Raw genomic sequence first — 267,073 nt, 5'->3', positions numbered from 1 at the left:
CAAAATGTATTCTTTCACTCACCTGACTCTACTTGGGTTTTTGAAATCATATAAAAAAAAAGATACAATTTGGCTTCAAAGTAACAACACTTGGCCAACACCTCATTAGGAAAGGAACATTTATGCTATGTTTGGTTTCATTCAATTCAGTGGTTCTCTAGAGAAAGACTTTTGTATGCCTTTCCTATAGGGTCCTATATTAAACTAAGTCACCCCACTGGTGGCAATCTGGGATATTAAATCAGCTACAAAGTAGCAACACTTGGTCAGCACCTCATAAGGAACATTCATACTATGTTCGATTTCATTCCGTTAAGTGGTTCTCTTAAAGAAGACTTTTGTATGCATTTCCCTTAGGGTCCTATGTTAAACTAAGTCCCCCGCTGGCAGCCATCTTGAATGATGGATCAGCTACCAAGTAACAACACTTGGTCATCATCTCATAAGGAACATTCATACTATATTTGGTTTCATTCCATTCAGTGGTTCTCTAAAAGAAGACATTTGTATGTATTTCTCATTGGGTCCTATGTTAAACTAAGTCCCCCACTGGCAGCCATCTTGGATGATGAATCCTCTACAAATTAACAACACACTTGGTCAGCACCTCATAAGGAACATTCATGCCATGTTTGGTTTTATTCCATTCAGTGGTTCTCTAAAAAAAGTCATTTGTATGCATTTCCCATAGGGTCCTATGTTTAACTTGGGGACACTGGCCGCCATCTTAGAAGATGGATTGGCTACAAGGTAAAACTTGGCCAGCACATCATAAGGAACATTCATTCCATGTTTGGTTTCATTCCATTCAGTAGTTCTCTAAAAGAAGTTATTTGTATGCATTTCCCATAGGGTCCTATTTGTCCCTATTTTAAACAAGGTCCACCACTGGGGGCCATTTTGGATGATGGATCAGCTATAAAGTAACAACACTTGGTCAGCACCTCATAAGGAACATTAATGCCATGTTTGGTTTCATTCCATTCAGTTGTTCTCTAGAAGAAGTTCAAAATGTAAAAAGTTAATGATTACAACGACGACGGATGATAAGTGATGAGAAAAGCTCACTTGGGCCTTCAAATGACAAATATAAGTGTAAGTGGTCATATGCACACTGTCCCTTAATTTCAATTTCAGTATTGTATCAGAGGGAAAAAATTGGTAAAAGTTAAGATCAAATACAAATGCCAAGCGTTGACAACAACTCTCAATAGCCCTGTTTGATAATGAAGAAATACACCACTAGAATATTGCCATATATTTTTAAGCACAATAATTGCTAAATTTACCAGATGTCATTATTTGTGACACCAATATTTATGTTGTCACATTTACATTCATTATTCTGGTTCTAGATATTTTTTAATTTATAAACAGTTCCAATAGAGTTTGTATGCATATAAGTTTATGTTTGTAAATATCTATGACCATTCAAACATTACTTGGATTTCAGAAATATAAACTTATAAAATTCTGATTAAATAAATATGAAAGCAGTATAACTGATAAACTCATGAAGTCTACATATTTTAATGAAAGAGGTAAAAAAAAATTGTTCATCAGCAGTGATATCCTTTGCTAATATTTTAACAGCCATTTCTCCACAGTGTCTATACAATTTTTCATCCACTTGATATTAGCCTGTACTGTCTCAATAGCCTGTTTGTAAGATGTTTTTGCTCTGTGAAGATCAGCTATTGACTCACCAAAATCCAGTAGCTAAAAAATAAAATGATGCCATCATTCTTTTTAAAATGTACTGAAAATTCAATTCACTCATTTGAATGAATAAATTCCAAATTGTGATTATTTTCCCCCACTATATGGTTTAGTATTTGAAAAATAAACCCATATTTTATGAAAAATTAAAGTAGTTTTTATATACTATCTGTACATTATGTACAATTATGTACAATTATGTGCAATCCTGGCAGTTAAATTCTGCTTTTTATCTTATAATTATCACAGCCAACAATGCAGCAGAAAAAAATCACAAAATTTAAAATTGTTAGTAAATATTTTCTATTCAATCCAATTCAAAAGATTTACCATAACTAATTCATACATTCTATATTCTCAATTTACATAAATCATTTATCATTTTTGTCTTCAGCTTTATCATACTCACATATTTACACAACGACTCCACTAAATTTTCCATCTTAGGAGCAAGATTTTAATAGTACAAACCTGTTGCAATTCAAATTCTGTATTAAAAACTCTGGCCACTTGTTTAATGACTCCACCACCATCCCAATACCCTGCTAAGTAACTGTAAAAACAAAATAATTCCATACATAAGACATTTATTAACACTGATATTGTTACTAAAATTTTATGCATACATTTAATTCGAAATTGAATTCCAATCTAATGTGAATCAAATTAACTAATCACGTCCACAAACTCTTCTTGTATCATTTCAAATGGAATTTGAATTCTTATTAGTTAATGCGGATCAAATTCGAATTACGTCAGAATGCAGCATAAGTAAGCAACAATCTAACCAACACTGGAAATCAAATGATCATACCAGCCAATCTTTTCAAGATCTACATGAAGGGTTTTAAACATAAGAGGGTTTTATGCATCTTTTAAATGGTTAAATATAATTTTTGATGCCATTTTAATTCCTTTGAATGACTTTTGTTTGTATATTTAGTTCATATAATTGAGGATTTCTAGTGTGAGGTCAGTACCTCTCATGGGGGAAAATTTCCAATAAATGAGGGGAAGTTGTCAGGTGTAAATGACAATATTTTGTCTTTGATTCTTATATGATCTGCATAGCTACAAATATATGAATGTGATTGGTCTGTTGAAATATTTCCCTTGGTTTATACTTCGATAGGCCATGTTGCAAGAACTCCATTCATAACCTAAATATAGATACTTTTGATTTTTGTTTTCTAAAAATTGTTTAGTGTGTAAACGGGCTACTGACTCACCAACCAATCAATAAACCCTAGAATATGATCAGTTAAATCCTATATCAGTGTAACTTTCCTTCTATTAAAAGTGTGTTAAGTAAAAGAAATCAATTGATAAGAAATAATGATATTTCTGGCTAATTTTAGTTGTTTTCTATAGCATACAATTTGGGTTCATGTTTATTCTAGAGGCCACACAGCGTAGTGGGTTTTTGTGTCTAGAATTAATACATCATGTATCCCATCTATTCAAATGTAGTAAACACAACTATTTGTGACCTTTTGGGTCAGGTGAGTTAAAAAGTTACATTTTTTCGAGCATCAGTAACTTAAAATTATTTCACTAAAGAAGCAATTGTTTTCCCCTAAGCAAATCAATTTTAAGACTGATCAAATTTCCATAAAAATATAGAACCATATTCTCTACTCGCTACACTTACTCATCATGAATATAATCCCACTTTGACTGTACAAAGTTCCAGGCAATAGTACGACCAATTTTATTACTGGCTACATTAACCAGAATACTTCCTGTTTCTTGTTTTCTTATCTCTTCTGGGGTGATAGCATACTGCAGATATCTAAAACCCAAAGTAAGAACAAGGTATTAAACTTGTTATTAGAATAACTGTCTAGGTTTAATTTAAAAAAAAAAAACTTTTGTAAAAGTGCTGGATCTGGTTAGGTAGTTATACATGGTAAACATGGTCCTTGTGTTTATTATATTAAAGTATTCCATAAACAGGCAGCTTTTAGCCATGAATCTGAAACGACATCAAACTGTTTAGCATGTTTGATTATTAAAGTGTTTAATCTATTGCTTAAGCCACCCTTCCTTGTGAATTTTCTTCAGCTGATTTTTCGAAAAATGGCTATACTTATGAATACAACAAAGATCTAGATATTTTGCCAAATCAAATGAATAATTAAAAATGTCCTTGTCTAATTCTTCACTAAATCATTTTATGTTATTTTCCTTGCTTTGTGTAGATGTGCAATCAGTTGGGATTTTTAAATTGTCAAAACACTGAATGTTAAGCATTTAGCAACCAAATAATGAAATCATGATTGTACCAGAAGGATCAAGCTGCTAATTTCCTAAACTTCTTTCATCTGAAAATTTGTTTGCTTGCAGTACTAATTCTTCCTATGTAGACTCACTTTTAAATTTAAATTAGCAAAAACAGTTAAATTTTTTGACCAAAAGTAGTTGAACTGTTGATCTGAATAGTTAATCGAATTTTTCCTTTAGTATTTGTGTTATAAAGTGACAGATCATGCCAGGTAAAAATATTTAAATTAGAATTTCAAGTTTCATTAGAGATATACATTCCCTACCATGCCAAAACTTACCTTTGTAAAATCCAAGGTACCTCACTGCAGGCTAATGATCGTAATAAATTATCTGTTTCTGAGGCGGTTGAAGATTGTTGATATTGTTTATAGGCAAAGTTCCATTCTTCCTCTCCACCTGTCCTTATTGCTGTACAGTAGATAATATATCTCGTATCAGGATTAATCCTGCAAACAAAATCAATGTTGACTAAATTCTACCATAAATGACCTGCTAAGCCTTGAAAAAAAAACATATTTTATGGTTTTTTGATTGTTTGTGTTTTTAGTAGTTGATATGCTTCTTTTCTTGTTATATGACCTTCATGTAAAAGGTGGGTCAATTTTAGAACAATATGGCCTGAAGCATTTTTTCAGTATTTTCATGAAAGCAACTTCATCAAAAAATTATGTTTTGAAGCAAAGTTTGTAAATATGTGAGTAACAAAGGAATGCTCAATTTCTTTATAGACATAAATCTCCCTTTGGCAATAGGTCCATTAAGTTGAAGCTAGTCCAGGAAACAACTTTTTCCAACCACTAGAAATCTTCTCCAAAAGATTGAAAAACTTAGAAGAAATAGAAACCAATTGCAATCTTTTTTTTTTAAACAATGATTGAAAATTCCATGAGTAATTAGAAACAACTAAAAACAAAAAAAATTGTTTCATAACAGATGGAAAAAATTCTTTGAAATAAACTAAAATTTTTAAGCTGTACAGGTATTACAAAAGCTTTCAAAAAGGGGCATGGAAGTTGCAATGATAAATTTATAAAAGACCAGACAAATACAATTTTCAGTCTAAAACAAGAATGTGTCCAAAGTACACAGATGCCCCACCTGCACTATCATTTTCCATGTTCAATGGACCGTGAAAATGGGTAAAAAATATAATTAGGCATTAAAATTAGAAAGATCATATCATAGGGAACATGTGTACTAAGTTTCAAGTTGATTGGACTTCAGCTTCATCAAAAACTACCTTGACCAAAAACTTTAACCTGAAACTGGCACTTTCATTTTCTATGTTCAGTGGACCGTGAAATTGGGGTCAAAAGTTTAATTTGGCTTTAAAATTAGAAAGATCATATCATAAGGAACATGTGTACTAAGTTTCAAGTTGTTTGGACTTCAGCTTCATCAAAAACTACCTTGACCAAAAACTTTAACCTGAAGTGGGACGGACGGATGAACGCAGACGAAAAACAGCCGAACGGACGCAAAGTCCAGAAAACATAATGCCCCTCTACTATCGTAGGTGGGGCATAAACTAGAGGCTCCAAAGAGCCTGTGTCGCTCACCTTGGTCTATGTGAATATTAAACAAAGGAAGCAGATGGATTCATGACAAAATTGTGTTTTGGTGATGGTGATGTGTTTGTAAATCTTACTTTACTAAACAGTCTTGCTGATTACATTTATCTCTATCTATAATGAAATTGGCCCAGTAGTTTCAGTTGAAAATGTTAATAAAAATTTACAAATTTTATGAAAATTGTTAAAAATTGACTATAAAGGACAATAACTCCTTAGGGGGTCAATTGACCATTTCAGTCATGTTGACTTATTTGTAAATCTTACTTTGCTGAACATAATTGCTGTTTACAGTTTATCTCTATCTATAATAATATTCAAGATAATAACCAAAACAGCAAAATTTCCTTAAAATTACCAATTCAGGGGCAGCAACCCAACAATGGGTTGTCAGATTCATCTGAAAATTACAGGGCAGATAGATCTTGATCTGATAAACAATTTTACCACCTGTCAGATTTGCTCTAAATGCTTTGGTTTTTGAGGTATAAGCCAAAAACTGCCTTTTACCCCTATGTTTTATTTTAGCTGTGGCGGCCATCTTGATTTGATGGTCGGGTCACCAGACACATTTTTAAAACTAGATACCCCAAAGATGATTGTGGCCAAGTTTGGATTAATTTGGCCCAGTAATTTCAGAGAAGAAGATTTTTGTAAAAGATAACTAAGATTTACGAAAAATGGTTAAAAATTGACTATAAAGGGCAATAACTCCTAAAGGGGTCAATTGACCATTTCGGACATGTTGACTTATTTGTAAATCTTACTTTGCTAAACATTATTGCTGTTTACAGTTTATCTCTATCTATAATAATATTCAAGATAATAACCAAAAACAGCAAAATTTCCACAAAATTACCAATTCAGGGGCAGCAACCCAACAACGGGTTGACCGATTCATCTGAAAATTTCAGGGCAGATAGATCTTGACCTGATAAACATTTTTATTCCATGTCAGATTTCCTCTAAATGCTTTGGTTTTTGAGTTATAAGCCAAAATTGCATTTTACCCCTATGTTCTATTTTTAGCCATGGCGGCCATCTTGGTTGGTTGACCGGGTCACGCCACACATTTTTTAAACTAGATACCCCAATGATGATTGTGGCCAAGTTTGATTCAATTTGGGCCAGTAGTTTCAGAGGAGAAGATTTTTGTAAAAGTTAACAACGACGACGGACGACGGACGACAGACGACGGACGACAGACGACGGACGACGACGGACGCCGGACGCAAAGTGATGGGAAAAGCTCACTTGGCCCTTCGGGCCAGGTGAGCTAAAAAATGGAAACCAAAGGTAAAACCTGAACATAAGTTTAATATTTTTAAAAAAGCCTTGCCACATAAAGTCCAAGAAACCTGTTATCTAACAAGGTAACAAACAAGGAATGTTGGAAGTAAGTAAAATTATATGCCCTCAAATCCCACACCCTCTATCCATCTTTAAAGTGTTTTCATTGTCTCACTTATTTTCATCAGGTTTGTTCATCCAATCATCAAACTGTCTCTTTGCTTCAGTAATACATTTAGGTAGATCATAATCACATGCTATGCTGGACACCTCTGAACTCATGTATCTGAAATGTATCAAAGAACAAATGTATATGTTATGCAGGACACCTCTGTCTATATATTGTGGGTTCTATAACTATTATTTAAAGGGGATATGAAGTTTTTCACAAATAGCAATATTTGCTCAAAATACATATTTTTCAATTAAAATGTGTTTTTTCCAAAAGATTTTTTTAACAAATTTATTAAACTCACTTTTTTAAATTGATTGATTGATTTTTGGATTACCAGTGCTATCAACGCTATTGACTAAATCATGGTTGTAATTTTTAGGCAGGTGGAGTGGACTACCCACAGAGAACCACCAGCCTTTAGCAGGAAAAATGATAATCCTAGTCAGTTAATATTGGAGTCAAACTTATACCTGCCATAAGCCGGGTCAAAATTTGCAACTTAATTGCTAGTTACTATATCATATTTAAATATTAAGTAAAAATAAAAGCTGTGGGACGGGTATGAGTCAGTATTACAATGTAATGATAAAAAATATGAAAAAATACGTTTTACAATTACAATGTCATGTTTATGATTACTTACAACTGTAGATGATTAAGACCTGTGCTGTTCAAACCAAACTTATCATATGCTTTATCAACAAGTTTTCTCATCACACTCTATGAAAGATGAAAGCAAGGAGAATATAATCACATGTAATTATTCCCGTCAATAAGAGTTAAGAAAAAAATAAAATATAAGAAACATAATGCAGTAACTTATTAGATTTTCTAATAACCTTTAGACATGGTATTAGTACACTTAAAGGTGGATGAAAGATCTTCTAAATCCTAAAATCCATACTTCGTCATTTTGGCAATATAATTTTTGTCCCGCTAAATCTCTAAAAAGTTAGTTGTTCAATATCTTAAAAGAAAACCATACATTATACTGTTTTAAACGTAAAATATTCAGCTCAATAGTCTGATAAATATATTTGTTATTATTTTTCCTGAATAAATTGTATAACATCTCTATGAAATACCAGTTTACAGAAAAATCCTTTCCCCACTCTTTGGCATTGCTATTTCACTGTCTTTTTTTCAATAAGTTATGATAATTGAATAATTGTGTTTTCTAGATTAAAAGTACAATTCAATGGGTATTTATTCATTTCAATTCAATGTTTTGAATATATTGGTAAATGGGTCATACATTGTAATGTTACAAAATGTTGAGATTATTTCAAGGTCATTTATTGTATTTTAAATGTTAAAAAAGGCAAATTGAAATAAATTTTGTTTTGAAGAAAACTTTGTTACAGACTTTGTTTAAGTTGATTAGGTCAAATTATAATTGCGCTAAAAACTGGATTACAGTACATATCAAATATAATTTGCTAAACTTCAGAGATGAGACTTAATTTTCTTTCACTTGTATATTTTTTAGAATTCTAAATTACAAGGTTATCTTATATTTCGTATCTTAGGAAAGATAACTACAAGCTTTTTTCTATGTCAGATAAAATACCTTAAATTTTCCGTAATAATTTGACTTTGACAACATGCTGTCTAAGTAAGATAACTGTTTATTAGCAGCTGTACGTGGAACATAATCCATTTCTTTATCTAAATATTCAATAATTCCTAATCCAATATCAGCATTCAGTTGGTTGGCCCTAAGAATATAAAACAAAGCTGGACACATATATATTCATAAAGAACTACTATTTTAACTAAATACATTGAAAGAATAACATGAATTACAATAGACTGGTTATACACAGATTTGTCTCCCCTGTTTATAAATTTGATACTAAAATGTAAAGGTAAGAAATAAAATAGTTAATACTTTTAAAAAATTAAATATGCAAAATTTTGAAGTCAAAAGATCATGATTGAGCAGCAGCGCTAAATAATCTCAATGGACATTAGATGTGCCAATGCTTATACAACTGCACACCAAATATCTTTGTGGATTACTGTTAGTGGTATCCCTCATACTGACCTAATCATAAACTTGAACATTCAAATGAAGCAATTGTTGAGGGTGAAATAAAAAACCTCAAACCTACCTAAATATCTTTAAAAGACAGTCATAAAGTTCATTTTTCTTTACATATATATTTCGATAGTGCAAATTGGTAATAACTTATTGTGTCCAAATCAGAAGAAAACCAACAAGAGATGTCTTATGTATTGTATGCCCTTACAAATAACAGACTACAGTGGTTAATTTATGCTTTCCTGATACTTTTATGGCCATAATTATAGACTTACCAAGTATAAGTAAAGAATACTTAATTATTTCATTCAAACTTACCTACTAAAACTCCATGCATCATTTATTAACTGAGCTCTGTTGATTGCAGAAATTTCCTTTAAAGAATAGAGAAACAATTCATATGACACAAAAACTGTTTTGATTGCCGAGTCTATTAGGTTTCTTTAGTAAAACCGAAACAAAAGTTCAAATATATTCAGTATGAACAATATGGTATTTTGAGTCTGAAGTCACTCTAACAAGACCATATCACCAGCTGCATATCACACAAGGTATCTGATGACCAATATTGAAGACTATTCAATATTTTTTTTAATACATGTAAATGAAACTGTAAATGAAACATAATGTACATGCTAATTTTATAAAATTGAAAACATGCTAAAAACAATTCCACAATATTTAGTGGATTACTTCAATACATGTGATTTGTTTCTGTAAAATGTCAAAGATCAATCTTGAAAACTGATATCGATAATGAGATAAAGTAATTTTTGATTCAATTCCGAAAAAACAATCCCTATGCAAAATTCTGTCTGAAATACTACCGTATGATTTGTTTTTAACTGGTTGATGATAGCTCTCCAGTTCTGTTCTGTGTAATTCACTCTGTATACCCCATATTGTCCAATGTTTGCTATAACCCAGGATGTACCATCTTCTTTTGGTATCTGCAAGGGTGTTATATCTGAAAAGTTACAAGGTTTTAAAGTAGTCAAAATCCAATTCATGTGCTACAACTAAAAATAGGGACTTGTACAACATATTACACATTTTCTTAATTTACCAAATATTGTCCTACACTTAATTTATCAGTAATTGTACCATTGAACCAAAACACAATTTTGCTAAATTTACCTGTGGATATAACATTGAATCAAATCACATCTTTACTTAATTAACCTGTAATGTATCTTTGACCCATATCACATCTTTACTTAAGGTGGTACCCAACACTTAAACTAAATTAATTTGGCTCGTTTAATTTTCAAAAAATCTTGACAAAGTATTTACTCTGACCCTTTGACAAAAATATTAAAAAATTACAAAATATTTGAACCAACTGTTTTATCAGAAAAATTACACTGGTTTTATAGCAGTTTGACAAACAAAGCCTAATATTCCCTTAACACAATGTAATTTTACAGAGTTATCTCCCTGTAGTGTTAGGTACCACCTTAATTTATCTGCAAATGTATCATTGAACCACGTCACAACTCTATTAATTTACCTGTAAATGTATCATTGAACCACATCACATCTTTACTTAATTTACCTCTAAAAGTATCATTGAACCATATCACATCTTTACTTAATTTACCTATGGATGTATCATTAAACCAAATCACATCTTTACTTAATTTACCTGTAATTGTTCATTGAACCAAATCACATCTTTTCTTAATTTACCTGAAAACGTATCATTGAACCAAATCACATCTTTACTTAATTTACCTGTGGATGTATCATTGAACCAAATTACATCTTTACTTAATTTACCTGTAATTGATCATTGAACCAAATCACATCTTTTCTTAATTTACCTGTGGATGTATCATTGAACCAAATCACATCTTTACTTAATTTACCTGTGGATGTATCATTGAACCAAATCACATCTTTACTTAATTTACCTGTGGATATATCCTTGAACCAAATCACATCTTTATTTAATTTACCTGTAAACGTACCATTGAACCAAATCACATCTTTTCTTAATTTACCTGAAAACGTATCATTGAACCAAATCGCATCTTAACTTAATTTACCTATGGATGTATCATTGAACCATATCACATTTTTACTTAATTTACCTATGGATGTATCATTGAACCATATTACATCTTTACTTTTCTTTACAAATTGTTTCTCTCCACTGTTTGTTAGAGTTACTGGTATCCACCACTTGTAACTGAAACAGGAAAATCATAATAAAACAAGAATGTATCCCCTGTTCACAGATGCCCCAGTTGCAGTTTCATTTTCTATGTTCAATTGACCATGAAATTGGGGTAAAAACTCCAATTTGGCATTGAAATTAGAAAGATCATTCATAGGGAACATGTGTACTAAGTTTCAAGTTGATTGTTAAAAACTACCTCAACCAAAAACTTTAACATGAAACAAGACAGACAAATAGATGGACGCACAGACCAGAAAACATAATGCCCCTCTACTATCATAAATGGGGCATAAAAAATGTTATTTTACAAGTAGAAATAATGATAATTTCATATTTTACAATAAACCATTGAAGTCAATCCATAGAATAGAATAGAGCACACTCTATAAGACATCATTATACATTAATGAAGAAACTGATTTTAGAAGATGGTCCTCATGGTGCTATATAAGGGGTTCTCATAGAGATAAATATATGGTTGATGCATAGATTTCTTTCAAGTCCCACTTATAACATTGCCTTGTTGGTGTGCCTATCCTTTTTAAAATCCTGGGTCCACAACTGTAATGCATCAAAACTAGATCAATATCTGCAGACTCAGTGGTAGGAACGGGCATAAAAAATATTTTGGAAAATTTGTAAAGTTGACAGTGCATGTTTGTTATCACATATTCAAATTGGCAGATAGCTGTATTGTATTTTAAGCTCTGACAGCATCAAATGATGATTTGATGGTTGTTAATTAAGTTAACTGGCTACACGCTTAATGTCATTAAAATCTCAATTATAACATTAAGATGATTATCAAGCCTTTTTTATTGTGAGTTTCTTACTTGTAAGGAGATTTATATAACATTGGATCCTTAGCCTCTGGGTTACTTAGAAATCGTTTCTGTGACAGCTTAACTTGGCCTTGTGCTGTAACGGTTACCATGACAACAGGATAGTTCATCTGTAGTAACCAAGTGTCCATTATAGTTTTGACATCTGCTGGCAGAGTTACTTTATCAATCTTGGCTTGCTAAAAAAAAAAAAATTGAGAAAGTAAAAACTCGGTTACAAGTACTAAAATCATCTGAAAGTATATAAAGCCTTACCAAAATTCTATCTAAATAACAGATTGATATTAAAAATTAAAGTATATTTGGACCATGTAGCATTAAGGTAATTAACTAAAAATCTACATTAAATATTTGAAATATTGATAATCAATGCAATCAAAACTGATTAAACAAATATTACATCCAAAATCAACTACAATCTATTAATCCTAATATCCACATCCTCAGGTACTGGTGGTGTTCTAAAGGTGTGTAAAGTTTTATCAATAACATATTAGTCAATTAGAACGCTTATAAGAGACTGTTACAACATGTTGCAATATTGGAACAGCTAAAAGCAAGTTCAATTATAACATGTTATATTATATTCCTTTATTAACATCCTCCAGTAGTGTCCCAGAACTATGTACAGTTTCTGCAATAACTGTAAAGCTCTTTTACAATAGACCCTTAATCCCATATACAGTAAATTCAGAAATAATTGCATTAGTTTTTATTATTGGGAAAAATGCAAGAGTTATAATCGCAATAATTTAAACTCGTATTATGCATTTTTTGTTATAAATTAAACAGGACTTTTATCAATATCACAAAAATTAAAATTACATTTGATTCTAAAATGACAAAAGTGCAATAATAAATGCATGCAATAATTTCTGTAACAAAATTGTAGTTGGTGAGTTTGATTATCTTCCCTTAAATATTTAAGACTGGTATAAATTTTATTTTTATATTCTTTATCAGCTCACAGGAACATGGACAGGCAGGCAAAAGAACAGGACAATTCCTAAATATCTTTCAAGACTTTGGTTGCAGAGTTTCACCAGAAAGACTGATAAATTTCTTACTACATATGTACCACAAAGTATAGAAAAATAGTAAAACTATTCGCTGACAAATATGTTGTGAATATGTTATACTTACTGTATTCAGGGCTTCAGAGAGATCATTGTGATCGGCATTCTGAAACTTTCTGTTATTCAAATATCTCTATAAAACAGAAATATAATATAAAACTCTATGCAAAAAATTAGTCTATAAAGTTAAAGTTATAAGATTTACATTAATCAACAAAGAAATCTACAAAAACTTTGTATCACTATAGCTTAATTGATTCCAGTATCAATAGGCTTCTTCTCTATATCTTTAATCAGTATAAGTTTCATGCTATCAAGCATGGGGGGAACTACCAGAAACCATTCTAATTTTTTCCCATTTTGGTATAGTGATTTTGATCAAAGATTTACCTAGAATGACAGAAAGACTGTCAGATTGATGACCTGATTTTAACAATGGTAACAATTTATTTTTAGGAAGCATTAACTAGATTTAAAGAAAGAATAAGCTAAGACAGCTAAATGACAACACAAGTCTTCCAACAACAGACAGATGTTTACCCAATATGTCAAGCTCCAAAACATTATCAGTCTGTCATTAAAACAAACATTAACCAAAAAAAATATTAATATGACATAAATAAAAATTTACTGAGGAGGTTCCATATTTAGAACAGGCACATGTAAATGTGACTAGTGTTAATTTTTTTTTTCATGCAATTATGTTAAAATATTGTATGGTAAGAGTTTGGTTTCAGCTATGTCATCTACTAAATGTTGATGTGACTACTAATGTGGATAAAAAAACTTACTGTTAGTCCTTTGCTAAAGGTTTCTTCTCCTAAGAAAAATCTGGCCATTCTTATCACACTTCCTCCCTGTAATTATAATAAAATCTGTCTTTTAAATATAATTTATTAACTTGTAATTTTAATAAAAATGCATGTTCTTTCAAATATAATTCATTATCGGTAATTCGTATATTTTCCCTTTGATCTTACTGCCTAATATTTTTCGAGTATCAACGTACTGGCTGTACCACTGAAAATATTAGACAATACATTGTGTGACGTCATAATTACAGATAAACAGAATAATAGGTAGTTTCGTTTTTGATACTGACTATATCATGTGGAATATCTAAACTTGTCCTAACGGGCACGTCTAGATATTCCACATGATATAGTCAGTATCAAAAACAAAACTACCTATCATTCTATATTTAACTTGATATAATAATATAAATACTGCATTCTATAATTTAAATGAAATTTATCATCTTCCTATAAAACTGAACAATCATTCTAACCTTTGAAAGATATTCAAAATATTTTTATATGTATTTCTTTCTGCTAGCAGAGTATGTACTGCTTACATGGAGTGCTGAAGTTCACCATGGGTTTATTGTTTGGAATAGTTTTGATCACATTCTGTGCGTGAACTGTTTTTGTTTCTTCCTTTTTTTGCCAATGACATGGTAGTTTTTATTGCACTCATGGAAATGGATTGTTCCCTTTGTATTTTTTTAACTGCTGTTAGAAATTGATATTTACCTTGCTGTATGATATGGCATCAAAGATATTACTTAGTCCTTCTAAACTTGTTAACGGTACATATATGGGATGAGAAGTCACATGACTGTCAAAGTCTAAAACTGGGTGCAGATCCTCTATTATCATATGGTCAAACTGAAAGTGAAAGTACTATGAACATACAATACAATTAACAGAATTATATATACTAATAGATTTGGACTTTCCTTTATAATGGAAAAACAGCATGAAGCAATTAATGTATCAAAATACTTTGTCTCAGCTTCTCTTTGATTGATTGATTGATTGTTGTATTGACCCTATTTTTAAGCGCCACTTTTGGGCTGTTTCATGGCAGCCAGTTTTTATTGGTGGAGGAAGCAAGTGTCCAGTGAGAACCATTGCCTTAAATGGCAAACTGGCTATCATAGTCAATTAAGATTAGAGTCAAGTGTACCATCATGAGCAGGATTCGAACTCACAACCTTAGTGTTGCCTAGCTAGTAGTTACAGTAGTAGAACTACATAGACCACAAGGCCATTGAGTCCCTTTCTCTTTGATCTTAGTTATTAACATTATCACACTTTTGCCTTAGTTATTTCTGTATGATAATAGTCAAGATATTCCAGAGATATAGGTTTTTCTCAAAAATTAGAAGAAGTATGTATGACGTTTGAAGTCATAAGTCTAGGTCATTAACATTGCCTATAAAAATAACTATATTAATTCTTCAGCAGACATTACTTACCATTTTCCAATCTGGGAAGATATGGTCTGTTCCAATATACTCCATAAAAGTAGCAAATCCTTCATTTAACCAAAGATCATCCCACCATTTCATTGTTACTAAGTTTCCAAACCACTAAAATTATAATTTAGAACTGTTAAGTCGATAAACAAGCATATGCAATATATTAATAGTTGAGCATAAAAAACAAATTCTCTAATGAGCTGAAAAAAAGTTATCTTGTCATAATAAATTTGAAATTAAAGTATCATTTATATTTTGGGTTAACCTAGTGCTAGTTAATTTTTTCTATTATTTGATTTTGCTTCATAGCTTCAATAAATTATAATCTTTAAAGGAGAATGTCCAAAACATTATGGTGTTAAAAGATAAGGATAAACCAAGGCTGTTTTAACTGATTTATTTATAATAGAAAGACTTCCATGTTGTGAATCTCACAGAGTATTATCTTTTATCTACCTAGTAGCTGGTTCTTTGGTCTTGACATGGTTTTACATGATATAATATTGAGAATGAAAATGGTAAATGTGTCAAAGAGACAACAACCCAACCATAGAGAAAATCAAAGTTCTTGAAAGCACAGATTGTGTTAATTCATCAGTGGGAAGTAAAATTTGATAAGTTACACAGTTGAACTAAGGATCAAAATTTGTGTATCTCTGTCAGTATTGGTTGAAGGTGTATTTAATTAAGTTTATTTCAGGAATGTATTGCCCACACTGGTATTTGTATTGACACTGTTTATTTTGATGAATAAACCTTCCTAAGGCCAAATCAAATAATTTGTGTGTTTCTTATTACATCTTTGGAAAAAAATAGGGTAAATAGGTACTTTTTTTAACCATTTGTTTTACATTGAGTCTACAGGAGGGACATTCTGACTATAACAACTAGTGTTGGTTATTTAAAAATGGCAAAAAAAACTTTAGGGTAGGCTATTTTTTAAGCTTAAAAAAGGAGGACAGGGTAATAGGAAACAAACTTTTTTTTATTTGGCTTAAGAATTGTTATTTGTTTCTCAAACAATATGACTAACCTGGTGTCCTAATTCATGGGCTATTACAACAGCTGTTCTTTGTTTACTTTCTGCAGAGGATACACCCTCTTTATATAACAGGTATCTTTCTTTATATGTTATAAGTCCCCAGTTTTCCATAGCTCCTGGTCCAAAGTCTGGTATAGCTATCATATCTGATATGAATATAACAATACACACACTGAAAGGTTTTGTCTGCATGACAGATAATGACCAAACAATAGGATGAAATCATGATTTTTTTTACTGTGAACAATGAGGTTGTGAGCTTAATTCCTGCATGTGGCAGGTGTGTTTGACTTCTATCTTAAGGTGGTGCCTAACACCACAGGGAGATAACTCGGTAAAGTTAGCTAAACATTTTAATGACATTGTGTTGTAAAAGGAACATAAAGCTTCTTAATAATCAAAATTGGTGTTTGTCAAACTGCTACATAACCAGTGTAATTTTTCTGAGAAAACGGTTGGTTCAAAATTTTTGATATTTTTATAGTTTTGTTAAAGGATCAAAGTAAATACTTTGAATTTTTTTTATGAAAATTAAACAAGCCAAATTAATTTAAATGAAAGTGTTGGGTACCACCTTAAATGACTAGGATTGCGAGTTTTTATGCTAAGGGTTTATCAGTGATTATCTCTGGGCACTAAATCTGCATAAAAAGAAATGACTGCAAACAATATATCATCATTCCATGATAGGTTTTAAAGTCATGTGATACTTAACAGGACAAGTTACAATAAGTTATTGCAACTGGCCCACTATTTTCTTTGACTTGTTTTAAAAAAAATATAGTATTGCATCTTACAAAAAAATCAATGTAACTTTCAGTGTGTAAAAATTATTGAATACCTCTCTCTTTTTCTTGAAAAACTTGATTATTATGAAAACCAGAATGTCTGTGTCTGTTAGGGCAAGTTTTAACTATAAGCAGCCTTAAATACCACAAAGATAGTTCAAAGTGTTGTTTGTTGGAAGAAAATGTTATATACATTGTTAACCATACCTTGTTTTGGTAAAGGGAAGGATATGTTGAAAAATTGTTCATAAAATGTCAACACTTGAGTTCCAACATTCAATGCAAATTTAGTCTGGTCCACTGATTCTGGTCTTGACCATACACCATACTTAAAATAAATTTAAAATTCAAATATAAACAAATAATTTGAATTATGAAAACTGTTTTAATATCATAACAATGGTTAAAAATACAAGCATAATGTGAACAAGCAGGCAAAGAATGAGATATCTCAAACAAATTCCTTTAAATTCTACTAAGTGTTGCTACTGTCCAACCCAATAGTCTCCAGTGGATTATGAGTTGCCTCTTCATCAATCATACCACAACTCCACCTTTATATATTGATGTATGGTATAAACATGTTCCTCTTATTGTCGACGATGTGTTGGCCTTTTGATGCCTTTTCCATTTTTTTGTTGGATTGCTGCCTTCATGACACATCAAAATATACTGTAAACCAACTTATTATTTCATGAAATATTTATTTTCGAGAAATACTTATTTCACGTAAAGCCTATTTTAGTCCACTTTGGGAAGACTTAATTTTGCAATTTTCAAACTATTTGATGTAGTTAAATAAGTATATATCCCTTTTTGTTTTATATATTCATAACAATCAATTTTGCCGTTAATTATTCATTAGTGAAGTCGCGAAAATAAATCCCTCATAAAAATTAGTTGGTTTACAGTACTTCAATTCATATTAAATGTGTTACTCTTACCACTATTCTTAATATAGTTAAAACCCTAAAACAATGAAAAACTCTTGACAGATTCCCAGACATGATAAATATCAGTGACTCTTACTTTGATACCAGTTTTAGTCGTGTTACTTGTGTAATTAAAATCTCCCACAACAAAGGCTAACAGATAAGTTGACATCATAGGAGTCACTTTATACTCATCAGCTATGTAGTCATCAGACCTACAATAGAAAAATCTAAGATATGCACAATGTAACCAAATACATTTCTTCATTCTTCAAGCTTGAAATAAAATAAATCTCAATAGCTTGTTGTTTATTTTTGCTTTCCTAGCTTGATAACATCCTACACAGGTGACATTTATAACATACACATTTATAAGGAATAGATATGTTAAACATGTTGTGTAAAAAAAAGAATATTTCTAAGATATATGACTTTTCAACACCTTCTAAATTGAAGACTTTAAAGTTCAAAAATTGGCTTTTATAAAAAAGAAAGTCATGTTTACCCAAAATTTTGAAACAAGCCCAACTTCATAGTAAACTACTTTGAACCCAAACTTAAATTTGATATTGGACAGAAAAGTAATGTTTAGACACAAAGACTGGATAAATCTTATGCCCCCTACTATCTTTTGCAAGGCATACAATTTTTAATTACACGCATATTTTAAGTGCCATCTATATTTTTATCAAATAATTTTGTTGGTGAAATTTTACATTACAATGATATATCTATTCTTTGAGAGTAGAAAACATAGTACAGTACCTTTTATATGTTTTATCTATTGGCATATTGGATAGTGAAATCTTGTCTTTATGACGAATCAAAGTTACTTTGAACTGTGCCTTTAAATCTGGTTCATCAAAACATGGGAATGCTTTTCTGGCTTTGATTGATTCAAACTGAGTTGAGGCTAAGAACCTGTAGATGAAAACAAAAATAAATGAAATGCAACCTCCTTAATCCTCATTGATGTTCAATTTATAATCTAATTTTTATAACATTCAAATTTTATTTAGTTACATAAGTTACTATTTCTTATAACTTTACTTTTCTTTCCGTACGAACGGACGGACAGACGCACAGACCAGAAAACATAATGCCCCTCTACTATTGTAGCTGGGGCGTAATAAGCAGAAAAAGCAAGTCCATGTTGTTGTATAGGAGCTCCCAAAATCACTCATGTCAAAATCAAATAGAAGGTGCACAACTACATGCAATGTAGAACAATCTGTGCACGCTGAGTTTGATTTAGTTACCTGTATATATTGCTCAATAGATTATTGGAATTAGACCATGGCTTTGTTTCCAAAGTGAAAAAACAAGTCATATTCAAATTAATACAATTAACAAAAATATTACATTACTATCATACCTTGTGGTGTTTTCTTCTTTATATGAACTGTAGTAAAGTCCTTGTAGATCATCTAACAGGGGACCAGTAAAATTCATAGCTATGGAATAGTTATGTCCCTTTATAAACTGGTTACTAGATACAAATGTTACAAGTTGTGAGTCAGCATCATATGATAATGACAAGAAAACAGGACTAGCAATTAGATTGTCCAGTGAGTCTATTTTTACAGAATTTTCATCTATTACCAGCTGCCTGCTGTTGAGTGTAAAGTTACTGGTATTCTCTGTACAAGTAATTTGTATTGTTACAGACCCATTAAATGTAAACTTTGATGGATCACCAGAGTACAAGTCTGGAAACAGTTCAATAGAATAGAAAGAAGGAATAACAGATCTGGAAAGTCTATAGTCTGATCCTTGATTGTCTTGTAAATTCTCATCTAGCCAGTTTTCAATATGTGAATAGTATCTGCTCATCCACTTGATGTTGGCTTGTGTTTTCTCAATCGCCTGTTCAAGTGCTCTTTGACCTGATCCTATGCTGGGATGCCTTCTCTTGAATTCCCTCAACTGAAAATAAAATATAAAATAAATTAATTTCTCTAATTCTTAGATGTGATTTATCCTTTCCTGACATATTGATTATTTTTAATAAATCAATGTGTGGTTTGATCATTTCCTCATTGGTCAAAATTCAATTATGACATCAAATTAAATTTTCTTGCTTTGTTCTAAATTTCCTATTGTGACGGCATGAAAAAGGTGACTATGCCTAATGACTCAAGTCTTAAAAGCAAGTAATAAATAGAAAATCTTTTCTTTGTTCATGGAAAATATATTCAAATATTTTATTCAACACATTTGTATAACTTCTTGTTTATTTTAGGAAATGTTCACATAAATATATAATAGAATGTAAAGATTAAGGAAATATATAGCCATAAATCTAATTTTAATATTTAATAATTGGAAAATTCTTTCAAAGAAACAAATAATTGTTAACAAATAAAAGAAAAGAGTTGCAATATTTCCCCTGATTGCACATATGTCCAAGGGCAACAACTAAAATATATGTTGTTTGGTTTTTTTTTGTTTTTTTTTTAAAGATTTCAATAGTATCCTATTAAAATGAATGCAAGAAAGCACTTACAATGCAATTTTCTGAATTATCAATATTTCCAAGGGACAAATTTCTGTTAAAAGTAGTTTAACAGTACTAATAAAATTGAGAATGGAAATGGGGATGTTTGAACTTGTCCAAGATATTGCTAATATAAACCTTTCATATTAATTTGATAAAAATCTGATAAGATTTGTACATAGGAGAGTGCTTACGATGTAGTTATTTGAAGAATCAATATTTCCAAGGGTCATAACTTTTAAACAAGTTGATTGACACTGATTTCCCAACTAAGTCTTGTTCACAAGACTGGGTAGATGGACTGAAAGATGACAAGTATTATAATTCCTTCTGCGAAAAATCAAGCTGGGACAAAAAACACTTTCAATCAGACATATGTGCAACACTTATGCATATCTTATTGTATTTCCAATGAAGCAATGGAAACTAAAACAAATCTCATCTTGTTCTCTATGTCAGGTTTCCCTTTATAAAATATATGTTTGCTAGTCTAAAATTAGTATTCTTCTTTTTAATCAATAAATAAACTCACCTGTTGAAGATCGTACTGTGAATTCATGCCATATGCTGTTCCACTGATCAACCTCGAAATAGTGAATGCAGTTTTTCCATGCCTGTAAAGAGTTTTTATAGAAAAAAATTGCTTTTAAAAATAATAATTAAGAAAATAATTAACATACACTATGTCTTCTAAAGTGAGTTTTAGTACTTAGATTAAAACGATGAAGTTTTGGTCTTTACTAAATACAACTTGCACAACATCCACAGTTTTAACTTGATTACAAATACATTTATAAAACTCATTTTGTACCAGTAAAATCTTGTATAAAGGTAGAACATACCAGTAGAATTCAATTTGTATAAATTGGAAAAGCTATTGAAACTTGCAATACACTTTCAGAGTCATAGCATGAATACATTTAGGATGTGAAAAACAAATGTAAAATTCATAACATATTCTGTTTATATCAACACTGGCGTACTAAAATTGTTTAAAGAAAAATCCAAATATGTAGTTGGTGGTTTCAGAATCTATAGAGTAATTTTATTATTTGCTCCTCAAAATAAAAATAACATCCTGTCATTGGTTTAATTTTCTTTGTTAATGACAGTTTCAACCAATCAAGACATTTGGTGTACTCTTATGAAAATATTAGTTAAATGCATTAGATTCTGAAACGGTGAATTACCTGTAATTAAAAATGTCACATTATAAAAAAAAATGGTATAAAATGGCTAGCACCACAATTACCAGTATGTACAACAATTACTGTGATTTAAAAAAAATACCTCCTGCTTTTTCTTCACCATATTTTTTATGTAGTAATAAGTATACCTAGGAAAAATTATATCAAATCTAAATAAATTCTTCCTGTTCTAACTCAGGATTTGTTTTTATATAAATGGGTTTTGTATTTAGTTTATCTGCTTTAATTGAACAATTTATTTTCATTTTTCAAACAGACCGAATCACAACTTAACCTTTAACATGACCCACAATGTTTTTTACTAGTAATTTGTAATTTCATCCCTCTACTTGCTATTTCATACATAGAACATGAACTAATAAATTGGGAATGAGTATGAAAATACATAAAGAAAAAGTACACTATCAACACAAGAATCTATATTTGTAGACTAAAAAAATGAAATGATAATTATGAACCAACTGACTGTCTTCAAAGTTTAAATCGAATCCAGGTAATGAATGGTTGTGTCAACATTCTTGAAAAGCAGTTAAGCTAGTAAATTGTATAAACAAATTTAAGATTTGATATAATTGTTTCCACCTTTTTTTTGAGAAGCTTACGAAAGCAACCCTTCATTCTTATTCTCTCTCATAAAAAGAAATAAACATTTCATTTTGTTAATACATGTACTGTAACAACAAAAAAGAAAATATAACTTAAAGTAAAAAACAAAACAAAACATTAATTTTGAAAGCTATCTTACATGCTAAATATTTGATCCCAGTTTGAATTCAAGAAAGTCCATGCCAGGTCACGACCTATTGGGTTACCATGGATACCAGTAATAACTTTACTAGAATCTTGCTTCCTTACTTGGTTAAAGTCAAGTGACATTTTGATGAATCTAAAAAACAATAGTCAACAATTCTATAACAATAATAATATGATACAAATGAATTACAAAAACATCATATTAACATAGTTATCTAAGCTGGACTAGAAGTAAAATTAAGATTGTAGGAACTGCTTGCAAATAGAATGGATTAATGAAACTTTAAACTAAATGAATAAACAAAACATTAGGTGTCACAGTCTTTTGCAGAATACTATCATCAAGTATTCACTGATATTCCTGTTACAATGGCAGGTGCGTTTATAATAATATCTTCCAAGTCTTTTTTGCCATTTTTTTTTATCACCAGCAAACTCTTATTACATTGACTTGGACAGATTTTGTGATCCTTTCCAGAAAGACATCTGACATGGATGTAACTGTTTATAGCAATTTTACCTGACCATATCGGGAAATAGGTATTTAGTCGGATCGTAACACATACTTGTGATTTGGTTAAACCGGTTTTGTTATAAATATACGAAGAAATTTCAAAATGTTCAGGACTTAATCAAATCCGTACTTTGGTAGGAAGGTGCAAGCATACGATTTTTATTGAGTCTTACACTTTGAGAAGCGAATAATCTTTAACTACTTTATTCAAATATTGTGTAAAATCATTAATTTTGAGCTTTGAAAGTCAAGTGGCTTGAGCATTTTTCTGAGGAAGTTTTAAAAAATTGCAAAAAAATATTTTTACAGTGGGTTAGCTTTCATTAGTCTTCACTATCTATAGATTAACAACTTTTGGTTATATTTATAATTTAGAATCATCATTGAAGGTGGCGTACGATTGCGCAGTTAAAATAATCTATTGATGTGCCATTCGTATGCAAGAGTGACATTTCGTTGTATTATGTGTCAATTCGAAAAAGTTAAGCGAGTATTCTCTCCCCTTAACAGGTACATTATTTTATAATTAAGTTTACGTTTCTGATATAATTTTGAATAATTACAAAGTGTATCAATTCAATATATTTCATTTTTTGTTATTGGTGTATCAAAAACATTGATATGCTAATATAATTTCACAAATTTGAAACGTTTAAAATGATTACATACCAATATAAAGAACAGTTCATCATTTTTGAAAAAGACTATGAATGTAAATCGAAATAATTATGTTTTCTTGATGATAGATTGTTTTGGAAATGAACCAGCGTTATCTAATGGTAATCACAGAGAGGGACCGGCAAGCAATTTTTAACTGTAGCTGAATCAATGTTAAAACTAATTTTCACTATATAGGAATGTTACTTTATACAAATATAAGGACTTAGTTAGATAAATCTACAAATTTGATTAGATATTATGATTTTTAATTGCAATAGATTAATATGGCTACTGTTTAACCATTGGGTGGATGGGTAGATTTATACCGTATTTGGCCGTGTTTAGTACGCATTTATGCATAGTCCGCACCCCCTCTTCATCCCCTTAAAATCGAGAAAAAAAGTTTTGTAATAAAGTTTGTTTTTTTTTTGTTTTTTTTTTATAAAAGTGAAGTTCACTGTAAAAATCCAAATGTATTTAAAAGAAAAAAAATGTTTTATTTTTTTGTTGAAAAGTAATAAAATGGTAGAGCTTTTCATCAGGTAATTCATATTTGATAATTTTATAAAAGTAGTAACCATCAAAAGATCCCTTTTAAAATCAACATTTGTCTAAGTTTGTCCAAGCTGATATATAATATAACAGAAATAATTTGAATATTATGGAACAAAAGAAAAAAGAGATCAAACATTTATCTAAACTAATTAGCAGTTATCAAAATTTTAAAACTATTTAATCTTATATAATCTTTTCATTGATCATGTTGTTTTTTTGCCTGGGATTATAATATCTAACACCTGTCAAAACTTGACATCATAATTTAATTGCTACACACCCATACTTAATCCTTAATTACCCGTGTTGATTACCTATGCAGGATGTCACACTTTCACTTTGAATAATCAATTTTGAAGAGAAAAGTTAAAAAAGAATAAGATTTGAATGAAATAAATATCAAAAACGTCTCCAATATTCATAATTCAGGGGGAAATTTTTTTTTTTTATAAATTTCGAAAACCGTCTATAGTTGTGTATAGTCCGCATCCCTTGTACAAACTACATATTTAAGGAAAAAAGTGCGGACTATACATGCCCAAATATGGTACACATTCTTTTAGTGGGGAAAAATACTAGAGATGGTGTCCTTAATTCTTAAATTCCCTAAGATATTTTTTTAATAGTAATGTAGCTGTCCTTAGTTAGGAATCTGATGTTCAGTAGTTGTTTGTTGGTGTGGTTCATAAGTGTTTCTGGTTTCTCCTTTATTATATAGATTAGACTGTTGGTTTTCCCGTAATAATGGTTTTACACTAGTAATTTTCTGGGCCCCTTTAAAGCTTGCTGTTCGGTGTGGGCCAAGGATCTGTATTGAAGGCCTTACCTTGACCTATAATGGTTTACTTTTATAATTTGTGACTTGGATAGAGAGTTGTCTCATTGGCACTCATACCTCATTAAAAAAATATAAATCATTTACCTATTGAGAATCCATGTTTGTTTGGTACAGGACAAGGCAGATAATAGACGTGCCTTTTCAGCAGCGACCGTTGCTATTTTATATTTGTTATACACAAAATTCCATTCTTCTTCATCACCACTAGCCACTCCAGAGCAGTACACTGTACTCTTTAGACCAGGATCAATTCTAAGTAGCAAAGGAAAAAAACAAACATTCACAGTACTATAATGTTGAATAAGTATTTGTATGAAAACCATTTGTTTCAAAATCTGTCTACAGAAACTTTTTTTCCTGCATACAGAAGTACTGGAATTGTGCTTGAAAAGTGTTGTTTAAATCTGAAAAATGTTGATATAAGATAATTTGCTGTATAATCAGAACTAACAAGTGAAACTGCAAGCTACTGCTCACTGATGATACCCCCGCATGTGGATAATATTAATAGTGTAAAAATATGCAAGTGTTCGGTAAACAGGAAGTTGTCGAGTGATGAATCTGAAAACGCATCACACAGTAAAGCTGATTTATATAAATCCTGAAACCAAATTTCAGATATCCTTGTATTGTAGTTCCTGAGAAAAATGTGACGAAAATTTTCAACTTGGCTATCATGTGTAAAATCATACAAGTGTTCAGTAAACAGTAAGTTGTCAAGTGATCAATCTGAAAACGCATCACACGGTATAGCTGACTTAGATAAACCCTGAAACCAAATTTCAGAAATTCTTGTATTGTAGTTCCTGAGAAAAATGTGACAAAAATTTTCAACTTGGCTATCATGTGTAAAATCATACAAGTGTTCGGTAAACAGGAAGATGTCAAGTGATCAATCTGAAAACGCATCACACGGTATAGCTGACTTAGATAAACCCTGAAACCAAATTTCAGAAATCCTTGTATTGTAGTTCCTGAAAAAATGTGAAGAAAGTTTCATGGGACGGACTGACTGACGGATGGAAGGACCGACAGACAGAGGTAAAACAGTATACCCCCCCCCTTTTTTAAAGCGGGGGTATAAGGTATAATTATCTGGGATTAATGAATTGTTCCCAGACCTTGATGATACCCATGCAGTGAACATTTTACAACTAACTATAATTTGATAAATGATATGATAAAGCCTTTGCATTATTAAAATAACTGATTTAGAACAATAAATATTCTTTGTGATTCTATCAATAATTCACATAATTCCCCTCATCTCCTTGTATCCCTGTTTACATTAAACATTATTATCTTTTACTTTCTATGTCTTATGTTAGCTTCTCCTTGTCTCCATGTCCAGATCATCTTATAATAGAATTATACCTATTCCTTTCAGGGTCCATCATCCAGTTTTTAAACATCTTAGCAGCTTCCCTTGTACATTGTTCTATATTATAATCACAGGCAAGGCCAGATAGTTTTGATCTTAAATACCTGTTAAAAAAAAATTCTCTGTCATTAGACACTTCAATCATTAAACAAATATTTTTTGTAAATGATCATCCTAATGCTTTAAACAAAACATGTATTTGAAGTTTGATTTGTTAATGTACTAGTACTCCATTTCAATTTTCTCCTGGACTTCAAACACTAATTTATAAAGTATACCTGGAAAGCGGAGATACAAAACAAATACCAAACATGAAAGACTATCAAACATCATATTTGCATTTAGCATCAATTATAGCCTACTGGACAAAACTAATGACAATTTGAATGAGAACTACAACTGTTAAAAGGTTTTAAAGTGTTGTTTCAAAATGTTAACCCTTTACGTAGAGAAAATACTATAGTACATATACACATCTCTTTAGATCATCACTGAAGGCATACAAACAACAGTTAAATGATAAGCGCCAATAAAACTACTGTTCCTTCTTTAAATATTATTTATTTCCCTGTTTCTCATGTATATTTATTCCCATTTATTTATACAGCTACTGAAATTCACAAAGCCATTTTTTCTGTCTTATTTGCAACCCTAATCTACCTTTAAAAATCTATATTCAGTAGTTAATTATTGTGTGTGTCAGTGCTTTGGGAAATATTTGATGCCTATTCAGGAAAATTAATTAAATCTTAATTAATTTATTTTTTTAAAAAGCTTTCAAAACACAGAATTCTATAGCTCATACTTACGATTCAAGATGGCTTGCTTTACTGTTGTCCATCCCAAAATGCTTGAATGGTTTGGTCACAATTTTTTTCATGAATTTCTGAAACATCATTGAAATAATATTTGTTTTTATTAAATCAAAGGTCAAAAGTATGTTACATATCTATTCCTAAAAAACAGACATGGAAATATTCAAAACAAATGTTGTTTTACATGAAAAAAGTATATGTACCTATCATGTCTACAACAAAATGTTCTTACCTACATAAAGTCAAAAGCAAACTATTTATTGCCTTTGAAAATGGTCATTGCCAAAATATTGTACAATGTGTGTTAAAGAAATTAGTAAAATAGGGGTAAGATATTATAATGGGTTAAATATGAACATTAATTAAAAGATTAGCTAGAATTACAGATCATTTGACCAGAATGTAGATGAGTTATGTTAAGTAAGGTTTACATAAATGCAAGAATTAAACCTACAGGTAAAATTTAATCTGATTGAATGCAAATACAAAAAGCTTACCTTAAATTTGCCATAGATTTCTGTGTGTGACAACATATTACTAACATATGATAGCTGGCTGCTTGCTGCATCCCAAGGAACATATTCTAGTTCTTCACTAATGTATTCTACTGTTTTTAATGATATACCAATATCAAGATCTCCAGACCTATAAAATAAACATTAACTGAAGCATCAATACCTTCACAGCATTTTAATCCCTGTTTTTTTATAGAAGTATTGTTAAGGTTAATCGTGTGTCTTCTGCCATCTTGGAATTAAAGTAGCAGAAAACAATCAATCTGGATCTTTAATAAAATTTGCAAATTTCGAGAGAATAAGGCATTTCATTTTTGACACTTTTTTTCTAAAGGAAGGAAATTATCTTCTTTCAAATTTTTACAAATGTTGTTTACAGAAAATGTGTGTTTGATTCAATATTTTCAACTTGGTCATTTAAGGGGAGATAACTTAGATTATGTAAATTTCATGAAAATTAAAAACATGGTATAAACATGCAACTATCGTTCTAAAAAGACATTACTTGAGGAAATTAGGATCACTGTGGCAAAGTTAAGTGTAAATATACTTACTTTGCTAAATTCCAAGCATCATTTATAATCTGTGCTCTATTAATAGGATGAATAACCTACAAAATTTTTAAGCATGAAAAAATTTCAAGCAATTGGGAACATTAAAATTTCAAGGAAAATCCTTCACACATATAATTGGCGAATCCTCCATTTTATACTTCTTATTATCCATACTGTCAATATTTTCAATTTTAATAAATGTTGATCTTTTTTCTTCGTTTCTCCAAACTTGTACAATGCATTATATTCCAATATCCAAATCTTGTTTATGTTTTTAAAATACTCTATACAATTTTAATCATGTCATTGGCTTTGAAATTTTACCTGATCCTGTGGATTCATTATTATTCATTTGCTATCAATTTCACTGATTTCGAGGGTTCAGGTAACCCATTTCATTCATATGTAAAACAAATTACAAATTTTCTATTGGCTTTTTTGTATGCAAATATTGTAAAACCATGACATAATATTTCTAAGAAAATGCAAGTTTTCCTCAATCCAAGAAATTGATACCAACGTAAATAAATGAATCCACAGATATCAAAACCAAAATCTAATATCAGTTGTTTTGTTGTTGTTCTGTAAATGATCATTTAAAAAGTAATTCCTGTAATTCTGCCGTGTGTAATAATTTTGTCTGTTACATATATAATACCTTATGGTCAGTTTTTAATTGTTTCACCAAAGCCAACCAATTCTCATTATCATAATTAACACGATAGAATCCAAATTGTTGTGTATTGGCTATCATCCAATCCTTCCCAGGTAAAAAGTTGGATGGTCTTGGTAAATCTGTAAATATAATTATATTAGCATAAATTGAAAACCTAAATCTTACTGCTAACACCATTTCCAAATGTTATATTACTTTGACATGCTAAGGAATTGTACCAACTACCTTCTGCTTTGGACAAAAAAATGCTATCATGATAACACTGGAAAAAATTCTTTAGAAATAAGTAAATTCATCACACGATTGACTGATTGATGTCACTTTCAGAAATTTTGGCTGTATCATGATGAGACAGTTTTTAATATCAAGGATGCTGTAGATTGCACAGAGAGAACCCTTTACCAGAAATCATTCAGCAATCTGATATCAACACAATTTGATTGCAAACAAAACAAAACACCAACTAAGTAGTCCAAATAATGTTATCTGCAAATCTTACCCATTGTTTCTGTTTTGATCCAGGTGATATCAGACGCTGTCTTGTTAAAGTTCAGTTCCTTGCTGGTTGTGTAGAAAAATGGAATCTGCCACTGGTAACTGAAATGAAAACCAAAGGACTATGAATAATATCTTATCATAATCTCATAATAAGGTCCATGTCACTGATATATACAAAATATTATTTATACTGAAAATTACATTACTCATTGTTGAAGGCTGTACAGTGACCTATAATTGTTAATTTCTGCGTCATTTGGTCTTTTGTGGAGAGTTGTCTCATTGGCAATCAAACCAAATCTCCTCATTTTTATATCATAATACAATAAATTATATATCACAGAGGCATTTGTTTTCACAAAATAACCTGATCCATTCTTTGAAACAAGTCAACCATTAAGTGAAATCAATTCATTTTATATGAATAAAAGTAGATGTGATCTATATGTCAATAAGACAGAAAACACAAAATTTAAAAACAAGAAAAGGTTATAGGTCAACCAACTGTGACGTTTCTTTAAATTTAATTACTCTGCTGATGTAATATTCCTTGACATTTCTCATTATCTGTTTAGGAGTTTATTGTTATGTCCATTTAGTCTGAACTAGTACACATTTTTGTTTAGGGGCAACCCAAAGTCCATCTCCAGGTGCTAGTTTTCTTGCTGTGTTGAAGTCCCATTGGTGGCCTTCAGTTGTTTTCTCCTCATTGGTCGGGTTGCTGTCTCTTTGACACATTCCCTGTTTCATTTTCAATTCAATCTACTTAATCATAAGGTTTGAATATCATCTATATTAACTTGATACAGAATTCAATGACTAGAATTGGATGGTAAGAATAATCTGCATAACACTGCACGTGATCATAGAAAAAAAATGATATGTAGTTATATGTGAAATGCATCAAAATTATCAAGTCTATGCTCTTACTTGAAAGGAGAAGTGTATTTCCCAGGATCCTTAGCATCAGGATTAGACAGGTAGCGTTTCTGTGATATTCTTAGGCCATTAGAGGTGGCAGTTACCATGACAACTGGATAATTCATCTGTAATGTCCATGTATCCATGATACTTTTAACATCCATTGGATTGCGATCAGACCTTGATTGCTGTGAATAATAATCATATATAAAATTACTATATTATTGACCATTAAAACGGGTCAAAGAATCAAAGGGTCAAGTTTCTATACTTATTGCTTGGAATTTTAAATGACCATATAAATGGTAATGACACTTAATTTTTATAAGATTTAGGTTACATTCATATATATATGCAGATGAGAAAAAAGTAATATATATGCAGTTCTTTTAATTGGTCAAAATTAGTTTTCAACCAGACAAATCACACAAAATGTTGGGTACATGCACTGCAAAAACCATACAGTATCACCAAGTTTATGATAGTTTGTATACTTTATAATCTCTAACTACAGAGATTCTATTTTGACAACTCAATACATTTTTTTTCTAAATTTTAAACAGTGATTCTGAAATCCACATATAGCATGAACTGGCCTTTTTCCCCCTCTTTTCACCAAAATTATAACCATGCATTTCACACACAAATTTTTTTTTTGTTCTAATATAACTTACATTAGTCATGGCATTCCACAGATCATCATGGTAGGCATTACTGAATTTTCTGTCCATCAAATAATTCTGTAAACAAATAAATAAGGATAAGTGTCCTACTATGCCCCATTTAGTGGAATAGGAACAAACTTTTGATGTCCTTTTTGCATGTATTGTTTTTGCTATCTTCTTCTTATAATTTTCATCTGGTCATATCTAAATTGCTGGGAAGCAGTATGTTTTTGCTGATGCTATTTCCAGATTGCATGAATTATAGTTCTGTAAATTTTTTATGAATGAATGCTTATTCACCCTTTTGTATGTGCATCACCTTGGTCTTCACATGTCCTGTCATTCTCTCGGTTTTCTTATATTTAGGCTTTCAGGCACACAGACATGACATGTTGAGTTTTCTTCAGTTTTCTAAGGAAAATGAATGTTTTTCACACCAGCCCTCAGTCTTCAACCTCTTTCTAACTCAAGTCCTACTTTCTACCTTTACACAGGTTTTGGGTTTTACTTAAGAATTGAATGCTTCTTTTTTTAAATTTATTGGGGTGTAAAAGTACATTTTGTATGAAGCCAAACACGCTTCTTTCTAAAAAATGTGCGCATGGTCAACGCTTTTACAACTCTATAAAGTTACAAAAAGAAGCATTCAATACTTATAATTACATTTTTTTAGCTAGGATCATGTAAACACGATTTTTATCAAGTTTTTATTTAATTCACCAGTGCACTTTAATGTGGGACCACGTGTCATCATGAATGATAAGTTTTATTGTGTAATGCAATTGCTTACGGAATAACATGTGATGGGCAGTTAGCCAATCAGAATAACATATTATAATGAAACATACATCTAATGTAATTATTTTGGAGTACCACAGATTTTCAACTTGAATTTGCTTTGTTTGTAATTCTGTTTATTGCTTTATTATGTTATTGATATGCAAAGAAAATATTAAACTGTGGTTCTTTGTCCCAAACCTGTGTTTGTTCAGTTAATACTTCTAACCAACAACTGGTTAACATGTCTTGGGCCCATTACTGATCTCTGATTAGTGTAAAACAGATGGTTTTATTGCACTGTATCTTTTCAGCGTTAAGTTCGGCCCCAAAAGGAAAAGCATCTGAGTATTCGCAACATAGTCCCTAAATAGAATAGGGAGCAATAAACAGGGAGGATTGGGGAGACTAGTAATGTGGATTAATACAAGATAATTCCCTGGCTGAACAAAAACCTGTAAAGAAAGCATTTTTGGTGCCTTGTATTTGAACAGACTCATAAATGTATATTAGAAATTTAAAAAAAAAAATGGAATTCCATCAATACATCTTCTCAATGTCATCAATTGTTTACAAAATTTAATTGGAAAAAAATGTCCCTTTAAATATATTATTCTCACGTTTATAACATATTTGTGGTTAAAGAGATAATATAAAATTATTACCTGCAGACCGTTTTTGAACGTTGAATCTCCTAGGAAAAATTTCATCATCCTTATAATACTTGCTCCCTAAAACAAAGAAAAAATTAATTACAATTGTCACATTTGCTTTGAATATCTAAATATTCAGAGGTAGTTTTGAACATATGATGTATCCCTTACAACTCAAATTCTTCAATAACATGTTGACACGGATATGTATAAACTGTATGTTATCTTGATAGTATAATACAAATGTTGAAATTAAAGTGGAAATTCATTATAACACAAATGTAAACTATGAAAAACAATTAAAGTCAATGAACCTTGATTAATGGTGAAAGGCCAGTCTTCTCTGTGGAAATCAGAAATTTGAATCTATAATAACTGCATATATAACTAAGATTGAGAGGGCATGAATGTGCAATGCTTATACAACTGCATACAAAATAACTTTGAATTCACGGGTATTTATATATCTTGCCTATAGTCTTTGATAAAGAATTACATAGTTCATTGGTTTCACTAGGATTAGGATCAACAGACTTTACATCCCCTTTATTCACAATCAAGGGTTTAACTATGTTTTCTAGTCTTGGATAATTTCCATCTATCCACAGCTCCTTAAAATCCAATATTTTACCTATTATAAACAGGGGTATTGAATGACCTTGACTGCCAATGAGGGTCTCACAAGGTCATTTTTTTCTTACCTTGTCATAGGATATAGCATCAAATACTTCATTAATTTCACTTGGATTATAAACAGGTACATAGACAGGATGGGATGTTGCTAAACCATCAAATGAGAAGGCTGCATGTACAGTATTCACTACAAACTGTTCAAACTGAAAGGTAATAACAATTATGCTTTGTAAAACCATATGTTCATTGTGAGGTTGTGATTCCACTTTGTACAAATTTCTGTTAACAATCCATACAAAAACACTTTCACTTTAGGAAGTTTATGTTTCACATTATTTACCATTACCATAACATCCCAAACATAATTTTTACCAAACTTTGTGTAATTAGCGTGCATAACTTTGTATTAATGTGAATTCATGATCTGAACTTTATATCATTTGATGAATAGGACTGCAGAAACAAATATCTCAAGCTAAATATCTTCTTATTAGGATGTCAAGAATCATATATTGGTTGTTTGCTTGATGTCCATTTTAATATGATTCTTGCATAGTTTTGACAAGCAACATTTATGATTACCTATGCATTATAAATAGTTTGCCAAAAAAATGATATAGATTAAACCTAGAAACATAAATAAATCTAAATTAGAGGCTGTGTTGCTCACCTGTTACTGTATTTACTGATGTCGGCCATCTTGGTTGGTAGGCGGGGTCATTAGACACTTTTTTTTAACAGATACCCTAGAAATGATTGTGGCCAAGTTTGGTTAAATTTGACCCATAGTTTTAGAAAAGAAGATTTGTGTTCAAGTAACAAAAATGACGAAAAGTTGTTCAATATTGACTATAAAGGGCAATAACTCCTTAAGGGGTCCTCTAACAATTTTGATTGCTTGACTCATTTGTAGATCTTACTTTGCTGAACATTATTGCTGTTTACAGTTTATCTCTATCTATAATAGTATTCAAGATAATAACCAAAAACTGCAAAATATCCTTAAAATTACTAATGTTAGTGGATAGATCTTATTTTGATGGACATTTAAATCTTGAAAGATTTGCCATAAATGTCTTAGTTTCAAAGATATAAAGCAGAAACTGCTTTGTTACCACTATGTTCTAATTTTAGCCATGTCAGCCATTTTGTTTGGTAGGCAAGTCATTGGACATATTTACAACTATATACCACAATGATAATTGTGGCCAAGCTTGGCTAAATTTGGCCAAGTAGTTTCAGAGAAGAAGATTTTTGTACAAATTACAAGAAATGATGAAAAGTTGTTAAAAATTGACTATCAATGGCAATAACTCCTTAGGGGGTTGACTGACAATTTTGGTCATGTTGAGTTATTTGTAGGTCTTACTTTGCTGAACATTATTGCTGTTTATAGTTTATCTCTATCTATAAAAGTATTCAAGATATTCTAACATCACGTCCTTCAAACGCTTTGAGTACACACCCGTGGTAAAATATGAATAGCTAGAGCTGTATTGTACTCCCACGTCATATGTATTCTAATGAATGAGCTACCCAATGTCATAGAACGACGACGACAGAATATAAGCATTTTACGGGAAAATACACGCTTGTGAAACCGAAAATCATCACTACAAGAAAACGTAAACAAACGATGCTAAAATGTGATATAAGCCAAAAAGTTTTTAAACATATAAGACATTTGAGTAAATTATCATTTAATTCATCCAAAACCATCTAAATACATTATTGTAAACAGTTTAAGCATGTCACTTATTCAGTTTGTTCCATTCTTTTATGCGAATTGAATAGTGCGTTTATTTATGGGAACGGCAAATATCAGCCTCCACCTAGAGCCCTTTGATCCATAAGAATTGCCATATTTGTCCTATAAGAATCGAAATAATTCATGGGGGCTATCGCTCAGGGTAAAATATTTGTCATAAAGGGCCAACCCGTGGTAAAATCACGATATATTCAAGCCCCCATGAATTATTTCTTAAATAACCAACAAGAGGCTCACAAGAGCCTGAATCGCTCACCTTAATTTTTTTGGTTAAATCTTTCATCAATGATTATTTTGGCTTTTCAATTTATTTAAATGTTCTTTGAATCGTCCTATTTTCTTCAAAAATAAAAAAAAATCAATTATTTTCTCCTATGTTCTATTTTAGCCATAGGAGCTATGTTTCTTGACATACAAGGAAATAAAATATAAAATTTATACTAGATACTCTGAAACTCATTTAGCCAAATTTGGCTGAAATTGATACAGCAGTTTCAAAGGAGAAGATTTTTTAAAGTAAGTCAACATGATGAACAAATTGTGAAAAAAGTCTTTAAAGGGCAATAACTCCTTAAGGGGTCAATTGACAATTTGGTCTAATTGACTTATTTGTAGATCTTACTTTGCTTAACATTTTTGCTATTAACAGTTTTGCTATTAACAGTTTATCTGTATCTATAATAACATTCAAGATAATAACCAAAAACTGCAAAATTTCTTTAAAATCATCAATTCAGGGGCATTATACCTGAAAAACCAGTTACCGAATTCGGCTGAAAATTTCAGGACAGGTAGACCATGACCTAATAAATACTGTAACTTCTTGTCTTATTTGCTCTAAATGCTGGAGTTTTTGAGATATAAGCCAAAAACAGCATTTTATCCTGTGTTCTATTTTTAGCCATGACGGCCATGTTTTTTGACGAAATAAAAAATAAAACACAAACTTTATTTTATACACCCTACTGATCATTTAGTTGAAGTGGGTTGAATTTGGTTTAGTAGTTTTAGAGGAGAAGATTTTTTAAAGTAAGCAAATACTGTGGATTCATTTATTTTCGTGGGTACCAACTTTCGTGGATTGAGGAAAACTTATATGTTCGTGGATATTTGATTTCGTGGTTTTGCCGAAGTCTGCATACAAACCATGAGAAATTTGTCATTCGTTGAACATTTAATTTCGTGGTTCAACTGTTCCCACGAAATCCACGAAAATTGGTATCCAACGAATAATAATGAATCCACAGTATGATGAACAAATTGTGAAAAATTGTCATTAAAGGACAATAACCCCTTAAGGGGTCAATTGACAATTTTGGACATAACTTATTTGTAGATCTTATTTTGCTGATCATTTTTGCTGTTTACAGTTTATCTTTATCTATTCAAGATAATGACCAAAAACTGCAAAATTTCCTTAAAATTACCAATTAAGTGGCAGCAACCCAACAATGGGTTGTTTGATTCATCTGAAAATTTCAGGGCTGAAAGATCTTGACCTAATGAACATTTTTACCCCATGTCAGATATGCTCTCAATGCTTTCGTTTTTGATATATAAGCCAAAAACTGCATTTGACCCCTATGTTCTATTTTTAGCAATGGCGACCATGTTTGTTGATAGATCAAAACTTCGGATACATTTTATAAACTAGATACCCTAAGGAACATTCAGTTAAAGTTTGGAAGTATTTGGCTTAGTAGTTTCAGAGGAGAAGATTCTTGAAATAGTTTACGACAACAGACGACGGACGCCAAGTGATGGCATAAGCTCACTTGGCCCTTCGGGCCAGGTGAGCTAAAAACTGCAAAATTTCCTTAAAATAACCAATTCAGGGGCAGCAACCCAACAACAGGTTGTCCTATTTGTCTGAAAATTTAGAACATGCAAAACATTTAACTATTTACCATCTTCCAATCTGGGTATAAATAATCACTACCAAGATACTGTACAAATCTAGCAAATCCTTCATTAAGCCAGATGTCTCCCCACCAGTCCATGGTTACTAGGTCACCAAACCACTGAAATCAGATATTACACAAATATGTATCTTCTGCTTCATAGAGTATCACATGAGCTAATACTATGCCCTCAATCAAATTGCACCTTAAAAATAGTCTTTCAAAAATGATTAATTATTTCGAAAAATCACAAACGATTTATTTATAAGTAAAGATAGATTGTTTTTTACCTACTGATCAAGATGTAAAATTACAAGTCTTACTCTATTTTCATTAGTGCTCAGCTTCATGCAGAAACATGTTTTACATTGTCTTATCTGGGCCTTTTATAGCTGACTATGCAGTATGGGCTTTGCCGTACGACGACCTATAGTTGTTAATGTTTGTGTCATTTTGGTCTTTTGCAGATAGTAGTCTCATTGGCAATCATACATCATCTCCTTTTTATATAATCTATACTGTAAAATGGTAGTTTTGAAATATTATACTTTCTTTGAAATTATGACCAGTTGCTTCTCCTAAATATCGTATAAAACACTTGAAAATAAACTGAATATGAGTTCTTGTTCTTGTGACCCTTGAAAGATAAAATGATCTATTTGTACTTACACTGTGACTCACTGATGACACAGAAGGACAAACATATTTACCTGATGAGCTAACTCATGAGTAATTGTCCCTGTGACTCTTTGTTTGTTTCCCTCTGATGATACACCAGGTTCAAATAACATGGCTGTTTCCCTGTATGTAATCAGTCCCCAGTTCTCCATAGCTCCAGCAGAGAAGTCAGGAATGGCTATCATGTCTGCAATATATACTTTTGTATGATTTGATAATCTATTAAACAATTGTTAATATAAATTGACATCAGGGAATTTACACTCAGAACTTATCATTCAGGTGCTATCTTTGTGATATTATGAGTATCTGCTAATTACACATTGAATAATGATTTATCAAAAGGAAAAGAAAGTTATAATGCACTTTATAAAAAAGATTATATCAAATTTTAATTTGAAATACAACTGAAAGTCCTTCAAACCATTATCAGACATGCTATTCTTGTCTTTATGAAAGGAAACAAATTTTGTTGGTATATTTCACAATAATCAGCAGTACTGTGGAGTGCCTATAAAAGCAGTACTAATCTGTTGAGCTAGCTCATTTTACTTCACTCATATCTTACCTTGCTTAGGAAGAGGAAACCTGACCCCAAAGAAGTCTTCATAGAAAGTAATGGTATCTATACCAATCTGTAGGGCTAACTCAGCTTGATTTATTGTCTCAGGTGTACTCCATGCTCCATACTATTAATAGATTTAATGCATTTTCTTCATCTTATCTAACAAAGTTCAATGCAAAAGTTTCTAAATCATGTATAGGCAAAACTGTTGGGGTAATGGATGACACAAACTAGATATCCTTGATAACATACGTAGACAAACATAATTTTAAGTTTATCAATGGAAAACCTAAGATAAATAATTCTTATTTGTTTAAAATCAGAGGTGCACATTTTTACATTGGACTAAGTTCAACACTATGGGAATCTGTAGGAATAATTCCAATCTGTCCAAATAGGTGCTCATCTTTAGTCTGTGTAATTGCTGTGTAAAGTTAGAATAATTTTGTAAGAGATGCATGCGACTCACAGGCATAGAATGACCAAAAAAGAGACTTAATTCCACACACTTGTAACTTTAAAATGAACATATAATGCTATTGTAAATATGAGATGCACATTTTACTATGCTAGTAAACATTGTGCTAAGTTTGAATAAGTTGGGAAAAAATGTGCCAGGTATGCATGACATAAACTATGAATTGGCCAGTCAGATTTAATGTTGTATGGATAGACTAAAGCAGTTTCTGGACCAGATCTCACTTCTGGCAACTCAGAGTCAAACACAATTCAATTTCTGAGACAGTTTGATTGATAAATAGTAAATTATTTTTGGTCTGAATCAGTTGTTAAATATCATTGTTAAATTGATGTGGAACTACTTACAGTGATGTTGTTCTTGGTTTTCCCTGTAATCTGTTTAAAATCACATACAATAAATGCCAGTAAATAGGTTGACATTTTCTCTGACAATTCATACTCATCTGCAACAAATCCATTTTCCCTATAAAAACAGAAAAAGACAGATATATAGTTTCTAATGTTCAACAAATCCTGGACTTGAAGAAGGTAAAAAATTTATTTTTTTAATACCGGGGTACATTATATGAGTTTTTTAAAAAACAAATTATTACCTTTGTATACCAGTTTTTTCTTGTGGCATATTAGATATTGATGTCATTGATGGTTTTCTCAGTAATGTCACCTTAAATTTGGCTTTCATGTTAGGTTCATCAAAGCATGGGAAAGCTTTCCTTGCATCAGTTGCCTCAAACTGTGTTACAGCTAAATACCTACAAAACAGTCAAGAAACTATATTTTTGTTCTATAGAAATATGAATACTGTACATATTTAATCAATGTGAAATGAACACCTTTAAAGGGGACAATAAATTGCTGACCTGTGTTAAGAGAGAGTAAAAGACACCCTTCTAGATTTCGAAAAAGATCAGGCTAATACCGCTACAAGGCAGGACTTGTACTGGCACAGTGGAAAGGGATTAATATAAGTTGCAATTATTTGTTTCCCAATCCACTATAAATAAAAAATTTAAAACCTAAACACCTCCTTTAAAGACATTATACTTTACAACTATGACTATCAGACTAAGCAATGGTCTTTTTAAAACTTTACCAACCACTGCAAAATATCTTATCGGATTAATATATCACACTCTTTTGAGCCTCATCAGATGAATTTTCCAAAAGGCGAAAATCACGTGGATGCAGCTTATATTCTTCATAAATAAGGTTTCATAGATCCTATATCTTAATAATACTTACACATTCTTGCCATTTCTTTTGTATGAACTGTAGTACAGCCCTGCAAGATCATCTTTTAAAGGACCTTCAAATTCTAAAGACAATACATAAGTCTGACCCTGTCTTAGTTTCTCTGACAAAAACATGATGTAGAACTGCCTGTCATTATCTTCTGTTGTCCTGACAACCTTTGGTCCTGACTGGTTACCAGACTGGCTCTTTACTGTCTGGCTTCTGATGGTGAGCTTATTTATATGGATTGTAATATTATCTGTAGCTTCAAGGCAGTCAATCACTATATCAACTTTTCCAAATATTTTGAAATCTTTTGGGTCTTCAGCATAAATATCTGGTCGTAACTCTAAGGCATATAGTTGTGGTAAAACTGTACGGGGGAGCCTGACATCAGTGATGTGGTTACCTCCCTTGTTTTGTGAAGACATCTTCCTGTCTAGCCATGCTTCGAATGTTTCATAGTTATCTGTCATCCATTTAATGTTTAATTCTGTGTTTTCTACAGCCTGTTCATAAGCCCTACTACCTGATCCTAAGTCAGGATTATTCATCTTGAAAGCTTTCAACTGAAAGAAATGTAAACTATTCAAATGCAAAAATATAAAAATGCTAGAACAATTTTAGAATAAATGATATCAGGATATCAACATTTCATAATTCTGTAATATTACCATCTGACAATAAGACAGCAGTGTCAACATTAAATGTTTCAAATTTCCATCAATTATCAATATTCAAGTTCCTAACCATTGAAATTACAAGGTGGCAAAGAAACCAAAAAGCTGACCATTATTTGAAATCAAAATTGGATATCCTAGATATTCCCTCTTCGTGGTTACACTGTATTGAATCTTGTGTTTAAGGCAAGAATCAAGCAGTTAGTCTGTTTCTGTTGACAAGCCATATATATTGATGATTGCCTCATCAAAATATTTAGCATATAACAATCATCAAGTTTTTAACCATTGAAATTCCACAGGCCACAGTAATTAAGGTAACCAAAAAGCTGACCATTTGTCTGTGTTTGAAATTAAAATTGGATATCCCCTCTTCATGGTTATACTTTATTGTGTTTTATAGCAATAATCAAGCAGTTCAGTCTGTTTCTGTTGACAAGCCATATATGGACCCTTGCTCCAAGCTTGACCTTTCTCAGTAAGAGTTACCATGGGTTAAAGTTTATCCTAGATCATGATTACAATTGATTGAATTATTTATGTCCAGTGGCTAGTATTTCCTGCATGTTCAGGAAAAAAATGAACATAGCAATAAATAAGAAGGGAATGGATTTTAAATGACATGTTCTGAAGAAAGAAGTAACATGCTATTTTCTGTATGTACCTTTTGAAGATATATCTCTGTGTTAAAACTATCTGTTATTCCAGTTATCAGGTTCTTGATTGCAAATGATGATTTACCATATCTATAATACAATAAAACAGAAAAGAAATTATATTGGGAAACACTTTTTTCAATATATATTGCTATGTTCTAAGTCTGACACTACAATTTTCAGCAAGCAAAGTGGAATCTATATTCTTAAATTCTAACATGACGTCCTTCAAACGCTCTGAGTACACACCCGTGGTAAAATATGAATATATTGCATTGGCTGTTCCGATCGTACTCCCACGTCATATGTTTTTTTATGAATGAAGTACCCGACGTCATAGAATGATGACGTTATAATTTTAGCATTTTACGGGAAAATACACGCTTCTGATAACGAAAATCATCACAACAAGGAAACGTCAACAAACGATGCTAAAATGTGGTATACGCCCATTTTTTTATACACAGAAGACATATAAGTTAATTATCATTTAAATTCATCCAAATCTATCTAAATAAGTTTTGTGAATAGTTTGAGCATGTCACTTTTTCTGTTTGCTCCGTTCTTTTACGCCAATCTAAAAGTGAGTTAATTTGTGAGAACGGCAAATAATGGCCTCCACCTAGAGCGCTTCGATCCAAAACAATTGCCGTATTTGTCCTATTAGAATCGAAATAATTCATGGGGGCTTGAATATATCTAGATTTTACCACGGGTTGTCCCTTTATGCCGATATTTTACCCCTCGCTATCGCTCAGGGTAAAATATTTGTCATAAAGGGCCAACCCGTGGTAAAATAACGATATATTCAAGCCCCCATGAATTATTTCTTAAATATACAACATACCAAAGTATTAACCATGTTCCAAGACATGTATACATTATGACAGAGAACGAAAAAAAAAATCAGCATCAAGATCAAATATTCTTTAATTAAGGATATGTTTGACAACAATAGGTGTAACATAAGATACCATGCCCTACTCACCCTTATATTATGTGTTCAGTGAACCATAAAATTTGGGTCAAACTCCTAATTTGGTATGTACTAAATTGAAAGTTGCTCATAAGAAATCTGTGTACCAAGTTAAAAGTTCATGTTTTTACAAACAATTATTTTTACTTGATACAGAACATGTCCTTCGAAAGATGCCTTACACTAAGGCATAAAAATATATATAAAGTTCAAAGGTAACAAACTGACGTTAGATAGACATACTACTGAACTGCTGCAATATGTATTTTTTAGGGAAACAGTCTCAAACCTAGACAAATTAATTGTTAAATCCTGTCTTAAAATTACCAACTGATTTTGCAAATTTTTTAGTGAAGTGACGTGAGCCAAGCATACAGACAGGTTGATTCTCTATTAAGGGTATAGGTTACATGACTTACCTGCCACTAATTAGTTTCCAATTTCCTACGACAAAGTCCCATGCTAAATCTCTGCCATTGACATTCCTGGAGATAGCAATAATAACACCAGAGGCATCCTGACTTCTTATTTCTGACATGTCCAAGGAATACGTCAGATACCTGACAAAATGAAAATAAGATAATTTTGAAAAATAATTATTTGGACTTTTTCTCAAGCAAAAGCCATCATTACTTTTCAAATCTTCATTTAATACAATGGAAGTTCTAATTACGATTCTTAAGTATCATGTTAAATTCAAAGTCACTTTTTTCCATCATTCCTTAATGTTTTTAATAGGTCTATCTTAATGTAACATGACCAAGTAATATCTGATTGACTTTTTGATTTTATCTTAAAAATTAAAATCTGCAATATCCTCATGGAAGTTGTAATGGAGAATTTATTTTGAACACTTGAATTTAAAAAAAACTTTTGGGCAAGGCATTGGCTCACATTTAGCTTGAGTAATCTACTTGTTAAAATAAGGGCCACAATATTTTTTGTAGTCTGTTCAAAGCTCACTTTTAACTCACCTGCTAATCAAATAGGTTTCTTTAGTACATGCCAGGGCAGAAAGAACTCTACTTTTCTCAGCAGCCACATTAGTAGTTTTATATTGTTGATATAAGAAATCCCAGGCCTCCTCTCCACCCTCGGCTACACCAGTACAATACACTGTACTCTTCAAGTCAGGATCTATCCTGTAAATGTAGGATATAAATGTGTAAGACTTATAAAACCCGCCCCAGACTACACCAGTACAATACACTGTACTCTTCAAGTCAGGATCTGTCCTGTAAATGTAGGATATAAATGTGTCAGACTTATAAAACCCACCCTCGGCTACACCAGTACAATAGACTCTTCAAGTCAGGATCTATCCTGTAAATGGAGCAAACACATTGGTAAGACCAAAAAAACTTAAAAAGAAATTTTTGGTTGCATTTATTATTGCAAATTACTCATCTTTAACTAAAATGCAATTTAAATTTTTGCAATATTTGGAAAAATCCTGTTTAATTTATATAAAAAATTCAAAATGGACTTTTAATTATTGAGATTATAACCCCAATTGCTTTTTTCACAATAACTTCTGAATTTACAGTAATCAGAATAGTGATAATTAACTTGAATTATTAAGGCAAATAATTGAAGTGGGATGAGTAACAACAGGACAGCAACCAAACAAAAACAGTTTATTAAATAGAAAGATCTTGAATATCTTTAATAAGATCTTCTGATCTCGATGAGAATTGCTATTGTCTAAAAACTAGTCAAATAAGATATCAATGAGACAATTAAATTTGGACTAGAGATAATGATAGAACACAAGTATGCACTCAAACAACAAAAGAAATTTAGGATGGACTAAACAATGAAAGGGAACAAGCATGGACTGAAACAACAAAAAGGAACAAGTATAGACTAAAACATTTGAAAGAGAACAACTTCATGCCCAGCAATAACTGTGTAAACAGACCTCTGACAGATATGTGATTAAGATGTCAATACTTACCTGTAGGTTTCAGGATCAGCCATCCAATTGTTATACATGGTTAGGGCCTCAGTTGTACATCCAACAATGTCATAATTACAAGCTTGGTGGGCTAACAGGGATCTGGCATATCTACAGAAAAAAATCATGAATATTTACACAGATGTGAAGATAAAGCATCTTTCTATCCAATACGTACAATTGTTTATTTTGTACAGACATTTTCTGCATGGTAAGGTATTGCCAGACAAACTTAAAACAATTTTTATAAATTCTGTTTTTTCATAATTAACCATGTAATTGGAGATCTACTGTGTGAGTTGTTCCCCTTAGAAGAGACTTGAATTTTCATTAAATTAAAGTGCAATTGGAAAAATCAAATTGGTCTGTAGGTGATGCATGCAATCTTTCATTTTCAAATCTTTTAATAACATTTGATCTTTGTTCAGCTTTAAACTCATGAAATCCATAGGCTTTTTTAAAATTTAAAATTAGTATAAACACTTATAAATTAATGCTTTGTATTAGCAGCATCCAATTCTGTCCATTAGAGAAGAAGTCAACACTTGCAAAGGGAACCAACTTGTGTCAAACCAGTGTAATTATAGTGAGCAAGTGGACTATTGTGATAACAAAAAAAAGAAGGCTGGACATATGCTTAAATCAATAATTACTGAATAATGTGCTGATTCCTTTGAAATCTGAAAGTCTTACTGCCTGTATCATAAAACTTATGAATGGTAAATGTACTATAATAAAATGTTACACATAAGTCTTGTAATGATTTCAGACCAATGCTGATAATAATTTTTTGAGAAACTGATCAAATCACAAAGTTTAAGGTTGATCATTGAAAAATGTATTCAGTGTTTTACTCAAGGAAATTTAAAAACTGACCTGAATACAAAAACTTATCATATGTATGTAGATTTGAAGTATATCTGTATATCAAACTTACGCTTCAATGTGAGTTGCACCAGTATTATCTAAACCATAATGAGCAAATGCTTTCCCTAAAAGATTACTCATATATTTCTGAAAAAAAATGTTGTATTCTCAATGTTACATTATTGGTATATGAAGCATTTTTTCATGTCAATTTCTGCCATAAATGTATAAATAAATCAAAGAAGATAGTTTAAACTTGAAAATTTCAAGAACTGTATGCTTATTGATTCTTCAAGCACTGTTAGCCATCTGTTTATATCATACAAGTGTTGAATATTTATTCAATTTAAAAAGAAGTTAGTTTCATTATGTTTTTATAGAAATAGTTCAACTATAATACTTGGTTATCCTTTTTCAGAGAAGTTACCATTGTATTCAATCTCAAGCTTAAAATTTCACAATATTAACAAATACTCTAGATATAAAGCAAACCATACATCATCTGATGACATCATTACAAGCTACCCACCTGGAAATTTCCATATATAGCTGTCCTTGTCAGCATTTTCTTTACATAAGATAATTCAAATGTTGCAGCATACCAAGGGACATAATCCAACTCCTCACTTAAATAATCTACAACTTGTAGAGCTGTGAGAGTGCCAACATCACCTGATCTGTAAGTTATTGAACTCAAAATTAGTCATATATCTTCTTGTAATGAGATATTTTGCAATGAAATTAAGGTAAATTTACTAAATTTGCAAATTCAAATAAATCTTAAAGAGCACATACCTTGCCCAAAATAATACTCGCACAGAAAGTGTGTTGTGTTTCCATCTATTTGCCATCAATTTTTTTTTTTAAATGAGGCATGTGTTTGGATTATTCTAAATATTTGTACTGATGGTTATTGTTATACTCACTTTGAAAGGGACCACACATCATTTAATATTTGACCTCTGTTTATAACATGGATACTCTAAAAATAAAATTGTTATATGTTTGTCTTGTCTGTAGTAAACAAACTATAATTTTTCCATATGACCTGTGTCGGATAGAAATCCACCTTCTGCAAATCAACATCAATGCATCTGTTCACCTATTTTGGTTTTGAAAACAAATTTAATGGAAAGAATGTGACTGTTTGCAAGTTGAGTTGTTAATCGAATGCTACAAAACGAACAAAACTTCATCTTTTATTTCATTGTATTTCATAAATGAATGCACCAAAGTAAATCAAAGTATTGTTCATGCACATATTCCCGTTCACTTGCATAAGGTCGATTTCTATCCGATGCAGCTCAAATATAGAATACATTTTTGGTGGAAGAAGACGTCAAGTCTTCTGAAGACCTTGGGGGCTGACCATTGAGCCTCCGTATGCCGCATTCGTTTCTGTGTATTACAATTTCATAACAACTTAAGATTCCTGAAACCGATTTTTACACATGATTAAGCATCTGAATCATTTAATTTGTAAATTAGGATTGAAAAACAATCACTATCGTAAATATGACCCTTTTATTTATGTAAATTATTAGATTTCATCTCATCCACATGAACGTTATTTGTTTACTTGTAACCGGATGTTTTTACTGTAGATATTTGTATTACGCATGCGTGAATTTGGTATCCGGACAACTCGCCTTGTTAACAAGTTCGCCCTTGAAGTTACGAATTTGCAATCCTGTAGACAAGAAGATTTTGTTTTTTTATAAATAAAAAGGATCTATTTCTTATTAAATTGTTGTCTTTATTCATTTTTTTTTCTTTGTCATGTGAATTAGATGCCCTTCTACTTCAAATGGTTTGTCTCTATTTATAAAATTATCCAAGACTCAGTTGACAAGAGCAGTACGTTGCTGTTTGGAGAATTTGATTAAACTCTAAATGCTCATAGAAAAAGAAATATAATTGAAATTGAATAATTTATTGCAATATAAATATAAATCCCCTTTGACAAGACGGAAATCTGACTTTTATCAGAAATATTGTTTTAACATGTGCAAAGCACAGGGACTCGGTTAGCAGATTAAAATTTTGTAAATCAATGTTTTTAATTTATTTTTTATTATTTCCTGTCTATTTGCATTACTATATTAATGTATTTAAAGTTGCCATTAAAATAATAAAAATGATCTATTTATAGCCAAATTAGTTTACCTGTGTGAAAATGTAAATAATTTGTTTACTAAACAAGTAAAGACAAACTATGGATGGAAGATAATAATTAACATAAATACTTCAGCACATTTGATTGATTTTAATAAATATAGGTTTAAAAAACTGCAAGTGGAAACAAATTTAATCATTAGCTACATAATCAGCTGATAATTTTTATTTCGCAAACATCGTGATGATGTTATTGATAAAAATCACTCCATCAATCCTCCAGCCCTTTCACATATTAAGCAATAGATCTACTTTTGTATTCAGGTTGGGACCATTAATTATGAGTGGTGTCCTTTAAATGAGGGACTGTCCCTAAAACAAGGGGTCATTTTACTGTTGAAAAAAAATAAAGAACATTTTTAAGATTTTTATTAAACTCAAAAGTGGGAAAATTCATTATATTTGGAACAACCTTTCTAAATGAGGGGTCAAATTAATAAAGAAGATATAAGTTTAGAAACAACAGAAAATTCTTTTGACATGTGTTGACCATTCAGTACTTAATAGATGCTTAGTCTTACTCTTTTTATGCTCCATTTATGGGCATTATGTTTTCTAGTCTGTCCGTCCGTCCTGCTTCTGGTTATAAAGTTTATGGTCGAGGTAGTTTTTGATGAAGTTGAAATCCAATCAACTTGAAACTTAGTACACATGTGTTCCTTATGATATGATCTTCTTAATTTTACTGCCAAATTAAAGATTTTACCTAATTTTCATAGTCCACTGAACATAGAAAATGATTGTACGGATGGGAAATTCATGTACTTATGACCTTTTCTTGTTTGAAGAAAAAAAAAGTACATCATAACGATGATGGAAAATAGCAGCCTGGGTTAGTGGGGCTCTTTTATGGTAATTCAAGTTACCTTTTATTCACCTTCTTCCACCTCAGAGCTATCAGCTCTTTGATTTATAGTGAGTATTCATATAGGGGTCACACAATATACAATTTATTTAAGAATTGAATGCTTCTTTTTGTAACTTCATTGGGGTGTAAAAGCGTTGACCGAAGTACATTTTGTATGAAGCGATTTTACAACCCTATGAAGTTACAAAAAGAAGCATTCAATACTTATAATTACATTTTTTAGCTATGATCATAATAACACGAATTTTATAATTGTTTTATTTAATTCACCTGTGCACTGTATTGTGGGACCACATGTTATTATGAATGAAAAGTTTTATTGAGTAATGCAATTGCTTAAGGAATAACACGTGATGTGCAGTTAGCCAATCAGAATAAAGTATCATAATGAAACATATATTTAATGTAATTATTCTATTGTAACATACCAATTTCACATATTTTCAAATCTTATTTCTATCTGTGATATAAAATAATTTATTGTCAGTCACTCAGTTCAGTGGTTGTTTCTCATGGTGTAAATTTGTACCACATCTATTCATTTTTGCAGTTTTTCTCTTTTTAATCATGATTTGTACAGCTTAATCCTTAACACTATATTTGTGTCAGTAGCTCACAAGAAAGTTGTTTAAGATTATTTCCACAACCGATGGACATGTCACACTACAGTTGTTCCATAATTGCTTTCCAGTTCTTGTGACCCTTGACTTACCATATGATGTTTTATTGATTCTTCTATCAATACCTGTTAATTCTCGATCACATGATCTCCTTGTACCTACCAAATGATCTGTTTTAAGTTGTTCTATCAATGCCTGCCAGTTTTCATCATCATAATTTACTCTGTAGTAGCCATATTGCTGTACATTACCCACAATCCATCCACTACTGGTTGTAGGTATATCTGAAAAGTATGGTACACGTCTTCAAAAATAAGTTAGATTCCTCTATCTACATGCTCCTGTATCTTACATTTTCAATGAAGTTTTATTTTGTTTAGTAAATTCAAGAATAAACTGTCGATTTTCATAATCTGTGAATATATATGCAGATTTAATAAATGGCACATTCTCATAATTGATTGAAAAAGTATCTTGGGAAACATTTTTAGGTAACATTTTCAATGATAAGGGCAAAAAGGGAAGTCTGATTTATTAAGCTATACAAGATAATTTAGAACTGAAAGGATTATGACCAATCAGTTGCAAGTAATTAAAGATATGCAAATCATATAAGAATCATGACATTATATTAGATATTTTAAGAGTACACCTTCCAACATACCCATTTCTGATTGTAAATCAAACCACTTTACATCTTTGTAACTCTGGTTGAACTGTAAATTGTCACTTGTTGTGTAGGTAAATGGTATCTTCCATGTGTAACTGCAAACAAAAATATATAAGCTCGAAACAAGAGGAAATACCGAATTTTTAAGTTTATGGAACTCAAAAGAAAAACCATCAACTAAAGTCTAAAAAAGGGAAATGCTGATACTTATTTAACTTATATTTTTCCAATCAATATTTTCAAATTAAAATTAATAAATGACTGGTTGAACACAAAAAAGTTAAATCAATATCTAACAAAACAATTTCAAACATTTAAATGTGTTCTACAATTTTTTGAATTCTTTTTTTGGCATGGTTTAAGATACAACCTTCAACTGTGCAATATTAGCAGGGGTAATCTTGTTTGTTTCCCTACTAGAAAAGCAGACAATAAAAGACTTTTAATACACCAACTTAAAAAGAAGCCTCTGCTGTGATTTTTCCTGATAATTTTTAAATGAACTATATATATATATCAGATTGATTTTAAATTTATATCCCATTTCTAACATGCTTTCAAATATGTAGATTAAATTGTTTACTTGTATGGCGACGGGTATTTGCCTGGATCAGTAGAAGATGGATTAAACAAAAATCTCTTCTGCTCCAAATGCAACTTTCCATTTGACCTTGTAACTTTGACAACAGGATAGTTCATTTGTAGAATCCATGTGTCCATTATATCCTTGACATCTAGTGGATTACCATCCATTCTTGCTTGCTGCAATTTTAAGATACCAGCTATTTATATTTATCACAACAACAGGTGATTGGAGAACGCATATGTATTAGCAATGTAGGTAAGGACAATTGTGCCACTAGAAAGAAAGGAATTCATAGAACTGACAAATGTTCTAAGAAAATATCAAAGAACCGCTTGAGAGATATATTTCTGTTATTTAATTTCTTTTTTTCTTCTTTCAGGTAAGGAACCTGATTCAAATTATTTGAATGTACATTGTACATGGTTTTGTGCAAAAACGTTCCACAGTTTAGGATTATCTTTAATAAGCATGTTAGGAATTGTATGTTTTTTTCTATAAATGTGTTGATATATGATTTAACTTTCAACCATCTATTAAACATAGTTGTTTACCTTAGTCATGGCATTCCACAAATCGTCATGAAAAGCATTACTAAATTGTCTGTCCCTCAGATAAGCCTAAAATGATAAATAACAACAAATCAATCATATTTTATAATGTAACAGAAATTCCATAATGCTCCAGAAAACAATATCATGTCTCTCTTGAATAATTATTGACTTTGAAACAGAAGAGTTTAATCTTACTTTTCTTGCTGAGAAAACATTTCAACCTAATAAACATATACTATGCGGTAAACAATAGTGTTGTTGTCCTGTGTGGTGACACATTTCTTTATTAATTTCCAGTTAGACCATTTGTGTTTTTTTTTATGTTGTTAAAAATATACCATCTTTATGGGTTAAATAGTCAATAAATGACTGTAATTTCAGACAACTAGCAAATTTAAGCACTATCTTTAACTTTTTTATTTGTACATGTACATGCTTAGAAATAAGAAAACACAACCTCGCTTTATCAAGCTTATTCAGCTTGAAAGTGTCTAACATCAGCAAAACTGACATATTTCATGATGTCACAGTCAAATTATGTCTTCAATGCATTGTTATTATTCATATTTTGTAAGAGCCTTTGCTCTGATGCTTAAAACGTGTGATAAGTAATGATTTTATACAGTGTTAGGATTTACAGTAACTATACAGGTTGCATTTCTGTTAATATTGACAATGCAATTTCCCATAGGAACTCCTTTTACGGCTAGAAACTGTACCACTTTTACTATGAAGTTTTGAAAAAAATCTTATCCCTAAGAATCGAAAGTTCATATGCACCACAATTTTTTTCAAAGGTCAAAATATAGGGCTGTTCAGCATATTTTCAACGTTCATATGTCCTAAACTTCTCAGAGTTTAAACTTACACTAATTTTCTTAACTACCTCTACCTCGAATGAAAGGTTACCACAGATTTCAATGTAAACAATATGCACATGTTTATTTACTGGTAACATTACCATGTTCTGTCTCTGTGATATGGAACACAGAGAGCATAACTGGGAACCAGTATGTAAACAAAATTAATTTTCTATGAATATTCTATTTCTACCCAAAAGAGGCATGTTTTGAGAAACAACTGTATTTACAAAGTGCAACCTACAAGGCCAACAAAGACCAAAATTTACCTTCTCTTCAGTTCTAAATGTATTGAACTTACTGTTAATCCTTTAGCAAAAGTATTATCTCCAAGGAAGAACCTCATCATTCTTATTATAGCACCTCCCTGTAAGATAAAAAAAAGTCTAAGTTTACATTACTCAAACTACATGCTTTATTAGCAACAACTTTTGTAAATGCTTATTATAAATATCTGTGCTTATTGCAGTGCTGTGCAACAATTTAAACTTGAATAATAATAGTATTAAACCTTTGCAATGAAAAGCTATTTCATTAAATAAAAGTAAAGATTAAAATTATCTTATTTAACTAAATTACATTTTCAACGACACAGACTGTTACTAAGGTGGTATATAACACTACAGGGAGACAACTCAGCTAAAAATTCTAATCACATTCTATGTTAAGGAAATATTGAACTTCTCAATGATCAAAGTAAGTGTTTGTCAAATTGCTATATGTCCAAGAAATTTTCCATCTAAAAAGTGTGAGGTTCTAATTTTTGAAATTTTGAAAAAATTGGGGCAAAAAGTAAAAGAAAATATTTTGTCAAAATTTTGTGAAAATTTAAATTGAAAATTAAACAAGCCAAATGAATAATAGTCAAGTGGTTAGGTACCACCTTAAATGTATATTATACTATGCATTACCTTGGAATATGATATAGTATCAAATATTTCATTAATTTCTGCTGGGTTAGATACTGGGACATAGATAGGATGTGATGTCACAAGACCGTCAAAAGAAAAAGCATCCTGCACTACATCCACAGAGAACTGATCAAACTGAAAAACAAAAATAGACCATTAAAGTTAAATAGGAAAACAATCGCAAAGGAGCAAACTTACTTCAACATAAGTTTAGAGTACTTATATGGTCTATTTCAAATATTTTATAAACTATTTAGATATCTATATGTATAATATGTATGTTGTATTGTTTGGATACATGTTAGTATTAAACTATAATTGACATTATTATTGAGAAATTATAAATAAACTGTGGTCTAAAGAACAGTTTTAGTGCGATAAGTAGGATTTGATTTGATAAAAGAGTACCAACTGTTCAGCATTTCATTTATTAGTGCTATAGAATACTATAATTCGGAGTTTAGTATGATGTCCATTATCACTTAACTAGTATACATATTTATTATGGGGCCAGCTGAAGGACGCCTACAGGTGCAGGAGTTTCTCTCTGCATTGAAGGCCAATTGGTTGCCTGGGACTGTTGTCTGCTCTATGATCAGGTTGTTGTCTCTTTGACAAATTCCCCATTTCCATTCTCAATTTTATTAAATAAAAGTTTTTTTACTTTCTTTCTCTCTGACTAATTTCCTTACCATTCTCCAATCAGGATACAAACGATCTGTTCCAAAGTTCTCAACATATGTGGCGAATCCTTCATTTAACCAAAGGTCATCCCACCATTCCATAGTAACTAAGTCACCAAACCACTATAACAGAAACATATTACTGCAAGTTTAAACAAGTAAACTGCTCACTGATGATACCCCCGCCGCAAGTGGATAATATTAATAATGTAAAAATATGCAAGTGTCTAGCTGACTTAGATAAACTCTGAAACCAAATTTCAGAAATCCTTGTAAAGTAGTTCCTGAGAAAAATGTGACGAAAATTTTCAACTTGGCTATCATGTGTAAAATCATACAAGTGTTCGGTAAACAGGAAGTTGTCAAGTGATCAATCTGAAAACACATCACACGGTATAGCTGACTTAGATAAACCCTGAAACCAAATTTCATAAATCCTTGTATTGTAGTTCCTGAGAAAAATGTGACGAAAATTTTTAACTTTGCTATCATGTGTAAAATCATACAAGTGTTCGGTAAAAAGGAAGTTGTCAAGTGATCAATCTGAAATGCATCACACTGTATAGCTGAATTGGATAAACCCTGAAACAAAAAATGTTCTGTGAATTTGTCCTTCAGATCTAAGTTTCACAAAATTAGTCCCAGGATATGCAATATTCATATAATGATCTCAAGGTAGATGGCATATATTTTTTCATTTTAACATACTAGAAAAAAAAGATGTCTGTTAAATGGATGAAACAGAATGAAGACATTTTTTACGTTGTACATTACTGCATAGCAAGTTTTTTTCATAGAGTTTAAAGTTTGGATTGTTTAACTGGATTAAACCATATTCACTGCTAAAAATTCTGCCAATTTTCATGAACATGTACAGTTCTTTATCAACTAATCTACTTTCAGAACTCTTCTTTTAGGCGCGCCAAAACAAGGATTCGGAGGTTTTTAATGCACCTACCTAACACACGGCTATATGATATATCATTTGAAAGGTCTTTTATCGTACATTCAGAATTGCCTGGTCGTCAAACTGGGAAATGGTCACATTTTTCAAAAAACGGCAAAAAAGGAGGAAAAAATATAAGTCATAATTTGACGATATTGTTCGAAAAATGCAGTTTAAGAACAAATTCATCTGCAATATAATATGAAATATATCATTTGACAAACTAAAGTCTATCTAATTTTTGTTTCTGAAATAATTTTTTTTTAAAAAGTGTTTAAAATGAAAAAAATCTCGTATTTTTGTGAAAATCATAATTTTTACGGATATTGAAGCAAAACTCTCGGTTATATTTAATTTTGCATCTAAAAACACACAAATTTTATTGGTTTTATATTAGTAACATATATAACTAGTTTTTTAAGTTCTAATGTCTCACCTAGCTTGTTTTTATACCGACAAAATATTGATAAAACTATATTAAAACATATCTTAAAACTGCTCTAAAGCGCATATTTACCATGTTTACAACACAGTTAAAAAATAAATGTTATTTTGGTCTCCTGTTAGTTCGACAGTTATAAATACAATATAATTTAATTGTCTTAAGCTTGCCAACCACGTCAAGGCCGAAGATCACTAGCAAGGTGTTGTTTTTTGTTTTGTTTAGATCACTTGCAAGATGTTGTTTCTTTTTGGGTTTTTTCTTAACTACCACCATTATCGCATACAGAACTTAAGTACACAACCATTTGGTAGAGTTATTACAAAACACAAAATTAATAATAATATACATATTTACATTGAATAACAGTGAGGCAACTTAAACTTTATATTGCCCCATTGCTCAAATGCTCTTTCGCTATTAGTCAATGGTATCGTTTTCATCTTCATCATCGTCAATCATTTGATCTTTTTTAGAGGTTGATGTTCTCTTTAGAATAAATATTTTGGCAAGTATCACTGCCCTGACATGGACAAAGCTCCGTGCAAGACATTTGCTGCTCTCGGCAAATACATTTCTTGCTACGTATTTATTCCCTCTTGCAAGAACATCTGGAAAAAGCAATCTTGTCAAAGTTTTGGAGTTTTGTAAACTTACTCAGAGATTTTCTTATCAAATTGAAAACAGTCTTTTTGCCAATCCCAATTATAGCAGAAGTGGTATCACAACCAGTTCAAGCATGAACTACAGGGAGAATGTTAGCTAGTAAAGGTGAAAAAGATTTACTTAACTCATGGATTGGTATGTACCTTCTACAGTCCCTAAGACAATTAGTTGACCCCGTCAAAAACCACATTTGTTCAGTCGACAAAAGAATCTTGAAATAATGAACACAGAGCACAAGAACATCTGTATCGGAACACTTGACTATGATTGGTCGCCTTATATTCAACTGCTTAAAGATTTTATGAGAGTATCACATGAAGCAAGATTCTGGTCTCTGTGTCTTCATACGAACAGGACAGATCTGAAGATCGATTACATGCTCTCATTGAGTGTTGTCGCTCTATTCTGGATTGGAAAATGCGCCGTCAAGAACTAAACATTTGTTTTCATCCTGGAACATATCAGACAAATTGCTGCTCAGATAATCTCAAAGGAAAGTTATCAGAGCTTGCTTGTTTTTGTTGCTTGATAGACATTTTTTCAGTCTGGAACAGTTCGGCCTTCAGCGATATGAAACTCTTTCGTAGTTGTTGCCGATCGTCTATGTCGCTCTGCTGATTTTATGGAATGTTCAGTACTAGTGTCATAGCGATCGAAGACATCAACAACCTTGTCTGTGAATCGGAAGCATGATTGTAAAAGATGGACGAAAGATACCAAAAGGGACAGTCAAACTCATAAATCAAAAATAAACTGACAACGCCATGGTTAAAAATGAGTGCCTGCATAATGTAAGATTTGGCCAAGTCTCCAATTGTGGACATCCTTTTAACATCAAATGACTGAAATCATGCCATTTCTTATTGGTACGGTAGCACTGTGATTGATTGGAGGAATGTTAGGGACTGATCCTACCTTAATTTTCAAAATTCATGGGAAGATCAGACTTATTTGTCTTCCTCATAATTCCATCGTCATAATATATGCAGTGGGAATGGGACAAATTAGATAGGACGAAACAGTTTCCACAGAAACGGCATCTCTACATTTAGTTAGAGATAGTGCACGGGTAAACACAAGCTCGGGAATCAAATGATCTTTTACAACTTGCCCAGATTTGCATTTTAGTTGTACTTTGGGGTTCATATCCTCAAATGTCTTCAGTCCTGATCTTTGTCTGTTGATAGTGATAACTCAACAAATATCTTCCTTTTTGACGTTTTTGTTTTTCAAGTTTCAACTGATTTTAACAGTGAATCTTCAATGTCGTGACTTGCATGGAGACCAGTTGAAATGTTCATATGCTGACGGGAGAGATTATCAACGTCAAATGGATTTGTCATATTTTCTGTTATATAAACAGTTAGATCGTCTAGAAATGTTTTATCCCTTTTCATTGCAGCTGGTTTCGCTTCATCGTGACATTGGTCACCAACCTGGACAAGACACGCACGTGCTCTCATTGCCGATGTTATCTGACTAAGCACATGGCTTGTAAGATTCCATCTTATCAATGAAGCCTTCCTCTTTGTTAAACCAACAATGCCTCTAACAACCTTAACACATCATCATGTCTTTGTCTTAAGCTAACAGCATTCATTAAGGTTGTGAAACCTCTATTAGTTGTCATACTAAGAGTCTCTTGTGTGATATTTTGACATATTATACAGCATTGCTAATTATGGACATGCGGCAGCGCTTCATTGGAAGTGGCGCACATTTCACAGGACTTGGACACTCATCAATGATGAGTAATTATAATAATATTCAAGAATATACTATTATACAAAATGCAGTCTGCTGCTTACATAGCACATGCTAATATCATTAGTAATGGTTAAAGTGGTCTTTTGGTAACACATATACCAATATTTATCTAGTAATATGTTGAAACACGACTTGTGTTTTGGAAACTCAAGTGTTACCTATGAATATTAGATACTAGATTAGCGTCTGGGATAAACACGATACAGATCCGGAATACCGTTTAATAATGCAGATTTTAGAAAAGTCGTTATCCATCATTGAGCTTCGATGTGTGTCGCAATCTTTTCAGGGTATATGGAATTTATAAAAACAAAACATATAAGAGTTTTAATAAGTCATTGACACTGACAATCTAAAAAAATATGGTATTTTTTTTACATTTTAGGGTTGGTCTTACATATGCCTCAGAATCAACTAATTTTTCATAAAATCTTTTTTTTATTGGATTCCATGTCTTTTTAGAATGTATTCCAAGCTATCTTAGATGAAAACGAATAATATATTTACAAAAATGCCGATATATGCAATGTTAAGTATCACCGTATAATCCAAAGTAATTCGACATGTCTGTGTTCTCGTGAGATTTGCAAGAAACGTGACCATAGGGAACTTTGATGACCACCCAAATTGTATGCTCTAGAAGTTTTTCTTTCGATTGATACCAAAATTAGCTGTGTGTTCGATAGGTGCATTAAAAACCTTAACGAGAGGCTTTTTCTCAAATCGGCGCTCGCCTATTTATAAGACGGTCTGCAGTATAATAATTACTAATTCAACAATATCTATACATGGAAATTTTAATAAATATCAAAAAGTTAGCACCAATTAGCCTGATGAGCCATGTTTATCAAGTTATTACATTGTTCAAGGGTTTTACTATCACCATTTTACATTATAAAATAGTTCATGAGCTAATACCACTTGACCTGAAGAGCTAGTTCATGAGTTATCACATTTTACCAAATGAAATGGTTCACAAATTAAAACCATGTTACCTAATGAGTTCATCACAATTTTCACTACATGTAAAAGAATGATTCATGATTTAAAATAAATTTGCCTAATGACCTAATTCAAGAGTTTATACAACTATATTTGATGAGCTAGTTCATGAGTTATCACTATTTTACATAGCGAAATGGTTCATGAGTTTTATCATTTTACCTGATGAGCTAGTTCATGAGTTACTATCACTTTACCTGATGAGCAAGCTCATGAGTTACAATCATTTTACCGGATGAGCTAGTTCAGGAGTTTTTACCACTTGACCTGATGACCTAGTTCAAGATTCTATACAACTATAGTTGATGAGATAGTTCATGAGTTATGACCATTTTACCTACTGAAATGGTTCATGAGTTAACATCCCTTTACCTGATGAGCTAGTATATGAGTTTTTACCACATTACCTGATGAGCTAGTTCATGAGTTATCACCACTTTACCTGATGAGATGGTTCATGAGTTAACACCACATTACCTGATGAGCTAGTTCATGAGTTATCACCACTTTACCTGATGAGATAGTTCATGAGTTAACACCACATTACCTGATGAGCTAGTTCATGAGTTATCACTACTTTACCCAATGAGATGGTTCATGAGTTAACATCACCTTACCTGATGAGCTAGTTCATGAGTTATCACCACTACTACTCTTTGTTTGTTGCTGGCCGAGGATACATCTGGATCAAACAACATGGCTGTCTCCCTGTATGTGACCAGCCCCCAGTTTTCCATAGCTCCGGCAGCAAAATCAGGAATAGCTATCATATCTTAAATCAAATATATGTTTTGCTAAGATTTTTTATGATGAAATTATTTTACAGCTTGGATACCCATTTTCATGGAAATACAATAAGAATCTAAAATGAATGATTCATATTTTTCTTGATTTTTTACCTAGATTTTACAGCAGTCCTTATCTACAAAACTTTTAATTCAACATGCAGTTATCCTTAATCAATGAGATTGTAATCACACAACCGTTTAGGTTGCATTCATATATTAGTGGTTATAGCTATCAAACCAATCCCTTTAGGTTATTGATTGCATTCAATACCCTAAAAACTTGACCTAAATTTCAAATTCAATGAAGTTTCATAAAATATTATTGATGGCTTAATAGTAAAATTAAAATTTGGTTTCCTTATTTCATGTAAGCATAAGATTTGGGACAATCCAATTTTCTAAAATAACATAAGCAAGATCTGTCTTTTTTTCTATACTTTGTTTCAAAATCTAACCTTGTTTTTGTATTGGAAATGGAACTCCAAAGAAATCTTCATAGAGAGTTAAGGTGTCAGCTCCTGTTTTTAATGCTAATTCAGTCTGGTTCAAAGTTTCTGGTGTAGACCATGCTCTATACTGAAATCAATACAAAATATTATTTGCTGCTATTGGTGTAGACTATGCTATCTAATTTCAGAGAAAAAAAAATCAAATTTAGATTCAATATTTTATTATAGTTTCACCGCAAACAAACATAAAATGAGATTCACATATATAAACAAAAAACATTAAAACATTTGAATTGTGTACACCAATCTAAAAGGATTTATGAAAGACTTTTAAGACACAATATATATGGTACAGTGAATTTGTATAATCAGTGATTCATACCTGTCAACTGACCCGTATTCTGCGGTTGTGACCTGAGATTTTCACAATTCTAAGGGATTACCCGGGACACCCGCCGGGTCATTGAAATAACCTGGGAATTCCAAAAATGACCCGATTTTACTCGTCTTTCTTAGCCTTGAGATTGATTTCTTAAGTAATATTCCTTTGAAATACCGGCAAATTCGTAATTCTTCCATGAACAGGAAGTTCATCTAGCTATGTAATCTGTCAAATTAAGTGACCCATTAAGTGCATGGCTTCACTTGACAGCTTTGGTGTCAAACACACTGTTAATTAACACCAATTACCTTAGCTTTAGGTCGTAAGTGAATTGCACTATTTACATATTTCAACTAGAGTTATTTCCCCTTATTTGTCACCATTCAAAATTATTCCTTATATTTACGTTTTAAGGGTGAAAAAGATTAAATCATAAAAATATGAAATTCAAATACATATTGAAAAATAATTTTTCCTTATTTTTATACCTTTATACAATTTAAAAAAAAAATTTTTTTTTTTACATTTATACTTCCTTTAACTGTATTACAATATTTTATCATAGTCTTATTTCCTTGTAAAGAAACAGATGGGGTGTGTAATGGCAACATAGCCAATAGTCTCAAACACTTTAAAATTACATTACAGGTCATGACCTGCATTTTCATCGTCACAGGTTGACAGGTATGGTGATTATGTAGAATCCCTGAAATTTTCAGTGATTATGTAAAATCACTAGCTTGTTTAGGGAATATATTTAATCACTAAAATTTTCAAGGATTATGTATAATCACTAGAAAAAATGTCCGTGATTATACATAATAACTAAAATGAAACTGAAACACAATATATTAAAATAATATGCTTCACATCTGTTTTTATCACAATACCCACATTTAAAAAAACCTTTTTCCTTCACATATCGAATCAGATTTTACGACACGCCTAAGAGAAATAAAGTGTTTAGTAAAAACATCTAAAAGGTTCCCTCCAAAAAAGAGTCTTTCTGCACCTGTTTATTTTGACTGACCACTAGGTGTATTATTCACAATTTAGTTTACTGTATGCACTGATCATTTTTTTTTTATTAATTGATGGCTTTTGAATAACATGTCAACTTGATCTGATGCAAGGAACTCTGTACCAATCCCTAATCAAACATATAAATATGAAGCTATCATTTTACAATGCCCTCTTTATCATGATTATATAAACTTACTTTTATACCATTTTTAGTTGTAGTTTGTGTATATTTGAAATCACATACAATAATGGCGAGTAGATAAGTAGACATGTTTGGTGACAAGGCATATTCATCTGCTACAAACCCATCTGCACTGTAAATGACAATAAATTAAGATTATTAGATCATATGCTCTGGCACTTTTAAAATTCACTTAGTCAGCCTCATACAGTTATTTGAGAACTTCTCCATGTTTGGTGTAAAAAAAAATGGCCTGCCTCGCATGGCAATTGGTTTTAAACAAAAATAGAAATTTAAACTTTACAAAGCAAAGAGAACCTAAAAGAAAATAAATTAATATATTTATAGCTGATATTCTATTATTTAAACATCTGTCACAATTATATACAAAAGGGGATAGGGTATGCATGAAGGAAATAGCAACTTAACAACAGTTTTAAATCAGAAGCAACATCTTTAGAACTATCAATATTAAGTTTGGAAACATAATTCAAGAACCTTTGACTTGTAGCTGCTGCAAAAATGTGACAAAAAACTTGTATAAATAAAATGGAAGAACATGTATGCAGGACAGGAAAAAGATAAATTACAGATCCCTTAATGTGTCTCTTAGCATGCAATCAGTTAACAGAAAGAAAATACTTTACACCCTGGGAGTGTGGCACTTGGTATAGATAAGAGGCGAACGAATATTCAAATTCATAATTTGATAACAAATGGGACAATGCCACTGCAAAAATACAACTAAAGCACAAATCCCAACACTGTCTTGAGAAACATGCAACCCACTAAAATGGTGGTGCTCACAAGAGAATATGCAGCTTGGTACCAAATACCAGAAGCTTTGATATGTAGTTCAACTGTAGTTCTGAGTCAACAATATCAGAATTAATAGGTTCATATTATGTTTTCTTCACATGCATCTTACCTTGGAACACCTGTTTTCTCCTGTGGCATATTACTCAAGCTTACTCTGTCTGGTTTCCTTAATAAAGTCACCCTGAACTGGGCCTTAAGTTCAGGCTCATCAAAACAAGGAAAAGCTCTCCTGGCATCTGTTGCTTCAAACTGTGTGGTGGCCAGATATCTGAAATAACAAAATACAGAATATTAATTCACAAAAATAGTGTACAACTTTTTTTTTAAGCTGATACTGGAATTAATGTTTCTGGTTTGGGCAAAACAAATACACCTTATCACTATTTATCAGCCTTTACTTGACATCGCACAGGTTCCAGTAAAATTTCGATAACACATTAGAAAATTTTTGACGCCACAATGGAAAAGTGATTGTTGTATGACGTCAAAAGCTCAACTGGGGCAGATTTCCAAATAGTGATAAGGTGTATTAGTTTTCTTGAAAATATACCGGGCAAGTATTTTTACCTTAAAACATATCTATAAATCTGAAAGGATTTGTTGATATCTATTGTTTCTCATACCTTAGTGTTAAGCTTAATAGTGTTAATGCATTACTGATCATTACTATCAGACCTGCCAACTTTTGAAAATCTCCATGGGGGATTTAGCGCGCGACAAGATTTTTAAGGGTTACAATTTTAGCGACTTTTCTGTGAGCATTGTTTTTTACTCCTTAAATAGTCTAAGTTCTCTTCTTTTTTCTTTTGGAATACTAATAATGAGCTTGTAGGCCTTGATTTCTTTTATTTGTATGATTCTTGTACTATTAAATTATAAAATTGACAAAATAACTGAGAAAATGGCATTAAAAATAAAGGATTCAAAGTAGAGACCCCCCATTTTCCCCCCTCCAATGACCTTCTCATCTATGAACCTTGACTCAAAACACCTAAACCTACATGTCCTAAAGTAAGAAGGATGAAGGCAGATTTTGATTTAGTCAGGATTACTTGTCAGTATCAATGAGAAAATAGATAAAATTTGAGTTATCTTTCTTTGTATTCAGAGGTGCTTTTACCGGCGGATGCTTATACAGTAACTCAGTAGAAGTGTATACGACTTCTAAAATAAAACAGATTTCAAGATAAACGATGTTTTCTTGAGAGTTCATTACAGTTCTCATCTTTCAATTAATTATGATTTTGCTGTGGAACTACGGCAAATGTTGCAAATTGTGCTTGTATGATAAATTGATTAAAATTGAAAGGCTTGTTTGATCAAATTGATAATTTTGAGGACTGTTACGACCCATTAGGTAATCTGATTACATACAACCACTAATTATGACACCTGTTGTTACTGTTGATTAGCGTAGGGTCATTAACTTGTCATAATATGTCCCCAGGTAAAATGAATGAATTTTTAAAATTGATCAGAAAAACTTTAAAATCGGTAAACAATAATTTTTTCGGGTATATTTCTTGAAAATCGGGATTTTGACTAATTTTACGATCCCGATATCGGGATTCGGGTTGAGGGGTAAAAATCGGGATGATACCGCGAAAATCGGGATAGTTGGCAGGTCTGTACTATCTTATTTGTTTTTTTCATAAATTCAGTTTTACATTATTTGATTTTCCAGATAAAGAATCCAGAAAAACAAAATTTAATTTCTACCAATACATAATTTCTTGACTATATCTGTCTTCTGGTTCTATGTTACTGTAAACATCCTTATCTTAAAATATTTTACTAGCAAGTACCATAATGAAAAACTCTACCCAAGGACTAGTGAGATTTTATTGGTATTATTTTCTAACTGAAGATAACTTACACAGTCTGGTCACCTCTCTTGTATGAACTGAGATAAAGTCCAGCAAGAACTTCATTAGACAGGGGACTAGTGAAGGACATCTCTATGACGTATGTTTTCCCAGGTTGTAAATTTGCATCTACATTAACAATGAGGAACTGTCGATCTTTGTCTTCTGCTAGATTAACCACTGCTGGCAATGTCCCAACATGATCTGAACTGCTGATTGTCACGGTGGATTCATTAATTGTTAAATCCACAGAATGGAGTGTTATATTATTGGTATTTTCAGTACACTCCATTTCTATCCTTACACTTCCTGTGGTGGAGAATGTGGATGGGTCAGATCCATAAAAATCTGGTTTCAGTGTCAAATTATATATTTTTGGTATTAAAGATCTTGGTAGTCTTACGTTATCAACTTTGTTGGGTGTTGGACGTACACTTAGCCATTGCTTGATGTCATCATAATTGTTTTTCATCCATCTGATGTTTGACTCTGTGTTTTCAATAGCTTGTTCAAATGCCCTCGCTCCAGGACCTAAGTCTGATTCTGAGGCTAAAAAGTCTTTTAACTGAAAAAAAAACAAAATTATAAATCTAAAGGTTTTTTTTTTTTTTATCAAATAACAAATTAGATTAGTACTTTACAGAAAATATATCAAAATGTTACTACCATGAAATCAGTGTTAGATGCAATAAAAATACTCTTTTTTTTTTGAATTTTTTTATTATAAAGCAAATATTTTTTGAATTTTAAAGCAAATATTTTTTCTGAATTTTTAAGCATACATTTTTTGTATTTTTTAAGCAAATATTTATAACTTATTTTTATTTATACGGGTTCAATGTCTCCTTTATTTTACCATGCCCATTTATTTTACATTTGATTGTTGATCAGTTAACTTAATGGTATAGTTTTATATGCCATTTATTTTAGATATGTTTGTATTTTTAAGATCTCATAACATGGGCTTTCATATTTTATTGTTAATATGAATATGTTGTAAAGCGCTTAGAGTAATTCGTGATATTATATAATGCGCTGTTGTAAATACTGTATAATAATAAATAATAAAAATACAAAATTAGTAAGAAATTACGCAATATCCAGCTGGTGTAGTTCATAACCAGTATCAATTGCCTTGCTTATTGCTTCAACAAACTTTGTAAAAGATTTAAGTCAGTAATATAATAAAACAAACCTGGTCTAGTTCATAGTCAGTGTTAAATGCCTTGGTTATTGCTTGCACTAACCTAGTAAAAACACCAAATCCTCCTGCATACCTGAAAACATACAAAACATCATATTAAAACAACAACAAAATGAACTGTTAGTACATCAATGATTTTTGTCTGGCATATACTGAAAAAATTGTACTTAACTGTCCAAATTAATTGATATCATATTTGACTTTTCTATTTGTAATAAAAATAGGTCTTTGAGGGTAACAGTAGTTATGAAATAAGGTAAAAAGATAGAAATGCCTTTACATGTCTTGTTTTTTTTTATTTGTTAGGTTATTCTCTCATTGACACATATATACAACACATCTCCTTTTATTCATACTGTGGATTCATTATCATCCGTTGGATACCAAATTTTGTGGATATTGTGGGTACAGTTGAACAACGAATTAAAATGTTCAATGAAATGCAAATTTTCATTGGGTTTTGCATGCAGAGATTGGCAAAACCATAAAATCAAATATCCACAAAGTTTTCATCAATCCATGAAATTTGATACCAACGAAAATATATGAATCCACAGTAGTTTAGTTTTGAAAAGTTGAACATAGAAGAGTATGTATCCTCTTGATAATACCAAAGATACATCAATCTTGTTCAACATACACCTTATAAAGTCTTCCTTACATCACTATTAAATAAATTTGAAATACTAAAATGTATCTGGTGGAATCGTATTACCTATGAAAATGTCATTGCTCCTCAAACTTACGTATCTCTAATGAAATCCCAGTTTTGATAGAAGAATTCCTTAGCCAGATATCTTCCAACTGAATTATCTGCCACTTGCATTATAACATAAGGAGCATCCTGCTTTCTGATCTCATTAGGATCAGAGGTCATCTCTAATAATCTGAAAGGAAGTCAAACCCTGGTACATAGAAAACTTTAAACATGAATTACTTATCTTCTGTACAAAACTTGTTAAAAATGAGTACATAAGTAGCACATGTGAATCACATATCGTCGCTGGGCTTCTAAAATGTTGTAAATTACAAATTTTTCAAGAAAAAAATATCTCACAAACAGGCTTTTAAAATTTTGGCAAAATGAATGCTTCCAAAATTTTGTATGTGAATTTGAACATTTTTGTAAATAGCAGTGAAATAAAAACTTTGACATTTCTGTATAATCCAACAACTTAAAATTATTTTCACAGAAATAAAGAATTGTAAAATTATTTTTTTTCTAAAGACTTTCTACGACAATTTTCAAGTTTTCATACAACATGTTGGAAACAAACTTTACAAACAACTGACATTGGCAATTTTGTAATATGTCTTATTTCACACATTTTGATTGGTCTAACTGTATGCTATTCTGTAATACCAAAGATTTCCTCCCGCCCAGACCATTGGTGTCAAAAATAATTTTTCAGCCAAAAAAGTCATATACAACATTTTAGAAGCCCAGGGACGATATGCTGTTGCTTATATGTGCAGTTTTGTAGTTCATTTGTGCCCAAGAAAACTAACTTAGTGCTCATATGAGCTTTTATCACAGAAAATTTGGACTGACACTATAGAATTATGATAGGGACAGAAATTGTTCTTTGCAACAGGCAAAATACAGCTTAAATTACTGGTTTGTTTAACATTAAACATTATTTTTCAAACTGTATGTAACATTAATGCTTACTATCTTGCACACTTTAATAGACAACTTTTAGCATTTGCTTAACTGCTACACAAAAGTACATGCTATCACAAATGTACACACTGGTCAGCCTTTGTATGATGGCCAGTTTTACTTGAAACAGACACATTTCATTTTTACCCTAGATGTATTAATTTAAGGTAAGGTTTGCATAAAACCTGGATTTTTTTCTCAGTGGTATTATATCAATATTATACATCATTTTGTTCAGGAAGGACTACCCAATCATTTAAAGAAAAAAAATCGAAAATCGCCTGTCCCGTTTTTTCTGGTGAAAAGCTCAAAATTCCGATTTTTTACAATTTTTAGGGAAAATTCTATTTAAAATCTTCTGAAATAATAATGTATGCGAGTGACTATTAAAAAATAAAACTAAATAAAACATGCATAAATAATTGTGGTCCATTCATTAATAATAAATTTTAATTAAAGATATCATTGAAAAATTCTTAAAAACAAGAATTTTGTATTTTTGGGTTTAAAAAATCCCGTTGCCATGGCAACAAAAAGCCAAAAATATCTCTTTTCCGGGTCCACCGTTTTTGTAAAAAACTGCGATCTTAAGGAATTAACTATTTTCATTATAATGAGGTAATAAAATTGGTATGTCCCCGAACTCGTTTTTACGGAAATGGCCGTTATATGTGTATATCTTGTCATTTCTGTAAAACACAAACAAATTTTTTTTGTTGCTCTGCAAAGAACAAAGTGATCTTTAATAACATCTTTTTAAAAAGAATCATTTTGTCTTGTAACACTTTGGGATTGACCATAATCAATGAGAGAAAACAGTGATTAACTTAGAAATGACATCAAAAGAAGGATAAACAACTTATTTCAAATAGTTTGGGGGTGGGGGGGATACAAGTTGCTGCAAGTTTTGTTAATTTGACATCGATTTTACATATATCCATATCGGTTAATCAATGTTCCTAAATTAAGTTACGAGGAGTCAGTGAACTAACTTTGTGAATTAAGTTATTTTTTTTATCCTACATTAAACTTTTGATGTGGTCTCTTACTTTTTATGCCCACAACTATCAGTCGAAAGGGGAGGTGTCATACTTGTGCATTACTTCATGTACAAGACTCTGATTTTGAAGGAAACACTTAATATATACTTTCCGTACTTCCGTTAGTTTTCTCGTTTGAATTGTTTTACATTGTCTTATCGGGGCTATTTATAGCTACTGTGCGGTATGAGCTTTGCTCATTGTTGAAGGCCGTACGGTTACCTATAGTTGTTTATGTCTCATTGGCAATCATACCACATCTTCTTTTTTATATTCAAACAGTAATATTTTAAATCTTAGAAAAGCATTCAAATTGCCATTAAAGTAATGAAAATTGCTTCATTGCACAATGTTTGGTAAATTGTTTGTTTGCAGCAATTGGATGAAACGTTAGAGCTTGGAATAAATGGATAATGTGTCCATGGGACACTGATGATGCCCCCTCTTACATAAACATGAAACATAAAGCATTCCGTATAAATTTTATACCATTTGGTAAAAGCAAACTAAAGTTGGAGAACAGAAACGAAAAATTCAGAAAACGACCTCATGAAGTAACTCCGAGCGTCGTCACTACTTTATTATGATCTCTTATATACGGAGAAAGACTAAAAAACTAACAATTTCCCGAATTTTATAGTGAGTCCGTGCATGTGTAGACACATATTACTATCCTTGTTTTAGATAAATTGATTCAAAGTTGACTGATATGCATAGAAGTTTTTTTTATTAGAGTTTGTAAAATGTCCAGTGGCAAATACTTCAGGCATGTTCAGGACGACACAATACAATAGTTGTGTCTTAATGCATCCATAAAAAAATATTATTAGAACACTCCGTCAGTTGTAAAAGTCATTGATAAAAATAAAATACATTTCGAATGATGTAAACGTGTGGGTTGTGTGCGTATTTGAGGAAAAGACCAAGTTCAACATTCTGTCATTCGTAAAAATTATGCAATAAAAATATCTGAAAATTTATATATTAATCCTCTATAAGTAAAACACATGGTGCATTATGTAAATTTATTAACTAAATTGACTAAAAGTGTCATAAAAATGTGCCATTTTTCATTCAAGCCTGGGTTTCTATAATTTGTATTCATGCTATATAAAAATCGGAAACGGTGTGCATCAGACTTACAAATTCAATAAAAAGACAGCTTAACAGTCAGTGAAAAAGTTATCGGCGTTCTTGAAGCAGAATAAACAACACTTCTATCTTGTGAAAGGACAAGACGGGGACAAGCCATAAAAACACAATATATTAAACCGATTTCTATTGAAATCATCTTTCCATACATTAGGTTTTTTTTTGGTTTTATGACGGGAGACAAGAGAAAGGGGACGGGAGAATGGAGAAGGGTATCCCTTGTCCGACCATTCATAAATCTAGAACTGTAAAGGTGACGACATCAAAATTCAAATCTATTCTGTGGTTTTTGTGGCAAAAAGCATTGTGCATAAGTTTTATATATCAGTTGGTTGAGGAAGACTTAAGTTAGAGTATGGAAACCAATTTTGTAAAAACGGACGTACACTATGATACATGTACGTACATTCGGATCAACGTACAAACAGACAAGGATATAACTTAATGACCCTTTGCTACGGCGGGGGCATAAAAATGTACATTTATGAAATAAAATAAAACTCCGCGAAACTTCATGAATTGTTTTTGCACAAAGACCGTTATGGCTGAACGTGACGTCATATAAATGAAAACTAACAAACTGACGGTCATAACGTTACTTGTATGATTCAAATTTTGATAAAATTTCATCAAAACGACAATTTTGAGGTAGGTGTTGTTTTATTTTCGATAATATTGTAGTTATCAAACATTGGTTAATCAAAGCAATTCAAAATGGCGGGTCCCTCCTTTTTTCAATTATTTGAATTCGAGTTATCTCTCTGTGTACGCAAACCTTACCTTAATACTCCTTTCAATTTATGATTATTACTGAAATATAATCACTAAACAATAGCGTAAAAATATTTTTTCTAGAATTTACTGAGCTATATAAGAGTGTTTGTGTTTCACAGAACAGCCATGTTTTGTGTTTATTACTCTCCATAAATGACATACTTGTTAATAATCCATGCTTCTTTGGTACATGACAGGGCAGACTGAAGAAGGGACTTTTCTGATACCACTGTGGCTGTTTTGTACTGATTGAAAACAAAATTCCATTCCTCTATGCCACCTTGAGCCACTCCAGTACAATAAACTGTGCCTTTAATGTTGGGATTTATCCTAAAATATTATATTTCATGAAATACCATATACATGTACATTTCTTTTAAACAAAGAAATTACAATCTCTCCATGCTATTTACTTTGCGATATGCTTTATTTCCCCTATACATATATACCTTTATGTTATATATAAGCTGTTTATTTTAAGCATTTTACAATGTAACATGGACTGTGGGGAAATATAAACACAAACAAAAATGTAATGTGGTTCAAGAGTTCATCATTTTCTGATTGTGAAAAAGCAATTACTTAAAGACATGCAAAAAGTAAATTTTCCAATATCAAAAGTGGCCAATTTACAAAAAGATGAACTTATAGAAGTAAGAACTGATTATCAAGTTGTCTGCATATTGATATTGTAAAAGATCAGATGGGAAGTAACAATATGAAGCTTTTTGGCTAGTGAACACAGTGAACGAGATAAAAAAAGCCTTCCTATTGTGTCCAGCAGCTGATATTTTACAATATCAATATGCAGTTTACCTGATAATCAGTTCTTACTTCTATAAGTTATGAAGGCCTGTTAACATATTTGACTTCACAAAGTCGTGAAATGCAATTTTATTCAGAGCTGAGCAGAGTGATAAAGACTGTGGGAGAACTGATAAGATACATATATTTGTCTGCTTCTATGGTCGGGTTGTTGTCTCTTTGATACATTCCCCATTTCCATTCTCAATTTTATATGTCACCATATATTTGGTTCTGGCTTTATGCAGACGTGAAATTATCTTAATGTTTCAATGTACTATGTATCCTTATTATGATTTTCTGAAGCAGTAACTCACACATTATTATCTGGATTGTTCATCCACTGATTGAACAATGTCTTGGCTTGTGAAACACAAGATTCTTCTCCATATGAACAGGCTGCTCCTACAAATGTTCTCACTGCATATCTGTATAAATAGATGAAGTGATATGGAAAACTACTAAATTTTAATACCTTCCATTCAAAATTATATTATTACCGTGGCAGTTATTTGGGATATTACTAAATGTTCTGTAACAAATCCGTATTCTTATATGACTACCTATTATCGTCAACCAGTATAATCGCAATATATATCTACCTTTAGTGCAAATGCAGTAATACAAAACAAAGGCTGTTCTGGGCTACAATCAACTTATTCATACTACCAAATATTCTCAATTTTCAACATCTAAAACCTCAAGTTTACATAGGCCAATACTCAGATACAATATATGTATCTCTATTCTACAGCAAAACAAACAAATAGTCCATTTCAATTTTCATGGTAAAATTTCATAAAACGAAAATTCCACGATACTATGATATTGTCTTGGCATGGCAACGTAACAAGATGAAGTCACAAGTATGTTTCAGTAAACAAAAAATCAAATGTAAATACTGGGCCTTTTAAAGCTTCTTGTAAAAATTAAAAATTCAAAGATGGATTTAAAATCACTAATTTACCGGAAATTAAAACAGAAATATTCTTGTGTTTGGAAATCTGAACTTTACAATGATAGACAAAATAAACAGCATGGAAATAAACTAAGAACTTACAGATTATTTAAAGAAAATATTTATATGGAAAAATACTTATTAATTTTAAATGAGGATGAAAGGCGACTGCTCACTAAGTTTAGAGTCAGTGCACATAAATTAGAAATTGAAAGAGGCAGATATGTGGGGCTTCAAGTGGAGGATAGAATATGTAAATTATGTAACACTGAAGTTGAAGATGAAATTCATTTTTTTCTTCAGTGTCCTGTTTTGGAAAATAAAAGATCTGAATATATAGATTACTTAAATAAGGTTAACAAAAACTTTAAAAGCCTCCCAAATAAATCAAAATTAATATGGTTAATGTCATCTGAGGATAATGTTATAATTAAAAAAGTAAGTTTATTATTGTGTACTTAATTCAAATAGAGAAAATCAATTCTAGATACAGTTTAGTCACCGGTAGTTTGTCCATCTATATTATATTGTAAAACTATATATATATATATATTCATCTTTTTTGCAGAAATTATTTGGGTGAAAAAGACTTGAATTTGTTTAATTGTTAAATAATCAATGTAATCAATATGTAATCACTTGTATGAAATTGAACTTAATTGTACTGCTCAAATTATTGGGCGTCATAATTGACAATAAAAAAAACTTTGAAACTTTGTAACTTTGTACGCCTCAGAACAAATAAAATTACATTGGAAGAAAATATATAAGTGAAAATGAGTTTTAAAAGAAAACAATCATAGAATAATATAATATTACTTATACTATCAAAATTGAGTAAAGGGAACAGCCAAAACAGTATTGAAGGTATAGGGCTTTCACAGTTAACAAAATTACCAAATGTGTCCTATTAGAATCAAAATAATTCATGGCAGCCATAGATTTGTTTTCATTTTACCATCGGTTGGGCATTTATATTCTTATTTTACCCTTTGCTTACGCTCAAGTGTAAAATAATCCAATATAAATGCCCAACCCATGGTTAAATGAAAACAAATCTACGGCTGGCATGAATTATTTTTTAATCATTGATGTTCTAAATTATATCAAAAGTAAAGCTACAGAAACGAAAATGTGGTTCTAGAAAAACAAGCTTTCTGATATGAAAATCAGATATAACATCACCATCAAAGGCACTTACATTTCCAAATGTGTCAGATTTGAGAATTCTAATTCATGTACATTAAATGGTGCTGAAACTTTGGTCTTCACAAAATTCTGAAACATACAAAATTCCTAAATTATTAAGGTATTTGTCAACCATTTCAAAATGTATTGAGTAAAGTATGCAGCATTTAAATAGTACATATTTCATGATTATAAAAATTAAAAGGAACCAATTTATTATATTTGCAATTGAGCTGTGATACATAATAATAATTGATTTATGGAAGATTTTCCTAAGTATTGGATAGATAACAGTTTTGTTACTTATGAGTGATAATTAAAGGGTAGATGCCAGAATCTTTTTGGCCTGCAAAACCAATAGTCTTACAATTGTAAACTTAAAAAAATAATTTTTCTCAAAAGAACACAAAATTACCTGGAAATCCCCAAATGTTTCCGTTTTAGACAACATGTCATCAACATATGCAAGTTCTCTTGTTGCAGCTGCCCAAGGGACATAATCCATCTCTTTCTCTAAATAGTTCAGTGTCTCTAAGGCAATTGTTACTGGCAGCTCTTCAGCCCTATAAATAAATTGCATTGTAAATATGTTTGACTTTAATTGATAAAGACCTCATTATTCATATTTCCTATTAATTTATAATCACATTTTTGTTTAGATTACATTCCTGCATAAATTTCTGAGCAATATCAATTGCATTAACAATTTTTAGATTTTTTTTTTTTATCCTTGATAATTAATAGTACAAACAAATGAGGGGGAGAGAGAATTCCATTAAGTAAAAAGTGTTAAAACATTCAAATGGAAAATAATAGTGCATAGGGATATGGAAAATGCAATATTAGTTTATTTTTCTATAGTAAATTGTCAGAATTTGACAAACTAAATAAATAGAAAGTTAAAATTTCACTGTTATAATTCTAATGTAGCCAGAATTAATTGTTATTTACAAAGGTTAGAATTGAATGTCTTGAAGTATACCGACATTTTTAGTCTGGAGGCGTTTAAATTATAACAGAGGACTTATTTCTTTAACATTCACTTTTATTCTCAAAGATGAGAATCTGCACAAGATTAATCATGTAAATATATGGTCAAATTATACATATCTGTGTAAAATTCAAACTACAATATAACTTACTTTGCAAGATTCCAAGCATCATTTATAATTTGACCTCTGTTGACAACTGGAATTTTCTGAAAAATAGAGAAACTTTTTATATCTGACAAATAGATGTGTCAAAAAGTTGAAAATCTTCTATTTCAATATAAAAACACATGTGGACACAAACATGATGGTAGTCTCACATATCAAAAATCAGCTAAAACTTTGTGTGTAAGTTCCTTCTAGTCCTTTATAATACATTTTTAAACATGTGATATACCTTCAGTGTATGTATGAACTTGTGTAATGTAAACTATCATGTTGGTCTCTTGTGGACAGTTGTCTCATTGGCAATCATACCACATCTTCTTTTTTATATGTAATCTCGTTTCAGGTATGGTTGAGCTTCAGATACCTTTACTTTGTAATCTTCTTTCAGTGTATGTGTGACCTTGTTTCCTGTGTTATATGTGGCTAGTAGTGATCTAGTACAGTCATGTCTTATATAAACTATGTAACTTGTTTCAGTATAAGAGTGCATGCATGTTCATCATCATATGTACGTTGGGATCCCATTTTCAATATATTAAAATTCTATTTTATACATGTTTATACCTTGTGATCCAATTTCAGTGTTTGTACGAGTGCATTCCAGTTTGTTATATCATAGTTTACTCTATAGACACCATACTGTTGTAGATTCAATAAGTACCAACTGTTCTCTGAGGTAGGTATCTTCTGGTCAACTATTTCTGTTAAATTAATATTAGACTGTAACAATCTTGAATACTATAACAGTGGACCATATCTAGATAGATTACTTCATGGTGCAAGTGTATACTGAATATTTATGGATATTTTGAAAATTGAAATGATAAATCAATACAAAAACAAGGTGAGCATTGACAATGTTAGAAAGGTAACGGCTGAAAAGTTTTAAACAAGTGAAACTGCAAACGACTGCTCACTGATGATACCCCCACCACAAGTGGATAATATTAATAGTGTAAAAATATGCAAGTGTTCGGTAAACAGGAAGTTGTGGAGTGATGAATCTGAAAACGCATCACACAGTATAGCTGACTTATATAAATCCTGAAACCAAATTTCAGAAATCCTTTTATTGTAGTTCCTGAGAAAAATGTGATGAAAATTTTCAACTTGGCTTTCATGTGTAAAATCATACAAGTGTTCGGTAAACAGGAAGTTGTCAAGTGATCAATCTGAAAACACATCACACGGTATAGCTGACTTAGATAAACCCTGAAACCAAATTTCAGAAATCCTTGTATTGTAGTTCCTGAGTAAAATGCGACGAAAAATATTCATGGGACGGACGGACTGACTAACGGAAGGACAGACAGAGGTAAAACAGTATACCCCCCCTTTTTTTAAGCGGGGGTATAATTATAAAGAGAAAAAGATTTGAATGGTATGAAAGTGACCATTAGAGATGGGTGACCACTGAAACTAGGTAACCATTAAGACAGGTTTTACTGTATAACCATTTTTTATCAATCCTTAATAGAAATAGAAATCCTTAAGGAATATTAAAACTTTATGAAAGCTGTAACATAATGGTCTTGTCAAATTTTATAAGCTACATATGAACTAACCTTGTGATTGAGTAGTAAGCCATTTAACACTATCTCCAGGCTTATCAAAGTTCATTTCACTGCTGGTAGTATATGTGATGGGTATCTTCCATATGTAGCTGTAATTAAAATCTTAATATAAACATTTTTGTTCAATTTGAAGCATTATTTTTGTAATAAATATGGCCATTACAAAGTGATATGTAACATAAACGTCAAAAACTTTTACGATGTAAAAACACTTATCTGTATAATATGGCAGCCTATCACTGCCTATTTTTTTAAAGAACATGTCTTCTGCCCAAATATTTCGAAACATTTATGATCCTTACTCTGTAGAAGACTAATTAATAAATTAAATTGGTTGATAATGCAGCTTGTAAACCATATTTCTAATACTTGCTGTTAAAATACTTGCTTTCCTTTTTATGTTCATATAACTTACTTGAATGGAGACTGAAATTTTTCAGTTGTGTTCGAGTCTTTGTTAAAAAGAAATCTTTTCTGTTCCACCGTCAAACCAGTCTTTGCTCTCCTCACCATGACAACAGGATAGTTCATTTGCAGTATCCATGTATCCATAATATCCTTCACAGTATATGGGATAGTTTTCCCTTCCTCCTCAGCAACCTTATATAGATATTCATCTTATGTCACATCAATTTACAACAGAGACACGTTCTTAATGTGAGGATAGATATATATAGAATAAAAGGTAGTTGAGTTTTTGACTGACTATATCACGTGGAATATCTGGACGAGCCCGTTAGGGCGAGTTAAGATATTCAACATGATATAGTCAGTATCAAAAACGAAACTACCTATCATTCTGTTTATCGGTAATTATGACGTCACGCAATGATATGACTTCATGCAATGTATTTGCCTAATATTTTCAGTGATACAGCCAGTATGTTGATACTCGAAAATATTAGGCAGTAAGATCAAAGGGAAAATATACGAATTACCGATAAATATGTATAGTAATTGTTCTATTTGACTCTGACATGAAATATTGGAACACACACCAACTGTACTAAGGACACATTCTATATACCAATGCATGATTACATAATCTCATTTTCCAAAAGGGAGTTGCTGCTACAGTTTTGTTACTTGTCATTGTGTTTAATGAAAAAGTTGTAATCATACTAAGAAGTAGCTAGGTAAAATCCATAAATTATCGTTTAACATAAAAAAAGAAATTAAAATACAATTCACCAACTGCATAATACAATGTGTATTACTTTATTGTTTAGTGTCAAAATTACAATATATATATCTCTATTCTAATGCAAAATTAAAACTCATTCAAGTTTAGTCACTATTTCATTGCAAATTTTAATTGAAAAAAAAATGTGCAAAATGATATTATCTTCTTTAGCAAATTAACTAGGTGACGTCATAGATATGTTTCCAGTGTCAAACTCCAACCGCTGGACATTTTACTGCCTTTTTATCTGCCTCAGAATGCAATAACATTTTATAAAGAGAATATTACTAGGTGCAAAATGTGAGGTTTTTATTTTGCTCACTATTGGAGAAATCAAATATCAAAACATTCTAGAAATCAAAATTTAGGCTTCTAGAGTTACAGACAGGGAGATAAAGAAATTGATACTGATTGTCATCCAATCAAAAAAAATAGCATTAGAATTTCTAAATTACAAAATCTTGATGATACCCATTGCAAAAAAGTAATAGTAGACATTCTATGGAAGAATGAAAAACAAACCTTCTGTAAAGCATTCCATAAATCATCATGTACAGCACTTTGGTATTTCAATCCATTCAAGTATTTCTAAAAAAAAATCACTTAACTGATGCATTTACAGAAATCATTTTAAAATATATATTGAAGACGACTTAACATTGTAATTTATTAGTGTAGGGAAGTAATAAGCACTGAACATTGTAATATATAAGTGTAGGGAAGTATTAAGCACTGAATTTTTCCTTAACAGGAAAACCAACAGAACAAAAATAAAGGGCTGCGCTTTAGCGCTAAACAATTCACTTAAGTTTCATGGAAATTGGTGAAAGTGTTATTGAGTTATTGTCCGAAGTGTGGACCACGGACAGACAGAAGGACGGACAGACAACATTACCATAATACGTCCCATCTAAAAGACGGGCTTATAACAAATCTTAAAGAGTCACATTTGTTTTCATTCTCAGTAATGTGATGTCTATATCTGTGTTTAAGGAATTTCTTCCTTTTCTGGTTTAATAGTTAGTTAAACAGAAATTACTTGGAACCCCAAATTGTATTTAAATATTATGAATCTTAACAGGATAATAAAGACAACAACATAAATCTTGATAAAGACAAAAATGTTTTGACACAGTTGACACACTTTTTATATAATCAACAATTAAAGATTCTACTTGTCAATTACATTGCTGATCTTTATCATGACATTAAGTTTCTTTTCTGATTTTCTGTTTTCCTCCTGCATCTATATACTTACAATAAGCCCATGTCTAAATGTTTCCTCTCCAAGAACATATCTTATCATCCGTATCACTGATCCTCCCTATAATTAAAAGTACTGAATTTTAATCCTGTACCTAGTAAAAAACATTATCTTAATACAAGTAGTATCCCTTTGTCCCTTATTATATACTAAGAATGTTGCATTTTATTACTTTAGACTTTACGATTAACATTATATATAGTCATATATATACATCAACTCTACACATATTGAGAGTAGTTTCCAATTGTTCTCCCCCCAAAAAAATGAAATCTTCACAAGCAAGCCAAATCTCCATTTAAAAAAAAAAAGAAAAATCTTATTCTCCCCTGTCACCAGTATTTTACATTGGTTTAAGTTTATAAAAATCACAAGTCAAGTTGGTTTAGGTAATTCATTCACTAATGATTGTAGGGTTATTTATAAACATCGAAATTTAACTGCAAAAAAAAATTATGAAAATAAGTTCTTCAATTTCCCCACTTTTTCTACAGCTGGAAAGATTTGGCTCTTAGAAAATTGTAAAGCATGATGTTATTCCTAGAAATACTGCTAACTAAGCTTTGTGAAGACCTCACTCTGTACAACATTGAAATCTTTTTCACGCAGTGATACTTCGATTTTATTGAATCTTAACCCTTACCATGCAGTGACCATCATATGACAGGCTTACCCAAACCACCGTTATTTAGCACCAATGGGTCTCCATACTTTATGATACTTGTTTCAAAAATAATGCATGTTCCCTCAACCTGAGGATACCAATTGTCATTTTTCATATGTTTCAGGTGCATTTTGAGCTCAAATATCAACTTAGAAAATTGATATTGAATAAAACTGTTTTTTTCAGGAGGGGTGGGCTTCCCTTGGGTGTCTTACACAGGAAGTTCAGAGGCCTGAACCTTCCAAAAAATAGTGTAAACCCGAACTTAGAACTGTTGTGGTTAAGTGTTTCCTGGGGTCCATTCTACTTGCAGGCTGCAGCTGAAAACCCATTACAGCATCCCTTGGTCTTCACGATCAAAAACTAGGATCAAATTCGTCATAATTGACACTTTTTGCACCTGATGACCTACTTTGGGGTAAATTCACTCTATATAGTCGTACCTTGCTGTAAGATATTTTATCAAATATTACATGGATCTGGTTGACAATTTCTATATAGACATACCTAGATTTTTATATTATGAGACATAAATTACTGTAAGATATATTATCAAATATTTCATTGATCAAGCTGACATTGCCAAATAAGACATACCTTACTGTAATATTTTATCAAATATTTCCTGGATCTACAACACTTTCTATTAGACATACCTTACTGTAAGATATTTTATCAAATATTTCATTGATCTGGTCAGGATTTTCTACAGGAACATAAATTGGATGTGAAGATTTTACACTATCAAACTCAAAAGCATCATACATGTCACTGATTGGGAAAAGGTCAAACTGTAAAATAAATAATCAATAAAAGCACTAACAATATAAGTAAAGAAAATTACAAATGTCTACCAACAACTGACAAAAACTTAACTCAGAAATACATGAAATAAAAATAACTAGCAAGTTTTGTTTTTTGGTTGGTTCATATCAGTAACAAAGTGAGGGTCCTCTACTAAGTAGAACAAACAACTATGGAATATTTTAACTTTATTAAGGTGTATAAAATATATTTTGATACCAGTTGTGACTTATAGGAAAACCAGTTTAATTCTGGTAACTTTATCTTTAGATCTACCTAAGTTCAAGGCATATGAAACGAGTGACTTGTGAAAATTAATGGTCATCCAATTCTTGAACCAATGCATGCATGTATATGTCGTGTACAAGTTGCGATTTTGTACAGGTTATAACATGTACAAAAATATTGTACATGTTATAACTTGAATAATGCAAAAATACAAGTTATAACATGTACAAAAGTACCTCATACATGTTATAACCTGTACAAAATTTTGCTTTAAAATGGTTTTAACTTGTACAAAATCTAAAAATAAGGATATTTTTCTATTATCCCAACAGATGATATTGACCTCAATAACATTTTCATAACTTTTTTATTATTCCTTCAAGTTAGTGTGTTTTGTCCTTTTTTGATACAGTTAATGTCCAGGGGTCTGTATTACGAAGCACTCCCGGTAAGACCTGTCCTAAGATACATATCTTAGGACATGTCTTATGATGACTATCTATGAACATGTCTGTATTTGATGAACTATAATTGTGAGTGTCCACTTTGAAGGCAATAGTAAAATACTTTCATTCTAATTGACACTAAAAGACAGAGGAGGATATCCAGGATAGATGTGTCTACAAAAAAATTGGGAATTGAATTCGGGTATGTGTCTAACGACAACAACCCGCCAATGGAGCAGACAACATCCAAAGGCTACAAATAAATGCTTTCAAAGTAGAGGATAATATAAAATTAAAACATCAAAATGACGTTCGCCTCATGCAATGATCTTATAGTTTATAAACAAAAAGTGAGTTATAAATTTACATAAGTCATGCTGAAGGCCAAAAATGTTAAAGAGTAGATCCAAAGATATTGATAATGAAGGGCGGTCCAATGAAAACTATTTCAGCTCTCTCTCTCTTGCTTTTTATAGTAAGCATATAAGACATTGTTTTTGTCTTTGCATGCTATAAAATTGAGATGGAGGAGTATTTCCCAAAATTATTAAGAATCCTTCTCAAATTTTTTGGAAAAATTTAGTTACTAGTATCTAATGTAATTGTCATTGAGGGAATACAAGCTTTTAGTAAACAGTTTCACACTTATTTAAACCATAATGACTGCATTGAACATACAATTTTGCCAACATTATTCATGAAACATATATTTCTGATACTTTGTGATCATTGTCCTTTACAGAAAAAGACACGTTCTGGCCTATTTATTGTTGTTCTTTATGTATTTGTGAATTTAAATGTATATTTTACTTCTTTAAGATTTATTTTAAATTTTGTACAAGTTATAACAATTTTTAAGCAATATTTTGTACAGGTTATAACATGTATGAGGTACTTTTGTACATGTTGTAACTTGTATTTTTGCATCATACAAGTTATAATATGTACAATATTTTTGTACATGTTATAACCTGTACAAAATCGCAACTTGTAAACGACATATATATCATAAACTTAATCATGTTAGTGTTCTTTGCATGATTTTAACATTTTTTAAAACGTATCCATATCGTATAATTGTCTTTTTTTTTCTCTCTGTCTGTTAATATGTGAAAAAATGGCAGCTAATTAATTGTCGTGTTTTCAGCCGTAGTTTACTAATTGTCACCTTAAAGTAAATAATCAACAAAGAAGCATGGTTATTAAGTATGTGTATAACATGTACAAAAGATAATAGTTTATTTCAATAACAGATCCATGTGTATTGCAATCACAGGATGTTTAGGAGAAAGGTTACACCGAGTTCCCTCATGCTTTCGGAAAACATATCAGCAAATTGTTTACTGAAGTAAACAATTAAAAATAAAGTAAATTTCTCCAAAACTTGGACAAATTATAAGATTTTCTTGAGAAAATAGTAAATGTACAGAAGTATTACAATCAAAACTAGCCATTTCGTTATAAAAAAACATATGCATCAGGGTTTTTTTTAATTTGAAGTTTCATATAACTTTTAAGTTCGCACATTTTTAATTTTTGTCCCTTAAATATTTTCTGCACAGTTTTTAATAAATTAAAATTTAATTTGCCTTTGCAGAATCAAAAGGACTATGGATAATCTCGTTGTTTGTACACCAATATGAAAATAACGTTACGTCATTGGTTGAATTTCCATTGTTTATAACATTATAAACCAATTATAATGTTTTGACGTACGCTTTTGAAAACATTACCTAGAATGCCTTAGATTCTAAAACGGTGAATTGACCACTTACATTGGATTAACCTATAACATCATTAGAATTTGTATGGTACTGATGTGACTCTTACAAAACCGAAGAAAAATCTAACTTATAACTAATACCACTATTTCTTGTGGTACATGTACCGATTTTGACTATATTATGTTTACAATAAGTGAAATGATTACCATTTTCCAATCGGGATGGACATGGTCAGTTCCCATATACTCTACAAATGTAGCAAATCCTTCATTTAACCAAAGATCATCCCACCATTTCAATGTTACAAGGTCGCCAAACCACTAAAAAACAAATACAATATGTGTGGAAAATACAAAGAAATTTGAGCATTTGTTATACAGGCCTAGTACTACAAATTAAAGTACAGTTCTGGATTAATTGATGGTTACAGCAAAATAAAATGACTTGCACAGCCAGGAAGAAAAAACAATGATGTCAAAGGAACTTATTCTATTTAACCTGCACAATCAGTTGTCTTTTTTCACTCAAAATTATAAATACCAAGTCCTCTTACCCATAAATATTATATCAAGTCCTCCTCTTAACAATAAATTCCATGTCCTTTTATTATTAAACACCAAGTCCATGGAGGAAAAGTAGCAAATACCAATTACTTAAAACTTTCATTTGTATTAATCTGGAATCAAACCCAGAACCATAGTCTCAAGACAAACATATTGGAACGTTTTTGACAGATAGCACTGCCTAAATTTGTATTGATATTGTCTATATTTTGTTGAACTGCTATTTAGCTAACCTTGTGAAATACTTTATGAATTATGGAGATTACATGTTTTAATTTAATTGGATTGACATTGTTTGTCTATGTCTCTACCACGACTGTACTTAGTAATATTAAATATAGCAAAGAGTGTTTGTATTTTATGTCATAATTACCTATGTATTGTATAAATGTTTTTATATTGTAAGATCCTGAATAACAGAAAGCATGGTTTTATGACCGGTAGCTTGTAGTAAAATGTACGTTACTTTCACTTTGGCTTTAACCGGAAGTCACTTATTGTGATAAATATAGTGGAAAGGCTGAGAAATAATATAATTTGTAGACTGTCTTGACCATATTTTTGTATGTTTTTCAATATAGAGATATATTTGCACCGATGTTGCGCACCTTTTCTCAATAATAGGGCTGGTATGACGTCGTGTATCTAAGACGTTAGTGCAAAGATATGAACCTTATAAGGAAGTTTCCTTATTAGGTCATTGTTTTCCACCCATATTTGGAAGTTCTCTCACGCGAAATAACAACACTAGCGTAAGATTGATAGTATTTTTACGTCAGTTCCAGCTTGTCCCTAGTTCCAGATAGCAGCAAAATAAACTTGTCTTAACTTTCAAGGTACAGTTTTTCTAAAGCAGCAGTTTAAGTTCCTGTATATTGCATAAAATATATGCAATATAACTATTTTTGCCGCTCAAATATAATTGTTCCAGTTTCTAGTTTTAAACGGAGGCAGAATTTTACTAGCGTTCTTGATTTCCAAAGATTCTAAGTTTTGAGAATAAAGTATAATAATGTATTTTAACTTTAAATAAGAGAAAGGTGCGTCAACTCGGCATAGGTGGCCGTTTATTTTAAATAGTTAGGGTGGCTGTTTATATATTTTTTTATGATATAAAAAGAGAGTTGCGAAAATAGTGACTTGTTTATTTGTGTTTAGTATTTTACATGTATTTATATGGAGAGCTGCTAATATAATCTGTGTTTCCTGAATGTTGATTTTTGGTGTAACTGTTTAGGGTATTATTATCTGTTTGTCTAACCTAAATGGACTATTTTTAATTGTTGATTGTTGTTTGAAGAGATTTATTACATATAAAAAGCAGATTCGACGTACACACACACATATAAAGAAACTTGGTGCCGACCTAGAAACTATGTCTTGGTGATATGCTGTTATTGTAGCAGTACTATAGTAATATTGATTTATCCAGACTGTTTATATTTCCTGTAAAGTTCTCTTTGGTTCGTTGTTGGTGTCTGGTCTGGTGGGTAGTTTGTAGTAAGAAAGGTTTTATAGCTATAAATACGTTACCATCATAAATTCTGAGTGTAACCCCAATTGCGTCATAGGTCAGATGGAAAATCCCAACTAAAAATAAACGTATTCTCACTGGTCCGGACATATACCCCTGTTTGCCCATATTCTTCCATTCAATTTCCATCTGCGACATCGGTCACACGTGCACATCAAACAGATTCAACAGAGAAGTGTTTAGTTTTTTGAATAGCTTAATTTCTTTTCATATATATTGTGTATTTTATATTGGAAATATATTCCCTTGTTTTGTTTAAATTTCTAAACAAATTATTTGTGTTTTTTTGACTAAAGTAAAATTTATTATGGACTTTAATTTGAATAGTCCGTATGTAAGTATTCCTGGTTCGGACTATCTCTTAGATGGGTCACTACCTTTAAGTCCCCCCCAAACTACCAGTACATTGACCGGAGTTTCGACAACGGTGTCTGGTAATGCTACCTATCCGACCCTTTCACAAGGTTCGGCCATGCATTTTGGGGGGGTACCTACGTCAACTTCGGTGACTCATACTTTATCTAGGTCTGTTAATTCAGCGGGTACTATTAGTTCTGTCCCAGGTACAGCTATGGGCTTGAACTTGCCAGGTTCTAGACCCCCATTATCCTATTGTGGGTATATGCTTCCCAACACGGGCACACAACCTTTACCCTCATGGTCTCAGCCACCTTGGCCACAGTCTTACCCTTATGGTGGGTTTATGCCAAACCAACCTGGTTTTTGGCCTTATAGGGACAATTTCTATGGTCCCCCTTCTGGGGTAGCTACTGCACCACCTTTAGCTCCTGCTCTACCCGTAGCAGTATCTTTGACTTCTGCAGTAGCTCCTTCTACCACCTTACCTGACTCTCAAGCTTCTAGTTCTTCACATGGTACTCAGGTTTCTGATCATGCATCACCTTTGGATGGTTTACAGAAGTTACTTTTAGACTTTGGCGAGTCTTTCAAGGCAGAATTCCATACTCTATCCAGTCGTATGACTCTACTGGAAAATAGAGTTTCTTCTCATCAACCTTCTCCAGCTAAGTCTGTAGAATGTGATGAGAGGGAGGATGACGAGCTTTCTGTTTCCCCTGGGAGTCATGAAAGGGCTTTCCTCACTGATGAGGATGTTGAAAGTTCTTCTTCTCCCAAGGTATCGAAGACGGCCCCTGAGCCTTCTTCTAAGTCAGCTCAACAACCTCCCACCAAGGAGACTGAGGATCCTCCTTCCTTGAAGGATCTTAGGGATAAGGTGTATACCTTGATGAGGGATGAAGCACATATCCCTTTTCTCTCTCCTTCCAAGCCGAAGAAACCTTCTTCAACTTTTGAGGCTTCCTGTGGTATTTCTCAGGATCCTGTGACTTCTCACAATTCTTTTCCTGAATCTGGCCATATGGCTTTTGCTTTACAATTTATTAATGAAGGTATCGCTAATTCTGCTAGTGAAAAGGTTTCTAATAACAATATCTCAGGATTTGGAATGTCATCCTTTACTGATCAGGTTAAGTACAAGGATTTTGATATCTTTGATTCTTCACTGGGTAGACTTGTTCCCAGTTGTGACAAATCTATGTCATCTTTATTGGGAAAAAAGCCAGTAGATGGTCTTCGTCTCACTCAACCTGTTTGGTCAAAGACTGAGAATCTCCTTCGTAGTGCTTCTCAAGTTCTTGGCACAGCCGAACATTTTCTAGCTGCAACCGGACATTTGCTTAACAGCGAAGATTCGGTTGTTCCAGCAGAAGTACGATCCTTCTTACTTCAACTGGATAAAGCTTTAGGTTCATCTCAGTTGCTTTTAATGGGTTCTATTGCTAATTGCACCCTATCAAAAAGAGCAGAGTTTCTTGAAAACATTTCTATAGCTGAGCCTTTGAAAGATTCTTTACTGAAATCTCCACTCTCTGACAAGATGTTTGGTTTACCCTTACAGCGGGTTCAAGAGGAACTCAGCAAAAATCCTCCTCCAGTCAAAGTTAGTGTACAAGTTACTAATGGCAAGAGGTCGGTTAATGCTACATCTAGTTCTAATAGTACTTCTGCTTCAGGTGGTCCTCCTTCTTCTGCTAAGAAAAGGAAGAATAACTACGGCAAACCGCAGAACAAACCCAATAACTCAGGAAAAAGCTCAGGTAAGCCTTCTGGTGGTTTTAAGGGTTCCAAGAAACCTGGGTCTAGTACCTAGGTTCTTGCCCCCTCGTACGTTATTGACAGCTTCCCCAGGGGAAAATTTACAACAAGTTCCTCAAAAATCAATACCAGTAGGGGGGAGGTTAAGTTTTTTCCTAAATCAGTGGAAGAAAATTACCTCAGACTGTTATGTGCTGTCAATAATTCGAGGGGGATTAACACTTCAGTTCAAGAACCCACCTCCTCTATCTGCAGTTCCGATAAGTTTGTCTCATACACAAGACCCAGTCAAGTGTCAACTTCTGTCAGTAGAAGTGGACACTATGTTACAAAAAGCTGCAATAGAGGAGGTGTCGATCTTAACTCTGTCTCCGGGATTTTATTCCCGTCTTTTTCTGGTTCCAAAGAAGACTGGAGGAATGAGGCCAGTCATAGACCTATCTATTCTGAACAAATTTCTTATTGTTCCCCACTTCAAAATGGAAACAAACAGATCCATCAGGGCTTCAATCCTTCCGGGAATGTGGACTACTTCTCTGGATCTTTCAGACGCGTATTTCCACATTCCCATTTCCAAAACTTACAGGAAATACCTTCGCTTCGTTTGGAACAACAAAGTTTTCCAGTTCAAGGCCCTCCCTTTTGGCCTGTCTACAGCCCCTTTGGCTTTTACAAAAATCATGCAGGCTGCTATAGCTCACCTACATTCCCTGTCTATTCAGATTCATTCCTATCTGGACGATTCCCTTCTCAAGGAATTTTGCCCAATCAAATTGAGGGTTCAGACAGATTTGGTCATCAATTGTTTTCTGTCCCTAGGCTTCCTTATCTCTTGGAAAAAGTCAGAGATAATTCCGTCTCAAGACTTTGTTTTCCTGGGAGAACATTTCCTAACCAGTGTAGGCCTAGTCCTCCCACCAGAGGAGAAATTTACAAAACTATGTCAGAAAATACATTTATTCCTGACGGTTCAATCAGTCACAGCACGTCAATTCTTGCAACTTCTGGGTCTATTGAACTCTCTGGCAGATGTAATTCCATTGGGACAACTTCACATTCGTCCGCTTCAGTTTTATCTACACAAGTTATGGATTGCAGCTTCACAAGAATGGGAAGCATTGATTCCAATCACTCAGCCTTTATTTCCACACCTTCAATGGTGGTTAGTACGGGAAAATGTAATGAGGGGCCTATGTCTGTCCCCTCAAGTTCCCAGTCTAACATTATTCACAGATGCCTCCACCCTCGGTTGGGGAGCATATCTGGAGGGGCTTACAATCTCGGGAGTCTGGAGTCCAGATCTTTTGGAAGAGCATATCAATGTATTGGAAATGAAAGCAGTTCTGTTTGCACTGAATCATTTCCAAATGTCTCTAAAGAATCAGTCTGTCATTCTGGCCACGGACAACACAACAGTTGTAGCTTATCTCAAGAATCAGGGAGGAACTCATTCACCTTCTCTTTATCAGATAGCCAGAGACATTCTCCTTCTGTGTTTTCAACTCCAGGTTCATCTAGTGGTGAGACATATTGCGGGGCACCTCAATATTCTAGCCGACACTCTATCCAGATCTCTTGCTCCAGTAAACACGGAGTGGGAACTACTTCAAGTAGTTTTCAAAGCTGTGACTCTTCATTGGGGGTCACCTCAGATAGATCTGTTTGCGACCAGTCTCAATCACAAACTTCTAACATTTGTGTCTCCGGTTCCAGATCCAAAATCTTTTGCAGTAGACGCAATGAGCCTATCTTGGAAAGGAATGTTCAGGTACGCCTTCCCTCCTTTCAGGTTTCTCTCCCCAGTACTTCAGAAAATAGCAGGGGAAAATTGCAAGATCATAGTTATTGCTCCAGCATGGCCAAAACAGTCTTGGTTTCCAGACCTTCTGCGCCTATCATGTGCTTGTCCTCTAGTTCTACCTCTGAGACCAGACCTTCTGTCTCAAATCAAGGGCAAGGTTCTTTATCAAAATCCAGAAAAACTTCATCTACACGCCTGGCTTCTCTCAGGGTTAGCCTCAGAAAGAGAGGTTTTTCTGAAGGAGCAACCAAGCATCTCACAAAGTCTGTCAGAGACTCCACTAGCATTGTCTATGATGCAAAATGGTCAATCTTCTCAGATTGGTGTAGTGAGCGGGAAATTGATCCTTTCCAAGTCACTGTACAACAATTAGCAGACTTTCTAGTTTTTCTTTTTGAATCCAAAGGATTATGTCCCTCTACTATTAAGGGATATAGATCAGCTATCTCAAGAACTATTCATATTTCTGGTGGCCCAGATTTTGGAATCAATGAACATATTTCTCTTTTGGTTCGTAGTTTTAGTCTTGAAAGACCAAGACAAAAAACTTTAGTTCCTAAGTGGGACCTTGGACTAGTTTTATCCTTTTTAAAACTTCCTCCTTTTGAACCAGCAGAAACAATAGATTTAAGGTTTCTTTCCTATAAATGCTGTTTTCTTTTAGCTTTGGCTTCTGGACGGAGAAGGAGTGAAATCCATGCCTTCTCTATTTCTGATGCTTGCCTTCGATTTAACAGGGATAAATCTTCTGTTACTCTTTTAACGGATCCTGCTTTTTTGGCAAAGAATCAGATTCCAGATAAGGGTGCAGAACCAGATGTGATTCCTGCACTCCCTAGCGATTCTATTTCTGTACTTTTATGTCCAGTAAGAATCCTTTCTATTTATCTGGAAAGAACGTGTAGTTTACGTTCTGTTTCTAACTCAAGACTCTTTATTCCTATTAAAAAAGGAATCTCAGATCTTTCTGTTAAAACTATTTCTACTTGGATATGCAAATGCATATCTTTAGCTTATGGTTCTTCTAAGGCAGAACTTTTAAATAGTTTTAATGTTAAAGCTCATGATGTTAGGGGTATCTCTACATCCTGGGCTCTGTTTAACAGTGCATCTTTGGAAGAGGTACTGTCTGCAGGTTTCTGGAGAAATGAGAACTCTTTTATATCTCACTACCTCCAATCTATGGCTATTTTTGCCGAGAGTTTATACTCTCTTGGACCTATAGTTTCAGCACAAAGATTGAACTTTCCTCCTGTTTCTTCTGTTACAGGGGATTCAGCTTTACGTTAGATTCTGTTACTCAGAATTTATGATGGTAACGTATTTATAGCTATAAAATATTCAAATTTTAAAGTAAATTTGGATTTTATTAGATAAATACTTACCATCATAAATTATAGGTCCCACCCACCTCCCCTTCATCCCCTTTCCTTATGTTTTCTGTCTTGAGGAAATTGAATGGAAGAATATGGGCAAACAGGGGTATATGTCCGGACCAGTGAGAATACGTTTATTTTTAGTTGGGATTTTCCATCTGACCTATGACGCAATTGGGGTTACACTCAGAATTTATGATGGTAAGTATTTATCTAATAAAATCCAAATTTACTTTAAAATTTGAATATTCTCACCGGTTTGCGAACACGTTACAATATTACCAATAATACCAATAGTACAAATTTGTAAATCAATTTCCTATAAAATAACAAATTTAACAGGATGATTACATCATTATTTCTCAGGAATTTTTTTTCTAAATTCTTACCAAAATAATTTTAACTACATTTTTTGTATTTCCACAAATGAACATTCTTTAATAGTCAGACAAGAATCTGTCCATAGTACAAGGATGCCCCATCTGCACTATCATTTTCTATGTTCAGACAGTGACAGTGGACCGTGAAAATGGGATAAAAACTCGACTTTGGCATTTAAATTAGAAAGATCATTTAATAGGAACATGTGTACTAAGTTATAAGTTGATTTGACTTCAACTTCATTAAAAACTACCTCGACCTGAAGCAGGAAAGAAGGACAAATGAACAGACGAACAAATGGACAAACAAACAGATGGACATTAGCACAGACAAACAAAGGGACAGACCAACGAACTGACGCACAGACAAGAAAATATTATGCCCATAAATGGTGCATAAAAATCAAAATGCTTGGCAAAAAACTTCAAGAATTTTGCCACTGTAAAACAATATGTTGCCACCATACATACTTGGTGAGAAAGTTCATGGGCTATCACTATTGTAACATGGGCTAAATTATCTTCTGTTGATATCTTGTCATCATACAACATGGCTGTCTCCCTGTAAGTAATTAGGCCCCAATTCTCCATTGCACCTAGAGGGTAGTCTGGGACTGCTATCATATCTGAAAGTAAATGTTAGACCATTAGGATAAAACCATTTTTCTCATCTTAATCTGTCATTAGCATTTTTCACAGTAATGACATAAGAAGACCTTAAATTATCCAATTTGTTATTCCCTAATTTTATGGGCCTTAAACAGTACATCTGCAAAAGAGAAACCTTTAATCTTCAAGCCATTTCAAATTTACCAGAATTTCCAAAAAATTGTAAGTACCAAAAAATGGCTTGCATTTCTATTTTCTAGGTGGTTTTAATTTCGATTTTAACAAGAATTTGTCCCCAGTACATTTTGTACATGGATGCCCCATTACTATCATTTTCTATGTTCAGTGGACCATAATAATGGAGTAAAAACTCTTATTTTGGCATAAAAATTAGAAAGATCATATCAAAGGGAACATGTGTACTAAGTTTCAAGTTGTTTAGACTTCAACTTCATCAAAAAACTACTATCGTAGAGTGGTTGTATCGGACACAAATTAAGGCTTAGAAATAAGAACGTCTACTTGCAATGATACTTGTATTGGAACTCTCAATAGCTAAAGTCACAACAACGGTGACGTCGTGTACAATAGAGAGTGGTAGCGGGAACACTTCATGTGCAATTCTTTACATTCTGGGGGCCCGCAAATGAATTAAATTACAATACAATGAAAATAAATTATGAAAATTTCACTTTGAATTACAGTCTCTGATAAATATAAAACTTTGAATATCTTTCACTGTCTTTGATAATGAGCAAGAATAAAATAAATTATTTTACAGTCTGTAATGTAGCACGATCAGTTAACAGTCCATAAAATTATACGATAGTCTCATTTGGTCCACATTTTTATCTTTTGTATCGGCCTTCGGTTGTCCTGCGGGCAGTATTTCAGCGGTCCTCATATATTCTTCAGTTGTCAGTTCTAGTGGATATAATAATTGCGGTTCCTTTTTAAGTCTTTAAATAACATTTTCTTTTCTCCATTTTGAAATTTCTTTGTTCACTGGTGAAGGTGTGTATCTTCTTTCCGGGAAAAAGCATCGAAAAGTCTGTTGTCAAGGTTACTTATAAATGTTTTCTGATATGAATCTAATACTTTCTTTTTCCCTGTCCTCTCGTCAATATGTTCAACACCAAATGATTTTGTCTTCTGTAGCTTATCCGGGTTGCATTCTTCTGTCCTTTGGGGTATCCTTACATTCATTGTAGATGTTTTCTGATTATTGTAGCTTGGTGTACCGTGAAGTGGTCCTGATAATAAATAACCAATTTTGGATTTCATGGCAGTAGGTCCCTCGCCTCTAATTATATGGTTTTCTACAATTGACCAATAATAATCGGCTCCTACGAGTACTGAGATGTGAAAATTGTCGTTCGCGGTAACTGGATGAGCAAATTCTATTCCTGATAAATACGGCAATTTTGTGGCTGTACAGATGTACGTTTTGAGTGGTGCGGCGATTTCCGGTACAATCGATACTCTGATTTGCAATTGTCCTTCATCTGTTAGCAAATAAATGATACTAGTTTTAAAGTGTCTAATTCTTGTACTTTCTGCACTGTCCCCAAATCCGGATAAGTTTAAAGTCGCTGTGCTAGTTATTGATAACTGTAATTTAGCGGCTAGGTCTTCTGTGATGAACGACCTCTGTGCTCCTTCATCAAAAAGAATGTTGGCATCTGAACAGTGTCGTCCTGATCTTACAGGATTAATTGCAGTTTTGAGTAAAACATTTGTGGTTGCCTCTGAATGTGAAATTGTGTCCGGTTCCTTCGAGTTGTGTTGTATGGTACTTACGTTTACACTGTCTGGATTATCATTTTGTGTATTCTCTTTACATAAACTCGTGTGATGACGCTTGTCACGTTTTATGCATGATTTGAGTGACTTACAATCAACCAAGTTGTGATGTTCTAAACAGTTGAAACATAGGCGGTCTCTTTTTACTATTGACATGCGGTCTTTTTTTTCAGTAACTTTGGTACAATTTACCGAGGCATGTTGTTCTTTACAAAATACGCATGACTTTACGTGTATTTGTCTGTTGGCTTGTTTTGTATGTACGTTTGTGTGAAATGCTGCAGTAGCGGTAGGATTTTCATGATTGTCTGTTGAGTTACCAGCTTCCATGATATTTATTTCATTAAATATGCCTTTTCGTAAGTCTGCCAAGCGTATGTTTGTGGATCCAAATTCTCTTGCGAGTTTTTTTCGAATTTCCCCGGGTAGTTTGTTTAATATTATTGGCACTAACAGCGCTCCGTATGAATCATCAGTTTGTCCTAGTGATTCTAAACCTCTTATGTAAATTTCAATGTTGTCATAAAAATGTCGGAGGTTGAAAAGTGTGTCCCTAGGATACGTAATAACAATAAGTTCCTGCATATACCTTTGTGTAATTTTATGTTGCTGACCATATCTTTCTTGTAATAGGGAAATTGCCTTTTCATAGTTTGCATTAGTGAGTGCAAAACCTGTCACTGATTTTAGAGCTTCATCGTGAAGTAACGATTTCAAACAATTAAATTTTTGGACGTTGCTTAAGGTTGGGTTTGTATGCACGGCTGTCTCAAAGGAGTCCCAAAATGACTGCCATTGAAGTATATCTCCATCGAAAGTAGGGAGATTCAACTTGGGTAGTTTTTTGTATTCACTAGTTGAGCTTAAGGATGGGCGAAAATCTGACAAACGGTAATTTGAGTTGTTCTGGTGTTCTGCATATGAAGTGTTTATAGTACGAACGGGTTGAGTAGTTCCTATGCGTGGAGTAAAACTTTCTGCGTGTGTATTTAACGATGTAGTTTTGACTAAGATAGATTTGTTGACTTGACAAATTTTACCTTCTAAGTTAAATGCATACTCATCTGCTTCAACGATCTCTGTTTCAATATCTCCGTCGTCCAGTTCCTGTACTATGTCCTCATCTAACTTGTGTAATATTGTTTGTTTCTGTTTCAGACTATCCAATACGTTTGAAAAATCCTCCGTGTCCACGGTTCCATCTTCTTCTTGTTGCTGAACGTCTTCAAATTTCTTTATCAGTCTGGAAACTGCACTTCTATGTCCTGCTTGTATCGAATGTAGTTTCAGATTCATCCTGGTCTCGGCACCAATATCGTAAAGTGGTTGTATCAGACACAAAATAAGGCTTAGAAATAAGAACGTCTACTTGCAATGATACTTGTATTGGAACTCTCAATAGCTAACGTCACAACAACGGTGACGTCGTGTACAATAGAGAGCGGTAGCGGGAACACCTCATGTTCAATTCTTAACAACAACCTTGACCAAAAACTTTAACCTGAATGACAGACGGATGAACGGATGGACTCACAGACCAGAAAACACAATGCATAAATGGAACATAAAAAGAAATATATTGAATTCATAAAGTTTATCAAACAAACAATAGCATTAAAAGAATGGGACTATTTATACTGATCTTCTGAATAATCTATAAAATATAACTATGACCATGACAATATTATCAATGACGTCCATCATCTTACCTTGCTTTGGTAAAGGAAAGGAAATGTTGAAATACTCTTCATAGAAAGTTATCACTTTAGTACCAACATTCAAGGCCTCTGTTGTTTGAAGGACTGAATTTGGCTGGGCCCAAACTCCATACTTAAAAAGAAGGTTTGTGTTAAATTTCAAAAATAGACTACAGCATTTAAAACTTTTTGTCAAATTTCATAATATATAATTATTAGACCAAATTAGTTGACACATGTGGAGCAGGATCTGCTTATCCTCTGGAGCACCAAAGATCATCTCCACTTTTTGGTTGGGTATGTGTTGCTCAGTCTGGATTTTTTTCTACGTTTTTTTTGTACCATTGTCTTTACACAAATCTCATACTTTATTTCATGCATTTCAAATTTATGATGAAACACTGGACTCAGATGAGTCAAATACTTTGGTCCAGTCCTTTTGACTTCGACACAACAAGGATCAACAATATACAAAAAAAATTTCTTGAAAGATAAATGTGTGTACCTGAAGTCCATTAGATGTAGTCTGGTGTTGTGATTTAAACTGAGATACAACAAAGGCCACAAGGTAGGTTGACATCCTAGGAGTTGGACCATAATGATCTGCCTCAAACCCATCACCTCTATTACAAATATAAAATTAGCAGTTATTACTTTTCAATTATATTTCTAGCATATATTGAGACAAATAGTATAACAAGTGTGATTAAGTCATGGTTACTTCATTTTTTATGGACTATTTTGAAAAAACATTAGAAAATATTCACGAAAATTAGTACCCACAAAAATAAATGAACAGTATTTGTATTGTCTTTATTTAGCTAAACTTTAAGTTAAGAAAAATGTAGGGCGAAATTGAGCCAACAAACAGTGCATTGTATATTCTAAACAGAACTACCACAATAATTCTGATAAAATTCCCTTTTCAGTATGCACAGAAACATAAAAAGAACAAGAATGTGTCCATAATATACAGATGCCCACTAGCACTACCATTTTCTTATTTCGGGCTAAAAAAAATCTGCATGCAAAGTCTGTACTGTTTAGACATTGAGTTGATATAAAATCCTTATCAAACAGACCAAAATTCATTTTTTATCTTGTATTTTAATGTTCCGATACCAATCTTAGACTTAAACATATGCATGTATTAGTGCATAAGGCTGATTTCTATCTGACACAACTCATTTGTTGTTGTCTTTAAGGCCGTTCTATTTTAATACAATACAGAAACCTTGATGTTGTTGTTACTATTTCTGCATTTGATAAACTGAGCCATCCAACTTTTCTCACAACTGTAATATTGAAGACAGCTTTAAATTCTGGTTCATCAAAACAAGGGAAAGCCTTTCTAGCATCTGTTGGCTGGAACTGAGTTGTTGCAAGATATCTGTGTAAAAACAAAAACAAAATTAGTTGTGTCAAAAGGGGTCCTCCCAACATATACTTTTTATTATTTAAGACGAAAATGGGAAGCTGTTTCAAAAAATATTATAAAACAAGAATGTGTCCATTGTACAATAAAACAAGAATGTGTCCATTGTATACTGATTGCCCCACTCACACTATCATTGTCTATGTTCAGTGGGCTGTTAAAATCTAATTTAGCATTTGAACTAGAAAGATCATATCATAGGGAACATGTGACAGGTTTCAATTTGATTGGACTTCAACTTCATCAAAAACTATCTCGACCAAAAACTTTTACCTGAAGTGGGACAGATGGACAGACAAACGAACAAAAAAATGGACAAAGGACCCGCAGACAGGAAAACATAATGGCAATGATTATGTTGAAAACATAACATTAACATTAACATACCTGCAAACTTTTTAAAATTTCCATGGAGGTTTTCTGTGCAAGATGGCTCTAACAGTCATCAAAAGTCATCAAGGGGGCCTTCAGATGTATCTTAATGTTGTTTTCTAAGCTTCTTTTTACTTTTTAAAGCCAATATATAGCCATTGTATTACTAACTGATTTGTTTAAAATTGTGGACAAATTGCTCTTTCAAAATTTCCATTTGGGAGCTTCCATGGGGGGAAATCCATGATAACAAAAACAATATTTTTACTTTTTAAGACCAATAGCTGAAATGATATTTTTTAATTGGGGGTTTTTAATCCTGGATCCAGCTTACTGTTTTGTCAGATTTCAGTATCCCACTTATACTATGTAGGTAAGCAATTCTCATATTTTTGCAATTTACGGTGTCCTGAAAGACTTCATATCCTGTTTTCACAGAACAAAAATTTGATTTTCATGTGACACCCTAACAAATCAAAGAGCAGAATGCTCTGAGGGATACGATTGCCATAGTTTTCAAAGACACATGTATAGCAGTTCTGCCAAATTTTCATTAAGCAAATGCATGAGATTTGGCCAAAATTGAAAAGATCAAAGAGGAAAAGGATACTGCTGCAAAAAAGCATGAACATGTGTGAGTCTCAAGCATTTTTGGCCGGTAACTGTGGTACAGCTGGATAGTATTATTTTCCAAACTAATTCAACTGTACATGCAAAATGTAACTATCTGAATAGTCACTCAACTTTAAGAATAGTCAATCCCAGTTACAAGTGTATGAGCCATGTACTTATTGTGTATTATCAATTATAGTTATCATGTATCATTCTAAACTCGTACCACTAAAAAAAAACTTGTACCAATACAAACTCGTACCACTGCTAACTCTTACCAACTTATTTAAATGGTGTTAAATGATGAATATATATGATATACGTTACTTTCACTCAATACCTCTTAAGTCTAAAAATGAATATAATTTGGAAGTACAATGTCATTTATGACCAATTTGTAGCTAATGTTCCTTGTATATTGGATAGAAAATACTGTGGTAGATGTAGATAATTAAAGTATTAACAGTTTCACCCGAAGAAAATTTTTCATGAATAATCAAAACTTTGCAGCTAGTCAAAATGATTGCCAAAATTATTTTTACTGTCTATAAATAACAATGAAATGTAACTGATTCCTGTTAAGGGGACCGCATTTTCCCGCCAAAAAAACACATGGCTTTCAACAATTGTAAACATAGCATTCAATTTGTGATCATGGATTACAGCTTTAATTAACATAAATTGGATATATATATATATATATTCAATTTAAGGTACAGTTTAATAAAGCAATGTTTTAACTTTCTTCTGGATTATGTTCTACAGTGGCGGATCCAGAACTTTTCCTAAGGGAGGGCCAGCTGACTGACCTAAGAGGGGGCCTGCTCCAGTCATGCTTCAATGATTCCCTTTATAATCAACCAGTGATATTGTTGGCTTTTTTCAAAACTACCTCTACCCTTTTTAATTGGGAAAATATGCGTCATTTTCATCAAATTTGGGAAATTTAAAATAAACCATGAATTTGACTGAAACTCCAATTTACAGGCCCATTTTCAAGAGTCAAACCCTGCTTGAAAATAAGACCCCATTTTGTCAGTGATGATACATAATTAGACACTCAAATTTGCACACATGGTCATTTTAGGCAAGAAAATTGTGTAAATGTGTGTTTGTCAGTTTGTATTCATGCACAATTACTACTGAAACTCCCCTGTTTGGGAAAAAAGTTGTCTCTTTGGGAATAAGTTGAAGCCATTTTTTTTTCAAATTGGGATTTTTCTCCAGGGGAAAAAGCCTGTATTCTCCACTAATTTAAGGCAAACAATATCACTGAATCAACCAAATTTTTCCCACAAAAAAGGGGGCGGGCCCACTGGATCCGCCTATGTTCTAGTTTGAAAGATCAGTTAAAACATTAATGCTAAAATAATTATCAAAGGTACCAGGATTATAATTCAATACGCCAGACGCGTGTTTCGTCTACATAAGACTCATCAGTGACGCTCAGATCAAAATAGTTGTAAAACCAAACAAATACAAAGTTGAAGAGCATTGAGGACCCAAAATTCCAAAAGGTTGTGCCAAATACGACTAAGGTAAAACATTCTTTATTTTTGTCTAAGTTTTCATTAAACTCCTGTGTAAAATTCAAGTAATTCAACTTTATTTTTATTAAGTTTACAAACAAAAACCCATAAAACATCATATTTTTTAATATATTTTTCTGAAAGGTACGACTTCCCAGTAGTACAAGTTAACTTTTGGTGGTACGAGTTGCCGTGGTACGAGTTAACTTGCTTCCGTATCCCTGTTGTGTTCACTTATCGCTACACTGACCTCCGGTGCGAAGCTATGCATAGAACGGCGGACCAGTTTAGGAGGAACCCCATTTCTTACTCTTTAAATATTGAAGTTCCTTTGGGTCAGAGGGCATGACTCCTTTCTGTATACACTCCTCTGTTTAAATTGAGATCGTTCTTAATATAATACGACGTTTATCGGCATTAACAAGTTAATTTTTCATGACGAATACTTCCAGAAGGGAGACAACTCGAAACGATAATATGGAAGACTCCATTTCTGCTGAAGGGGTGTTATAGGTAATTTTTACGATGAAGCATTTATTTCAATTTAAATTATGCATATGATTTAAAATTATGCAACAACAATACCCTCCATAGCAGACAGACATAGAAAGAATCCCATGAGTTTCAAATGAATCAATGAAGTGGGGAATAACTGAATCTGATACCCCTTGAAATCAAGAAAACTACACGCATGCGGGGTCTCACTAATTAGCGACAAAAAGCGACTAGAAGAAAAAATTAAGTGACAAAAAGGCAACAAGAAGCTATTTAGCGACAAGAATATATTTTTTTTTGTCAAATACATCAAAATAATTTTTTAGTATTATATTGATAGATTTGCGAGGAAGGGATTGTGTACTTTTTATTATCATATTGATAGATGAAGAAATTAAACATTTGTAAGAGCAAAGGAAATGTAAACCCTATAAAATGAAAATGAAAACAAAGATTTGTCACCTTCCCTTTGAAGGATTTAATGAAACAAAAACAGGAAATATTATTTCCTTTCTAACTGTACAATTAATTTTTCCTGATAGGACCAACATTAGCTGTGGCTTCACTCTAAGGTAATACACAATTAAGAGCATCATCAAATGAGATTAACGAGGCGCGTGACCCTTGTTTTATTGCTACAATAACATCCAATTAACACGTTCATCAATTACACACGCCAGAATATACAATTATTGTACTGAATAGTGAACACCTGTTCAAAACTCAGATTGTCACCAGTTTCCTTTAATCTTCAATCAATATGCATAAACATGATAAAAATCGTTAAATGAGACAATACACTAAATAAAATGATGAAAAATATTCATATTTTAATTATGTTTTCCTCTTGTTTGATTTCAGTTCTTAATTTGTATTTCAGAATTTGTGTATGTATTTTCTGGACAATTATGCACAAATAATGCATTTTGCAAGTTTATAATATATTGTACAAAAATAGTTTTAAAAACAAATTAAAAGACAAAATATATTATTGTTCTAAAACACAAGTAAAAGTAATACCATAAAACGACAGGGTAAACGTAATACTTCCTGTGATACCTAATAAAAGATCATGTAAATAAATGTAGCAACTGAATTAGATTTACAAGTTTCATTTTTTTCGCTATCAATATTAACTTTCCTGTCGTTGAAATTGTTTTCTTTTGCCTATTCTTTTAATATTTATTTCGAAAAAGTAATTTAAATAAAAAAAAAATGTTTTCTTGTCACTAAATAGTTTCTTGTTGCTAATTTTATTCTTCTTGTCGCTTCTTGACGCTTTTTGTCTCTATAATTCTTTTTGTCGCTAATTAGCGAGACCGTGCATGGGCATTAATACATAAACAAACCACGACTTGCGATTTGGAACAAGAACGTTTATTGAATGATATATGATGAATCAGAATGGTTCTCCATTTCTTTATAAGAGTACAGTATCAAATATCAGTTTCATAAAGGTAAAATATAGAAATACTCCACTTCAGTTCTTATGACACAAATAGAATTATCGATCCGAATTCAGAAAACTCTCGCAAGTTATCAAAATTTGGGAATTCCCTCTGACGTGTTTCTAAATTTATAAAAACACTAAATATAAATACTGTTAAATTCTGATTTTCCGTGTTGTTAAAAACACGCCTATAAGTCAAGGAAAATATCACACATGAAGATTATGAGAAGAACATTACAGGAAAGTTGTTTATGTTCAATCCTTTTGCTTGTTTTACCTTTTAAAGCAAGACAATCATAAGAATCTGAGATGTTGCTGAATGATTAGAATAAAATGAATGACGTGAGGGAATGTCGCATGGGTCAACGGTAAAAGTCTACAGATTGCTTGACAGCAATCGTATCCCAAAAATCGGTAATCATGCATCATGCTTCGACCCCAATGAGATCAACTATGTATATATTAATATATAGTTATATCCAGGATATCTGGTTATACCTTAATACCAGGCTGGGGTGTGACTAGTCCAAATAAAAATGACGTCTAGGCTGGCTATTTTAAATATTTCCTTTGATGCAAGGCGTCAAAGAAAAAAAATATAATAGCCTTTCAAGACATCATTATTATTTGGAGTCTAAAGATGCCTTAGATAGGACCAGGGAGCTTGGATTCATTTTCAAAAATAAAATAAATGGGAGGGGTTAAAAATGTGCATGTAACACATTTAAGTTTCACTTGCCTATTGGGGAAATTAATTAAGAGGGTGCCCTTGGAAAAAAACAGGCAGTGGATGGCACATGACATTTTTTTTCAACATTTTTTCATCTATTTCATATTACAAATTCATTCTAAGTTAAATTGTGTTTTTTTAGTTATTAAACTACAACAAATAAATAGAAAAAAATACATAGAACATGTAGAAGGCACTGAAAATTCATTTAAAAGGGGAGATAACTCTTCATTTTGTACAAAATTTTGTTGCATTGTTAGTGCACTTTATAATCATTTTCAGAGCCATCCACTGTTGATTCAAAAATATCTTTGACATATATATCCTTTGTATGATCTAAACATTGGCCATTGGCATTGCATCGGAACCAAAAATTCAGTGGGAAAAAATCATGTTGTGCCACTCATATCATAGGAGTTGCTTGATATTTACTTGGACAACCTCTCAATAACTCAAATGATAACATGTCATTAGTCTTGTGTTCCTCGGCAGTTTTATACAGTTATAAAGATAGTTGATGTCTTCAGTCTTATAAATTGTCACAATTCTCCCGCCAAATTAACTCCCCTTATTACATTTCACAAAACAATTACGGTCATTATCCGGTAAAAAAATTGATTTTTTAGTGTTCCCGAGATACTTTTTAGCCTTTAACATAAACTTTTGATCTACATTATAAATAATTATTTCGGAAATAAATTACTGATGTTTTTTAACCAATGCAAAAATAGAATCTGAACCTATTTTACTTTTAAAATCAGTGATCATCATTGGCTCAGGCAGAGACATATAATTGTATTATATATGTCTCTGGCTCAGGCTAAACTATTTCTTTCACTTTAAAAATATTGGAGTTACAGATAATATTTATTTCAATGCATTAGTCCATGCAAAAATCAATATCAAAATTTAAATACCTTTTGTTTCCATCTTCTGTGTATGAGCTTAGATAAAACCCTTTTAGATCAGTTTGTAACGGTCCCCTAAATTCCATGGATAAAACATATTCATGATCTTTAAGTAAGTCATTACTTAAGTGAAAAAGCATGAACTGACGTTTTAAATCATCTTCTATTCTCACTATTTTGATTGCTGGATCCGACTGTCTCTCAGATGTAAATGTAATTGATTGGTTATTTATGGTTAGCTGATTTACGTGTACTATTACAGTTTTGGTTGGCTCAGTACATTTGATTTTGATACTAATCTTTCCTTGGAAATAAAAGTTGATTTCTTCATCAGCGTCATAAAGATGAGGTGTAATTTCAAGATCATATTGAAGTGGGTACACTGTTTTAGGTAATCTAATATTATCTAAAGTTGTAACCGGTCGTAACGTAGATGCTACCACATTAGGCCGAGTTGATGATTTTGCTGTTGTGGCTGGATGCGTAGGTGATGTTGTCAATGATGCAATTGTTGACACAATTTTTACCTGTGGACACACATTACCTGAAAGAATATTCAATATTATGTAGCAGAATTGGATTATACAAGTTATTTGTTTTGAATAAATTACCTGTTAAAATAACTTTTGCCGGTTTTTTGTATTTAATTTAAGAGAAATTGTCCGACAAGTTAAAACGAGTTTCTACTTCCAACTACCGCATGTTGTGGCATGACAGACTATCAAATTATTGTCATTTAACTCCGGTGTTCGAATCTGACAGTCTCAAAATAAGTTTTGGGTGCTGAATTTCGAGTATTTCATTTTCTTATGATGGACGAGAAGGACATAACCAAAACCTTAACCAAATTCAGTTTATGCTTATAACGACTGTACGTAAAATAAATCCATTGGAGGTAAAGTGTGATGATTGACAGTTTAGCCTGGGAGAAAAGGGGTTTAGAAGTTGGAACTGGGCTTTGAGCTTGGTTTTGTTCATTTTAAACTGATAACTTCTCTTACATCGTTCTTTATGCGTTTTGAAGTAACAACAAATGGAAGTTTTTAACGACCTTGACTGGCTATACAGCCCTTACTTTGAAGTAATGTTAATTGTCTTTGTGCTATGTACCAATCAGCCTGATGAGTCAATACAAGTCATTTACAGATGATTTACAATACACGGTGTGATTGTGCTGGGCTGTTACACCCGTAGTTGTCCACATCTTGGTAATTTGTTTTATAAAAAGTCGCCTCATTTGGCAATAACAGTTCATCTCCTCATTCTTATATTCAAACGTTTGGTCACATGTTCCCATAAAATCACAGTGTAATTCAGGACAACATGTTGCTGTTAAATTTAAATTTTGAAACAAACATTGCACATTTTATATAATTTCATAAACTTTTGTAATGAAGGACGTCACTAACCAAAATGATTATTTTTACCATAAGAGCTGCATAAGGGAATTATTATGTCGTCTCCGTAACAAAAAGATAAATATATCCAGTCGGACTTCGGATTTCTGGTGGAATTAGATTACCCTGAGTGACATTTCCATTTTTATGTAATTGCTATGCATTTAATAAATGATGAAAAGGATTAAATGACTTGTGAAATACGGGAAATAGTAACTCTGAAAAACACAGAGCATTATTAAAAATAACAGTGGGGTCTATACCTATGGTTCAACTGGTACTTTCGCAAAGACAATCACAGAGTCCCTGCATCTTTGTTTGTATATGCCTATAGTGAGGATAATTGTTAGGCTCTTCAACTTTTATCTTATCAAATTGTCTACCGAATTTCTGGTGTCGTGTTGTTTGCAGTATGCACCTGGATAGTATTTCACAACGTAATATCTTTTACATTTTTATATCGCTTGACAACTTGGTTTTCCGGAAGTTATTTATTAGACTGTTTAAAGTGGTTACTATTTGTGAATTACATTTTTTGGTAGCTTGTTTTGTCGATATCATAGAGCAGCGCTTACATTAAACAATTTAATAACTTTACAATTGTCCTTCTATCGAACAATTTGTGCTTTTAACACATACGGCCTTATACCTTCAAATTAAATCTAGCCTCTTGTCAGATTGTAGATGTTAGGAATTACTTAGACACTTTACTGTTCAGAAAGGTTAAACTATACCCATCAGGGAGAGTGGGTGTCATCTGACGAAGAGACAACATCAAGGACAACCATAAAGTCATGAAATATTATGACTATTATCTGAGACACTAAACCTACATTTAGAAATCCTTGTTTAGTACTGTTTTAGTATACCTATTTAGTATCGTACAGAAACTCTCTATCAAGAGAAAGACTTAACAGAAGCTGTGGCTTTTTAACAGTTGTGAATCTGGGTAGTAAGTTAGCATCCAAACATAACGGGCAAAGTCAATTTGCGCCAATTGCAGTTTTGAAAAGGTATTAATTGCGCCAATCTTTATTTTTTGGATGGTATTAATTGCGCCAACATATGGATCAAATTGCACCATATTTACAAGCATATCTTTTAAATTAAAATTACCTTAATTAACTCCACCAGTCGGTAATCTGCAGGTCCCTAGCCCGGATAAGGAGGGGGAGGTTAATAATTTAGTTGATATAGTAAGTAACCATCAATAAATTCATGAATTTGGCGCAACTAGATGATACTTTTATTTGCGCTAATACCTATATTTTTTTTAATGATGTGGTGCATGATAAGTAGCATTGGCGCAAATGAGTAAATTTTTGGCGCAAACAAATATCGCCCAGTCAATGGTGCATGCAATCTAGATCATATTGATCTTGTTATATTGGGCAATATTTGTTTGCGCCAAAAAATGAACTCATGTGCGCCCCACTGGCATAAAATCAGATCTAGATAGCTCTAATTAAGAGAATCATTTCAGTTATATTTTCTATAGATTCGTCAGTCTTGATGTATAGGTCAGCATCCAGGTATTATAAATACAAAGAGTTCTCATCTAGATATCCAGGCATAAGACAATTATCTTAATTTTTGAAGATATTCAACAGGCTAAGGTCAGCATCCTGGCTAAATTTCATATTCGCGGATAAACCATGTGTCTGCCATTGGTATCTTTTATTTTCAAATAAACGATATGAATGTGATCACCATACATGTATGTCATTTCAAAACTGTTACTTTTTTTGTTGTAAAAAAAAGCATTTAAACTCTTCAAATTTCAAATTTTAAAAAGCAAACATAAAACTAACTACAAATTCAATAATGAATCACTTAAATATTGAATATCAAAAATAACGGAACGTCTGAAGAAGATTTTTTTTTGAACGATTTTCATTCACCACGAACAAAAAAACATCAAGTAAAGATGTCAATAAATACTTACATATTTTGTCTTTATTGTCTTTAACCATTTTTCTACACACTTCATTTTGCGTTTTTTCGTTTTTCAGTGGATCAGCATTTGAAACCCCTGACTGACCGGGAAAATTACATTCAATCTTCCTGTTTTCTGCAAAATGAACAATTAATCCAACCCCTACTGCTAAAACTAAAGCAAGTAATACCAAAACGAATCCTGTCGAGGTTTTTACCCGACAGCTATTTCTTTCTTTGTATACAGATTCATTGGACGCACCGGCTATTTCCGACATAGCATACTTCCCCATGTCGGAAAACACTATGTTCTCCGTGGAGCTCATACCTGTCCGCAGACCTTAATAGAGTCAACACTATCTTGAAGTTTAAATTTGCTTTAAAGAAATTACATTTCTTTTTACATAGGTAGATAGTTAAATGAAATGGTAACTAAGATTAAACCGTTATCTCTAAAGTGGACAATTGATGGCTCACCAAATTACTATAAGCCTTTTACAGATGAAATTTGTTTGATTCCTAAAATACACATTTTCAATTTATTTCTGGTAGATAAAGCTTTCACTTTTAGAAGTGTGAATATAAAGATAAGCTCAAGATACCATGGATTTATTACCAGGCATGACATTCAAATAGACAGGAGAAAAGGGGATTAACACAAACATGGCAGTACAATATATTATATATATATGTACATGTATATTACAAGAATTGACAAAAAAGTGGAAGAGTAACCATGATTGAAACAGCAGCAATAGCAACATCAACAAAAACAACAGCAAAAAATCGGCAACCCCAACATCAACAACAACAACGAAATAAAATGATATTAAGAGGACCTTTCTCTTTGAATAAAATCTTTTTGGAAGCACATGTAGCAATGGTTACCTGCAAATACATTAGACCAAAATTTATCATAGGGTGAAATAGCCAACTACGGAATAAGCGGGAACAAATACACATAGATATGGGAAGATGTGGTGTGAGTGTCAATAAGACAACTCTCCGTCCAAAGAACAATTTAAAAAAAAAGTTAATCATTATAGGCCAATGTACGGCCTTCAACACGGAGCCTTGGCTAACACCGAAAAAACAAGCTATAAAGGGCCCCAAAATTACTAGTGTAAAATCATTCAAACGGGAAAACTAACGGTCTAATCTATATGTAAAAAAACGAGAAACACGTATTAATAACATAAACTACTGTACATCAGATTCCTGACTTTGGACAGGTGCAAACATTTGCAGTGGGATCAAACGTTTTAATGGATCCAAACCTTCTCCCTTTTTCTGAAACAATAGCATAACATCACAACATAAAAAACACACGATAAAATATCAATTGGCAGGCTTAACTCAATCAAAAAACGTATATTAATACACTATGACCGAATAAATTTGATCTGCGATATCTGAATGCAAATGTACAGTTAATAAATTATTAGGGACACACATTAGAGGCCAAAATGCAAAGAAACAAGTCCAAACAAAGCCATACACACTTTAAAATCAGACAAACTTTAAGCATAAATAATATCATAAAACGTATATGGAGCATAAAAAAACCCAAAACGGAAGTATGCAGAACAATCGTAGTATCGAAAGCTCTAATTTTCTATCTCAACTAATAGATGAAGACTATAAAAAAAAATTCAAACAAGCATCAGACACTTACCAATTTGAAAATCATAAGAAACATGAATAAGAAGCTACATTATGTGAAAATGAGAAAAATAAACGAATAAGTGATTTTTCTTATGGTCATAGATCTTGACAAAAGATGTGGTGCTTCATTTCTTATATGATTTGTACCAAGTAGCTATTATAGTGTGTCGAGTCTTTGTTTGTGGAGCAACATTTGGATATTCTCACTATTTTTCTAAATATAGAATGTTCGAATTAAAATACAGCAAAAAAAGAACAGATTTTATATCAAGTTTGATAAAACTAGTCACATAAGGTAAATGTTTCTTTCGTTACTTAAATATGCGATACAAATGATGTACATATTTCATTCATTACCTCAGGATGTGATTAGAATGACGTACATATTTCACTCGTTATCCCAGGATGTGATCAGAATGACATACATATTTCATCCGTTACCCCAGGATGTGATCAGAATGATGTACATATTTCATCCATTATTCCAGGATGTGATCAGAATGACGAACATATTTCATTCATTATCCCATGATGTGATCAGAATGACGTACATATTTCATTCATTATCCAGGGATGTGATCAGAATGATGTACATATTTCATCCATTATTCCAGGATGTGATCAGAATGACGAACATATTTCATTCATTATCCCAGGATGTGATCAGAATGACGTAAATATTTCATTCATTATCCCAGGATGTGATCAGAATGACGTACATATTTCATTCATTATCTCAGGATGTGATCAGAATGATGTACATATTTCATTCATTATTCCAGGATGTGATCAGAATGATGTACACATGTCATTCATTATCCCAGGATGTGATCAGAATGATGTACATATTTCATTCATTATCCTAGGATGTGATCAGAATGACGTACATATTTCATTCATTATCTCAGGATGTGATCAGAATGATGTACATATTTCATTCATTATCCCAGGATGTGATCAGAATGATGTACACATGTCATTCATTATCCCAGGATATGATCAGAATGATGTAAATATTTCATTCATTATCTCAGGATGTGATCACAATGACGTACATATTTCACTCGTTACCTCAGGATTTGATCAGAATGATGTAAATATTTCACTCATTACCTCAGCATGTGATCAGAATGACGTACATATTTCACTCATTATCGCAAGTTTTGATTCGAATGCTGTAAATATTTCACTGATTACCTCAGGTTTTGATCAGAATGACGTACATATTTTACTCGTTACCTCAGATTTGATCAGAATTATGTAAATATTTCACTCATTACCTCAGGATGTGTTCAGAATGACGTACATATTTCATTCATTGAAATGGATTTGATCAGAATGATGTACATATTTCACTTTTAACCTCAGGATTTGATCAGAATTAATTAAATATTTCACTCATTACGTCAGGATGTGTTCAGAAGGGATATAAATATTTCACTCATTACGTCAGAATGTTTTCAGAAGGGATGTAAATATTTCACTTAGTACGTCAGAATGAGTTCAGAAGGGATGTAATTATTTCACTAATTACCCTAGGATGTGATCAGAATGATGTACATATTTAACTCAAAACTTTAGGATGTGATAAGAATTATGTAAATGTTTTACTCGTTACTTCGGGATGTGATCAGAATGATGTCGATATTTCACTTATTACCCCGGATGTGATCAGAATGATGTACATATTTAACTCAAAACTTTAGGATGTGATCAGAATGATGTAAATAATTCATTTATTACTTCAGAATGTGATCAGAATGATGAAAATATTTCACTCATTACTTTATTATGTGACCAGAATGATGAAAATGTTTCACTTATTACCTCAGGATATAATCAGAATGACGTACATATTTCACTCGTTATCCCAGGATGTGATCAGAATGACGTACATATTTCATCCATTACCCCAGAATGTGATCAGAATGATGTACATATTTCATCCATTATTCCAGGATGTGATCAGAATGACGTACATATTTCATTCATTATCACAGGACGTGATCAGAATTATGTACATATTTCATTCATTATCCCGGCCCAGGATGTGATCAGAATGAAGTACATATTTCATTCATTATCTCAGGATGTGATCAGAATGATGTACATATTTCATTCATTATCCCGGCCCAGGATGTGATCAGAATGAAGTACATATTTCATTCGTTATCTCAGGATGTGATCAGAATGATGTACATATTTCATTCAATATCCCAGGACGTGATCAGAATGATGTACACATGTCATTCATTATCCCAGGATGTGATCAGAATGATGTAAATATTTCATTCATTATCTAAGGATGTGATCAGAATGGTGTAAATATTTCACTCATTACCTCAGGATGTGATCAGAATGATGTAAATATTTCACTCATTACCTCAGGATGTGATCAGAATGACGTACATATTGCATACATTACCCCAGGATTTGATCAGAATGATGTACATATTTCACTCATTACCTCAGCATGTGATCAGAATGACGTACATATTTCACTCATTATCGCAGATTTTGATTCGAATGCTGTAAATATTTCACTGATTACCTCAGGTTTTGATCAGAATGACGTACATATTTCATTCATTGAACCAGGATTTGATCAGAATGATGTACACATTTTACTCGTTACCTCAGATTTGATCAGAATTATGTAAATATTTCACTCATTACCTCAGGATGTGATCAGAATGACGTTCATATTTCATTCATTGAACAAGGATTTGATCAGAATGATGTACATATTTCACTTGTAACCTCAGGATTTGATCAGAATTAATTAAATATTTTACTCATTACGTCAGGATGTGTTCAGAAGGGATATAAATATTTCACTCATTACGTCAGAATGTGTTCAGAAGGGATGTAAATATTTCACTCAGTACGTCAGAATGTGTTCAGAAGGGATGTAATTATTTCACTAATTACACTACGATGTGATCAGAATGATGTACATATTTAACTCAAAACTTTAGGATGTGATCAGAATTATGTAAATGTTTTACTCGTTACTTCGGGATGTGATCAGAATGATGTCGATATTTCACTCATTACCCCGGATGTGATCAGAATGATGTACATATTTAACTCAAAACTTTAGGATGTGATCAGAATGATGTAAATGTTTCACTTATTACTTCAGAATGTGATCAGAATGATGAAAATATTTCACTCATTACTTTAGAATGTGACCAGAATGATGAAAATATTTCACTTTTTACCTCAGGATGTGATCAGAATGACGTACATATTTCACTCGTTATCCCAGGATGTGATCAGAATGACGTACATATTTCATCCATTACCCCAGGATGTGATCAGAATGATGTAAATATTTCTCTCATTACCTCAGGGTGTGATCAGAATGCCTGATGTAAAAGCTTTTACCCATTACATCAGGATGTGATCAGAATGACGTACATATTTCACTCATTACCCTAGGATGTGATCATTATGATGTGAATATTTCACTCTTTACCTCAGGATGTGATCAGAATGATGTAAATGTTTTACTCATTATCTCAGGATGTGATCAGAATGACGTAATACTTTAACTCTTTACCTCAGGATGTGATCAGAGTTATGTAAATATTTCTCTCATTACCTCAGGATGTGATCAGAATGATGTTAAGAAAAATACCCATTACCTCAGGATGTGATCAGAATGACGTAAATGTTTAACTATTTACCACAGGAAGTGATCAGAATGATGTAAATGTTTAACTCTTTATCTCAGGATGTGATCAGAATGACGTAATATTTTAACTCTTTACCTCAGGATGTGATCAGAATCATGTAAATGTTGTACTCATTACCTCAGGATATTTTGCCAATTATCCAAGGATGTGATCAGAATGATGTAAATGTTTTACTCATTACCTCAGGATGTGATCATAATGAATTTGAATTTTACACTCATTACCTCCGGATGAGGATGTAATCAGAATGATGTGAATATTTCACCCATTTCTTCAGGATGTGATCAGAATGATGTAAATATGTCATTCATTACCTCAGAATTTGATAAGAATGATGTAAATATGTCACCCATTACTTCAGGATGTGATCTGAATGATGAACATATTTCACCCATTACCTCAGGATGTGATCAGAATGATGTACAAATTTCACCCATTACTTCAGGATGTGATCAGAATAATGAACATATTTTACCAATTACTTCAGGATGTCAAAATGATGTAAATGTTTTGTTTATAATGTTAAGATGTAATCAGAAAGATTTGAATATTTCTCTCATTACCTAAGGATGTGATCAAAATGATGTAAAACAATTTACCCATTACCTCAGGATGTGATTAGAATGACGTACATATTTTATTCATTACCTCAGGATGTGATCGATATGATGTAAATGTTTAAACCAATATTTCAGGATGTGATTAGTCGTTGAGCTGAGTCTTTTGAATTGACGTTTCTCTGGAGTACCCGAGTCTGGTTTGCTTTGAAAGCAATCTTATATGGATAACATCGACGAGACAAGACTAGTGACCACATCATGTCTGATTTAAAAAAAAAAAAAAAAGATAACTGTGCAATTAATAGCACCTCAAATAAGAGCTAGAATTTTGAAGAGTATTACTTCTTTTGATATATATAATTGGAGTAATCAAAATTTACTACAAAACTGCCAATTTGAAAGGTGCAACATTGGAATACTGTAAATTTAATCAATTAATTTTTTTTAAAGATTAAACTTATTATATTATTTGAGTATTACTTACAGATGGTGGGACATGTATTCTGCTGTTATAATTTCTTTCTCTTGACTGTTCATCTTCCTTTATTTCTGTCGATCTCTCTCGGAGCTTTGATATCTTCAGATGGGTCAACATCTTTAATTGGTTTTCTATAGGCGGTAATGGTAACGTTTTTTCCTGTAGCTCAGTCAATATCATATGATCATACCCGAACATCCTTCTGTGATACGGCTCCCTTTTTTTAACACAATACGTTTTTTGAAAATTTAATACTTTGAACAAGTTAAATAGCTCCATAGTTTTTACACATTTATTCTATGCCCCTCTACGTTCCAAATCACCACAAATGGTTAAGCTCAGTCGATTGTTAAAAATAGAAACATGTCCAATATCAGTTCACAGAGATTTTTTGTTTACAGTACTTTACACACAACCTTTGAGTTCCTTATTTCGAGGCGCCTTAGGGATATTGACTCAGATAGTTCAAACTTTTACCAGATATTTCGATTACATCCTCCAGTTGGCGGGTAGTGGCCAAACCTTTACTCATCAGCACTCGGATTCCAGCTCAGATAATCTCGGCGATGCCATAACTAGCAAGATGAACGTTCTGCTGCTTCCCCCATATGTCTTACTACTGTATTATTTGCCTTTCCAACTATTCCCAAAGCCTGAAGCATCCTCCATACGCATTGTGCATGAAAATCGCTACAGTCTACTTCTACTGGGAACCACCATGCTTTCCAACCTCTCTCTCTAGATGTTGTCAACAGCTCTGTATACTTTTCCTTCTTTCGCTGGTATGCCTCTTCAAATCTATATTCCCATGTGACTGTCAGTTCTATTGCAACTATCATCTTTGACGACTGCAATAAAACTACAATGTATAGGCGTAGAGTGTGTGTACTTATTCTTGAAACACAAGTTTTTACCAATGTCAGCCCTCATGTTCCATTTACTGCCCTCGTCCAAGATGAAGTGCATGTATCTCCCTCTCTGACGAATCTGATCTGATTTGCCTCTGTTTTGATGGTCACTTCTTTCTTCTCTCAATATCAAGGATCTCTGTCACATGTTTTAAGGACGTTGTTGTGCCGCCATCTATATATTCCCTGTATCAGAACAACCTTGCAGCCTGATTGTATATGTGCCATAGTGCCCTTTTCACCACATAAATAAACTCATCATAGAAACCAGGACTTAATTTTGTATAACTTACAGCTTGGTTCTTCTATCAGTCCCTACTGGTGTAAGTTTGAACGGGAAAGAAGTGCATCGAACACTGACCTAAGCATAATGAAATTCTGAATTGTTCCATCCTCTGACAATGTGATATTTCCATCTGTCAAGTTCCCCCTCATCCACGCTCCACTGCTTTTGCCATTATTTGTTCTTCTTCTACTGTTCTTATTTCTGACTGCACAATGCTGCTCTACTCTTTTGGTGTTGCTTTTGACCACTGTTGTAAATTTGTCATTCCTAAGCCTTCTCTTCCAGTACAGGTGGTGCCCACTATGTCTTTATGACGAAGAAAATCTTGTTTGATCTATTGAGGTTCTCACTGGCCATTTTTGCCCAGTACGTGTCCTGATTCCGGCCTTACTGATCTTGCTACCTTTTGAGTCTCTGAGAGACATGACAAGTCTGCTCTTTGATACCTTGTTTTCCTCCAAAGTTGATGTTAAAGGTAGCTGGAGTTGTGATGATCTACTGTACATTTAGACCAATGGCTGTAAAACTTAATGGTACTCCTAGACGGTAAACGGACAGAAAGTCACAGGACATAACGTCACAATTTTGATAGGAAAAAAATCAATCTAATTAAAATTAAATCCTTTAATTGCTCCAGAACAGGAGCAATTAAAGGATTTAATTTTAATTAGCTTGGAAAAAAATTCACTAATTTGATAGGACAAAAGGTCACAAATAATGTGATGACAATTATTTGAATATATAAGCGAAAGATCGGGACATATCTTCTTTTTGTTACATATATTAATTTTTTAAGTTAAGGAAAATGCTCATAAACCTTGATAAATGAAAATGTTTTAAATCTTAATCATGCAAAGGATATATTAATGTCAATATGAAGCCATTTAGGTACCAAGCCACTTTGACATTTTGTTTTCATAACAATTATTTGATCTTTTTTGATATTTGTTGAATACATTTTAATAAAAAAGTTGCTTCAAATATAAAACTTCAAGAAAAATACATTTTTTTTTCAAAATAAATGTTTTCTTGTTGAAAGAAAAATAATCACAAAACTGAATTGTAACCTTTTTGTCCTGTGACTTTTTTCCTCTGACTTTCTGTCCTACATTCTCATAGACATCTTCCGGGGTAACTGTTTATTTTTCTTTCTATGACTTCGTCTGTTGTTGCTGTCATTTCATAGATCAAGAGAATCCATGTCAGTCTTAGTAAAAGCCCATGTTGGTTTATCCAAGCATCAAATTTGCCGGGCAATCCTCTATTATCTACCTTCCTAAGCCATTCTGCTATAGAAGTTTGTACTGTCTTCACATTGGTATTGTCTTTAAGGGTTAATCAAATCATTTTCCAATGCACATTATAAGGTTAATTACTATCTTGGTATTTCGTCCCCTTGGATCTTAAGCTGGAAGTTCGTTGTTATTTGAACCTTTTTCAGTATCATTGCTCTTGATCTTTCTTGGCTTAAATTTCATCCTGGCCCATGTGACTACCGGCCCGTGAGTACCTCTTCCAGTGCCAATCGTATCCATCTTGCTTGACTATGGAATGATGTTGCTACTGCAAGGTCATCCATGAACCCTCTTGTTGCTTGTAGAAAAATCCCTGAATCTGTCTTAGGACCTCTTGTTTCTCTTTCTGCTGCCTTTATGATGATATTCATACTCATAATGAAGAGTATCGGTGAGATAGTATGGCCCGTAACTATTGTTTTCTCTAACTTCTGCCATGCTGTTGTCTTGTTAAACTGGACCCCTGTTGTGTTTACGTATAGCTACACTGACGGTGCGAAGCTATAGATGGAATGGCGAACCAATTTATTGTCTTGTTATCTACAGTAAATCACAGCTGTATTCCATCAAAATACTTTTGGACTAAATACTTTTGGACTACTAAGTATCTTCTTGATTCGATCTGGGATGTGGTAGTGATCCATTGCCATGTCTTACCATACTACTGACTAATTCTTCTTTCCAGTCTTTGCCTCATGTATGAGCTGGCTAAGAACATTTGAAAAACCTGCAATGCCTCCATTCTGCATAGATGTATCGATGTAGCTATTGTCTACCATATATATTGTCATCCTGTTTGCCGATACAGAGAAGTAAGTTTTTCCCACAACGCTCAACAATGAAATTGTCCTAAACTGTGAGAAGTCTTTTGAATTTTTTTTATACAATTAATATATAGATTAATTAATTCTTTACTTTAAAATTTGCAAAATTATTTCTTAAACATTGTTTCCAAAAAGAGCAAGTGAAGGCAATAGCTCACATAAATTTACTAAATGGATTTTGCTAATTTTAAGACCATACAGTGCCATATTCATTTGTTATTGCAGAACTTATTTTCCTTTAATCTCTGATGGAGAGTTGTCTGATACATCTCTTAATATCATATCAACATCTATTCAATTTATTTCGTTGATATTCAAGAAATATGTTTTTTATAAAATGTAGGCATTTTAAGCAAACATCCTGTATTTTTATTCTTCTACATGTTTTCATCTGGAATATTGTTGGAAGTTTTAAAATCACTTGTAATTTTAATGAAACTACAGTATCACAATATGTCCCATTTGACATATTCAACCTAACATGGGCCATTCCCAAAACATATACAAGTTCGTCTAAACAAGTGATCACTCTTCAACAGATCCTTCCATTGGATCACCAGTGAATGGTGATGCCCGACTTAAAACACATATTATATTCATTATTACTCTGAATATCAACACAACAATGTTAAATCTGTACATTTGCAAAAGCAATTTGTTTTATCTTCCCTTGCTGGAATTCAAATTCATGCTATTGGCATAACACAACAACATCGCCTCAACTGTGTCCAGCGCTCTACCACTCAGCCACCTAGACTGAACTAAAATTTAAGCTTTTGGTGGCCTTGTGGGACCTTTCCTCATCAGTAGAATCTAATTTTAACACAATACATGATATATTAGGCATGTAGATGGAATTAAATGCAGATATATATAGATATGACTTATATCAACACCTTCCTATAAGGCATTTGGATGCAAAAAAATCTTAGTTGGAAAGGTTGTTGTTCATCTCTTAAGGATGTATTCTTCTGACGTTTCAGTCTTGATGAAATCCCTTCGTTCGTTCTGGAATGATTTACAAAACATGTGATACAAGTGGAACATATCAAATGCATTTTAAAATGTTATAATCAAACTACTTCTGTGAAAAAAATTGTATATTCACAATGAGAAGTTTTTCAGTAATCATTTTTTTTCAAATTTTACGACCAATCAAGTCGGTCTTTTTAGCCAAAATTTTGAGAAAATGTGTGAGGAGTACAAGAAATTATTTTACCAGAATCAGGTACATACCATATATTTTTTTTCTTATCAAATTTCTTAGATACCAGGATGTACTTTTCAATCATTTATAACAAATAATTGAAATAATATGCGTTTTGTTTTTAAAACTGAAATAAATCACAAATTTACAAAATATGTAAAAATGGTAAAATTGACACAAACAAGAATGTGTCTCAAGTACAAGGATTCCCCAACCGCACTATTATTTTCTATGTTCAGTGGACCGTGAAAATGGGAGAAAATCTCTAATTTGGCATTAAAATTAGAAAGATCATGTCATAGGGAACATGTTTACTAAGTTTCAAGTTGATCAAACTTTAACTTCATCAAAAACTACCTCGACCAAAAACTTTAACCTGAAACAGGACGAACAGACAGCTGAACCAACAGACAAACTAACAGAGAGACGCACATAACTAGATATCATTGAGATGGAAGCCATCTCTGTGGGCCCCGCTGTCAATAACGTTGGGTAAATAAATATAGTGTGAATCAAAATTGTAAGCGATGGACAGACCAACAGACAGACAGACCTTTGACCTAGGAAATTGTACACACATCATGACACACCCTCTGGTGTTGGTTAAAATGGATGTCAAGTATAATATTTGAAATCAAAACGGTTCCCAAGATATAGAGCGGACACAATCTTCAACTCAGGACACAGGGTTGTCAACAAAAACCAAAGTTTTTTTTACCTTGACCTTTGACCTAGGTACATACATCATGACACGCCCTCTGATGGTGGTTAAAATGGATGTCAAGTATAAACTTTGAAATCATAAAGGTTATCCAGATATGGAGCGGACACGATCTTTACCACAGGACACAGGGTTGTCAACTGAAACCAAAGTTTTTGACCATTACCTTTGACCTAGGCAGTTGTACATACATCATGACACACCCTCTGGTGTTGGTTAATAAACATGTTAAGTATTAAGTATAAAATCAGAACGGTTATCTAGATATTTAGCGAACACGATCTTCATCACAGACACAGGGTTGTCAACTGAAACCAAAGTTTTTGACCTTGACCTTTGACCTAGGAAGTTGTACATACATCATGACACACCCTCTGGTGTTGGTTAAAATGGATGTCAAGTATAAACTTAGAAATCATAAGGGTTCTCAAGATATAGAGCGGACACGATCATCACCACAGGACACAGGGTTGTCAACTGAAACCAAAGTTTTTTTACCTTGACCTTTGACCTAGAAAGTTGTACATACATCATGACACGCCCTCTGGTGGTGGTTAATAAACATGTAAAGTATAAAGTATGAAATCATAATGGTTTTCTAGATATGGAGCGGACACAAAGTTAAAGTGTTACGGACGGACGGAAGGACGGACAGACAGACGGATGGACAGACTGATCACTATAGGGCGACCCGACTTTTAGTCGGGGCCCTAATAAATGGGGCATAGATAGCATCAAAATATGATAAAGCTTTCTTATATTAACACCTTCCTACATTTTTTTAAGTTAAATTTATTCAGATTGGTCCACTTCATTTTGATGAAAGTATGACATGATTTAGGCTTTTCGACAAAAGTCAAAGGCTCGACAAAAATGGATAAAATGATTGAGATGAAATCACATTCAAAATATCCACAATGAAACATATTTAAACAATAACATCATAATTGCAATAATTTAATATTAAATAATATACAAAGATATTTTTCACATTCCTTATAACATATAACAACACTATAACATGTTTTAACATTTTTCTGAAGAAAAAATAATACTTATTTGAACAATTATTCACCAAGCTTTTCATTTGTATTGAACTCACAAACTAAGAAACAAAGCAACATATCTTAATGAGGAATGTTAATAGTCAATCTCATTTATCAAAAGCATAACAAAATTAGGAAATTTAGGTCTATAAAAAAATACACATAATGAGCGTATGCTACATCTATACCTAGCCCTACTTCTGACACTTTATTTCATCAGTCATAACATCATTTCGGATATTCTTAGTGTATATAATCTAAAAAAGTGTCTTCTAATGCATTAACTCTGGCAATACATAATTTGATATTATCAAAATTAAGAAGCAACCCAACCTATACAAGACACATCAATTCAGTCAAATTAACATGAGTTCCCCAAACATGTAAACCATATGTCTCCTTTTACAAGGATATATTTTTTTGTACAAAATTCAGTTAGTTTTTAATTTATAAATAAAAGTTCACAGAGCATGAACATATTTTTAAATTCAGAATTTAAATGTTTTTATTACATAAAGAATCCACAAAAAATATATTCTGTGCATGCCCTCTAATATTTGTATTTTATCATGTATATAATCATAATGCCATCAAATGAGATCCATAAAAATTACAAAATGTAATAGGCCATTTAGCATTATTGCTTTCTTGTGTGCCATAATGAAAGAAATAAACAACAGCAACAGAAACATAATGTCATAATTAAAAGTAAATTGAACAAACTGTTGTGAGCAAGCTATCAATATTCAATAAAAAAAAATATTTATTAAATAAATTCAGAATATTCTTTTGATGTTCTTTGATTGCAGTATACAGCAAACTACAAGACCCTTTGTCCATTAAATTTAGGACATTGATATAAACTGAAAAATCTCTACATCCAAAAATTAAGAGAATTTCTCAAAAAATCTTGAAGCTTCAATTACATATTTATCATAAAATTTTAGCTTGAAATCTATATTCAGAAAAAAACATGCAATTAAAAATTGATTCTTTGTGTTATGAAGTAACAAACAGAGAAATAACTTAGATTGTAAATGGAAGTTGTTTACATAAGTTCACTTGTATCCTTAAGGTAGCACAATACAAAGATTTTTTTACTTCCAATCACTAACCTTTAAAAAGCTGTAACTTTCTTATGAATGCATAGAAAATAATAAAAGAGGTATATATAGATAGATAAAAGATTAATCTTTTAAATGAATGCAAAATTTTTATTATGCAATCATTGTGTAATCAATTATTATGTAATTAGTGGCAAAATCTGGGTTAGTTCACTTGAATGAATTTAGCTCTATCATCTCTTTAACTATACAGAAAATTTTAAGGAAATCCTAATCAACACATCATGGGCTTCAAAAGGGTGTCTCAGATTGTCTCTATGTTCTTTCATTCTCTCATAAATCTCTAATTAGTGTAAAGATTCTAACCACATAAAAGAAGATAATGTTTAATTAGGTGTAAAATTTGTTCTATACATTCTATCTGAAATCTGAGACACCCTTTTGATAATGGCCCAAGGAACAACATATAATAAAACCAAACCTCTAGGGATACCAATGCAGAAGCTAATTTCATTTGAAAGTGGAAATTTGGTGAAAAATATTTTAGACACAGTTATCATTATAATTGGTTACATAAGTGTTGCATAATACTAACATTGCATTAATGTGAAAGAGTAATTTGTTAGCTATCCAAAACTACCACTTTTATAAATTTTCAAGCATTATTAAGAAAGTTACAGCATTTTAAAACTTTGGATTTGGAGTTATAAATCTTTGTATTGTGCTATCTTAAGAGAGAAAATCAATCAAATACCATTAAAAGAAAAAAATTACAAATCCCATGTATCATCTCAAACTTGAGCATTTCTCAACTGACATACAATGTATCACAAATATCATTCTTCAGAAACAGATTTTTGTCATTTCAAAAATTCCCTGTATAAGATTATCAAAATCCTATAGTTAAACTAGAATTCTTACAAATGATATTTAATGTTAGTCTGAAAAAGGTAACAATAAAGTCAAATAATGTATGTGTTGCATATAAATAACGAAAAATATCAACTCTCCCATCTGCCCTATCTTTCCTTGATTAATTAAATTAGCCTCTTTATTAACCCATCCACCCACACCAAATTTCTAATTCAAGTTCAAACCACAGTTAATATCACTCCATCACATAAAATAGTCAAGCATTACAGTAAAGACTTTGAAAAGTCAATTATTAACATTCAAGACTCTCTGATATTTCTCTATCACACATTGGTGTAAAATACACATGCTAACATTTCTAGGTCACATTATAGTGTACAAGAAATTATCTGATAAAACATGTTTACATTTTATCTATCACACATTGTTGTAAAATAACCATTAAAAAATGGCTTTCATAAAAAGCACCATTTAATCTCGAACTGTTGTCACTTATTGAACCATTTACACATATTCTCTCTCATGATCAATGTAATACCCTGTAGTAGAGGTCACTTTTTAGCACAAAGGACATTTGACTTATTAATCATGTTAATCATCATCACTGTCACTACTACTTGATTCACTTAGTCTCAGATCTTCACCTGTAATATCAAATATAGTTTGTAAATTAATGGACAATCAAAGTAGTATCTCCTTTCATTTCAAGTTGGTTACATTACTTCTCTCCAGTAGACTTCAAAATACAATCTTTAACAAGCATGTAAAAATCTAAAACTTTAACTATCAAGTGTGGGAAAGAAGTGTATCTCACAGGCAAATGCAAGAATTTAAACCTGTAATCATATAAGACAACAGCCCATAGTCTGCTCAGGATGTAAAGGCCAAGAAATGATTCTCAAATTATTATTTGCAACTAGTTCTTCCACGAAATATTGTCACTTACTGGAATATAGTATTGGTTCACTTTAGTAAAGAGCAATAAGTTAAAACAGCTAATTCCTTTAAGTGTATGTAATATACGGATTTTATAATTGTCTTAAGCTACATGTATTTCAACAAATTTTAAAAGTATGTTTTCTTAAAGAATGTCTTTTTCAATGGGTAAATTTGAATAAAGTTGAACTTAAATGTGTTTTATATTTCAAAGTTTAGTATGACGTCCATTATCACTGAACTAGTACGGTAAACATATTTTATTTCGGGGACAGGACACTTTCGGGTTTGGGAGTTTCTGGCTGCATTGAAGACCCATTGGTGGCCTTCAGCTGTTGTCTGCTCTATGGTCGGGTTGTTGTCTCTATGACACATTCACCATTTCCATTCTCAATTTTAATTAACATGATTGATCTCTTGTACATCTAGTATCAAAGCAAAATTGTTCAATATAAGTTACAAAATACTTACTCAGAGATGAGACAAACTGTGTTGGTCTAGGCTTAACCACTGCTGAGACTGTCGGCATATTAAACAGACCACCTGTTTGAGCAACTTTTTCTTGACTAGGGTTTTCTGAAGAAAAGAAACAAACATTAGACCAAATTAGTCTCTTTTATACACTATCTATACTAAGGATACAAAACATTTATATTCATCTCAAAAATGTAATATAAGTTTTCTTGTGAACTTTCACTGCACTCTTTTAACATAAGGGCATCAGATTTAAATATAAACATGGGAAGATGTGGTATGTTTGCCAATGAGACAAATCTCCACATGAGACCAAATGACATAGACATTAACAACTATAGGTCACTGTTTTGTCTTCAATAATGAGATTAACCCATTACTCATCGTGAGTTATAAATGGCCCTGTAATAACAAAATGTAAAACAACGTTACCAGCTAGCACGAGCATTAACATCTTAAATTCTAGCTCAAGAATTATAAATTACTAACTGGTTAGATCTAGTATCAATGTTTTTTAACCTCAGAGTTCTAAGTATCCTAACTTAACAGTTTTATGTGGTTAACTTACTTGGTTTATCTTCTGTTTCAGAATCACTATCACTACTGGAAGCATAACTACTGCTATCATCACTTATTTCACCAAGACCAAAAGGACAGGCATCTGAAATATTTACAATTAAGTGATCTTAATAGTTTTATTCAATTTAACAAAAAATCATTTCATCATTCACCCTGGTATGTTTCGTATCAAATCTGTTGATGTTTCTTTGATCTGCCACTTTCAAGCAAGCAGAATTTTTATTATCATATAAGTATTACTGTGACTCCATTTACCAAGAAGTGTGTTGTTTATTTTTAGATACATAATAATTCAACATAAACAACATAATGACTTATAACTTAAACTAGAGGAAACAACTTTTACAAGAGCACTAGAGCACAGCTGAAATAATTTAGCAAATCATCAATGATTACCTTGTACACAAATGATTACCCTTTGAACTATGTGATAACCTTGCATACATATGACTACCTTGTGTACATATGAAAACCTTTTATACATATGATTACCTTGTATACATATGATTACCTAGTGTACAACATATTAACCTTATGCATTACATGATTACCTTGTGTACATTTGATTATTGTGTGTACTACATTTGATGACTTTGTGTACTACATATGTTTCTGGAATTATTTTCAGCAGATTTCTAACAAGACTTAAAGTTTGGAATGCCAATATAAATATACAAATAGACAATAATCTAAAATGACAATGTCAATATGGGGGACATATGTACATGTATAACTGTTTATAAAGTAAAATTTATGTAACACATTTTAAAGTTGTAAGAATTTATAAATAAACATTTTTTTAAGGATTATAAATTTACATGTCAACAGTACATTTGATATTACTTTTGGTATGAAGGTTCCAAAAACAATTTATCCCGTATTTCCATTCAATTTGTCCTTCTATAATTACAAGCAAACTGTTTATGAACATGATTTGGTAATTTTTCTCATGACCAAAAAGAAACATAGATGTACATGTATGGACTTGAAAAGCTTAGATGTGCTATGCACTCAAAAGTATGTATTGACAATTTACCTTTACTCGTTTCATCTTGTGGCAGATTGACAGGTGTTACAGAGGGAGAGTTAGTGTGTGATGGTGGACTGACTTGTGGAGGGTTTTTAGGCTTGACTGGAGAATTTTTCTGTCTGTTGACATCAACTGGAGTCAGAGGTCTTCCACCAAGTGCTGCTTTACTGCTTCCTTCAATTCTGTAATAAAGGTGCACAGATAATTCAACACAAATTTGTATAAAAATGTTTTCAAATTGAAATATAAAAATGTTAAGAGTTTAAATGAATTTAATCTGGGATAATGTCATTCAGAGTAGTAACACAAAAAAATAATTATTCTACAGCAGTAGTGATTTATCATATGATAATGTTTATTATTATACTTCATGTCAAATACCAGATTTTGATTGACTAATACAAGGGTGTCAATTTACTGTGTTACCCTTCATGGAAACGCTTGATCAAGTGTGCGCTTTATTAAACACGACTCTATCCAATGACAAATACTCTATCACCCTTCACAGAGACGCTTGATCAAGTGTGCGCTTTATTAAATACGACTCTATCCTATGGCAAATACTCTATTACCCTTTACGGAGACGTTTGATCAAGTGTGTGCTTTATTAAATACGGATGGTTATCTACAAGATGTCATAGTTTATCACTTTGAATTTTAAATTTAATCGACAGTAATAACAGAACATTCAGTATAATAAATTAAATAACACATATCTGAGAGGGTGATAGAGCAGATTGTTACCCCTTGAAAAGACATTGTCAACCTCGGCTTCGCCCCAGTTGACAATGTTTTCTCGGGGTAACAATCTGCTCTATCACCTCTCAGCTATGTGTTATTTATATAATGCTAGCCAATATTACATTCATATACTGTAATTCTTATTCTAATGCAATCCATAAATAAGAGGAGCCAAGAGATAAAAAGAGAACATTTAAAACTCATAAAGCATGTTAAATGAATGTTAAGATTAAGTTTATACATGTAATGACATGTATCAGTAATTACATCTTGTTGTGTAAATTATTACATTGTCCCCTTTGTCACTTTGTGTCTCATAAATTTAGTTAAGGTTTTGCTTTAATTTTCCATCTCTCAAATTATTTCATTGGTTTCAGACTTTTTAACTTTCTTACCACCCTGATGAATTCATTAAAGATCACATCAATATGTACCTCGTTTTTTTCAACTGTATGTTATTTGTAAGTTTCTCTAAGGTAAAAGTTCCTGTCTGATGATCTATAATTAACACACATTCCTTCAGACATGGTCGCTTGTGACCCTTATAAACTGTATGATCAGTCCCAGCACCCTGAAATGTTATTACATATATTCATTCATACTAAATAATTTTAAATACTAAAGGTTAGAAATATGGATATGTCATTTGGTGTCTTGTGAACATGGTGGAAAGTTGTCTGATTAGCAATCATACCACATCTTATTTTTATGAAATAAAATAACAATTGTTTACAAAATATTTTCTTTTAAATCTTTATCAATTTACAGAGTTAATTCAAATCATTGTATGTACATTGTAAGGTTTAAAGGTAATTATACTAGGATACAACATTTACAAGAGAAGAAACAGCTTTACATGTACGTACAAGCATATATTTTGTTATCCACTTTCAAACTATCTTACCTCGACATGGGGAACTGATACAGTTATTTGATGACCTTCACCAACTTCTACTGTTGAATCTTGAGTTGTATCAACTGATGCTGGCTTGAAATCATCTGTTAAAATATATTAAACTTATTCATGTAGGCACAGTAGACATAATAAAACACAGATTAGTAACATTGTTATTACCTTTATTGAGATATGTACCATGTAAATCTGAATCTTCTGTCTTTTTACAGTTCTTCTAAAAAAGCATGTAAAACAAAACATTGATCAACTTGCCTGCTATGTTTGCTTGGTTGTTTGCAAACAATAGGAAGGCGGAGTTTTAGTCTTTTATTATATATACTGGGATTTGATTGGACAATAAGAATTGACATGAAATTTAATGTTTATTGTTCAATCAAATTCCAGTTAATAGTAAACAAACATCCAAACAAATATAGCAAGCAAGTTAATCAATGATTTGTTTTGCATGCTTTTATAGAAGTGCTGTAAGGATGTTTCGTTCCCTTATCACTAAATATGCTTTGTTAGTGTGTGTTTCATGTCTACCACTAGTAAAACTGTACAAGGTACCAGGCCAGTCTTTCCTCACTCAATGGCTTAATAGCCTGTGTGACAGTGTGAGCTAATGATATCAGCTACCAAATTTGTTTCTAATAATACTTCAGTAAAGATTGTGGAAATCAAATTCAAACTATAGAGGTATGTTTCAATAAGACCAATTATAACTCCTACTTGTACTACTAGTAGAATTAAACTCGTGTAGCCAAGTCTTGTCTGTGTTTTCATCATAATGCTCCCTCAGATCATTTTATATAAATTGATCAATATTGTTAATTTTTCATTTCTTTAATATTTATGAAGACATTATATATTACTGGGACTTGACACTCACCTTTAAGCCCTGTTTCATTGTTGGGTCATTGCTAATTTGATCGTGATTGAACAACTTAGTTAATAATTGATTTGTTTTTCAAATGGGTCTATGATTTTTCATACCAAAATGACATATTGTTAATTTTCTATTCTCTGCTGTCCAAAATATGTAAATTAAACCCCAACGTCATGAAAGTAAAAAGGAAACATTATTAACTTATAAGTATATATACTGTAACAAAACAAAAGTCTCATGTCTAAGCAGATGCACCCATGAAAAGTTACTTCTTGTTGAATAATATTCCTGTTCAGAACACTCCATATATATATACATGTAACATATTTATATTCATCAGTCAGGGGACTTACTTAAACAAATGATTTTCTAAATCACTGATTCAAGTAACATTATTTCCATAAAGGTTGGAAGTTAGAGTTGTCTTTCTTTAATAATCACCTAAAAGTAGTACAAATTAATCACTAGAAGAAGAGATTTAATTTTTTTATAGCTTTAAATATAGAATACTAATGATCCAGGGACTAATTATGTTTCTAAACTTATCAGAACCAACATCTGTGTTGTCTAGGATGACCAGGTCATTTCAGGTGATGACCTTGTACTGAATTCTTTTAGTATAATTCTTTTAATAACCCCCACTAATTTCAACACCCCCGAACAGTGGAATTTTTATCGCGAACAGTAGAATTTTATTACATAATCTGAAAGATGAAACCTTGAACTTCACAGGAAAAATACTCCCACAGCTGTGAAAAATCTTTTAAGAAAGTATCAGTTCATTATGTAAAGCCATTATTATAGCATTTTTTCAACTAAAATAGAATTTTCAGGTAAATGATAGGATCAAAGCCTTAAGGCATTGGATTCCTAACCAACAGTTATTATTTCGGTATAAAATTCGATATCACCTTCAGTAGGTCTTGCTTTAACTTTGTTAACATAGTTATTTATATATGTATACACAAAAAATACTTCAAGAAGTGGAGGAACTGCCTCCCTGACTCACTGCAACAACGTATGATCTATTAACTTATCAGAAAATTATATACTATCATGCATGTTATTCAATCCATCTTGTATGGGAAAGGATTTGTATAGGCACTGCCTTTTGTCCGATCCCTTTGTTTAAATGTACATTTGATATTTGAACAATAAAATATTTTGAATTGAAAGGCATAAACCTTGCTACTTAAAAGAAGCAAAAAGTTCATATTTTTTTTAATTTTAGTAATTAAAAGATGTTATTAATAAGGTTCATGTGGACCCTATGGCTAAAATGGCCGTATTTTCACCTCAAAATTTTCTCTGAGTACAGGCAAACCTGTGCATCAGGAAAAGTTTTAAGGCATAGCATGCCCTAGATAAATAGAATTCAAATGCATTGTATGATTTAGAAAATTCATAACTTAACTGGATTTTGCCGTACACTTTTTTTCGTCTCTGCAGAAGATAATAAAATTATCAAACAGTTGAGTTAACCTTGATATGGTCCACTCAGATACACAGTTTAAATAACCAATTATTGTCAGGTATCTATTGTCCATCTAATGTCCATGTCAATTAAAAATGCTCACTTTAATTTTTACCTGTGGGGAAGTTCTCAAACCTGTTTCCCAACTTAGTTTATTTTGGCACCTTCTGGAGGAATGAAAAAAAGTGCACGGCAAAATCCTGGTAAGTTTTTATTTTTCTAAAACATAAAACATATATAAAATTCATTTATCTAGGGCATGCTATGCCTGAATTTTTTTACAGATGCGCAGGTTTGTCTGTACTCTTGGGGGTGAGTAAATTTGGGGGTGAAAATACGGCCATTTTAGCCATAAGGTCCATATGAACCTAAAACCTATGTGTTTAAAATTTTGAAAAAACTACAAAATTCCAATTTGTGACAAAACCTTGAATTTGCTACTCAAATAAGTGATTTAAGGTTCATCATAAGGAATTGAAAAATATGGCCGTGTTTACACCTAAAAAATTACTATGAGTACAGACAAACTGGTACATTCAGGAAAGTTTTAAGGCATGGCAGGAACTAGATATATAAAAGTTATATGAAGTCTACGTTTCAGAAAATGAAAAACTTACCTGCATTTTGATGTGTATTTTTTTCCAGTCTGCAGGAGATAGAAAAATAAACAGACACCCGAGTTTCATTTGATACGGTCCACTCAGTTACACAGTTTAAACCTGTTAAATCACCTATTGTTTACAGGTGTCTATTGTCCATCTATTGTCCATTTAAATCAATACTACTCACAACATTGATTATATGAGGGGAGCTTCTCAATCGTTTTCACTACTTAGTTAATTTTTGCACCTTCTGCAGGAATGAAAAAAAATGGATAGCAAAATCTAGAAAAGTTAATAATTTTCTGAAACATAAAATGCATTTAAAATTTATATATCTAGTTCCTGCCATCCCTTAAAACTGTTGCAGGTGTATAGGTTAGTCTGTACTCAGAGTAAAATTTGGGGTGTAAATACGGCCATTTTAGCCAAAAGGTTATGATGAACCTTAAAAATCACTTATTTCAGTAAGTCCCCTGACTGTTCATGTAAGAGCATTGTGAATTAAGAGTGATGAATAGACTATGGTAAAAAAATATTGAGGAACTGGTACTGTGCCAAAAATGTACAGAAGCATACTACCCACATTCAACATATATATCACCATGGTAATTTTATATTCTACTTTAGCAAGTAAACTGTATAAGTTTTTTTAAATGACTAACAGAAAGTTATGAATTCAATGGAAAAGGTAATTTAAGTGAATTGTCCATAATTTTTCGGTTTATTGCAACTAATATACAACTACACTGTATATTTCACAGGTAATTTTGTTATAGTAATCTCTGTGTGAAAATAACATATGGCATGATATTGATATCCATACTCACATCGGATTGAATGAAAAGCTACCTTTGATTTAGGATCAAAGCTAGAACCTAATTTCAATTCATGCACTTCATTATCGACTTGGAGACTTTTATCGCCCATGTTATGTAGTATTAAAATAATTCTATTACATCTTTCAAACTTTGCTAAAAAGTTACGTTTTATCCGTGAATACTTGCGTCTAATACTACCGGATATGGGACACGAAGAAAGGCTAAAAACAAGTATATATTTCTGATCTCGGTTTTATAAAACTGTGAATCACGTACATTCCAGCTGAAATCACTAGATATTTAGTAATCCTAGTAGATGGTGCAGTAAATATATTACAGCATTGATCCATTTTTTAAGAGACAAATGCCTGTGGTTTCAGACGGATTTTTTTTTTAAACTGGATGTTTTAAGTTTCGTTATATTTTGCTGTTGAGATATTAATATAAAAGGATGACTATTCCCAATACATATATCATTATTGGCATTAAACAAGTATTCATAATTGACATTTAAATTTATTGTTCAAACCTCGGACCATAATACAATGTCTGTTAAAAGCTTACTAGAGTTAATGTTGTCTCTCTTTGTATTCCTTGCCCACTCTAAATAAAGCCTATTGTAGTAATGTCAAACCCCGTTTTCTCAGGCCATTAAGCACAACCGGCCCATAAAGATAAAAAATACTCATCTTGACTTTTTTACATGTACATTTTTATCTACTTATATTAGTATTGTCGGGCTTACAGGAATCTTTATCGGTCTTAAACATTCTCATTATACTGAATGTGTTCTTGACACAGGCACTTGTCTCAGATTTTTTCCCCCCATAAGTGCCTGTGAGTCTTGACTCTGATACCGTTGACAATATTGATATTTTTTTAAATGGCATGAAAGTAAAAAGTTCGGGCAACCAATATTGGTTTCAAATAATTGGTTTTCACTGAATTGAAAAATTCAATCATCATAGAAACGCACTGCATACCTAACTTGTTGCAGCTTTCATTTTAATATTTTTCCACTGTTAGTGGTTTAACGGTCTGCATGGGTATAATTGTTTGCGATCAACTGAATTAACTGATTTTGAGAGATATTGAGACGCCTCAAAGAAGTCCGACCCAAGCATTTGAATATACCTATCGTTTCTTGGTTTTTTTTTCAAAAGCAGTTTTCGACTTTAAAACGTTTACATGCTGTTTGTTTGTAATTCCTATAATAGTTAATAGATTGTCACTAGTACCGGAACATATGAGTATTTGGACCATGTATATGTTAGTATTTATCGGATAAATTCTACATTCCTATACACAGAAACACACAACTTATTCTCTGCACCAAATTGTCACAAGTTACTTACTGAAACCATTTGTCTTTGAGTCCGTGGGGTGACCAGCTATAGTTGTTAATTCTTGTGTCATTTTGGTCTCTTTCATTTGCAATCACACCGCATCTTCTTTTTTATATTCAACTAAATCATAAAACCACTTAATTTTAATTGAGAATTATACGACACATATATAATTATCAAATACAACAAATATAGTTGACCTTTTGCTTATAGTTTAAGAAAAAAAAGTCCAAAACACAAAAACTCAAAACTGAGCAATAAACCACGTCACGGTCAATTAAAACATGTAAGACTGACATTTACATCATGAAATATTCCCATGCACCAAATATAGTTGACCTATTGCATAATTATCATAGTATTAGAAAAAAAACACCAAAAAACTAAAAAAAACTAAACTTTGACCACTGAACCATGAAAATGCAGTCAAGGTTAGATAACACCTGTCAGTTGGACATGTACACCTTACAATCATTCCAAATACCAAATATAGTAGACCTATTTCATACAGTATATAAGAAACACAGACCAAAACATAAAAACTTAACTTTAACCACTGATCCATGAAAATGATGTCAAGGTCAGATGACACCTGCCAGTTGGACATGTATACCTTACATTCCTAACATACACCAAATATACTAGACCTATAGCTTATAGTATCCATGATGTGGACTTGACTAATAAAACGTAACCTTGTTCTCTGATCAATAAAATGAGGTCGAGGTCAAGTGAAAACTCTGACAGGCATGAGGATCTAGCAAGGTACACACATACCAAATATCGTTATCCTATTACTCATAAGAAAGAAATTAACATTACAAAAAATCTTAACTTTCTTTCAAGTATTCACTGAACCATGAAAACGAGGTCAAGGACAATTGACCTGTGACAGACGGAAACTTCGTAACACAAGGAATCTATTAGTATATAAAGTATGAAGCATCAAGGTCTTACACCTCCAAAAATGTAAAGCTTTTTTAAGAAGTAAGCTAACGCCATCGCCACCGGATCCCTATCCTTATATCGAGCTTTCTGCAACTAATTTCGCAGGCTCGACAAAATCCACTCAAAAGTCTAATAATCATATAGCCAATGATGTAGCCAATAAGGAGGTAGACAAAAGTATTACCAACCGTGCAAGAACCTCATGGGTAATCAAGTCGCGTCGTTAAAAACACCCTCGTCGTCAAAAGTAATATAGACAAATCGAAAATATAATTGAACCATGAGGTAGCAAATAAGCCATATGATCATATTAAACATCAATTACCACCTGTAAGAGTTTTTGGATTTTAACGATGAGTTTTGTCCTTCTTTACATTTTTTGCAGAAAGAATATAAGATGAGAGAGAATCTATCATAAACAAAAACAGTTGCAACAAGAAATCTGATAAGTTAGCATTGACGGAATCGTCAATTAAAATGACTCATTTGGGAGTTATTGCCCTTGAAATGAGATCATTTCTACGGCCATTTCTGTCTTTTTTGTTGTAGAAACTATAGACCGAGAAAATTTTTTGGAAGCTGCATAGCAAGTCAAACAAAGTTGATCTACACATGGGACCTTTATTGTGATTCAGCTTATCCGAAAAATTTTAAATGGAAAAAACTGTTCAGCAAAATAAGATTCACAGAATTAGTCAAACAGTTGAAATTCTTGTATGAGTTGTTGTCCCTGAAAGAATGTATGAAAAAAAGTCAAGGAAAAAAAGTCACAGGAAAAAAGGTCACAGGAAAAAAAGTCACGGAAAAAAGTCACAGGAAAAAAGGTCACAGGAAAAAAAGTCACAATATACATTTTTTTGCATGAAATAGTCATAGGGTCTGCACATACATGTATTAACAGGAGAAACATTCCCAATTTGTATTTTTATGGAAATGGTCATAAATTAAGGCCGCACACATATATGAATATATTGTGAAACATTCCCAATAGATATTTTGTTTGGCAATAGACCTTTTTTAATTCATTTTATATGACTAGCTTTGGAAATTTAGATATAAATCGCAAAACATTTAAATGGAACATGTACATGCTGGTGTACTAGATTGATACATGTTTTCAAGGATTTGTTGTAATTATTTTTGTTTTATATCTCTGTTGACTTTAATGTGTGGCTTCTTGTGGCACCTCCCCCTTTGTAGACTTTTCATTTCCGGCAGCAGTCCTTTTGCGCCAATTACTGTTTTTCAGGGGTATCATTTGAGCCAATTTTTATTTTCAAAATGTATCAATTGCGCCAATATTCGGAACTCATTTGCGCCAATTTACCTGTACATATATCTATCATAAATATTAATGATTACTATATATATGTATTCTTATTTTTGCCCCAAAAGGTATCACATGTTAGGAGATATTTCACCATAAAGACGAGTTTCTGAAGAGAATTAAATGACTTAAGCAGCATTAGACAGTCAATTTACAGAGAGAGAATAAAATTTAATGCTTAACAAAGATATGCCAATATAGAAAATAGAAGTTTTTGCTCTTTATGTTTTAGCCACAAATGTTGATGACACAGAGCTTTGTTCCTACCATGCGTATGGGCTTTATTATTATTATGAACTATTATTAACTATTTTATGTGGATTTCATCCTTCAATGTTTGTGTTTTTGGACAAAAAAAAGAAGTTTAAAGCTACTACAAACATTAAATTGGGAAGTACCCATGCAGTAGCAGTAATAAAAACATTTGTTTCAGAAAAAGAAAAATGTGCCGTGTTACAATGCCGGTTCCAAGTCCGAATAAAGAAGTAAGGAAGGAATTTTCTTTTAACTGGCGCAATCGTATGTTTTATTTTTGGCGCAAATGAAACCATCTAATTTTAAAACATGTGGCGCAAACGTAGCATTTGAGAAAATAAGTTGTGGCACAAAAGGACGCATTTTTGGCGCAAACGGATCTCTCCCTCATTTCCTGTCTTCGAAGGAAGCCATGTCAATGAAATACAACTTATGCTCAATATCAGAAAAAAGGACACAATCAGTTTTCCCTGTTTGTGTTAAAAAGTCAATTAAAAAAAAAAGAACATTATTTATTCCAATACACTTTTATAAGAATATATATAATTCCTTTAAAGTTTTTAAAAATTAACCACTGACATAACTTAAATAAGTAATCCGGACCGATACGTAACAAATATATTATGACTTTTTTTTATGCATTCAAAAACTCCAGTTTAATTATTTATTGCATACATGTACATACTAGTGACTTTTTCATCTGCATTCCAACATATTTCTAACAAATTAGTTTATTTTAGAAAACAAATTGTGACTTTTTTTCCTGTGACTTTTTTTCTTGTACTTTTTCCTGTGACTTTTTTCCGTTTACCCCCTGGAATATGCTTTTAAAACGTATTTTTATGATAAAGGCCTACAATAATTTTCGTGAATTAAATGGAAAGTCTACTCTTACAAATGCAGATGACTCTTAAAATAATTGCCTAAAGACTAAAGGCTATTCCCGAAATGGAATATTTATTTTAGCATTTACCCTGTTAAAAACTTAATGTGGTATAAGTGGCAAGTTGCCTCTGCAACAGAATTTGCTGATTACTGAAACATTAAAAAAAACTAATGCCATTCTGCCTCTCTGGAAATAAAATATAACTGAGTGTAACTGAAAGGAATCCACCAAAGATCGTAAGAATAAATAAAATTGAGATATAATCCACCAATTGGTTATTCCTGACCTGACTGCTGTTGTTGTTTTTTTCTATGGTCGGGTTGTTGTCTCTTTGCAACAACCGGACCATAGAAAAAAAACAACAACAGCAGAAGATCACCAACAGGTCTTCAATGTAGCGAGAAATTCCCGCACCCGGAGGCGTCCTTCAGCTGGCCCCTAAACAAATATATACTAGTTCAGTGATAATGAACGCCATACATACTAATTTCCAAATTGTACACAAGAAACTACAATTAAAATAATACAAGACTAACAAAGACCAGAGGCTCCTGACTTGGGACAGGCGCAAAAAAATCATGTGTGTGAGATCTCAACCCTCCCCCTATACCTCTAACCAATGTAGAAAAGTAAACGCATAACAATACGCACATTAAAATTCAGTTCAAGAGAAGTCTGAGTCCGATGTCAGAAGATGTAACCAAAGATGAAAGAAAATAAACAAAATGACAATAATACATAAATAACAACAGACTATTAGCAGTTAACTGACAGTCAGCTCCAGACTTCAATTAACATATTAAACTGACTGAAAGATTATGATTTCATCATAGGAATATCAGGCACAATCCTTCCCATTAGGGGTTTAGTATCATACCATCATAACATATATGAGAAGAACATAATCAGTGTCATGCCAACAACTGGTTTTTGAATAAATGGGTTTAGTTCCAATGCAAAGACCCTATAAGTGAATCAACATAAACGCCAAAATATGCAATCTTTAATGACCTGACAACAGTATCGTACATGTAACTATTACTTACTTACTTACTTACTTACTGCCCGGTATGCCATCGGCATGTAGGGCAGCAACAAAGGTTCTCCATTTCTGTCTGTCTTTGGCCATCTTTTCTACTGTTCCCCATGTATTATTCATGGTCTTCAGTTCTCCTTCTACAGTACGTCTCCATGTGTTCTTTGGTCTACCTCGCTTACGTCTTCCTTCTGGAGTCCAATGTAGAGCTGTTCTAGTGATGGAATTTCTATCTCTTCTGATGACATGCCCAATCCATTTCCAACGCCTTCTCATTAATATTGTACCCATGCTATCTTGATGACACTGTCTTAAAAGGTCTTCATTTGATATTTTATTTGGCCAGAAAATATGTAGGATTCTTCTTAAGCTTTTGGTATGGAAAATTGACAGTTTATTTAGATCTAATTCTGTCATCCTCCAGCATTCAGATCCGTATAGCAGAGTAGATAAAACACAACTCCTGTACAGTTTAAGTTTGGTCTTCTTACTGTACTGTGATGATTTCCATACATTGTTTAATGATCTGAAAATATTTCTGGCTTTGTTTAATCTGTTCGCAATGTCATTTCCTGCACCTCCATCGTTTCTTATTGTACTTCCTAGGTATGTAAATGTTTCTGTGATGGGAAGATCTTTTCCATCTACCAGGATAGGAGCTGGGTTATCGATGTTTAGAGTCATGACTTCTGTTTTCGTTAGGCTGATTTTAAGTCCAACTTGACTGGCAAATGTATTAAGGCGGTTTGTCTTCTCTTGTAATTGGTGGTGGGTATGTGATAAAAGAGCAAGATCATCAGCAAAATCAAGATCTTCTAATGCTGCTGAAAGGTTCCATCTTATTCCTCTTGGAGCATCTTCTGTCGTTTTTCTCATCACCCAATCAATGACGACATTGAAAAGAAGAGCAGACATCACACATCCTTGCCTAACACCTGTGTTTACCTCAAACCAGATGTTACTATGCCCTACACTGCAAGTGAAATTTTTGTAAAAACTTTTGATTAGTTCAATTATATCCTGTGGAATTCCATATGCTCTTAGTATTCGCCACAAGGTCTTTCTGTTGATACTGTCAAAAGCCTTCTGGAAATCCACAAAGTTGATGTAAAGCTGCCTTTGCCATTCTGTACATTGTTCGATGATGTTGCGTAGAGCAAAAATTTGATCGATGCACCCTCTACCTTTACGGAATCCTGCTTGCTCCTCTCTTAGCTGTTTATCAATTGCATCTATTATTCTTTGGATAATAATTTTAGCCATGATTTTACTTGGAATTGACAATAGAGTTATACCTCGCCAGTTGTTGCAGTCGCTTAGAGCTCCTTTCTTGGCTAGCTTTATTATGATGCCTTTGGTCCAATCGTCTGGTATTATTTTTCCTTCCCATATTGATGTAAATAATGATTGGAGAATTTCAGCTGCGAGTTCTGGGTCGACTTTGAAAAGCTCTGCATTTAAGTTGTCATGACCTGGTGATTTTCCATTTTTTAAAGATTTTATTACTTTAATAATTTCCTGTTTGTCTGGAAGGTTGATATTAATTTCCAAGTCTTGAACTGCCTCAATTACTATCGCTTCTTCATCTGGCGGTGGCCTGTTAAGTACTTCCTTAAAGTGTTCTGCCCATCTGGCTTTTTGCTCGTCTTCTGTTGTCAATAGCCTTCCATTTTTGTCTTTTATATGGACATCATTAGTATTACGAAATTTGCCACAGATTTCTCTTGTGATCTTGTAGATTTTTCCCTGTTCGCCCTTTTCTGCTGCTTCTTCTGCTTGTTTAGCAAGGTCTTCCATGTAAGCTCTTTTGTCTGCTCTCGCCATTCGCTTAACATTTTTGTCTAGTACTCTGTAGCTTGCTTTGTGTCTTTCCTGTAACCTTTCAGATTTGGTGTCTAGAATCTTCTTATTCATGTGACGTCTTTCTTCAATGACCTTCCATGTACCTGGTGTTATCCATTTCTTCATCTTTTTACCCTGTTTAAAACCCAAACATTCTTTGCTAGTTGTTTCGTAAATTGTTCTTATTTGATCCCATTTTGAGTTGACTTCTGTTGTTTCTGTTGGGATCATGTCAGGATTATCTGTAAGAGCTTGAAACTTATTCTTCAATTGAAGGATGAATGCATTCTTTACTTTATGATCTTGTAGTTTTTCAATATCATAACGTGTAGGAACAAGTGTTTTACGTCCTGTACTTCTCAATTTCATCTTAATATTTGCAGTAACAAGGTGATGGTCACTACCAACATCTGCTCCCCTCTTGACTTTAACATCGAGTAATGAACGCCTCCAAGTACCATTTATCATAAGGTGGTCTATCTGGTTCTTATCCCTTCCATTTGGAGAACACCATGTTAATTTATGTATATCTTGATGTGCAAAGAGTGTTCCTCCTACAACCAGGTTGTAAGCTGCACATAATTCTACTAGTCTTTCTCCATTATCATTTATAGAACCACATCCATGTTTACCTATTATTCTGTCCATATCAGTGTTGTTGTTTCCCACTTTGGCATTCAAATCACCCATCACCAGCAATAGATCATGGTACCAATCTCACTTCAGCTTGTAGTTGTTCGTAAAAGGTGTCTTTCATAGCTTCATCACTGTCATTTGTTGGTGCATAGCATTGTATAAGGGTCATGTTGGTGTGCACTCCTTTAAATTTTGCTGTTATCAATCTACTATTGACAGGTTTCCATTCCATAAGTCTCTTCTCAGTGCCTTTCTTGAGGATGATGGCTACTCCTTCAAAATGATAGTTGTCATCTCTCCCTGAGTACAGAACTGTTTCTCCAGAATCTGTCTTTATCTTACCAGAACCTGTCCATCTACTCTCGCTAACTCCCAAAATGTGCAAATTATATCGCCTCATTTCTGATGTGACCTGTGCAAGTTTCCCAGTTTCATACATAGTACGTACGTTCCAGAATCCTATTCTGGTTTTTGCTTTAGCGCTCAGCACTTCATTCCTGCCAGCAGCTTCCTTGCGGCTTTCACCACTGGCAATCATACTATTTTCTTGAAGGCCTATTCGCACAGCGGTTGTGTTTGATTCCTTTGTTGCTGTTTCCGTAACTTAATTCTTTTTACAGGATAGGGTTGTTGGCCCTATGCCGAACCCCCTACTTGGAGGGCCAGGGATTTTTTTGTCGAGGTTTCCTTCCTTTAGATAAGTTGCCGACCAAGGCTGACGAACCATTATCTGTCCGTTTTTATTTCAGAGTTTTTCTTTCTCCTATATAAATTACCTTCCTGGGTTTACGATCTTCATCTAACCGGCTATTTACCCATAGTTGGGGCAAGGTTAATGAGAGTAAGGACGTGTCCACACGCCGGTGGGCCTACACTCTGCATCTTTAGGGCCCTTGCTGCTCCAAGATCCTCTACAGTAAAGCCTGAGATACTAGATCCCAGTTACCATGTGCTGTCGCGGGGAGGCACTGTAGAAGTCTTGACAGTGTAGAGGCTATGTACTGGCAGGAGAGGCTTACTCACTCGGCTCTCTTTTCGCTCGCATATGTAAGCTAGCCAGCGGCAGTTGCTTTTCATAAAAAAACAACCACACTAGACGCATACTACTGCCCTGTGGAACAACCACCAGCACACACACATGTAACTATATCCCTTCTTAATAAGTCTATTCAAAGGTTTTGTTAGTTTCTGAGGTGAATACTGACACCTTTGTGCCTTATAAAGAATATTTCCATAAAAAATTGGATGTGAAATACCTGAACGTATAAGAAGTCTGCATGTTGAGCTATATTTACGAATGATGTCCTTATATCGATGATAAAATTTAGTAAATGTTTTGACTAGTTTGTGATATTGAAAACCTGGTGTTATAATTTTTTAGTAATACATAAATTTCTCTCGTTAAAATCTAAAATATTGTTACATACACGAGCGAATCGTACAAGTTGAGATATATAAACACGGTAAGATGGTGACAAGGGAACATCACCATCTAAAAATGGATAATTAACGATAGGAAATGAAAAATCATCTCTTTTATCATAAATTTTAATATTCAGCTTTCCATTAGTGATATAGATATCAAGATCGAGGAAAGGGCAGTGGTCATTGTTAGTATTTGCTTTATTTAAAGTAAAGCATTCAACACTGTTCAATCCACCATTTTCTACATGAGAAAATGCCTGTACGAAGTCAGGGATATGACAGTTGTTGTCCATTCGTTTGATGTGTTGGGACTTTCCTTTTTGAATTTTCCTCGGATGTCTTGTGTTTTTACATTTTACATAGCACTTTTTCTCTTTTTTATATATTTTAACAAGAAAGACCATGATACTTTGTATACAGATGCCTTACATGTATGTCACATGTCCATTGGCATTGTCCTTGACATCATTTTCATGGTTCAGTGACTACTTCTGTTCGCAAGATTTTTATTTGGAAGTGGATATCACTGATTGTTTAAGCTTTAGGAGAAATGTGTCCAATTTACAGAGAGATTTTTACTTATTTACAACAAACCAGAACTCTGCAATGAAGAAAACTCTTATGTTAATAAATTGCATTCTGTCTATATATATGAGATGAATGATCTACAATGTATGTCATGATGTAAGAACCAAAAAGAGAGGATCGTCTTTCAACATAAAAAATCTAGATTGAGCTGTGTCGAAGATGTCACATGTTCCATGTTAAAAAATAATCAATAATACATTTCAAATGACTTTTTGTAACTTACACATTGTTACAATATGAATTTAGATTTTGTTTCTTCATGTATTTACAACGATTTTATCTTTCTGATATTCTAGCAAACCATTTTGTTGTTCACCCTGAGCTATGTTATTATAGAAAAATATTTAAGAATTGCTCTTGTCAAATGTAATGTTGTCAGAAAGAATAGACTAGACAGTCATATAATCAGTACAACTAAGTGACCAAAATTACAAAAAAAAGTTAACTATAGAAAATTAATGTTTAATATTTCAGTGTAAATGCAGTACATGCAATTACAAGTATAAAGTAAATAACTTACATGTACTACAGTTCAAACATCCTTTGACACAAATGATATGTATATTTTATTCTTTTTTCAGGTTTTTTTAAGAAAGTATATTATTGAATTGTCGAAAAAGGTTTCCTTTGAAGTTTTAATTCAGCAGCATGTGTGAGGAATCCAATAAGAAACCTTTTCCATTTCAAATATCTTCAGTATGTCCAAGGAATTTGACAGAGGAAGAAAAAATAAAATTAGAAAAGGACCAAAATGTTATATCAGATTTTAAACAGAATAAGTTAGAAAATGAAGCACAGAAAAACTGGGATTTGTTTTATAAAAGAAATACAACAAAGTTTTTCAAAGATAGACACTGGACAAAGCGTGAATTTAGTGATTTGTTTTATGAAGAAGATGAGCAGGTAGGCAAATGTTTTCTCTACTCTGCTTAAATGAAAAGTTAAATCAGGAAAAAATCAAAACAGAAAGTCTTTATTTAAATGGCAAAATAAAATCTCAAACACATCAAATGAATGAACAACTTCTGTCATATTCCTGACTTGCATTGGTACATGCATTTTCTTATGTAGAAAATGGTGGGTAAAAACCTGGTTTTATGTCTAGCTTAACCTCTCACTTGTATGACAGTTGTATAAAATTCCATTATATTGACAACAATGTGTAAACAAAACAAACAGACATACATGTGTACTAGGTAAAAATGTCAAAAAAAGTGGTACAACAGATTACAATGTATCTTAATAACTATAAAAACAAACAGAAATACAAACAAACATTTAAAATGAAATTAAAGCATACAATGTAGATATTTTATTGCTGTCTGTACATTTTAAATAGCGCTCGTAGATGTCAAATCTATCTTTTGATTTACTAAAGCATTGATATTTTTTTTTGTTTACAGACAGAAGACTGCAAAACTATTCTGGAGGTTGGGTGTGGAGTGGGCAATTTTCTTTTCCCTTTATTGGAAGAATTTAAAAAGTTATACTTTTATGCCTGTGATTTTTCAATAAGAGCTGTGCAGTTTGTAAAGGTACATGTATGTCATGGTTACTGTTGACTATTCAAACAAACAACATAGATAAAGGAAGATTTGGTATGAGTGCCAATGAGACAACTCTCCATCCAAGTCACAATTTATAAAAGTAAACCATTATAGGTGATCAAGGTACAGTCTTCAACATGGAGATTTAAAGGGCCAAAAAAAAAAAATTACTAGTGTAAAACCATTTAAACAAGAAAACCAATTAATCTATTAATCTATTTAAAAAATGAGAAACGAGAAACACTTTTGAATCATATTAACAAACGACAACTACTGGTACTGAACATCTAATTCCTGACTTAGGACATGTGCAAACAATTGCAGTGGGTTTAAAACGTTTTAATGGTATCAAACCTTCATCCTGAAACAATACATATGTGTAGTGTAACATCACAACATTGAAAGACACTATATCAGTTGGAAAGGCTTAACTAAACATGCACATTTAAACAGAATGATTAGATACTATGCAGTCATCCATTGTTATAGGTACCATTTTTGGTAGTGTAAGAAAACATTGTATTACTGGTGGATTTTTGATACCCTGGTTTGAAAAAAAAAATCTGTGTACAAGCTAATTACGCCAATTGGAAATTTGATTTGTGTTAAACATTTTTAACAAATCTGGTTCCGCCTTTATCATCATGTTTATGTATGTTTAACAAAAATCAGTATTTCTTGAGTGATCATGGGTCCTTAATAATTATTGCATTGATCAGTATACACTGATTCACACACACAAAAATCAAAATTTATCAACCTTGTAGATATTGTAGAACATGTCTTTGAAATAAAAAAAATACGATCCCAAGAATGATAATGAATCCACAGTAAATTGTTTGGGTAGGGACTTGTGTTAATGTTCATTTAATCTATTCCAAAAAATCACAAACACAAAAAATATAAAGATTATTTAGCAGAGCATTTGACGGGTACATATTCTGTTTATGTATGTGTACTTTTTTGTAGGAGAATAGTTTGTATAATCCTGATCGATGCCATGCCTTTCAGTGTGATATTACTTTTGTAGGAGAATAGTTTGTATAATCCTGATCGATACTTTGTTGTAGGAGAATAGTTTGTATAATCCTGATCGATGCCATGCCTTTCAGTGTGATATTACATGTGATGATCTGTGTAAAGAAATACCACCAGACAGTGTTGATGCTGTGTCCATGATATTTGTCTTGTCAGCCATTCATCCAGATAAAATGGTGCCAGCACTCAGGAATATTTTGAAGGTAAATTTCATACTCGCCGTTGAAAGCTAAGGTAGTTGATATGTAAGATATAATGAAATTTGTTCTTGTCTTTTTGAATATAAGGTTAGATCCAGAAAAATGATTCTGCACTGAAGGATATGAGATCATAAAATAAATATGGTTTAAAGAATTTTCAGGAATTGTGGTGTAACTTAAGTCATTTAATAATATGAACCGGTAGGTCCATGTACTATCAAACATGGTAGAAGTTGTAGTTGTGGTATTCATTCAAAAAATAAAAGTGTTTTTATTTTACTTTGAAATATATTTTCATCAATTTTTTTGCAGATATTAAAACCAGGAGGTTGTATTTTGTTTAGAGATTATGGTTTATACGACCATGCCATGTTAAGATTTGGTCCAGGCCACAAGTTATGTGAGAACTTTTATGTACGCCAAGATGGTACAAGGGCTTACTATTTCAAAACAGGTAAGTGTGGAATAAAGGTACATATATATAAGTACCGTAGGTCGTACCTTGACCTATAATGGTTTACTTTTTTAAATTGTCATTTGAATGGAGAGTTGTCTCATTGGCAATCATACCACATCTTCCTTTATCTAACTTATGAAAGTTTTGTGTAGATGTAAGTATGTGGTACCAATAGTCAAAATGTATGATGAATATAAAAAAGAAGATGTGGTATGATTGCCAATGAGACAACTCTCCACAAGAAACCAAAATGACACAGAAATTAACAACTATAGGTCACTGTACAGCCTTCAACAATGAGCAAAGTACAAACTGCATAGTCAGCTTTAAGATCCAATTTTATGTCTACAATAATTCGCACATCAGAAACAGAAATCTTTAGGTGTTCACTAGATATTACCAGTAAAAAATAGTACATGAATAAGCTGGTAATTTAATAATTTGAATAAGCCATTTAGGGTTTGCATATAGAAGATTTTAAGCTGTTCATGTATATTTTGTTAAGGTGAATTTCTAAACTAAATATTTGTTTTTTCTGTTATGATAAACATTAGGTGAATTTCTAAACTAAATATTTGTTTTTTCTGTTATAATAAACATTATAAACCAATACAATATACTGTATATATGCAGAAATTATTGCGATGATTTTTGAAAAGTGATATTTTAAGGGTAATAATGTTTTGTTTTACATGGCTTATGTATTAATGTTATATTCTTGGTTATATTGTAGATGAATTAACATTACTAATGGAATCAGCTGGCTATAGTTGTTTTACATATGACTTATTTATTAATGTCATGTTCTTGGTTATATTGTAGATGAATTAACATTACTAATGGAATCAGCTGGCTATAGTTGTTTTACATATGGCTGATGTATTAATGTTATATTCTTGGTTATATTGTAGATGAATTAACATTACTTATGGAATCAGCTGGCTATAGTTGTTTTACATATGGCTGATGTATTAATGTCATATTCTTGGTTATATTGTAGATGAATTAACATTACTAATGGAATCAGCTGGCTATAGTTGTTTTACATATGGCTGATGTATTAATGTTATATTCTTGGTTATACTGTAGATGAATTAACATTACTAATGGAATCAGCTGGCTATAGTTGTTTTACATATGGCTGGTGTATTAATGTTATATTCTTGGTTATATTGTAGATGAATTAACATTACTTATGGAATCATCTGGCTATAGTTGTTTTACATATGACTTATTTATTAATGTTATATTCTTGGTTATATTGTAGATTAACTAACATTACTAATGGAATCAGCTGGCTATAGTTGTTTTACATATGACATGTATTAATGTCATATTCTTGGTTATATTGTAGATGAATTAACATTACTAATGGAATCGGCTGGCTATAGTTGTGTGGACTGTGAATATATCCAAAGAGAGACCGTGAATAAGAAGGAAGGGTTGTGTGTACCAAGAATATTTGTTCAGGCAAAGTTCATTAAAAGTAAAGCTGACAAAGTGAACTTATCACAATCCATTGAAGAAAACAAGACAAACAAAAGTGCAATTGGTGAGAAACAAGAGGAAAACATAACAAATAAAGGAGAGGGAAATAAAACAGACACTCAAGTACCTGTGGTTCTAGATAATTGTAGTAATATACAAGTTACCAGTGAAGTTATTAAAAGTTGAATAAATATATTAATGTCAAGAACTTCATCAGTGGTTGTCTTATAGTATACAATGTATCTTGATGGTGTTTTTTCACTTATGTCTTTTGTCATAAAGTGATTATTATCTGGCTGCAGGAGTGGTGACACCCTAAACCTTTTGTACAAAGCTTTATATAACAGAATGTACTGGACTTGGACCCTTCATACCCTTATGTAGATGCCTTATGTTACAAAGTTTCTGTCTGTCATATGTCTATTGTCCTTAACCTCATTTTCATGGATAAAGGAATGCTTAAAATTTTGTTACTGTTTCTTGTAATGTGAATTACTCACTTGTAACAAGCAATAAGATAAACTATAATTGGTATAAAGGATATTTGCAAAGTTTATATGTCCTTTAAATGGTGTTCACCTTACCATGCTTACCTCAACATCAATTTATGGATCCGTGATTAAGGCCAAGTTTCTTGGTCAAGTCTGTATCTCTTTCTCAAACTACGATTTGTGAATGAATGATTGTAAGGTTTACATGTCTGTGTGGCAGGGGTTATATGACCTTGACCTCATATTTTATAACTAGTTTGTCAGTAATTGTTAAGTTTTTGTGGTCAAGTCTGTTTCTCAGATACTATATGCAATAGGGCAGCTAAATTTTTGTATAGAATGATTTATAGTTTATATGTTGTCTGGCAGGGTTTATCTGACTGTGAGTTAATTTTTGTTGAGTCTGCGACTTTTGTCTAAAAAGTAAGACACCGATCCTACAGTCCGCCATCAGCGGCAACAGGGGCCACACATATTCACTCTGTAGTTGTAATAACTTTTTAAAACTATCCTGGATTTCTACCAAACTTGGATGGAAGCATGTTTGTGATCATAAGGTAGTATCTAGAAGGAAATTTTGTAAATATTTATTTCCTGTTTCTCCATATATTACTTATAAATGGAGTTAGTTTTTAGGGCCAGCTGAAGGACGCCTCCGGGTGCGGGAATTTCTCGCTACATTGAAGACCTGTTGGTGACCTTCTGCTGTTGTGTTTTTTTATTTTGGTCGGGTTGTTGTCTCTTTGACACATTCCCCATTTCCATTCTCAATTTAATTTTTTACAGAGTTTGTCTTTAGTGCCGTGTGGAGGCAGTAGAGTGCCTCCCCGTGCTTCAGGTTTATGCTCTTATAATATACTAGATTATGGAGTGTGTGTCCGAGCGAGAACTGCTCTAGTTCATTACTTTAGGAATGTTTATCAAAAAGTAGTATTTCAATATTCAGCCCCATTCTACTAATTGGTCAGCCATCAGTCATACCCTTATATACACTATCTTTTTCGGGTAATTAATACTGATAGCGTTCGACATTTTCAGCCGAACAAATTTATCACTTTTACTTAACTTAATTATTGTATGCTGGTTCATATTCTGGACGCCAATCTTTGCTCCTTTATTATGTAATTCACTAAAAAACCAATTATGAAACTAAGAAACGGAAAAATACTAAATACTAAACTTGTTCAAAGGGTATCTACACGTCTCAATTTTCAAAATCGGTTATCTAAAAATACTACCATCGCTAACATTTTTAACAATAAAAGTCGTGGTTACCCTTCTATCGATAAGTGTCATGCCAAAAAATGACTTACATGTCCCCGTCTTTCCACCAACAATACGGTAAGGTCCACGTTTAATGGTCGCACATTTTCTTTAAATTTTGAAACTGATATTACTTGAAAAACAAACAGTATTATTTATTTACTCACATGAAACAAACCGGGATGTGGTATTCAGTACGTAGGAGAAACTGGAAGATATTTATCAAAACGCACTCAAGAACATCTGTATCGTTTTAAAAGACCTAATAAATTCAAAAGTATCATTTACCAACACCTTAAGAAGCACAACCATCCTTTTAAATATTTAGCAGTTCAACCTTTAGAAGTAGTAAATAAGCAGCCTGGTGAATCGCATTCAAAGTTTGTACGATCACGGAAAATAATTGAATTAAATTGGATTAAAAAATTACAGACAGTTTACCCTCTCGGTCTAAATGATAATATCATGGGAATTGGTAATATATCTAGAACCAATTCCGTTAACATTTTGGATATTGTTTCTAAAACTGTTCGTAAAAACCGTTCTCACGGTTGTAGAACAAATCGCAATCAAAGAAAATTTCTGGCCAATCATACCAATATTTCGGACCTAATTTCTATTTCAAAAAACAACGGCAGACATTATCTGTTAACAAAACTCTGTTCGTTACCGGTTAATAAGTTAAATAAAATTTTGGAGGATTGCAACACAATTTCATATAGCAGTCCTCAGTATGAAATTGTTCAAATTATTATGGCATATTGTTATTCTAAATTATTTCCCAAAATTGATCGCCCTGAAGATCATAAAAAACATTTTATTAAAATTAAGTATGTCAATAAAGGCTTTGATTTTGTAAATATTGCCGGTATATTTAACGACCATTCTGTTAAAGAACAAATTCCTGGATATTTTGACAATACTGAGCTACCTCTTATTTGTTATATTTACAAGAAATCTACCCGGAAATTTGTGTTTAATTATAGTCAATTGTGTAAAGATGTTAATATCAGTGAAAATACACCTACTTCATGTAATTGTAGTAATTCCGAATATATTTATGGACCCATTTCCCATGTTATAACAGGAGATCTTAACATCGTTCAAGACCGAGAGTTAAAATCATTTCTAAGTAAAGGGCCTAAATATCGTCCCCCGTCAATTATTAATTGGAATGAGTGTCGTAATATCATCCACGACTCACTCCATACTTACTGTATGAAATGGATAAAACGGGAAAAAGCTGACAAAAAATCTTTGGACTCTTTTTTTAATTCAGTAATGAAGATAGTTGATATACGTATTCAACATTTTAAAGAACATTTTACTATTAACAATAACCACAATAAACCTATTTCTCGTATCAAACATAAACTAAAAGAACTAGCCAAGGAATTTGTTTTTGTCCCGGCCGATAAAGCTGCTAATAATATTATTATTGTTTGACGTAAATTTTACATCGAGGTTCTGAAAAAGGAAATCACCAATTCACCAACATTCCAACTGACTCCATTTTCAGAAAACGAAATCTGTAACAAACATAAACTTTTAGCCTCCGCTTTACAAGCAGAGCCAAATACAATGAAAGTTCCAACTATGTATTGGCTTCCGAAGCTACACAAAACCCCTTACAAATATAGATTTATTTCGTCTTCAAGTCATTGTTCAACTACTAAATTGTCTATTATTCTTACCAGCACACTTGGTACAATTAAAAACCTTATAATAAATTGTTCAAATAAGGCCTTCGAAAATAGTGGAATAAATTACTTTTGGAGTGTCAAGAACTCGTTGGAAGTACTTGATAAATTGCATGCTTATATTGGTGATTTTGAATCTGTTCAAAGTTTTGATTTTTCTACCCTGTATACCACATTGCCTCACATTCTCATTAAGAAAAAATTCACACACCTAATTAAATGGGCATTCAAAAAATCAGAATGTGAATATATATGTTCAAACTCTTTTAGGTCATTTTTTAGTAGCAATAAACAAAAAAACTATGTTAATTGGACATGCTTTGATACTATATATGCCCTTGAATTTTTACTAGATAACATTTTTGTTCGCTTTGGGGATTCCGTATATCGTCAGATTATCGGAATTCCAATGGGGACTAACTGTGCACCACTTATTGCAGACCTCTTTTTGTATTGTTACGAGTTACAATTTATGACAAAAATAAGCAAAAACCCATCAAAACAACATCTGATAAACAAATTTAATAATACTTTTAGATATTTGGATGATATTTTGGCTCTCAATAATGACGACTTCAGTATGTATATTAATGAAATTTATCCTGGTGAACTCACTTTAAATAAAGCTAATACTAACAATGACCACTGCCCTTTCCTCGATCTTGATATCTATATCACTAACGGAAAGCTGAATACTAAAATTTATGATAAAAGGGATGATTTTTCATTTCCTATCGTTAATTATCCGTTTTTAGATGGTGACGTTCCCTTGTCACCATCTTACGGTGTTTATATATCTCAACTTGTACGATTCGCTCGTGTATGTAACAATATTTTAGATTTTAACGAGAGAAATTTATGTATTACTGAAAAATTATTACACCAGGGTTTTCGATATCACAAACAAGTCAAAACATTTACTAAATTTTATCATCGGTATAAAGACATCATTCATAAATATAGCTCAACATGCAGACTTTTTATACGTTCAGGTATTTCACATCCAATTTTTTATGGAAATATTCTTTATAAAGCACAAAGGTGTCAGTATTCACCTCATAAACTTACAAAACCTTTGAATAGACTTATTAAGAAGGGATATAATTACGATACTGTTGTCAAGTCATTAAAGATTGCATATTTTGGCGTTAATATTGAGTCACTGATAAGGTCTTTGCGTCGGAACTAAACACATTTATTCTAAAAACAGTTGTTGGCATGACACGGGTTATGTTCTTCTCATATATGTTATGATGGTATGATACTAAACCCCTTACGGGAAGGATTGTGCCTGATGTTCATATGATGAAATCATAATCTTTCAGTCAGTTTAATTGAAGTCTGGAGCTGGCATGTCAGTTAACTGCTAGTAGTCTGTTGTTATTTATGTATTATTGTCATTTTGTTTATTTTCTTTGGTTACATCTTCTGACATCAGACTCGGACTTCTCTTGAACTGAATTTTAATGTGCGTATTGTTATGCTTTTACTTTTCTACACTGGTTAGAGGTATAGGGGGAGGGTTGAGATCTCACAAACATGTTTAACCACGCCGCATTTTTGCGCCTGTCCCAAGTCAGGAGCCTCTGGCCTTTGTTAGTCTTGTATTATTTAAATTTTAGTTTCTTGTGAACAATTTGGAAATTAGTATGGCGTTCATTATCACTGAACTAGTATATATTTGTTTAGGGGCCAGCTGAAGGACGCCTCCGGGTGCGGGAATTTCTCGCTACATTGAAGACCTGTTGGTGACCTTCCGCTGTTGTGTTTTTTTATTTTGGTCGGGTTGTTGTCTCTTTGACACATTCCCCATTTCCATTCTCAATTTTATTAGTTTTTCTTCCAGTTAACATTACATGCAGTCTGCAATTAAAGTTTTTAAATATTTATTAGACTCATAAACCATCCTGGATTTTTACCAAACTTGAACAAAAGCTTCTTTGGTATATTGTTTAATCATGACAATGTACAGATCGAAGTTTTTTGTTTCCATTTTAGTTGTGAATCTTTTAATTTCTGTGTAGTGCTTTGTGGCCTGTTGTTGCTGTTTCATCTTTTTGCAAGGTCTAATTGGTGTCCATTGAGTTAATGGCCTTTGTTAGCTTGTTAAATTTTTTTTAATGTTATTTGCCAATTATACAACATGGCCACTATGGCTAAAAATAGCATCAAAAAGCTGTATAATTAAGAATAAATATTAATATTTTTTTCTTAAAAGCATTAATTTGTGGAAAAAGGTATAAAAAATATTAAGTTGTCATATTTTTCCCCAAGTGAATGACTTATGCTCTTAGAATCATCTTGTTAACTGCGGGCATTGCTCAGATTGCATTGCAATACATAGTCCAATACTGGTTAAAAACTTTTATAAAATCATTGTATTGGAACAAAATCTCAATATCTTCAGCATGACAAGGAAAAGTGTGGAAAACTGATTATTAAAGAGAATTTTGTAAGTTCAAGGGACATTTCTCTGCACAAAATTATCAGACCAGAACAGAATCTAAACTTGAAAAGTAACTTGACATGATAAAACTTTTTACCAAATATCAAATCAATATCTTCAAGTATGAAGAAAAAAGTGTGGAAAACTGATTAGCCAGACTGACAGATGGACAGACAGACAGAAGCAAACAAGCGCAAACCTGAAGTCCCCTTAGATTTTTTTGGTAGGGGTTTTATAAATAAATCAAGTATGAAATCATATAAAATTTTTAATGCAACAATCATAGTTCATAACTAATTAAATTAGTACACATTGACAGTATGAAATTATGCTAGCACCTACAGCTTAAACATTTTAACATTCCAATCTTAACATGAAAAATATAGTATTATAAAACAAAATATCTAAAGATTGTTTTTAAAAAAAAACTAAATTTCTATCAATTTCAACCAGAATTTATTTTAATGAAAACATTTATCAACATCCTGATTGGCGACTTCAATATTTCATACTTGTTTTTTCTACTGTATGTTTGTAAACTCTCTAAAGGATATATCTCCCTGCACTATTATTTATCAGTCTTAAATATAAAATGACTCGGTCTATAAAAATTTACAAAATAGAAAACAGAGCTTAAACAATTTTTGTCATTCAGGTGCTGGAGAGATGGTCCTCTTAGCAATGTAGGACAAAAATAACATTATTGTATGCACATTGTAAGTTACTGTTCTACAACTATATAAATTTTCTTTAAAATCTGTCAAGCTGTTTAAGTATATAGTTTAGCTTATGAGAGACTGTTACAACATATTGGAACTTTAAAGTGGGTAAGAATATTTCTCCTTAAAAATGTGGGAACATAATCATACCTCTTAATGCATATCCTCTGTATGTCTAGCCATTTAGGAGGATTTTCTATTTAGATATAAAACACATATTGCATGACAGATAATATAACACTTTCATATTTTACAGTTTTACAACTTTGAAATTTTTTATCAATATCAATCCAGATAATCATGATGAGTTATGCTAACAAATTATTCAACATGTTGCAATGTTAACATTCAATTATCTCCCCTTTATCAGAGCAACAAAAAAATGTTTTTTAACCAGATTTTTGTGACAAAAATGTCGGTTATTGATTTGGGCGTTCAGTTGGGCAGGCAGCAATCAAATGTTGTCCGTGCATTAACTCATGAACCGTTCAACCAAAGCTTTTAAAATTTTAATATGTTGTTACTGACAACTAAATAAAGGTCAAGTTCAATAATGGCGATTTTGACTTTACCGTTCAGGAGTTATGGTTCTTGAAAGATTAAAAAATGGAGTTTCCAGTCGTGTCCGTGCATTTACACATGAACTGTTCTACCAAAGCTTCCCAAATTTTAATATGTTGTTACTGATGACAAAATGGAGGTCAAGTTCAATAATGACGATTTTGACTTTTACTGTTCAGGAGTTATGGTTCTTGAAAGATTGAAAAATGGAGTTTCCAGTCATGTTCGTGCATTTACGCATGAACTGTTCTACTAAAGCTTCCCAAATTTTAATATGTTGTTACTGATAACAAAATGGAGGTCAAGTTCAATAATGACCATTATGACCTTTACCATTCAGGAGTTATGGTTCTTGAAAGATGGTAAAATGGCGTTTCCATTCACGTTGTTGCATTTACTCATTAACCATTCAATCTAAGCTTTTCAAATTTTAATATGTTGATACTGATGACAAAATAGAGGTCAAATTCGATATTGACGATTTTCACTTTCACCATTCATCAGTAATGTTTTTTGTGATATTGCCAGGACACAAATAAATGTTAGTAAATCCGGTTTGCTGTCGTTGTGACAGCCTCTTGTCTGGGAGGTAGATCAAAGAGTCCCCTGTAAAAATAGGATAAGGATAACAGTCCTCTATGCACACACTCGGGTAAAGTATCATTAATACTCATTCAACTATTAAGGGGAAGTAGTGATTTTAAGCTCTTGCCTCATGTTGCAAAAATTAAGTAACTAAGGCTACTTATCTCCCCTTAATATTACAAAAACAATTTTGTTTTTTAGAATCTGATTTAGAGAATTCATTTTAAATGAAAGTCAAACATATCATTCATGGGTAATATTTTGCAACCAAGTAAAGTTTCATCAATATCTATTAAGCTTACCAGAGACTTCCAACATATTACAACACTTAGGTCAGTATAATTATCTCCCCTTTTGAATGTCGGCTAATGTCCTGCTTAAACTTTAACCAATTGCCATTTAGGAAAAAGTTGACCATGCAAGTCAAATGGACAGGACAGGCTGATAAACAGACAGGGTGGTTCCTAAATATCACAAATAACCATAAAGAAACTTTAATCCTTGCAACAAATATTAGTGAACATTTTTTCTGTACCATATCCAAGTCGTAATAAATATTTATCGTTCAATTTTATAATAATAAAAATCATAATTCAAATAATTATCAAACATTTCAATCCCATCACATAAATTATATTTACAATGTTTAATTTCTAAATACAGCTGCACATATTATGCAATATATTTTCATCAAAATCACATAAAAGTTAACTGTGAAAATAACCCAGCCCAAAGCTGGTCTTGCTAATTCCCAAGTTATTTTTTTAAAGAATAAAGATGCCTTTATATATAAAATTCTCATTCTTTATTCTTATAAAACAGATTGGTGTAACAATGAGGTATTATATGGTGAGTTATATATTCCTGTACACGATTAAAAATCACAGTCAAAATTATATAAAAATATCAAAAAATAATAGATAAATACTAAAAAAAAAATTATAAATTGAAAGAAATTAATTCAAATATGTTCTGATAAGCAAGTCTTTTGATTCACAAGTCTAATAGAAAACATTGATATTTTTATTTCAATTGCCATTCTGCTAATACTAGATTTAAATAAATAAAGAATTGTTGGTTACAAAAATAAATAAATACTGTTTAAATATAATTTGATTGAATGAATTCTGTCAAAATAAAGTTCCTATCATGGATATAGATAAAAAAAAAAGATAATTACTTTTAATTATATCAATTCAAGTCATTTCATTTGTATGAAAATTATAAAAATTCTTCATAAACTTTATAAACCACAGAGACTAAACATTTACTTGAATGCTGTTATTGGAGGTAGTTCTTGTCACAAAGAGGCAATAGAACATTTTATCAAGGCAAAACAAAATACTTTTCGCTAGAATTAATTGCTTAAGGAATGACTGTAGTTTTTTTTTCTATCTATGAAGAAATAACATACAAAATTTGGTGCACACTGAATAACGCCCGTAGCAGGTTATTGAACAGTGTGCACCACATTTTTTATGTTATTTCAAATAGACAGAAAAATATTACAGTCATTTCTAATATAATTTCATTTTAAACCATAATAAACCATGAAAAAACGTTGATGACATCACGGTCACATGACTAAATTATGTCTATGGGCTGATTACAAAATAATGTCAGCCAATCAGAAGATGTGTTACATCCAAAATTAAATTATTAAAAAAAAGATATACAGCTGTTAAATTCAAACTTATGAATTTGCCATTACCTTAAAAGCAAGCATGGTATTTACTTACTGAAAGAGCTAATATATCAAATACAAAAGATCTTAATTTAGATATACATGAAAGTCAAAAACTGCAAGTCTCTTAATGTTCTAATGAATTTAGGAGTAAAAAGGCCTATATGTTAGCCCTTGGAGAAAGTTACGTTTGAAGGATTTTTTTTATTATTTATTTAACAACCATTTGTTTAAAAATATAACATTTAGCATGGTATTATGCTCTCTCCATTCTTCATAAATAAATAAAAATAATATAAATATAAATTAATTAACAGTCACATTTATATTTTTTCTTTTGAACTATTCTTCTGCAAGCATGTTTCCACATCTTTCATTAATCTGAGAACCAATTCTTCTTGGTAGGATAAACCTACGAACTGTACACCAACAGGTAAACCTTTGGAGCCTTCAGAAAACTGTAGAAAAAAACAATATATGACAAATGAGTATGTGATGTATTAATGCTGAAAGAGTACAGAATGCTTGGGATAAACCATCAACCTTTAGTAACTGTAAGACTTTATTTTTAAATGAACAGCCTAGCATTTGTGATGAAAAAATAAAGGCAACAGTAGTATACGGCTGTTCAATAGTCATAATTCGATAAAGCAAAAACAAACCCGGTTAACAAACTTTATTACTCCATGGTAATTTCAGATTTAATGCTGTAATTTTGATAAGAGTATCTGTATTGGACTTTCAAAAAAACCTAAAATCTGATTTTTAAATGACAATTGAATACAAATTACAAATACAAGTATTATTACAAGAATGCTGAGCAGCGGAAGAGCATTAACAATTGATATATATTAGAAACTGAATATTATCTTTAAATCAATATGGATTAAAAACATCAGGAATATTCATTGCTGCAAATCAGTTACACTTTCTGACAAGGGAAATAATCTGCTTTATGTAAATCTTACATAATTCTGTTCAAAAGATAGGATTTTCTATTCAATTCAAAAAATGAAATCCCATTTGAGTATTCACACTGTGTGATTATTGTCCAAGCAACATTATAGTTAGGAATCAGATGGAAAAATGTACTGTGTTTATCCACCTTTAGTTAAATGTATAAAGTTCAAAATTAAATCTGATGTATAAAAATACAGGTTATTGAACTTGAAATTTCACAGCGCACAGCTGAGTACAAATTAGAATTCAGCTTGTTTGCATTCCTGATATATTGAAAAACACTTAACAATGTGAAAATAGTGTATCAAATTTAATTTAACTGAGCATTATACATGTACAACTGTAAGCCATAACTTGATATTAGACAAGGGAGATAAATCACCTTCTTTATGTTTTTTTCCAACCACGTTTTAGATGGGTAATGTTGAAAGTTATCCAGATCAGCCTGTGTCACATTTGTCACTTTTAAGGTTCCTGCAGTATAATCCAACAAATTGTAGAGGTTTGTATAGGTCACTCCACCTGAAAGACAAATAAAATTGTTCAACTAGATACAAAGAACAACACAACAAAACAATGCAGTAAAACAAATAATTTTCATTCAATTTTCTAGAAACAATAAATTGGTAAATTCCATCATAAATATGTGTACTTGATAAAAAAATACTCTTAAATTAATCATTGAACTAAAAGGTATTCAATTTTGAAATGATATTGAAAAATAAAATTTAGAATAACTAGAATAAAAAAAAATCAAATTGAACTGGCTGCAATTTTACAAATGTGGGTCACTGAGTGAAACATAGATTTCATCTGTAACTTATAATGATCCTATGGCGAGCCTCCTGATTGTTTTGACCAAGTTGACTTATTTGTAGATCTTATCTTACTGATAATTTTTGCTGTTAAATTTGGCCAAGAAGTTTCAGAGGATAAGATTTGAGTAAAATTAAACGACAGAGGACTTGAACATGTATGGATTAAGATAGAGTTTAAAACTGTGAAAATTCAAAAGTGTATAGTCTATCTATGCCATGCCAGTAAAATAGAATTTGACGGTGAAAACTCTTCTACAGTACTGTTATTTTTTAACTTAGATTTCTCTGATTTAAAAGTTGAATACCAGATACATCTGTGACTCTCCCTGAAGAAACTGCTGTAAAGGCAAATCCTGGACAAATAACAGCATCTAACTTGTGAGCTCTCCATTTCTTTAAAAAATCGGCTCTGTAATTCTGAAATACATGTATATGAAATTTCAGAAAAAAATCTACCTAAGTTAGTAAATTTCCAAGCACATTAATATAATAAGAAATAGCATTATACATTTAGTTGGTTTTCACTGTGTACCTGTAATCTTCTTTTATTATCTTCAAATAAAACAAGGGGATGATAGCTCACTTGTTAATCTATATTACACAGAATCCTTATAGCAATATACATCTGTGCAGGTGACATTTTTGCACTTTTGTGAAACTGAATGAAATAGAAAATAAGTGATATTTAAAATGCCAGTGACATGTTTGGTTTTTCATGGTGGCTACCCTCCTTTTTAAGTGGCAGTCCTCAATATGATAATGTTTGTTCTAACAGCTGTAAAGTTATTAAATGTAAAGTAACTGCTGAGAGTTACTGCTACTTAAAAATAAGGTGGTATGAATAAACATCAAGCTACTCCTATATATAGGTATTAATTTTTATTATTTATCTATTTAGGGCATTATTTTGTCAAAAAGTTTCTTTTTTTAGTATTCCCTGATAAATGAAAAAAAAATCTAAAACATTAATTTTATCAGCAATCTGTTCATTTTCCCTTTGATCTTACTGCCTAATATTTCATTTTATGGACAGGACTTGATACTCAAAAATATTAGGCAATGACGTCATGTATCAATGCATCAATGTCACGCATTTAGAATATAAAAATAATGTAATTCAAAATGATGTTGATATAGCAAATACATTTAATTTGCATTTCACAAATATTGCTGAAGATTTAGTTGATAACAAATTATGTAATAGTGATGATAGTGCCAATTTTGATGCACTCAATAAATTTGTAAAATCAAAGTTACAAAGGGGTAGTGAAAAATTCATTATACCAGAAATGAGTATTTTAGATGTAAATATGTATTTAAAAAAACTTGACAAGTCGAAAGCAACTGGTTTAGATGATGTCGGACCAAATATTTTGAGTATGTGCAGCGATGTCATAGCACCAGCTTTGACATATATATTTAATCTAAGTATCAAATGTGGTAAATTTCCAAGTATTTTTAAAACTGCAAGAGTATGCCCAATTTTTAAAAGTGGCGATGCCTGTAATCCTGATAATTATAGACCAATAGCAGTTTTGCCTTGTCTCTCTAAAATCATAGAACGACATATAGCTAATAGTTTGTATATATTTTTGAATAGCAATGACCTTCTTAATACTACACAGTCAGGTTTCAGACCTAAGCATTCGTGTACTACTGCACTTACTAAATTAGTAGATGAATGGTTAGCAAATATAGATAATGGAGAGATAAACGGAGTTATATTTTTAGATTTAAAGAAAGCTTTTGATCTGGTTAATCATATAATTTTATTGAAAAAACTTGAATATTATAATGTTTCAAATAGTACACTAGACTGGTTTAAGTCATACTTGTCTGACCGAAGCCAACAAGTTAAGGTCAATAACGTCATGTCTAATACTAAATGCATAAAAACTGGTGTACCACAAGGTTCTATCCTGGGCCCTCTGTTATTTATTTTATATATCAATGATTTACCACTTAATAAAGAACATTCATTAATAGATTTATATGCAGATGATTCTACATTACATTGTAGAGGTAATGATGTAATTCAGATAGCTTCTAACCTTCAAAATGATATTCATGTTATTGAAAACTGGTGTTTGCAAAATTGTATGAAATTAAATGCCAAAAAGTGTAAATCAATGATTATTGGTTCAAAACAAAGGCTTTGTTTAACTGGAAACAGTTTAGATATAAATATTTCAAATGAACAAATAGAAAATGTAGATTGTGAAAAACTACTTGGTTTATATATTGACAAAAACTTAAATTGGAATCAGCAAATAGATAAAATGTCAATTACTATATCAAATAGAATCAACTTATTACAAAAGATAAGAAAATATTTACCTATGCATATACGTATTATCTATTTTAATGCTTATATTCTGCCATTATTTGATTATTGTTGCAATATATGGGGAAGTTGTTGTGAAAGTAAAATAAATAAACTTAATAAATTATTAAAGAAATCTGCTAGGGTTATAGTAGAAGCTGACATAATGACATCATCCAGTTTATTGTTTAAAAGTTTACACTGGTTAAATGTGGAAAAACGAATTCAATACCAAAAGGCAATACTTGTATTTAAATCAGTTAATGGCATGGTTCCTAACTATTTAGAAGAAAATTTTCATTTTACCAATAATCAAAACTATAACTTACGTTCAGCTGATGAAAAACTATTAAATCTTCCAAAACCAAAAACAAATTTTTTAAAGAAAACATTTACATATTCAGGTTCTCAAATATGGAACAGTTTACCAAATGAAATCAAAATGAGTGATACACTTGTATCTTTTAAAACAAAATGTTACAAATTTTTCATCAATTGTGCAAATTAATATGCATTTTCATTATTATTTCAATACAATTGTATATTGTGTATAATATAACTTTATTATACTGTTTGTATTTATAACTATGTTATTATTATTTTGAGGACTCTCAGGAAGATTAGTTTTAACTAATGGGATCATCCTCTTAAAATAAAGATTATTTATTTATTTTTATTTATTTAATGTCCCTTGTTCAAATTCATCCGCCTTAACCTATCAATGAAATGCACTCGACATCATACATACAACCGATCGACTATCCATACGTTTTGTATGCGCAAAAGTAGTTGTATGAACTATTCCATTTTTTCTTCAATTTTCTCAACAACAAAGTATACAGATATTTCAAATTTACAATAAAGAGAATAATGGCATTTAAGTTTTTGATACTGACTTTACCAGCTCGAATATCAGCTACCCCTGTCAGGCTGGCTTGATATTCTTGCTGATAAAGGTAGTATAAAAAAATGCCATTATTCTATATATATTATATATGCATAGGGATTGCGAAGAGTTAATAAAAGTGGCATAATATTAGTATCTTTACCTCTATATTTATAGCTAAATCCCAATATTCTGTTACTGATCTGAAAAAATAAGAGGGAAATAATATTCAGTCTTTAAGGTCTTATTGTTGAAGGGGACTTTAGGTTTGCACTCAATCTGCCTATGTCTGTCCATCCGTCAGTCTTTTTTCTTCATGTTTGAAGATATTGATTTTATATTATGCATTGTTTTATCATGACAAGTTATAAATACAAGCCTTAATTTCTGCATTTACTGTAGTAATGTCGTCATCAGACATCTATCAGCCGCCATGTAAATAACACTCGTTCCATTATTAATTGTGTTGTTATTTAATTATTCTCATCCCACAATTTTCAATGGCACCCAGGACTGTCCTCTTTATATATAACTTTAAAAAACTTATGATAGTACTTACTCTACTCCACACCCACTCTGTAACAATATAGAGGTAAACTGGTCCTGAAAAAAGTCACCAAAAAAATCAAATCAATATGTTGCCTGTCTAAAAATCTTTTAAATATAAGTCATGGAGTAAAATCAATACATAAAATTATATAATTATTGAAAAGAGATAGCAATAACTTTATTTGTTAATTTTGTATTACATGTAGTTGGAATTTACATATGGTGGTACATAAAACTACAGGGAGATAACTCTATAAAAATCAGCTAAACATTATAATCACATTCTATTGCTAAGGAAATATCAAGCTTTTCAATGATCAAAATAAGTGTTTGTCAAACTGCTACATGTATATATCCAATAAAATTTTCTGATGAAGTGTGTATTTTTGAAATTCTTATATTTTTGTCAAAGGGTAAAAGTAAGTATTGTGTCTAAATTAAATGAGCCAAATTAGATGTAGTCAAGGGGTTGTGTTAATATAAGGAATTTATAAACTCTTTGATGCAGCTTGTAAAATGAATGGCAAACATGACATGTAAATTGTTTACTGTATTTTGTATAATTATCATCTTTGCTTTTGAAATCTTTATATAAAAATTCCTCTTGGTGATCATCAAACAAAATATTTACTGCTAAGAAGATAAATTTTAACTTTGCTTGTCTATCTTTTTTACTCTTTGATTTTTCATTGTGTTCAACAGAGACGGTTTGATATGAACTTATTAACATTGAAATCTCATATCCAAGAAAGAAAATATTTCATTACTGACATTTTTACAACAGGTATCACAATTATTATAGCATCATATTATAGACATGTATTATTTTGTCTAATTTACAGATTATTTTAAACAATAAATAAGTTTTTTAAAACAGTTTTACCTTTGTTATCATTGCAGCAACATAACTAAATAATTTCCTAAACCAATTTGGCAGTGAAAATGCAAACATAATCCTACGTAACGAATTATCAACAATGTCTTTGTCTCTAAAATATAAAAAGTTTAAAACTGACAAACTTTCTATGAACAAGACCCATATAATTGTTATTGAACTTACAATAAAACTGAGTCTGCTACATTATAAAGAAATTAAATCATCCTTACATAAGAACTACAAAATACCTTGTAAAAAAAACTAACTTTAAAATATAAACTGGGGGCTTCAGTAGCCAGTTTTCTAGTCATACACATACCCGTAGCCAGGGGGGTTCGGGGGGTTCGTCCAACCCCCCCCTTGAAAACAAATAAGCACTGTTAAAGTCAATGTTCTGTTCGAATTGTGACTGTTAAAGTCGAATTTGCGAGTCAAACGAACCCCCCTTTGGAAATTCCTGGCTACGGGTCAGATACACAACAGCTAACCTTTAATCTACACCAGGGCCAATACAGCCAGTTAATAACAATATTAACATTTCATGAATAGCCTCGCTACATTTGCAGCACTTTATAAGCAATTGGTGCCACTGTCATTATAGCAGACGTATTTGGTGTCTGAAACATTTGTGCATGTGGGGAAAGATTTTACAAAAAGGAAATAACGTTTCAAGAATTCATAAGGTCTTGGTGATTTGAAAGTAAATAAATAAATAATTTTCTGTAAAAACCCTTAAATGTACTTACAACACATTTAAATAACTTTTTCCACCGTCTGCAAATACAGATTTCAGGAAAAGTGACGCCATTCTGTAAACATCAACCGGTTTAAAAGGGACCAACTGTAAAATATGAGAAATTTATGATCATGTAAAACAGAATTTACTACATGTACTAGGACTGACCATTAAGAATCTTTATATCTCTACCATTGACTTAGGTAAACCAAACAATTTACTCACCTTTGACTAGGCAAATATTTTTGGTTGTTACATTTGTTTAGCTCAAGACACACATATGAAGTTCAGAAACCCCAAGCAAAGAAATAAGGGTTGTGATCAATCCATAATATTTGTTTTAACATATATATATATATACACAACTTAAGAACCTAATCATTGGTACATTCATTGCCTAAATTATTTCATTTTATTTAAAAATTTGTAAAAAAATTTATTGAAGAATTTTAAGTTTCAGGCCAAGTTAAAGCTTGATATATGGTCATAACTAAACTATTAATGACATATTTAAGACTGTTCTAAACTCACCAGACATTAAGCAAACAATAGTAATCAATCGAATTAAACATTTTACAAGAATAAAAAATATACTCAGTATTTGTCAATACTATTAAAACAATATCATCTCGTATTAATATCTAATATGACACTAAAACAAGATCACTTACTGTATGACCTTGGGATTCTAGAATAGCCTTGACCTCTAACACTGCCCTCTGACATGCAGGAGCAGCCTTTATGTTACCATCATCTATGTAGAAACCTATTGTCAGCTTATTTTTCCCTGTGAATATCTACAATAGTAAAACAATTGCTTTTTTTTTTATCTAAATATAAAAACCTGAAATTAAAAAATAACATCCAAATTTCGGATCAATTCCATGTCCCCAAAACAGAGGAAGGTATCATAAAACTTTATTTTTAATTGGCTTTAAACATGTTGAATGAATACTTAATCACACAACAAAATTGTCATTAGGTGAGAATTTAGGATTTTTTGTCAAATGTGCAGACTCCTTGTTTTTTTCCAACAATACAGGTTAAAATATTTTGCCCCATAACACCCATTTTTCTTTTCACATACGACTTCAATAGCCCATAAAAGGTAATTTACTAAAATTTCAGCAGATTATAGATTTCTTTTCTTTGGATTTGAATCACAATTAATATCAATCACATATAAGGTAAAAGACATAGTCAGCTTTTTCTTCTCGTTTAAAAAATATATGGGGAATGTGTCCATAGGACACAGATGATGCCCCCGCTTGCAAATCATATAAATTTATAAAGGGACAAAACTGAAGAACATTAATCAAAGTGCTTGTAAGCACCAAAGGGTAAAGATTGTTTATATTTTTCAGTGAACATTGAATTGTGTAAATCATTGGATGTAGTTGATTCAATTACAATTAAGGGCAAAGGAAGATAACTCCAATTTTAAAAATTACTTTTAACAATTACATCATTGCTATTTTTTATAACAGATATCAGATTCCTATTTTTCCATTTGTAAAATGGTATAACTCTAGAACTGTTGAAGTGACACCATCAAAATTCAAACCTTATCTGTATTTTGTGGTAATAAGCATTATGTATATTAGTTTGATAACATTTGGTTGAGGCAAACTAAAGTTAGAGAACAGAAAAACAAAAAAATCAGCATTTTTTTTCATTTGAAAAGGGGCATAAGTCAAGTATTAGAGACGCCACCAAAATTCAAAATTCAAACTTGATCTGTGTTTTGTGGTAATAAGCATTTTGTATAAGTTTCATAACATTTGGTTGAAGCAAACTATAGTTAGAGAACGTGAACCAACTATAATACAACATACAGAAGTACATATAGAAGGACAAGGTTAAACTTAAAATCCCCCCTCTGCTATGGCAGGGGCATAAAAATCAAATATCTTGAAAAGGAGCTCCATAATTCCCCATAATTCTTTTAGCTTATGTTGTACTTTAACTAAAGCTCTTCAGACTTAGAGTAACAATTTAAAAAATATCTATTTTTTTTAATATCACCTAAATACATTCTTAAAAGCAAATGATTCAATATGATGATGGAAGATTTAACAACCTTGACTGGCTACAAAGCCCTAGCATGGTCTGTTGATTCAATATTACCTCCTCTCTGAAAGGTATAGGTGGCACTGCTGGATCTAAATTAAACATCTCAGGTACCAGTAAACATCTCATACAGTTAACCAGGCCATCTACCTCAGCTGCCATTGGTCCTGTCTGGGGCTGTACTAAAAACATAACATAAAAATCATTTACTATCAGTTTAAAGGTTGAACATATATATTTGTAGTGGATAATAAGGTGTTAATATCTTAATGCAGATAGTTGAGTCACTAAAGTGATATTTTAAAACTTGACCAACCAAGAGCTGGAACCTAAAATTTAGAGCATAAAGCCAATCAATGTCAAATAGTCATGGGATATAAATGTCTCCACTGCAATTATAAAATCCAAATCAAATTACTGCATTTCTTTTTTATATAATTATATTAGCTTTTAAAGAAAACAATACCTTTTAGGCTATCATGAATATTATTACAAAGTTCAAGTGATTTGAAAATCTGTTTAAATTTCATTGAAACACTTTGAAATTCACATCTGATTGAATACATCAACAATGGAATCTCTGGCATATATATATCCTACCCTTTTTTCAAGCAAAAAACTTTTCATTTATAAATTAATAAGTTTCTTGATATTGTAAGATATATTTTATTGTCTTACCTAAAGTTTCTCCTTTGTTAAACTGATTTTGGCCTTTGCGACTGCAAAGGAAGTAAAATTATTGGTCAAGCAACGTCTTTCATAGATATTGTACATTAAATTAATATATGGGTAACACAGAAACTTAACCTTTACCACAACTTAATTATAATTTACAATGCTATTCAACATAAAATGAGTAAAAAACAAATAATTTACATACAAAGCTTTCGATATTTTCACATGTTTCTTTTTTTTTTTTTTTTAAAGTGAAGAAGTATAAGAAAAGTCATCATGAATTGTAAGAGACCATTTATACAGTCAAACCTGTATTTAAAGTCCACCCTCAGAACCCCGAGTAAGCTGATCTTTTAAATAAGGTGACCTTTGAACTGAGGTTCAAAATACAAAGGTATTACTTCAGCTGGAGAGGATCACCTGACAAGACAGGTTTTTGCAAAAAAATAGATGACCTTTATAGTAGGTTTGACTGTTCTCTATAGTATGTTTGACTGTACTTTATTCTTCTAATTAATGCAGAGTATTAACCTGAGTCTACCACCAGATGGTTTTAGTGAGCAACATCCTGCCATATGAGCTGGGATCCTCAGACTACCACCAATATCTCCTCCCATTCCTAGAATAGAACCTCCTCCACCAATCAGAGCAGACTCACCACCTGATGATCCCCCTGGGATCCTTGTGGGGTCATGTGGGTTTTTTGTTGTGCCATATAGTGAATTAGAACATTCAAATGTCATTAAAGTTTGTGGAACATTGGTTCTGACAAATGGAATTGCCCCTTGCTTCTTTAAAACCTATTTAAACATTACAAGGTCATATATTAACAACCTATTTAAACATTACAAGGTCATATATTAACAACCTATTTAAACATTACAAGGTCATATATTAACAACCTATTTAAACATTACAAGGTCATATATTAACAACCTATTTAAACATTACAAGGTCATATATTAACAACCTATTTAAACATTACAAGGTCATATATTAAATGTAATAAGACAAAAACATTTTGTATAGGTGTGGTGACACTGTGGTCTATGATTTCAAGAAATTAGTGTTAGAAATGCCACATACTTGGACCTAATTCATTCAACCATATGCAATTATGAATAAAGGGTGAGCTGCATTTGTATGCTCTGTCCTAAGTTAGGGTCTTGTTGCTCAGTGGTTGTCATTTTTTTGTGAGGTTCATAAGTGTTTCTTGTTTTTTTTATATAAATTAGACCATATGTTGTCCTGATGGAATTGTTTTACACTAGTCATTTTGGGGTCCTTCATGGCTTGCTGTACAGTGTGAGCCTAGGCTCCATGTTGAAGGCGTACAATGGACTATAATTGTTTACTTTTTTTTTAACTTTGTGACTTGGATGGAGAGTTGTCTCATTTGGTACTCATCCCACATTTTCTTATTTTAATATATGACATACAAATCTATTAAATTTTCTTACCTGGACTAGAACATTTTCTTCAGTTACTTTTTCATCAAAATAAAACATCATCCCTCCTGTACAGGGATATCCTGGCATAGTGTATGTCTCCTTGATGCTAACAGGTATTCCATACAATGGACCCTTCTTCCTATCTGAATCTAGTTGTTTAGCTCTTTCCTATATAAAAAGAAAATAAGGAGATGCCTTCCAATTCAGAATCCTTTGCTTTCATATCCTATCAAGTCAAAACAATGAAGCAGCAATGTTGTTTTACAAAAATTATAAATTAAAAAATGCATTAATCGATTGATTGATTTGTGTTAGCTTTACGCTGCCTTAGTGCAAAAAGGCTTTATATACCCCATATATCTAAAATGTACTATACACCTCAGATGTGGCTTCAACACTTACCTCTGAATCATGTACTAGTTCTGTAATACAGTTAGTCCTTTTATCAACTTCCAATGCCTGAATAAGACAATTATAATTATAAATATGTGTTTAACTTCATAATAAATGTTAACAAAGTTCATGTAATAGAAGTCCATGATGGCTCTGATGTCTGAAGGCCTTTACATTTTTCTTTTTAGGGGCTAAATTTAAAAAAGCTTTGACAATCTACTGATTTCTTCCATTAAAATCAAATCAGAAATACTTATAGGGAAAGAAATAAAAGTTTAGCTCACTCCCACATTTTGTCTTTCTATGACTATGAAATCAAATCTTATAGTCATGTACATTGACCTAAGTTAAAAATACTTTTAAGATAACTTATAAACCATAATTTTGAATAGTGGTTAATAATTGTTTATTAACAACTTCCAAGCTTTAAGCTTACCTTGATTTGATAAACATTTAACACATCCACTGCAGATAGTTTCCCTGATTGTAGTTCAGCTTGGAGTTCTTTAAATGAAAGGCTCAGTATTCTCTTTATTGTGTTTGTACTTATCTGTAGATAAACTTTAAACTTTATATTCAAATCTGTTCTTACAAAATGTACAACATTCAAAGATCAGGTGTACTGTGAGTTCCAAGGGAGAACCACCAACCTATTAGGTACAGGAACTGACAATCCTATTTAATTTTTTTAATCAGTCAAGTGCACCTGCACCTACCACATGCAGGGTTCTTACTCAAAAACTCAGCTAGTACAGATTAACTCACTTTACAACACAGATGTATCAAATATAGAGTTTTTTGTCATGAGATTTACATCAAATTGAAGCAAATAATAGGTTTTCATGAGTTTGGGATAATTAGATAAGCCCTTTAACATATTTTAACAACATATTTGTGGTTAACGTGCTCTGTTGTGCTGTCCAACATGTTTTTTGTTATTGCAGTTATCCTTTTTAAGTGTTTCACATACCAGCTATCCTATATTACCTCTTTCCCTTTTAAATGCTCTTCAAGTTGGGCTTTAGATAGTTTACGTTTTTCCCTATTCTTTTGAATTTTTTTCTTTATCTGTTGCTTCTGAACTATATCTATGATTTTTCTGACTACTTGGTTGGATATGTAGACTGCAGCAACCACACCACACAGAATTTTAGCACTCCTGTTACGATCCTCATCAGGTTTCCAAAATGGTCTGATTAGTTTATCCATCTACAAAACAAAAGTTTTCAGTGGAAAATTATTACGTCAACAAATGCTATTCATACAGGTAAGTTGATTTGCTTATATTTTACATGCACTTCGTAGCCTTCGTAGTCCGAGATTTCTCAGATTTAGCCATTCATGACACCCCCCCCTCATTCATGACATAAGGAATGTTCTACTCAACTCGACAACTGTATCATGTATGTCTGTAACGGTTTCATATGTATAAGATAAGATATTTTATTTTCCAATTATGGGCCCCAAAGGGCATAAATTTTACAACATCAATAATTTTTTCATAATACAATACAAACAATGAGATAAAAAAAAAAAAAAAAGTTAAACGAGAACTATTTAAGTTCTTAAAGAATACGTAGATAAAGAATCTATAGTATGTTTTTTTTTTTTAATACTAATGCATTTTAATGCAAGTGTGGTTGATATAGATAACAAACAAGCAGCCCAAAAAGATTTTTTGGCAATGAGAAAAAACAAAAAAAATATTTTTAGACCCGGTATTTGTATAGCACGAATCGAAGAACACACATTGTAGATCTAGGAACTGTTGTCTGTAATTCAAACAATTGTTTAATAAGAAAACAATGGCTATTTTAAAAATGGTAAAAAAAAAAATCCAGTTCTTTCCTGTTACCAAAGTGAACCAATTTTAAAAAGTTTCTAATGGGAATAAGGAATAAGTTTAAGACATTATTTGTGGTTTACTAGTATATCCTGCAATAGTTTATCAAATGCCAATTATTGATTTTAGCATTTGCAATACAAAAGGTTTAGAAATATACTTTAAATATAGTCAAATATGTCGGTAACATGAAAGAGTCTTGAGTAACAGGACAACAGTAACAGGATAGAGTTGGTAACAGAAAGGATTTTTCTGCTTTATTTTAAAGTTTAAGAAAAATATATCATTATAGATTGGTCACAATTGGAAGATAACAGCAAACAATGTCATTTATCCTTTGAAACTGTATTTGCAAGATGAAAAATATGCCTAAGTAATGAACAATTCTAAAATAAATTCATTGCTGTTACTATCTACTATACTAGAATTGCACAATGTTCTCTGCTGTTATCAAAGGGAAAAAAACCAATTAATTTATTCAATATACTGTGTATTATTTTGAAATTTATTTGATAAGGTGGTGATAACATAAATTAAATGAAATGGTTGGCATATAGTAGATACACTTTTTGATTCTTTAGTGAAATTATCATTAGCATCCTTCCTGTTACTGATGATGGTTATGCTGTTACTTTTTATCTGGTAACATGACAGAACGTAACAGAAAGGAATTACGCGATAGTTTTTGTCCTTTTTATCACATTAAATGTAAGTGTATATCCTGTGACATATAACATTTAAAAAGATGACATAAAAACACTCCTACTGTTGTGGTGCACACTTAAAATTATTCTCAGAAAGTGTAAAAAAAGGCTATAACAGGATAGAACACCATAAAGTATTTTTCTATAAATTTGTACCTTGGATGGGCTTGAATTTTCAAACCTGGCCGCCTTTCCATCTATTTCTTTGTACTAATGCATTCAGAAAATGATGCTCTTCAAAATACATAATGGGAAAATAACTCTTGGTCTTGTAAACGTTTCCACAGGTAAAAAAGACCTAGTGGTAACAGGAGGGAAATCACCCCTGGGGACAATTTTTTTTTCTCTTAAAATTTGCAAAATTTTATTACATGCTCTAGTTATAATATAAAAAGACAAATTAGGGGCAAGTTTATTATATAATTTATCATATATGTGAGAATCGGACGCCTGTTTAATAAATTTGGATATTATTTGAATGATTTAGTTTTCCAAAAAACACAGGGGACAACATGATTTTAGGGGGGGTTGAACATTTAAATTACAATATTTTATTGGAAGAAATATAGAATGAGTGTTTAATTGTCAGGGGTTGGTGCATTATATAATTTAGTTTATACTGAAACTTGAAATTTTCAAAAAAGATGGTTGAATAAAAAAATAATTGCTGGTGAAGTTGGGGACATGGAAAATCGACTTTTTCAGATATTGTCTCATATATTATCGACATTATCAGATGTCGAATTTTTCTATAGGAGACGATACACCTTATTGCTATTTCCGCTTGACCCGAGAATCTGTTCCGCTTGAACTATTGGCGTCATACAACAATCACTTTTCCATTGTGGCGTCAGATATTTTGAATTATGACGTCAAAATTTTACGGGACCCTGCGTGATGTCCAGTAATGGCGGACAAATAGCGATAAGGTGTATTTGACCTGTGCCCGTCCGAGATTACTCCGACGTCCTACGCTCATGTCATGGGCATAGCTAAGCTAGTAGCTTGTCTTGCAAAACAGCTGTTTGAAGTCCGAGTAATCTCGGACGCATATCAGTGACTTAATTCGCCAGCCGGATAATATAATTCTGATTACTTCCAGAGGGAAAATTACAGGCACAAATGGTTAGGCAACAATGATTAATGTCAGTCGCCAGATTCTCCCATGTCGTTGGGGAGTGGTGCACTTCGATCCGTTTGTGGTAGCAAATGGTGATTCCACAACTTTCTATAAATGGGATTTGGGGGGTCACTGACTGCCATAACAGAGAGCCCAGCTAAAGTCTTCTTCTAATGTTTACCTGTATAATAAACCATTTTTTTCACATGAAAAAGGAGGAGGCTGGATCCGCCTATGGTAGCGATGAGCCTCCAAGACAGACATAGGGAATACACATATATTCTTTTTATTTTGCCTTATTGAAGTATGTCCTTTTTCATGAAGTTATGAATAGTTTTGACAAAAATATGATCGACATAAAACCCACTGAGACGATTAACCACCATCAATATGGCCATGGCCAGTAAAAATATTGGGTCTGCAAGATTTGTTTACCCCTAGACAACCTTTAGGAAAACCATTAAAATGCATCACTGGTAAGAGTCTGAGTTCAAGAAAAATAAAGTATGAAAAACTTAATTTAAGATTGATTTTAGGTCTAGAAAAATGAATGTGTTGTTTGCCTCTTTTTTGCAAGGGTCTAAAACTAGTTAACTTGTGCCCGTCCGAGATTACTTTAGAGACTTGACTTCCTACGCTCATGAGCTTGTCTTGCAAAACAGTTGTTTGAAGTATGAGCAATATCTGAGTAATGGTATGATTGCTAATGAGACAACTCTCCACCGGACTGAGACCCAATAATATTAGCACTAACATGACTAAGCAGTTTACAATTAAATGTCAGCATATGGCCTCCAACAATGAACAAAATGTAAATATCGCTTCAAGAGTTTTGTGTTCTAAGACTAGGCTAAAATTAAAAAAAAACACACAAATTAATGTGTTATAAACCGAATATAATCTTAGATGGGAATTAAATTTCATGAAAGTCACTAAATACATGTAGGATGTATTTCTAAATAAAAACATCGCTGAAATTGAACACTTTTCTCCCTTTCATAATGTACAGTATAGACCTGGATGTTGTTCCATAAAATTTCAATTGAACTATAGTGCATGGTTCATATGTGTTTTGAATAGGTTTTAACGACTACGCAGAAACAACAGACATACATTGGTGTGGAAAACTTAATTTAAAAGAAGTTTAAATGAAGATTTTCTTCAAATAATAATGGGTTTTCTCGTAGGGAAGGGGTGTGCAAGTATTTTATTTTTAATATCAACCACGAGTGAGAAAGCAATCTTTAAATTTAATTCTACATCATTATGACATCATACATTAATATTTACTTTCTGTTCCCGGAGTGTTGTGATGTTACAATGAAAAATTATATTTGATAATCTTTCATATAATTATTATTTCTCTTTTCAGCATTTGTAAAGATTAAAGAAGTGGCTTCACCTTTCTGGTTACTATTCATGTGTTGTGTATTAATGTATCGCAACACTTTATAGTTATTAGACAGGTTAAACTCAGACGACGAATCATCCAAACAGCACCAGATCATTTGTGATTCCAGCTGATTTCAGATTACTAGCAATACATGATAATAGAAAGTTTGAAAGTTCCAGTTCGTGTAACTGATTTGATTAAATGATTAACAAATATTGAAATATCAAAATACAGAAAAAAGATACAAGTTTAATAATGATTGTAATAAAAAAAAAAGTTTTGTTAATGAAATGAAAGACTCCAGTACTAAAAGATGCTGACATAATGTACTGACACATTGGAAGATGAATACAGCAAGTCCAGATATACTGACAATATCCAGTAGGGCAAGCTGACCAAGGTTCGGACAGTATCACTTTTCATTACGGCCTTGTCGTTGAACTTGCATGTGGATCAAAGACACTGCACCAGTATCGATAATAGATTTTTTTTAAATATTGCATTGTGGTACATGTTTTATGGTATACAGACGATAGTGCGGGAAACAAATCTCCTTACTTTATACATTAAATGCACCTCATATTTAGCATCTTCATAAAGGTACAGTCTCCAATCTGTTTTGTAGAGTGTATGTCCTGGATGACTTAGTTAATCAGACATTCCAAAGGTTGATGGTCATTGGGCAATTGCATTAAGCTTATTTAAAAAAAAAATATTCTATGAACATTCGAAACATGAGCAGATTTGAAAATTGTAGTCCTGATGTCATATATAATTGTATTGTCTCGAGACCATTATACATGTAGTCAATACAATGTATACATCATGTCTTTCATAATGGTAATCAAAGTCAGAAAAATAACATTAAAATTGGCTTATTATTGGAAACTTACCGGTAGTACATTGACATAGTCTTATAAATATCACAAATTGTTAACATCAGCATTCACATGGTAAACTGGCACTTTACAATTCAGACTCAGTTTGTTGAATTGGTCAAGTATACATTTCACACTCTGACCTATGATGTCACATTCTCAATATGCATTAAACTGGCCACTGGATAAAAAATATAATCTTCCCGGCATTCATCAGTAGCTTTTTTTTATGTTTACTTGATTGTTTTAAAATGCATTCAACACACATCAAAACCTTAGGAAATGTTCTGGGTGTTATATTGGTGGCTTAATACTTAAATCAATAGATTAGGAAGCAGCATTTAAATTAGTATTTCATACTGAAAAATGGTGCATGGTTGTGATGCCTGAATCCCTATATTTTGGCATGCCAACGTCCAGATATATTGGGATGCCAACATCCAGATATATTGGGATGCCAGCATCCAGATATGTTGAGATGCCAGCATCTCGATATATTGGGATGCCAGCATCCAGATATTTTGGGATGCCAGCATCCGGATATATTGGGATGCCAGCATCTGGATATTTTGGGATGCCAGCATCCGGATATATTGGGATGCCAGCATCCAGATATATTGGGATGCCAGCATCCGGATATTTTGGGATGCCAGCATCCAGATATATTGGAATGCCAGCATTCGGATATTTTTGGATGCCAGTATCCAGATATATTGGGATGCCAGCATCCAGATAAATTGGGATGCCAGCATCCGGATATATTGGGATGCCAGCATCTGGATATTTTGGGATGCCAGCATCCGAATATTTTGGGATGGCAGCATCCAGATACGTTGGGATGTCAGTTTCCGAATAGGTTGGGATGCCAGAATCTATAAATAATTGGAAGCCAGCATCCAAACGTTGAGGTATGCAATGAACTTCAATATGAAATTAAAAGAATTACATCAGCATCTTTCAAAGGTGGAGATGCAATTTTAATTCTAATGCAATTTGGATGTAACAATTTTTTTCATTGGCTAAAAGTTGCCGTCAAATCCACAGTTGACCAGGCGTAACTAAGGAGAGACCCGCCATTTTGAATTGATGAATCAACAAATGTTCGATTACTACTATATAATTGAAAATAAAACAACACCTACCTCGAATTTGCCGTTTTAATGTAATTCTATCCGAATTTGAAGCGTACAGGTAACGTAATAACCTCCAGTTTGTAAGTTTTCATTTGTATGACGTCACGTTTAGCCATGACGTCTTTGTGCCAAAATTATTTATGAAGTTTCGCGGATTTTTTTTTATTTGACAAATTAAGACATTTTTTCAAGTTTTATCGTATTTTTTTCTTTTTGTAATGCATTAGAATCGGAATAACAGTACTGTAGTTGAAGAGTTGCCACCGTCAATTTTGATTTGACGGTCGCAAATCTCCGTTTTACTGTCTCCGCTACGCGTCGCCAGTAAAACTGCATTTGCGACCGTCAAATCTACAATTGACGGTGGCAACTCTTCAACTACAGTACTGTTATTCCTTAATTTTGTTCTTCATTATCCGCAGACACTTTTCTTGAATATGCCATATACAGAAATAAGAAGTGCTTTTTATACAAAACAATTTCACAACTACAAAAGTTATTAATATAATCGAGAGAGCATCCACAATCTTTGAGAACCAATAAAATCTATAATGCAGCATCTACTATTCATAGAAATAAATGAATCAGTATGATTTTTTGAAAAATGAGCACATGTTGATACTAAAACAAATGCAATATAGTAGTAATATTCCAAATATGGAACATGGCCGTAACATTTTCTCTGGACATTGAAATATTTAGTAAAATACAACATAATTTTACCTTAAAAGTTCAAAAATTGTCAAAAAATTCTCTTTTAGCATATGAGAATTACAAATTTTAGTTGAGAACTCATTGAATGTAATCAACAGTAATCGTAAGTAATCATGATGATGATGATAACTTCAATGAAAATTATTTTTTTGAACAGAAGAGGAAAAACTACATAGAAAGTATAGCTACACAAAGCCAAATATTTTAAAGTATAAATTAATGTCATCAAAAAAGAAGGTAAAGTTGATTAAACTCTGCAAATTTATAAAAACTATAAATAAATCTGTGTGAACTCCTGGCTTTGTCTAGTGTGAAGCCACCCCTATTAATTATTTTTGTAACATGTCTTGTACTAATTGTATTTATTGAATATTGTATATATATTGTAAATATTGTACATATGTATTTCTCTATACCTTGTCAAAACGATGGTTTATTGAGAATAAAGATATATAGAAGTGTAATGTAATTAATTACAATTTAATTTGTTTGACTATAATTGTAATGTAATCAAATAAACGAAAGAAATCGAATTAGTAACTGTATTAGTAGTCATGAAGAAAAAGCTAAGTAAGATAGTGGAGGTGTGTTATTGTCCGAATTATTGACCTTTGTCCAATCTTATCCTTTCCACTTTTAAAAAATTTACAGCTTCAACATCACAACCTCTCCACCCTGATAATTATGTAATTTCAGAATCTAATGTTAAGATATGTAATACTAATGAAAACGTTCAATTACCCCTTATAATGTTAACTTCCAAGTTTTAAGTTGTTTTCCGTCTGCTATACTGGTTTAAATCATAACACTATAGGAGACAAACAAAAAGCTCACGTCTGGAACCAGTAGTGTTAGATTGTAAACACAATACGTTTTGGAAGCAGATATGTAAAAATTTCGAACAGGTAAAATTCTATTTCACAATATCATTACATTCTAAAATCTGTTCTGGTCATTTGTAAAATCATCTATGCAGTATTTGTCTAAACTGGATGAATTATCTGTCATCTGGGACATATATATTGTAAGTATTAAAGTCCCAGGTTTCTTGAAATACATAAGCCCAGGACCCTGGCAAGCATGACTGAAATATTTGCCACTGGAAGTTAAGCAATCAACATTCGGTCATTTATTTTTTTAAAATACGGAAAATGACGCTTGTTTCTTTTAAAATTATAAAATAAACATTTGATTTGTATTTCCTGAGACTACTATAACACATAGTAGTCTCAGGTATTTCTAGAGAAATTACTGATTAAAGAGCAATATATATGTATTTCTGCACGAAAAAAAAAATCTATGACTCATGATGATATGGCTGACGGACCTAAAAAGGGGGCGGCTCCCGTATTGTTCAGTGATTCCCTATATAATCAACCAAATTTTCCCTATCAAAGCGGGGGGGGGGGTCCCAGGCCCCCACTGGATCTATGCAATTATACCAGTCCCCGTTATATCATCACAGTCATCTAAATTCGCAGTGTCATCCTTCTTGAGCTGAAATAAAGATATAAAGAAAAACAAGACAAGTAGAAACTACTCTTCAGTGTAAAATGGAATCCCTTTGCTGTCATTTTAATGCCTTTTCGACCTATGTTTGCAACAAAAATAATCATTAAAAAGACATATAAAAAAAGTCAAATTTGCATCCTGATTACAATACGAAAAAAACACAGTTTCTTTCTTTCTTAGGGCTCGACTCTTGACAAATACGAAAGGCTAAAACAATAGTTACTACTACATGTATCATTATGAAGCTGAAACCGTATTCTAGAACTTAGACTATTTTTTCAAAATGTCGATTTGGCATTCACAGGCACTTGTCTCAAAAAAAAAATCCTGTATACCGTGTTATATTAAGGTATATAAGAAATATTTTTTTTGAGACAAGTGCCTGTGTTGGCATTACATTCTTCTGGAATGTCAAAACGTGTCTTTCAGTTTTGCAGTGTAGTACGAATTTTCAAAATTTTGACTGAAATCAGAAGAAGAAAAAAAAGTGTTATTGGTATATTATAAATGTTATTCTCTCGAAACATGTTGAGCATATTTTAATTTTTAAGTAGTGCGTAAAAATTACATGCACACGTTATGGTAAATATCCAGCTATTTTAACAATTCAAAAGTTAAATCTTTGTTCTATAACATAGTGTTGGTTTTATGAAAATGGTAATGTAAATGAATTTTCTACGATTTTTCAAAAAAAAAATAATTATAGTTTACAATTAACATCATTTTGTACAGTCAAGTTCCATACCGACTAAGTCTGAAAGTACAGACAAAATATATACTGTCCATTTGGAATTAATGAAAAGTGATAAGTTCTTAGTGAAGAGTAGTATGCGGACCCGTATTCAGATCGGAACTGGAACTGCCGGGGAGTTTGCATCCAATCTCTCCAGATTGACAAAGATTCTTTCCGCAATATTGAAACAAATACCGTGAAACACTTTTGAAAAATCTTCACCAATGTCTGGGCAGAAAGTTGATGAATCAGGGGTACAATGTATGTTAAAGAACCGTCAACGTCTCCGGCTTCCTTTTTTCTAGACCTTGTTAGTAAATATTCCTTATCAACAGACTGTGACTTCACAAATTATAAACGATGGGCTTGGATTGGCCTATAGATTCGAAGTACTGACGTTGCTTCTCATCTTAATGATGTTATAATCATTATTTGTCTTTGTAAATTATTACTTTTAACTGTTTAGTCTATTTTTATCCTATATCCATTTGACGTGGCCCCGTACTTATACATCAGCTCATTGTGTTATTGTTCTATGGTAAATTTTTGTATTCTTGTCTTTCGTTTTTGCTTATATGCTTTCAGTTTCTTTGTTGACATATATGTTTGTTTTTATAGTGATTAAGATTATAAAGCAATGTTTTAAATTACTGATGTATATGGTGGCCGGTGCTGTTTACAGTGTATCCCTATCTGTAATAATATTCAAGATAATAACCAAAAACAGCAAAATTTCCTTAAAATTACAAAATCAGGGGCAGCAACCCAACAACGGGTTGTCTGATTCATCTAATTTCAGGGCAGATAGATTTTGACCTGATAAACAATTTACTTCATGTCAGATTTGCTCTAAATGCTTTTGTTTTTGAGTTATAAGCCAAAAACTGCATTTTACCCCTATGTTCTATTTTTAGTTGTGGCGGCCATCTTAGTTGGTTGACCGGGTCACACCACACATTTTTTAAACAAGAAACCCAAATGATAGTTGTGGCCAAGTTTGGTTTAATTAGGCCAGGTAGTATCAGAGTAGAAGATTTTTGTAAAAGATTACAAAGATTTACGAAAAATGGTTAAAAATTGACTATAAAGGGCAATAACTCCTAAAGGGGTCAACTGACAATTTCGGTCCTGTTGACTTATTTGTAAATCTTACTTTGCTGAACATTATTGCTGTTTACAGTTTATCTCTATCTATAATAATACTCAAGATAATAACCAAAAACAGCAAAATTTCCTTAAAATTACCAATTCAGGGGCAGCAACTCAACAACGGGTTGTCCCATTCATCTGAAAATTTCAGGGCAGATAGGACGACGACGGACGCCAACGCCAAGTGATGAGAAAAGCTCACTTGGCCCTTTGAACTTGGTGAGCTAAAAATAAGACTATTTGTTCTGGTGGAAGGAATTAACAACAAAGACACCATTAAGTAGAGTGGGAGGAATTAACTAGCAAAGAGGACATTTGTTCCTGTGGTTGCAATTAACCAACAAGGAGACCATAAATTCAGGTGGGAGGAATTAACAACAAAAAAGCCATTAGTTCATGTGATTGCAATTAACCAACAAAGAGACCATAAAGTAAGGTGGGAGAAATTAACAACAATGAAGCCATTAGTTCAGGTTTCAGGAATTAACAACAAAGAGACCATTAGTTTAGGTGGGAGGAATTAACAACAAAGCGACCATTAGTTTAGGTGGGAGGAATTAACAACAAAAAGACCATTGAGTAAGGTGGGAGGAATTAACCAACAAAGAGACTATTTTTTTCATGTGGGAGGAATTAACCAACAAAGAGACCATTAGTTCAGGTGGGAATAATTAACCACAAAGAGACCATTAGTTTCGGTGGGAGGAATTAACAACAAAGAAGCCATAAGTTCAGTGATAGAAATTAACCAACAAAGAGACCATTAGTTCAATTAAATTAACCAAGAAAGAGACCATTAGTTCAGTGATAGAAATTAACCAAGAAAGAGACCATTAGTTCAATTAAATTAACCAAGAAAGAGACCATAAGTTCAATTAAATTAACCAAGAAAGAGACCATTAGTTCAATGATAGAAATTAACCAACAGAGACCACTAGTTCAGTGATAAAAATTAACCAAGAAAGAGACCATTAGTTCAGTGCTAGAAATTAAAACCAACAGACCACTAGTTCAGTGGTAGGAATTTTAAACAACAAAGAGGCCATTATTTCTGGTGGCTGGAATTAACCAACAAGGAGACCACATTCTTCTGTAATGGGGAGGGGGCATAATAACATAATATTCTCAATACAATGTATATTTAATGTAAAATTCATTGCGTAAGTAAATCACAATATTTTTGGACTTTTTATGGCACTAAAACAATTATTATAGATTTTACATTAAAATCAACAATAGTATAAAAATCACCAACAATAGATGTCAAAATGAGTAATATTTCTATAACAAAACATATCAAATTTATAGAGTATGTCTATCTGGAGATAGATGCAGAAGACAAGTGAAATCCGTTATATATCAAATATAAATGTCTGAATTTTTACACATGTCATTAAATAGTTCTCAATCTTAAATTCAAATTTATCAACGTAGTATGCTATTTCCCAAATAATTTTAAAGGTAATCATTGCTTGCAAGTATTATTCTGCCTACATTAATTATTAATAAAGGTAACCAGATCATTATAATTATATATTTCTACTTTTGAAGAAAGATTTAATTACTGAATATATATTCATCTTGTTTCAATTTTATGTAACTCTAAAATGAATCAAAATATCAATACTGTACTAAAAACACAACATTACAATTGATATGTACCATTTAAACATTTCAGGAAGGATGCTTTTTACATCAGTGCTTATCCTTTAATAATATTGATTGTCAGCAGTTTTTCCAAAATTGCAGTTTGAATTCATCTTTCCAACTGATCAACTGGTAAAATAGGATAACTTATACTTATAGGTAGCAAAAAGTAAAATATCAAAAATACTAAACTCTGAAGAAAACTCAAACAGAGATTCCTGACTTGCTACAGGCAAATTCATATGTAGAAAATGGTTGATTAAATCTGGTTTTATAGCTATCTAAACCTTTTCCTTGTATGACAGTCACAAAAAATTCCAGTTGTAGGTTTTGAAGCAATGGGGTGTTTTAAAACATGTACTGTCACACCTAAATTTGATCTTTGTTCTCTATCACACCTAAATAATGTCAATTCTTCATCTTTCATAATTACCGTATTGATGTATTTCTAAAAAAGTACTGTTAATTGTAAAAAAACATATGAAAGGTAATATAGTAATTTTGTAATTGCTATAATAATGTCCAGTTTAAAATTTCCAAATATCTCTTCTTAAATTGAGTTGAGTTTCAATTAATATTCAAACCCTTCAAAGAAACATAGTTGTTTCTAGAATTTTTCATGAAGTTTTAAAGGGAGATAATTTATATAGATATAAGATTATCTCCCATGGAATCTTATTGACAACACATGTTTGCTTATGACACATATATGTTAATGAGTATTACATGTTCAAAAATAATTCGATGTCTGTTTCATTGGAATATAGAAAAGATTTTAAAAGGAAAAGTGTGAAAACTTTAGATTTGACAATTATATAGCAAGTTAAAAATTACTACCTTTAAAATACCTCTATTTGACTTCATAAATTGATACATGTTTGAAAACATAAATCTTGAAAATTTGAATGACAGGTAAGGAAATGTAACTGTTACTCTTAATTCACAACTTTTGCTTCAAACTAACAACCTTTCCTTAGCAATGAGCTTAATTGTTTTACCAATTGATAAATTTGAAGAGTTGAATTCAAACTGCAATTTGGTAAAATATTTTTTAAAGGCTATTGCCAGAAGCAAAAAGTCTTCTAAATAAATACTGTAATAAAACACAGCACTTATAAATTAGTAGATAGATATAGGAAGATGTGGTGTGAGTGCCAATGTCAGACAACTCTCCATCCAAATAACAATTTAAAAAAAAAAAAGAAAAGTAAACCATTATAGGTCAATGTACGTCCTTCAACACGGAGCCTTGGCTCACACAGAACAACAAGCTATAAAGGGCCCAAAAATTACTAGTTTAAAACCATTCAAACGGGAAAACCAACGGTCTTATCTATATAAAAAAAACAAGAAACAAGAAACACATATATATTACATAAACAAACGACAACTACTGTACATCAGTTTCCTGACTTAGGACAGGTGCAAACATTTGCAGCGGGACTAAACGTTTTAATGGATCCAAACCTTCTACCTTTTTCTGAAATAATAGCATAACATCACAACATAGAAAAACACACGATAAAATATCAATTGGCAGACTTAACTCAATCAAAAAACATAAATTAATAGTGTATATTTATTATGCTTTCACATGTAATTCTAATTCAATTCAAATTAACTAATTCGCCTTACTGTCGGAATGCATTAGCTTCTTATTCACATTATCAATTAATTTAATAATATTATAATTTAATTTGAATAACAATTTAGAAAGTGTCAAAACCACAGTTAAATTTAAAATTAAAATGAAGGAATTAGTTAGTATTAATGAAAACGCATTTCTAATGCAAATTGAATAATGTGAAGAAGCCAATCTAAAATTCGAAAAAAAGTAGAGCATGTAGATGAAAATACCGAATTCATTCAATAAAAACACAATTCTGATTAAAAATATGTATGAAAGAAGAATAAGTATAAATAACATTTCTTCTGCAGTCTAAGATATAAGTGCAAGAAACCTTCCAAAAGGTAAAGGTTCAAGAAATAAGTCCATTTTTCACAAACAGTTCCATAACTTATACGCCATCTTCCTTGTATTGTTCCCTGAACAGTATTTGGTAGCAATTTGAGCAAATATTCTTAGAATCAACTAAAAAAGTCCGGTCAATTAAGGTTTTCTCATTTTTAGACTAGTTTCCACATCTTTCATCAATCTTAACACCAATTCTTCTTGATATGGTAAACCTACAAACTGTACACCAACAGGTAAACCTACAGAGTCCTTACAGTTCTGAAAATAAACAATATAGCAAAATCATAACTGACATTTAAATTTTTTGAAGAACTGTGACATCTGGCCTCACGGTCATAAAACTTTCGAGCATGAATTTTGTACTCAGACTTAAAAATCAATCAATCAAATTGCTGGATTTCATGTTTCGAGCATGATTTTTGTGCTCTGATCACTGAGCAAAGTTTTATGCCTTTAGGGCCTGGTAAATATGATGCAAGAGACTTATTCAATTTGTGTCGATAAATGTTTTATAAAATAGAGATATTTATATTATATACATCTTATCAGAAGATGAAAATGTATGACCCATTGTTGTATTACCTCTGTGAAATTGTACATCAAATATATATTTGATATACCAATCAAGTTAGCTATATCTACAGCCCGGACATATATAAAGAGATGGTAGGAGCATTTAAACAATTAAGATCATAACTTACAGTTTACGTCCACTTTAAAACAAATAAGAAAAAAATGAACCTTTGTCTATATTTAATTTTTATCAATCAAACAAAAGATATTTGAATTACTGATAATCCCTAAAATCATTCCAGGGAATTTGTACATTAATTATTAAAATGTTCAGTCAATATCACTGGTCATTTTCAGGGATTATATCAAATCACTAATGATTTTAGTGATAATACATATTCCCTGAAAAATCAGAACTTCTACATAATCCCTGATTATACAAATTCACTGTAACAAAAAGACCAAAAGACAATATACAAAACATTTTAACAATTGAAATATTGGTACCAATACCACTTATCTTTAACAGTTCTGATTTTTTTTTGTATTTTGTACCAGCTCACCTCTTTAACTAACTTTTCTGTGTATGTATTTGAAGGATAGTCTTTAAAGTTATCGATGTCTTGTTGCTTCACCTTTGTTACTGTCAAAGTCCCAGCAGGGTAATTCAACAAGTTATATAAGATAGTATAAGTCACTCCACCTAAAATGGAAAAAAAACCAAGAATGTGTCCAAAGTAAATGGATGCCCCACTCGCATTATCATTTTCCATGTTCAATGGACCGTGAAATTTGGTAAAAGATCTAATTTGGCATTCAAATTAGAAAGATCATACCAAGGGAACATGTGTACTAAGTTTCAAATTGATTGGACTTCAACTTCATCAAAAACTACCTTGACCAAAAACTTTAACTTAAAACTCTCCTTTTCCTTTTTTTATGTTCAGTGGACCGTGAAATCTCAAAAGTCTAATTTGGCTTTTAAATTAGAAAGATCACATCATAAGCATTAGGTGTATAAGTTTTCAAGTTGACTAAACTGCAGATTCATCAAGAACTACCTTGCCCAAAAAATTTAGCCTGAAGTGGGACAGATGGACGAACAGACGGACAAAAGGAGGAACGAATGGACACAGACCTGAAAACATAATGCTCCTATCGTAGGTGGGGCATATTTTTTTTTATATGTCTTCTTTTTATGATAGAGTTTAAAAACCTAAATGCATTTACTCCAAAAGAAATCACTTAATTTGATTTTGTTGGTACATATAACTATATATGATATCATATTTAAGAAAATTTACATGATTTATAGTTCAAGACAAGATTGAAATGTTTACTTTCAGCATTTGCAAGCAAAAGGAAATGCTGTAAACTTGCTTCAACAATTCTGTACTAAACAGGGGTTGAAATTAGCGCTGGTCCGAGACCAGTAGAATTTGTTTTGGACCAGTAGACTTTGTCGGCTGGTGGTCCGGTGGACCAGTAGAAAATTGTCGATAAAAATCTCTGATTGCATCGCAATCTAAAATTATTTACCAATACCTGCAAAATAAATTACACTGTACTGGGTTGGGGGGGGGGGGGGGGGTTAATTTCTTAGGACCAGTAGATTTTGAGCTGGACCAGTAGATTTTTAGTCCAATGGTCCGGCTGGCCAGTACACAAAAAAGCTTAAATTCAAGCCCTGCTACATAGTTTAAAAAAAGTGTCAATTTACTGGTTCATAACTGCAGGAAATAAATGGACACTTAATTGGAAAATTCTACACTGTACTAGATGTGGATTGTGAAATAGCTGTAAACTTACTGTTACATTACATACACTATATGGTGTGAAATACGTGTAAACTTAGCCGATAAATACTACAGTACACTATACTATGTGGAAAATCTGTAAAGTATCTGGTATAATTCTACATTGTTCCATGGAAAAATGGTTTGATTTCACAGTACTGGTATATTTCTTGCATTGTATGGTTGGAAATAGTTGTGAACTTACTGGATATTTTCAACACTATACCATTTGAAACAAGTGTGATGTATTTGGTACAATTCTACAATGTACCATTGGACAGAGGTGTGAACGTACTGGTACAATTTTACAATGTACCATTAGACAGAGGTGTGAATGTACTGGTACAATTCTACAATGTACCATTGGACAGAGGTGTGAACGTACTGGTACAATTCTACAATGTAATATTGGACAGAGGTGTGCACTTACTGATACAATTCTGCACTTTACTAAGTGAAATAGGGGTAAACTTACTGGTTAAATACTGCACTGTGCCATGAGGTATAGCTGTGTAAGCAAACCCTGGACAAATCATAGCATCTAACTTATTGTCTCTCCATTTCTTAAGAAATTCTGTTTTATATTCCTGTTTAAATATAAAAGTACATGGTTTTAGGCTCTATACTACTGGGTACTATATAATATCATATTCAAGAAAACAGATAAAAAATATAGAAAAATAGGCATAAGAAAAATATAGAATAGAGAATAAAGGAATGCTTAAATATAAAGAATGGAGAACAATTGGCCAAAAATATAAAGAATACAGCAAAAATACCCCAAAAATAAAGTATACAGAATGGAGGAACTCCCATGATCCGACCATCATAAAGGTGTGTAATAATCAGTATTAAATATATTTGTTTTTTTGGGGAAAAATCCTAAAAGATTACAATTAACAATGATGGAATAAAACAGTACGAAATAATAAATAAGAATGTGACATGATATGCCTACCTCAATCTCTAAAGCTAAGTCCCAGTACTCTGTGATTGATCTGTAATAAAAAAACGAAATAACATAAATAATAATCAGTAAAAAGTTGACATAACTAAACAGATGCTCTGCTCACAACTCACTTGACAGAAAATCAAATATGTTTAAACCCTTAAGTACATATATGTGTGAGTTACAACAGTAATACTAGTCTTTATAGTTTGACCTGACTGAAGTAGTTCTTCTGATTAATTTATAAATAGTTTTATAAAGCAGACTAAAGCCTTCTTCTAAAATCCATTTTGATTCCAAATTGCTATGATTTTTCTAAATACTTGATTCACAAAAGATATTTTAAACAGATATGTATGGTAGATAGTAATATTAATTTGTTTACCTCATAGAAAACTAATGTCTATAACCTAAGAAACAAAATTTTCAATTTTGACGTATTGTCAGTTTACACAACTCTGTAATGTTTAACAGTAGTGAAAATCAAACTAGACCTGTATTTCCTGGGAAACAGTTATGTAAAATCAGCTTTTAGAGGGAGCTTGGAGTTTTGATTAAGAGTAAAAACATTGAGCCACAGAGCCACATTTTAGTGATCTTTAAACAACACCACTCAAAGGATCAAACATCCTAACATTTGACCAACCTCTAATACTGCAATGATGCTTCAGTGACAATATTTCCTTTTTATCAAAATATACTTACTTCACTCCGAGGAAACTTTTTCCAAATACAGTCATCATATGGTCCTGAAAGAATATTTAATTTGGTCAGTTAAATTCCAATAATATCAGGCTTTATACAATATTGGTATAGATGCATTTACTAAGTAGTTTCTTTGACATAACTATCCAACCATTTGGACCACAGAGAGCCCTCACAATAATATCCAAATTTCATACAATTTTAAAAATACCTGGAAAGATACAGTCCTTCATAAAACAAAATTGCAAGGTCCACTTAAAATCGTAAAAATAAAATTCTGATTTATAAGACTGTTTGCAGTATAATGGTCAAAGCCTCATTTTGTCCAATCCTTTACTCAATAAAGGTACAAACCTTAGTGAGTAATCTCCCAACCATGACAACTATCTTATACAACCATTTTGGCATTTTAAATGCCATAATTGTATTAGATATGGTTGGATCTATTTGGTCTGTTGATCTGTAATGAGATAAATATTTAAGATTATTCTTCATCAGTGATATATATGTGGTTTCTTTGACACTTTCACCCTTTCCATTCTCAATTTTAGTATCCTATCATGCATGATGATCTGTAATGAGATAAATATCTTAAAGCATTCCATATCAGCAATATTTATAGATGATCATTGATTATTTCAATGAGATTGTTTTTCCTGCTGGAGCCAGTACAGTGAAAGTGAGAAAAGCAATCGAGTTGGGATGACCAATGATAATCTGTTTATCACTTTTTTACCTATGAAAACGTTGTTAATTTCATTGCAACGGGCACATGTGTTCTTAGTTTCTAGCCATAATTTTCATATCATATGACTCCGCGGAGAAAGAAAATTATCAGTCAGCAAGATTAAAGAAAAAATTTATAAAATAATGATAACTAATATTTTTTAACAGTTACTTCTGATCTTTCAATACATCATTCTGAATATGCATGAGCTATTTGCCATTGCATATTAAGCAAACAATCAATCAATCATTCAATCTTCCACCAGATAGTGTGTACCTTCTGAACCATATCTACCTCAATATAGATTTAAAATATAGGGCGTTTGCCTGCATTAGTAAATAATCTGTTTATTACGTACAGAATGTAAAAACAAAGCTTTTACCAGAATTCATAAATGTTTAGTTTAATGCTCACATATAATAAATTCAAAGCTTTTACTAGCATTAATAAATATTGAGTTAATTACACACTTTACACTGAATGTCAAAAAAGCTGTAAACAAGCATTAGCTATGAATTACATTATATTTCACTTGGTTTGGTCAAAATAAGCTGAAAAAACATCACTGATGTATTTTTTTGCTTGCAAGTCAATCATTTAACCTCATTTGAAAATGTATTCATGCAAACTTTAAAACAATGATTTTAAAGAATTATGAATCTATAACACGAAATTAAACGTTTATATTTGGTCACTTGCTCATCTGATAGCAGTATTCAGAGGTCATTCAAAAGGATAATTGGTTGATGTCTAATCTATACAATATGTATGAATTGCTGATACATTATAACCTGTTCATGCAGTGTTAGTTGTCTCTTTTTGACTTCTTAATTTGGATATATGATTAAGCATAAAATAAATGACAAATAATTTGACAGTAAATGCCCCTCTAATGTGCATGCTTTTACCAATATCAGAATAAATGTAAAGTTTATAACTCAATGAATGTCAACAAAGCTTTTACATCAGAAGCTTTTTATGTTATCACTATACTCACAGAATATCAACAAAACTTTAACCTGTATCAGTAAATGTTAATATAAAAAAGAAGATATGGTATGATTGCCAATGAGACAATTATCCACAAAAGACCAAAATGACACAAACATTAACAACTATAGGTCACCGTAAGTTTATTATTCACAGAACATCAACATAGCTTTAACTGCATCCTTTAATGTAAATAGACCACTTTTGAGTTTGTCCTTCACCAGAAAAACTCATCAATTATGCACGCCTTTATGACATCATTTACCAGATAGAGGGGATTGCCTGTATCCCTGAACTATTAACGTTAATCAAGCATCTTAGTGATTGTCAAAGTGCGGGATAAACTAGAAATATTGTTTGTTCTGTAGGTACTTAATCACAATTCCCTAATGACAGCAGTGCTGATTGTCAATTTTGAGAATCCAATTTGCCAAATAATTTGTGCAATATAGCATCATAGTTTTCTAACCACTAGTTCAACAAGGGAACGAAAGAGAGGAAACTACAAACTGCACAAATGATGTTCACTAAAACCAAAGTTTTTGACGGAAATGTATTGAACTCAAAGTTGTCTATTCAATTACTCATAGAACATCAATGCATCATTTATGTTAAGTTACTTACTGGCCAAACATCAACATAGTTGTAATTTCATCATTTGATGAGTAGTTCGTCAAGCACAGAATAACAACAAAGCTTTTACCACCATTAGTACATGTTGAATTAATAACTCACAGAATGTCTACAAAGACTTTATCAGTATCAGTAAATGTTGAGTTAATACTCACAGAATGTCAACAAAACTTTTACCACCATCAGCAAATGTGGCTTTTATAAACAGTTCTGTCATCTTGGAAATATCTACTGGTTCAAATGGAATCAACTACAGAAAAAACATAAACCTGGATTTAAATAACTTTAAAAAAAAAAAAGAGATAACTTCATGCCATCTTCTTAAAACAGCAAAACATATAATCTTATTTGAACAAGCTACAGAACTTTTTGTATACACACTTTTTGTGGTCAAATAGATGATTTAAGCTGAAAATCATTATGATAGTATAAAACATCCAAAACTTGTTTGCAATGACAAAACTAAAATGTGGATAAGGACCTCTAAATTCACTTACAAACCACAAATGTGGATAAGGACCTCTAAGTTCACTTACAAACCACAAATGTGGATAAGGACATCTAAGTTCACTTACAAACCACAAATGTGGATAAGGACCTCTGAGTTCACTTACAAACCACAAATGTGGATAAGGACCTCTGAGTGAACGTACAAACCACAAATGTGGATCAGGACCTCTAAATTCACTAACAAACCACAAATGTGGATGAGGACCTCCAAATTCACTTACAAACCATAATTGTGAATGAGGACCTCCAAATTCACTTACAAACCACAATTGTGGATGAGGACCTCTGAGTTCACTTACAAACCAAGAATGTGGATAAGGACCTCCAAATTCACTTACAAACCACAAATGTGGATGAGGACCTCCAAATTCACTTACAAACCACAAATGTGGATCAGAACCTCCAAATTCACTTACAAACCACAAATGTGGATCAGGACCTCCAAACTCACTTACAAACCACAAATGTGGATCAGGATCTCCAAATTTACTTACAAACCACAAATGTGGATCAGGACCTCCAAATTCACTTTCAAACCACAATTGTGGATCAGGACCTCCAAATTCACTTACAAACCACAAATGTGGTTCAGGATCTCCAAATTTACTTACAAACCACAAATGTGGATACGGACCTCCAAATTCATTTAAATACAAAACTCAAATGTTGACAAAGACCTCCAAATCCAGTTACATATAAATCTCAAATATTGATATAAAGGGCTTCAAGATTTTTTGTTGATTGAAATACATTCTTCTGTTCCTTATTGTCTTTTTTTTCTGAGTAATTAGAATAGAGTCAAACAAAAAGAATCTTTAACAGTTTAATATCAAAATAATTTGAGGCTGTTCATAAAATATACAAGTACATGTATAAGCATAAATATGTTGTAAAGTGCCATGCTTGTAACAATATATCAATGAGAATTGCAAAACTAAATTAAATCTTTCCTGGATCATGGCCTGTCCAAAATCTGGAACATATCTCTAGAGGTTATTGTTGGAAGATCTTTGGTAGTCATCTTTAAATTTATACAAAACTTGTTTATACATGGGATTATCTTGATCATGACATAGTATACAGACACTGATGTATTTTTGAAGACATTTTATCCACCTGTTGATTTATTTTGACTTTTGGAGTTAATGGTCATATCTGTTATATTTTAAATTTCAAGTAAAATAGACTTAAATTATTTTGTTCTATTACTTACAGTGTGACCTTGTGATTCCAACATGGCCTTGACCTCTAATACAGCTCTCTGACATGCTGGATTAGATTTCAAGCCTCCATCATCTACATAGAACCCAATGTTTAGCTTACGTTTCTCTTCATATATCTGCAATGAATAAAACAATATATTATTAAATACATGCTTTGAATTCCTTGTCTTGTAAGATCAGGTCATCACCTGAAAAGATTCCTGCACAATTTTTTTCTATCCACCATTTTTTTCATAACCACTGTTACTTATAATTTGTTATTTTTTCTGTGCTACCACACGTTGTAAAAGTTCCATGTTTAACTGTAAGTTTATTAAAAAATATCCAAAGTGTCTGCTTGTATTACTGATCTTTATAATGCCTATTACTAAAAATAATTTTCTTTAATATGCAAAATTTTCTGTGCTACTGAAAACCCTAAAGATTTTTTTCCACATTGTTTTACAGTAAGGACAATAAAACTTTTGTATACACATCTAATTACATTTAGGTTAGGATAGTTAGGACAATGACATTTTTTTATACACATCTTTACACATTTAGGACAATGAAACTTATTTATACACATCTTTTTACATTTAGAAAAAAATGTTTAGGACAATGAATCTTTTTTATATCTTTTATACACATCTTATTACAGTTAGAACAATGACATGTTTTTATACTTATCTTTTTACAGAAAGGTCAATTAAAGTTTTTTCCCACAACTTTTCACTGTTCAGACATTATGACACTTTTGTGTACACATCTTATTACAATTAGGATAATGAAAGAATATTTATTTTAATGCTTTGATGATAACCTCATTTCTGAAGGAAACAGGTGATACTGCTGGATCTAGATGGAACATTTTGGGTACCAGTAAACACTTCATACAGGACACCAGGGTATCTACTTCTGCTGCCATCGGTCCTGGTGTAGCATTTACTGAAATCAAAATTATACAAGAGAGTAAATTGGTGCATGCACCAATTTTTGGGATGGAAATATGGAGGTTTTGGTTTTAAAAAAAAGTGCAAAATATTATATAAACAATCTGTATGTTGAGCTGACTTTAATCCTCAATTGCCAGAACTGGTCCAATCCGATTAGTTATATGAGGTATGTCATATAAAAGTTTTACTTTCAAATTTACAAGTTCTGACCTACCATTCCAAAAATAAATTTTAAACATTTTTAACACATGGTTTTTATGCAGTTTGATATAAAGAATAATCTCTTTGTGCAAGAAATAGACAACAGGCCACAACAGATTGATTTCAAAAGAGTTCATTTGGTATCTTTGGATATAACTTTTCTCTGAGATAAACTTACCTAAGGTCTGTCCAGTTCCAAAATCATTCTGCCCTTTATCACTGCAAAAGTTCATTGGTTTCATGTAAGTAAAATTGTTAGGTGATCATAGGACTCAGATAAATGATCAAATAATTCAATGTCTGTATCTTTGCAAGGGAGATAACTTAAGCTTAAATCATGATTAACTTTATCTACATATCTCAGATAATGAACTAGAAAATGTATTAATGAATTTATTTTTTACACAAAAAGATCAGCTTATAATAAAATATCAAGGACGTATAACTAATATATGTCTTTGACAATATATAGGGATTTTAAATATATTTCATTTTAGAAAAAAATGTCAGCCTTTTAAATTCTAGTCTTTGACATTATTGTATTTGTTTTCATTTTATTAAATTTACCACAATTAAATGTTTTATATTTCTGAACAGGGTCCTCAAAATTAGGTTCAAGTTTTTCTAGATCAATCAGTTCCTCTGGTGGAATGTTGCCTCATTTGTGATAATACCACACAACCTTATTTTCATACTAAAAATAGGATTATAGATGAGTTAAATAAAATGCATCTTGACTGATAATGCATTGCATACTTTCATCTCACAAGGGTCTGCAATATGATATACTGCTGGGTGCAGTATTCCTCAATATATGTCAAATATCACTTAAGTTTAAGATTAAAATTTTGGGTTAACAAGAATTAGAACCTTCTTTTTTTTTTATCTTAAGTTGTTATATAACAAAAAATTATGAATACAGTTAAATTTACCTGAGCCTTCCAACAGTAGGTTTCAGAGAGCAACATCCACACATGTGAGCAGGAATTCTGAGACTACCTCCAATGTCACTTCCAAACCCTAAGATAGATCCTCCTCCTGCAAGTAATGCCGCCTCCCCTCCAGATGATCCTCCTGGTATACGATTAGGATCATGTGGATTGCCTGTGACCCCGTGGATTGGATTAGAGCATTCATATGTCATCATTCCTTGTGGAATATTAGTTCTGACAAATGGTACTGCTCCTGCCTGTTTCAACACCTGAACAGGTAGATAAAAACAATCAGGTGAAACTTTAAAACATACTTTGTAATTCAAAGAAATCAAGACATAATTTGTAACTACAACATAGAAAGGTGTTTAGAATTTGTTTTACCTGTACAAGAACATTCTCCTGTTCAGCAGGTTTATCTTAGTAGAAAGCAAGTCCAGCTGTACAATCATAACCATACCTGTACAAGAACATTCTCCTGATCAGCAGGTTTATCTAGGTAGAAAGCAAGTCCAGCTGTACAATCATAGCCATACCTGTACAAGAACATTCTCCTGTTCAGCAGGTTTATCTAAGTAGAAAGCAAGTCCAGCTGTACAATCATATCCATACCTGTACAAGAACATTCTCCTGTTCAGCAGGTTTATCTAGGTAGAAAGCAAGTCCAGCTGTACAATCATAACCATACCTGTACAAGAACATTCTCCTGATCAGCAGGTTTATCTAAGTAGAAAGCAAGTCCAGCTATACAATCATAACCATACCTGTACAAGAACATTCTCCTGATCAGCAGGTTTATCTAAGTAGAAGGCAAGTCCAGCTGTACAATCATAGCCATACCTGTACAAGAACATTCTCTTGATCAGCAGGTTTATCTAAGTAGAAGGCAAGTCTAGCTGTACAATCATAGCCATACCTGTACAAGAACATTCTCCTGTTCAGCAGGTTTATCTAAGTAGAAAGCAAGTCCAGCTGTACAATCATAACCATACCTGTACAAGAACATTCTCCTGTTCAGCAGGTTTATCTAAGTAGAAAGCAAGTCCAGCTGTACAATCATAACCATACCTGTACAAGAACATTCTCCTGTTCAGCAGGTTTATCTAAGTAGAAAGCAAGTCCAGCTGTACAATCATAACCATACCTGTACAAGAACATTCTCTTGATCAGCAGGTTTATCTAAGTAGAAAGCAAGTCCTGCTGTACAATCATAACCAGGTATCATGTAGCTTTCTTTAAGACTTATTGGTATACCATGCAGTGGACCCTTCTTATTGGCATTCAAATCTCTACTTAAAGCAATCTCCTACAACAAAATATAATGGAACAATTAATCATACAATTATATATAAATTATTATGTTAATAAAATAATTGTAGATTTTTTAAGTTATATACTTAGATTTGTCTGAATTGTTTTTGTGGTAAATACACATCTGCATAAAGTTGTCAAAAACTGTACATGTATCACAATGTTTATTTCAACTTCTCAAATCTCTTAGATTTGTCATATAATACTTTTTGTCATGTCACAATACTTCATAGAATACTAAGAAGTGACAGTTCCTGAATTACCTGTTTAACATAAATACAAGCATCTGTATCTAAAATTCCGACATGCAAACCCAGCAAACAAAATATTGTTTATTAACCTCAAATCAAACTAGAGGCTCTCAAGAGCCTGTGTCGCCCACCTGTTACTGTATTTACTGATGTCGGTCATCTTGGTAGGTGGGGTCATTAGACACTTTTTTTTAAATAGATACCATAGTAATGATTGTGGCCACGTTTAGTTTATTATGGCCCATAGTTTTAGAAAAGAAGATTTTTGTACAAGTTACAAAAATGACGAAAAGTTGTTCAAAATTGACTATAAAGGGCAATAACTCCTTAAGGGGTACTCTTAAATTTTTTATCATGTTGACTTATTTGTAGATCCTACTTTGCTGAACAAAATTGCTGTTTATAGTTTATCTTTATCTATAATAGTATTCAAGATAATAACCAAAAACTGCAAAATTTCCTTAAAATTACCAATTTTAGGGCAGCAACCCAACAACGAGTTGTCAGATTCATCTGAAAATTTGCGAGGGGATAGATCTTATTCTGATGGACATTTAAATCTTGAAAGGTTTGCCCTAAATATCTTAGTTTTTAAGATATAAATCAAAAACTGCATTTTACCACTATGTTCTAATTTAAGCCATGTCAGCCATTTTGTTTGTTAGGCGGTGTCATCGGACACATTTTTTAAACTATATACGATAATGATAATTATGGCCAAGTTTGGTTTAATTTGGCTATGTAGTTTCAGAGAAGAAGATTTTTGTACAAGGGCAAGGTACAAAGGGCAATAACTCCTTAAGGGGTTGACTGACAATTTTAGTCATGTTGACTTATTTGTAGATTTTACTTTGCTGAACATTATTGCTGTTTACAGTTTATCTCTATCTATAATAGTATTCAAGATAATAACCAAAAACTGCAAAATTTCCTTAAAATAACCAATTCAGGGGCAGCAACCTAACAACGGGTTGTCCGATTCATCTGAAAATTTCAGGGCAGATAGATCTTGACCTGATCAACAATTTTACCCCATGTCAGATTTGCTCTAAATGTTTTGGTTTCAAAGATATAAGCCAAAATATACATTTTACCCCTGTGTTCTATTTTTAGCCATGGCGGCCATCTTGGTTGGATGGCCAGGTAACCGGACACATTTTTTAAACTAGATACCCCAAGGATGATTGTGGTGAAGTTAGGTTAAATTTGACCCAGTAGGTTCAGAGGAGAAGATTTTTGTAAAAGTTTACGGACGACGGACGACAGACGACGGACGCAGGACGACTGACGACCGACGCCAAGTGATGAGAAAAGCTCACTTGACCTTTCAGGTCAGGTGAGCTAAAAAGGAGACCCATTCCACAGTACTAACTTCAGCTTCCCATATTACTTCTGTGATACAGTTTGTAAGTTTATCAACTTCCAGTGCCTGAAAAACACAAATGTAAATACAATTTTGGTTGCTACTTTCATGATAAATTCTATTGATGGATATTTTGTAGTCATGTTATTTTACTATGACATAAATTGAGAATGGAAATGGGGAATGTGTCAAATAGAAAACAACCCAACCATAGAGCAGACAACAGCTGAAGGTCACCAATGGGTCTTCAATGCAGCAAGAAACTCCTGCATTCAGAGGAGACAGTTCATTTTTTGCATGGGAATGACATCATGTTATTTAACTTAGACAGTCCATTATTTTCAGTACATGGGAACTTCATGTTATTTTCTCTCAATATTCCAGGCCATTCATCATATGGACTGATATCATGATATTTAACCTCTACAGTCCACTGTTATCATGGAGACTGATATTATCTTAAGCAACTTTGTAATTTCATTCCATTGTTTTGTGGACAAATATATAGATCTGATGTTTTTAAAACCAGTCTATTACTCTAAGAGGATCTTGTTAAAAAGTATATCTATTTAAATTGCTTTGGAGACTATAGTTTGAATTGCTTGTAAGCAATTTTGATTTAAATATATTTTGTCATATAAATTCATTCTTATTAACTTTGAAAAATTACCTTTATTTGATAAGCATTTAATACTTCTACAGCAGTTATCTTCCCTGATTGTAATTCTGTTTGAAGATCATTAAATGGAAGGCTAACTATTCTCTGTACAGCTTCTCTGGAAATCTATATTAAATCATACAAAATTAAAGTGACTGGAAATTAACATTAATTTCAATATAATTTTATAAATGTAAGTTTAGTTTAAACAGTATTTATTAAGGTAAAACTACAAGATAAAATATTACAATGTTACATAAAGTTAGATATGGGATTCGGAAACAAGTTTTGAAAAACTTATATAAATCTGTCTCCCTTGCAAGTATAGGTAATCTCCATGGAAACAATACTTGCAAATTTGCATACCAAATATTATTGATTTAACATTAGTAGTTCATCTTAAACTGATCTAATCACAAACTAATATATGTAAACTAAGATAAGTTTATAAGTCATTAGACTGTGACTGAGGGGCAAGGCCAAATATTCTCCATGGAAATGAGATGTGTCAATGTTTCTACAACTGAATACCAATATTAACATTGGCCTACCACTAACTGACCTAATCACAAACTAATACATGATAACTTACAAAAATGTTCAAAGTCAAGAGATCATGACTAAGGGGGCAAAGCCAAATTATCTCCATGGAAATGAGATGTGCCAATGCTTATACAAATGTATACCAAATATCAATGACCTACCACTTGTGGTTCTCCATAAACTGACCTAATCACAAACTAATACCTGTAAAATAAGCAAAAGTTTTGAAGTCAATAGACCATGACTGAGGGGGAAGGCCCAAATAATCTCCATGGAAATGAGATGTGCCAATGCTTATACAACTGCATACCAAATATGATTGACATTCCACTTGTGGTTCATCATAAACTAGACCTAATCTCAAACTAATACATTGGACGCCGTCCTGGACGCCGTCCTGGACGCCGTCCTGGACGCTGAAAACAGCATACCTATGTCTCGCTTTTTTACTCCATCAAGTTGAGACAAAAACTGTACATCTAGATTTTATTACTTTTGCTTTAATCACAAAAAAAATGTTCATCAAATATTTGGACTTTTTTTTATCTATACTGATGTATAACGATGTGCAATATGTATGAAATATAGTAGATGGTAGGAATCTTTACACAATTTAAATCATAACTTACTGTCCTTAAACTTTCTAAGAAAAAGAACAAACAAAGTATGATTTTGTCCATATTTAATTTTCATCAAACAAAGATCTTTGAATTATTGATAATCCCTAAAATAATTTCAGGGAATTTGTAGAATAATTATCAAAATATTCAGTGATTATGTAAAATCACTGGTCATTTTCAGGGATTCTATATAATCACTTATGAGTTAAGTGATTTTACATCATGTACATAATCCCTGAAAAATCAGGGATTCTACATAATATCTGATTATATACAAATTCACTGTTACATACCGGGTATATATACAATATCTCCTAATAACTGAGATAACCATTACCTATTAAAAGACTTTCTTACATTAAATACATCATATCTTCTCCCCCCTAATGTCACTCACAAACCGTTAGATGGATTCTCATCCTGCAATTCACTGTTTCAAAATCTTATTTTCAAAAGAGTATGCCAAAACAATGTGATAGGTTTAAAACTTGCTAAACAATTGAAATTCAACCAGGGAGGTAAAGTTATTTTCACCTTGGTGTATGAACAATGAGATTACCAATAGTCCTTTAGGTTCTGAAAAGTTGAATTAGGTTCTAAATACTTTTCATTTATTTAGTTCTTATCTGCATGCATTGCATTGATGTGTTATTCATTATTGGTCCTGGTATAATTTTTATTATACATGTATATATTATGATTCTTGGATAATTTTATGGTATAGGTTTACCACAAATTAATTTTTAAAAAAAGGAAAAAAACTGTGGGCTTGTTTGCAGACTTTGGCATAATCCTCAATACAAATATTCACCAAAAATAAAACTTTCATCATTCCCTGATATGTGCACGTGGAAGCCACGAAAATAAATGAATCCACAAAAAAAAATTCATCATTCCAGATATTTGGAAGTCACACAAATAAATGAATCCACAGAACATTAAATCAGCCTGAAAAAAGTATTGTAATTTTGATGATTTTTTGTTTTTATTGTATTCCATATAATTATTAAAAAAAAAATCAATGTATTTAAAAATTGGGTTTAAAAGTGCAGATAATAGAAAATCTGTTCAATTTGCAACCTAAACATATCTAGATTTGGCATTGTTTTTATCTTTACATACTATTGTTATGTAGATATTTGTCTATTTTCAAGAGAATATACTGTATGCATGTTGACCTTTAAATGTTTAAAAAAAAAATCTTTAATAGATGACTATAACTTTTATTGAAAAAGATCATTAAAAAATTCAGTTGTATTTTAATAGATATAGGAAGATGTGGTGTGAGTGCCAATGAGACAACTCTCCATCCAAATAACAATTTAAAAATTAAACCATTATAGGTTAAAGTACGGCCTTCAACACGGAGCCTTGGCTCACACCGAACAACAAGCTATAAAGGGCCCCAAAATTACTAGTGTAAAACCATTCAAACGGGAAAACCAACGGTCTAATCTATATAAACAAAACGAGAAACGAGAAACACGTATATATTACATAAACAAACGACAACTACTGTACATCAGATTCCTGACTTAGGACAGGTGCAAACATTTGCAGCGGGATTAAACGTTTTAATGGGCCCAAACCTTCTCCCTTTTTCCTGAAACAATAGCATAACATCACAACATATAAAAACATACGATAAAATATCAATTAGCAGACTTAACTCAATCAAAAAATCAAAGATTGCTTAATTAATTTTTTTTATTGAAAAATATACTAGTACATTAAAAAACATAATTTCTTACTTTTTTCTCCATTAGAAATTCCTCTAGTTTTACTTTTGACTCTCTGCATTCTTCCTGCTTCCTTCTAATTTTCTGATTGTTTTCATATTTCTTATAATAATGGTGAAGTAATTTTGCTGCACGATATGAAAGGTAACTTCCAGCTATGACTCCAATAACAATTTTTTTCTCCTTTGGGCTGTCTGAATCCCACTGTTTCCACAAAGTTCTGATCATTCTATCCATATCCTGTTACTGAATAAACCAGGCATAAATAAAGACAAACAAAAAAACATTTTTTTTCTAAACACAAGTTAATTTCCACCAGTTTCTATTTCAAAACAGCAGGGAGAGGCAAACAAACAAATTTGTATGTAATGCTGCAATACACACATGTGACATGATACAGCACTTCCTTTTGAAATGTCCATCTTGTAATGAAAAGTGTTGCCTAACTTTAATATGATTAAATCCAAATACAAAAAAAAATAGTAGTTTCAGACCTACATGTACCAACTGGTAATATTTTTTATCTAAATGATAATAATAATGAAAATATAAATAATAATCAAATTTATAATTACTCATAGATTTGTGACTTGGTCTAAATAGCAGTGTGTTAGTTACATCACTGAATTGGTCTTGTAAAAATGTGTTCTTTACATGACTGAATTGGTCAAAGTAACAGTGTGTTCTTAACATGACTGATTCAGTCCAAGAAACAATTTGTTTTTTACACAACTGATTCATTCTTAGTAACAGTGTTCTTTAAATGACTGATTTGGTTAAAGTTACAGTATGTTCTTTAAATGACTGATTCAGTCTAAGTAACAGTGTGTTCTATAAATGAGATGACTGATATAGTTGAAGTAACAGTGTGTTCTTTGAATGACTGATTTGGTTGAAGTAACAAAGTGTTCTTTAAATGACTGATTCAGTCTAAGTAACAATGTGTTCTTTACATGACTGATTCAGTCTAAGTAACAGTGTTCTTTAAATGACTGATTTGGTTGAAGAAACAGTATGTTCTTTACATGACTGATTCAGTCTAAGTAACAGTGTGTTCTATAAATGAGATGACTGATATAGTTGAAGTAACAGTGTGTTCTTTGAATGACTGATTTGGTTGAAGTAACAAAGTGTTCTTTAAATGACTGATTCAGTCTAAGTAACAATGTGTTCTTTACATGACTGATTCAGTCTAAGAAACAGTGTCTTCTTTAAATGACTGATTTGGTTGAAGTAACAGATTTTTTTAAATGACTGTTTGGTTGAAATCACAGTGTGGTCTTTAAATGACTGATTTGGTCGAAGTAACAAGGTGTTCTTTACATGACTGATTCAGTCTAAGAAACAATGTTTTCTTTACATGACTAATTTGGTTGAAGTAAGAGTGTGCTCTTTAAATGACTGATTTGGTCATTTGTAACAATATGTTTTTTGTTAATTTAGTACAAATAACAGCGATCAAGTAGCCGAAGTTTTACATCATTTGGTCATTTGTAACAATATGTTTTTTGTTAATTTAGTACAAATAACAGCGATCAAGTAGCCGAAGTTTTACAAATACATACAATATAATTTCTACATTTGAAAATGCCTGTACCAAATAAGTAAGGAATATGACAGTTGTTGTCCATTTGTTTGATGTGTTTTTTCATTTGATTTTGCAATGTGATTAGGGTCTTTTCGATTGAATTTTCCTCAGAGTTCAGTATTTTTGTGATTTTATATTTTTCTATAAATGACTGATTTGGTCGAAGTAACAATGCATTCTTTTCATTACTGATTCAATCTCAGTAACAGTGTGTTTTTTTCAGGACTGATTCAGTCTATGAAATAATATGTTCTTTTCATGACTGATTTGGACAAAGTAACATGTTCTTTACATGACTGATTTGGTCTTAGAAACAAGATGTTTTTTTGTTAATTTAGTACAAATAACAGCGATCAAGTAGCCCAAGTTTACCAGATACATACAATATAATTTTTATAATGAGCTTGATGAGCAGAAGTGTCTTCTGTATTTGTCTTGTTTTGTCTACAATATTTGAAACAAAACATAATTGTTGACCAATAATGATTAGTATGATTGTTTTAAAATAAGGTTTCAAAAATTCTTTGTAGATGTAAAATCATGAAAATTAAGTAGGGATCTACAAAATTGGTAATAAACATATTGTCAAGTTCTAAGACCAAATCAGTCATGTAAAGAACATATTATTACGTTGACTGTAAGTATAGACATGATAGATAAACGTGAATAGTCTTTTAGCATTAATAGTGAGACTCAAACATGACAATTGCAAACATTTCTTCTATTTGATTGATACTAACGGTGATGGATCTAACCACTGTTATTTTTTGTGGTTTCGAGACTGCGGTTTCGCTTCCTACTGGAACGATCTAAATTATGAACCGTAATTAACATTCGGCAATCCTCGGTAGAATCCGCTAGATGAGGGTACGAAATCGGCCGAGTTGAGACGAATGAGGGTACGGAATCGGCCGAGTTGAGACGAATGCCGTAATTAGTGATTAAAATTATAAAATATGAACACAGATATGGTATCGACCATGTTAATATTCCGTAAAAAGTCCAACTTGACATCATATTTGTTTTGCACAAAAAATGCGAGAAAACTTGAAGTCTTCGCTTCGCTCGGTGTCATTTTTAAGTTTGTCTTTGAAAAAAAACACCATTGAAACTTAAGTGGAATTCTAGATATATTTTAAAGGTTCCCCACGATTCAATTACATGTTTTAATCAATGAGTTTAATTTTTTTAGGAAGTGTTTTTTTGTGTAAAAAACCGTTTCCTTTTAATATGCTGTTGACAATTTATTGTCAAAGTCTGGCTTTTCCCTGGGAGTAATTCAGCTCTTGAGGACTAAAAGTAATGTTAAGACATGTCACCTGGAACAGTTTCGAATTTAATTAAAATCTTTAGAATGGGAAAGTTTAGAAATAACTTAAGAATAAAAGCTAGATGACTATGCTATATAAAATAAATTGGGGGTTAGTTGAAGTTCCTAAGGACAATTTAACAATATCTGATAGACGTACTAGGGGGAAACTTAAATTTAGGCAAATATCAACAAATAAAGAATTCTATTTTTTTTTTATCCTCGCACTATTTCTGCCGGACTGGAATTCACCACCTGAAGCATTAGGTATCTCTGACACCCTAAAATCCTTCTGAAAAGTGGCATATCCACTCTAACACTTGAAGGATCCACAGCAACTTATTAAACTACGAAGTCACTATACATAATGTATATATGTTATTGTTAACTATTCAGTTTCTTTTGCCATATTAATTTTAAATGAGTCCATATGTACATAGGGAAGTTTTACACTCCTACCTAGGAGTCTACCCCCGTATTCTTCTGAAGAAGAAGAAGTAACAGTAATCTTTATTTAAAGTCGGGTTGGATATATTTATATATAGTAACAATTAAGGAACATGAGCTCAGCTTAGGTGCTCTTTAACCGACTGGTATTAATAAACAAAACATACATGTAACAAAATCAGATATATATGCAGCACAAACATACAGACAGACAGCACATACATGTATTAATGCATAGATAGCACATGCAAAATAAAAGCTAAGCAAAATATATATCAAAACAAATGTCTAGTATCAACACATAGTAGCACATAGTATGTATATGCGAGTAGCACAAGCAAAATTAAACACTTAAAGTGACAAGCAAAAGATTGCATGCAGCTACAGCATCGGTTATGCACAATTAAGTTACAATGAAAAGGTGGATAATATACGTGTACTATAAGTGAGAAAAAAAAATCGGAACAAAGTCATCCGTAGCATCAGATGAAAATGAATTGATCAATTCAATAAAATTACCCCTCCCCAGATTACCAAATAGTCTTACCATTGAGCGTTTTGAAAATAATTAGCAAACACCGTAACATATAAGCTGGATAAACTAACTATTTATTACTTATTCGTGTTTATTATCATCATCATGTCTAATTTCAGTTACTGTTCTTTGACTGGCTTGATTTCAATTTGGAGAACAAAATAAAAACTTCGCCTCATTTATGATGATTATCAAATTTCTTCTGAAACCTTTCTGCAGATTTCAAACAAAAAATATAAGAACTCAAAGAATGCGCGCAGTTGCTTTGAAAACCTTTAGAAATATTGATAAATATATGTTCTTTTATTCCAAATCTGACCATAATAATATAACCTAGAACAAGAACATCCACTTATAGTAAAATTTCCTTCAGATTTGAGGCAGCACAATTATACATTATTTTCCATCAAGTTGTCCGTGTCTCCCCGAAACGGTTACCATGACAAAAAATAACTTCAATGTAAAGTTGTGTTTTTATCTTAATTAAATGAAAGTGACTCGTGTAAATTGTTATTTTAATTCTATTTTTGATATGTTCGACATCGGCGGTTGCAAAATGGGGGGCTGGGGGCGCGACCCCTTTTTTTATGAGAAAAAACATTTGGTGGATTACAGAGGGAATCACTGTAGCATAAGTGGATTCAATACCATGTCTTTTCTATGAAGAGGTTGTGACTAAAGCACAATTGATGCAGCCTCTTAAATTATAATATTTGAATAAATTCCATAGTAAATTGAAGAGTTTCCAACTTTGGACATAAAACCAAACACTTTAGTAACGAAATAATAGAAATGAAATTGCCTAGTGCCACCCTACAATCAATAATCTTCAATATCATGTATTTGGTTGTATGAATATCAATGGACTTACTACGATGTTAAGAAACTACCAATCGGTTAGAACAAAGAAATTTTGAGTTTATCTATTGGTCACACATCTTCGCAAGCCAAGTGTTACGATCCAGGAGAGGAGTGGACCGTAACCCTTGGCTAGCGAAGATGCTGGTCACAGGAATCGGCTAAAAATAAATCCACAATAGGTGTTGACTGACTCTGTGACTGTCTTAGCCTTTTAACGTAATAGCAAATTATTCTAAGGTACCCTGTAACCTCTGGATCGATGTGTACATAAACTTGTTATTGTAAAACGATCCTTATTGTAATCTTTCTATTACTTTTATCATAATATAAACTTAATTGCGTTTACTTCTAGTTATTTTATCAGATAGCAAAGACGTCACAATAACGAAGGCCATAACTCGGTTAATTCGACATGTTTCTAAACGATAAAAGCTGGCATCATCTCACAATCTCATGACCTGACCGTGCAAAGGCTGTATAGCCAGTCAAGGTCGTTAAAAACTTCCATCCTCATCAATCTCATCGCACGCTTTGAAAAACAGTGCAACTTACTCGTCTACGGGCTTGTTAACAATTTAACCAGCGATGGAAAAAATAACATGGATACTCTTGTTTTCTATTGGTGGTGTTCTAGCTGAATATACATCCCTTCAAGTATCCAACTGTAGTAAGTTGCCTATGCATTTTTATTCATCAATTTATTTTTTCAAATCTAAATTATGATTATTCTTTGTCGATCTTTGTTGGGAACTTGAGAAGATAATTTCTGTATTAATTATTATCAATGCACGATTATTCTTTACAAACGAATTTTAAAATCAGAATTTTCGTCACAATAGTGTCCGACTCGTTAAAAAATAATGATATGAAAAAACTGTCGAAATTTTACACAAGGAAAATGTAAGCTTCTTTTAACATTTACATGTTTTCAAGTTTGTTATTGAAAATTCATAGTTTTTGTGTTAACTTTTTTTGTTTCAAAGGAAGCATAAAAATACAAAAAAGAAAACGTTCAAACCTGATCAATTTAACTTTATACAGTTACTTTGTTACAGACAAGAACTCGAACACACCATCAACGATTTCTCATATGAGTATCTCTCCAATGCCTGTGACCATCCCTGGTAACTTCTATTTCTCCGCTGACATGAAGCTAACACGCCCAGTCGGAGAGTCATCAATGGAGATGTCAATTAAACGGAAGACGTATTGGTTTGATATTCCTATACCATGTATTTTACGCGTGGGATCTTGGTAAGTTACAACATTTCTATACCTTGTACTCTCCGAGTTGAATCATGGTTGAGTGGTTACTTATTTTCAAATATTATAAGCTATTAAAAACTAAGTGATTTTTTTTTTTTTTTTTAATTGGGATCAAAACAAGTTATTTCTTCCAGTTGTATAATATAAGTTTAATAAAGGCATACGATTTGAACATGTTGAAAATTTCTTGCGACTATTGATATCTTATGATTGTTGTCTAATTGACGTTTAGCCAACACCTCCTTGCGTTCATAAATGGGCGTTTTTCCATAAAAGCGTGAATTTTAGACCTAAAAAAATGGAAAATCAACTTGACTAAAATTTTATTTCAAGAGTTATTTTGAATACCTCTATTACAGACCTGTAAAAAAGTGCAATCTTAAATACTCTTTAAAATGATATTATTTTCATAATTTGTGAACTGTTTAGTAGGGGACATTTGTCCACTACGAAACTGCGTCTAAACACACATCTTATTGCAATTTTAAATGTCTCCTTTATACATTCCAGTTTGTTTACTTTATTTACTATATAGAAAGATCTCATTGACAAAAATACGGTATCACTCTGGTTCATTTGATGTACTCAATTTTTCTTACCAACAATTTAACTGCCGTTATAAAAGCATCACTTCTTTTGTAAGACCCTTATGTTTATATCTCTTTCAAACAAAATTACATTGATTTTATAAAATTGTTTATTATTTGTCAGGGATACACTTCTGAAATAAAACATCCTATGTTAACAGCTGTTTAACTTTATTTTAAAATGTGGTGGCTCCAAACATACTTTTGAATTATTAAAGAACTTATATATTAAGTGAATAATAACATTTATTTCTACAGTTTGTTTTACGATAGTTTAGGGTATGAATGTTAAACAGGCGGTCTAGGGACTTGCCGTTTTGGTTGTTTTGGACCATTCAGAAATCAACACCTTATCAATCCCTCTTAAAATAGACTGTTTCTTTGCTTAAAAATGTTTAATCTAATTCAATGTACTGACTGCACAAAATAATACTTACAAAGATTAAACACATTTTTTTAAGTGGCTGGGTCAAGAGTTAAAAATACTATATATACCTATCTATTTTTTTTCTGCAAAAAAGCTGTAATAAATGTTCTATTCTATTTCATTCTATTTCATTACAGAACATGGTGTCGTTTTTCTGTAGGACAACCAGTATGTACGGCAGGGTTTTACCGTTTAATATGTTGTTTATATCTATTTACAGCAGATACAACAATCTGTGTACTATGGTAGATGATATGATAACACATGACTGGGCTGGACTTATGGGAAACATCGGGAACCAGATCAAGACTATGTTACAGACCTATAATGTAACATATAACCAGTGCCCACAACAGCCACGAACCTTGTCCATTCGGAATTATCTGATACGCATGCCTGATATGCCATCAGTACTTTCTTGGTTTGCAGCTGTGAGTATGACATTATAAACTTAATAAATAATTCTTATATGACGACCTATTATCGTCAATCAGTTTAATCGCAATATATAACCCCCTTTTGCCTTATATGTAAGAAAAGTTCAAAACTGATCTTTTTTGTAAATTCAAGTTGTTTGGATTTTCTGGATAAAAATATGTCATATTAACAAATCGATTCATATCCAATGAAAGAACTAGTTAATGTCTCCACAAGGTTATGATTGTTGACTTAACTGATCTAAACGAGGCACTTACTGAAAGTATGCCTTTTTATGATTTAATGGGGTCTGGGACTTTGATTTTTGACTTTGAGCCAACTTCCCAGTACTTTTCCGAGTAGAACGCCAAACATAGTACGAGTAATTGTTTGCTTGCAGACCATTCCGTATATTGCTCTGGGTTTTATAAACTGTGAATGTGTGATATTTTATTTTGTAGGGAGATTACAGCGCCAACATCAGAGTGCAAGATAACATATCTCATGAAGAGTTGCTGTGCCTTGATGTGAATTTAAGTTTAAAAAAAGCATGTTCAGGTTTCAGGTGCTACTTCGGTAAATAATTTGTTTTTTTACAAACGATTTTTTTTAATAAACGAAAAAAAATATAAGAAACATATATACATGTCTTATTTTGTTTATTCTATTACACCATCTAATTGAAGATTATTCACCAAATTGCTGTATTTTTTTTGACACAATTTACCAATTTATGATATGCGATCAAATAACGGTGATACATGAACATATTGAGGTCAATTACGATTACTTTTACCGCTCAAGAGTTATGGTATTTGATATATTTGAAAATGGCGCTTAAAGACGTCACCGTTCAATAACTAATGAACCATTCTACCAACGGTTTACAATTATAATATGTTTTTAGTTTTGTACTGATGACATACAGGTCAATTTCTATATTGACGATTTTCACTTCAACCGTTCAAGACTTGTGGTCTACTTGAAAGTGGCAAATCATGTTTGATATTGATGATTTCTCTTTTGCCGTTCAGCAGTTATGGTTCTTTGATAGATTGGAAATGACACTTTATGTTGATTCGCTAAGCAACTTATCAACCATGCTTGTAATACCCTTAACATTATAATAATTTCAAATTGGTGGTCAAGTGAAACATTGACGTTTTTCATTTTTGTCGTTCTCTTTCAGAGTTATGGTCCTTGATATATTGGACATTTACACTGTATGTCGTTTCAGTGCAATAACTTATGAACTATTTATTCAATGCTTTGATAATTTGATATGATGTTACTGATGACAAAATAGTGGTCAAGTTTGATATTGGCGATTTTCAATTTTGCTGTTCATGTGTTCTGGTTCTTGATAGATTTCGTAGACAGTAGCCATGACATGTGGCAGGTCGATGAAGCCTGAATGTTTCTTTCAAAAAACAGAAAATAAAGTTTTGCTGACACCTCATTCCTTGTGTAACGATTAATTTCTAATAAAAATTTGGCTTCCTCAATTCAAAATTGCTTCCTTTCGGACATTTATCATAAATCCGCTTTGAAGAACAAAATTTCTAAGTATTCCTATTACGGTATACCACGTACTGTTTGCCTTTATAGTATGGAGAGTTGTATCATAGGTACTCATACCACATATTCTTGTATTATAGATCTATTGATGATCAATTTTTAAATTATCAGGCAGCATTATATTTGTCGACATGTTACACCTCGCTAACATTCGGTATCAGATATTGACAAATACTATGCTTACACATGTTAAAATGAGCATGATTTCTGGAACAAGAAATAGTTTTTTCTTCAGAAAAATACTTGTCATTTGATGGCTTTGAAATCAAAGATATGATGAAAGTAAGGCAAATTAAAAAAAAAAAGGTTTTCGCCGGTTTTATGTGCTTTCTATACAAATGTTTATCTATATTGAAATAAATCAAATACCAAAGGTACCAGGCTTATAATTTAGAACACCAGACGCTCGTTTCGTCTACATAAGACTCGTTAGTGACGATTAGATCAACAGTTAGAAAGCTAAACAAGTAAAGAGTTGAAGAAAAAATAATATCACAAAAATACTGAACTCCTGTGACAACGAATAATTCATACTTTGCAATCAGTAAATATATAAAAATGACCATATAATTGATATTCATGTCAACATCAAAGTGCTGACTACTGGGCTGGTGATACCCTCGGGGACAAAATGTCCACCAGAAGTGACATCGACCCAGTGGTGTAAATAGTTGTAGAAGGTACCAGGCTTATAATTTAACACATCAGACTCGCGTTCCTTCTACAAAAGACGCACCATTGACACTCAGATCAAATAACCAAACAAGTTAAAGGTTGAAGAGCATTGAGGATCCAAAATTCATAATGTTTCAGAAATCAAAAGAAGTAAATGCATTAGTTTCGATTTTCAGTTTTAATTCAACTAGACAAAGTTGTTTGCAAAATCAGATCAAAGTCTGTAACAGAGCCCAATTAGTGTTCTTTGACCTTAAATGACTTATTTTGAAAATTGATATACGCAAACATTTCAGAAAACAGAGTCAATGTTCATAAAACTTTGTTCGAATTTCACTGACGTGCAGTTTTGAAATGGGATTTTTTAGAAGAGGAAAATCTATAACTTAGGACAAAAAGAGAGAGTTACCAAACAGGTTATTAGGCATAAGGCATATAAGGGCAATAAGTAAGAAGACGAGCAAACACACAACTGTTTTACAAATAAATCACGAGTCTTCTGAAGATTATGCGAACCTGACCACCACAAAAAAAAACCAGACAATAAAAAAAATCACCCACATCTGTGTCTTAAGGAATTGTTTTGCATTGCAATACAAATATATAGGTTACGAACTTTATAAAAGAAACATTAATGCTCCAAAATAAAAGCTGTGTGTAATACTGGATTTGATGTGCGAATTTTACTGATAAGTATGCCTATCTCAATCCGAATCAACGAACAACTAACGCAGACAATACAATAAGAAGTAAAGAATAACAACTATAACAGGTTCTTCAAATCCACACACAGACCATTTTGAGATTTAGCACCATAATCCAAAACAAACATCAGGACTAATCTCGGATACTCCGAAAGTTTCACAAGTCGTGCTTTACTATTATTTTATTAAAAACGTTGATGACTCAAATCAAGTGATAAGACGTCGCTCAAAGGCAGATGTGTAAATAACTCCTATCTACCAAAGACATCCCCACGCTCATGAACTGTCGGCCGTATTAACTCTTTTAAACACTGACAATTGGTTGAATATAAAAAAAAAACTATTATAACAAAAATACCAAACTCCAAGGTAAATTCAAAAGTGGATGTACATAAAAACCGACAAAATCAAACGTTAGGAATCAACTGGAAAAAGTTAAAACAATACTACCATATTCCTGTCTTGGTTTAGACATTTTCCGCAGAAAATGTTTTTTTTTCTTTTTTTCCCGTTAAGCGGCCACTGTTCTTCTCTATTTTGCCAGATTTTTGGATTGAGCGCATTACTATTTTTGTTGTTGAAATATATTAAAACAAGTGGGTGCAACTTAAAATGACGGAACATAGTTTTGAATGATTCGGGGTTCGGGGCGGAGACAGCTCAGTTCGTCAAAGTGTTCCACTTTCTAATTGTTCTAGGATAAAATGACTCCTTTCATACAGTTGTTTTTCATGAGGGAATTCTGAATACCTTTCGTTGTTTATGTCTAAAAGGGCGTTCAATCGGTATTAGCCTGCTAGATGTATCAATTTTGACGTATTTGTTCTGTATTGTTTTATTATGATTTAACATTATTAAGCGGCTGTGTTTCCTAGCTTCGTTCCTGATGGATAGTCCATTGAAGATGTTCAAGCATGCTACTAACAGATAAGGTGTTGTGATATTTATTAGTAACATCCTTTGCTACCCTCCTTTGGACCATATCCAATCTGTGGATGTCATTTTGTTGATATGTGTCCCATACTGCACTAGCATATTTTAAAGTATGTTTGGCGAGGGACATATATGCTTTTACTTTAATTGAATTGTTGGAAATTAAGAAGCTAATGGCGTTGTTAGAGATGGAGTAGATGGTGCTTTTGAGTTTCTCTCATTTAAGATCTGATGAAATAATGCATCCTAGGATTAAAGCTGATTTGAAATTTTCAAGGTTATGGCCATAAGGGGTGGGCAATTATTTTTTTTGGGGGGGGGGGGAGTGAATGACCTGTTTCGGGACGTCGGGATGGGGTGTTTTTAAGCTCGGAATTTCGGGATCCGCGTATTCTTTTTTTCAATTTGCGGGATGTCGAGATTCAATTTTTTTTTGAATTCGGGACCTAGGGATTTCTTGTTGTTAAGCCCGAGTTTTGCAGGATCAGGACCCATCCTATCCCCCTCGGCCATGTAATGCGAGATTCTTCTTAGATATGGTGAATAAATAACATTTATCGGGATAGAACTTCATAAGGCATGTTTTCTATACAGCCAGTTGGTCAAGGTTCTTTTGTAGGTTTTTAGTATCTGAATTGGATGAGATTCTAACATAAGGAAAAGTATAATCAGCTAATAGTACGGTTGATTGTATTCCCTTGGACACGTCGTTTATTTAAGACAAAAATAGTTCCAATGACGAATTCTTATTGTACGCTAATCTCGTTATGGAAGTTGATGTTTTACCATCCACCAATACTGACGGTGTTTATCACTGAGGATGTTATTTATACACTCATTTGATATACTTGTTGTCCAATAATGCTTCAGTTTGTGGATGAGGAGGCTATGACTAACGTATCAAATGCCATTATGAGACAAATTGTTTGTTTTCCTTGATCTAAGTTGTCATTTACATCACTAATAAGTTCAATTGGTTGAAATTCACATTATATTCCCCTGTGAAACTCATGTTGAAGTGGATACACAATGTCGCATGTTTCAGCATGATGCATAATATGGCTAGTTATGATATGCTAATGTAGTTTTCATGATATGCAGGTGAGAGAGACTGGCCTATAATCAATTAGGTCGTAATTCTGCCTTTTTTTGTACAATGGACTAATTACCAAATACTTGGCACTTCCCATGTATGATATGAGCACCGGAATACTTTTTATTATTTTTTTTTTATCCAACATATATAATATACAACAGTACAGTTATCAAAAAGTAAGTTCATTTATAAATGTAATACATTGTATAATACAACTCATCAGAAGATGTATAGAACTTGAAAATAACATTTTGGTATCTTATTAAAAAGGACAAAAGAAAAAAAAGTATAGAGAACTAATCATTAAACAAATTTAAAGATGATTAAGAAAAATAAAAAAAAATAATAAAAAAAACAATATAAAAAAAAAAAAAAAAAAAAAAAATTACAAAAAATTAGTTTCGTGTTTGCTAATTTTGTATAGTTGCTAATCCATCATAATTATCTTGAAAATCCTCCTGGTAAATGTACCAAGCTTGATAAAATAGTTATCAAAGTTACTAGGATTATAATTTAGTACGCCAGACGCGCGTTTCGTCTACATAAGACTCATCAGTGACGCTCATACCAAAATATTTATAAAGCCAAACTAGTGCAAAGTTGAAGAGCATTGAGGATCCAAAATTCCAAAACGTTGTGCCAAATATGGCTAAGGTAATCTATGCCTGGGATAAGAAAATCCTTAGTTTTTCGAAAAATTCAAAGTTTTGTAAACAGAAAATTTATAAAAATTACCACTTTATTGATATTCATGTCAACACCGAAGTGTTGACTACTGGGCTGGTGATACCCTCGGGGTCGAAACGTTCACCAGCAAGGGCATCGACGCAGTGGTGTAAAAAGTTATCAAAGGTACCAGGATTATAATTTAATACGTCAGACGCGCGTTTCGTCTACATAAGACTCATCAGTGACACTCATACCAAAATAAAAAATAATGATGCTTTATTATTTAAATCAATGCTTTTAAACTTAATTCTCCTTTAAAATATCTTGTATTATCTATATATTGTTTAATCCAGAGGAAAATATTGTTTTGAGGGTCACCTTTGTACATTCGTGGTAAATTTCCAAACAAAAAAATATTTTGTTTAAATGGTATACTAATACCATTCTGGAGAAACTACATTTCAGAGCAGCGGAATATTGTTGTCGAGATTGGTGCCTAATGTAATACAAGTTCCTTTAGTACCAGATGTGTTATAGTATCTGGCCCTGGTGCCTCGTTTTGATTAAGGGTTTTGGTAGTTTATACTCACCATTTTCTGTTATATTGATGTCCGAGATGTTACACTGTTCTTGAAATTTTATGTTTGTTGTGAAAGTTATGTCTAAAAAGGCTTCCTATATCTATTTATGAAATGTGTCTGTTTATCTGTTGACTCTAAATATGAAGTTCCATTTGATTTTATAGGTGTATTTTGTACTCCCATCTCACCTTTAATGTTTCATAAAGGTCCAGAACCTTTTCATACAGTTAGTTTTTTCGGAGGTTTATTCAGGTCTGCCGGTGCAGCTACACTGTTGATGTATACCAGGAAGCTTCCCATATTTCTCTTTGTGGACGAAGCTGAGTTCTTTAGATTTGTCTTTATATCCTTCATTTCCAGATTTTTTTCATTCTTTTAGACAATCATTGATCCCATTTTCGTATGAGACGTTTGATGTCAGTTGCGATCCAATGACTAACATCCTTCTTTCTAGCTTCCCTTTTAGTTACATTTATTTCTATTTTCTCTTAAAGTTTGGTTTGGAAGTGTGTCGCTAAAGCTCTGACAAATATAACGCATACCCATTTTAAAATGATCATAGAGCATGACATGACTATAGCATACTTATTTCTGAAATATGATAATTTTTATAGAATGCTATTTGATTCGCCTCAACGAAGTTGGAAAGACAATATTTAGGCATGCTGTTTTCTATGGCGTCGGTGTCGGCAACGCTGCATTAGTCTGTGATGTTAAAAACAGGTCAGTTTAAGGATACCCTACCACCAGTGGTCTTTAGTGGTTTGTCAATGCATAGTACATCTATGGTCAATAATATTCAAAATGTACGTCAGCATTTACAAATATTAAATCTTAGTATATTGTTGTGTATTTAAATAGGAAGTTGTATTAGCATTTCTTATTCCTGCGGAGTTCACTTCAACCTGCAACTCAAATCATGGTTCACTGACTATGAATTTAATATTTTGCTTAGTTAACATGTTCAAATATTGTCATTTTAATTTCAATATTTGCATGATACTGTCATAATAATATGCCGGTAGTGGCAAAACATTTCTGTGTATAAACAGTTTTTTTTTTAATTTTGTTACTAACGCCATTCACCAAATTTGATGTTTACATCATCAGGAGATGGCTTTTAATCCTTCACAGTTTGTTGCCAAATCATGTAAGTTCATTTGTGTCATGTTTATTCTTTATACACATGTTTAATTATGTAATAAAATATGTTTAAACGAAGCTGTAATTCTTGATCGGTCTCTTTCATCTTGTCAGTCTATTGACAAAACCTGTAAGCTTCTTACAACGGTTGATAATATAAGTGACAATTCACGGTGTGTATATGCGGATGTACATAACGGGATATGATTATGTAAGGTTGACAAATTTAAGACGAATTACATAATCCTGAACGTGATTTTCATAGTGCAATATTGCACATATGTTTTACGCTTAATTTCTCTGAGACGATTTGATGATAATCACTCCAACTAAATATTTAAATTTGAAGATTTTCAATGAAGACTTACCATTTTTGTGTGATACATTTGCATGCAAGAAATCGGGTTTAACAATCTTTTCAGCGACTACAGTTGACAATACAGCCAGTAGACGTTCAAAGACAGAAAAACAATATAGTTTTAAAACACACTTTGTACCGATTTAATTGCAGTCGATGTTCATAGTATAATATTTGTCCTTTCATGGCCTTTTATTCTTTACTATGCATTATGGGTTTTGCCCATTGTTGAAGACCGCAAAGTGACCTATAATTATTTCTAACTACGCCATTTGGTTTCTGTTAGAGTTGTCTCACTAATTCATACCGTATCTTTTAATTTTTTTTAATACTAATTTTTAGTTTTTGTTTAAAATGGACACATTTAAGATGAACATGATAGACATTCGCACTATCTAGCATTCTTGTTTAACGTATAACCATGAGAAATACAAACACATACGTTCTTCTTAGAAACTTTCTTTCACCTTTAAAAAATTTCTTGCACCAATGATCCTTTATAACCAACATGCATAAAATATGCCTACTAAGTCTTTCTTTGTAGATTTGATCTGTTTGCAGAGTTTCTTGCTTTTGGTTTTGTTTTACAGCCTTATTCATTATCTTTGATAAATATTCGCGAATATTGTTGGCATAAACCTCGTTCATTGTCTGCTTATCTAGGCCTCTCGTTTGCTCGTACTTATTCCATGTTTTAATTGTGTAATATATTTGGCAGAATTGTATGTCTACGTCGCATTATTATCAATTTCTTGGTGTAGAGATCTGTGATACATGCTATCTACATCTTAATATGTGTAGAGGTCCATGGTACTGGAACGTGTTGTTTACTTTCTATATATGAAAATGTCCATTGTGCACAGAGGAACAAGTGATCAGTTGACAAAATATGTTTTGAATATGGAGGTAGATTTTTTCAAGAAGTTGTCGGCATTCCTATGAAAACGACCTGTGCGTATCTCCTTATAAGCCTTACAAAATAGCACGTGGACAACAGAAGGCAATTATTTCATTTCTCATTCAGATATATTAATGATGTTCTCCCATTACCAATCCAAACTATTCTGATTTATTTCCTTAGTATATCATCCAAAACTAGAAATGCCTCTGCCCTAATTTTAGACTGATACCTCGAATTTGATATAAGCGGTCATCTCAAGATCAATTTCCCCAAAATTTTACTAATGTTCTTTGTCTATATGCCTTTTAGCTTTTCTTTGTTTGTTTTAGAGTGATAAAGATAATAACACAATGTTAAAAGCTGAATCCTATTTTTGACATTTTTACCTTGTATCATTGTTGACAATATAATGGAATTGCATACGGCAAGTGTGACAGCGATATATTCCTCTTTGTTTAATTTTGTTACAGTTCAAACTTTATCTAAAAGCAAGCGACTATTGTTCTCCAAATTGTTATCTTACACGTTAAAAAATCAATCCATTGTAATCCTAGCTTTGTCCATTTCTTGTTATCGTATATATGTTTTTAATTGTATTATTCGTTTATAGCATTAAGTGCCAAATTTCATTAGTTCATGTAGTTATGATTAACTAAGATTGCATAATTCATTTTGTATTGTTTCTGTGTAAATGGGCAGTTGGATACCAGCGGTCAAGCTGTACTGACGCCGTACATTTACAGTGACATTCATTGTGTTTAGGATATAGAACATTTATTGGAATTATCATTTGTTGTATCATGGAAGTATTATATTGACATATAATACTTCCATGGTTGTATCTTTTCGGAATATTTACCGTTGAACCTTTATTGTAATTAATGTATTGCACTATTGAAGAAGTTATATATAAACCATCGTCAAGCTAAACTTTGTTTTGTTGACTTATTACAGTGACATCCCCCCGAATTCTAAATATGACAGGAACGACGAAACCCCTGTTATACAAGTGAGAAGTTTAGTGAGCTATAAAGCAAGGCTTAAAGAATCCACATCCTACATCATAAGAAAATGCCTGTACCAAGTCAGGAATATGAGTTATTATTCATTCGTTTTGATGTGTTTGAAATTTTAATTTTGCCATTTGATTAGGGACTTTTCATTTGGAATTTCCCTCTGAGTTCGATATTTTACTTTACCTTTTAGAAAACTAAGAGACAGCTGTGCCTATGAAATACAGTATAACCAGTGTTTATTGTCACAATTCCGTCTATCTACCTCAATTTATATTTTCAGAGTTGTAAACGAGTATCATAATCAAAGTAATGCCGCATATAGAGCTATCTAGGGCTCCGTTCCATTATCCAGACAGTATTACGGGATAAATCAGATTTACCAAAATTGAGAATGTATCAGAGAGACAACAACCCGGTTAAAGCGCAGAAAACAGCAGAAGGTCACCAATGTGTTTTGCAACACAGCGAGAAAATCCCGCACCTGGATGCGTGCTTCTTTTGTCCCATTAACAAAAATGTGCACTTGTGAGTGATAATTCAAATTAGGTTATTGCGCTATGCTTTCATAAGTGTTCGTCTCTTTTCTTTGTTGTCTGTACTATTTATCTTTTTGATTGACTAATTGATACATCGCAAGTCAAAACCATAAAGTTAAATAAAGTGAACGTTAGTATGCCGCTGTTCGAAAGTCATAAGTCGATTGAGAGAAAACAAATCCGGGTTACCAACTAGAACTGAGGAAAACACATCAAATGTTATAAGAGGAAAAATAAAGGCAACAGTAGTTTACCGATATTCGAAATTCATAAATCAAGTGAGAAAAAAAAACCAAATCCGTGTTACAAACTAAACCTGAAGGAAACACATCAAATATAATAGAACTACGACACAACAGAAACACAATACTAAACCGTAACACACACATAAACGATCTATAATATAACAATAACCATATAAAAAACCCGTTAATTGACCATCTTAAAATTTGCAAGTTCAATTTTTCCTTGTTTTTCATATTATTGTTTCTTTGATTTTTAGTTTAATCGTACCACTGTTGAACCTTTGTTTGCTGTTGGTTTCTTATTGTGTCTAGTGTATATCTTTGATCTTGACAATATTTGCTATTTTTTATCAACCATTCTTTGTTGCTTCTCATGATTTTTTGACCTTTATATTAGTGGCACAACTTTTTTTGTAAAACAGTGCACTAAAAAAATATTACAACAGACATCATTTTTTATGTTTTTATTATTATATTAAAACATTTCAATATAGCATTTATAATTTCTATGGTATAAATCATAGCTTGCTGTCAGACGAAGTTCGTTCCTTAAAGTAGCACCATCTATCATTGAAAAAGAACAATTACTTAACATACACACATGTATCTATCATAATAATTTCAATGCATAGCTAAGTACAGTTTGACTATAAGCTAATTAAAAAAAACACATGCCACTATTCAATTGAATAAATGAATCAACGTAGTTTTTATTTTTTTTATTTTATCATTTTTTTATAATGCAACTTTGGAATCTTACTCAGTCTAAACCAACAGACATCAAAGAAGCATTAGTTGATCAGTAGTCATGATAGTATAAATGAAGAAGCAAAATGAAGAAAAATAGCGATTTCATAATACTAAAATGTATAAAAAAAATATATGGATTTCTCTTATCCGGATTTCCTGAAATGTTTATCAACACTAACTAATAAAACATAAACATATTTCAGTAAACTACTCAACTACTGGTATGAATATTAAACAATCTAAAGATGATATTAAAAAAAAGTTGATATGATCATTGTGACCGAATGGAATATTTACAAAAAGAAAATTATAGCCACTTCAACATACAATGATTCTTTTAATAAAAAGACTTTAAAAAATTGCACTAACTAGTTTTTAAGGAAGACAAATACAAATATAGAAATGAAAATACTAAACTATTTGTTTAATAATATATAAATTGCATATCTATTTATCACATTGCTTTTAACGTTAATTTTAAAAAGGACATGTAACTTTAATGTATTGACAAAAAAGTTCCAAATCCCCATGACTTATTGTACGTTTTAAGTTACTCTCAATTTCACATTTATACCTTAAATTATGAGAACGGCTTTTTTAATATAAAAAATACAATTCAGGTTTATGAACAGGAAAGATTCATTTTTCTTAGAGATTCTTTGATTAAATATCACAGTTCTCTAATTATTCAACATGGAATGTCAGATGTCAAAGTTTGGTATCTCCTTGATATTCTAAGTTAGAAATTGTCACGTATCAAAGTTTTGTGTTTCCTTGAGCTTTTGTCCTCTGTTTCAAGTCACATTCCTCATCAACATAAAAGCTGGGTTTAATGCCATTTTCTTTACCCTCTACTATTGTGCTTACTGAATCAATGCTGCTAAAGGTTTTATAAGGAACATCAATTTTCTCGTTGTCCTGAAAAAGATATGATACAGTATTTAAATGTTAACACCGGATTTACAAGAAGATATAAAACAGTAATTAAATGTTAACAAGATTTATAAAAGATATGGTATCAATATCATCAACTCAATTCATTGTTCAGCTAAGTTTAAGTAGAAAATGGAAGTTTTCAACACATGTATAGTTTACACGGACATTATTTTGTTTCTATATACGTACCTCGTTGTGAGACTTCTTTTCACTACCAGGAAGTACATCATCGATATATTTCAGTTCGTGATTTGTGTAAACACACTCCAGCATTTTACGTACTATTCCAGTAGCTAACACCTGCAAAATGATGATATATATATAAACTTAAATTCATTTTAGTACTAATTATTTCATGTTTGTGATTTTTCACCAGATTGATAAAAGCAAGGTTATTGAATTATCCATATAACTTCAATTGGACATAGATGAATTGCATGTTTGTTCTATCTAAATTGATTGACAACAGAACTTTTTCATACTACAACTGGACACAACGGGATTGCATGTTAATAAAGTTTAAACAGATTTCCGTCATGGATCTTTTAATGTATTTTTAACATCTTAGATTTGAAGAGCATTCAAAAAAAGAATTCAGACCTAATTATATTCATAACTTATTCTTGCTAAGTTATATAAAGTTTTAATTTTCACCCGTTTTATTGAATCAAACTTACCAATAGAGGAAAGGCAATGGAGATAGCTTTTATACTCTTGACGACCCACAATAGCACCAAGCAGATTATCTGGATAATGGTGAACATATGAATTCTCCATAACTGAACGTGACGAATGTATGGCACATCTGGTTGATATTTACGTGGCTGCATGAACAAGATCAGACGATCTACAAACTAAAATCAACAAAAACATTTGTAATGGTATGTACGTGGTGGCATAAAAAAGATCAAACGATCTACAAACTAAAAAGGAACAAAAAACGTTTTTAATGGTATTTACGTGGTGGCATGAAAAAGATCAGACGATCAACAAACTAAAAAGTAACAAACAAACTGCTGTTGTCTGTTCCATGGTCGGTTGTTGTCTCTTTGACACATTCCCCATTTCCATTCTAAACTTTAAACGTTTGTAATTGAATATTAAAATTCTAAATTGCATCATTCTTTTTTTACTTTTGGCTGTACATTTCGTTATTGGATTTTAATGTGAAATTGATGACAATAAACAAATGATGTGAAAGAGATGACACTGGATCTAATTACATATATTAAGTTAGAATTAATGAACTGATAACCTAACTGTAACAAGAGTAATGGATCATTAAGTTTCAACTTAGTCCATGCTGGAAAATTCTGGTTTATATACTTTCATCTGCAGTTGTATGCATTTAATATATATTTCTTTTCAAATTTTGTAGTTTTGATGTCTCCAGAATAAATTACTGTGCATGCTGTTTTTTTGTTGATTATAAGATTGGTACAGACAGGTTTGATTAGTTATCAAAAGTACCAGGATTATAATTTTATACGCCAGACGCGCGTTTCGTCTACATAAGACTTTTAATCAGTGCAAATAAGTTGTATCTCTCAATTTGAAAAACAGAAAAGAGAATCAGTTTAACTGTCATACCTTATCAAACATCTGGCCTTCAAGGCATAAAACTTTCGAGCATGATTTTTGTTCTCAGACTCGAAAATCAACCAATCAAAATGCTGGATTTCATGTTTCCAGCATTGTATTTTGTATTATTAAGACTTACTTGTTGTCCTCGCAATGCTGAAAATCCCATGAAGAAGAAGACCCCGTATAAGACAGGCATTGGTATAATCTAAAATAAAAAAATCATCAAAATGAAGAAGAAAAAAAATCTTAAAATTTGTTTTTCCTGAATTATCTAGACGGGATGTTAAGAAATTATTTAGTAAAAGTTTTAAAAGCATTTTTATCTTACATAATAATAAATAATATTTATACACATACAAACTTAGAGCTCCATATTGCAAAATGTTACCGATAATCATTTTCATAATTTGATGTAAAATAGTACTTAAAGTCATTGCATATAATGTTTCATTCACTCGACTGTAAATCTCAAGAATCAACCTAGATCAATAAGTTGTTTTCACTGTTTGTAATATTAGTACAAGATTGTACTGATTTACATATTTCTGTATATGTACCTAACAAACTGGATGCATAGGAAGCCAATCAATATTTGTAGAAAAATCAAAAGAATAAAATAAAGGTTTTCTCAAACCTACCCTAAGAACACTGGTAATGAGAACGGCCAAACCACTTAGTATACCAATAAATAAAGCTGTTACTCTCTGTTCTCTGTAAAAAAAATGTAAACACAATATTAGGATAACAATGTTGACATATAAGTTCAATAAATAGAGCCAACACAGTAATAACATTTTTTTTTAGAGTCAACACAGTGTGTGATGATGTTTTTAAAATATTTATAAAATGAAAAGTTATCGAAAAACAGAGAGAACCTAATGATATTTCATTGTGACACATGACAATACTCTAACACTTGGGCATTATATTGAGACAAATAACATTACTTTATTAACCATTAGTCAGTACATAATCAAGCAGTACACTATTGTCTTAGAGTACGAAATCAAACGTTAAAATACGTATACATTTAGCAACAAGTGCACTGAACTTGTTGAATTTTCTAAAGTGTAGCAACATGATTATGAGATTTCTTACCTGACTCCTAAAAACACTGGTTTTTCACCAGGTGCTGTACATTCAGATTCTTTCTGTAAACTTCTGACATGAGCAAGTGCAGACACAGTGGCAGCTACGTACCATGGAAGACCAAGCAATGAATGAATACCAATAGTAATTGCAACTACAAACATATCTAAATGGTAACCAACCCCTTTCTGAAAAATATACAAAAGACCTTAATTTATACCATAAAATGTGCATCTTGTCATTAACATATGCTTAATAATCTAATTGGAACGGAAAAGGTTCAATTTAATTCATAAATACTAAGTTTATGTAGGTTTTTTTGTGAATCTATGGGAATCAATTCAGCAATCAACAAAATTAAATTTAAATTAAATTTTATTAAATTTATTAGTTAACCAGTGTAAATTTTAGGATACATCAATATATTGTTTTACTATTCGTAATGTCTTTTTATTCATCATGAGCACAAGAACTCACCTGTAATTTATGTTCTTTTCTATTGACAATCACAGCAGTAATTTGTTGATCTAAAAAGACTAAGATTGTTGAGAGGGCGGCAGGAACACTAGCAGCCAAATACAACCACCAAGGGTTCTTGTCACTGAAGGGACTAACCAGCCATCCACGACCTGGTCTTGTTGGCTATACAAAAAATATGTTAAATGACATTTACTATTTGTATTCATAAGTTTACTCTTAGATCGTGATTTACAAGCATTTATCATTCATTATTACACTTTTATTTTACATTTTGATTTTGATTCTTTCTAAATGTTTCCCATTTGCTTATTGATGAATCAAGTCTAAGTGTACATTACAGATAGAGATCGCTTATTTTTTTGCAACGATTTTGTTTACATGAAGACCTACCTTGAATTCACTTGGTACTGTAAGTTTTGGTGTCGGGAGACCCAGGAAATAATCAAGCAATACCATGGAAACAATGGCTATCAACACACTGAAGTCACTTACTCTTTGGCGAATCTACAATGAAATGTTACCTATGTATTTCTTTTTACTCAATTTAATAAAATATTCATTTGGATTCTGGTAAACTTGTTTATTCTTTTCTGAGAAAAACAGGAAAATTGAAGTTATTAAGGGTTCGCTTCCTTTGTATTCAACTAATGCTTAGAACATTATTATAATTTTTTAAATGTTCAGGTATTTATTGACAATCATTTTCAGATGATAACATATGATATAAAGATTGTATGAGAGTTATATTTTATGTTGTATTATACAACTTCTCCAATCATATTCATTCAAGTAAGCAGAATTGAAATGAAATGTTAGGAAATCACTAGAGGTATAAAACAGAGGAAAAAATTGTGTGCAACAAGAGTCTCCTTTACAAATAAAACACAATATTTGGGTACACTTACCACATTTGGAAACAGTGAGCTAGTTTTGAATGAAATCAACAAGACCGTTATTCCAAAAGTTCCGGCAAAAAGAATAACGGACAGGAAAAATACATCGCCATAATATTGTTTAGGATCGCACACCCAGCTTCCACCAAATTCACTACATGCGGATGGTGCCAATCCTTTCCAGTTAATACTCATATTGCTGGTGGTAAAATTTTCTGTTCCTGTACAGGTATAGTTGGTAAGAGCTCCAAAGCTGAGACCCCCTAGCGCTGTTGTGACGTTGTCATTACATGTACTGCTACATGAACAGTTGAAAGGGATGGGATCATCAGGATTAAAGTTAATAGGATAGTTCGTTTGTATCTCAAATAACTTTTTGAACGCCTCCACAATAAATATCACTGCAATCAGTGTAGCAAAACTGTCTTCTGTAAATCGAGTGATATACTTGACGACCGAGCTCAGGTTGAATATGACTATAATTAGAATGAATAGTACAGTCCACATTCCTACCCAGAATCTCGCCGGCATAAAATCCCAGCCATTATCTCTGCAAGTAAAGAAATATGTTAAAGCATGCTAAAATCCCAACCGTTAAATTTGCAAGAAAAGTCATTGTTAAATCATGCTTTATAAAAATCTTAATTTTCCATATATATAAATTATATACTTACTTGCATAAATTATAGATGATTGTTTCGAGCACTAACATGGGACCTGTGCTTCCTAGAATATTCAGTGGTTGACCACCAAATAAGGCAAACAATACACCAGTAACAGCTGCTGCAAATATACACTCCATCACTCCCTAACAAAAAAAAGTAATATAATGTCGAATTAATCATATTATAAAAGTTGACTTAATTACAATATGTTCTTTTCTTAGAATTCCAAAATAAAAATCACTTAAAATAGAAGTCACTTCTATATTATTACGTAGATATATACATCGTTTCCTTTACACACAGAGCAGATGTTCATTGAGAGAGTTCTATTTCTTGGAAAATATGAATTAATAACTCACCATATACTGATCAGTAGCTTGACCGAGCAATCCACCAAATGTAACGTTTGGTGTCAAGGTTCCAAGGAACACATACACAAAGGAAGCAAAACATTGTATATGTAAGGCATCCTTGTAGTCAGTGAGATAATGTGGAACCTTTCGTTTGATATCATCTACCAAACCCTTGAATGGTCTGCAAATTAAAGAAAAAAACAGTCACTGACATGTTCCATCATTTACACAGCAATGTTGTGCTTTCGATGTATTTTTAGCAGATAGGTCAGCGTTAATCTTGATTTACATTTATTGAAGAATAACTTTTAAGAGACATTCGTATAACATATTCAACGGCAACATACACAATCTTTTAATTTGTTCTTATAACAAGTACAACTTACATTTTTGACCACGTGAGTGCCGGATCATCTATACTGTGTCCTCCTCCCTCTTCTTCTGCTGGTAAAAGTTTCCCAAGGTACGGATTAATTGAATTTTTTCTAAAATTCTATAACAGAAACAAAATATTATAGTAATTCATGTTTCATCCAAAGTTATATTTTCAGTTGATGCGTTTCATTTAATGAATGGCTATTATTTATTTTGATTTTATTGAACCATAAAACTAATTTTTGACTCTTCACATTGAATAATCCGCGAAGCAGATTATGTAAAATGTGAAGAGTCAAAAATTAGTTTTATGGTTCAATAAAATCAAAATAAATCATTGCCATTCATTATAAATAAATTTCTATCAAAAGTAAGGCTCAAAGAACTTTTTATATTATTTATATTAACAATAACAAGCGCACACACATGTTGGCGTATGAATACTCAACGTCAGAGTGGGCGTGTCGCCATCAAAATTGACAACATTGAAAATAAAACTAATAATTTTAACCAATCAGAAGACAGTAAAGACACCAAATTTATTTATAATAATATGAATCAATCTTTAAAACAAAAGAAAATCTCGGAAAATACATCTTAACTAATAACATTAGACACTTTTAATTTGCAAAACACTTATTTGCAAATCCGCCTCTCCTTAGAGCTACAGTGTTATGTATATAACCAAAATGTGCAGAATTACATGGGATTCAATAAATTCATTACTTTTCTGTTCTTATCATTAAATATATTTTGAAATTTAATTTATAAGAACCTGGGATTTTCAATATCCCATGGGACTTATAAGTATTATACATAATCATGTCTTCGTACGTTTTTGTATTGGTGTTGCCGTTTCATACTGTGGATGTCCCACATTCTGCTTATTCATATGATACAACTGAAATCATCTACCAATAGACATGATGAATTAGATGAAAAGTGAAATGCTATACCTGAGATGGAACTTTTGAAGGAGGTTCCAGACGAATTTTTGGGTCCCATTCCCCAGGTGGTAAAACTGTTACTTGTTCCATAAACTCGTCAACACCAGCCAAGAACTCTTCCTTTTCAAGACATTTGTAAGCCAATTCCCGGAATATCTACAATATACAATGATGGATATTTTTGCAGAATATCTAAAATTTCATGTACACAGGTTGAATATCTATAATTATATTTATACAATTTATAAAGATGGAATTTTCATGGAATGTCAAAGTACAAAATCAGTCATACATATTCAAAGAAATATCTCACCTCGTCAACCATCATAGTTGATATACATCTTCCGAGTTCCATCAGCTGGGTCATGCTTCCTTTCGGTCCTAACATGAAACAAACGAAGCGTGACGGCAATGCTACCTCAGTTACATCACCAAGAAGACGTGGCTCTTTAAGCCTCATGAAACCGACCAATCTCTGCTCAAGGTCTTCAACTTCTCCAATCATGACATTGGCAGCTTCGGCATCTTTGGGAATCTTCCTCATAAAGTTCAGATTGGGCTAAAAAAACATTTAGTAGTATTAAATCAAATTGGTCAACATATTGTCAAGCCTTTAAAACAATGAAGATGTATTGGGTACTTTGAGTTATGAAGGGAATACATGTTCAATCGTAAGGATTGCAAGGAAAAGGAAAATAATTAGTTGTATGTTCCATGCTCAAGATTTATCAGTGAAATCTGTTTTGAATTCAAAGTTATATACATATATGTACATATTCGCTAGCCAAGGGCGAAGAGGAGGGGAGTGGATCGTAACCTTTGGCTAGCGAACATGATAAATGAATTAATAGAAGATATATCTCACCTTATAACTGGGACTGGTTGGATCATTTGAAAGATCTTGTGTACTTGGAACACTCTGTAGGCCAGAGCTATCCATACTTGCAAGACTGGCACTTGATGAAAGGTGGAAACCATTTCCTCCCTTTTCTGCTTCCGCTACAAATATTATTAAAAGATTTAGATAAAAAAAATATCAGAACGCTATGGAATACCAGTTAGAGTTTATTTCCTAATTATTACTATTCCATTCAAGCTCAAATTTGTATTTCGAATGATCTATTAATTAAATGTATATTTATTGGGTTTACTGGTCTAACTGCCATGACTATAGACAGCATACGAAAGCATAGTGAAAAAATGAATGTCATTAAAGTTAAGGAAATCGTGTCATAAATGTCAGATTTTACATTAATAATTAATAATAAGTTTATCAAAATTGTTATTAAACTGAAAGATAGATGAAAAGATTTCGTACATCTCTCATCAGAAATATCAGACAGAGTTCTGCTTCCTTTGGACGCCTTGGAACGTTTGATATGACTGTGTTTATGTCCTGCCAACATTATATCCCTAAGATGTGGGCGTAACCTTGTGTCCATATCATTCTGATCTTGCCATTCTTCAAGGAGCTTGTCTGTAGTTCAAATAAAAAGAAAACAAAGTTAATATATATGAGTTTTGTTATAAACACGTACAAAATGACTTAATCTTTTCGTTCAGACTAAAACACATTTTTATTAGATTTCTTTAAATGGATAGGACAAAGATATCTCTGACTATTATATGAGATTGAACTGTTAGATAAATTCACTTACATAAAATGAATATTTTAAGCATTTATAATTTACTGTAATTACTGGAATCGGCAGTTAAAGGTTCCTTGCTTCTTCTTAGAAACATAGGCAGGCAGAAATGTTTTGTTTTTGCAATTTTTATGCCTTCAGGATACCTTCAATTTGGTCTCGATTCGCTACCAAAAGTGCCAATTTTATCTTAGAAACAATTTTGGTAGGCATCTTAAGGAATTCCAAAATAGGGTAGATAAGAAACCCTTTTTTGTATAAATAATAGTTGTAAATTACCTATGACATTAGATAACGAATGGGCATCATGGTCTAGTGAGACAACGCCTTCCACGAAAGCACATCGCAGTTCAAACAGAGAGTGCATAGACAAAGAGGCAACATGAGGCTTTGACCACCGTTTTCCTCCTTCTTCCAAATTTTCTTCATATTTAACCCATCTGTTTCAAAATAAAAACTGACGTTGAACTTGGTAACAAAATGAACAAAATATATGGTAAACATATTCCTTTTTAAGAATTTAAGTCTATTGTAGAAAGTAAATACATGCACAAACTTTTAACTGCCAGTTACATCAATTGAATAGATATGGTAATATTTCTATGTTTCAATGTGTCTCAGTGCTGGTAGCTTATTTGAAATTAAGAATCACCAATCCTTATCTATTAATATGTATGTAGATAGTTCATTCACGATTCTAATCAAATCAATAATCAATCAATCTTCAATTTAAAATATAATAACAATGGATTAATTGATGAAATGTTAAACAAAGCATGACATATATTTAAATGGTGCTTTAAATAACACGTTAAGTGAAATGCATCAATCAATAAAGTAGTTCATTTGATTTCAGTTCTTCATTGGTTAAAACTCAAATATGACATCAAATGTTCTTGCTTTATTCAGAATTTTTTATTGTGACTTCGTGAACAAGGGCGAATTTCATATCTAACATATCAGTTTGACCTTTGACAAACTCTTTCCATTCAATTTGGTCTTATCTACAGTTTTATTTTTACCTTGCTGATTCCTTCCATTCATAGTTATCATTATGTTTCCGTAGGACGTCTAATTCACAGAAGATGCTATGAGCTTTATGGGAAACCCCTCTTCTATTATTATTGATTATTCTCTGAACCCAGTCTGTAGGGTTGTATTCAAAAGGTTGATCATGTAAGGTGCTTCCTAAAAAATAAATCAATTTTAGCTGAAATATAATTATTTATCTGTTTGACAACAATACCAAATCTCATTATTTCAATATGGTATAGTATGCTAGTACGAACAGATTAAAGATTGTAAAACAATAAATACAGCAATGAAAGAACATCAGGCTTTCCTGACAGAACCTGGAAATCCAGAGGTCGATGACTAGATACTGGCTGAAGATTCAAATTTGAAATGTGCAAATGTGCTTTAGTTAATTGAAATTCACATGAATCTCACGTTAATTGAACTTTAAACTTTACAAAAACAATTTGGTAGTTTTCTCAATTTTTCTTAAATAAGAATTAAGATGTTATTAGAATAACTTTATTTTAAAAATTCACATGAACAAGAAAGAGTAATTCCTGTGTATGTAAACAGACATAGCAACCATGACATTGGAAATACTTTTGTAGGGTAAAATTAAGCATGTTTGTATATCGTTTTCGATTGCTGCACTTACAGTTACCTTTAAACCACATCAATTCAACGAATAAAAACTGATTTTTATATATTATAAAACACATATGTAACTTATTCATAATAAACCTTTGGCAATACAAATTATAATTGCTAACTCCGGGATAGTCGTGATGTTTGAAAGCTTAAAAAAAATAACTGTTTCAAGGTAATCATTTGGGTGGTTTATAATCGTAATAATAAAAATATTATGCGTCTTTTTCTTTACTGATTTTATCTATAAATGGGCTGATTATATATGCAAGGTAAACTTTAACTAGGCGAAAGTCAGTATAAATGCATTAAATCAGAAACCATCGTACACGCATAATGTAATGAAATATACATTTCGCAAAAAAAACTTAGCAATTTGTATTCTATAATCGTCAGTGTAAATAACAGGTTTCCAGTGATGCAGGAAAGAGGTGTACAAATATTTCCAATAAAACAACCTTTATTCTAGTTTAATAGCGTTATGATTGCTACAGTTAAAAATGACAGGATACATGAATTAGGTAAACAAATAAATACAATTGTAAGTTTCATTCCATTTGTGCGCCTACTTGCATTTTTATTTTGTAACATCAAACGTTGATATGCTTGTCAACAAAAGAAACGATATAAGGCAATGGATTTGCTATTTATGCTATTTATAATGAAATTGGATACACGGTACCGAGGTAAACAATTGCCCTATTGATCTAATTTCTAAATAGTGTTATTTTCTCATCAAAACCATTGATTTAAGGCAAAAATGCGAGAATAAAATTGAAGTTTTTGTTAATTCAAAAAATGTGTTTTCTCCAACAAATTCTTAAATTGATGTTCGAACTTAAAACTTTTAAACTTAAACATGTTCGTCTTAAAATTTTGAGTGCCTTTGCAGATATTTAAATACTTACTTCTCATCTTCGAAATTAAGTGCCGACTTTTCATTTTCCGCAAAATAAATTTGACCCCTCATGTTCAATAACTCGGCATTTTGTAACTTTCCAATTTGGTCAAATTCTTTTAATCAAATGCTTGGTTTTGTAAATGAATGTTTTCATTGGATCATTTATCAGTTTTTCCTATTTATGATATTTTATGATAAATTTTAGTTCAAACTTGTGTATCGTTTCTTTTGTTGACCAGTATATAAGTAAAATTTTAACAATTTCAAACTCAATTTGGTATCCTATATTTTACCACATACTTAAAAACAAAATTTATTTGTATGTAAACGGGACGACGTATGTATAAAATAGATAAGAAGTCCAATGATGTAAAGTTAATGTCGAATAAAAATTTAAAGAACTGGAATTATTAAACTTTTACAATATGGAGAAGCTGTATCATCACAACATATTTGGTAAACATTATGTATTAGACATTATTTTATCGAGACGTAGTGGTTTACGGACATTTATACTGCACTCGTTCTACAAAATTGGTCGACTGATTTTTTTTTAATTTTCAGGTGATAAACACTAACCACCACGTCGACCCCTCAAAAATGTACTAATTTTCGTGAGGTGGTCACCGACATAAAAATCTGTTTTCGACAGCAAACCTTCGCCTGCCTAATAAAACTCAGTGTTTAAGACAGTAATAGTGTATTGACTTAACGTAATTACGATATAAGGATTCAGAACCATTATCTATTGTTATATATAAATATCTATTATAATACATCCATATTCAATGCTGAGTAGTGTTGATAAAAAATCTTCTTCTACGAAATGTCGTCTTTGAACGCCAATGAAAACATCATGTATCTATAAAATTATATATGTAAAACTGAGAATGAAAGGGGCACGAGTCAAAGAGTAACAACCCGACCAAAGAGCAGATTAAACCGAAGGGCATCTATGGGTCTTCAACTCAGCGTGAAAATCTCAGGCGAAGGCGGTCTTTAGCTGTTCACCAAGCAAAATATGTACTAGATCAATGAAAATGGACGTCACTCCATACAAACTCCAAAATATATAAATAAACTAGAATTGAAAAAAAAACTGTTTACATACTATTTAAATATAAGAGAGGGACGAAAGATACCAGAGGGACATTCAAAATCATAAATAGGAAATATACTGACATTGCAATAATAACAGATTTCAAGTAATTCCTAAATGATTAAACTTCACAACTTCAGTTTGTGCTCAGCTAAACTAACAACTTTAATGAAAAATTAGAACAGTTTTTTTAATTTTTCCCTCGTTTTCTTCTTGTGCTTCAATCATGGATTCGCATTTGATTCTCTAATGCACCTGAATCAAATCAAAATTGCACATTTTGTACATGCGTGGTTATTGCTTCACTGAAGCCCGCTTCCGTCGAATTTGAATTCATTAAAAATTCTACTCTCGTTTAGTTTCTTTTCACTGCCTTTCATATATATCATTTACATATTTTAGTACCCTTTTTAGAGCATACTTAGACATAAAAGTTCAATTTTGGTTCTTTTTATGAATATTGCAGTTAAAACCTAAAACTTCAAAATGTCTCAGTAGTTATATTTGTTTACAAAAATAAAAAGTATTACTAAGTGCTAATCCAGCAGACTTGAAATATACCAAATAACCCCAATAATCTGTCCGTCATAACAAACAGCTGCGTTGAACGCTTATAACCATTTATATGTTATAAAAAACTTTCATATATAGAAAAGCCCGTAAATATCTATTCAAAAAATGTATCGTGCTTTCCCCTATTTGTTCGTGTTACAGCTAAAAAATAAACAACGGCATCGGGAAAACACCACTGCATGCACTCTTGACGTTCTTATTTTCTACTTTTGTGCATTCGTTTGCTGTTCTTGGTTTATATACCTCTTTTGCACCCTTCGTTAAAATATTATTATACATAAATTATACATATACGGAAAGCAATTATAGTGAATGACCGGGAGGGAGAGAGGGATCTCGAGAGGGAAAACTTGATGAAAATAATCACAAGCGCACTAAAAAATCGTCAGGAATAAATATTCATAGCAACTTTAAAAGACTTAGACGGAAACGCGAGGAACCCAGAAACAGTTTGTCTGGTACCTATTAAAGTGCCACTAATTTTTTTCCGATATATGATTTTAGAATTTTCACGTGCGAAAAGGTTGACATCCTTGTAAAATATGCCTTGCAGTTCACACAAAAATGACTGTGTTTTGCTTCATCTTTTACAGCAAAACAGACACACGTATCTTTAAAGCACAGAGGGGCGTTGTTACACCGTATTATGCAGGGGTTTGCGTCTTCTATTGAAGCAAAGTTGAATGCGAAATAATACATATTCATATATTTTTGTCTTTATGTCTTAGTGGATATTTGTCTCATTGACAAGCATACCACATCTCTTTATGTTTGTAGGTTTTATTGGATCCAGAAGTTCCATTAAGTGCGAAAAATGACGTATACACTGCTATTTTCTACAAAAAATTAAACATCTGTGCGCACAAAAACATGTGGCAAATTAGCTATGAAATTCTTAAAAAACATACCTTTGCCATATAAACAAGTAAAGAAAACCCCTTTTATACTACAATTCTAACATTTAACACATAGAAAGAATCTAAATCGACAAAACACTTGTAAGATGAGAGGGTTCCTGAAATAACCGAGGCCGGATCATTCGATATACAATAGCTGTGTATACTGCAAATCGAAATTACCGTTTTAAGGTCTTACAGCTGTTTTTCGTTATGCTTCATTCTCAAATGAATTACTGATTTGAGTAACATGTGATAATGACAAATAAAGGAAGGATTATAGTGATATATCAAGGTTTTATCAAGATCAATTTTTCCTTAAAGGAAAACTGTTGTTTTAGATTAAGTAACTTTAACTTTGAAAAATTAGCATTTTTAAGGCAACACTAAGTTCATGTGTTTGTTATTTAAGTTTGTGTGTCTGTGTTTAAAGAAAAACAGTTGGAATCGCATAGTTCACTAATAATATTCAAAGTTTGACACGTTTAATTTTTGTTTCGTCTCATATATTTCATATCGTAACGAGTACTGCTTGTCACTGTTCAAATTAATTCGAAAATAAACTGTTTTTACCTAAAAGAAAAAAATTCTAGCGTAAACTGTAAAATAGAAGGAAACGTTTTCAAAAGACGTTATCCAAATATTGTTTAGCAGATACGAAATATTGTATCCAAATTTCTGTTTAAAGTCCATTTAATAAAAACTAATTAATTTCTTATAGTTTTTTTTTAAAGCGGCTCTCTTACCTCTCCGTTTCGAAGCATACGTATGTAAAGTGTCTTGTACGCTTTTAGATAATCTCCTTACTGGATTAACGATGCGAAATTTTATGTTTTCTGCTATACTTTGTCTACGTTGTCTTGCAACTGTGATATCAGAAACGCTTATTTTACTTTCTCGTTTGCCACGCTCTCTCGGCATATCATGGAATTCCTCGTTTTCTGAGATATCAAATCTAGCACTAGGTCTGAACTTCCCTTTCTGTTTATCCTCCCCTTTTTCAGATATACTTTCTGCACGCCCACATGTTGCATGTTCTTCGCTCATTTTCCAAAAATATCACATTTTATACAAATGGTGTATAAAATACATACGTATATGTACTGTTAAAATAAGTTCCAACTACTGATTCTGCAGGTAATAGTTGTAAGTGAAGGTGATAACGATTTATTTCCTAATGATGCAATTTAATACGACAAATCCTCACACATAAATATATATTGTATAATGTGCAGGCCGATTGCCCACATAGATTCGATTATATGTATTGACAAGAACTGTTATACATATTGGACTTAAGATCTTTTAAATGTATCCGTCGAATCGATTTGTACGGAGTTGCGCAACTTTTTAGCATGGTTTGATGCGGATAAGCGAATACTTAACGTTATAACGATACTTAATGTTGCTTTAAATGCGGAAAAGATAATATTATTTATAAAAATATGACTTAAATGATGATAGAGACTTATCTTTCATTACAAGACTATGATCAATATGGTATCATAAATCAATTCTTTTCATGTTTGTTGTTATGCATTTTCCATCTTTTATCAATATTCACGGTAAAATAATCAAAATTAAGATATCAATAAAATTCACAGTCATGAAATAAAAACCAGACACCACAGCAGAAAATTTAGATAAAGGAACTGAACTTTTCTGCATATGATAATGCATTGATCGATTGAAATCTTTTGTTTGGAGCCCGTTATCCTGCTACAGGGAACAGCAACTTTAATAATAGAAATCCTAGTCTGCTTTTCCGGGTGCGGGAATTTCTCGTTACATTGAAGATCTGTTGGTGACCTTCCGCTGTTGTTTTTTTTCTATGGTCAGGTTGTTGTCTCTTTGATACATTTCCCATTTCCATTCTCAATTTTATCTTGAACTTGAACGATTAGCTCATTAGTTTCTGTATGTTTTGACAATTATATACCATCGAAGACTTCAATAAGTTTTATACAAATGCATATGAACAGAAAGAGATGATGGGTATATGCCGGACAACGAAACAGCAACCAAATGACCCATACTAACCAAAATACTTATAAAACTCAACGAAGGGTCCTCAACAAAATATAGCAGTTACAAAATACCTTATATATCTGACTTTATCTGACTCTCTCTGAGAACCTTTGTGGTGTCCAGTAATGTCAGTTTAAGATATAATTTCTATTTCAAAAGAAAAGGGAATTTCCTATCCTGTCATCTAAACAAACATTTTATTGCCTAAAAGTATGATATATTTTTACAAATATGTAGTTATAAAGTAGATATTAACACCGTAGATATTTACACCAAACAAAAATGATTTTGAGTGATCTAGGCCTTACAACAACGAACATGACAGTTCCAATCCTTCCATGACATCCATTCTAGAAATGAAATAAAACCGAGAACTATATGGGAGCCCATTTAAAATCTCCACAAAACATCATTGAATTCGAGATAACGAATTTGAATCGCTATCGTAATTTATAATAAAAAAAAATATATAACCAATTGCGTTTCATTATCACGAATTTATGGAACTAGCTATTATTTTTTTTGTACTTCGTGACATTCGATTTAATTTGTTACAATATTTTTTATAATAAGTTTTAACGGATTAAATTCGTTATTGCAGATTTGAGAAATCGTTAAATTGTGAAATTCGTTACCACGTACTTAATAACAAATTCAGTTTTTAGTTATAGCGGAGTTTATACGTGATCATAAGTTTCAAAAATATGTGATGACTGATATGACATATTCTTTATCACGAAATTAATCCGTGATAATGAATTACAATGCACGATAACAAATTATACAATTCATGATGACCATTTGTATCCGTAATTACGAATTGTGAAATTTGTTAAATTCGTAAATACGAATTTTAATCCGTTATCATGAATTAAAACGATCTGTTATGATGAATTTAACCCGTGATCCGAACTATTCAATGACAATTGTATACATAATGAAATAATAATTTAATGTAATTAAAGTTTAAGAAAGCTGTAGGAAGCATAAATACTTCTGAGCTATTTTTTCTGACAAAGTTTGAAACTTTATCCGTGAGGTATGTATGAAAAATGTCAATGAAATAACAGGTAAGGAATGTCCAATAAAAGAAAATTTCTTTGAAACAAGACCTTAAAACTCAGATTGCTTGTTTGTTTTTCGAAATTGAAAATTAAGATATTTTCGCTTTGTGAATACGTAGTAATTTTAGACTATTATGATACCGGTGTTATATAGTCATTCTTCCCCCATGCCAGTTTTTCCCCCGGGGGAAAGACTGGCATGAGCCAATCTTTCCCCCGGGGAAATTTTGGATCGTTGTGATTCTTCCCCTGCGGAAAGTTGACAATACGTATACATATAGTAACTTTTCCCCCATGCCAATCTTTCCCCCATCATAGATTTCACTATGTTTATATAGAGTCTGGAAATTAAACCGAACAGTGTTAGAATTAGATCTATTTATAAATATACAAATTTGTTGTTCATTTACATTTACACAAATCTTTCTAAAGCCAATGAATCAACTATCCACAAAAGACCAAAATGACACAAACATTAACAACTATAGGTCACCATACGGCCTGTCTATGAGTCCACAAGTCTGTCTCTCTATTCAACAGTCTTTCTATGTGACCTCTAGTCTTTTTACATTTTTAAATGACTGTCTATATGTCCACATGCAAGGAAAAAACTACTGACAAGCCAGAAGTGGTTAAAGTACTAGTAATTGTATTTATTTGGTCAATGATACCAAGGGTCCACGAAAGAGAATGGATGTGATCAAAATGTGCTTCGTGTGAATAAATATATATATATGTATATAGATATACGAAAATGTGATATGAGTGACAATGAGACAACTCTCCATCCAAATAACAATTTATAAAAGTAAACCACAATAGGCCTTCAATACGGAGCCCTGGCTCACACCGAACAAAAAGTTATAAAGGGCCCCAAAATTACTAGTGTAAAACCATTCAAACGGGAAAAACAACTGTCTATTAAAGTTATATAAAAAACGAGAAACACGTATTTTAAAATTACATAAACAAACGACAACTACTGTTCATAAGATTCGTGACTTAGGACAGGTGCATACATGTATTTGCAGAGGGCCGTTAAAAGTTTTAATGATGCCAAACCATCTCCCTTTTTCTGAAACAATGTTATACATCACAATATAGAAAAACACATATAAATTCATATCAAATGTATATTCACACGATGAAGCTTTGGTAACTATAAACTGAGAAAAAAGTTACTGTCATTTAAAAAATCTTATCGTGACGTCGCCGACGTTATATTACAAGGCGGAAAATTTAGCTTATCATGCTACTTACGGGGGAAAAATTGGCATGATCCTAGTTTTCCCCTTACAACGCTGAAGGGGAAAAGTTGGATCATGCCAATTTTTCCGGGGGGAAATATTGGATCGATCCAGTATTTCCCCCCGGAAATTTTGGCATGGGGGAAGAATGGCTATAGGACACCGGCACTTTCAAAGTTTTAAAATTGATGCGTTAATAATTTCTTATTTACTGATTTATAGTGTAAACAAATATGACGGTCATATTCAGACACAGTGTTTAGATGTCGATTATTATGATATTAGTCTAACAATCCAAACAAGTAAAGAGCAATAAGTCAAAGGGTCTTGATCAGTTTGCTCATCAATGATATGTATTCTGGTAAACAAAAAAGTCGGAACCAACTGACCGATGACATCAAAATCTTGCCCTTCTACAATGACAAAACTGGTGAAAAGTAAGTAGTTATCAAGCTTCTCGTGATAAGTACACAATTAGTAAGTGGATTAGTCAATAACATTATAACTCCACACCGCGACGCAGAAGTAGCTATCAAAGGAACTTCATTTAACCAGCAATGCAATTTCCCCACAACTGGTTTTCCAATATTGCCAGATAGAACCTTATTTTCTCAATATACCTCAAGGCTTTTAGAGTTTTCGTTGTCCAAAAGTTTGGAGCGTTTTGGGCCTATTTACTCTTTACTGAATATTCTTCGCTATTGGAGATGGAATTTGATTACAACTTTCATTGATAAAAAAATAATCACTTTACTTTTTGTGGAGCATCAGAAATTTCTAATTGGAACAACAAAAATAATCTAAACAAAATGAGGAATTCCGTAATAGACTTCTGATACCACGCATAGAAAGATATATCCCAAATTGGTACAAGTTACACTGTACTACAACACAACACAAATGAGAAAAGAGTATCCTACAAATCGGAAAGGGGGAACGGAACTAAGGGATACATCAAACAGACCAACAACTGATCACAAAATGCTACACTGAAAACAGCAGATTGAGCAACACAAAGAATACAATACACCAACACAAATTTGTATTTATAAGGTTTCAACATCACATTCATTTCAAACAAGTTTATCTCAGTGGCGGATCCAGAAATTTTCATAAATGGGGGCCCACTGACTGCCTAATGGGGGGGGGGGGGGCTCCAGTCAGGCTTCAGTGATTCCCTATATAATCAACAAAAAAATTCCCACATAAAAGGGGGGGGGGTGAAAACTCCTCTTAATCCGTCTGCGAACCTTAACCAATAATATAAATCACATAAGTAGTATAGATTATTCCTTACCATTGCCGTTAACGTTATTCAGAACTGGTCTGTCAGGACGATTAGGCATGTGAATCTGCATATAAACACTACCTCGTCTACCGGTATACACTGAAAAAAGAAGTAAAAATAAGGGTACTTTAATAATTCTAGTGACAATAGCAATAAAATACAAATTCAAAAAGGAGTTCAAAATAAATAGAATATCAGTGGATACTAGAACATATAAATGAAGAATGTATATGTATTCGGTTTGTAGAAGATTAATTTGATAAACAAAGAGTTCTGAAATATCATCTTTAACCTGAAACCCAAAGGAATACTTTGTAATAGCTAATTTGTTAAACTATATCGTTTTTGTTAATTCGCAATTCCAGATTTCAAACTTGTTGTAACGAAATAAATCAGTTTGAATTTATAACACTTATTCAGTGTCATAATTTGTTATACAGAATTTTCACGAATTGACAACTAGGAATTGAAGAGCTCTAAAATGATCGCGAACTTTTATATAAATCATTCTTCTATTCAACACAAAGTATCATAGTATTGAATCATTTTTTTTTCAATATTAAATATGAAATCTTCCCAGTATACTCTGATAATTGATAAATTACCGATCCTTAAATTCGTTTATTTTTTCAGTTTAAATTCGTGATATTGAGTCAATCTGTGACTCCTAATATAGTAGTCTCAGACTTAATTGAAAATTAAATTATTCAGTTCGGATAACAAATCTAAAAAATTGTAACATCAAATCCATTACGCCTTATTATACAAATTAAACAATCCATAATTATAAATTTTATTTTATCATTTTTTCGCCAACTTTACATCCGAGCCGCTCATAGTTGAAACTAAAACATAAAAAGGTTTCACAACGGACGTCCTTTTCTTTTTCTTTGTCAATACAACACAAGTATGGACAAGAAAATCAACGAAAACATTAAAAAAATAATGTTAACCTTTCAACTTTCAACTAACCTATAAAATAGTCTGAAATGTCCAATAAATAGCGTACAAATTTTTTTTTTTACAGAATTACTATTCCTTTCCTTGTAATAATAAAATGTCAAAATTAACAAATGTTTTCTCACCAAAATCAGGCAGGTTACTTTTACGAAGTGCAGTAGTTGACATATCTACCGGTTGTGCATTGCACCGATTAAAATTATTCAAAACTTTGCAGTATATATATCAGATCAAAATTAAGATTATGTCAATTCCTAACAGCTAAATAATTTCATAAATCATTTGGGGCAAAGCATCATTTCTTTTTAAATCACGTTATTCAGATTGTAAAACTGTAAATTTTTGATAAATTGATATAAAACAAAATATTGAATTTGCACTTCAATATCTTTTAATTTTGTGATTATCCATTCGACATCGCCTTTGAAGAATCTGACCTCGCTTGAAGGGAAAGGTACATGGCCAAGTTTTGGCTACTCATAAAACAAATTTCCTCTTTGAAAATCTTACGCCTTGTATCAGCTGCAAGCCAGTATATCACTAGATATGTATACACATGTACCACTTACTGCGTTCCTGACTCAACAACGCAGTATAGATAATGAAAGAAAAGGTTTTCAGTAACACAAGCATTTCTTAATAAGGTTTAGTATTGTTGATCATTATTTTGTCTGTTCTTGTGCTTTTGTTATCTATTTTTTTCGTTATTTAAGAGTCAGTACGTTTCCTGTACTTATTATTAGTGCATGTTCTTTAAGTAGCCTTTTTGTCAAATATTTAAGATGGAAATATATATAGGTAAGTTCAGAAAAAAAATATATTAAAGAACGTCAAATATTCTTGTTTTTATATGTTTTTATTTGTTGTGGTATATAATAGATTATGATTTATATGTCTCTGATGGAAAATATTTGATAATTTTGGTTAAATATATTAACAACTTTAGTAAACTCGGGGGCATTATGAGCTTGACACACATGTCTTGGCACATTAAATAGTCATCCGACATTAAAATTCGGAATTTCAAGATTTTAGAAATTCAAATTTCAAGAAATAATCAAAATTTCGAGAGTTGAAAAGTGGAATCTTCCAGTCAAAATCGAAATTAAGATTTGAAATGTCAAAATTTATATAGATATCTTACCATTATGATTTTCGTATAAATGTTCCATTTTGAATCAAATATTTCTTTGTCTTAGAAGAGAAACCGTATATTGGCACCATTTCGTCATAGTTAAACATGGCAACTTAAAAACAATCAAAGATTGCAATTTTACTATATTTGGGAAGCGATTATATATTAAGGTATTGTCTACTTACATCCATTATCGCTTCCTCCACTTTCCATTTTTAGGTCCTTTTTGTTTCTTCTTTTCTAAACTAAAAAAAAATAATCTTTCAACTTACAAATCAGATTTGAATATGTTTAATTAACCCTGCCTGCAAACCCTAAAAGTCCTATAAAGACATGAAAAACTAATATTTGTAAATGCATTTTTGATAGGCTTTTATGTTATCTTTGGTAGCTGAATTGAGTGTTACGTAATGAATGTTAGCAATACATATTTGTTGGAATTATGTGCCTTTAATTAGATCGTACTTGTATACAGATATATAAAGGTACCCTTATTGCTCCTTAAATCAAGCTTACGGGACAATAACGCTATGGTGAACTAGTTATATAATCGGCCTTAGTATGTCAGTGTTGATATTTCTTGGTAGTTTACATCATAAAAAACTATTATAAACAACCAAACGTATTATGAAATGTACTATTTGTGTGCATATAAGATTGATGCATTATAAGGTTGCAAATATGTGAAAACATAATAATTGAAATGATAAACAGTTAGCTAGATGTACAGTACATCTGTATAGTTTTAAGATATGGTGCCTTTGCAGAATTATATGCATATAGGATAGAAAACACGAGGGCAAGTGGTTTGTCTTGCGTTTACCTATATAGATTTATACTTTAATTAGTCAGGACTAATTAGAAACAAAGTAATGTTGAACGTGCAATTACAAATACAAATGTCCGTCTATGACCACCCTAAGACATAGAGCCACTCCTTAACAGACCTTTAACCAAGCAGTGACTTTTAAAGTATTCAACGGTGTTGTATCGATGACTTATCAAGAGGGCTCCAGGTATATAAGCATGATAAGCCGACTTTTCCACACCAATAAGTATTTACGATCTCGTGTATAGGGGAAACATTATCAAATGATCTTTTATCTGTAAATTGACTGTTTTTCAGGTGTGGAAAGTAGATTTAGAAGATATTGAGCCCCGGGCATTAGATTGACATGTTGGTAAATTAGTCACGTAAACTAATATTTCCAGCTAAATGTTAAGATATCAGGACCCTAAGCAGCATCCATATTAAGGACATGAACAATGTACATACGTTTGTAAAAATTCGTACACTTATAAAAGAGGAATTCCACATTCATTTGAGCAATAACTGTACCATCATTCACTAGGTAAATAATAACACACACAATTGAGAATGGAAATGGGGAATATGTCAAAGAGACAATAACTCGAGTATAGAGCAGAAAACAGCCCAAGGCCACCAATGGGTCTTCAACACAGCGAGAAAATCCCGCTCCCGAAAGGCGAGCTTCAGCTGGACCAAAACAAAAATTTCCGATGTCAAAATGTGTCTAATATTGGTAACCCGTAACAACTCTGGCATTTCATTAACCAAAAAAATCACACCAAAAAGTAGTTTTAAAATAAACACAATCAAATGGGTCTGCTGTATACACGCGAGTCCAGATTTATATGTATTATTAATGTCCGATTATCACAACATATATAAGTTCCATATGAATCTTAAGAAGGCCATACAAATATATATCTTCCTTAGATAGTAAAGAGGCGATTTGTTTTAACCTTTTTTGCACTGTATCTATATATATCTACAGATGTAAGAAATTGATCTTTGTCTATCTGATTATGCTACCACACGTACTTAACTATTTAAAAAGTCAATTATAACACCTTCAATAAATATTGTGTTAGTAGTTCATAATTTAAATAATTGTTTAGATATTAGATAACTATTGTATAACTGTCTAGATGGTCTTTTAAATATAACGGACAACACAATTGTAATATAGCGTAATCTGTTAAATATCCACTATAAGTGTGAATTCTTGATGACCAGATTAAAAACTAGAATAGAAAATAGAACTTTTTGAAATTTAATAATCTACATTGGATCTTTTCTACGTTTCAATACAACAGGTTATTTTCTTAAATAAAAAGTTCCTTATGTTAATTATGGTATTACAGTAATCACAATCTGATCCACAAAATATTTTTGGTCAACTTTTATGTCCTTGTGACATGTTGATATTATAGTCCTATCGTGAAAGAAGTTAAAACTGACTGGACCGAAATCTTTTCCAGATTTGGCGAACCAATCGTTGACTGGCAAAACGAGAGAAATGTATCTTGTATGTTCCTTTTTTAAAAGCAGATTGCAAATATGTGTGGGAAATGTTGTGTGTGCTGTATTTAGACCCTTCTACAACGAAATTTGTTTTACATGCACACGTATAAAAATTGCGGTTTTTATCCAACGCAATCATAGGTTTGAACGTAGTTTTCAATTTAAATTCGTATATATATATGCCATATATGATAATTAGACATGTTCAATAACATTATTTCAAATACGGGCGGATGAAATTAGACTTGAAAATTGGTATTTGCTTATCCAGCAGCGTAGTACGCGGTATTCAGAAGTAAAGGCAAAGAATATTCGATTCGGAGTCGGATTTATATGTCCAGCAGTAGATGGAAATGCGAACTGTTTGTTATGTTTGTAATATTTGTCACATGACTTTATACACCAATTCACCGGGCCATCTATTCCGCAACAACACGCTTTTTATAAAAGTAGCAAAGAAGGGTTTTAAAATAACCAAATTCCTTTTCCGTGACGGCTAAGACTCAAAAAGACATGCGAGTACGCTTAAAATAATAATTTGACCAATACGATAATCTCACACTGGGCTTTTGACATCTAATCACCTTTTTTTTTTGAAAATCAATACAATGTCAGCAAGAAAAATAACTTTTAAAAGGATCACTGTAAACTTACAGTACATATAGTATATATAAATTGCAATATAATAAACTGCAACAATTGTACAGAATTTATATGTTTAGTTCTTCTACAGATTCGATTCCAGCATATCTTTTTTTTATTTTTTTCATTTATCCTATTTTTATATATGGAGAAAGTGGAATTAATTTTAAAAAAAAAACATAAAAAAAACTTACAAGATTTAAATATTTTGTCCAATATTATATTGATTCTAGTACAAGATAGAGTGTTATCAATAATAATCATTTTTGTAAAATCGTGAACTAGTACATCTTTTTGTCCCAGGCAAAGCTATCAATCTGTATTATCTATAGAAATAAATTATAATAAATATGTAAATACACAAAAACAATACTTACAAAATTTAATTTTGTTATCCTAATTCATTTGAAAGCTGAAACTGATGAGAACCACCAACAAAAAAAATGTAAGATTTTATTTGAAACAAATGTACTTTATATACCCCCTTAAATGAATACATATCTCCTCCCCTTTATTCTTGTCCCCATTCACAGCTGACTAGTCAAGCAAATGACCGAAACGTCCTCCAAATTTTGCTGCTAGGGATCAGAAATGATATCGATCAGAAAAGTGTTAAATGAAATGTTCGATACGACCGGTTGACTAAAGATCCACAGGTTCACGTAACCTTTGTCTAAAAATTTGTTGTTTGTGAAATTAAAGGTATTTGTTGATAGTTAATATTTTGTTAGATAATCGTTACATCATAACCTCTTAACCTTCTTTAAGACAACTTGCTACCCATCTAGTCACGTACAAGTTACAACATAATTGAGATCAATGGAGCAACTTGCTTCATATCTCAGCCATGTTTACTGATTTATCTTAAAAGTAAGGTAATGGGTTTCGTTGAGTCCTTTTATTCAAAAAGAGCTCTTTCCAGGAGAATATCATAATAACATAGACAAAAGGAAGGATGTGGGGAAAGCAATAAATGCGGGAAAATATGACATATAGAAAACAAAATGGTTATGGAGTAAACATTCGTGTGACAACAACTCAGACGATACATAAAAAATCAGAATAATGAAGAAAAAGTTGTTTTTCCTATATACGTGTAGCTGCAGTGTTGGTGTACGAGGCGCGTTTATGATTTCATTATGTAACTTGATATGAAAAATTGACAAAAAATAATATTTTACTTGTAAAAGTAAATCCCGAGCCTGTAATAGCTGCTCCTCTTGTTCAATTTGAATTTATAGAAACAACGCTGTCGCCGTTCTTGTTCTCATAGAAACATATGATATGAGCTCCATGTTTTTTGTATGTCTTTCTTAACTGTCGTATTAGACTGACCAGTGCATATCGCGCATGGCACTTCAAATGTATTTTAGCGCGAAAATTAACTTACATTTAGCTGGATTTATTACCGTCGTAGTTCCATCTTGTCGCCTTCGCACTTTTATTCGGTGGCAACACAACGGGATTACGAGGTCTTCACGAATTCGCGTTGCCATCGTAAGACCTTCGCGTAGCTTCGTGATTCATTCGTGTAGACATCGTAATGTCAAAACTGCCCGATGGAAACGATGGAAACACGAATGCAATACGATGTTCAAAGATGCATTCCCGGTGACAATTCGATGGTGAGGATGGTGATACGAACTCAATACGAACCCTCAACATCGGACGCACCTTCGGGGATTTTTTAACATGTTAAAAAATTTAGAACCCTTCCCGAAGTTCTCACCGAAGGCTAGAAAAAGTGGCCGATAGTTCTACGATGGTTTAAGATTGCAGCACGAATAGCCCGATCTGGATACGATCAATCCCGAATTTGGAAATTTCCATAATCGTGTTGCAATCGACGTAAAAATCGGGACAGTGTGACGCGGGCATTATGATGTCTGTGACTAGATGGGTAGCAAGTTTCTCGTGTAAAGTTGCTCCTGTATCCCTATCATGGTGTTAGTGACTAGATGGGTAGACATCTTATGGTGTACGTGACTAGATGGATAGACATATTATGGTGTACGTGACTAGATGTATAGACATACTATGGTGTACGGGACTAGATAGGTCGCAAGTTGCTTCTGTATCCCTATTATGGTGTACGTGACTAGATAGGTCGCAAGTTGCTCCTGGATCCCTTTTATGATGTCCGTGACTAGATGGGTAGCAATTTGATCCTCGGTCCCTATTATGGTATACGTGACTAGATGGGTAGTAAGTTGCTTCTGTATCTCTATAATGGTGTACGTTACTAGATGGGTAGCAAGTTGCTCCTGGGTCCCTATTATGATGTCCGTGACTAGATGGGTAGCAAATTGCTCCTGGATCCCTATTATGGTTAACGTGACTAGATGGGTACCAAGTTGCTCCTGGGTCCCTTTTATTGTCCGTGACTAGATGGGTAGCAAGTTGCTCCTGGATCCCTATTATGGTTAACGTGACGTAGTCACGTACACAATAAAAGAGACTCAGGAGCAACTTGCTACCCATCTAGTCACGAACAATAAAAGAGACTCAGGAGCAACTTGCTATCCATCTAGTCACGTACACCATAATATATCTACCCATCTAGTCACTAACACCATAATAGGGATACAGGAGCAACTTTACACGAGAAACTTGCTACCCATCTAGTCACGGACATCATAATAGGGATACAGGAGAAACTTGTTACCCATCTAGTCACGTAAACCATAATAGGGATCAAGGAGCAACTTGCTACCCATCTAGTCACGTATACCATGACAGGAACCAAGGAGCAACTTGCTACCCATCTAGTCACGGACATCATAAAAGGGACCCAGGAGCAGCTTGCTACCCATCTACTTACGTTTTCCATAATAGGGATCCAGGAGCAACTTGCTACCTATCTAGTCACGTTAACCATAATAGGGATCCAGGAGCAACTTGCTACCCATCTAGTCACGGACATCATAATAGGGACCCAGGAGCAACTTGCTACCCATCTAGTCACTCACACCATAAAAGGGACACAGGAACAACTAGTTACCCATCTAGTAACGTACACCATAATAGAGATCCAGGAGCAACTTGCTACTCATCTAGTAACGTACACCATAATAGGGATCCAGGAGCAACTTGCTACCCATCTAGTCACGTTAACCATAATAGGGATCCAGGAGCAACTTGCTACCCATCTAGTCACGGACATCATAATAGGGACCCAGGAGCAACTTGCTACCCATCTAGTCACTAACACCATAATAGGGACACAGGAACAACTAGTTACCCATCTAGTAACGTACACCATAATAGAGATACAGAAGCAACTTACTACCCATCTAGTCACGTATACCATAATAGGGACCGAGGATCAACTTGCTACTCATCTAGTCGCGGACATCATAATAGGAATACAGAAGCAACTTGCTACCCATCTAGTCACGTACACCATAATAGAGATCCAAGAGCAACTTGCTACCCATCTAGTCACGTACACCATAATAGGTACCCAGGAGCAACTTACTACCCATCTAGTCACGTACACAATAAAAGGGATCCAGGAGAAACTTGCTACCCATCTTGTCACGTACACCATAATAGAGATCCAGGAGCAACTTTGTACCCATCTAGTCACGTACAACATAATAGGGACCAGCAGCAACTTGCTACCCATCCAGTCACGTATACCATGACAGGAACCCAGGAGCAACTGGCTACCCATCTAGTCACGGATATCCTAATAGGGATCCAGGAGCAACTTGCTACCCATCTAGTCACGTAAACCATAATAAGGAGACATGAACAACTTGTTACCCATCTAGTCACGTACACCATAATAGATACCCAGGAGCAACTTGGTTCTCATCTAGTCACGTACACCATAATAGGGATACAGAAGCAACTTACTACCCATCTTGTCACGTTAACCATAATAGAGATCCAGGAGCAACTTACTACCCATCTTGTCACGTACACCATAATAAAGATCCAGGAGCAACTTGGTACCCATCTTGTCACGTACACCATGACAGGAACCCAGGAGCAACTTGCTACCCATCTAGTCACAAACACCATAATAGGGACACAGGAGCAACTTGCTACCTATCTAGTCACGTACACCATAATAGGGATACAGGAGCAACTTGCTACCCATCTAGTCACGTACACCATAATAGGGATACAGGAGCAACTTGCTACCCATCTAGTCACGTACACCATAATAGGGATACAGGAGCAACTTTGTACTCATCTAGTCACGTACACCATAATAGGGACCCAGGAGCAACTTGCTACCCATCTAGTCACGTACACCATAATAGGGATACAGGAGCAACTTGGTACTCATCTAGTCACGTACACCATAATAGGGACACAGGAGCAACTTCTACCCATCTAGTCACGTACACCATAATAGGGACCCAGGAGCAACTTGCTACCAAACTAGTCACGTACACCATAATAGGGATCCAGGAGCAACTTGCTAACTATCTAGTCACGTACACCATAAAAGAGATACAGAAGCAACTTGCTACCTATCTAGTCACGTACACCATAATAGGGATACAGAATCAACTTGCTTCCTATCTAGTCACATACGTTATAATAGGGACCGAGGATCAACTTGCTACTCATCTAGTCGCGGACATCATAATAGGAATACAGAAGCAACTTGCTACCCATCTAGTCACGTACACCATAATAGAGATCCAAGAGCAACTTGCTACCCATCTAGTCACGTACACCATAATAGGTACCCAGGAGCAACTTACTACCCATCTAGTCACGTACACAATAAAAGGGATCCAGGAGAAACTTGCTACCCATCTTGTCACGTACACCATAATAGAGATCCAGGAGCAACTTTGTACCCATCTAGTCACGTACAACATAATAGGGACCAGCAGCAACTTGCTACCCATCCAGTCACGTATACCATGACAGGAACCCAGGAGCAACTGGCTACCCATCTAGTCAAGGATATCCTAATAGGGATCCAGGAGCAACTTGCTACCCATCTAGTCACGTAAACCATAATAAGGAGACATGAACAACTTGTTACCCATCTAGTCACGTACACCATAATAGATACCCAGGAGCAACTTGGTTCTCATCTAGTCACGTACACCATAATAGGGATACAGGAGCAACTTACTACCCATCTTGTCACGTTAACCATAATAGAGATCCAGGAGCAACTTACTACCCATCTAGTCACGTACACCATAAAAGAGATACAGAAGCAACTTGCTACCTATCTAGTCACGTTAACCATAATAGGGATCCAGGAGCAACTTGCTACCTATCTAGTCACGTACACCATAATAGGGATACAGAATCAACTTGCTTCCTATCTAGTCACATACGTTATAATAGGGATTCAGGAGCAACTTGCTAGCCATCTAGTCACGTATATTATAAAAGGGATACAGGAGCAACCTGCTACCCATCTTGTCACGTACATTATAATAGGGATACAGAAGCAACTTGCTACCCATCTAGTCACGTACACCATAATAGGGATACAGGAGCAACTTGCTACCTATCTATTCACGGAAATCATAATAGGGATTCAGGAGCAACTTATTTAGTAATAGATACCAACATAGCAGGGACCAGGAGCAACTTGCTACATATCTACTTAATATCTAGTAATAGATACCAACATAGCAGAAATCCTGGTCCAACTTGCTACCTATCTAGTAATAGATACCAACATTGCAGGGACCCACAGCAATTTGTTACATATTTAATAATTGATACCAACATAACAGGAGAACAGGAGCAACTTGCCATCCATTTGATTATAGATGTTAACATAGAAAGTAGCAACGTGTTATCCATCTAGGTATATATACGAATATAGCAGGGATTCAATAGCAACTTGCTATCCATCTAGGAACAGATTTTAACGAAACAGGGAACAAGGAGCAACTTGCTTCCGAAATAGTCACAGGTATTAGCATAGAAGGTTTCCAGAAGAAATTGCTACCAATTAATCCCAACAACATAATATGTAATAAACTGGATCCTCGTTTATTTTTATTCTACTGTTGTTATGAGCAATTAATTTGGTTGCAATTAACGAAAATATTCAATGAAAGAGGATGCTCTTAGATTTGGGTTTTTATGACGAATAAAAATTTCCTCAATGCAGCTTATCTTCTACATTTTAATCTTCCATCTAGAACAACAGATCATTCAAAAAAGAATGAGCTTCTATTTACATTCGAATAACACGCATTTTCAAAAAAACCCATTCATTAGCCCTTTAGATCCAAAGACGGCCAACGTTCATGGAAACTATCATTTACGTATATGTACACCGCTGTGGAGCCAAAACGTCACCCTATTTTTGCGCCTGTCCCAAGTAAGGAGCCTATGGCCTTTGTTAGTCGAGTATGATTTTAAATATTAGTTCATTTAAATGTTTTGAAGTTTAGAATGACCTCCATTATCAGATCTCTGAACTAGAACACATTTTTGTTTAGAAGCCATCTGAAGCACGCCATCGGGTGAGAGATTTTCTCGCTGTGTTGATGACCATTTGGTGGCCTTCGTTTTCATTTGCTCTATGGTCGGGTTGTTGTCTCTTTACCACCTTCCCCCTTTCCATTCTCAATTGTTTTTGTATTAACCCAAGTTTTCGTAGAGTTTAGTTTGAATATAATGTTTTTGTAAATTCATTGATGTTTTTCTCTAATTCTTGTATCACATGTTTTGGAAATAATTCCCGAGATTTCAACGAGACTGAAACATCAGGAGAATACATCCAAAAAATACATTCTGGATATGAGGTTCCACAAAACTGTTAAATTCGTTCCACGACAACACAACACGATTTTAGCAATTAGAAATGACAATTACAGGAACTTGTATGGTATTTATACAAAAAAATACGTAAATAAAATAAGTTGGAAGAAGAATTATATAACTTACAATGCAATCCATAATGATTCATCCTTTACACCATAAACGCAAACACACGTTTTACTGCATAAATCAATCTGATCCACATACGACCATGCACTTGATCTCCCGACGATGACGGTCTAACCTTCATTCTACCATGCAGAATTGAGAAATGAAAATAAAAAGAATTATGATCTGAATTTGTGCGTTTACTGTGTGTGTGTGTTGTGCAATGGTGAGTATTAATATTACCAGTCATATGGTACATGTATAATCATAAGATAATTGTTATGCTTAAATGTGTTACAGTTAGTTTGTAAAATAAGATATGTAAAATCTCTAGTAATTTCAGTGTCGTTTTTTTCAACTCCCGTTATAATTTTATTTAAACACTACATAGATATTTTTTTTTTTTACTAGAACATCAACCTATTTTGTGTAGTGAAATTCTAATAAAAAAGTTAATTGATTGATTGATTGGTGTTTAAAACAATTTTCGGTACTATTCATGGCGGTCAGGTTTTTTTTATTATCGGAGAGAACCACGGTCGTAAATGGATATTGCGCCAAGCGCATCTGCAAGTGCGGTATTCGAACTCACAACCTCATTGTCGACAGTTTAGTGATTCAAAAATTTGACTATACTTCGACCACTGAGCCCGGCACCGCGTCACCTGCATGCAAAAGATTAAATAGAAAAGAAGAGATAGTATGTATCAATGTATGATACAAAATCCTTTCACGCACTGGTTTGTTTGTTGTTTTTCCTATCATAGTCAGGCCTTCAACATAGAACAAAAGCAAACACCTCATTTCAAGTCGAAATTGTTTCTAATACCACTAAATTAATTTATAATATAGATCGTGAACGAAGAGTTCATCTCTATAGGGTAGCATCATTCAACTATAACCATCATAGATCTGTCACAATGTGACCGACAATATCCCCGCTAAAATCGTGAAACAATAAAAACATGAAGACAACCACGGCACATTAGATACTTGTTAAATAACTTGACAGGAAAGACTGTATAAATATATTAATGATGGCAAATAGGTGAGCTTGCATAATAATCCCGATAAACAAAATCATACTGACATAAAGATAGGAAATACATTAGCATACACAAAATAGGTTATTTCAAAATTAAATGCACGCATTTACGGCATTTTTTTTTAATTTGAGAGCAAAAAGAAAAATATAAACATGCTTTCTATTCGCTTAAAGTCAAAACCTTAGACTACACTTTTGAGATATGTACTATGATGCAGATGTTTTACATTCAAAGTTTTGACAATGTAACCGTCAAACGATTGCAAACTGTGTTGTTTTACATTTGTTTGGTTTATTGTTAAAGCAGACAAGGGTCATAACTCCTGAACGGCAGAGTGGAATTTTTCAATATCAAATATGACCTCTATCTCGTCACCAGTTTTAACACAATACATTTAGATATTAATCGCTTGGTTGTAAGAATCTGAACTTATCCGACGAAAATAGCTTAAAGATCAATCAAGTAATATAAGGACCATAACTCCTTTACAATTTAAGTCAAAAGCATCAATATTGAACTTTGCCTTTATTGTCATCGGCACCGTCATATTATAATTTAAAAATCATTGGTATGGCCAGTCAATGTCGTTAAAAACTTTAAATTGGTTGTTAAAAAATTAATGCAAGGAAACTGCTGAAGTCGACCGCTCGCCCATCCGCCTTGCTATACATTAAGATTTTTGTTCGAAATGAAAGTTAAAAAATATTTGAAATGTTATAAGTTTCTTATGATCTTGTTTGCTTCCATCAAAACTTACATGTATTCATATATAAATATTACAGCATCCAAACAGAGGCAACAGATATCAAAGAGACATCAGAACTCATAAGTCAAAAACAAACCGGCAGAAAAAAAGAAGCACGACAAACAAACAAACAAACAACCAAACAACAGCAGAGACTGAACAATTTATCCATATATCTATTCAATATATGACATCAATTAAATAAATGAAGACAAGGAAAATGGTCTCATAGATGAAAAGTTGCTTACAACCTGTCGCATGTCTAAAAAAAAGCACTGCTAATTGTACAATAGCTGGCTGATTGCAGAATAATAAGCATTATGGTATACATTGCAGTTACGCCTTGTGACACCGTTAGAGTCCACAATTCCTCTTAAGTCCACAACAACTTTCCGCTAAAGTCCACAACACCGTTATAGTCCACAAACTTTCCGCAAGCTTTTAATTAAATCTATACTATCAGGAGTAAAAAACTGCACAGCGAATTGATCTTTTGATAATGAAAAAAAAAATGTTTGGATTTTAACGGTGTTTTCTTGTGGATTTAAGCGTATGAAATTTTTGTGGACTTAAGCGTATGTAATTTTGTGGACTTTAGCGGAAAGTTTGTGGATTTTAGCGGCGTTATGGACTTTAGCGGATTTTTTGGTGGACTTTAGCGGAGTTGTGGACTTTAGAGGAATTGTGGACTTAAACGGTGACACAACGCATGTAACATGATTATTGTTTTGTTTAATATGTGTAGAGGTAACCTTCTATGCAAAATACTGGCTGACATATATATAGAGAGAGATTGAGGATTAATAAAGCGTTGAAAAGCAAATTAGATATACTAGAAAACAGTCAAGACAGGTTTATTTATTAATTCCCTGGATAAGTTACATTTCAAACCTGAATGATACCGTTTTACCTATTCCACGAACATCGCGAAAATAGGTTTCACAGTCAGAATGGGTTAAACTTTTCTTTCTTTTTTGTCTCTTTAATTTATCATATTCATTAATTTAATGTAATTTCATGTACTTTTGAGAATTCAAAATTCAAGGTGTAATGCAGATATATAATGGTTAAAGGAAAAACAAAGTGCTGAGTTCAAAGAAAATTAAAATTGAGTTATTTGTGAGACAATCGTTCAATAAAATATATAAAAAAATATACGAAAAGCTTCTTATATACAAAACAGCTTATATGCTTGATGTAGATGATTCCCTTGGTTTCTTTGACCAAGATAAAATGATGACGAAAATAAAGACATTACTTGAAGGTATGAACCATACTACGCAAACTCGAAATAAATGCTGATGTTTTGAACATCTTGGTGTGCCAAATAACAGTCTATATCAGGTCTTAAAAATTCATCGTTGTAGTCGCATATTTAATCTAAACTAATGTTGTCCTTGTATAAAAAAAAGTTTGAAAAGAATAGATTTTTTTTCTATTGGATTTCCTATAATCATATTTTTATTGGTTTTTTTTAACAAGGATTTGTATTAGGAAGTATATTATATTATTATACTTATCATTGGGTATACTTGGATGTTGTTTAGAATATGTTTGTATAATTTTGTTGCTGCTGTTCATATAATATAAATTATAAAGTCTTCACATATCTGGAAGAAATAACGATATTTAATCAATCTATCATTTATGCCGTTTTAAAATATTACATGTGTATAACTATATAAGAGAGATAATTGAGTGTTCCCCAAATCTAACACCAAATCTTTATCATTTAGCAATGAAATTAAATGAGAGGAGCGAAATTTCATACATAATTCGAAGAACACAACTTTGATGTGCTCGTTCTGAGCAAGTTCTAGTAAATTACAAAATAAAACCAACGTAAAACCCCTAAAAACAATAGAAAAAAACAAACACACGGACAATCAAAACAATCATTTGCGTATGTTCATTAAAGGAGGACAATTTGTGTTTGCTTCATAAAAATAACTATCATCAAATGAAGCGACAAAGACTGACGTAATGGTTTAAAAGGTATATGTAAGTAAATACATATCTATTTAATTAATATAACATGTTGTAATATTACACCTTTGAGACAGTTTTTATGTGTTGATTTTGATCAATAATAGTGTTTCAGCAATAAAACAACACATTACAACATTGTGATTGGTGTATTAAATTTGGACAAAAGACTAACACCTCTTTAAAAGGGACAGACACCGACCGTCCTTATTCGGTGAACACAGACGGAAAATCCAATTACGTTACGTAAATTAGACGTCGAGTTATTACTCTGAAAAAACAAATGTGTATTTAATTGGCAATAGGTCAATATATATGTTCCTGGTAGAACTGGTTACTGGATATCCTAGTAAACTTAACTTGACCTACTTTATATTGCTTTAGGGATATCTCCTTTTCAATCATTATTACCCGGCTTGATAAATATATAGATTTAAATTAAATTATAAAGTATGAACCTTTCATTTTGCTCACAGCAAAAAAAGTACAAATGATACAGCAAAATAGTACATCTGATAAATTAATATATGTATACATATATCTAATTTATAAAATGTAATTTTCCAATTGTCTTTGAGCAAGATAAAGAGTTCATTCTTCTGAATTTAACCCACAGTGATTTCATCAAGATTCAAAAAAGCATAATATATATAATTTTCTGTTCAATTAAAAATGTTTTTTCTTTCTCGTTTTATAGCGATGGCGATAACAATTTGAATTAACACATAAAGAAACTCCTTCAAAAGAACACACACGACGCGCCAAGAAGGGTTGTTGTAAAGTTGTGTGGTAACGAAAAATGCGCGCATTTCCGCTCAAATGTGTGAAGCCTCGCTGCCTGATACATCAAATCTTTTAGCGACACAGTATGTATGCTTCCTGCACAACCACACTTGGTAAAAAGCCTTGAAATAAGTTTCAATTTCGAACTCAAGTCAAACTCTGACAACTGTTATAAAAGAGGGACGAAAGATACCAGAGGAACAGTCAAACTCATAAATCGAAAATAAACTGACAATGCCATGGCTAAAAATGAAAAAAAAAGACAAACAGACAAACAATAGTACACATGACACAACATAGAAAACTAAAGAAGCAACACGAAACCCACAAAAAACTAGGGATGATCTCAGGTGCTCCGGCAGGGTAAGCAGATCCTGCTCCACATGTGGCACCCGTCGTGTTGCTTATAATGTATTTTAAACTTATATATCTCAGAGAACGCAGCAGAAAGTCCACAATCTTTCTATAATAGACTATTCATATTTCATATCACAACTACATGTGCGGTAACAAAATTTAAACAATGTCGATGAAGGGAAAACTAAGGCATTCATGTATGTAGTCCGTTAGTTACAAACCACAAATGTCACCTGTTCATTTTAAAAGTACCCGTAGGAGAAAAGTCCTTGATGTATATTTAGAAGGAAAAACAAGATTGTTCTTGATAAATTTATATTTAGCTGTTGATTTTGAATGATAAAACTATTTTTAGTAGTACTTTGGGCAAAGGGTACCAAAATGACATATACATGTACCTCAGTCCACGTTTGTGTCCTGAAACTTGCTTTAAATATTGTAGTTCAATGTGGGGTGATGCAAACCTCGGTTTTAAAATAAAGTTATATAATTGTTCAATCTGAAAAATAGAATGCAAGCCTATTATGTCACACACGTTTTAAATAAAAGACGAAAAAAGAGGGTTTCATTACAATACTGCTACCTTTTACCATGTAATAAAACATCAGTTCTGTCGTGTGTTAACCAACCAATCACATCATGAACTACTTACTTTTAGGATTTTAGCTATAAATGTGAAACCTTTCGATTATAATATGAAAGTATTTCTGTTTAAGTTTAAATTATGTTTTCTCACAAAATATTCGAAAATTTTGACGTTATACACATTTCGAAGAGCTGATATTAGTAGATTGGTGAGAGATGTGACTTTAATGACTTATTGAAACTTGTAGTTGTACGACTGAAAATAATTCAAATTTAAGATTGCATAGTAATGTCTCCTTTCTGATGGAAAATGGTATTGAATTTATAGATCCTGCACACCTACACAGATGCCCTCCTATGGCAAGGGTTCTACTACTAATATTTGACAGAAAAACAACATCAACTGATTTTGAAGAATGACGTTGATTTTGATGCCCCACCTACGATAGTAGATTGTAGTTTGTTCGTCCGTTATTCCGTCTGTGCGTCCGTTCGTTAGCTCTGACAGTCTTGAATATGCATTAAATATTTGCCACTTGTAGTTAAGCAACCAATCAAAGCTGTATCCGTGTTTGAACCATTTCGGTTACATCAGATCTTCGAAATTTGTATATTTCGAATAATTTGGCAACACACATTATGGTAGTGGTGTAGTTAAATTGGTACTTGTACCAATGATTTAATGGTTTTACATCTTTTATTTTTATAAAGCGTTATATAAACGATGAAAATCAACGAGTGCCGATAACATAGTTTTAATTAAAAATGTTATTTAGCTGACAAAGTAATGTACATATACTGCTTCATTTATATATAATAACAAATAACAATTCTTTAACATTTCTTTATTAAAACAAATTGAATATATGACAGACATTGATATATATCTTTATTTCCTCCAATAATGAAGAGCATTAGTTAGATCGATAGTTATAGTAAAGTTGGAAGATAGGACAGTATATATGTACATACAATATATCAAAATTAACCTTTACACAAATATATAAATGTGAAGAATGCGTAAAGAGAATAAAATTAAATGTTTATCAGCCTTAGAAAGTAGCAATTAATGTTCACACAGTAAAATCTTTAACATAACTAATTGTCTAATATGTAGAAATTGTTCTTTTCATCTAATTCAAGTCGCACACATCCAGTATATGTTTGTGATGCAGGCCCTTTGAAACATAGTCCGTTCATCTTCGTTTAGATCGAAGTCTGTATGACATGATAAGATGCATGCTAACAAGTCTTCGTCAGTTAAGCTATGTAGATAGGCACTGAATTCGATTGGACCTATATCTATTAAATCACACCAAAACTTGTCCCTTTTTGACTGGAAATTTTCACAAGAAAGTACGATGTGAATAGTTATATCACCGAAAAACCTTCCGCACTTGTCACACAGAAAAAACGGTTCTTCATATGGACGGGTTAAGGTACATAGGTTGACAATAAAACGGCACTGTTCTATAAGTAATGGATGTTTTCGGCTAAAAGTCCAAGCAGGATGAAGACCTTTGGAAAGTGTATGTATACGACTGAAGAATTTAAAATCTTTGTCTATTTGTGTCCTGAAACGCCACAACGATTCCTCGATTTCTTGGACGGCAACTTTAACTTTCTTCTTCCATTGAATGTAAGTTGGGAAATGACCTGTACTCAGGTAAGTATCAAAGTCTGACAATCCATAATTGATCAAAATTCTATGTATATCGGGAATAAATCCAAGTTGGTGTTTCACACAGTTATATTTAAATTCCATAGCTCGGGTGAGAAATATCTGCTTTGAAAGCATAGAGTCTTTCATTAGTACTAACTTTCCAAGAAATAATAATTTCCGTTCATCTATGTATGACTCGGCGGATTTCCATCCAATCAAAGCATTTACCATATCAGATCTAGTTTGCCTTGGTAGTCCCTGTATAGATTTACACACATATCGCTGTGCACGTTCTAATAGTAAAATCTCGGTGTTGGTAATTTCGGTCCACAATTCACACCCGAAAAAAGCTTTCGTGAAACATACCTGACGAACTATACGGTTACAAGTGTCAATACTGATAACAGAAGGATGTAAACCTGATTTGATTAACCCTAATGCTGAAGATCTTAATGTTCTGCAGGCTTGAAGTGTTCTGTCCATAGAATTAAGGTTACTGTTCAATAGGACTCCTACGTGTCTAGCGGAAATTTCCAATTGTATGCTGCTGTTGTACAGTAGAATATCCGTATGTTGTTTTGATTTGGAAAAATTAAGTTGAATGCTTTTTAGTGGATTAAACTTAAATTTCCAATCAATGCTATAATTTTCGCATATTGTTACCATCGTTTGCATGTTACAACAGTTAGTACTGATCAAAGCGATATCATCTGCTTGAACGGGTGATGAAATATGAATGTCCGTTACGAGTATGCCACGTCTACTGTCGGAAAGCTCTTCTAACAAGTCATTAATGTATAACAAATACAATTTAGATGATAAGCTGCTCCCTTGGCGAACACCACGATAAACTGGGAAGAAACGTGAGATTTGTCCGTTGTAAAGAACTGCACTTTTAGCATCCGAGTACATATTAGCTATAAGCAACCATAGTTTTCCAGTTACTCCATATTCAAGCAGTTTGTACAACAATCCGTTGTGCCAAACCGTGTCAAATGCCTTTGTTGAATCAAGTAAAACAACTATAACTTTTCCAAGCCTTTCAATATGGTGATAAACGGATTCATGGATATTGAATGATGTATGTAAACACGATAGACACTGCTGATATGCCGTTTGCTGTGGATTTGGAAAACATTTGTTGTCTTTCTTCAATTCAAGTTTTAAATCAATGATTTTATCAAACACTTTTCCAATACACGGTGCTAAACTTATTCCTCGATATGAGTTTGGATCACTTTTACATTTGTTTCCTCCTTTAAATAAAGGAACAATCAAACTTGATTTCCAAGATTTTGGAGAATAAAAGTTGTAACAAACTAAGTTGAAAAGTTTTGTCATGTGATTTCTCAAACTGTTTCCACCGTATTTCAGATGTTCATATTCGATGTTATCCAATCCAGACACTTTATTATTTTTTAGGCACTTCAATACCTTTTCCACTTCGTTAACTGTAATATGTAGCTTAGTATTCTCATAAAAACTTCCTCTGAAATCTTTGTGAGCAACATCAACAGTCTTGGTTATAGCCCGTTCCTTGTCACTAACCGGTTCTGATTCAGTATTTTGTTTGAAGATTGACTCGAAGTGATCTGCCCATCCATCTAAGATATCATCCTGAGTCGAACATTGTCTTCCATTTACAATTAGTTTTGATAAGCAGCTTTTAGACTTTTTATTTTTGTTCAAAAATGACCAGAGACGTTTTTGATCTATATCGAAATCCTTTTCGAGTGAATCATATGTTTCTTGCATATGCTTTTGATATGCATTTCGTAATTCCCGTCGGAAATTTCGTTTGGCTGATTTGTATTCTTGAAATATGACGTGTTCACCTCTTGGTCTATTACAAGAAATCCATTGTTGGCGTTTTGAAGCCATATTTTCATGCAGCGCTTTTACGTGATTAGTCCAGTATGGTTTAAGGTATTTTACGAAAGTTTTGTGTGGTAAAGTTTCTGTTTCAGCTTGTTGTATTGCATCGACGATGTTCGAATAATAACACTCTATATCACAATTAGAACATCCTAAACTCGGTATCTCCACGCCCCAAAGATGCTGTGAAGTTGCAAAAGAGAAGTCTTCCAAATTGTTCTTTTCTCGAGCCTTATTCCATGATACCTTAGATTGTTTTATTATTGTTTCCGTGTCTGCAATTACTGTATTGTCTAATTTTAGCTTGGCTATAATTGGATGATGATCCGAGACATTAAACGAATGGTCGTCTAACACTCTTGCAGAATCAATCAGACTGATATTATCCTTTGATATCAAAATATGGTCTATAGCAGTAGATGGACCACTTTCATACGACTGAAATGTAAATGTACTTCCTTCCCCAAAGGATTGTAAATGTAAGGAAACAAGACGCAATTCGTCCAAGAATTTCGCAAATGTTACTGATCGTTTATCTTTAACGGAATTCAATGATCTCGGTCCATTTACTTTGGCATTTATATCTCCAAGAATGATGACCGTACCTAGCTGAGAGTATATCATGTATATGTCGTACAGTCGCTCAACGTAAATTCTAAAATGTTCGAATGACTTTGACGATGCAGGTAAGTATACGCAGAAACAATATATATTCTCTGAGTGAATGGTGTGAATTTCTATTCCTGTTATACGCGTGTCCTCTATATCAATACTTTCAACATATTTGACAATTGAAGATTTAACAATAAAAGTCACACCACCTTCCATGCGAATTTTAAACGCTTCAGGGTAGTCATCATCAACACATTTTGGATTTACTGATGAATAAGTCGAATCAATACTTTCGAGTACATTTACACAGTGTCTACGCAACCAATGTTCCTGTAAAGCACATATATCAACATTGTGGTTTTTCAAGCACTCCACTAAATATGGGACACTTGACATAATCCCTCTACAATTCCATGACATAAATGTTAGTTTGCTGGACATGTTCATTAAAGTGTCACATAAGATATATATAATTACTAGATATGTTAATTTGTTAATTGCCATATTTTTCATTCTTATAACCGGTTCTTTCTTGTAGCTGACGACGGGATAACCAACGTTTGAAAAAAATGCCGTCTGGCCAAAAGTTAGAATCATACACTCTTTCTTTTTCTGAGTGTCGAACATTTAGTTGAGCAGAGTTACTATATAATCCTTTGGTGAAAAATCGAATATAGGTGAACTTGACATTATTTTCTAGTAGGAAGGCTCGCATGTCACTTTCGGTGCAGTCTTTCCTAATTCCGCCGACATACAAACGTTCGACTCGTTTATCAGATACTCCTCTAAAATTGTTTAACGAAACCATGTTTTGATCACTCGATATAACAACTTCAATGTGTTCAGGTGCAGATTGATTCTGTGTTTGTTTTTCCCCATGATTTTCTATAGTCTTGGACATTTCAAATGAGCTGAATTCTAACATACTACTATCATCAACAACTATGTCTATATTTGTAGAATTATCAGTAATTATTTCTTTTTCCCCTCTATACTGATGTTCAGTTGTTGACTTTCTTTGTTCTTTATCTGTTAGCTCTTCCATTTGAGATTTTGACAGACGTTTTGGACTCACGAACGAAATGAGATCAATGTCGCTGCCAGTACTTATTTTCGGTGACTTTGGATAGTTCCTTGTTTTTGTTTTCGTCTTCTTCATGTCACCACTTTTGTGTAAATCTAAGATACTTCTGTTGTTCACTGTGATGTCTGATTTTACTGTGTCTATTTCGTCATTCAAATCATATATATCTTTTCTCACTAATTTTAAGTTAGCACGTAAGGCATCTACTCCGCTAAATTTCGAGTCTTCCAGCCTTGTTATTCTAGAATCTACAGACTTTTCGAACATTTTCAACGCATTAATATCTTCTTTTACTGACTGTATCTTTGTTGAGTTATTTCCTGTTTCTGTTGCAAGAGAACTTATTACTGTGTCAATTTCTGAGATATCCTTTTGACCTCAATCAAGTTTGGACTAGTTTGCTTAGTCTGATGGTTTTCATCTGTGAGAGTTTTGATTTTGCATCTTATTTCGGCCATGAATTCAACTAAAGCAGAGTCAGATTTGTCAATCGAATTTTGGAGTCGATATATTTTATCTGCTTGTTTCTTCACGACATCTTTTAACGTTTCGTTTTCTTTAATCATATCGTGTATCCTTTTATCAATATTATCAATATCTTGTGCGTTTTCACCTTTCATTGTCATTATATCGCGATCCAACCGTGCTAAGCCTTCTTTGAGGAATAAGTCGTTGGAACTGTCTGTTCCTACATCTTGTCCGTTATCAGATGATCTACAGTTTTGTGATTGCCTTGGTCCTTGCGATTTTGGAATATTAATAGTTTCTAGCAATTCGTCGTTACAATTGTCATTCAATGCAACATACAAAATAAAGCAATCTTTGGCTAATTTTTGTAATAATGTGTCCCCATTTTTTGAACGTGCTCCGTATCGCTTTTTCAAAGTTGCTGTCTTGTATGGAAAATTTTCCCGATCTCTAACTTCCGAAAAGAAGCGCATTCGTATTTCTTCAAGTTTATGTGTATCACTGCTAGTTGTTTGGATAAGTTTTGAAATGAAGGTTTCTTTTGGGCAGCCTCTGAAATTTTCATCGAAGTTATTGAGTATTGCATCTTGAGATGATATATCCATATAGTTAAACACTAAATCGTCGGGTCCTTCGAACTCATTTAAATCATCCCTCGTTTTATTTTGTGTCAGATCCATTTCATTGTTTGTTGCTATGTGACTATCATCTTGACCATATTGTAAATACAACGAACCAACCGCTTGGAGCTCAGTTATCGTGTAAGAGTCGTTCATAATAACTGAGTATAGTAGTGCGTATTCGGATAGTTCCACAAGTCCTTGTCTGTATTTAAACGTTTCGTCTGCTATTAACTGTAGAAATCATATACAAGTATACCGTATTCCGCTGTAGGCAATTAATAGAGTCCAAAGTCCAACTTAATAATTACGGACGATCGTTGACCATAGAGTACACACTATATACCCTTAGTGAGATGTTTTCACTGTTGTGTTGTGCAAATTGTTTCATATATTCTGTTTTATACGAATTATAGATAAATGTTTTAACTCACAAATTTGAATGTTAGCAATCCTGGTAATATAGAATAAGCATCCAGTTCATAAATAAATCCAAAAAATTCGTTTTAACACTCAAAATCCCAATATTAATATGAGACAAATTTCGACACACCTTATCGTAAGGGACACAACTCCAATAAGGGCAGCTGTAGTATAACGCTGTTCAATAGTCATCAATGGATTATGCAACCTAAATCGATGGAGACAAATCATCTACAATTAAGAAGAAAACAATAGAACAACAGAAGAAAAAAACAGTATCAAAAACAGTATTAATCAGACTTACAAAAGAAACATCATTATTGAATACACCGGAATGTTAAATCCGAGACACGCCGTATATCAATGCCATTTCACACCCGAGTATTATGTGGGTACAGGTCACGTCCAGTCTGGAACCAAGACGCTAACCTATCACCAAGCGTCATGAAAGATATTGTCATCACTTAGAACTATCAAACATCTTCTAAGAACATTTAAACGAAATATTTCTCTATTATACTGGGTTGATTCTAAATTAATACACATGGAAAAAAGTATTGCAACACCAAATTGAAATTGAAATTAAAAAAACACTCATAATTTTTTGGGGATATAATTTGGTAAAATAGAACTAGTTAAACATTATTTAAGTATCACCTGAGTTTAATCAATAAATATCGACTCGATAATTTTTTATCTGCACATGCAGCTACTGTACCCGGTAACAGCAAAACAGTTGTTTTTATCCTCATTGTTTTCAACCCTTTAAATAACCAAATTTTTAAAGTTATGTGATTGACACCTTATAATGGGTCCATGGCAACTCTTAACTGCAGCAAGATGGCAGATTATCAGCATAAGGGAAGCAGGGATGTCGCTGTAAAAACTGCACGTATTGTTGGTCATCACCATTTCACTATAAGTCGTTTTGAGAATAAATCAGGCAATAAACGCTGTTAAAGAAATTCCGAGATAATGAAGACCCCTATACCATTTGAAAATCAAGCATAATGAAGGTTGGTCAGAAGGGAACCCATTGCATACAAGGCAGTCCTAAAAAGAGAGTGGTGGCCATACAGCAACCTTTAAACAAGAACTGTTCGAGATCGACTCAACGCTACTGGTTATCGTGCGATAAGACCATTTCGGAGACCTTTGCTGACGGACAGATACACAGTTTTCCGTATCCAATGTAGCGCAGAGCTCGCCAAGTTGGAAATTATCATCGTGGAGGAAGATCCAATGTTCAAATGGAATTCGGTTCATCTTCTTTGGCCCTGATTTCAACTATATCGAGCATATTTGGGACACTATTAGGCGGAAAGTGCGCGAAAGGACACCCCAGTTCAAACACATCATGAAATAAACAATGCCCTTCATCAGAAATGGTTGCTGCTACCTTAGCAACAAATTAGTCGATTTATGGCAGGAATCAGAAGACGTTTAGATGCGGTTATACGTTTGAATGGAGGCTGCGCACAAAGTACTAATTATTTGGCGTATAACGATCAACCATGATAGATCATGATATGAACAGTCATCTAAGGATTAATTTTGAAATGTCTGACATTGTAAGTTTCGACTACAGTAAAAGTTATAAAATGAATTTTTATGTACAAAAAACACTCCATTTTGGTATTGAAATTGTGGTTAAATAAACCATTTTTTTTTTCAAAATGTTTTTGTTCGTTTCAATGCTAATGTTATCATTAACTATGTTTCAATAATATTATACACATATTTTATTATATTTCATCCAAAAAAAGAGGCTGATTTTTCAAGTTTTAAAAAATCAAGGTGTTGCAATACTTTTTTCCATGTGTATAGACAAACCCAAGTTAGAAATGATCACTACAATGGAACATAAATAAAACAAAAATATAGAATTCAATACAAACAATCTCAAGTCGAATATTGAAAACACATAATGCAGAAATGAACCTAATGTGTTCCACTATTTACTTTGAGTTTTTGCTGTTTTCACAATACAGTTGTGGAACATATCTTAGAAAGATTATTCTTTTATCCGGTACACGGTCAGGCATACCAGCAACATTGTTCAGTGTCCACAATTATTAAATAAAAAAAAAAGAAACTTGTATAATTGTTATTTTGAAATAACTTATTATTGTGGTTACCGAAGTTAACAAACTATTAATTTTAAACCAATCCTTTTGTAAAATGTTACAAGAAAAGTTTTCAGACTTAATCGCTTGAACAGTAACTTTTCTATTATTCTTGACTCTTCAACGATTCAAAGTGGCATTTAATTGTTGATTCTGATTAGGTGTTGTAATGTTATACGCAATGATTAAATGTTACAAGACAATCTATGTTGTATTCGGCTTAATAGATGAGTTTTTAGTGTTTTATTACTTAATAAACTAAATATTATATCTCTTATTTGTGATGGTAATTTATCTTAAAAACGTTGTCCTTCAGGTTATTGAAAATATTGGATACATCAATAGTTAAAATGTTTGTTATAACTGTAAAATAAACAACGTTTAAAGTTGATGACATTGAAATGACCTCAAACCATCAGTGCAGAGGGTAGATGAGGGTAGATAGTCTAGATGCTTTGTAACAAAGAAAACGTATGTCCTGTACATGTTTCCTTCACGTGATCGAAAAAAAGAAAATAAAAGCGATATAAAATAACTCACGATTTTAAATTAGATTTCACTTACTTATTTTCTTCCATAATAAAAGTGGTAATTTATTTATTTCTTAAATTATCAAACTTTCTATCTTTACGATTAATAGACACCTGCGTACTTTAGCTTTATAAAACATTCACGAAGTTGCTTCTCTTCGTCCATAACTTGACAATGTTTCAGAAGTAAACAAAACATCCTCAAGAAATGACTGCAATATGTTTTCTGTCTACGAAGAAATAACATCAAACATGTGTTGCACACCGAATAACCCGCGTAGCCACATTTTTTATATGTTATTTCGAATAGACAGAAAACATATTACAGTCATTCCGTATAATTGAATTCTAAATCCCATTGTAAACCAGAGTAAATCATGAAAAAAAACTGTTGATGACGTCACGGTCACATGACAAAGTTATGTCTATGAGCTGATAAACCAAACAACGTCAGCCAATCAGAAGATGCGTTTCATCCATAATTAAATTATGTTGCCATAAAATGAACTTCTACCCTGGCTTAAGGGGAATAGAAACATTGAACCAGATAACTGCACCATTCCAGCAGCGCCTGGATACGGATACGGTGGTACAATATTACAGGGATTTCAGTATTTCCTATCATGAGTTCCTTGAAAGAGGGTTGCTGCTTCCAATGAAGCAATAAAACCACGATTTCCTAGTGGGGAAGTTTTAATAATCCTTTCGTTTTCATAGAAGCCATCACGAGTTGGTAGACCGTTTTAGAATATCCATTTGACAGATAAAAGTGGATATGTCCCAAATGTGTTAACTTTAATCCCGTCCCATTTATCTCGAATGTGACCTACTAATTTAGACTTATTACCGGGTTTGTACTAACATGAGCACCACAACGTGTGCCACATGATGAGCAGGATCTGCTCTATTTCCGGAGCACCTGTCCTGAGATCACCTCTGTTTTGGTTGGGTTCGTGTTGTTCAGTACTTATTTTTCTATGTTGTGTTCTGTGTTCTTATGTTTGTTCGTCTTTTTCTTTTTAGTCATGGCGGTGCTTGTTTATTTTCGATTTATGCTTTTGATTGTCCATTGGGTATCGTACGTCTCTCTTAAGGGAAAAAGAGTTAACCAGCTATATTCAAAGTTCTAGATGAATCACTCATTTGAAATGCCTTACTGCGCGTGATGATCATATTCCAAACATATCTTATATGTATGCTATTTAGTTTAATTGGCATGTTTAGTGAATGCCATTTAAGGAGTTCGTCTTTATAGATTTCAGACAAATGTAACGTACAATTTTAACTATAACTGAAATGATTTCCAATATATCTGCACTAAAGTTTAAAAGAAATATCCGAGATCAGAGAGGCAACGTTTGCAACATTACACATTCTTTGGTTTAATATTAAAATTTTAAAATTTGAGATTTGATACCTAACTTTGCAATGCAATACTAGTTTTAAGAAGAATATTGCTTTCTATGCAAATAAAAATGTAATAAAAATGTCTTTTGATCATTTAAAAAGATTGTCTGGTGTCATCTTGTCTATACAGTGTACTACATAATTGTTACTCTAAATAATAATAACAAACCATAGACAGATATTTTACCAACTAGTGGGGGAATTAAATTGCAGAGGTAATCATCCGCAATTCCATTATGTAAGTAAAACTACATGTTTTGCTTTCTTGAATTTCTTCTGTCCCTCAAGAAAGCATGCAGGGGCAACCCAGTTAGTAGTTCCCTATCTTCCATTTGAACATGTTTAAAATGGACCATCTATAACTCACATGCATATCCAGTATACGAGCAAGAAAATCGTGTTTTAAATTAATTCAATACACATTTCATTATTTAACATCTATAAAAAAAGACGATGTGGTATGATTGCCAATGAGACAACTCTCCATTAGAGACCAAATTGATGCAGACATTTACAACTATAGGGCACCGTACGGCTTTCAACGGGGACATTTTTTGTGCAATATATTATGTTTTCTTAATGTGTGCATGTGGTGGTTATCATTCAAAAACAAAAGTAATTTACAATAGCATTAACGGTACCATTTTTTTCTACACCAGATGCACCGAAGTATTTATGACAAGAGACAAATTAGTTTACTGCTTGATTTTGAAATTCAATTTTAATATCATATGGGGGTGTATCAGAAGAGAATATGATATCATTTGTCTTACTAATATTAAAACTTTAGACCATATCGAGATTTGTTCTAAATAGCTGTTTAAGACATTGTCTATTGTGTGCGTGTTATTGCTGAAATATACATGAAAGGGATGTGTCAGCAGCAAACACTATACATTTGGTCAATTGGTTATATCATTATTATTTTATTCTCTTAGACGGTTCAAATTATTACTAGTTCATTTCATAGGTAAATATTTAAAACAAATCAATGTCGCAAGCTGAAATGATTAATATTCAATTTGTATGACGTTCAAGATTTCTAAAGATTAATCGCCACTTGTCCACTAGCTACTAATGACTAAGTTGTTATTCGAACGATTAGCTATTTTTTTATTATTATTTCTATTTGTCATTGTATTTTTGACATTCTCTTTGTGTGTTAGTATGATGTTATTGCATATGTGTATCAAAATTACAAATAAATGGAAAATTATAATTGGATTCCTGTTTTATTACAAAAGATGGGAAATGAAATCAAACCATGCAGAAGTTACTTCCTTATTTATTATCGATTTTGAAGAAGTCGAATCCTCTTTTGATTCGAGCGTCGCTGAAGAGCCTTTTTTTTCAGACTGACGAAACGCACGTCTGGCGGAAATGCAAAATTTAATCCTGGTATCTATGATGAGTTTATATAGACAATAGAGGCGAAAGACACCAAAAACATATGCAAGCCGAAAACAAACCGACAATATTATGGCAATAAAAGGAAAACGATTATTTGGAAAGACAAACATTGGTCCGAGACATATAATACTGTATTATAGGTCCCTGCATAGGTATTCAAAACATAATATAAAATACTAGACTGGTAAACACAACCCCCACTAAATTCGAGATTGATCTCAGGTGTTGTGGAAGTGTAAGCATATCATTCTCCACATGTGGCACCTTTCGTATTGTTCATGCAAGTACAGATCTGTCGATGAGTCGAATTCGGTAGGTGCCGATGAAAAGTCCAATACAACTTCAATCAAACATACAATTGGGGTTGTTAAGCATAGAATTTATAACGTTCAGCAAATGTAACGGATTACTAGTACTTGTATAGCTTTTTCAAGTAATATATGAACTTAATCGAAACAAACAATGTTAGAATGCTTCTTAAAAGGTACTTATCTGTTATTTTGGACCATGTTAAGTTAAGGTATTGATTTTAAAAACTATATAAAGTCGATAGACTGTTATTTTCGGACCTCACTTGACTTAAGTATGATTTTGATATACTGGCCTCTGTGGAACCTTTAAAATGAAGTTTAAATCGAAATCCATATACAAATCTTGTTTAAAGCTTATTTTTAACGTATAGGTAAAATAAAAAATAGGTATCATATGATAAAACAATGAAAGTTTATCACCCGAACAACAATATTTTAACTGCCTCTTCAACAATTATTTTTTTGTTTATTTATCTGATTTCAACATTACAACAGTAAAAATTATCAGTTGAACAGTTTGGCTACAGACATTATGTGCATTTTTTTTTTAAGTAGACCGATGTATGAAATATGGTTAAACTTCTTCCGTCCGTTTTCTATGTGGAATGTATAAATACGCTGCGATGTCCGGCAAAATTGGTACGTTAAATCATATGTCTCTTGTAGACATAGTAACACATTTTCTGCACATTAATGCCCTTTGCAACAGCTGTTTTTGTGTGTTTCGTAGGTGGTCGGTTGCAATACAAAATATAGGACACTTATATAAGATAAGTTTTATTTTCAAAATTAGGTCCCCATATACACATAACTTATATAATTGATACAACATACAGTAATTTACATGACATTATAAACAAAACAAACGCTTTTCATAGAGACAGTGCTTTAATTATTCACTCGTTTTACCGTGGTCGACCACACGTTGTATAGAACCTGCCTATTCGAACAATTGTCACTTGTTTTCGTGAATGCAAAGTTTGGCTTCACGCAAACAGCAATCAATCAATCTACATATGTATGTACCTTGCCATCGTATTTGGGGATTCTGTTATGGCTCCGAATAAAAGAGAGACTGAAGATAACAATGGAGAATGATAATGTTTGACCTATATGGATCATTTTCAAAAAATGTCGAATTTTCAGTACACCCATGCTAATTTTTTTTTAATTTCTAATGGAAATTTCAGTTGTAATGGTTTAAATGAAAGCTTGTCGGATTTGTGATTTAGAACAGTAAGACAAAACACACCTTTCATCTATTTTGATAAGATTAAACTGCATTTATGGCCGATTTTGTGAGGTACTTGTGTGCGTACAGTGTCAGAAAATGATTTTTTCCCGATTTTCTGATCGCCTTGATATCTACAAAAGGGACTTTCGAAGAACGTTAATTATTAAACTCTAACGAAAAATAGTAGCTTCTTTATCGTTGTATGTAACATATTATCTAAAACTAAATTCAATCAGCGTACGGGAGGTTCATGTCCATCCTGTTACTTAAAACAGCCGTTAAATTATTCTTCCTTTGAATATTGAATCAGTCAGTGTTGATTTCAAAAGTGCAAATTAATCTTTACATTTAAGACGCCTCGTTTCTTGAACGACAGTGTAGAGAAAAGAAATTTCAAGACATTTAGTAAAAAAAAATAGAGTGTACTTTTTTTTAATGTCTATGCTGTTACCAACAATTTTGATTAATTACACCAACAGTATGCTTGTAAAAAGTGCAATAACGTGTTGGAAACCAAATTCACAATAGAAAACCAAAATCATTTCAGCAAAGGGAGTAGTTATTTCACAACAGCAATCAAAAACGAAGAAATTTGTCTATCCTGTTACTATTGTTGCTTTGGTTACAGGAACAGGATAGACAATTGTAGACAAAAACGTCATTAAATATTTTATCTTAACATATAGGTGAAAACTAATGAAATATTTCGTTGTTTGAACTCATCCTAAGGTTATAACGTCTAAAATCTTTCACATTACTAGTAAGCATTTCCAGGTGAAATACTGGTATCGGTAACAGGATAGACAAAAAGGTAACAGGGTAGACTTTTATATAGTGATATATCAGAACATACGTCCCTGTTACGAATGAAAAAAAGAGAAAAGTAAACTGCTAACTTATGAGGGATTTTCTTGATGTTGGGTTTATTTGAAAGAGTGAAAAAATGCCGAACAAAATAAATTGCTATCTCATACTTGCATTACTGCTGGTAATTTTTACAACCTTTGAAAACCAATTTTTAGAGTCATTTTTCAGTACAACCTGGAAAATTGGCAAACAATCTATTATTTTATAGAAGTTTATTTTCTTGAATACCATCTAATTGGCTACATAAAACAAGCTTAACATTTTATCTAAACTTAATAAACCAAAATTTCTTTTGAAAATGGTAACAGGATAGACAAAATATTGTACCACCGATCAAAAAATGTATGACATCATTAAGATTGCATCTTTTAATACTCCGGATTATGTTGTTCTTAAGATACTATTTGTTTTGATTTGGTAATGTAGAGGGTTGTTTGAATAAGTAACTTTTATTTATTTTTTGCAATTTCAAAATTCGACATTTTTTGAAAATGACCCATATATGTAATCGATGTATGAACCAATGTTATATATCCGCGTCAACCATTTATGAAATTATTGTAAAGATAGCTGTCTACTGGTAACATCACACACTTGTCCTCCGTCCAAAATTTAAATTGAAGATCAGTTCCTGAAAGCATTCATATATGTGTACTGGTTTATTTCCCGTTTTCTTCGAGTCTTTCCTTTTTGTCAAGGCTTATTCGTAATGCCTGTAGCTTTAAGTGTTCCTGGTTGTGACAGGCTTAATTGTTTTAAGATTCTAACACTGGGCGAGAGCAGACGCATCTGCACAGGCAAACGTCTATACTAAACTGGTATATAATTTTATCCTTGAATAGATACATTTCTTTTGTGCTTCCAGTGAAAATCAGTGATGTCCGTATGACCAGTTCACTCAAAATATTATACTTATTACTTATATGTCGTTTTTTGGGGCAATTCTTATATCATAAAGTGTTTTTTTTTTGCAGATATAGTCTGAATTTGTAAGAATAAGATACTCTAAGCTATAGTTATTTGGTTATTTTTCTTTTTGCATCATATCGATCTGAGGAGTCAAGCCATCATCCCACATGGTTCAAATGGCCAGGTGAGCTTTTCTCAACATTTGTTGTACATCGTCCGTTAACCTTTACAAAGAAATCCTCCCTGAAACAATCAATCTCACTTTAACCAAACTTGGTCAAAATCATCATTTTCGTTACTTGTTTAAAGAAATGGCTTAAATATAACATAGGAATAAAATTCTAGTTTTGGCTTTTTTGAAAACGCAATAATTATATAAATTAAAATCTGACAAGGGCAAAATAATTTTAGAATATTGATAGCTGCCAACTGTCCATTTAGAACAACGTTAACATCACAACCGATATACGACTTCGCACTCAATCAATCAATCAGTTATTAGAAGTATCCTTAAATTTTGTGATATTTGAGATATAAGCATTCACTACATGAAACCAGGATTAGTATTTGTTTTACTCCACGTCTGGGTTTTGCTGTACGTTCTTCTGTGTACCGATTGCTATTCCAATGATGAAGTTTAAAATTGTGAAGGTTTGGATCTGAAAGAAAGAAAAAGTTTAACTCGCCGCATGTTCTTATGTGTGCCCCAAGTCAGGAACCTCAACAGTGGTTGTCTATTGTCATATCTTAATGTGCGGTTATTTTATTTTATTTTGTCGTTTGAGGGAATAAGTTGTTAATGGCGGCTTTGATGTAGTCTCTGGTAAATTTATTCACAACCGTTCATGGCTCGTGGTGATTTAACTTGGACATTTGTCCGCACCAACCATGTTTCGTAAAAAACTTCTATCGTCCTTTAGATGTTGTTATCTTGTAGGGTAGCAGTCTCTTCATATTGGGTTTTGTTTTAGACACAGAATATGGCTTCGGAATATACAAATATTGTCAAACTTTGGACAGGACCCAGACTACAGTTTCGTCGGTTGACCCATACCCTATATGTCGGGTCTTTTGTTCGTACGTAAAGGGAAATTAAATTGAAATTATAGCCATTGTAGCTAAATATATCTTTTATCTATTTATCAATGATTATCAGCAATGAAA

General features: G+C 32.3%; 7 protein-coding genes across 11 annotated transcripts; 2 read left to right on the top strand and 5 right to left on the bottom strand.

Annotated features, from left to right (window-relative positions):
• Positions 1-1,275: 1,275 nt before the first annotated feature.
• LOC134707117 (uncharacterized) lies at positions 1,276-104,234 on the bottom strand. Its single transcript, XM_063566651.1, has 78 exons — positions 103,920-104,234; positions 100,587-101,121; positions 94,281-94,436; positions 93,552-93,669; positions 93,059-93,179; positions 89,409-89,563; positions 81,372-81,485; positions 78,620-78,754; positions 77,294-77,359; positions 76,558-76,623; positions 75,268-75,452; positions 74,844-74,941; positions 73,843-73,979; positions 73,264-73,319; positions 72,537-72,684; positions 72,135-72,211; positions 70,293-70,403; positions 69,334-69,501; positions 65,289-65,429; positions 64,534-64,615; positions 63,350-63,903; positions 61,583-61,741; positions 60,670-60,787; positions 59,075-59,195; positions 58,449-58,603; positions 53,018-53,131; positions 52,326-52,460; positions 51,716-51,781; positions 50,555-50,620; positions 50,001-50,179; positions 49,412-49,512; positions 48,910-49,031; positions 46,011-46,066; positions 45,614-45,761; positions 45,155-45,231; positions 44,218-44,328; positions 43,235-43,402; positions 42,680-42,820; positions 41,293-41,374; positions 39,958-40,517; positions 39,309-39,467; positions 39,061-39,178; positions 38,239-38,359; positions 37,703-37,857; positions 36,999-37,112; positions 33,392-33,526; positions 32,703-32,768; positions 31,270-31,335; positions 30,605-30,783; positions 29,676-29,773; positions 29,159-29,295; positions 28,501-28,556; positions 27,929-28,076; positions 27,426-27,502; positions 26,610-26,720; positions 25,320-25,487; positions 22,661-22,801; positions 21,240-21,321; positions 19,586-20,136; positions 18,976-19,131; positions 18,308-18,425; positions 17,486-17,606; positions 16,482-16,636; positions 15,446-15,559; positions 14,718-14,852; positions 13,977-14,042; positions 13,253-13,318; positions 12,101-12,288; positions 11,179-11,276; positions 9,913-10,052; positions 9,404-9,459; positions 8,612-8,759; positions 7,685-7,761; positions 7,042-7,152; positions 4,284-4,451; positions 3,371-3,511; positions 2,191-2,272; positions 1,276-1,719 (listed from the first exon to the last, which is right to left on the bottom strand). The coding sequence occupies exons 1-78, from the start codon at positions 104,200-104,202 to the stop codon at positions 1,579-1,581; spliced, it is 11,148 nt and encodes a 3,715-aa protein (XP_063422721.1). The 5' UTR covers positions 104,203-104,234; the 3' UTR covers positions 1,276-1,578.
• A 13,372-nt stretch (positions 104,235-117,606) lies between these two features.
• LOC134707116 (ELL-associated factor 1-like) lies at positions 117,607-127,179 on the bottom strand. The gene is made up of 7 exons (XM_063566650.1): positions 126,985-127,179; positions 123,202-123,296; positions 122,732-122,868; positions 121,563-121,738; positions 120,516-120,608; positions 119,945-120,049; positions 117,607-119,181 (listed from the first exon to the last, which is right to left on the bottom strand). The coding sequence occupies exons 1-7, from the start codon at positions 127,082-127,084 to the stop codon at positions 119,129-119,131; spliced, it is 759 nt and encodes a 252-aa protein (XP_063422720.1). The 5' UTR covers positions 127,085-127,179; the 3' UTR covers positions 117,607-119,128.
• A 4,654-nt stretch (positions 127,180-131,833) lies between these two features.
• Positions 131,834-142,207, top strand: LOC134705095 (tRNA N(3)-methylcytidine methyltransferase METTL6-like). The gene is made up of 6 exons (XM_063563862.1): positions 131,834-131,973; positions 137,846-138,167; positions 138,668-138,799; positions 139,882-140,052; positions 140,362-140,503; positions 141,861-142,207. The coding sequence occupies exons 2-6, from the start codon at positions 137,913-137,915 to the stop codon at positions 142,178-142,180; spliced, it is 1,020 nt and encodes a 339-aa protein (XP_063419932.1). The 5' UTR covers positions 131,834-131,973; positions 137,846-137,912; the 3' UTR covers positions 142,181-142,207.
• A 5,975-nt stretch (positions 142,208-148,182) lies between these two features.
• On the bottom strand, positions 148,183-172,757 carry LOC134707115 (vitamin D3 hydroxylase-associated protein-like). Of its 4 annotated transcripts, none has more exons than XM_063566645.1 (16): positions 172,705-172,757; positions 164,169-164,390; positions 163,618-163,731; positions 163,191-163,247; positions 162,798-162,956; positions 161,869-162,137; positions 161,341-161,381; positions 160,720-160,844; positions 159,264-159,389; positions 158,603-158,697; positions 157,863-157,968; positions 156,990-157,033; positions 156,594-156,633; positions 153,527-153,638; positions 152,786-152,925; positions 148,183-151,901 (listed from the first exon to the last, which is right to left on the bottom strand). In XM_063566645.1, the coding sequence occupies exons 1-16, from the start codon at positions 172,714-172,716 to the stop codon at positions 151,767-151,769; spliced, it is 1,797 nt and encodes a 598-aa protein (XP_063422715.1). In that variant the 5' UTR covers positions 172,717-172,757; the 3' UTR covers positions 148,183-151,766. The 4 variants fall into 4 exon arrangements, with proteins under 4 accessions (XP_063422715.1, XP_063422718.1, XP_063422719.1 ...); XM_063566648.1 differs by lacking the exon at positions 172,705-172,757 and adding an exon at positions 171,576-171,719; XM_063566649.1 differs by lacking the exon at positions 172,705-172,757 and adding an exon at positions 171,444-171,565.
• Positions 172,758-175,524: 2,767 nt separating this feature from the next.
• Positions 175,525-197,006, bottom strand: LOC134707114 (fatty-acid amide hydrolase 1-like). Its single transcript, XM_063566644.1, has 16 exons — positions 196,910-197,006; positions 194,594-194,827; positions 191,692-191,805; positions 191,031-191,087; positions 189,241-189,402; positions 188,097-188,365; positions 187,343-187,383; positions 186,831-186,955; positions 186,019-186,144; positions 184,451-184,545; positions 182,300-182,405; positions 181,946-181,989; positions 181,250-181,289; positions 180,767-180,878; positions 179,059-179,198; positions 175,525-178,240 (listed from the first exon to the last, which is right to left on the bottom strand). The coding sequence occupies exons 2-16, from the start codon at positions 194,816-194,818 to the stop codon at positions 178,118-178,120; spliced, it is 1,779 nt and encodes a 592-aa protein (XP_063422714.1). The 5' UTR covers positions 194,819-194,827; positions 196,910-197,006; the 3' UTR covers positions 175,525-178,117.
• Positions 197,007-199,710: 2,704 nt separating this feature from the next.
• On the top strand, positions 199,711-202,660 carry LOC134705094 (ganglioside GM2 activator-like). The gene is made up of 4 exons (XM_063563861.1): positions 199,711-199,988; positions 200,377-200,575; positions 201,822-202,032; positions 202,480-202,660. Exons 1-4 carry the CDS (start codon positions 199,907-199,909, stop codon positions 202,600-202,602), a joined length of 615 nt encoding a protein of 204 aa, XP_063419931.1. The 5' UTR covers positions 199,711-199,906; the 3' UTR covers positions 202,603-202,660.
• A 10,242-nt stretch (positions 202,661-212,902) lies between these two features.
• On the bottom strand, positions 212,903-238,544 carry LOC134707112 (electroneutral sodium bicarbonate exchanger 1-like). Of its 2 annotated transcripts, none has more exons than XM_063566642.1 (21): positions 238,373-238,544; positions 235,210-235,269; positions 232,939-233,028; positions 223,194-223,359; positions 222,451-222,611; positions 221,844-222,002; positions 221,391-221,524; positions 220,839-221,084; positions 220,535-220,681; positions 219,590-219,696; positions 219,210-219,384; positions 218,860-218,993; positions 218,198-218,735; positions 217,683-217,796; positions 217,290-217,454; positions 216,822-217,000; positions 216,362-216,434; positions 215,860-215,928; positions 214,817-214,993; positions 214,329-214,439; positions 212,903-214,121 (listed from the first exon to the last, which is right to left on the bottom strand). In XM_063566642.1, exons 2-21 carry the CDS (start codon positions 235,235-235,237, stop codon positions 213,960-213,962), a joined length of 3,135 nt encoding a protein of 1,044 aa, XP_063422712.1. In that variant the 5' UTR covers positions 235,238-235,269; positions 238,373-238,544; the 3' UTR covers positions 212,903-213,959. The 2 variants fall into 2 exon arrangements, with proteins under 2 accessions (XP_063422712.1, XP_063422713.1); XM_063566643.1 differs by having other exon boundaries at positions 235,210-235,264; positions 238,373-238,456.
• Positions 238,545-267,073: the final 28,529 nt, after the last annotated feature.

The sequence above is a fragment of the Mytilus trossulus genome, chromosome 2 (genome assembly GCF_036588685.1).
Source record: "Mytilus trossulus isolate FHL-02 chromosome 2, PNRI_Mtr1.1.1.hap1, whole genome shotgun sequence".
NCBI classification, from domain to species: Eukaryota; Metazoa; Mollusca; class Bivalvia; order Mytilida; family Mytilidae; genus Mytilus; species Mytilus trossulus.
Note: the sequence above shows the minus strand (reverse complement) of the source record. Positions and strands in the feature narration are given on the sequence as shown.

Bases quoted from the DNA above. Each gene is read 5' to 3' on its own strand.
- LOC134707117 (XM_063566651.1), bottom strand. From the start codon at position 104,202: ATGGGGAAGTATGCTATGTCGGAAATAGCCGGTGCGTCCAATGAATCT. The intron at 37,113-37,702 runs GTAAATATGTTT...ATCTGATTTCAG, and splicing joins CTCATGAGTTAGCTCATCAG to TGGTTTGGTGACCTAGTAAC. The intron at 29,774-30,604 runs GTAAGAGCATAG...TTTTCATTTCAG, and splicing joins AAATACACTTCTCCTTTCAA to TTACCAGTGGCAGATTCCAT.
- LOC134707116 (XM_063566650.1), bottom strand. From the start codon at position 127,084: ATGGGCGATAAAAGTCTCCAAGTCGATAATGAAGTGCATGAATTGAAA. The intron at 121,739-122,731 runs GTACATATTGAT...CCTTTATTACAG, and splicing joins ATACAGTTGAAAAAAACGAG to AATTGAAGGAAGCAGTAAAG. The intron at 120,609-121,562 runs GTAAATTGTCAA...TAAATATTTCAG, and splicing joins ACAAGATGAAACGAGTAAAG to ATGCCTGTCCTTTTGGTCTT.
- LOC134705095 (XM_063563862.1), top strand. From the start codon at position 137,913: ATGTGTGAGGAATCCAATAAGAAACCTTTTCCATTTCAAATATCTTCA. The intron at 138,168-138,667 runs GTAGGCAAATGT...TTTTGTTTACAG, and splicing joins TTTATGAAGAAGATGAGCAG to ACAGAAGACTGCAAAACTAT. The intron at 138,800-139,881 runs GTACATGTATGT...ACTTTGTTGTAG, and splicing joins GAGCTGTGCAGTTTGTAAAG to GAGAATAGTTTGTATAATCC.
- LOC134707115 (XM_063566645.1), bottom strand. The intron at 160,845-161,340 runs GTAAGACAATAA...TTATGTTTTTAG, and splicing joins TAACAAAGGAGAAACTTTAG to TACAGCCCCAGACAGGACCA. The intron at 157,034-157,862 runs GTAAAACTGTTT...GACTTTTTTCAG, and splicing joins TTGCTGCAATGATAACAAAG to GACCAGTTTACCTCTATATT.
- LOC134707114 (XM_063566644.1), bottom strand. From the start codon at position 194,818: ATGGATAGAATGATCAGAACTTTGTGGAAACAGTGGGATTCAGACAGC. The intron at 189,403-191,030 runs GTTAGTACTGTG...ATTTTGTTGTAG, and splicing joins AAGTAATATGGGAAGCTGAA to GAGATTGCTTTAAGTAGAGA. The intron at 182,406-184,450 runs GTGAGTATTAAC...ATCTCATTACAG, and splicing joins AAAAGTTTTGTTGACATTCT to ATCAACAGACCAAATAGATC.
- LOC134705094 (XM_063563861.1), top strand. From the start codon at position 199,907: ATGGAAAAAATAACATGGATACTCTTGTTTTCTATTGGTGGTGTTCTA. The intron at 199,989-200,376 runs GTAAGTTGCCTA...ACTTTGTTACAG, and splicing joins CCTTCAAGTATCCAACTGTA to ACAAGAACTCGAACACACCA. The intron at 202,033-202,479 runs GTGAGTATGACA...TTTATTTTGTAG, and splicing joins TACTTTCTTGGTTTGCAGCT to GGAGATTACAGCGCCAACAT.
- LOC134707112 (XM_063566642.1), bottom strand. From the start codon at position 235,237: ATGGAAAGTGGAGGAAGCGATAATGGAT. The intron at 217,455-217,682 runs GTAGGTCTTCAT...TTTTTTGTATAG, and splicing joins CAGTACCAAGTGAATTCAAG to CCAACAAGACCAGGTCGTGG. The intron at 214,440-214,816 runs GTAAGTTTGATT...ATCATTTTGCAG, and splicing joins CCATTGCCTTTCCTCTATTG to GTGTTAGCTACTGGAATAGT.